The sequence below is a fragment of the Melanerpes formicivorus genome, unplaced genomic scaffold (genome assembly GCF_026170545.1).
Source record: "Melanerpes formicivorus ecotype bairdi unplaced genomic scaffold, bMelFor1.0.p_v2 SCAF_40, whole genome shotgun sequence".
NCBI lineage: Eukaryota > Metazoa > Chordata > Aves > Piciformes > Picidae > Melanerpes > Melanerpes formicivorus.
Window position 1 is genome coordinate 3,055,147 of NW_027142392.1, and position 287,726 is coordinate 3,342,872.

Genomic DNA, 287,726 nt, shown 5'->3' on the forward strand with positions numbered 1-287,726 from the left:
CTAACAGGCTGCAAGGGGGAAAGGTGAAGCACTGAAACAAATCTGAAAGACCTCAGATTGTATGAAAGAGAAATTTGTGCTGGGGGTCACACAGAACAGGAGTGTTTCTTATTGGTTCCTTGTCAGCATTTAAACTCAGAGTCACATTAGTGGCATCGGGTACTGCCTGGAAGGATTGGAGGGAGAAATTTCTGCAGACAATGGTAAAAATACATGGATTTAATCTTTCCATGGTTTTAATCTTTCCATGGTTTTAATCTTTCCATCTCTTACATGAAAGGTATTCAAGAGGAGATTGGACGTGGCACTTGGTGCCATGGTCTAGTCATGAGGTCTGTGGTGACAGGTTGGACTCGATGATCCTCGAGCTCTCTTCCAACCTTAGTGATACTGTGATACTGTGAAATCAATATTAGGATGGAGGGTGTCTAAGGAAACCCAAGTGACTTTGGTTGAATGTAATTGGCTGAGTATTCATATTGCCTTAAATTTATGTGGCGAGGACTTCAGTGATGAACTGCTGAAATTTGAGTAAGATTTTGTTGTAATTGATCTCACAGTGTTCCCTGGCTGGGTGGCTAGGTATGAATGCAGATTTTCAATTACATACATGCTTGTCCCAGCAGCTTTAAAATCCACTCTCTGAACCTCTCTGCCAGCCACAAAGAACATTGTGTGGCATAGGGCCACCCATTAACAAAAAGACAACCACAGAGAGTTTGAGACACTCTTCTGCTTTTCCTTAAGTAGCTTCACAGTGTCTGAAGGGCCACTCAGAGTAATCAGAAATATCCAGTACCACAACATCAGCAGTAAGAAGACCTCTGTTACTTTAAGGAATGTATTTCTCATTCACAAAAGTCAGATTCCATTCGAGACACTGGGACTCTCCTATAGTGCACAACCCAGACTGCTACTCTGCTGTACCAAGGCGGGTCTCTCAACATGTGTCCTCCCCAACAGCCCAAGTAAGCTATGCCCTGGTAGAACAAAAGGCCACTTGCAAGGAAAAGCCCCTGGGATCACACAATGGGCCCTTCATGAGAGCTTCCTGCTCCCTCCAGAAGCTGGGCATAACCCAGCTGTTACTCTCTGCTGGAAAGAGCTCTTGGCAGGAGGCACCTTACAAATGCCTGCCAAGCACCAGCCCCTTGACAAAGTGAACCATCCAAATTCTTGCAGAATCACAGGACGTTAAAGGATGGAAGGGAGCTCCAAAGATCATCTAGACCAACCGCCCTGCCAGAGCAGGATCACCTATACCAGCCTAAATCCCCTCCAGTCTGAATCCCCTCCAGAGACTTGGGGCAGCAGGGGAAGATTTTTATGGACAGAATGCATGAAAATGAAATAATAATTTTTCATGGGTAATTAGGAGAAGCTGTTTTGAATTTTAAACACAGACACTGTCATTATTGCAAAAGCAACACCTTTTTGGGGGGCATTCCATTTCCTCTAAGCCATCTTTAATAATCATTATGTTTTTATTACATTTCTAGCCCTAGGAATAACTATTAGCCTTGATTAAAAGAATAAATTACTGATCAAAAGTTTTCCCATCATGGTTTCATCCCAGTCTTGCTTGAATACTGAAAACTGTCAAGCTAGCAGCATGAAAAATTGTTAATCTCAGTCTAAAATTAAGCAGTTCAATTTATCTGCCTAAATATAAATTGACCCCTTTAATCCCACAGAGAAAATTTCCACACTCCCAACACCAGATCCTGTCACTTAAGATTGCATTGCTGTTGAAGTGTGGAGATCCTCTTAGCATGTTATTTATTTTTAATGCTCTAACTGAAAATACAAAACTATTGCATATTTCTTCAATGGATTGAGGCTTTTTGCTTTGCAGCTACTCAGGACTCAAACCTCTGGAGTAGCCTCCAACAGAATAAATGGCTGCTCAGCCAGCATTCTAGGGATTTGCCTTGGAAACATCCACATAGGCTGCCAAAGTGTGAGAGAAGAGGAAGAGACAGCTGTAAAAAGAAAGCCAGTTCTATACAGAGAGAGTGATTGCCCATTGGAATGGGCTGCCTGGGGAGGTGGTGGAGTCACCATCATTGGAGGTGTTCAGGAGGAGACTTGATGGGGTGCTTGGTGCCATGGGTTAGTTGTTTGGGTGGGTTGGACACGATCTTGAAGGTCTCTTCCAACCTGGTCTAGTCTAGTCTAGTCTAGTCTAGTCTATTTATGGGGTAAATCATGTTGCTTTGGACTTATTTGTGGCCAAAAAAATGATTTAAGACACCAAGTTGTGAACCTTTTTCAGGGTGTGCCCACTGTAGGCTGTGGAACTGAAGTCTTGATTTACATTGCTCACCATTTATATCCACGTAGGTTCTCTTCACATGACAAGTGTACACGCTGCTTTAATACCTACATCTGTTCCACCTCATTAAACCCAGCTGCTCTTTACTTTTCCTCTCATCCCCTTATGGTTCAGTGGCAGTAAAACCATTCCTCCCAGGCCACAAGTGCAAAGCAGAGAAGGTGTTAACTACAACCAGCCAGAGAAAGTCTAGTATTACCACTTCCCTTGATTTTCCATGCTTAAGTGTAAATTGGTCTGGGAAACACACTCATGGCACAAAAGCAAAGCCAGTTTTACTCTGGAATGCTAAGTGATGCACAGAGCTTAAGGTGTTCCAATGATACATACTGGTCAAAATAGCAATGTAGAAGTTGTTCTAGGCAAATTCCTGGTAGGAAGCTTTTCCATCTTGCCTTGTGCTTCAAATGCCAGTGTGCTCTGTGTTCATATTTTCTTGATTACCATTAAAAACATCATTTATAAAAATCCCTGAAATCTTAAGCCATTGCTATGGGTTTTGCAAACTAAGAACCTATGAGTCAAATGCTTCTGGCAGACAAACATTGAAAGAAGAAATAAAGGCTTAGTGAACTGTCAGAGGTCTCCAGAGCTGACCTTGCTAAAGGAAAGAATATGAAAAGGTATTTTCTTTCATTACTTTCCTACAACAAAGAAAATACTGTGATTCTCTCCTTGTGCATATCAGGACTTGCACTTTTCTACACTACCACAGCCACTGAGTACTTTGGGAAGGGGAACATCACCCACTGGGGGAGAGGAAGAAGAAAAAGAAACTACAATGATGTACAGGTCGAGTTGGAGCTCAGCTACCTTCATGGGCAGGGAGCTCGAGGAGTCTGGGACAGATTGCTAATGGCCAGGGAGAGTGAGGTTACCACAGAGTGCCACAGGTGTACCTGGAGGATGAGAAAGCATGAGCAGACTGGACTCTGCTGCAGATCTCTCTAGCTTCAGCATAATTACTATACTAATGCACTCTAGAGCTGAGAAACCCCTGGAAATTCTGTCATGGGCAGGAGGTTGGGCAGGATATTTGCATCAGCAGGGGTTTAGGCCTCTTCCTCTTCTGCCCACCATAACAGTGGGGAGAAGAGCAGAAATGCTGATCACATCCAAGCCCATCAGTGGGGAGGTGACACTGCATGGGGTTGGGGTCCTCTCCACAGGTAGCAAGGCAGATATTTTCACTTGGCAAACATTGCTTACTGCCTACTTTGTTCTTAACAAAGCTTTATTTATTCTTTTTAAACACCTCTTACCTACTTCAGTTCCACTGGCAGGTAAGTACTTAAGGAAAGGCAGGGAACAGCCTGGCTGATCCAAACTTGTAATAGATTTCAAAATTACTGTAAACCATTGCCAGCTGGCATGGATGTGACAAAGCAACACAGCATCATACTTCCTCACCCTGAGCACACAAAGCCCTTGCAATCCCTACCTCTTATGGACTGCTCCCAGTGATGACAGATGAGGCTTTTAGTTGCCTGTGCCAGGCCTGCAAACTGATGGTGTCCTAAGCCCATGCTGGCAAAAAGCTCTTTGCATTATCCTTGTAAACGTTGTGCCATTTACCTCCTGCCCCTCTCCTTTCAAGACCACTGGGCTTCCTGGCACCTCAGCTGGGTTACAGACAGTGCCATTTTGCTTTCAGTTTGACTAATACTGGTTCTGTGTCCATTAAGCAGCAGCCCGGTGCACAACTGAGCCATCTCCTGCCAGTTGCTCTCATCGCAGGGAATGGCCTCATCAGCCAGGCTAGGAGAGGGTACACTGAATTCTCCTGAAATAACAGCACGAGCTCATATTTTCTAAAGGAGAAAAGATGCTTTCATATTCAAATAGGTCTGGGCCACACAGCACCGTGCACACTGCCAAGGTATCCCACAGTGGCATTCACAAAGGCTGTGTCTATAGTAGTAAATTAGACGTTCCCAGGAACACTCCCAGGTGCTGAGGCCAACTGGCACTGGCGGGCTGACATCTCTGTGAATAAATTGTCTCATCCTCCTAGGCAGGGCTGCTGCACACAAACCACTGTGCCTGGGCATTGCTCAGGAAACGTGCTTGATGCCATGGGCCAGGCATGTCCCAGGGACCACTCTCATTTCCTAATAGAACAGATACTTGAGGTGTGCTGAGCATACTTGGATCTGCTAGCACAGGAGCTGCAGAATATGCCCTCATACTCAAGTAAGTCATCCTCACTGGTGTTACTCCTTCACACTGATGTATCCACAGAGTCTCTGCAGCACAATTACTGTATGTGTAGGAAAGGGACGTGCACAAATGCCAAGAGTAGCACTTTGGACTGTCCTCTCCTCAAGCTGGCTGTCACTGCAAGGGTGATAGGAAAATCAACCATTTTGCAGCCACAAAATAGTAATTACCTCACAAACTTCCAGCACCACTGTATCAATCATTCACTGGTGCATCAGGCTGACCTGATGCTGGCTTGTAACTAAGTCACCACCTGATAGATCTCGATTGCAGCCTGCCTGGTGCTGCCTGCATGAGCCCTTCAGTCAGCCCTTTACCATCAAGGGTCTGCAAACCCTAGCAGAGCAGGGGTGACTGCAAATCATTAAATCAAGGAGCTGTCAACAGCAGAAATTCCTCAATCTTGTGATCCATCGTCTTCAATATTTCCATTAGTGATTTCAGTGTTGGTGGGGCTTGCTAGTGCCCTGAAGCTGGGTGGTAACATGGAAAGAGAGGAGGCTTGGGCAGATGAACTTCAGTACTGCAGTAGTAGAGACTGGATGAACTTTAATAAGATGAAAGATTATATATCTGAGAATAACAAAACCTACATGACAACAAAGGCCATATTGTTGCCAGCCAGAGAGGAAGGCACATGACTGCCAACTGATGGAAGAAGTACTATGAACCACATCAGTCATATGATCAAGCAAATGAGGCTGCAGGAAGTGTTTGCAGGCATGAGGCCTTCTGAAAAGCCCTTGTCACTGGTTGTGAGAGTAAGGGAAAGGGACAGTCTTTCATGCAAGAAGGCTGGTGACTCTTAACTTGGCTGTTGTGGTAACATAGGAGAGTAGGAGCAGGAGTACCCTTCTTGCCTATAATTGTATAATGGATGTAGAGCAGGAGCACTTCAGAGAAAGGATAATGTTGGCACAAGCCAATGTTTGCCTGCTAGATATAAATACAGTTAGGCTGGGCACCAAAAGGTGTTCTCCTCTAAACCCATCTTCTCTGGTGCAGCTGCTCAAGAAGAGCAAAGATGACATAAAGGAAGAGATTTTTTTTTGGTAGTGCTTGTTAACTTCAGAAGAAGAACAGCTCACCTGTGAGGGTAGGGAACAAGGCCTGGCAATCCACATTTTCACTGCAGTCCTTTGTCCTACAAGGAAGCAGAAGCAGTCTGTGCTTACATCCTTGTCCCTGCCACCTGGAGAGTGCAAAGAATATCCAGGGAGGCTGCAGCCTGTAGCAGCACTCATGCACTCCCCTGGATTGTCTCCCTATCATGGCCTGTCCCAGCTTCTGCTGCCCTCTAAGGATCTGTTTCCAAGTGTTATATCCATCATTTGCATCCATCTTTTATTAACTGAGAAGAAACATTCCACCCCGTATTATTAAATGTAGTGGTGGAAAAGGACAGCAGTGAGGAGACTGCATAGCTGGAGTGCATTAGTTTGCCATGTTGGAAAGCTAAGATGCAAAATCCAAATTTCATGGAGTACAATGTGCACAATACAATGTGTACAATGGAGTACAATGTGTACAATAGGGACACGAGAATATGATCCCCAAAATCTGGCATGCCTGCCCTGTGTTATGGTAGCACCAGTTTGATCATGAGGGCTGGTTATGGTCAGGAGCAGGGACTCTTGCAGACTGCTTGATTAATTAGGCTTCAGAGACGTGGGAACATCCTACATGGATAGCTGGAAAGAGACTTTCCTGGCCATCAGGCATTGGGTGGAACCACAAGAAGTAAACCACCTGCTCTGGTGGTTTTCTCTCCCCCTCAGAAAAGGCCAAGAATATCTGAAGGCATAACATAAAAAGCATCACATAACCAATGAAGCTCTGAGGTTTGTCAGTATGAAGTGAAATATCATTCATGGATACAAATTGTTTGTTAAGTAGTGACTCTTTCGTCATGACTTGCAGAGTGCCTTGGATGAAGCAAATCCTTAAAGACAGAATAAACCTATTTGCTGTGGTTATGGAGGAGTCTCTGGAAGAAGCTGCACATATGCTTTCTAGCTCTGCTTGATGCCTGCCAGAACAAGGATTTTATCATTTATTTTCTGGTACTAGTACAGATCTGAAATGAGCAACCTTCACAGTTGGTAATTGATACCAGTTCTGGCTGGGAAGGATGCAAAGAGCTCTAGCAGCAGGACCAGGGCATTTATGGAACCCTCTGAAACTGGTCGTGACCAGCTAGCCTTTCTGGAGGGCAGTGCTCACAGTGGTCCTGCAGAGATGGAGAGGGAATTGTCCTACTCGAGAAGTGGGAGCTGGGAGTGACAGCCCAGCCAGCCAGGCACAGGCAGTGATGGTGATGGGCTCAGACCTACAGGAAGGCTGGGGAAGGACTGTCCAGGGAGGTGGTGGAGTCACCATCCCTGGAGGTGTTCAAGAGGAGATTGGACATGGCACTTGGTGCCATGGTCTAGTCATGAGGTCTGTGGTGACAGGTTGGACTCCATGATCCTCGAGGTCTCTTCCAACCTTAGTGATACTGTGATACTGTGACAAAAGGCAATGGTTTGGAACTGGAGCATGGGAGATTTAGGTTGGACATAAGGAAGAAATTTATTACAATGAGAGTAATAAAATACTGGAACAAGCTGCCCAGGCATGTGGATGAGGCCTTGTCCCTAAAGACATTCAAGATCAGACTTGATGTTCCTGGGCAACTAGCTGGAGGTGTCCCTGCTGACTGCATGGGAGTTGGACAAGATGACTTTTGAGGGTCCCTTCAACCCCCTGTAATCTGTGAATCTGTAAAACTGGAAGTTTAAAAAAGTCTCTGGTGCTACACTGGTCTGTGCCACCAGTGCACACAGCAGGAGGCAGCTGATAATGTAAGTTTTGTTACTAGCTTCAGGAAGAGCAGAAGCAGGTATTTGTGTGGGAGTCTGCACTAGTTATTGCTAGGTTGTCCTCATGATAATCTTTCTTGCTTTCTTCATTAATCTGACATTTGCTGTTGTCCTTCTTTAGCTGCTAAGATAGTTTCCAGATCATGTTTCCTCAGAAAAATATTCTCTCCACAACAGCTCTTTCTTTTCCTGCCTATAAAGGATTTCTTTTGATTTCCCAGCAGTATTAGCTGAGTCTGAAAAAACAGAATGGGGAAGAGCAGAATGACCATTTCACATGTGGTGAGACTGTTGTAAGCAGTTCCCTCTTCTCCCAGTCAGTCTTAACCCCACCATCCCCTCAGCAGTGTCACCACAGGTCTGAGTGAACCAGGCAGCCAGATGGAGCAGGCAAATTATCAGAATTAATAATAAGCTTGTCCTAGTGAGACCACTTCTGCTCCTGCAGCTCACACTGTCCTACCTGCCAGCATGACAGAGGGTGCCTTTGCAGTCAGTGCACAGCCATGTGTGCCTGCTCTGCTGTCATCAGCAGTTGTGCCACTCCTCTCCCTGGCCTGGGGATATCTGGTTTAAAAAACCCTAAAGTGAGAAAAAGGTTTTCAGCAGTTTAAGCAGGTAAGATAAGGGTGGAAAGGGTTTCCTCTCCCCTCTCTGACTAAAACTCCTGTGCTGTGTGTATCCACAAATCTGGCACAGGAAGAAAAGTTGGGGTTTGGATGAAGCAGGCGTTATGCAGAGTAATTGGAATTGAGCAGCAAATGAAAGATTTCCATCACAGATCTGTTCTGGATAACATGCACAACACAGTGAACTCTTTCTCACAGATGTACTTTGCTGGTTGTAGGAAATCAGAGATAATGTGCCAAGGCTCACTATATTCACCTGATCTTGCTGTGTGGGTGAGGCCAAGACACAATTACTAGCCAGGAGCGAGTACTGCTGTGAAGATAAAGCTCATTTTCACCTACAGAGCTCTGTTGTGTTTTAAGTTAAGATGATGGTTTGGGCTTAAATTGAGCATATCAGTAAGAAACATGTGTTGTTATAAATCGATCCTCATAAGCCAAATACAAATGAATACAGCAATCATTAAAGTCACCGAGAGTACAAACCCGTCACAGCTACGAAACTGCACATTGTAATTACTGGTGTTATCTCAGAGGTTTGTATTCAGCAATCTCTGTTCTGGATGCAATTACTGCATATTGATTCGGAGAGCAGAAAAAGAAGTCGGCGCTCAAAGCGGTTTAGCTGTATTTAAACCAAGACGGTTCCTTTTCCTCTTCCTGTGGCGGTTGTGTCTTTGGACCCCACTCCCCCCCCCCCCCCCATCTAACAGCAGCTGTGATTTATTTTTAGCCTGCTTTCTTTGCATATTTAAAAGGGTGTTTCCGTATGGTGCGAAGCACGAGCTAGCGTAGCAATTAACTGGCAAAGGGACTGAGTGTTACGGTTCCAAGTGAGCCACAGATTAATTTCTGCGATGAATCAAAGGCATCGGCACCAAGTGAACAGTGCGCCTTCACGACACGCACACACACACTGTAGATCTGCCCACTGGAGCGGGCTCAGCGGAGCACACAAACTGAATTTCAACAGAAGACATCTAGCAGTGGGTTTCAATGCCCATAGCTGAGTGCTGGGGGCTTATCTTTTTAAATTCATAGTCTATACATTGAATATTGCAGGAATCAGCAATATCCTTTCAGACCCTGTGCGTCTAATGGACCGGGATCCAAAGGCTACATTTGCATCTAAATACAATGATCCATGCAGAAAATATGTGGCTTTTATCTGTAAGTTACAATGAGCTTTTCTTTTCCTACTTAGAATGGTTCCTTTTAAAGAAAAGGAAGGTCTGTTTTCCAAGAGATGGTGAACAACTTATTTCCTATTGTTGGGATAAGGTACAGCGAGCTTGCCAGTCAAGACATGTTACACATGTGAGGAGGCATAAAGCTGTGACTGTGTAAAAGGGTTTGCTCTGCCATTTTTAACTAGGGAAGCAGCCTTCAGTAAATAGATGACATGGGTAGAAAGCAAACTCTTTTTATACCACATTTTAATTAAGAATTAATTAACAAGTCCTCCTAAAGAAATAATTAACTGTCAGATCTTCCCTGCTTTTGTTTTATTATTCCAAACAAATCTCTAGGGTTTCTGCCCTAAAAGACACAAAAAGCCTTCACAAATGGAGAGCATCCTGATCTCTTATTTGCACCCATTAGAATTTTAACAGCATCAATTATCGTGGGTTTTTCATACACATAACCACCCCTCCCCCTGCCAACTTCTCTGTCCAGCACAGCTCTCTTGCAGGCAGTTGATTTCTGACCTCAGTGCTCTCATCAGCAGGGATGGGTGAGGAAAGGCTTTGCTTCCGTATTCTGTTTTGTTCATTTACTGTGGTTTACAAGGAAGGCACTGTAAACTAGTTGAGCATATTCTCAAGGTAAAGATCACTCTAGGCCTCCGTCAAGCTTTTCCAAACAGGGCACCCCTTTAAACAGCCAATTAATAAACCAGCAGTGAAGCATGCAGAGACTCTGCCAGGCACAGAAACCTGCCCTCTCAACTCATGGCACACTTTCCACTCAAGCTCCCTGAGCCCTCAGCTATCACTTCTGCCTGGCCCCTCTCCAGGCTGGATTAGGTGCACCCAGCAGGGACAAGCTGTACCCAGCCACCCTCTGCTGCTGTCTAGCTCAGAAAAGGATGGAAAAGCCAGCTGCCTGCAGTGCTGAAAAATGAGGAACAAGTCTGGAAAACACCTCAGAAAATACTATTTTTTAAGCAATTGCCTAGTGTCACAGTAAATCTCTGGCATGTGGGATAGACCCTGACTCCTCTTCATCATCTGCAGCCACTCCTCCTTTTTCTGTTCCTCCTGCGTATGTCTGCATTGCAGTCACCGCTCACAGACACACTGCCAGGCTGGGTTAAGCTCTCACAACTCCTGCTAACTGCTGCTGTAGCAGCAGAAAAACCCTGTCACAATTCCTGCTTCAGCAGATTTCTGCATGGCTTCGTGTTTTAAACTATCTGCACTACACTCACAACTTTCAAAAGCCAAGGCCCATGGTCTGCCAGCAGAGCTGAGCACCCAGGAATTCAGAGGATTCTTCAGTTATTTAGATGTTAAAAAAAAAAAAAAGGTCATTTTTGTGAATCTCTGGGTTTAATAAAACAAACATTATGTTTGGCAATTACATTCCCAAGACAAAGATTGCTTTTGCTGATTATTTCTGCTAAAATACATTTTTCTAAGCAAAACAAACCCTGCCAATGTTTTTCCCTTCTCAAGTACTCAAGAGTTTCCACCTTCAAATCCAGGGGTGAATTGGTACACAGCTCTTTCCAATGACTTTTTTTCTGTCATTACTGCTCTGTTTATCCTAAGGTCCCCAGAGAACTGTTCCAAATTTTACTCCCTGCAATGCTTCTCTGACACTGGTAGCAGTGGAAGAAACTCAAGGGTGGGTATTGGGACAGGGTTTGATCAGTCTTAGACAATCCAGGACCAAAGCCTCTGTACTCTGGCTGCAGTATGAATGGAATGGAATGGAATGGAATGGAATGGAATGGAATGGAATGGAATGGAATGGAATGGAATGGAATAGAATAGAATAGAATAGAATAGAATAGAATAGAATAGAATAGAATAGAATAGAATAGAATAGAATAGAATAGAATAGAATAGAAGGAATAGAACAAACCAGGTTGGAAGAGACCTTCAAGATCATCATGTCCAACCTATCATCCAACACCACCCAACCAACTAAACCATGCAACCAAGCACCCTATCAAGTCTCCTCCTGAACACCTCCAGCGATAGCGACCCCGGGCAGCCCATTCCAGTGGGCAATCACTCTCTCTGTGTAAAACTTCCTCCTGACCTCCAGCCTGAACCTCCCCTGGCTTCCCTTCTGACAGTGGGAGGACCCCTACACAGTTGACCAAGTTCTGCAGAGGATCAGGTTCCTACACATGTGGCAGATTTATTGCATGCTGAAATTCCTCCACCACCGTGGCAGTGTTGCATGTATGCCACAGGACACACAGCACAACTCCATCCCCAGCTCATCAATGTCCTGACTTGCATGCATTAACCTTCAATTCATTTGGTGTCTTTCTGACACCAGATCCAAGATGTGTTGATATTACAAGCATGAATCTTCAGTGTGCCATAAACTGAAGCCTTCTCTTCTTTAAGTATTCAGTTTGTTTGAGTAGCTTGTCCTCCTCTCATCTCTCTTACTATGTGTGGTTTTGAGAGATGTCCTCTTGGTCAGCAACCACTGTGTCTGTAGCTGAAAAGTGCCACTGCTTGCTTCATCTTTTTGCAAAAACATGCAGCATTCAGGGCCAGATGAGGACATGGAGCAGGAGCAGGTTGCTACCACATTTCAGGATTAGGAGCACAGCATGCAATGTGGGACAGGGACTGGCAGGAGGACAAGAAGCAGGGGAATTCCACCTAGTTCCCTCAGAGTGTCCTAGTCAAGTGCACATACATCTTCCTACCAAGGCAGATGCTGTATATTGGCTGCTTCAGGCATTCAAGGCATCAAATAATGCTGGCCTGACAGATTGAAATCATGTCTTTGTGACATGGGAGTCTGGTAGCAATTTGTGTTGCCTGGTGGAATACATCACTTCTGACCCTCAACTCAGATGGGCAGAGCAGAGCAGTCTGAAGCACAAAGGTAGCCAAATTCCTCTGCTCCCCTACCAACCACTGCTTGCCACATAATGCCTGTGGCCCTGGTACTAATGCTGCTGTTGCTATGTACCAAGGGGCTTGCTAAGGAAAGTAAAATCTCTGGACTGTTGGGAAGGCTTTCATTGTTCATTCATAGGTGATTAATTGTTTACATGGTCATCAAATTGCCCTCTGAGGGTGTGATGGGAAAATAAGTCCCAGTGATGAAGTACGCTGTCAAAATTGTCCTCATGTAGTTTTAATTACTTTGGGTGTTAGGCATAAAATCTCCAGCAGACAATTATTCCACATCTATTTTATTGAGGCTCTAGATGTACACATAAAATGCAATGACTCAAAATGGAACACACTGTTTTGACAGCCTGTTTTTGTTAAGGAGTGTGCTTCAGTCATTAAAGAAGGGAATATAGCTGAAGCTATTTGTGAATGACAGCTGAATGTAGTATTGAATAGCAGTGTGTAGAGCATGCTAGAAAATTTAAACAAGATTTTCTATCATCTCTTTGCATATAGGTGGTGGCACTGTCAGGAGCTGTTCTGTCATCCTCACAGGCACAAACTTAATATGGGAGAAATTAATTGCTATGTTGTTACACAATTTCATCTGTGGGAGAGCCATGCCTCTAATACAACAAAAACATCTTTCAGTCTTTCTGTCCATGGCTTAGTCTGGAAGGCAAAAGCTTCACTCTGTGAACTATGCCCTCAAACCAAAGAATTCCTAATACAGAGATGCCAAAATACACCCCCTTGTCAGAGTAGACATGTCCTGCCCATTCAAATTCTTACCAGCCACTAGAGCACAGCTTCTCCTTTGTGAGGTGTAGGTTGGACCCAAGCCACTTGTGTCTTTGCTGATTTTGTTATCTTCCAGCCTTGAAAGGAAAATTTGAAGGTAGCATCTTCCAAACATCCCTTTGGACAAAAGAATCACCATCTTGGGTCAGATCAAAGGTCTAGCTAATTCAGTTTCTTCTTTCCATCAAGGACCAAGAGCAAAAGCCAAAGGAATGGCATGAGAGAAGGACAAGCACATAATGGTATTTCTGTGACAGCTTCTCCCAGCTTTCACTGTTGTGGCTGAGGGAATTCCTTAGCTAGAGGTGGTATTTAATAGCCTATTAAATGCACTCAGTGCTAAGTATTTAATATGTAGCCTGTATTTAATAGCCCTCAATACATTATTCTTCCATTAACTTACTCCAGTTGCTTTTTAAACCCATGTATATTTTTAGCACCTCACATACCCTGTGGCAAAGCATTTCACAGCTTAAGCAGTGCCCTGTATGAAAAGCATTTCCTTTGGTTAGTTTTGAATTTGCTGCCTCCTAGTTGCATTTGCTGCTGCTTCTTATACTGAGCCAAAGAATGATCATTCCTTATTCCCTTTCTGTGTGTCACTCATGAGTCTGTGGACTCCATTATGTCTCCCCTCACTTTCTTTCTTTCTTTTTATCTTCCCTTTCTCCCTAACACATCTCTTTTTTTTTGTTTTAAAGTTCTATTTTATATATATTGAGATAGAGAGACCAGAACTGCATACAGCATTCAAAATGTGGATTAATTTTCTTGATAATAATAATAACAATTTCTTATTTGTTGTGTAATACTAGAGGGAATGGGGAAAAAATAGAAATGGGTAGATTCAGATTGGATGCTAGGAAGAAGGTTGCCCAAGGAGGTGGTGGAAGCCTCATCCCTGGAGGTTTTTAAGGCCAGGCTGGATGTGGCTCTGGGCAACCTGATCTAGTGTGAGGTGTCCCTGCCCATGGTGGGAGGTTGGAACTAGATGATCCTTGAGGTCCCTTCCAACCCTAACAATTCTATGATTCTCAGACTTTCCCTTATCATTCCCAATATCAGGGTTGCTTTTTTTGATCACTACTATGTATTGAGATGACATCACTGTGTATATAAAGTTAGAGTCAGGGTTTCCATTGGAATGGGCTGCCTGGGGAGGTGGTGGAGTCACCATCATTGGAGGTGTTCAGGAGGAGACTTGATGGGGTGCTTGGTGCCATGGGTTAGTTGATTATGTGGTGTTGGATTGGTTGATAGGTTGGACATGATGATCTTGAAGGTCTCTTCCAACCTGGTTTATTCTATTCTATTCTATTCTATTCTATTCATTCCATTCCATTCCATTCCATTCCATTCCATTCCATTCCATTCCATTCCATTCCATTCCATTCCCACGTTCATCACTCTACATTTACCTGCATTGAATTACATCTTTCTTTCCATTACCCAGTTTATTCATGCTGTAGCTATTCAGACTTGGCCTTTTCCTTTCCTGCACGAATACCTTAGAATTATCACACAACCATACCCTGCAATTCATCACTCAGATCAGTTAGGAGTATCTTGTACAGCACAAATTCTCACAGAGATCTCTTCAGAGCTCGATATCACCAGAGCAACCTCACCCTTCCGCAAAACCAAACCATTTATTACTGCCCTTTGCTTGTTATGTTTACAATCATTTATCCAGGTGAGAACTAACCTTTTTCATCATAGTACATTTGGTCTTTTAGGAGCTTTTGCTGAAAAGCTCTTACAGCTCTTTCAAATAGCTTTTGAAAGCCTAAACAGAATATATCAATGCAACAAGTTGTCCATGTGCCTCTTGACGTCTTCCCATGCTCTGGTATGTTTTGGAGACGTGATTTGCCTTGGCCAAATAAGTGTTTGCTGCTCTTAACACATGGAACTTTTTGATACACCCACTGTTCTTAACACATGGAACTTTTTGATGCACCTACTGATTCTGTTCTTTAGGAAAGCTACTGGAAGTTCATTTTGTTGACCTCTTGTGTAATCTGCTCCACAGGCTCAGCAGTGATATCAGCATGAATCCCTTATCTGTGATTCTCCTTCAGGTCTCTTGCATGAGCAATTAAATATTTGTCAAAGCTGACAGCTAAGCACTGACCTGGTGCCCTGGTGCTGCTGGACCAGAATCCCAGTCCAGCCATAGGCTGCAGGCCATTAGCAGCTCTGAGTCAGCCAGGACAGTGGACTGCTGTTTGCCACAGTTGTGTGCCAGACCATGAGCATCACACTCGAAGGGGGAAGTTTGATGACAGCAGAGCTTCCTGCTAGGGCTCCTCCTCCTGCTCCTGCCTTCCTGTTTGGTGTGACTGCTGGTCCTTTGCTGGGCTTCATACTGACATTGGGATTGGTTTGGCTATTTCATGAAATCTATTTTCATTTCAGCCTTCTTTTCCCAATCTCCTTTCTCTCCTGGGAAGGAGTCATTGAGTGATAGAATAATTCTCACTGAACCACAGTCATTTCTCAGAATAAATTTCCTTGCATTGTGCAGGAACTTGTGCAAGAATTGCAGTCAGTTCACTTTCTCTGGATTTCTCTATGGCTCTGATAGACACACAGTTTCCCCCACCCCTATCATCAGAGCAGTACTGGCATACGTGCTACTGCATTCAGTCTGGGTTTGATTTACATTTCCATCTCAAGCCTAATATGTAGGAAGGTGTGCTAGTGGTGATGTACTGGAAGCAGTATCTGTTGTGGGCAGTGACAGCTGAGGGCTTTGAGCACACCTCATGCAAATGACAGTATGTCAAGGACTCAGCCCCAGGCTGGGATCACAGTATTCCTCTCCTTCCATCTCTCCGAGGTGATTTTGAGGCAGCATCTTAGTTACTCCTGGCTCACTGGATTCTAGCTACAAAAAGCAAGAATCACTTTTTGGCTGCTCTTTTTATAAGGAAAAAGGAGATAGATCCCTGAGGAAAAATAAAACCCTCAAGTGCCAGGAGCTGTGGGTTGTGGTGTGGTGCTGCTAGACTTCCCTTCGTTTTCATTAATAGATCAAATATTGTACTCTTCATTTCCATAACTGTGGAATTTTTAGACCCAGAAGGAGAATATCTTTTTCAGTCTTTTAAAAATAACTTCTCTGTAACTCTACTAAAATGACTGGTATTCTCTAAATGGTAGTGCCTACACAACTATATTACTAGCTTGGATCAGAAATTAATCTTCTGATTGCACTCAGCCAGCTGGTTAGGTTGTCATTCCGGAGAGGTCTTGGAGGGGATGAGATGTGCTCCTTTCACATTAAACTACACCAAATGATGATTAAACCATGAATGGGCTGACAAAACATGGTCCAGACACTCCCTAAAAGAGAATAGAATAGAATAGAATAGAATAGAATAGAATAGAATAGAATAGAATAGAATAGAATAGAATAGAATAGAATAGAATAGAATAGAATAGAATAGAATAGAATAGAATAGGATAGGATAGGATAGAACAGAATAGGATAGAATAGAATAGAATAGAATAGAATAGAATAGAATAGAATAGAATAGAATAACCGAGGTTGGAAGAGACCTTTGAGATCATCAAGTCCAACCTGTCATCCAACACTGTCTAATCAACTAACCCATGGCACCCAGCACCCCACCAAGTCTCTTCCTAAACACCTCCAGTGATGGTGACTCCACCACCTCCCTGGGCAGCCCATTCCAATAGCCAATCACTCTTTCTGTGAAGAACTTCTTCCTAATATCCAGCCTAAACATCTTTCCTAAACTGAGGGGCCCAGAACTGGTGTGACACAACTGGACACAGTCCTCAAGGTGTTGCCTAACCAGTGCTGAGTACAGGGGCAGAATGACTTCCCTGCTCCTGCTGGCCACACTGTTCTTGATACAGGCCAGGATACAGGCCATTGACCTTCTTGGCCACCTGGACACACTGCAGGCTCATGTTCAGCCTACTATCAACCAGTACCCCCAGGTCCCTTTCTGCCTGGCTGCTCTCCAGCCACTCTGACCCCAGCCTGTAGCTCTGCATGGGGTTGTTGTGGCCAATGTGTAGAACCCGGCACTTAGATGTGTTAAGTCTCATGCTCTCGGACTCTGCCCATCTGTCCAGCCTGGCAAGGTCCCTCTGCAGAGCTCTCCTACTCTCTAACAGATCAACACTTGCCCCCAGCTTGGTGCCATCTCCAAGATGCAAACTTCTGGTAATCATTATGTAATCGTATTGCAAATGCTGTTAAATTCATGCTTCCTCACATGCTGCGGATGCTGGGTCTCCAGCACCAACTGCTTTGTTATACCAATCACCGACTGATTTGCTGATTGATAGGACTGTCTGTAGCACATGGAGAAGTCAACAGCAGATCACTAAAATCTGCTCTGCTGAAACGACTGAAAGGAGGCAAGGCAACAGATTAGAATGAGCACTCAGAAAAACCACGAGCACTGTGTTTCCAAGGGGGAGGTTATCAGTTGTCACCTCCCATCTGCCACCACCCCTGAAGAAACGGCCGGTGCAGCCTGCTTGCGCTGCTTGCTGGAGGTGTTTTGTTTGTGGTTACAACCACCTGTGTCTCTGTGAGGATCACACTGAAAGCTCTAAAAGGAAGGAAGACAGAAGTGACACCCTTATTTCTGGATCAGGCATTCTAGTAAGAGGCCAGAAGACAGTGCTGCAATTAAATTTCTCAGGATGAGGCATGCTGCAAGATGTAGCCCAGAGAACTCGATGCTAGATGTATTTAGCTGACAATCAATAACACAATAACATTTACAAGGTGAAATTGTTGGTATAATCCTCTTCATTAATCTAGTTTTGGATTGTTATTGCTTTGAAATGGGTTTTTTGTACTTAAATTCACAAGAGGACACAGTCTGAAGCTGCACCAGGGGAAGTTTAGGCTTGAGGTGAGGAGAAGGTTCTTCACAGAAAGAGTAATTGGCCAGTGGAATGTGCTGCCCATGAAGGTGGTGGAGTCACCATCCCTGGAGAGGTTCAGTAAAGGATTGGATGTGGCACTTGGAGCCATGGTTTGGTTGCCAGGAGGTGTTAGGTATCAGGCAATAGGTAGGATAGGATAGGATAGGATAGGATAGGATAGGATAGGATAGGATAGGATAGGATAGGATAGGATAGGATAGGATAGGATAGGATAGGATAGGATAGGATAGGATAGGATAGGATAGGATAGGATAGGATAGGATAGGATCGACCAGACCAGGTTGGAAGAGACCTTCAAGATCATCACATCCAACCTATCATCCAACACCACATAATCAACTAAACCATGGCACCAAGCACCCTATCAAGTCTCCTCCTAAACACCTTCAATGACAGTGACTCCACCACCTCCCCAGGCAGCCCATTCCAATGGGCAGTCTCTGAGATCTTTTCCAGCCTGGTTGATTCTATGATTCTAAGTTAGAACATGAAGCCTTTCTTAAGCAGGATACTGATTTGTATATAACCATAGCCATCCAGTTCCCGTGATTATTTATTCTCAATGTTAAATGTTTGCAAAATTACAGCCTGTGTAGCTGTATTTTGAAGTAGCCACAGCTGTGCAATTCAACTGCTCAACATGTCAGCAAAGGGCACATTTAGAACAGTACATTTTAAAAAGGTGCACTTCTTCTTTCAAGCTTTCCCCATCCCTCTCAGCAATGCCAAGTGCCAGAGTTTCAGGTGGAGGAATGCTCAGCGGCTCGAGTACAACCACCTTGACTTGCACCAGCTGTAAAGCTGAACGGTAGGCACCTATCCCAAACTGCTCCCAGCCAGCTACTTGTTTCACATGCAACTGCCTGCTGTCAGAACACAGCCACGAGGCGGTTGGTGGGGCAATGCAGCTTCCTCATCCTGAACACAAGACTGCAGGGCTTGCTCACAATATAGTCAAGGTAGATGAGGTTTAGCAAATGTGAATTACCAGTAGGTTCTTAGGTTTGCAGACAGTGATCTGATGAAATGGTTAAACAGGAAGCTCTGGTGGGCAGGCAGCTGTCACAGTAAAAATAAAAGCAAAAAAAAAACCAAGCCAAAACCTCTTAAAACACACAGGCAAAAGATTACAGTAGAGGTCAGCTAGGCTCTCTTGCTGACCACAAAGATAAACTGTAGGTGCTGGCAGTCACTGCAGTGTTTGCTAGCTGGGAAGTAGTCTACCTGGACCTCAGCAAGGCCTTTGACACCGTGCCCCATAGCAAACTGCTGGCCAAGCTGTCAGCCCATGGCTTGGACGGGAGCACACTGCGATGGGTTAGGAACTGGCTGGAGGGCCGAGCCCAGAGAGTGGTGGTGAATGGTGCCACATCCAGCTGGCAGCCAGTCACTAGTGGTGTGCCCCAGGGATCAGTGCTGGGCCCTGTGCTCTTTAACATCTTTATTGATGATCTGGATGAGGGCATTGAGTCCATCATCAGTAAATTTGCTGACGACACCAAGCTGGGGGCAAGAGTTGATCTGCTGGAGGGTAGAGAGGCTCTGCAGAGGGACCTCGACAGGCTGGACAGATGGGCAGAATCCAATGGCATGAGATTTAACACATTCAAGTGCCGAGTTTTGCACATTGGCCACAACAACCCCATGCAGTGCTACAGGCTGGGATCAGAGTGGCTGGAGGGCAGCCAGGCAGAGAGGGACCTGGGGGTACTGGTTGATGGTAGGCTGAACATGAGCCTGCAGTGTGCCCAGGCAGCCAAGAGGGCCAATGGCATCCTGGCCTGCATCAGGAACAGTGTGGCCAGCAGGAGCAGGGAGGTCATTCTGCCCCTGTATACTGCACTGGTTAGGCCACACCTCGAGTACTGAGTCCAGTTCTGGGCCCCTCAGTTTAGGAAGGAGGTTGACTTGCTGGAACAAGTCCAGAGAAGAGCAACAAAGTTGGTGAGGGGTTTGGAACACAAGCCCTATGAGGAGAGGCTGAGGGAGCTGGGGTTGCTCAGCCTGGAGAAGAGGAGACTCAGGGGTGACCTTATCACTCTCTACAACTACCTGAAGGGAGGTTGTAGACAGGGGGATGATGGTCTCTTCTCCCAGGCAGCCAGTACCAGAACAAGAGGACACAGTCTCAGGCTGCACCAGGGGAGGTTCAGGTTGGATGTTAGGAAGAAGTTCTATACAGAGAGAGTGACTGCCCATTGGAATGGGTTGCCCGGGGAGGTGGTGGAGTCGCTGTTATTGAAGGTGTTTAGGAGGAGACTTGATGGGGTGCTTGGTGCCATGGGTTAGCTGTTTGGGTGGGTTGGATTGGTTGATGGGTTGGACACGATGATCTTGAAGGTCTCTTCCAACCTGGTTTGGTTTATTCTAATAAAGGTTATTCTAAATGTGGAGAAAATCTCATATGTGAGCTACATTTTCTCATTGAGCTGTTGGTCTGTGCAGATAGACATGATTTCCTGCCCAATACCTCAAACAGAGAGAGATGAAAGAGCAACAGCAGTAACACTTACATGTATTTAGCCACACGTTTTGAGCTCCATGAAACTCCTCCTATATTCTAACCTAAAGCCAGTATTGCTATGTAAATGGTTGGCAGCTTCTCCCAGGCACTGCATCCACCAGCTGATGGAGTGATTGTACATATAAAATCCCTTCCATCACGCACAACACCCCTTCTGTCTGATGCTATTCATCCTGGAAATCATTCATGGTCAAACAGACAGGTGTCAATCAAACTAATGCCTCTTAACAGAAAGCCAAGCTGTCTGTGGTTGCAGGGTTTGAGCCAACTTAATTTAATTTATTAGAGCTGAAAGGAACCTTTGCCTCTGTGACAACGGGTGAGACAGTTTGTAATGATTCTCATTTAATTGATGAATGTAGACTTGGCACTTGACAATTAACCAGACACAGTGAGACGCTAGGGGTGAAGTCCCAAGAGGATTTCACAAGCATCTACATGTTTCTAAGGTTTACTTTCCTGGAGCAAATTCATCTGCAGCCCTTCTCAGCTGGGCAAAGCTGGAGACGTTCAGCTGTGTCTCCCAGAAGCTGATATCCTCCACCCAGAGAAATAATGCTGCTGTCCAGGGGAAGGACTCAACTTGCATCTCTTCTTTCAATGTGAGGCTCTGCTCAAAATAAACAGACTGCTGGCAATTCTGTCATCCTATACAGCCCTATACTTCACAGACCTTTTGCAGTTCATGTACCAGTGGAGAACATTTAAGTATGCATTAGCCCCCAAAAGCCTGCAATAAATTAATCGTCCCATGCAAGGCTGTTTGGAAGGAGCTTGGTGCCATGGTTTAGTTGTTTAGGTGGGTTGGATTGGTTGATGGGTTGGACATGATGATCTTGAAGGTCTCTTCCAACCTGGTCTATTCTATTCTATTCTATTCTATTCTATTCTATTCTATTCTATTCTATTCTATTCTAGTCTAGTCTAGTCTATTAACTTTTCTTTCCTACATACTTTCCTAGGGCTTAAGCTCATCTCTATAGCCTGTCCTTTATGGTTGCCTGATTTACCAATCCACTTTGATTAGCTTTTCTGTGTTAATTAACACATGTTTTTCAACCCTTCTAATCACATATTGCTCAAGGGTGGTTATTCTGCAGTCACAGGTTTTAAGTCCAGGGTGCATCACTGCAGGCTTCAGTGTAACTGCCTGTAACGTTAGCCTTTACCCCAGCAGTGCAGTGCTGAATGCCTCTCTGCTGACTGAAGGAGAGTGTTTTAAGAAGGAAATCTAATCCTGATTTAAAGATTTAATGCAAGAGAAGCTAACCACATCCTGTCACAAGCCATTTCGCTGGTCAAGATGTGTGTTATATTTTTAGCTTGAAAGTACCCAGCTCCAGCTTCCATCCGCTGAATCTTTGTTAGGACTTTATTTTCTGAACTGTGGTATTTATAGACTGTGACAGATCAGTTCAGAGTCTCCTCATTTACAAGCTAATTAGATCTTAATTCCCCCCCCCCGATAGTTACATCTCTCTTGCCAAAAGAAGAACCCTGGAGAACAGCTTTGGTCTTCTTCCTCATGCGTCTGGCTCTCAGCTGGCTCCTGATCTTCACAGAAGATGCTCCTCACCAGCACAGACCCCTCCTCATCAGGACAAAACCTTCTGAGCATGCCAGACTATTGTCTCCCTCACCACTGCCCTCTCTGCTGATCACCCCAACAGCACCACCAAAAGTGCTGGTTGATGCTGCTGCTGCCACCATTTTTGTGTAGCCTCTCTGTCATGCAGCTCTCAAAGCCTGATTGTTTGGGTCTGTCACTGTCATATTTCTTCCTGGTCACCTTCTGCTTCTTCAAGTCCCTTGTCAGTCCTCTGAACCCACATGTCCCACCAGGAACTTATGTTCACAGATTCATAGAATGGCTTTGGTTGGAAGGGACCTTAAAGCTCATCCAGTTCCAACCCCTCTGCCATTAGCAGGGACACCTTCCACTAGACCAGCTTGGTGTTCAACACTTCCAGGGAGGGGACATCCACAACCTCCCTGGGCAACCTATTCCAGTGTCTTACCACTCTCACTGTAAGGAATTTCTTCCTAACATCCAGTCAAAATCTGTCCCCCTCAAGCTTCAATCCATTCCCTCTTGTCTTATCACTACAAGCCCTTGTAAAATGTCTCTCTCCAGATTTATTGTAGGCCTCTTCAGGTACTGGAAGGCTGCTCTAAGGTCTCTCCAGAGCCTTCTTTTTTCCAAGCTGAACAGCCCCAACTCTCTGAGCCTGTCCCCATAGGGGAGGTGCTCCAGCCCTCTGATCATCTTGGTGGCCTCCTCTGGACCCACTCCAGGAGTTCAGTGTCCTTCTTATGGCAGGGGTACCAGAACTGGACACTGTGCTGCAGGTGGGGTCTCACGAGAGCAGAGCAGACTAGAAGGTGAGACTCCCCTCCCTCATCCTGCTGGTCATACTTCTTCACATAAGACCCTTAATGGGAAGGTCGTGAGTTTTAGCCTGCAGTGGGCAGTAGTGTCTTCCCTATTCTAGTCATGAGGTCTATGGTGACAGGTTGGACTCCATGATCTTTGAGGTCTCTTCCAACCTTAGTGATACTGAATACTGAATACCCATTACCTACACTGTTTGCACAATCTCTGATTTCCCCCTCCCCATTGGTCCTCACCTTGGGCAGCCTGTAGTTATTTGGATGTTTCTAGTTTTATTTCTAATTATTGTCACAAAAACATAGGCTTCTTTTTTTTCTTCTAATATTATTCCAACAGTTTATGACTCAATGGGAACTGTCCCTGCAATATGTGCAAGCTTGGTTAGCACAGTTTGTCTCCCTCCTCTGTTCCCTGGTGTCTGTGCTGTCCCAAATAGTTTTAAAAAGCATTTACATTGCATGTTATGTAATGATTAAATTCAGTCTGACATGCTTCGCATGTGCTTTCCTGCCTCCCTCCCTTTGCCCTGCCCATCCCTCTGCCTGCAGCCTACGTTTTCTGCCAGCTATAAAATGATCCCAGAATTATAAAAATAGCTACTTAAAAGCAACAAACCAAGGCTGAAATGAAATACAGGCAGGGCAGAACTGCTCTAGAGAAACTCAGTAAGCTGGAATACCCCAGGGCTTTCCTGCAGGGTTTTAGTGGTGACTTTGTGCAGTTGCAGAGACCTAATTCTGTGTATTTTGTGAGCTGAATCATCACTTTGAGAGGTCTGTCCTTTATCTGCGTATAGCTAACTGCAGATTTACTTTGGGAAGAGGAATCCCAGATATAAATCAAAGTTTTATTGTTATATTCTTCTTTTCCCCTGAAATCTTACTCTTGGGTGATAGGTTGGACTCGATGATCTCAAAGGTCTTTTCCAACCTGGTCTATTCTATTCTATTCTATTCTATGCCATTCTATTCTATTCTATTCTATTCTGTTCTATTCTATTCTATTCTATTCTATTCTATTCTATTCTATTCTATTCTATTCTATTCCATTCCATTCCATTCCATTCCATTCCATTCCATTCCATTCTATCATAGTATCATAGTGTCATAGTGTCATAGTATCAGTCAGGGTTGGAAGGGACCACAAGGATCATCTAGTTCCAACCCCCCTGCCATGGGCAGGGACACCCCACACTAGATCAGGCTGGACAGAGCCTCATCCAGCCTGGGCTTAAACACCCCCAGGGATGGGGCCCCAACCACCTCCCTGGACAACCCATTCCAGGGCTTCACCACTCTCATGGGGAAGAACTTCCTCCTCACGTCCAGCCTGAATCTCCCCACCTCCAGCTTCATTCCATTCCCCCTAGTCCTATCACTACCTGAGATCCTGAAAAGTCCTTCCCCAGCCTTCCTGTAGGCCCCCTTCAGATACTGGAAGGCCACAATTAGGCCTACCCTATCCTATCCTATCCTATCCTATCCTATCCTATCCTATCCTATCCTATCCTATCCTATCCTATCCCATCCCATCCCATCCCATCCCATCCCATTCCATTCCATTCCATTCCATCCCATCCCATCCCATCCTGAGTGTTTATGAGCAATGATGGGGTGCTTGGTGCCATGGGTTAGTTGTTTAGGTGGGTTGGATTAGTTGATGGGTTGGACGCGATGATCTTGAAGGTCTCTTCCAACCTGGTTTGGTTTATCCTAAGGTTTATTCTAAAATCTGGATTTAGATGCCTCTGTTCAAAGAAACAAGCTGAACAGATTCTACCCCATGGTATTTAATGAAAAAAAAAAAGAAAATGCCATGAGGCCTTTCCCTTTAGAAATAATCAGCTGAGAAAAGATTAGTGAAGATATATTTATGGTCAGACTGTCCCCTGTGGCGAGGTTAGGGGGTATATTCATCATATAGGTCAGGATTAACTCCCTTTCCTCTGTAGCAATTCTCTTCAACGTGTATAGCCACTGACCTACTTTAAGGGTGGCTTGGTGAAAGTCACTCCAAATCCTTCTGGCGTCTCAGCACCATAACACTGGAATGTTTGACTGGGATAGAGCATCTTCTTGAAACAGCAAATAGTGCAGTGGTGAGTCACAACATGGCATTTGGTACTTTAATGGTGAGGAAATGGTAGTTTTCCTAACGAACACACCCAAGGAGTGAGCTGGCATGGAAGGTCCCTACTAAAATGCCCTACAGTTGGTGTCGAAGGGCAGTCCCTGTGTCCTCAGATGTCATAATCTTTGACTTTTTTCTGCTCTTCCCCTTTTGTAAGAAAGTTACTGGAACACTCACTTTATTTCCTCTTCACCCCAGCCCTTTTTTTTTCTTCATGTAAAATAGCATCTTTACTAACCCAGACATGTGTATGTACATTACACCAGCAACAAGCTGCACAGCACAGTTTGTCTCAGTTAAATATACTAATTCTGGAGGCTGAAATAGTGCCAGCTTCCTCCAAAGCCCTTGCTCCCTGCTAAGGCAGTTTCTCAGGAAGGCAGAGTTGGAATACTTCCCAGGCCAAGAGGGATATGGTGAAAGCCCAGGACAGGCATATACAGCATTCGTGCTCTTCAAGCTGTGCAGATAGTAGATGAACACTGTCAAAGGAGGTGGTATAGAGCAGCAGGCCTGGAGACATGGATTTTCCACCCTAAAGCGAAGGAATATCCAACTCCAAAGCCAGCAGACAGAGATGTGTGAGCTTATATGAAGCAAATCCTTAATCACTCTTAAACACAAGAAAGACTTCTCATAAATTAAACCCAACCAGATTATTGTCTTAGAGCTCTTTAAGGATTTGCTTCTGATTTTATAGTATCAGCCTCAGTGGAAAGTGGAGCAACTTTTTCTGTGACTGCAATTCGTTCCTAATGTTTTTGTTCGGAACTCCTAACGTATGTTATTTTATAGCAGAAGCTTGGATAGACAAAGTAACTGCTGTATCACTGCTGCTATAATGGCAAAATGATCTCCTGTAGCTCTGTAGCCCTTTTGAGGATTTGGTGAGGTGATTAGAGAGCATCTTTCTGCTTCCCTGTGCTGGCTTTACAAGGGCTGCCCCAGAAAAGAGGGCATAAACCGATCACCCAGGCAGTTCCAAACCCACATTGATTTGTCTTGCTCAGTAATTACATTAATATCTCTATGGTACGATTGCAAAGCACAGCCAGTGGGGAAGAGAACAAAAAGGCCAAAAAAGGGTACTGCTGAAGGGAAAACAGAAAGGGTACAAGTCAGCAAATGAGCTGTTACGTTGTAGCTTGAAGGATGTGCAGGGAGTTGCGTGTTGCTTCTCCATCAGCTCTTCAGCTCTGGTCACCAGTTCAAGGAACTGAGAATAATATTGGAAGTCATCAGCACTTTTATAAAAAATTCTGGGTGACAACTGATGTAAAGGCTAGAAGTCAAAAAGTGCTGGCCCCAGCACAGCACTGAATGAGGGAGCTGAAAGCTTTTGCGTTGCTGTGGCTTGCCGAGGCCAGAGGAAAGCCTCTGGGTCTCTGTCGTTGTGCTCAGAACTACCAAATATGTGAAGGAGGGAAGGATTTCTACCCTCTGTGTCCCCACCTCCCTTCCATCATTTCCAGGCCTTGTCCAGGCTAACACTGCATGGAAATTCATCTGCTGGCATAGAAGTGTTAGCAGGTGAGACACCAGGGGACAGCCATGTCAGATGTCAGATTTCCTTCTACTACCCTACCATGTAAGTTAGAAATGGGGAGATTAACTTTTACTGGAGTTGAAACACTCCCCTGATGCTCCACAGAAATATCCCAGAGGACAACTCCCCGTGGAGCATGCAAGGTTGCAAAGGCAGGAGCAGGCTATGCTGCCTACAGCTTGTGACACCTGGAGGAAAATAGTGCCTGAAGATGTCTAAAAGGGTTTGCATCCCTAGACTCTTCCAGCCAACACGGGATGACTGCCTCCTCTCTAACAGGCCCCTTGGAACTAATGTTGTGCTTCCACTGGTGCATTTCCCCTTATACCTGTCTTGTTACAAACAAAACAAAGAAAAAAAGAACCAAAAAGGAAGTAGCAGACCTTCTTGAATGCATGTTGCATAGTAATACAGGGTACTAGCTGCCAGTAGCTTAAAGAGGCTTCAGAAAATCGAGGAGTAAATGTCTTTCCCAACAGTAACACTGCACTGAATCAAAAGCTTTCCTTCCCCCAAATTCAAAGTAGATTTAGCTATATAACTCAACAGATAGCCTTTGAAACAGAAAGGCATTTCTTATCAAAAAGGACATGGTTACTGAGTCTGCCTGGGGCATGTTTCCTTCTACCAGATTTGAAAAGGTGGGAAAAGAAAGTGTGTGTGGGGGGGGGGGGGGGGGGGGGGGAAATCTTTCATCAGACTTCTTTTAAAATGCATACATTACATTTTTGCATGGCAAATAATGACTTGCTTAAATTTTATTCTGGCTGTAATTTTTCTGGGGTAATGCATTTTGTTTGCTTCTCATTTTACATGGATCCCTGTCTCGAGGCACCTGAAGTGTGCAGTTAGCTCAAAAGTAATTTCTGCCACTTTAATGAGTTATGCCTGTATTAAAACTGAACTTCAAGGGCTGTTTTGGTTTAATTTTTTTAACTTATTTTTTCTTATTTGTAAGAAGCCAACAGAGAGGGGAGTTATACATAGCTATAAAAGTAATTACTGAGGTTCAAAATATATTTACTCCTTTTTTTTTTCCCCCCAGATCTTTCAAGCTTCCCTTCTGATCGACTGACAATTCAAAACCATCCAGAGAAGACTGAAAGAAACACTATTACAGAAGTAAAAGAGAAAGACTATGAGAGCTGGACTCCTTGGTGTCACAGCTGTGCACCAGGTTTGGCTCAGCTCAGCTCTCAGCCCTTAGGCTGCTGCTGCTTTCAAAGCAACTGATGCCTTCACGGCCATTCCTCCCACCTGTAGTAAGGGTTTGTGATGGCTCTTCCTGCAGGGCAGACAGCCACAAGCCTGACCCCATGTGCAGTGTGTAGCCTGCCCTGGAACTCTGATTCTTTAATTTGACCTCCAGCTTTCTGGTAAGGGAAGTGGGAAAGGTCAACCACTTCAGGTTGTAATTCTCCAAACCTCTTCCTAAATGCAGTCAGCTGTGAAAAGAAGTCACACATTGCTGAAGCATTTGTCATTCAAATTGAGCATTGGCCACAGCATCCCCATGCAGTGCTACAGGCTGGGGTCAGAGCAGCTGGAGAGCAGCCAGGCAGAGAGGGACCTGGGGGTACTGGTTGATAGTAGGCTGAACATGAGCCTGGAGTGTGCCGAAGCAGCCAAGAAGGTCAATGGCATCCTGGCCTGTATCAGAAACAATATGGCCAGCAGGAGCAGGGAGGTCATTCTGCCCCTGTACACTGCACTGGTTAGGCAACACCTTGAGTACTGTCTCCAGTTCTGGGCCCCTCCTTAGGAAGGAGGTTGACTTGCTGGAACGTGTCCAGAGAATGGCAACAAAGTTGGTGAGGGGTTTGGAACACAGCCCTGTGAGGAAAGACTGAGGGAGCTGGGGCTGCTTAGCCTGGAGAAGAGGAGACTCAGGGGTGACCTTATTGCTCTCTCCAACTACCTGAAAGGAGGTTGTAAACAGGCGGGGGCTGGTCTCTTCTCCCAGGCAACCAGCACCAGAACAAGAGGACACAGTCTCGAGCTGTGTCAGGGGAGGTATAGGCTGGAGGTTAGGAAGAAATTCTTCACAGAGAGAGTGATTGGCCATTGGAATGGGCTGCCTGGGGAGGTGGTGGAATCACCATCATTGGAGGTGTTTAGGAGGAGACTTGACAGGGTGCTTGGTTTAGTTGATTAGGTGGTGTTGGATGTGATGATCTTAACCTGAGCCCTCCCTCACCAAGAACGTGAACCAGTGAGACAGACCCTGTACTTCCCTATTTTAGGTGAGAATGGGCTACAGTGCCTCATCCATTAATTTCTGAATGAAGAGCAGGACATTTTTCACCCTGAGAAATGTAATTCATCTCCTGCACCACCAGAGCTCTTGCTCTGGACTGGAACTTCAGCCACTCTCCTTCCTACTCTATAATTTTCTGGTCTCTTTGTGAGTAATAATTAATCATTCTTAGCCTAAAGGTGAATAAATTCTCCTAGCCTTTGCAAGAATCAACCTTTTACCTCAAGCATGTGACAGAGTACAATGGCATCAATAATTTTCCTTTCAGTTGTCCTTTGGCAGGGGAGGGTGTGTGGGGGGGTGTGGGGCAAACAGCTACTTTTGAGCATTAACGGCCACGATATGTTCAGGTTCATTGCACTTGGCAGTGGGCTGTTAATTGAAATGAGCATTAGTGAATCCAGAAAAATCTTTTTTACTCAGTTCCTCAGGCAGGATTTGATTTGCTTTCAAATACTTGCTCTGTGGTCAGGCTAGACGCTCATAATGGGCCTCTTTGCGGTGATGGCTTGGATTCCTTGACCAGGGTTGTTGGCTCAGGTTTTAAGAATCACTGCAGCCTCTTTACACATGAGGCAGCAGCATCTCTGTTCATATTTAGCAATGGGAAATTGCTCCTTTATTCCCCAAAGCCAGCAATGTGTCCTGAACTTTGCTGCAGCAAAGTGAAATTGCGAGGTGATTGCATTTTTAACCCAGAGTGGGAACTCAGATAGAAGAAGTAATTTGCAGAGCCAAGCACGATGCTTGTGACTGTTATTGGAGGTCAGTTTGCTGTCCCAGTGATTGCATTCAGATGGATTTGGATCAAACTCAATTATATTGTGTTCTCCTAGAAAATTAATGCTGTGGTCCTACATATGTGATGTCTTGAGTGGCAGTTCAAAAATATCGATGGACAACTATATCATCACAGCCTGAAAGTCTGTATTTAAGGTAGTTACAAAAAAAATAACAATACAAAAAAAATACTGAAAATAGTTAGGTTGTCATTATTTTTAATACCAGCTACCAATTTTCTTGCTGAATAATTCATAGAGAATCATAGAATCAGTCAGGGTTGGAAGGGATCACAAGGATCATCTAGTTCCAACCCCCCTGCCATGGGCAGGGACACCCCACACTAGATCAGGCTGGCCAGAGCCTCATCCAGCCTGGGCTTAAACACCTCCAGGGACAGGGCCTCAACCACCTCCCTGGACAACCCATTCCAGGGCTTCACCACTCTCATGGTAAAGAACTTCCGCTTCACATCCAGCCTGACTCTCCCCACCTCCAGCTTCATTCCATTCCCCCTAGTCCTATCACTACCTGAGATCCTGAAAAGTCCCTCCCCAGCCTTCCTGTAGGCCCCCTTCAGATACTGGAAGGCCACAATTAGGTCACCTCGGAGCCTTCTCTTCTCCAGACTGAACAACCCCAACTCCTTCAGTCTGTCCTCATAGGAGAGGTGCTCCAGCCCTCTGAGCATCCTCATGGCCCTTCTCTGGACACCTTCCAGCACCTCCATATCCCTCTTGTAATAGGGGCTCCAGAACTGGAGGCAGTACTCCAGGTGGGGTCTCACCAGAGCTGAGTAGAGGGGGAGAATCACTTCCCTTGACCTGCTGGCCACACTTCTCTTGATGCAGCCCAGGATCTGATTTGCCTTCTGGGCTGCAAGTGCACATTGAGAGCTCATGTTGAGCTTCTCATCCACCAGCACCCCCAAGTCTCTCTCCTCAGGGCTGCTTTCCAGCCAGTCACTGTCCAGATTTCTAAATATTTGTGGGAAAAAAATCGACCCTGATTTTGATGTGGCTTTTCTGGACCAAAATATTTTCTCAGTCAGTTACAGTCATTAGTTGTAATTTATTATTTTCATTCACTTTCCCAACCATCATCTGCAATCAATGCTGCAGATGAATCTTTCACACCACTTCTTCAGCTTCCTATCAGCATGCTAGAAGTCTGATAGATGAAAGTCAGCTAAGGTTGCAAGTGTTCTCCTCTGTCTCATTCAGGCTATTCCTACAGCTAAACCCAAGTACAGCAGGAAAAACAAGCATCTTTTCCAGGAACAACCTGAGGCACAAAGAACCACCAAGTGTTCCTGGACAGCAATGCTGCAGCACTGTCAGCTAGAACACTGCCAGGGACACCTGCTCACTCCCTCTAAAAATACATTGCTGGGTTATGTCACCAGGATTGATGAGCTTAAAAAAATTTCACATGTCTCGACAATAAGATTCATGGCTGGAAAGCTGTGTGTGGAAAAGCGTGGGCAGACACACTGCAGACCTCGCTCGGCTCCCTTGTAGCTGTGGTGCTGAAGTCCAGTCAAGGTACTCCAAGGCTGGCAAAGCAAGTCAGAATCAGACCCATGATGCCAAACTTGTGGTGGGAAAGATCAGTCATTTGCTAAGGCTGATCGTGGGTCCAGGTGCTGCTTGGCAGGTACAGCACACCCTTTAACTCTTCTCTCCTTCCACCTTGAGCAGAATCATGGAAGTGATCTTCCCCAATGGTGATGTCAAAAGGACTGGCTTTGCCTATTTAATACATTACTCTCCTCTGGAAGAGAAAACCTAGGCCCACAGTTTTGGCAGAAGGTAGCTCACCTGCCAGCAAGGCCTCAGCACTAACCAGGAGGCAGAACTAACAATGCCTGTCTCAGAAAAAATTGCCACACTGGAGCCATTTCTTTGACAGAACTGTTTCATGCACCTCAACCATAATGCAGTTTGTCACTCTTTCAGAGATGTGGCATGTAGCTATCCAGGCTTTCACAGGAGATATATTTTTCTGGCCTGTATGAAAATTCTATTATGTTGTTTATTCTGTACCCTTCCTGATGGAATCTTCCTACTGATGTGCTCAATGCCCAGCCCCCAAGCCTCCTTTTACATCCCCTTCCAATTCCTAATGGCCTGATTTCCAGAGCTGATGATACCCTCAGGTCTTTTCACTACTTAAAGAAGGAGGACTGCCCAGATCTCTTGAGAACCAAGCTGGCAATATAATAGAAAGGTAATTGTTGCCTTTGTGGGCAGCTCTGGGTTATGTTACAATGCACTCCGTCAAGTGAGGACAAAGTCCAGAGATGGAGGGAGTGCATGAGAGGCTAGGAGTGAGGCAGGACTGGCTTGAAGAAAGACATTCACATCAGCTTGCTCAACTTTTTCCCCCAGTGTGCAGGGAGAGGGAGCTGCGTGAGGATGAGCCCCTCTTCTGTTGCAAGGCAGATGGAGCACATCAAAACACACAAAGTGGTGTGGGTGAGTAACACAGGAAAGGGCTTGTTTTAACCCATGCCACTTTGTTGGTAACCCAGGGGAACTGTACACCTGTGTAGTTTGACATTGCATTCTCTTTATAAAAGGTTTGTTTGTGCTGTACACAAACGATAATTAGAGGATATACCTCAACATATCTTCAAAAGATGCTTCACTTGCCCCAAACCACAGAAGCCTGCAGGCTGAGAACTCAGATTTTCCCCCCAATTACTTGCTAAACTTCTTAAGCTGAATAAGAGGGGTGGAAGTTGGACTATGGTATCTGCTATATAAAACAGGTGTGAATTTGGGGATTGCAGCAAACTGCAGAGCTGCCTGCTCCTGCACAGTATGTGCATTCCTGGGTTAAGATGCATAAATTGACCTCTATAGCTCTATCTGCAAGCACCTAAGCATATCCAATGGCTTGCTCTTGCCATAAGGGGGAAGTCTTGTTCCTTCTCCTCCTTTTGTTTCTCCTCTAACCCAGATCTCTTCCCAGCCAAAGACCCTACCTCCTCAATTGTTGTGGCTCTGGAGCTTACTTGACTTGCCTGAACTGATTCAACTCATTGACACAGCACAACACTAGGCAGCAGGTTTTTTCTGGGTCACCTTTCTGCTTGGTTAGTGACCAGTGCCAGTGAGTGAAGGACTTCATTCATTCACTGGTAGCAGAGCTGCTGAAAGGGAGGTGGGCATGGCTGAGAACAGAGCCCCCGCGGTTTGGTGGAGGTGAGCTGCTGCCTTAGTGCACACCATCCTATGAACCCCAAACCTGAGGTGTCTAAATCTGAACACTTAAGGCATCTGAAAATGTAGTTCACTGAAACCGACTGCTTTGCACATGTGCAGCTGGGGCCAATGCTGTGCATCTGAAGCAGAAGGCCTCCAGCAGCAAGGACAAGCCTTGATGCCTGTCCCCTATGCTCCTCTTCACACTGGCCAGCTGGGCAGCTCATATGTGAGCCTTCATTGAGAGCTGGGCTGGAACTGATCCAGTTGGAAAATAACTTCTGCATCCAGCTCACTTACTAAGAGTTGCACCACTACAATCTGGGGCAGCACAAGGGCTGAACTATGGACAGAGTTGGGTGATTCCTGTCCAGGTCAGAGCCAAGCTTGTATGTGTTCAGCTGCTCCTTGCTGCTGCTCTCCCAAAATCTTTCAAATCAAGGGCTGTGACCTCCAGCAGCTCATACACCTTTTGCTTCAGTGAGTACTGTTAGCCTGCTGCCCTAACTGCATTAACAGCAGCTGTTTGGGCAAAGGTTAAATCAGGTCTTGATTTTTCCTGGTTCTTGGATGGGAAAAAGAAAGCCATGGAAGTGCCTGAGATGGAGTATGGGTTGCTCCTACTTGTGTACATTATTTTTATGTGATTTACTTGTGATTCTAACTGTGAAGATGTGTAACTGGTGGCAGTGGAGGCTTGCAAGGCTTCAGCTGTCCTTCCTCTCCTGGTCCCTTATGCTGTTTTTCACATTCCTTTGTTGCATTTTTGGCTCGTGCTAAACTCTAGGGCCCTTGTGGCAGGGTCCACGTCATCTATGTATCAGCACAGTGCCTGGGCTAATGGAGCTCTAGCAGTGATGGGGGCCTTTGGGAGTGCCTGTCACAGAAATGGCAGGAGGGAATAGCTTCACTCTTGTGGAGTGCAGAATTAATTGTGTCTAAGAGTGTCTGATTTTCGCCAGCCTTTTGGAAAGACTTCATCTTTACCTCTTGCCTACCCACCTCCTTTCCCTCCATCTCTCTCAGCTATCCACTGCCTTTATGCACCCCCACCCCCCACTCCTCCATGGCTGATCTTTAGCTTTTGTCAAGAGATTGCAGGCTGCCTCGGCTCTTTCAGCCTCTGCATCTCCCCTTCCTTTCCTGATGTCTGCCTCTGTGCTGAATAGGGCTGCCAAGAAGGGTCAGATAATGAGCAAACCCCATTTCCTGAGCTTTAGAAGAGAAATATTCAATAATTGTTTTCATCCTAAATACAGAGGAAGATAAATTAAACCAAATGGTATTTGGAGCTGGAGGGCAAAGAGGAGAGAGGAGGTGAGAGAAAAGAAAGGGAGAATCAAAGAAGAGCCACCTCTCTCCTTTGGAGCTGGCTTTGGCTTTGTTTACATTTGAACAGGAGGACAGGTCAGGATAAGAATATAAATTGTTATGGTAATATCCTTTTTGTACTGCATGTTATGACTCTTGTTCAAAAGCAAGTATATGGTTTTGATTTAGCTCATGTTTTCTGGAAGGTTTTTCAGCTAATTAAATCCAAATAAAATGAAGTATCTGGAGGGCCAGGAATGTCTACAGCAGGTTTAAAGAGATGGAAAGTTCCTGTGGGTTTCAGTACTGGCATGCTTTGTGTGTCCCTTGTGAAGTCTCGAGGAAAACTGCATCTTGCTGCTGACATCAAACTGTGCCAAAAGACATAGCTGAAGGGGAATAGCTGCTAGAATGTCAGTTCCCAGTCTTTTTGGTCTTACACACTACTGTTACTCTCCAAAATTTCCTGCAAACCAGAATGCAATTTCACACTTCAAGCTGAAAACTCTGTGAGCCGCCAAATGGCTACATTGGCCTACCAGGTTTTTACAGGACATCTTGGATCCCTGAGCAGAGCTGGGGAACCACTGGTCTAAAATGAGGGAGGACAGAGGTAAACAAGTGCTCCATGTGTGCAAATCTTCATTGACTACAATGGCAAGAAATAAACACAATTGGAGGGGAAGAAAGAGTTGAAAGTAATTCAGATATTTAAGTTCATTGCAGAATCACCATGTGGTATATGGATGCAGATGTGAGGGGTTTCACAAAGCCTAATTTTTACTAATGGAAGGGTTTGATGGGGACTGTACAAAAACAACAGGCAAAGGAAACCAGAGAACAAAGTCTGGGAAAAACATCATTAGGTCAGCTACAATGTGCCAGCATAGTGGTCTGTCATGAGCAAAGAAAAGCCACACCAGACTGGTAAAATGACAATCATCATAGAACAGTAGGGGTTTGAAGGGACTCCCTACCAAAGCAGGATCACCTAAAGAAGGCCACATAGCAACATGTTCAGGTGGGTTTTGGAAGTCCCCAGAGCAGGAGCCGCTACAATTTCTCTGGGCAGGCTGGTCCAGTGTTCCATCACCCTTCAAATGGAGAGTTTTTTCCTTAAGTTCAGGGGGAACCTCCTGTGTGCCAGTTTGTATCCATTGTCCCTTGTCCTATCACAGGACACCACTAAAAAGAGACTGGCCTCTTTTTGACACCCATGCTTCAGATATTTGAAAACATTAATAAGATTCCCTCTCAGTCTTCTCTTCCCCAGGCTAAACAGCCCCAGGTCTCTCAGTATGTCCTCATAAGAGAGATGCTCCAGTCCTCTCAGTATCTTTGTGGCCCTCCATTGGACACTCTGTAGTGTATCTCTGTCTCTCTTGAACTGAGGAGCCCAGAACTGGACACAGTGCTCCAGATATGGTCACTTCAGGGCAGACTAGAGTGGGAGGAGAACCTCCCTTGACCTGCTGGACACACTCATCTTAATGCACCAGCAATCAGCTGCATATTACGAGAGCTGGCAGGCTACATAATAGAGTAACACATGTTTTGTTGTAGGAGCCATGTAGACAAACTCAGATGGGCTGGACTCTGATAGACATGGACTGTGTCATCCAGTAAGGACAGATGTTGTTGGACAAAAAGCTTAAGGAAGACTCAGACAAAAAAACCCTGAGCAAACAAAAAATCCCCATCCAAATCAAACCAAACCTGAAAACAAAACAAGCACATCACTGGAGAAACCCAACAGCTGGCAATACTGAAAGATGATGTGAAAAGAGGATGAGCTCTGAGGATTCATCAGATGGATGGGCATGGAGACAATAAACCGAGCCAAATCTTGCCAAAGGTGAGGATGAAAATGCTGATGGTACTGCTGTGTCTGGACTATTTAAAACAAACAAAAAACAAATAGGCAAACAAATCTCTCCCCAGTACTTCCCTGCAGAGGTAAATCCTTCCTTGGTAAGCATCAAATGCTGGTTCAGCATTTGGTAAGCAGCACAAATGCTGAAGCAGTTCTGAGGAGCAGCTGAGGGACCTGGGGCTGTTTAGTCTGGAGAAAAGGAGGCTGAGGGGAGACCTTCGCACTCTCTATGACTCCCCATAAGGAGGGTGGAGCGAGGTGGGTGTTGGTCTCTTCTCCCTAGTAACAAGTGACAGGAAGAGAGCAAATAGCCTCTATTTGCACCAGGGGAGGTTTAGGTTGGCTAGGAGAAGAAAATTCTTCACTGAAAGGTTTGTCAAAGACAGGAACAGGCTCCCCAGGGAGGTCATTGAATCCCCATCCCCGAAGGTGTTGAAAAGAGGCAGAGATGTGGTGCTGGGGAACACGGTTTAGCTACCAGCCTTGACAGAGTTAGAGAATGGTTGGACTTCATGATCTTAAAGGTCTTTTCCAACCAAAGCGATTCCATGGTTCAGGCTCAAACCTTCAGCCAACCACGTATGTGACATTTGTGCGACTGCAGAATGGAACATGGAGTTTGAATTTGTTCTCAGGAAGTAAGAAACTCACTGGGTGGTAGGTCAGTCCTTACATCTGGGGGGAAGCTTATAGTAATTGTGCAATTTCCCTAAAAAAAAACCTAAAAATAAAATCCCCGGAGGTCTAAGTCAGGCGTTTTGCCTTTGCAGCCTTTCCTGTCTGTGCTCTCGCAGTGCTTGTCAACCGCGGTCCTTGCCAACCGCGGTCCTTGCACTTTGCTACATCATGTACAATACGGTCATTTATTTTGCTTGGTACAGTAAATGCCACCCGTTAACTACGCGGGGGTCCCTTTTGTCGCAGTACCGGTCTTCGTTAGTCATGCCCACTTAACCGGGGCGGGGGGGGGGGGGGGGGGGGGGGCGGAATAACAGGCCGCCTGGATTCATCCTTTCCCCCCTCCTTTTCCAGGCTGCCACCGCAACACCCTCCAGCCCCATATGCAGTAGCCGGGGGCAAAGGGGAGGAGGGGAAGTAGGGTGGGGAGTGGAACTACAGCAAACCGCTCTCAGCCCCCGCCTTTCCCCTGCTCTACCCGCTGCTCCGGGGGGGCCCGAGCCAAGAGAAGATTCCCCGGGGCCACCGGCGCTGCCGCACGATGCTCTATGTCCCCCCCATCTCGGCACCGCTGAGTGATGCGGCGGCAGCCGCGACCCCGCGCAGGCTCCGCAGAGGCGGGGATGTGCACAGGAGCGGCGGGACAGCGCTGTCCACCCCAGCCCCGCCGCTGCCACCGCCGCCGCATCGCTCCGCTCTTGGTGCTGGCTGCGGAGACATGCGCACTGCCCGCACCGCGCTCCGCGGCCGCGCTCCGGCCCTCCCCTCCGCCTCCCCCCGGGCGGAGGAGGAGGAGGAGGAGGGGGAGAAGGAGGAGGAGGAGGAGAGAGACGCGCCGCAACTTGCTGCTGCTCCGCGTCTCCTCCCCTTGCTGCTGCCCGGCCCCTGCGGGCTGCGCTCGGCGGGAGGCGGCATCCCCGGGCGCGCCGCTCCGCGGGGCCGGCGCCTCCCGGTGAGTTAGGGGCGGTGCGCGAAGTTGCGGTGTCCATGGGGCTGGGGGGTGCCTGGGGATCGGGGGTGCGGGGACGCGGTGACGCTGCGCGGCTGCGGAGGCTGGTGGCGGGGGGGGCTGCGGGGTTCGGCGCGGTGCGCAGGGCAGGGCAGCCCCGGCCGGGCGCTGTCCGTGCTGCGGAGCGAAGGCCATTTAGCTGTCGGGCGCTGATGTGGCCTGGAGAGGGTACAGGTGCAGGGCAGGGGCTGAGCCGGGCAAGATCTGGGCCCCGGGGGGGTTATCGTGCGATCCTCCGGGCGCAGCGCATCCCCGGGCAGCGGGAGCCTCAGCACATCCCAGCTCCGGCTGCTGCCAGCGAGCCCCTCAACTGCGTTCCCATTCAGATGGTGACAGAGACCAGCTTGTTTCGCGGGGGCATCTCAGCTTGGTCTTGGGAACTCTTTTAGGAGGAAGGGCTCTCCAGGGAGAGCCAGCACAGGGCAAAGCCGCTGGCACAGGTTAGCCCTCCCGGGTGAGCTGCTCTGAGCCTTGTTTTCCCTTCGTGCGTGCAAGGGGGAAAGGGAAAGCCGGGCATATCAAAAAGTTGTGCGGCTTGAAACGTTACATGGCTAATGCAGCCAATTACCTAAACAAACAAATGTAGTGATTTATAGGTGTCTGAACTATGCTGCTTTGAACGATAGAGCTCTTTAACCTTGCTTTCTAATCTGTTCCCCAGAGGCTTGGTTTTAAGGAGAGTAATGCATCATCTGTGGTGCTGAATACTTGAGTTGATTACATTTGTAAAAGGAATGGCCTTTGAAATAGCAGGTTGAGCAATAAATGCAGGAAAAGAGTGAGAGAGAAAAAGAGCAAAGATAGAATTTTGGCAGCAAACAGTCTGCCTTCCTAGCAGCCATGTTTGATTAACTTTTATCCAAAGTTCTTATTTTAATAAATGGAACTTAAAAATAAGTGCACTGTGTGAAGCAAATCCTCCTTAGCCCTCTTGAAGCCTGGCTGCTTTGCAGGGTGATGATGATCGGAGCAATGTCTGTTAAGGGAATTTGCAGAAGCAAGCACTGCTAAAAGGTACCCAGTAGGTAAAAGGAAGCACGTTATTATGTGTGTGTCTCTTAGTCAATACAGAAGCAGAAATTCATGGTTCCAGGGGGTTTTATTTTGCATCTTGACATTTTTTGCCTTGCTAAATATACCTCAACATGAGGTGCACGGCTTCAGCGTAGCAAAAGTGCCAGCCTTTACTGGAAAAGTGATTAGTTTCTTAGCTTATATAGTGAGGTCCAAATTCTGCAGCCTGTGCAGAGCATCTCCTGTAAGGGGGGGTCTTCTGCCCTCATTGAAAATAGTTAGTACAGCACACGCAATGTCGTGCAGGCCAGAAGTGCAAGAGCAGTTTTAGCTTTAACCAGCATTTCAGCACACGATTTTATTAGCATGAAATCAGTATTCAGGTCAGCAGTGGGGATCTGCAACTTTCGAACGAGAAGCTGATCTGAAGGCAACACATTGCTCATATGAGTAAAGGTTGTGGGATATGACGCTCAGCAAGCTCACCTAGCTGTGGTTGAGTTCCTTTTATGGAATGTCATTTAAGGAGGAAAAGAAATCAGGTAATCCATTGCATTTTAAAGCACAGTGCTCCTCATAAGCCTCATCACCAGACACTTGAGCGTGAGCGTGGCAGTAGATCATGTATTGTGTACAGATGACTGCTACTAGATAACTTAAAGCTCTAAATGTATCCTACTCTTAAAGTTATATTGATCAGAAAGTGGCAGCTGGATTTCAAGTCCTAAATAAGAAATGCTCAATAATCTGGAGCTAATTTATGTTTCAAGAAGCATTGTTCTGTGGAATCCACGAGAAATGCAGTCAAGTTGTCCTTACTGGTTGTGTGGTGGTGTAGAGTTAAGGAGCTGTCCTTTCTGTGGCAATGAGGGCTTCACTGACACACAAAGGAATTAAAGCTGTTCATCAGCCCATTCACATTGATGGTAAAGTGCTGTAGTGATCAATGTCTGCAACAGGACACAAGTCTTTTTCCTTTCAGTAAGGATGGGGATGGAGAACAGAAGGACTTTCTCAAAGCAGCTGCAACACCGTATCACATGTAACTGCACAATATGATGTAAGAATAAGATTGATAGACCACCGAGGCTTGGAAAGATTGTTTAATACTGAATTGAAACAGTGAATCACTCAAATAACGTTACTCAGGTTCCTATAGCGATGCCTCTGCTTCCAGATGTTGAGAATGGAGCAGATTTTAGGTGCGGGGTGTGAGGCTAGCCCAGCTCAGAGTGGCAGCAGAAAAGCAGGTGTGTTGCAACCCCATGGCTGTGCTGTGGCTGGGAGGGAATCCAGTTGAGGTGAAGGGACAGAGCATGCTGGGAGCCATCCTCACTCCGTTCCCCCAGTTTGAGTGTCTGCTGAACGAGTGGTAGCTGCTAGCCCAGGCTGTGTGTGGAGCTGGCAGGAGTGACATGGTGGATGAGGCCCTGGTTGTGCAAGCCCAGAGCTTGCAGGCAGGCTGTCCTGGGTGCTTGCTGTCCACCCCTACATTCCAAGGATGCTATCAGTTGCAGGTCTTGTACTGTGTATAAAGATGCCAAAGAACTTCTGTCATGGGAAGAAGTTCACGACAGCTTTTTCCTCCTGAAGGTGGTGCCTTTCTAATTGCTCTTATGACTAAAGCATGGAGAGGACAAGCAGTGCAGACTCATTTGTGTAATACTGTGATAATGAACTCTAGATTCTGAAATGTCTGTGCATTTGTGCAGGCCCTTGGAGGCCCTGTAAAATCCTGCTCTGCAGATGAGGAAACTGGAACCTAAAGATTCGGCTGTACGTTTACTGAAGGGAGTCAAGATGCCCTTGGCCACTTCATCTTGGTGTACCTCACGCTCTGAACTGCTGTGCTGCAGCTTCTCATAGGTCTCTTATGGGCAAGTGTGCTGCATCCCTCTTGTCTTCTCCCTGGCCCTTCACATCCCCAAATCTGTGTGCTGCTTAGGCAGTGCCACCCTGCTTGTGAAACAGGATAAACACCAACCAGCACCTGCTTGGTGACTCACTGGAGACCCTGAGCTGCAAACCCCTCTGCAGTTTCACTCTGCTTTCCTTTGCTGGTGAAGCAATTTTTTTTACAATGCTGTGCCTACAGTTCCCTGGACTGAGGAGGGTGAGCTGTGGGAGGTGGGACCTCCAAAGCTGGCTCTTGCAAAGGTGCACCAAGCACAGCTCTCAGATGAAACTGATGAGCGACCGGGGGCATTCCATCACTTGGTGGATGTGATAGAACAAAGTTTTAATTAAAACAGTGGTGGTAGATTATTAGGGCAGATAAATACTGCCTTGTTACGGCCCTCTTGGGTCATATGTAAGCAGTATTCATTTCAGAAAGGATGAATGAATGAATAGGCAGTGTGAAGAATAAAGATCAGCATTGTCAATCGCTCTGCAAGTCTTCCGTGGGAAAGTGGAAACTTATGAGGGAAGATGCTGTCCATAAATGCTTTTAAGTATTTGCATAACTTGGGGATGAAATTTTACTATTAAAGTCCCACCAGTACCAAGCTATGTTTGGGTTCCTGTCAGCAATGAGTTGGACTTACACAGCTGGGGCTGGTCAATGATAGGCTGTATTTCTACACAGTACTTTGCTAACTGCTGTGAAATTCCACACCACTGTGAAAAAATATAAATAATGATTGTGCTTGTCAAAATGCAGCTACATAAATTAGAAACCTAGGAGACTACATTTGCTTAAATTCTTGTGCTTCAGGTGGAATTAACTCTTCGCTTCTGGTGTCCCTTAGTAAGCCATGCGCCAGTTACTGTTACCTAGAAAGGCTGGGAACTGCTGGAGTCCAACAGAGGGCCACAAAGATCCTGAGCAGACTGGGACAACTCTGACAAGGAAAGGATGAGCGATCTTGGGGTTGTTTAGCCTGGAAAAGTGCAGCCTGAGAGGGGATCTTCTCAATGCATATAAATATCTAAAGTATGGAGGTCAAGAGGATGGGGCTGGGCTCTTTCCAGTGTGGATGATGGGCACAAACTGGGACACAGTAAGGAAATACTTAATGTGAGGGTGCCAGAATACTGGACCAGGGTGCCCAGAGAGGTTGTAGAGTCTCCTTATCTGGAGACTTTCAAAACCTGCTTGGATATGTTCCTGTGCAACCTGATCTAGGTGAACCTGCTCTGGCAGGAGGGTTGGACTAGATGATCTCTAGAGAAGCTTTCCAACATTTTCAATTCCGTGATCTAGGCTACGGGTGTGTTCATCATGTTATGGTTTGTGGCTGTTGATACATCTGCAGGGTGAGAAGGAATAACTCCAGGTGGGAAGGGGTGGTGGTTTTCCTCCATTCCATAAATGCCTGGCAATGGCAGGATATTTTCCTGTGCTGATCCTGGAATTTGTGATTCTCTCAAAAGTTTCTTTTGTCCTTTTCCAGCTCTCAGAATGCAGTGCAACCCTTGAAGGAAAATCTGTGTGCTTTCATGTAAATGCAATGAGGATGAGCCTTTGAAAACGTATCTTAGCTGATGCTGATGAATAAACAAACTTGGCCGGAGTAAATCTTTTCATCTAACTTCAAGAGCTACGCTGTAATGAAGTAAATATAGATGTACTTAATGGGCTCCTTTCATCCAAATACATAACAAATCCTCCAGAGTAATGCAAACAAATCTAAAATGGGTTTCTAAGTGCCTTTTTTGTTTGGGTTTTTTGGGGTTTTTTTTTGGTACTGGAGCACATTAGTCTAGCCAGGCTCAGGTAGGAGTGGATCTTGCTCCTGGAATTATGGAGGTGCTGAGGTCAGGCTGGACCAAAAAAACCTTTCCAAGGGCAGGATGGCTGTCAGCCGTCTTTGGAGCAGCCTCTGCGTGGCCTACAGATGCTGACACGCCAAAGGCACTTGCTCTACAGGTCACGTCCTGGCTGTGCCTCAGCCTGGTTCCTGGGTTCACAGCATACTCAGATTTCTTTTTAAAGGTGGCCTCGGGGCCATCATGACAGCTGCTGTAGACACAGTCACTGAAGTATGACTACGGTGGTGGTGTTGACTTTGGCAGCATCGTACTGGTTGGTAGCTGTGGGAAAGAGGAGCTCAAAGAAGAGCCCTGCAGATCTGACTGTTTGCTGCGTGACAGTGGGTTTGGTTTCATTTTGAGACTTGCAGGATGACTGTTCTCAGCGACAGCATCTGTAGCTGTGCACATTTCCACTTGGGGAAAGTGTGCCTAGCAAATGCAGCCCTTTGGTTTCACTGGCCTTGCTTCATGAAAAAGCCCAGCTTGCAGTGTTTGTATTTCCCATGACACACAGAAAGAGTCTCATAGTTTCATAGTTTCATTCAGGGTTGGAAGGGACCACAAGGATCATCTAGTTCCAACCCCCCTGCCATGGGCAGGGACACCCCACACTAGATCAGGCTGGACAGAGCCTCATCCAGCCTGCTCTTAAACACCCCCAGGGACGGGGCCTCGACCACCTCCCTGGACAACCCATTCCAGGGTTTCACCACTCTCATGGTGAAGAACCTCCTCCTCACATCCAGAACCTCCTCCTCACATCCAGTCTTTGGATTCTCTCTTTGACAAGCCCACTTATAAACCAATTTCACTCCAAAGGCAAGAGCTTTGTTTTGAAAAGGATAAACTCTGGTTTGGAGGAACACTTATGTTGGTCTTTTCTTAATAGGAAGATTTCAGGTCTGTTTCATTCCATTATGGGGGGGGAGGGGGGGGGAAATCCACTCAGAGCTAGGCAATATGCCCACAAGTGTTTGCATATTAGGCTGTTTAGACAACTCCATCACCATAATTACAGAAATTCCTCAGTATGAGCATTTTCTTTGCTGAAATCTTGATGAGTGGGAAATACTGTAAAGAATAATGTCTGTGAATGTTGGAGGAGTTTGGGGAAAGAGCTTTCAGTCTAGCAGGCTGCTGCCTTTTAGAAAACACAACAGTGATTTACTGAAGCCTGGATTCCACTCGCTCTTTGCCACCTTGGATAGCCAGACATCCAATTTAGCTTGTGTCTGGTTGTGTTGTGCCGTGCGTACAGGGCTGAAATGTATTAAAAACTGTTCAGCTGCGGATGTGTTCATCTGGGGATTTACTCATACATAATTGAAAACCCTCTGAAACAAAAATCTCTTCATTACTCAGTGGATTGCTCACCTCTTCCCTCCCACACTCATTGTTCTCACAGGTAGGGGGAAGCAGCTTTAGTGAAGGTGTGTGTTGCTTTCAGGCTACCCGGCATCACGGTGGCAATGCGATGCATGACAAAAGGTAAACATTTTATCGTCCCACAGAGATGTGTAGCATTAGAGTGTTTTAGAGGAGCCACTTAGCTGCTGTGTTTAAGACTTCTTTTCATCCTGGCATAGAAGCAGTGCTTTTGCTGAGTTTAGTAAATCAATGAAATGTTTGCATCTGGTGCACTGCAGGATAGGATGTCAAATTAAGGGCCTTTTGATGTGCACCACAGATTGCAACAGGAATATTTGGGCTTGATCTCTCATGATTTTACAGCAATAAAGTATCCTTGCTCAGGCTGTTGACTGCAGTGGGACCAGTCTTTGTGGGCAGTGTTTCCTATTTGAGCAAGGGTTGGTTTGGTTAAGCTCCTCTTCAGCAGACATGGAAGTGTAGTGATGTAAAAAAAAAAGGAGCTACTCTGCCACCACTGACTTAATAAAGTGTATCTGAATTGATCTAAAAGAATCATTTTGGTGGAAAAAGTGTCTTAATGCAAGGTCAGTTCATCTTTCTGATGATTTGATTGCTTCAGAGTCAGTGGCCAGGTTCTGTAACAGTCTTTAAAGGTGCTAATGCTTGCCTGCAGTTTAATAGCCCTAACTGTTGCTAATGTACAGGAAATGTTCACATGACACCGTTGAGAGAGACCCCTGAAACATCTTAGAGCTATTTTAATGTGAAGTTTCAGATGTTATTCCTGTTTAATTGAAAGGTGAATGCTATAAAAGCTGTCAGTCTGCTGTCTGCAGATGATACTGCTTTGCATGGAGTAACAGAGTGGGTCTGGAAGCCTTAAGAGTGCTGATTCCAGCTTTCACCTGCAGGACTCACAGCTCAAACTTTTCTTCTTTTGCCTTGCAGAAGTTTACATCTGCAGTGTTCTCTGGATTTGCATCTTCAAAACCAACCACACAACAACCAAAAAACCCCAGCAAAACCCAACTGGTTTCAGTCAAATAAAATTAGGGGGAAAATCTGAAATAATATTCACTTTCTCCCTGATATTGGAGAAAAGGGACCTTTGCTCCCACTTCTATAAACCAAAAGATTAAGCTTGCTTATAAAGGATTAACAGGGCTCTCTTCTGTTAATTCATAGTGGTGTGGTCGAGCTGCCTGATTCTACATCAGTGGAAAATCCATTATCAATCAATGGGAATTTTGCAGCTGAAGCCAAAGGGATTAGACACTTGTCATTCAGAAGTGACTGAAGGAGAGAAAGACTCAAACGTGCTTTTTGCCACAAGGCTGTGAGCTACCACTGGGCTGTGGCCATAAAAATAAGGAAAGTCTTTGGTTGCCTCAGGCAGGCTATTTCCAGAGATATGTGAAAGGGCTGGTGCCACTCTGTAGGGCTGCTGAGAAACATAACTGGGATGCTGCTGGTGGTGAGCTATTACATGCATCCAGGCAAGATGATTTCAAAGCGCAGGAGGTGCACGCGAAAGGATGACCCTGAAATCCTCTTCCAGGGGTTGTGCCATAGTGGGGGGAGACTTAGTGGGGTCATATGTGTGATGGGACTGGGACTTAGGAGGAGCAGATTTGGGGAGGAGGTGTGCAGAGGAGCACATTATCTGCTCCCACTTAGGCTGCCACCCAGGCATGCTGGTTTAAGAGACTGGAGTGTAAGGGAGATGCAGGAAGAACTTGCTGAAGAAATTGCTGAAGAATGGTGTTGGGGGTGATCTGCTAATAAATTGCATTGCCTGCAGAAGTTTCTTTTAATACATAATAGCTACTTTTGCTTCTAGTGGAGAGAACAGACCAGCATTCAGACTGTTGGAGCCTGCAAACTGTAAGAAAACCAGCAGTTCTGGACTTAATTTAGTAAGGGGTATTCACCAAGCACCTTCCCTAATGCAATTTAACTTTCTTCTGAAACACTGTCATAGAGCTTAGCTTAAAAGTAGCTCTTACCCAGGGCCTAATTGTGGAGAAAAATCAGGATCTCCATGACCTGTGCTGCAGCATTTGTTAGGTCCTTTCCTGAGATAGCAGCTGATGCATCACAAGGAGCTGTTCAGAGCAAAACCTACACTTTTTAAACACTGATTGGGTAAATGTAAATGTATTGTTTTAATCTGTTACAATGGGCAAGATTGTGTCATTTAGTTTTGCAATTACAGAGATTAAATCAATTTCACTTTCCTTTACTCTTTTTAAATAGAAAATAATTGAGCACACACCATGGAAGGTGGGGGCTCTCTTGTTTGTAGCTTCATCATTTATTAATCTAAGACATTAGATGAGAGCCTTCATAGATTTGCTTGCCTAAGGAAAAAGAAGAAAGCACAGAAAGGCCAAACCAGACGTGTGTTCTGTCTTACACTTTGAGGTGCTGTCAAATGTTGGCTCATTTTCAGTGTGTTTTGTAGGAAAGGCCACAGGTTGTTGGTGTTTTTTTTCCCCCCAGAATGGTCATTGTGTGACCTGATGCTCAAACGTTGGGAATGAGCTGGTGTTTGGATAGCCAGGGTGGCTTGTGCAGTTCCTGCCTCTCATGCTATATAGGCACGTAACGTTGTAACTGGGCAGGCAAAATAAACTCCAGATGAGCAAGCTATAGAAAGCTATGTTTTGGCACCCTCTTGGCCACCTTAATTGGCTGTCCTAGTTACAGGAGGGAGCCATTTGTGATCTGCCTTCCTCTGATTTAGGCTTTTCAGAAAAGGGTGTTGGGCTAATACAGACAGCAGCGCAATAACAGCTCGGGGGTGGCAGAAGGGCTCCTCTTACTTAGGTTTATGTAGCTGGAGGGGATTTGAAAATGGGATATTTCTCTCCATCTCTGCAGCTCCAGGTAGCCCTGACACTGCCAGCCGTGGATTAGTGAAATAAATCCCGGGTGTTCATAGCGGAGTGGAAAGCATAAAGAGCATTTTCTGCCTTTTTTTCCTCGTTTTTAACGTGTCATTTGCTAGCTGGCACAGTGACCTCCATTTCGTGACTCTTGTGATGTGACTTGTCACAGAGCTTTTCTCTGTGGATTAATTCATCACTCAAGGGAGTAGTAGCATGTGACATGATGCATGTGGACCTGAGCAAACAGTTACCTCTAGACCACCTATAATGAATCTGTACTTCAAATATAACCTGTTTGATTTAGTTTTGTAAGGTGGTTTTCCTTCTTTTTTCATAGAATCATAGAATCTCTTTGGTTGGAAAAGACCTTTAAATTCATCAAGTCCAACCATTCTCTTAACCTACCAAGGCTGATGCTAAAATGTCCCTCAGCACCACATCTCTGCCTCTTTTCAACATCTCCAGGGATGGAGATTCAGCCACATTCCTGGGGAGCCTCTTCCAGTGGGTGAGAACCCTTTTAATGAAGAATTTTCTTTTAATGCCCAACCTAAACCTCCCCTGGTGCAACTTGAGGCCATTTCCTCTCATTCTATCACTTGATACTAGGGAGAAGAGACTGACCCCCTCCTCACTACATCCTCATTTCAGGCAGTTGTAGAGAGTCAGGTCTCCCTTCAGCCTCTTTTTCTCCAAACCACCCCAGATCCCTCAGTTGCTCCTCATCAGACCTGTTCTCCAGGGCCTTCACCAGCTTTGCTGCCCTTCTCTGGACTGGCTCCAACACCTCAATGTCTTTCTTGTGGTGAAGCCCCCAAAATTGGAAAAAATTAGTCTTAAGTATGTCCTTAGTGGCCAAATGGAATGCATACATACATAGCCAGCTTCTCATGTTTTCAGTGTAGCTGAATTTGGGAACAAGTTTGTGGCATGTGCCTTCCTGGCAGTGATTTTAAGCTAATTACATGGAGTTAGGGTCTAACAGTTCAGTTTTCCAGGGTATCGTGGTAGACAGTCTGTCAAATCTTTTAAATTGTTGTTCCAGTCAATTATATTGACTGAAGTGAAAGCAACAATTAATCTTTCTTTTGGTTTTTCCCATTCTTAAGGTGCAGATTTAATTTCATACTTGTGATTTACATTGTGTATTTTAATTTGTGTGAGTGAACCCTGAAGCACTCACTCGGTTGTGATGCCATCTTTAATTGTGCCTAACAAGTCCATCTCATTTCTGGCAAGCAGATCTCCAGCAGCTGATCAGTGTTAGCAGTAGGGTAAATGGTAGGACAAGAAGTGGTGTCTGTGTCTGGGGCCTGATCAGTTGCTATGAATTGATGGATGGTGGTTTCTGTAATCATCCTCATCAGCATATTTGGTTATAAAAAGTCTCTTCTGGTATTCTATGGTATCCTATCTCATTACAGCAAGGTGCATTCCAGCTCATTTAGAATAGAACAGAATTACCCAGGTTGGAAGAGACCTTTGAGAACATTGAGTACAACCTATCATCCAACGCTATCTAATCAACTAAACCATGGCTCCAAGCACCCCATCCAGTCTCTTCCTAAACACCTCCAGTGATGGTGACTCCACCACCTCCCCAGGCAGCCCATTCCAAAGGCCAATCTCTCTTTCTATGAAGAACTTCTTCCTAACATCCAGTCTAATCCTCCCCTGGTGCAGCTTGAGACTGTGTCCTCTTGTTCTGGTGCTGGTTGCCTGGGAGAAGAGAACAACCCCCACCTGACTACAACCTCCCTTCAGGTTGTAGACAGTTGTAGACAGCAGTAAGGTCTGCCCTGAGCCTCCTCTTCTCCAGGCTAAACAATCCTAGCTCCCTCAGCCTCTCCTCACAGAGCTGTGCTCCAGACCCCTCCCCATCTTTGTTGCCCTTCTCTGGACACATTCCAGCAAGTCAACATCTTTCCTAAACTGAGGGGTGCAGAACTGGACACAGTACTGGAGGTGTAGCCTAATCAATGCTGAGTACAGGGGGAGAATGACCTCCCTGCTCCTCCTAGCCACACTGTTCCTGATACAGGCTAGGATGCCATTGGCCTTCTTGGCCACCTGGGCACACTGCTGGCTTGTGTTCAGCCTACTTCCAACCAGTACCCCCAGGTCCCTCTCTGCCTGGCCTCTCTCCAGCCACTCTGACCCCAGCCTGTAGCTCTGCATGGGGTTCTTGTGGCCAATGTGTAGAACCCGGCACTTGGATGCATTAAATCTCATGCCATTGGACTCTGCCCATCTGTCCAGCCTGGCAAGGTCCCTCTGCAGAGCTCTCCTACCCTCTAAGGGATCAACACCTTCTTGGAGAAGTACTGGAGAAACTAGACCAGAAGCAGAGGATTGATTTCCCAGCTATATGGGAGGTCATTATTATGGGGAAATTAGCTAAATCATTTCCTGACCCAAGCAGGCAAGTAGCCAATAACTCAGTGTGTATGTGCTTCCCATTTAGTCAGTGCTCGGGCACAGCGTGCACAAGCAGCATGGCGTGGTGACTTCCCCACAGGCACTTTGACACCCATAGTTGGCCTAGGAGACAAAGCCCAGTCCATAGAACAAGTGATGGGACCCCCAGCTGCCTCTGGGGCTGTCCTTAGTGGGTCTGCCAGATCTGTCAGGTCATGTCCTTGCATCAGGTCATTGCAATACATGCAGACATGTTGGCAGCATAAATAGGGCAGGTGCCAGACCATGGAGAAATGGGAGTCTTCTCTTAGGGGTTTTCTGGATGCAGTCACCCTGGGGATTTCATCCCTGGCAGTGGACCACAGAGCCTAGAAGTGCTAGAGTCATCCAGCACCATGGGACACAGATCCACACAGAATTGAGGTGGTCAGAGAAGCTGGTTGTAGCCACCATGGGTCACCAAATTCCTGGAGGTTTGGACATTATTGTTGGCAGTTGGGGAACCTGGAAACCCTTGGCTGACTTTTGTAACTTCTGTGCTTCTCCCATTTGTGGGAATTACTGACATACTGATTCTTGGACAGTGGTAAAATTAGCACAGGTTTCCAGTTTCATAGTTTCATTCAGGGTTGGAAGGGACCACAAGGATCCTCTAGTTTCAACCTCCCTGCCATGGGCAGGGACACCCCACACTAGATCAGGCTGGACAGAGCCTCATCCAGCCTGCTCTTAAACACCCCCAGGGACGGGGCCTCGACCACCTCCCTGGACAACACATTCCAGGGTTTCACCACTCTCATGGTGAAGAACCTCCTCCTCACATCTAGCCTGATTAATCAGCAGCAATTAATATTTTGTTCAGGAAACAGAGTAACCAAGAAAGCTTGTTTACACTTGGTCTTCTGAACTAGGCAGAAATTGTGCACTGCAGTGCTGTGATTCTCTGGGAAGGAGAATTTCCAAGTCATTGCAGTTTCTGTGTTCCACCCAGCACGATGTGTGCCCCGCTCCACAGAGCAGTTTTTTCCCCTTTGTTATTAGCCTGTATCATTAATTACACTGATGCTCAAGAAAAGTAAGAGGTTTAAAGAGAAAAGGCTTCCTTTGGCTGGATTCTAGAGGAATGGGAAATAAAACAGCTCTAAAAACCCTTGGGAATTTTTGTGCTTAACCCATCTGTCAATAGGTAGTAATCGACTTTCTGAAGTGTAACTCAGAAATGTTAGTGTTCATCATTTAATACAAATCATGCTCCCTGCAGTTCATCAGCAGCTGGCACTTAGAAAGATTGAACTCAGAAAAAATAAGTGGGAAGATTGCTGTAGGTAAATGACCAGAGCTGAGAGATTTATAGCTTTAAAACACCTAACTACCCGAATTTATTAACCCTTCAGTGTCTGGGCTCTGTGTCTAGATCAGGTTGATTTTAGGCAGGTTAGAGCAAGTTCACACACACAAAAAAATTAGTGTTCTTGAGACAGTCATATGCTAAAGAGTGAAATTTCGGTGGCAGGGAGAAGTGCAGTGCTGCTTTCTCTTCCTGCAGCTGGTATTTTAAGTTTAGGAGTACAGGAGTGCTGTGGCTGGAAGCAAGCACTCCACACTTCAGCTTGCCTTTTTCACACTCTGGTGCGTGATCCTCTCTAGTGGACCTTTTGGTGAGGATTTGGAACACAAGCCCTGTGAAGAGAGGCTGAGGGAGCTGGGGTTGATTAGGCTAAAGAAGAGGAGGCTCAGAGCAGACATTATTGCTGTCTACAACTACCTGAAGGGAGGTTGTAGCCAGGTGGGGGTTGGTCTCTTCTCCCAAGCAGCCAGCACCAGAAGAAGACACAGTCTCAAGCTGCACCTAGGGAGGTTCAGACTGGATGTTAGGAAGAAATTCCTCACAGAGAGAGTGATTGTCCATTGGAATGTGCTGCCTGGGGAGGTGGTGGAGTCACCATCATTGGAGGTGTTTAGGAGGAGACTTGATAGGGTGCTTGGTTGCATGGTTTGGTTGATTAGGTGGTGTTGGATGATGGGTTGGACACGATAATCTTGAAGGTCTCTTCCAACTGGTTCTGTTCTATTCTATTCTATTCTATTCTATTCTATTCTATTCTATTCTATTCTATTCTTTCACTTCTTTAAAAATTTGAAAAATGCCCCTTCTCACTGAAGAAAAAAAATATAGAAAGGATAGCAACATATTTTTGGTAGCTTATGTCTGCTTCTCAGTTTGCTCCCACTCTTTCACCTGCAGTTTTTAATACAGAAGATCTCATCTGTGCTTCCTGGCTTGTACACAGTACCTGCCATTACTTCCTGTTTCTGCAGGATGTGTGCAAAAGAGCAGTTACATCATCTCTGTTCTAACCACCTTTGTGAAAAATAAGGGGCAATCTCATTTCTTGCAGCAACTTGAGCCTGTGCAACCCCCTTGGTTTCTTCTATGTGTTTCCTTTCCTTTAAAGCCCAGTTCTAACCAGCTCCATTTCTAGCCATTTGTAGCTAGCATCATGTCCCATGTTACCTCCATGGAACAGCAGATCAGGTGCTGAGCTTAGCCTTAAGTGGTATCATATCCAAGACTCAAGGCTGGAGACTTTTATCATGCAAACCCAGAGCAAGGGCTTTTGTTGTGAACCACAGCGGTACGGCGTGCTGCTGCCTGGTTCCTTCCCCTGGCAAGTTAACAGCCCCACCAAATGTGCTGCTTTTCATGCACTCAGGAGCAGTGGAGCTGTTATCAGTGACCTTAGCCTCCTCATTTGGGCTTGCAAGTTAATTTTGGATTAATTACAGGCATAGCTTTAATCTTTGTCAACAGGACAGCAGCAGTAGAGTTGGCCTTTGGCTGTTGATGTTCAGTTTGGTTTTATCCCCTCTCTCTGTTTGCAAAATAAGGTCTGGAGCCTTTTTCATCTCAATTCATGGGGTTTAAAATTCACAAAGAGCCTGTTCCAATATATACTGGTCCTGCCCTCGAAGTGTAAATACTGTTACTCTAGTGCAGTCCTTGGAGACTGTAGGAGGCCTTCCAGGTCAAGGATCAAGTTTTTTGAGGCAAAAGAGGAGCAGCCTTAATGTAACTTGTTTGATTTTCCCAGAGGAGGAGCATTCCCTCCTTTTAAGAGAAGATGAAATCTGAGCCTTTACACAGGATCTTCCCAGCTAAAGGCATGCAGGATAGCTTAGGTACCATTTAAGTTTTGAATATACTTGTAATACCAGAGACTTCAAAAGAGAAACAGCTGTCTATGTGATAGACTGGCTAAGGCTTTAATGAGCTGCAAAATGGGTGAAAGCTTCTTCTTTTAAAAGCTGAGCTGGGAAGTAGATGTAGAATTGAGTAGGACCAAGTTTAACAGAGAGAGGTTCCTTCCTCCAGATAAGAGATCTTCTTCTTTGGGTTTGGTATCTGCAGAAACAAACCTTGTTCTTGTTGCAAAGGGTTGCAAAGGTCAACAGACCACAGTGTACATGAGCCATAGCTATTGGGATTTCCATGATAACTGGAAATGTGGATTTATTTTTGTCTTTAAATCACTTTGGAAATTGCATGTTCATACCCCACTGTGGCTTAAGAGGGATTATACCTACAAACCCCTTGGGGGAGGTTGAGCCTGGACGGGCGTCAGGTACCCACCAAAGCTGCTATCAGCCCTTCCTCAGCTGGACAGCGGAGAAAAATTGTAATGAAAGGCTTGTGGGCTGAGATAAGGACAGGGAAGATCAGTCAGTCACCATTTGCCATCATGGGCAAAACAGACTCGACTTAGGAAAATTACTTCAATTTATTATCAATCAAATCACAGTAGAATAATGAGAAAAAAAATCTTGACACCCTCCCCCCCCCTTTCCCAGGCTCAACTTCACTCCCATTCTCTCTGTCTCCTACCCCACAGCAGTGCAGCAGGACCAGAAATGGGACCTATGGTCACTTCATCACACATCTCTGCTGCTCCTTCCTCCTCAGATGGAGGATTTGTCACACTCCTCTGCTCCAGCATGGGGTCCTTCCCACAGGACACCCTGAAAGTCACATAAGGCATCTGTATGTAAGCAAGCAGAAACAGCGTTCTGCTGAAAGCTCAAACGTTAGGAGTTAGACTGGAAAGATATCCTCAAGCGTATAGATACCTGCCCCTAATGATTCCCACAAAAATATCCAGCCAGGCTGTGTTGAATTGAATGCAAACTGAGCATGAAGAGCTGAAAAGGGCTTTGAAGAGTAAAGAGTCTGCAGCATCAAAGTAACTGATGAGCTGTGTATGTATCTCTCAAAAGGTAGATACCTGTAAGAGCACTGGTGGGCACACAGGGTCACTGGGTAGGATCAGAAAAAGGAGAAGCTAGTTGAACTGGTTATTACAGGGGAATTTGGACATCTGCTGTGTTGGGTAACAAAGTGTTGCACTGCTGAGAAGAGAAGTGCTGGAAGAAGCTGGAGAATTGATTATGGAGGTGTCACTGTGTGTTGTGCAGAGCATAGGCAGTGCTATGCTGAAGAGGCTGCTGACAGAACACCACCATGTGCATGGATGCCGCAGCTGTGGTTTGTGAATCTGGGCACTGGATTTCACCTTAAAAAACCCTGACATTTTTGGCAGATAGTATGTGGTGGTTTTCAACAGGCTGGCAGTTGCCGTGCTGGTAGGGTGTGAGCTCCCAGGGGGGTGGTTTCTTTCCTCAGCCTATTCCAGCTCCCTCCTTTTGACTTCTACTGCTTTTCTGGGTGGGCACAGCAGTCTTGCTGCCTTCAGTTCCTGCCATCCTACCTGTGAGTCTGTAACTAACTTCGCCATCTAAGTCCATCCCAGCAAACCAGCTCATTCTTGATGAGACACTCATCTTCAGCTTCCCTCTGGTTTGTGAAAGTGGAGAAAAATAATGGGGAAAGTGGGTGCTTGGCCTCTTGGATATTTCATGAGAAGGTTGCATTATTTATAAATAATTTATGACTTTGAAGCTACACACTTTCTCCCCGGGTTATATGTCTTGTATAACTGAACTGTATGATTTACCTTAAATTGCCCATCTGCCATGCATGGCCAATCTCCATACAGCACCGTTTCTCCTCTCCCGCGCGGTCTTCACTCCCGGAGAAGAGATTTGCATAAAATGATTTCCTCATGTAAATGGGAGCGGGCTGCGGCTCCAGCACCTTGTTATAACATCTGTACCAATCCCCTGAACTGGGCTAGCAGCTACCTCAGTAATTGAATCTATTTGTTTCTTGCTGTGGTTTTGGGAATTAGCGAGGAGCGGGATGCGTGTGCTGCTGTGCTTTCATTGCAGTCTTCGTAGCCTTGCCTTCTCTTAAGGCTCCTTTGAAAACCCACAGCAGACAAGGGCTGGGTTGGGGGTAGGCAGTGCTGCAGCTCAGGCAGGGGCCAGGGTAGGAGCCAGGGGCTGAAGGAGGCTCCCTGGGGACACACTGGTTATCTGCACTGGTCCTGAGTCAGACGCAACCTGCCCAGGGCTGGGACACCCAACCTAATTAAAATGGTGCATAAGCCAGGGAGATAAGGGGCCCTGCTGTTTTGGTTGGTGTCATTCAAGCTGTGCTGGGGCTTGCTGGGGGGCTGTGAGATGCTGGGGTGTGTGAGGCCCCTCCCTGAGGACAGAGTAACCAAAGCACCTCACAAACCTTTCCTCCACCCCTCTCTTCCCAGTGGTCTTAGCCTTGTGTTTGTGGGGTTTATCCTCTCAAGTGTTTTTTTGGCTGAACCTCTTCCTTCGTGAACCTCATTGCTGGCCTCACTTCCATTACTCTGTTTGATTTCTCTTTCTATTCTTTCAGCTCCTTTTGTAGCCATCTTCTCCCAGCTCCTGCAATCTTGCTTGCACCTCCTTGTCTCCCCTTTACCTGAAGCATGAATAAATGAGATAAGGAGACACAGGCCAGTCCTCCCAGTTACAGGGTGTGTGTATATGTGTGTGTGTTTGTATATATATATATATATATGCATATGTATGCCCTCACCACTCCCTCAGCTCTCATCTTTCTGTCCTTTTCTCCAACAGTCTCTGGAGGAAGGGATTATCTTCTGGTGTGTATTTAAGCACAGTGACAGTGCCACAGTATGAATAGCATAATGGCATACGCATTTTGAAAGCCTAGAGCTGGATTGCAGCGTTCATTTGGGCTAGTAATGCCTAACAAATGACCATGTAGCCCAGCTCATCATCACTGTCAAAAAAAAAATTGAAATGTTTTCAGGCTGTTGTTGCACAGCTTTATATTTCTGAAGTTGGAAGGGAAGATAAAATGTAGTCAGTACGGCCTCTAATAATCATTTTAATGCTTTTTATACCAACGTTAATGTGCTCTGAATAACGATTTATGGGAAAGATCTGCTAATTCAGGCAGTGGTGATAGTATTTTTGATCAGGTGTGTAGTAAATTCAGAAGTTGGAGGGTATATTTTTTTTGGAGGCTTCTCCATCTTTCTGTAATTACCAGATAGATAATACGAACTTGCCAGATCCAACGTGCTAATGATTGCCTTCCAGCTTGCAGAGAGACACAAATTATACACTAGTAGTGTCTGAACGAGATTCTGCTTTGGTAGTGTATTAAAACATACAATACTGTGCTCTCTCGCCATTGTGTAAATATCTGTGAATATGTCCCTGCCCTTTCAATACAGAAAATAATCAAGATGAAGCTAAACTTGCTTCAGGTGTGCTCAAGTGGCTATTGATGGCTTGGGAGTGCTGGGTTATCAATAGTCAATGAACTGCTTTGCTGCTGTCTGACGCTTTGTAGGTGTATCTCATGAATCATTTTCAGATAAAAGGTAAATGCTCTTACTGTCCAATTTTGCTCCTTTTAAATGGCTCCATTTTTCAGCTTTGTCTGCAGATTTCCTGAAGCCAGCTCTCCGTGGGCTGAGACCTGAGGTATTTGCTTAGCGAGATGCCTTTTTGGAGCTGGCTGTTAACTGTGCTGCCTGATGAAAGGCCAGGCTGCTGAGATCCTAGCACGCCACCATCATCTGCTGTGCTCTCTGCTCCACAGGCAGCCTAGTGCTGGGCCATTAGCAGGGAGGTAAAGAGAAACGTGTTTGGGCTGTATTCTTTAAATACATCACACACCCTGGCTGCCTTGCAGCTAGGTTTAGCCTGATCAGGAGGAGAGTGCTTTGGCTGCTGTGGCTGGCCAAGCCATTGTATTAATTGTGTCTTGAAAGAGCCCAGCGCAGAGCCACGAGGATGGTTAAGGGAATGGAACATCTTCCTTAGGAGGAGTGACTGAGGGAGCTGAGGCTCTTTAGCTTACAGAAGAGGAGACTGAGAGGTGACCTCATCAATGTTTATAGCTATGTAAAGGGTGAGTGCCAAGAGGATGGACCCAGGCTCTGCTCAGTGGTGCCCAATGAGAGGACAAGAGGCAATGGGTAGAAGTTGAGGCATAGGAAGTTTCATGTAAATATGAGGAAAACTTTTTCCCTGTGAGGGTGACAGAGCCCTGGAACAGGATGCCCAGGGGGACTGTGGACTCTCCCTCTCTGGAGATAGTCAAAACTTGCCTGAATGCGTTCCTCTGTAATGTGGTGTAGGTGATCCTGCTCTGGCAGGGGGGTTGGACTGGATGACCTTTCCAGGCCCCTTCCAGCCCCTAACATTCTGTGATTCTGTGATGTTGCTGTACCTCACTTTTAAAGGAATAAACTGCAGTCCATGAATCCCTCTGAGATGAAGAGAGTTCTTTCCTGTACTTATTTCCTTCTAAACTGCAGTCACTATGGGAGATTACTACAGAGGAGCATGGAGACCTTTAGTAGTTCATACTTACTACCAATACATTAGGACTGTGTAGGCAAAGAAGCAGTCTGAGGTGGAAAATAAAAAAGGCAAAAAGTGTCAGAAGCTGTAGCAACAATATTGCTGAATCTGCAGGAAATCATCTGATCTAGTAAATATAAAGCATCCCCAAAATTACCAGAGCCCTGGAAACCAGTTTTTGTGTTTCAGAAGTAAGCAGTGCAGCCTCAAGGCAAGGAGTGACATGAGTTTACTAGATGTGGCTACAGAAAGGCCTCTGGAGATAGGAGTCAGTAACCTCAACTCTTTGTCTTTCTGAGGAGCTGTGAATCAGACTGCATGTGGTTGGAAAATAATTTGCAGGACATAGGCAAATGCTGGGAGAAAGCTTTTACAAGCTCATTCTGAAAATTCATGTATTAGATATTGCTATTGAACATGTGTGTTTCATACTGGTCAGTGTTCTGATTATGAGGTGTGGCTCAAGGTCTCCTGAGCTTCTTTCAAGCTGATTAAACTCTTGCTGCACACCTTGTTTCAGTAGCTGTAACAGTTGGACTTCTCTAGGACTGAAAAAAAACCTGTTCCCTGTGACTGTAAGGGTGATTTGGGCACAGAACCTCCAGTTCACAGGTAGGTGGAAGACTAGGAAATCAGCTCTTATGGTTTTGGATTAATGCTGCTCATTCTGTTGCCTTTCCTATCATCCCCCTACATCAGATCTTCCACTGAACTGGTTATTTGAAATGAGACTTTGGTGGAACATCTGCATCAGGCAACAGCAAAGTCCCCACCCACCCACTTATTTCCCAGTAGCTGAGAGGCTGTTGTTGACATCCAAGTGTATTGCTGAGTTGCTTTACAAACTACTTCTGTACTGGGTCATGGGAAAGGTTTTCAGCGCAGTATTTCATCCTGATGCATGGCAGCAGCCACCAGCCAGCACCACTTCTGCAGTGTTTTCAATAAGGAAATAAATCCCACAGTCATTTTTCCTGGGCTCTGTGTGCCAGTTCCATGAATTAAAATGCACAAAGAGAATACAGCATGAAGGGAAGATGGTTGTGTACCTGCCAGTTACCATGGAAATAATTAAGGGCACACTTCAACTGGTGGACCCAGAAGCATTTGCATCTGGATGTATGGTGCATGTGACCCATTAGGGTAAGACTAAGTCAGGTGTCCCCCTTCTTCTGTCTTTTTCTCCCCTGCAATGTGGGTTTTGCAGGAATAGAGCCTGCCTTTTGGATTCAAAGGGAGCTCCACACCCCTGTGCTGTACTTGCCTTGAGAAACCTGAGGAGGGGTCTAGTGACAAGAGCACTTGAGTAGTTTGAGAAGATTTCAGATCTTTGTTTGCCTAGCTGACTATATTTTCTTCTTCATTCACAAGCATGAAAAAGATCTGGCCACCCATCTTGCTTGCTTCTTGTGCAGTGTGCTGGTGTTGTTAGGATAGGATAGGATAGGATAGGATAGGATAGGATAGGATAGGATAGGATAGGATAGGATAGGATAGGATAGGATAGGATAGAGTTAACCAGATTGGAAAAGACCTTTGAGATCATCAAGTCCAACCTATCACCCATCACCATCTAACCAACTAAACCATGGCACCAAGTGCCTCATCCAGTCTCTTCTTAAACACTTCCAGTGATTGTTCCTGTCCTGTCCAGCACAGGTGGAGGGTCATTTATTCCTCTCCCATGTTTGTACCTGGAAAGCACCAGCTGTGCTGGGGACAGTGCAAGGATGAGAGACATCAACACCCCACAGTGCTCTTGCTGCCGCCTCACAGCCTCCAGCAGATGCTGAGCAGTGAGAGATTACAGAGCAGGTCAGTCTGGTTATCCACAGGGAGTAAGGACTCTCTGTGGCAGAGTCTCAAGCTGTTGACACGTCTAAAGAAGATGGTTTGAACAAAATCCACAGCTCACATACATTGGTATCCCATCCCTAGCAGGCACAGAGCATCATTGTTTCATGGCTGGAAAGAACTGTCCTGTAATATCAGTCCATTTTATTACTCTGGTGCTTTGTGCTCTTGGTGCCAGCAGAGCTGAGAAATGAGATAAAACAAAAGATCTGTTCTAGTCCAGTTGCCCCCAGAGTGTCTATTTTACAGAGGCTATATACCCACACTTCTTTGTGGACTTTGCTCTTCAGGGGAATATACTTTAGTGCTACAGATTCTTCGGTGTAGTTCTGCTGAAAGGTGGTTGCTCCTGACCTTCTTTTGCCTAGACCTGTTTCTTTCTTCTCCTATATTTGTCTTTTCCTAAACTTTATTCCTGCCTCTTTTTCCTCACTTTTACAGCTCTCCTAACTGTATTTCCCTCCACAGCCACTTTTCCTGTATGAGCCATCTGTCCATTTTCTCTTTTTGCCCTAATGGACTTAACATTGCTTCCCTGTCTTTCACTTGACTCCTTGTTGTTGCCAACCTCCTATGTAACCTTTGGGTCACTGTTACTGCAGCCTCAGCTCTCTGTCCTCCTGTCTGCACCAAGCCAGTGCCTGTTTCTCCTTGTACCATCTGAAATGCTGGATGGGTCCCAGCTCAACCTGTTCTCATTCAAATACTTCCTGATATCACTCTCCTTTTTCACACAATTTTTTCTCCTTAGCTTTTGCTTAGAGTGACTGACTCACTCTCCCTCCCTTCTCACTACTGTCTTTTCCTCCTTCACCCTACTTTTATCTCTGGCTCCCCAGACAAATTTCCTTACCTATGCTCATCTATCATCTTCCCTATGTATCCCTCAGCCCAATTTCTCCCTCTTTTCCTTACTCTCCTCTCGTTGTTTTCACAGGATTACGCCCTTCTCATTTCAGAAGGCAGTAAAAAGCATCTCCTACACGTAAGGTCATGTCAAATCCTCCTTCAAAGAGCAGAGATGCTGGAGCTTCTCAAAGAAAAAGGATGCCAAGACCTTATAACTTGAACAGTGAAAAGTACTTTCTTTTGGCTTTATTTTCAGCATCATTGTTGTAAAGGAGATACCCAAAATGACATTAAGTTAGAAGCTGCATTCTTTAGCAGTTGAAAGTGGCTCTGGGAAAGGGGAAGTGCCAGACAACTGTAATAAGCAGCCCTGCTGCCAGCCCCAACTCTGGTACTTACCTTCAGGAAATGCCATTACAGTTTTCCAAGTCTTTATTTTCAGCATGCCAGCAAATACACAGTCTTGGGAAGACTTAACATGTTTCTGCAGATTTTACAAGGCTCCTAGCAGAGTCAGTTGTCCAATGGGCAGTGAAGTGATGTCTTCATTGGTGACCTGTAAGAGTCAGCTGGGGAGTGGGAGCCTCCCTCTGGAGTTGGACATTGTTTGAGAGTCTGTTGATGGTAGGATTGCACGTGTGTGTATATAAATTATTATGTCCATATCTCCTAATCATCCTTGCTGCAAGACTTGTTCTGTATATCTGCATCAGAAAAAATAAAAGACACTGCAACAGGTTGCCCAGCTGGAGCTGTTCAAGGCCAGGTTGGATGAGGCCTTGAGCAACCTGGTGTAGTTAGGAAGAAGTTCTTCATAGAAAGAGTGACTGACCGTTGGAATGGGCTGCCCAGGGAGGTGGTGGAGTCACCATCACTGGAGGTGTTTAGGAAGAGACTGGATGGGGTGCTTGGTGCCATGGTTTAGTTGATTAGATAGTGTTGGATGATAGGTTGGACTCAATGATCTCAGTATCACAGTATAACTAAGGTTGGAAGAGACCACGAGGATCATCGAGTCCAACCTATCAACACAGACCTCATGACTAGACCATGGCACCAAGTGCCACGTCCAATCTCCAAGGTCTCTTCCAACCTGGTTAATCCTATTCCTATTCCTATTCCTATTCCTATTCCTAATCCTATTCCTATTCCTATTCTATTCTATTCTATTCTATTCTATTCTATTGGAAGGTGTCCTTGCCCAGGGCAGGAGGGTTGGAACTAGATGATCTTTAAGGTCCTTTCCAACCCAAACCACTCTGTGATTCTATGACACTTCACAAATTACAGGAGCCTTTATCACTGTAGGCTTCCCATTTAACAGAAGGATCAGATCGGGATGCTGATATCCAGAAGGGGGTTGATGATACTGCAGAGAATTCACAATAGTTGAAATAGATTTGGGGATTTTTAATGGATAAACTCAGCAGCTCCACCAGCCTTGTATTGTACAAGATCTGTCTGTCATGTCATACTTTTTCCCAGATAGTAAAAGGGAGACATGATCCCCGGTGAGTTAATAAGAATAATTCTTTTATGGTGAGGGGGAAAAAGAAGTGAAAGGAAAAATGAGCTGCATAAGATTTGCCCGTGACATTTAAAGTCTAAATCTGAGTTTGTCTGAGTAATTTATCTTTGGGTATTTGCAGGAGGGAGAGCAGGAGAATATGAATGAGTTCATCTCAGTTATGTCTGAGCTTTCTGATAGATGAAGAGAATTTTTGGTGACTCCATCTGGCTGGAAGGTCTATCTGTGTGATCTCTTCTCTGGCAGATGGAAGATAACACTAGGAGGAGTCCTTTGATTATCAAAGCATGGGAATTACTCCAGTGCAGTATCACCCTGAGACACCCTTCTCTTCCAGAGTGACAGGTGATGTTTCTGGGTTGTTAGAGAGAGCTCATTTCCCCCTGCTGCACTGAACATGTGTACACCAGATTTTCTTTGGCAGTGTTGAATCTATCCACTCTCTGTATGTCTTGCTGGTGAGGAGCGAAATGAAAATAGAGAATATCCACGCAGAGAACATTAGCAAGCACAAAGGGACTGAGTATCAATTCCATTCATTTTTCTTTTACAGTCTGCTTGGAGTTCCTATGAATTTCTTTTTGAAACATATTAGGCTGACATTAATTGAAGTGCTTCCTGAATATAGAGTTTCTTTGTCACAGAGCATAACAATTTTTATTCCCTCCTTCTGTTGCCTTTGTGCTTTCACACGTCTGCAGTATCCCACTGAGCAACCCTGTGCTTCTCTCCAGCTCCTCATTGCAGCCTGCAGCATAGCACGTGAACCTACCATGCAGCCCTGCATCCAGGCCTTTAATTTCTAGGGTTCATCTTATTCCTGTGAGTACCAGGAGTTAACTAATGGGCTAACCTTCTGTAAACTGCCTTCCATTTGGGTGTTACTTCTGTGTACCTGTCAGAAGGCTTGGGGAAGCCTGCTTGGAGGCAGGCTGAGAAAGGACGGTGCAGTCATGGGAGCTGTGGTTCAGCAGGGTTTCCTCTGGTGCCTGGGGAGGTGTGTGCTGGGAAAGACATTCTCTACCCCGTTCTGCACTGAGGCATTTTCTGGTCCATAGGAGGAGGGTGCACTTTCTGCATGCCACTTCTGGGAATTGCTTCTCTAAGAAACAGGAATAGAGCACAACATTCATTCTTCAGCCTGTGCTTCTCATCTGCTTTCCCACAGTTGCACGTCTTGCAAAGTCACTTGAAATACAGCTGTTTTCATCAGATGTTTGCTGGTGACAGGGCTGTTAAGGACTCTTGCCTTGTCTAGCTTGGAGAAAAACGAGGCTGAAGGGTGACCTTATTGCTCTCTGCAGCTTCCTGAGGAGGGGAAATGGAGGTGCTGAGCTCTTCCTCCTGATATGCAATAATAGTGTATGTGGGAATTGTTCAAAGCTGTGTCAGAGGAGGTTCAGACTTGATGTTAAGAAGCATTTCTTTACAGAGAGGTTGATCAAAAGCTGGAATTGGCTTCTTAGAGGGGTAGTTGATTCCCCAAGCCTGTCAGGCATTTGGACGATGCCCTTAATACTATGCTTTAACATGGTGAGCCCTGAATTAACCAGGCAGTTAGGCTAGGTGACCATTGTAGGTCCCTTTTTGAGGAACTGTTCTGTTCCACTCCATTCCATAATATTTTACAGTCTGGACACTCACTGTGCAGTGGAATCCCTTTGTGCTAGTGATACACAGCAGGCTATGAGGTTAACAAAATCCATGCATGTGAAACCAAATTTGCCTCAGTCACCACTCACACTCAGGGTAGAGAATTAGTGGTCTCAGTCATATCCCCATCCATAAAGATGTGTAGAGCTCATCTTTGTTGACAGGAATACTCATGTAGGGTGTCTCACTGTCCATCCATATGAGTTGTTTTGCCTGAACTTGACCCCTTATACCACATAACTACTGTCACCTCATCTGTGGCCTTAACTTCTGTTTGTACAAGCAGTAGGTGCTTTGTTCCTCAGAAACCTGGAGCAGATCAGGACCAGTCAGGTTTCTGGGCAGGGTTTCTGAAGTGTGGTGAAGAAGTACTTTCTGTGGAATTTCCCTGTGCCATTCACAGGTACATCTTGCTGTGTGTCCAGTCACTACCTGTTTAATTTCATAGTTTCATAGTTTCATTCAGGGTTGGAAGGGACCACACGGATCATCTAGTTCCAAGCCCCCTGCCATGGGCAGGGACACCCCACACTAGATCAGCCTGGCCAGAGCCTCATCCAGCCTGCTCTTAAACACCTCCAGGGATGGGGCCTCAACCACCTCCCTGGACAACCCATTCCAGGGTTTCACCACTCTCATGGTGAAGAATCTCCTCCTCACATCTAGCCTGAATCTCCCCACCTCCAGCTTCATTCCATTCCCCCTAGTCCTGTCACTACCTGAGATCCTGAGAAGTCCTTCCCCAGCCTTCCTGTAGGCCCCCTTCAGATACTGGAAGGCCACAATTAGGTCACCTCGGAGCCTTCTTTTCTCCAGACTGAACAGCCCCAACTCCTTCAGTCTGTCCTCATAGGAGAGGTGCTCCAGCCCTCTCTTGGTTTTCAACATGAAGTTCTTAATCATAGCTCATGTCATAGCTTCAGGAAATGCCATTATAGTGACCTCACTCTTGGTCTTTCGCTGTCTTGTGGTGCTTGCCGGCACCAAACAATACAAAGAGGACACTGTAAACATCTGAGGTTCCCCACCTCAAACCTCAAGATCCTGATACAAACAACTCAGGACAGCAGCTGGGTTGCTGTACAGACTTGGATTGAAACGAACATGTTTACAGCTTCTCAACTGCTTGGTTTGTTTTAATATTTACCAAACTTTTCCTGCCTTAAGTAAATTTCCTAAACTTACTTTTCCGTTCACGTCCTAGCCTGGCTGTGCCTAATTGGCATGTGATTAATACAGTTGATGGTGTTTTGGTCTTGAATGTGATTCCTTTGGCACTCCTTCTGATTTTTGTCTTCTTTGCTGTTCACGTTGGCCACCTGAGACACGCTCCGGTTCGTTTTTTTATTGGCATGCCTTTTTGGTTTCATAGTTGATAGCGTTATTATTTGATCAAATAACCTGATAAATTGTTACAGCAGCAGCCAAAGCACTAATGCTTTCTAATGGCACACTTTGCCTCTGCTCTGCTATTGCTGCCCATTTCATTATTTGCGAGTTGATTACAGCTGCGTTTCTCAGGGGCTATGAAATATTCAGCAGCCCCGACTAGCCTGGGGAGAAGCGCCGCCTTTGCAGTCGAACACCTGCCCTCAAAGGCAAAGAGGAACTGAAAACTTGCTGCTTAAAACTGTTGGGGAAATTCCTTCCCTGCTTTAGCTTTCCCACCACACCGGCTTGGAGGTGCAGGCTGATTAAAAATTGCCTCCTGAAGCTTGTCATCGGACGCGGGGGAGGAAGGAGATTAAATATACAACTCCTGCATTTCTGCCATTCTTGCCTGGCTGCAGCACAGGGAAAAACTGCTGGTTTAATTGGTTGTCTGTGTGTCAGCGTGAGGCAGTTGGCATTCTGGGTGGGGTTGGGGGAAAAAAGCTCTCCGTCAAGGGCACAAATTAGCTCTGCCACTTGTCTTCTCTCACTTGGTCTCTCTGGAGGACTAGCCAGCAATGATTGACTGAAATGTGCAATATTCTACCAAGTAGGAAACAGATAAGATTTTTATAAACAGGATACTTCATCATTAAAGTACAGAAACAATTGCTTTGACCTTGACACTGAATGAGTAAGGCCAGCATTGTGATAATTGAGAATGTAGCTAAGCAACAGTTCTCCAGGAGCTTGCACTGCTTTATTTTTAGTAGACTACACCAGTAAGGGGGGGTGGGGTGGGGGTGGGGAGGGTGGCTGCAGGAGCAAAGCAACCGGTTAATGCCTACAAAAAACAAAACAAACCAGAAAGAAATTATTTCTGTCTTAGTGCAAAAAAGTTTGAGCTGTGATGTGTGCTTATGCCCATTTTAATTTGGGGTTCCATCAGAAGAAACTAATTGAATCAGTGTACCCTTCAGCGGTCTGAACAAGTGGATAGCCTGACAGTATCCCTGGTTTCTTAAGCTGCTTTAAGAGACTTGAGTCCCTTCTGAAAATTAATGGTGTGGAAGAAATGGCATATTCCTTTCAGAAATAGTCCCTCTCGTCTCTATTTCTGCTTACTTTGGCAGTAATTAGATTTCCTAATCTTAGTTAGCACTGTACAGCCTAATTTATTTGAAATGTTGGGCAGTAGTTTTAACTAAATTAATTTGGGAAACCCTTTAAATAAGTTCTCACAACCACTTGCTGTAGCTATGCCCTGACTTTGGCCACCTGACAGGTGGCCAAGAGAGCCAATGGCATCCTGGCCTGCATTAGGAATGGTGTGGCCAGCAGGAGCAGGGAGGTCATTGTGCCCCTGTACTCTGCACTGGTTAGGCTGCACCTCGAGTACTGTGTCCAGTTCTGGGCTCCTCAGTTTAAGAAGGACATCAAAACACTTGAACATGTCCAGAGAAGGGCAACAAGGCTGGGGAGAGGCCTTGAGCACAAGCCCTATGAGGAGAGGTTGAGGGAGCTGGGATTGTTTAGCCTGGAGAAGAGGAGGCTCAGGGGTGACCTCATTGTGCTCTACAACTACCTGAAAGGTGGTTGTAGCTGGGAAGGGGTTGGTCTCTTCTCCCAGGCAACCAGCACCAGAACAAGAGGACACAGTCTCAAGCTGCGCCAGGGGAGGTTTAGACTCGAGGTGAGGAGGAAGTTCTTCACCGAGCAAGTCGTTTGTCATTGGAACAGGCTGCCCAGGGAGGTGGTGCAGTCATCGTCCCTGGAGGCGTTCAAGAGGGGATTGGACGTGGCACTTGGTGCCATGGTCTAGTCATGAGGTCTGTGTTGATAGGTTGGACTCAATGATCCTCGAGGTCTCTTCCAACCTTAGTTATACTGTGATACTGTGATACTGTTTAGTGTTCCACCACTATAGCAAGCCGGTTCCCTGTATGACCTTTTAAATCTGAAATAAACCTCCAGGGAAAGGAAGGTGCTTTCAGTTTACAGACTGGGTGAGTTTGAATTTTTGCCTAGGCAATGGAGAGAAAATCAGTCTGAGAAGTTCAGCATTTTTATCGTGCAGGCATTGCAGTATTGATTGCAACCACGTGGCCACTCCCTTATCTATAACTCAAAGTATGTGTTGCAAGGCTGAAGCTAATGGAAGGTTTGCAACCTCTTTACCTCTCCCTGTTCCTAGTAAATCTCTCATCACTGCCTTGGATGCTCTTTCTTTAGATACCAAATCAATACAATTACTAAGTTACAATGAGTTTCTAGTCATAAAACCCAAGCAGCTGCAGAAATCTCTCAGAAAAAGCTCTCACTGTGTGAGTATAAACTTCCCTCACCTCACATATAAGAGCCTTCAATCCTGACTCGGTCTATGAAATCCCTATTATTGGCAACATGACATAGGTGAGGGAATACAGATGTCAATTCTCAACCTAACTTCTTTATCAGGTCTTTGAAAGAAGGTAGTAAACAGACAAAACCAATGAAAATACAGATGTCAATTCTCAACCCAACTTCTTTATCAGGTCTTTGAAAGAAGGTAGGAAACAGACAAAAACAATACAAAAAGGAGTTGAAAACTGGTTTAGTTCCTCTCAGGAATAAAGGAAGGAAACCTTTTTCTGAAGGGTGTTTTTTTTTTTCTGGATATGTTTTTAAATTTGAAGAACTAAAAGAATGTGCATTGTCTGATGTAGTCTCATAGTGTGGCAGAACTGAATTAAGAATTGTTAATGCTTTCTTTCTCTTTCTTTTTTGTACCTAGGAGGAACCATTTGTCAATGCTGCACAGCACTTGAACATCAAGCTCTACAGAGACTCCAAGGTAATTGTGGACTGCTTTTTGTTTCCTGTGGTGGTCAGCTTGGCTCTAGCTCAGTTTTGTGAAGACCTCTGTAATTTATGAAGGTGTCAGTGCTAAACAATGCAAGTGGGTAGCAGCAATGTTACAGGTAGCTCTCCCAGAAGCTGTTGCTTAGAGCTTCGTGATCCACGATGTGCTGTGTCAGATGCCTCTGTGTATAAAATAAAGATGTGGAACCTTTTTGAACATGCAGTTGTTGTTTCCATGTCTTAAAAAGCAGCAGTATCAGTCTCAGATGAAAGATAAGATCAGTAGGGTGTGGGTTTGTATATGGTCATTGAGAAAGCATTTCCTTACCCCTCAGCATCCTCCCAGTTTTCCACCTAGTTTACAGAATCACAGAATGTTAAGGGCTGAAAGGGATCTTGAAAGATCATCCAGTTCAACCCCCCTGCCTGAGCAGGATCACCTATACCAGTCCACACAGGAACATATCCAGGTGGGGTTTTAATATCTCCAGAGAAGGAGAGTCCACAACCCCCCTTGGCAGCCTGTTCCAGTGTTCTGTCACCCTCACAGTGAAAAAATGTTTCCTCATGTTTCCATGGAACTTCCTATACCTCAGCTTCCACCCATTGCCCCTTGTGCTGTCCTTGGGCATCACCAAGCAGAGCCTGGCTCCGTCCTCTTGGCACTCATCCTTTACATGTTTATAAACATTAATGAGGTCATCCCTTAGTCTCCTTTTCTCCAAGCCAAAGAGCCTCAGCTCCCTCAGTCTCTCCTCATAATGAAGACGTTCCACTCCTCTAATAACCTTTGTAGCTCTGTGCTGAACTCTCTTAAGCAGTTCCCTGTCTGTCCTGAACTGAGGGGCCCAGAACTGGACACAGTATTCCAGATCTGGCCTCACCAGGGCAGAGTTGAGGGGAGAAGAACCTCTCTCGACCTACTGACCACACCCCTTGTAATACAGCCCAGAATGGCATTGGCCTTCTTGACCACAAGGGCACATTGCTGGCTCATGGTCAACCTCCCATCCACTAGGACCCCCAGGTCCTTTTCGCCTTCACTGCTCTCCAACAGGTCAGTCCCCAACCTATACTGGTACATGGGGTTATTCTTTCCCAGTTGTCTTCCTGGAGCTGTGTGAAAGGCACCACCGGCTCTGCAATGGTGGTACAAGCTTTCTTGCCCTAGATTATGAGAGCTTTGATTGTTTCATAGTTTCATAGTTTCATTCAGGGTTGGAAGGGACCACAAGGATCATCTAGTTCCAACCCCCCTGCCATGGGCAGGGACACCCCACACTAGATCGGGCTGGCCAGAGCCTCATCCAGCCTGCTCTTAAACACCCCCAGGGACGGGGCCTCGACCACCTCCCTGGACAACACATTCCAGGGTCTCACCACTCTCATGGTGAAGAACCTCCTCCTCACATCCAGCCTGAATCTCCCCACCTCCAGCTTCATTCCATTATTTTTCCATTGGTTTTGGTCAGGCAGAGCAATGACTGCCTCACTGGAAACTGCTGTCTTGGCTCATACTGCCAAGTTCTTAAAAGCTGGTTCTGCTGTTCTGAGCACTGTAGATGCTGCAGGTCCATCCACTTGTTTCAAAGCCTGTCTTGAAAGCATAGCAAATGAGGTCTTCATTGGTATGGACAGGAACTAAGTAACAAAATAGACAGGTGGGGATTCATATTTCATGTTGGAGCTACAAAGCTGTCCATTCCACTGCAGAGGCACAGAAGGAGTACGGTGGTTAGGGAGTTATTCTGGGCACACAGTCTGCACGGCATATCTGGTACCTCTGCATGGAGACCAGTGAGGTCCAGCCTTCAGTATGCAGGCTGGTGCTGCTTGCATTCATCTACTGGAAGTCTGATGGTATTTGAACAATGTCAAATTTATTTTGGGTTGCCACTTAAATAATTAACATCTCCCAACACCTGGCAGATGGTGAATTTTCAAATGCTACAAGAGTTTTTTTTCCCCCAAGTATCCCAGCCCTTGCTGAGTGGCTGTTTCTGATAAGTGATGATATGGTACTGGACCAGATTTGGTTGTATGTAATTTGTCATTGGAGGTGTTCAGGAGGAGACTTGATAGGCTGCTTGGTTGCATGGTTTAGTTGATTAGGTGGTGTTGGATTAGTTGATGGGTTGGACACGATGATCTTGAAGGTCTCTTCCAAACTGGTCTATTCCTATTCCTATTCCTATTCCTATTCCTATTCCTATTCCTATTCCTATTCCTTTCCTTTCCTATTCTATTCTATTCTATTCTATTCTATTCTATTCTATTCTATTCTATTCTATTCTATTCTATTCTATTCTATTCTATTCTATTCTGTTTGTGGCTGAGTTGATGAAATTTTCCCAGTACTTCAGTCCCTTCCTTAGCATAATAATAGCCTTGAAAATGTCCATGGAAGCAGTGCTTTGCTAATGGCTACCAAACACATGGTCTTTACTTGCGGCATGTTGACAAGATGGTAAGTGAAGAAATCTTGAAGGTAACCACATTGCTCTAAATGACTTGGGACATGTTCCTGGCTTTTCCTAAAGGAAATTTAATTTGCTCAGACAAGCTTGTTGGTTTAACTTTGCTTTTGCAGAAGTTGAGAGCACAGTTCTGGTCACATCCTGTTACCACCATTTGTCTGAGCAGGTACCTCCTGAGCTGCAGTGACTCCCTGGGCTGCCCAGGGAGGTGGTGGAGTCGCCGTCATTGGAGGTGTTCAGGAGGAGACTTGATGGGGTGCTTGGTGCCATGGGTTAGTTGTTTGGGTGGGTTGGATTGGTTGATGGGTTGGACACGATGATCTTGAAGGTCTCTTCCAACCTGGTTTGGTTTATTCTAAATAACTTAGAATAGTTTATTCTAAATACTAGTTGTATGAGCTTTTGTGAATATACTCTGAGACCCTCTCTCAGTCTCTCTCTGTTATCTGTGCACAGCAGAGAGATTCTTCAGTCACAGATCTTGAGCCCATGAGAAGTGCATAAATACAACTGACAAACGACTGATGGAAGCATTGCTTCTCAGGAATATTTATCTTTAAAGTGAATGCGGAAATCAACGAGATTGATCAGACACCTTACAGATAGAATTAATGTAAAAGCAATGTAATATCACCCATGCTCCTGGAGTCTCACCTTATGGAAGCCAGAGGATTGTGATAGTTGTCTTTAAGTCTGTCAAAGATGAAGCATTTCAGTTCTGAACTCTCATTCTCTGTAAAAGATACTCAGATCTGGAAATGAAACACCTCTGAACGGCGAGGCGGTTTTCTCCCTCTTCCCTCTTGAACAGCTCATCATTTGGGAAATTCTGTCTGCAATAAAAATGTGTGGATGACTCTGCTGCATGCCTAAAGGACCTGGATAACCTGGAATCAGAAGTTGTGAGCAGTTTATCATGCCATCAGCATTAGGCAGCTGCACAGTGCCATCTGAGCACAGCTGTAGGTCCGGTAAATTTTGCTTCTGGTTTAAAAAAGTTTTTAGGGTCTTTTAAAGAAAATCTAGAATTACTTTTCTGATCCCATTTGTAGTACAAGCCAGAAACAGTCATTTGGACTTGGGTGAGGCTGGAAGTTAAAGACAGGGTCCTTTCAACCAGCTTTGTTGGTGGAGAAATAGTATAAACTTTAGGCAGGCAGCATGGCATTTTTGACTGAGTGAAGAACCAAGCAATCCTCCTGTGGAGGCTACAGTTTACAGAACAGAGAAATTACCTTCAGATAGAGAGGGGGAAGGCAAGTGTGGCTAGTGATAAAGGAGGTGGGTGGACTGAGGACTTCTTTCAGCCAGCCTGGCTGCCGAGAGTCACTCAGTGTGGAACCACATCTCCAGGTGCTTCATGCATGCAAGGGTCTGGGTGTTGCACTGAGGGGTTCCTCCCCTGAGATTGGTATGGCTCTGCCACATCAAAGTTGACAAGTTTCAGCCAGTGTTGGTTTGGGGAAGAAAAATTACTCCTTTAAACAGCATAAGAAGCATGGGAAAGTATGACTCAAGTAGTTGTTGGTGATGTGGTCCTGACACCCAAGGGTTGGCATCATTTTTATAGGAGACAAAGGAGAGTAATTTCCTGATAGGTGTTGTGCACTGAGGGACAGGACAGGGACAAAGGGCAGGACAGGGGTCTCTTGGGTAGGTCTCTGTTGCAGGTCAGATGAGGTGTTTGCAGACCCTTCCCTGCAAACCTATGTCTTGTGCAAGACGTGCAGGCCTAGTTTGACGTGTGTGGTGGTCCTGTCCGGGCTTCACAGCAGGTCTGCTGTGGTCCCTGTGTCTCTACTTTGAGTTGTCTGGCATGGCATTGGCATGGTGGCAGCACAAGGTGTGTGGATGAAGAAAAGAGTGCAAGGCTCTTGAGCCAGGTGATGGTAGGAGAGGACTTGATGGCATCCAAGGGCTCATCAACACTAGGGAAGTGCTGGCAGGAGCCTTGCCAGACTGGCTGCTAGAAAGGCAGCAAGAAGAGATGAAGAAGAACTTCTCTCAAAGCTGCCTCATTGCGTGAGATGTGTGGTTTGGCGCTGCAAATTTACAGCTTGTCTGTGCTGGAAGTAATTCAGGAATAGCTGCTCCGCTTCCAGTTTCCATCTTGCCCATTTGCCTTATCACACCCACATGCAAACAGTCCATCACCACACCCAGGGCGTGAGGTTTGTTATGTTCAGCATGAATAAAAACCCATACCAATTGCAACCTGAGCCGTCTCACTGGTGTGAGATTTTGGCAGTCCAGAGGGCTGGCTGGTTGGTTTGGTTGGGTGGGGGGTTTGTTTCTTTTTTTCCTGGAAAACCTCTCTCTTTAGCACTGTGAGTTGGTAAAAGCATTTTCTATCTGTGTTGATGCTAATGGACTCCACCATGTTTGGCTAGTGTGAGCCTCAAGACATGTCTTATCTCCGTTGCCGTCAGTGGTAGCTTCTGCATGTCTGCAGGTTTCCTCCTGAGACGTCAGGTTTTTGCTCTGCTTTCTTTAGATTGCTCTTCCAGATGGCTGGCTCTCCTGCAGAAGTGAGCACCCCCGGGCAAGGGCATTCAGCTGCAGCTCCTCAATCTGAAAGGGTCATAACCACACGAAGTTCATGCTTTTCATTACACTGAATGTAACAGGAAGAGCTGTCTTGTCAGCACGCTCCCAAGGGGAGGATCTGCACTGCACGGTCTGCAGAACAACAGTGGGGAGGGGGTGAGAGAAACCCTTTGAGAATAATGTCCCTGGGCTGGATGTTGGTGAGTTGGAGTCAGTGATCCCACAGGTCATCCATGGGTCTGACTGCAGTTTGCTGCCTTGTCTGTACCTCTTCATTTTCTTTCTCATTTGCAGTATCTGTGGCCATGCTGCTGAACATGGATGCCTGTGGCTGTTGAGGGCTGCTGGCAGCAAATACCAGCAGCCTGTCCCTTGTCCCAAAATAACCCAGCCACCTCCTCACAGGTGTCCATTGTGAGGATGATGTTTGTGAGGAACACAGTGGGAAGGCGGCGTTCTTGAGGAGGTGAAGATCTGTCAGGCTTCACCTTTGCTGGCTCTCAGTGAGCTGGGAAGGGAGGTGCTGAGCCCTCAGCAGGTGCTCAGTGCTGCTGGCTGGCACAGCCCAAGCTTTCCTGATGCAGGAGGACACAGAGGTGGAAGGAAGGAGGTGCAAGAGTCAAGCTTCTGCAGGTCCACCTTCAATAAGGTGCAGGACAACAAGGGAGCACCAATTCTTACCGATGCTGCTTACAACGTGGTGCATTTAACAAAACCTGCCCTTCCTGAGAGTAACATAAAGGAATTAAAGAACCACCTTGTGAGAGGAGTTAAGGTCATTTTGCACAGACCCATCCTATAGAAGTGGAGTGATACAAATATCAGTGGTGGGTTTGCATCTGCAGCGGAGTCAGGCCAGCGAACTGCGCTGACTGTGAAAATAGGCTAACATTGCAGGAATGACTAAGGCGATTATGGAGCTGCATGAATGATTAATTTACCCTGCTTTTGTTTCACTTTTGATCCCAGGCCTTCTGCCAAAATGATAATAAGGCAATTTTGGAAGAAGGTGTTTTTAAAATAAAGAAGTCAGCTGCAATAACAGCTTTACTCTGCAGATGTGCATCAAAACTCCTCCAAGGGGAACGGAGTACAAAATCAGTTGCTGCTCTACCTCTGCGACATGGACATTTACAATTTGTTGATAAGTATTCACCAAACACTTTGCAATCAGAATATCTCCTCACATTTTAAGAGGCCCATGCCATTATTCTTCAAATAGGATAGGCAGTGACATAGTGGGGAGTGCTTTCTTGATAACCCTCCTTTCAGCTCAGTTTAGAAACCATTTGTTTTGTTATTAAAATGACTCTACATATTTGAGACAGACTTCAGCTGAACAACTGCCTAACACGTGCTAGACACATATTGATTTTTTTTTTGTCTTAACCCAATGTTTCCCCTGGGCATCATATTATTTATTCATAAGCAGAAAGGATGTCTGACAGGCAGTTAGAGGGGTGTGGAGCTGGAGTCCAGAAACAATGTGAAAAGCTTTGCAAGGACCCCAAGAAATCAATGTGCTGGTGCTAAAGAGCTGCCTTTTAATTCTGAGCACACGTTCTTGCCATCATTCTGTGTGGCAAAGGAAATTTAAATAACAAATAGTTACTATTAAAATTGCAGCCCTAAATTCTCACTCATCGTTATTCCAATTAGCAGAGGCAAGGTGGAAGGAGGCAGAGAAGGCAACTAGTCAAGCCCAGACATCTCTCAGCCATAAAGCAGGCTCCCTGCTCTGGCCCTGATTTGCACATTTGTATGTAGATTTCTGTGGGAAGCAGGATATACCCATAGCCCTATGGGGAGAGGCTGAGGGAGCTGGGGTTGTTTAGCCTGGAGAAGAGGAGGCTCAGGGGAGACCTTATTGCTGTCTACAACTACCTGAAGGGTGGTTACAGCCAGGAGGGGTTTGGTCTCTTCTCCCAGACTACGAGCACCAGAATGAGAGGACACAGTCTCAAGCTGTGCCAGGGGAGGTTTAGACTCGAGGTGAGGAGAAAGTTCTTCACTGAGAGAGTCATTAGCCATTGGAATGTGCTGCCCAGGGAGGTGGTGGAATCACCATCCCTGGAGGTGTTCAAGAGGGGATTGGACGTGGCACTTGGTGCCATGGTCTAGTCATGAGGTCTGTGGTGACAGGTTTGACTCGATGATCTTTGAGGTCTCTTCCAACCTTGGTGATTCTGTGATTCTGTGATACTTTATTCATTTCTTTTTTATCAATAAAGATTTCAAACCCAAAGGCTGCTCAGAGAGCCAGATATTTCTAAACTGAGCATGATTCATAACCACTTACTCTAATTGAGTGTTAGGACTGATGCCTGTGCATCAGATTAAACTGAAAAATAGCTGGTATTTTTAGCATGTGAGTTGAAATGTTTTGATAAGCCAGTCATTGTGATAGACCTGTCTGGGGGGAAAAAAAAAAAATCCTAAAAAATTAGGCAAAAGGAGATTTGGCCTGGTTGTGTTCATTCAAAATCAGACCACAGCATCCGATCAGACAGTGTTTGCTGCTGGTAGATGTGTTTTAGTTCCAAAAATGTTTGGTTTGTTGAAGAAAAAACCCCAAACAAACTCGAACTCACAGGTATTATGAGGAAATTTTTTATCTGACCTTAGACTTCTCTCAGCAAAATAAGTAATTACTGAAGTATTGCTTAGGAAATCAGATATCTGAATATCTTGTCAAATCAGGTCACTATGAAATTTGTTTCTTGTTACTTAGAATCATAGAATCATAGAATCAAAAAGGTTGGAAAAGACCTCAGAGATCATCAAGTCCAACCTGTCACCCAAGACCTCAGGACTACTAAACCATGGCACCAAGTGCCACTTCTAATCCCCTCTTGAACACCTCCAGGGATGGTGACTCCTCCACCTCCCTGCACAGCACATTCCAATGGCGAACAACTCTCTCTATGAAGAACTTTCTCCTCACCTTGAGCCTGAACTTCCCCTGGTGCAGCTTGAGACTGTGTCCTCTTGTTCTGGTGCTGGTTGCCTGGGAGAAGAGACCAACCCCTACCTTGCTGCAACCTCCCTTCAGGTAGTTGTAGACAGCAAGGTCTCCCCTGAGCCTCCTCTTCTCCAGGCTAACTTAAAGCAAAAGAAAAAAGGAAAGAAAAAGGCATGTCCTGATGTCATTAAATATTTCATCTTAGTGTATACACACAAGAGAACTGAACTAAATTTGTCCTGGCGTTTCTTGACTTACCAGTGCTTGACTTTGAACCCAAATGTTCTTTGATATATAGGGCTGGGAATTTCAAAACCTGCTTTGCATATTTTGAGAGGGGAGAGGAAATGTAAGGAAATAATGTTTGTATGTTAGAGACATGAAAGACAGTGTCTTGTTTTTTGGTCAATATGAAGGTCATGTTATTTACAGTGAAACAAAGGCACAAATTAACCTCCTGAAGCGAAGTAGTTAACGCATATTGCTTAAATTGGTCTGCAAAACACCTTATAGTTGTTCTCCCCAGGGAAGGCTGTGACCTCTTCATTCACAAAACATCATCATAGATGCAGTTTTAAATCACTCAACTGGGACAGCATAATCTGTGTCCATCCAGAATAAGTAAGAGTGCCTGAAGCATTTATACATTTTTTTTCCCCCTAGGAAGCCAGCATTAAACAGATGGGGAAAATATGATAACCTCATTTGGTATCTTCTAGGAAATCAAATGCATGACCTTTCATATTTAGTGTTCTGACATATGAAGAGGGCATCGAGGAAGCTTGACAGTGTGTTCAGACAACTCCTCTTTCATGGATTTGAGAATCTAATTTCATTTGACTTGATCTGAAGGAAGTGTCCCTAAAATGACATTTTTCAGGGCCATTGTACATGCTGCAATGGACACATTTTTTTCTGTGTGTGATTGCTATCTGCTGAAAACATGGAACTGTGAAAATACTTCATTTCTTGGAAGTTGATGCCTTTTGATTTACTCTTGCCAATGCTTTTGAATGCAGCTAACCCGTGAGAGTTAGAATACTTTATACAACCAACTTCATGTTAGTTATCAGACCAATGGGATTATTCAGACCTTCTCATTATATTCATAGTTTGCCACGTAATTCCAGCACTTGATCTCCAACACCTACTGCTCTCAGCCTGGGGAGGAAGCAAGGAGGAAAAAAAAGCCATCAACAACAAATTACCCATGATGAATTTTTAGTAGCCTTTTTGTGTCACTAGGAGGCAGGACACTGTGGAGCAGACTGCTTGGGAGAATTACATAGAATTACATAGAATAAACCAGGTTGGAAGAGACCTTTAAGATCATCGTGTCCAACCCATCAACCAATCCAACCCACCTAAACAACTAACCCATGGCACCAAGCACTCCATCAAGTCTCCTCCAATGACAGCAACTCCACCACCTCCCCAGGCAGCCCATTCCAATGGGCAATCACTCTTTCTGTGTAGAACTTCTTCCTAACATCCAGCCTAAACGTCCCCTGGCACAGCCTGAGACTGTGTCCTCTTGTTCTGGTGCTGGCTGCCTGAGAGAAGAGACCATCATCCGCCTGTCTACAACCTCCCTTCAGGTAGTTGTAGACAGCAATAAGGCCACCCCTGAGTCTCCTCTTCTCCAGGCTGAGCAATCCCAGCTCCCTCAGTCTTTCCTCACAGGGCTTGTGTTCCAAACCCCTCACCAACTCAGTTACTGTGTATTTACAAGTAGATTTTAAATAGCAGCTTTACTGTGTAGTGCTAAGGATGCCTGGATGTTAAATGGTGACTTTTAAATGTCACTTTTCCAAACTGTTAAACTAGAGCTCTAATAATAATTCATTTAATCTGTTCTGATTGCTGGTAGCCAGTCAGTTAATAAGGTTTCTTCATTCAAAGCTCAACTGCATCTCTCTGAACTCTATTTTCTTAATTTAGTTCTGTCATTACTGTTGTCAGGAGCAATAATTCATCGAGTTTGACAGCAGGAGAATACCCAGCACTAAACCATGAATGCATGCATTTTCTGTTTCACTAGCCTGGAGTGCTCTTCAGGACGCTCAGAGGATGCCAGCACGAGAGCTGGTCAGCCAAGGTCTCCCTTTAGTCAGGGGAGGGATGTAGCTGCTTTTAGGACATGGTCCATTTAACTTCTTTTGGAGGCTTATTTTGTTGCACTGTAAGTCGCATCTTGCAAGAGCCTTATGGGATGCTGTAGTCTGAGGGGAATGTAGGTACCCAGTTGGAGGGTAGAATTCAGCTTCAGGCTGACATGTGTGTTAAGTTACTTCTGAGCATCTGGGTCCTCATGTGAGTGCAGCATTCCCATTCAGATCATTGGAGATGTCATCTCTGTGGCCAGTGGAGCCTGGAAAGCAGTGACACTCACCCCCAGTGAGTTGTGGAACACAGAACTTTCCAACCATTGCATACAGATACTTTAGGAATCATCAGAAGATGAAAACAACCAACCTAGTTAATGATTTCCTGGGCTTAAAAGTTCAGCTGTGATGAATGTTGAATAAGGCATGCCTCTTCCTTCAGAGATGTCTGTGGACTGAGAGGTGTTTAGGGGCCAGGCCTAGGGATGCCTGTGGTCACGAGGCAATGCCACCCCTCAGTCTACTGTCAGTCTTTGTCCATGCACAAATCTGATACAGAAAGAAATTTGTTTTCTTGTGAACATTTCTGAAGTATTCATCTATCTGTCTGATAATAATAGTAGCAAGAAGCAGCCTGATTTCATATCCAAAAGCCTTCTGGCACATCTCTCCACACATCCGTCCAGTTCATCTGCAAGTTCATCGCTGACCTGCTGTGGATTCAAATAAGCATCTGTGAGCTTTATTCATGGCTACTGCCAAAGTTAAAGATGAGCTGTAAGCAGACAGCAACACAGTTAACCTCATTTTCCCCTTTTAAATCCCTTCTTAAAATCTCCTCTCCATAATCCCTACCAAAAAAAAAACAACCCATAAATAAGAAGTAGGTTAGCAGTGTGTTACAGCCAGGGCCTCCTGTGCTGACTGATGCTGTCCCTTTGTTTCCTCCTACTTCCTTGTCAACCATTCATACCCATTATGAATCCATAGCTAACCATTAATGGACTTTTATTTTATGTTATAATATGACTCTCCAAGGCAAGAAGAGTCTTTTTAGTTCTCTTTGAGCACAGCTTTCAGCATACTCATATCCTGGCCTGGGACTCCTACATGCTGCCATAACACAAGGAAGAGAAAATAACTGTGATGGCTCAGTGTTTCACAACTGTTCATAGGCTTTTTCACAGCATCATGTGAGGAAAATGAATGTTGTTATCATATGGTGAAGGTGAAAAATTAAGACATATGTCTTACTAAAGAACATCCTTAAGTTCTTTGTTTAATTTTGAATGTCTGAGCTGAAATACAGATTTTTATTATTATTATTATTTTCATAAGTATCTTTTTTTTCTCAAGTATTTAATACCAGTTCTCCCAGCACTACCATTTGAAATCCAATCATAGAGTGGTTTAGGTTGGAAGGGACCTTAAAGATCATCTAGTTCCAAGCCCCCTGCCATGGTCAGGGACACCACCTATTTGACCACATAGCCCGAGGCCCCATCCAACCTGACCTTGAACTCTTGCAGGGACTGGGCACCCATAGCCCCTGTAGGCTACCTGTTCCAGTATCTCACCACCCCCATAGTGAAGAATTTCTTCCTTCTTTCTAATCTAAATCCACACTCTTTCATTTTAAAGTCATTACCCTTCGTCCTATCACTACACTCCCTGATCAATAGTCCCTCGCCATCTTCCTTGCAGCCCCTCTTCAGGACTAGAAAGCTGCTATGAGCTGTCCCTGGAGCTTTCACTTCTCAAGGCTCAACAAACCCAGCTCTCTCAGGCTGTCTTCACAGCCCCTTGGTCATCTTTGTAGCCTTCCTCTGGACCCAAACAAGCATGTTTAGTACTGCTGCAGATCATGAGCTTGGGAAATGGGAGGTTTGAGTATGGATGGGATTCCTGTGTAGAGTTTTCTCAAGCTTTCATTAGAGCTATTTGAAAGAACCTGGCCATGGTGGTCTTAGGTTGACAGCTGGGCTTGATGGTCTTAGAGGCCATTTCCAACTGAAACATTTCTATGATTCTACAATTCTATGATTTAGAGGCCTTTGCAACTGATTGCCATCCAGCTTTTAATGTTCTTGCACTGCCAGAAGCTGAGCAACATTTTCAGTTCTTGTTCAAAACATACACTCTTGGCATCTGTTCCTGCAGTCCACATCAGGCAGAAATCCCCCTTGAATTAAATGGGCCTTTTGCCTGACACAGCCTCTCACTATATTAGCAGTCACAGACTCGACTATAAGTTATTTTTGCTCTAGGCACATTCCCTAATAATTATCCTTTGCTAGTAAATACTTCACCATATCAGTGAGATACAAGAGCTTTTAATTCTTGAAACTCAGCAACCATCTTTTATTTCATGACAAGTTCTGTTGGAAGAGGAGTTTGGTTTGGGTTTATGGTAAGAGAGATCACACAGTAAGAGAAAGTTTTTATGATAAGAGAGAAAACAAGCCTGAGTGTCTAATTAGGACATTGCCTTATGAAACTACTACTTTATTGTATGTCAAATTTGAAGTTCTTCACCACTGAGTGCCTTCTGCATTAGAGATTGACGTGGCCAGGTCTAGGAGGGCTGGGGTGGGGGGGTTAAATGATTTTATTTCCCAGGTATTAATATTGAGTAGAGGCTGATTCGTGCTAGACTATAGTTTTCGTATGGATTTAATTCCACCAGGAATGAGGGTAGTGAAACGTGCTGTCTGGCAGCTGGCACAACAGCATTTTTAATCAAATAATAAGTTCCAGCTGGTGGGGAGTCAACTGGATTCTGAAGCAGACGTGACTTGATGCAGATCTTCCTTATTTCTTCACTAAAGTGCATTACCTTTGCACGTTAGGCAAATGTAAATGGAGGAGGGGAAGGAAAGCAAATCTGCAGGCTTGCTAGAAATAAACCTAGTCATTGTAACCTCATCAAGTGAGGTAAACAAGGGAGAATAGAGGGGTTTGTGTTCTGCTTGATAAATTATCCTGGAGTCTTCTCACATCTCGTGAAATGATTTCTGGTTTGCAGGTGTGCTGGTGATTGCAAGGTTCATTTTCTATACTCTGTCCTTGAATCCCACCTTCAGGGCTCTTCAGCTGCCTACTGCTATCCCTACATCAGGCAGTTCTAAGACTCAGCTTGACAGGGCCTGCTCATTTAGACTATACCTTGACAGGCTGGACCAGATGAACTACCTGAAGGGTGGTTGTAGCCAGGAAGGGGTTGGTCTCTTCTCCCAGGCAACCAGCACCAGAACAAGAGGACACAGTCTCAAGCTGCGCCAGGGGAGGTTTAGACTCGAGGTGAGGAGAAAGTTCTTCACCGAGCGAGTCGTTTGTCATTGGAATGTGCTGCCCAGGGAGGTGGTGGAGTCACCGTCCCTGGAGGCGTTCAAGAGGGGATTGGACATGGCACTTGGTGCCATGGGGTCATGGGGTCTGTGTTGATAGGTTGGACTTGATGATCTCTGAGGTCTCTTCCAACCTTAGTTATACTGTGATACTGTGATCCTTGAGGTCCATTCCAGCCTGGCATTCTGTGATAACTGCCACCAAAGGTCATCCTCACATTAGTTGTCAGTCTTTGCATGGTACTTAGCTGATAAGGTTACAGTAGGGTGGTGTGAACATTTAAGCCCAGCAGCAAAGTGGGGGCTCTTTCTGTTGTCACTTGTTTCAGACAGACTGTTTTCAGTAACCTTTTTTTCTCTGCTCTCCCTAAAACTGTAAAGATTTTGATGGGCTTGAGATAATGAGTATCTTATTGACACACAATGCTGAAACGATGTGATTGTGCTGCAAAGCAACCTCTAGTGGTACGGGAAAGGTCAGGGTATATTGGAAAACATCAACAGGTGCTGCATTTCTAATGATTTTCCTTGTTAGTTTCTGTGGCACGATCTAAGCTCAGTGGTTAGCCAGGACAAGCAGTTTATTCACCACCTGATGCTTGCTGGGGCTTGGTTCACGTTGCCAAAAGAAATGGCAAACATAACAATAAAAAGCAGTGTATGTGGTTAAGGTGGTTGCTCTGCTTGTTTTCTCCCCATCTGCAAGCTGAAGTGGCATGCCAGCTAGCTGTCTGTCTTGTTATTCTGCTGTTGGGTGTTCCTCACAGAACAAAAGTGACGTTCGGCGTTGCCCTACCAGAATCAGCAGGGGCTGGGTGGGAGGAGATGTCCCACAGCTCAGAAGCATGAACAGCAGAGGAGCTGGTAACTCCCATCCCATTAGCTACAGAGATTGGTATTTCACATAGTCCAGACTGAGATTATGAAAAAAAAAACATGTCTGATGGGAGGAGACTCTTTGTGAGCTCCACAATCTCCATTCCCCCCCGGTTGCCCTGAGGTCAGTTGTTTTAACCAGGAGCTGCTGCACAATAGCATGATCAAAGCCACCAGGAGCAATCAGACCCCTTCATGACATCTGCTGAAAGGGTTCTACAAGGTAAGTTTTCTCTTCAAAAATTTTGCTTCCTTTTACTTAATCTGTGTCTTCAGAACTTCATCCTCAGTAAAAGTCCCAGGGATGATACTTAGGGAAACTTAAATGTTGTGGAAAGTTCTTTTTAAGCCTCTGTTGTGCATTTGTAGGTCAGGAGATGCACTGGAAGCTTGATTATTGCTTGCTTTGTACCTGTGGTTGGTCAAAACCAAGGAGTGTTTTTATGTAGATGGCCTCAGTTAATGTAAGTCTATTAATCCAGGCTAGCAAGAGAGTATTGATTGCAGTATTTCTGCACTACCTTCTGTAAGTGATGAGAGGAAAAACAGAGCCAAATTGATCTCATAATTTGAGGAGGTATTTTGACAATCCAAATAAATATTCCTACAACCTTTGATTTATTGCTTATATTTCTGTAGTTACTGCCTGCTTCTGACAGTGCTGCAGTAAATGTCAGAGACCTTCTGTGCTGGGTTTGGCTTTGTGATGTCAGTTGCCTTGCTCTTCAGGTAGCTTACTGATGCTGTAAGTTAAAAATGGTTCTGAATGTGGAAAATGCAGAAAAAGGGAAAAAAAGTAGAATCATAGAATCAATAAGGTTGGAAAAGACCTCAAAGATCATCAAGTCCAACCTGGCACCCAAGACTTCATGCCTACTAAACCATGGCACCAAGTGCCACGTCCAAGTAATCTGAGAGGTGGCAGATACTAGTCGGAGTTTGAAGGAGACATTTAGGCAAGCTTTTATATGAAATGTTATGAAAAGTTCTTAGTAAGCTTTCGTTGAGCATTTGCAGTTCGGGAGAAGCTTGATTATTGCTTTGTGTCTGTGCTTGGTCAAAGCCCCAGACTTACTGAAGTGCAAAATGCCAGATTTTAAACGTGGTTTTTCTTAGCGCAGAAGCCAAACTGGGCCTTTTGGAAACATTACACAGGGAAAAGTTCATCCCAAGAGCAGCCAAGTGTATTTTGGCCAGGAGCGTTCCCATAGCACCAAGAGCCCAGCCCCAGGTCTTGTGTCTGACACATCCTGGACAAATGCTGTGTAATGCAGACAGACAGCAGCTTTTTGATGAGAAATGCTATCTCCTGCTTTCTTCTGCTCTCTCTGTTAATCTGGAAATCTTAACCCACATCTGGGAAACATTTCTAACATTAGCTTTGCTAGGAAGTGACATATTCACAGGAGGTGTTTAGGAAGAGACTGGATAGAGCACTTGGTGCCATGGTTTAGTTGATTAGATAGGTTGGACTTGATGATCTCAAAGGTCTCTTCCAGCCTGGTTAATCCTATCCTATCCTATCCTATCCTATCCTATCCTATCCTATCCTATCCTATCCTATCCTATCCTATCCTATCCTATCCTATCCTATCCCATCCCATCCCATCCCATCCCATCCCACCCTACCCTACCCTACCCTACCCTACCATACCCTACCCTTCTGCTTGACCTTGGCTGCATTGTTTTGGCTACATTCTGGCAAATTCTCTGTGCTTTCACTTGTCCCTTTGTGTTCAGGGAGGTAAAGAGGGGGGCAAGGTGTGGGAAGCTATTAGTAGCCACTCCTGGTTTTTGGCCAGGGGGGGTTCTTGTGCTGTTTATAAATTGTAAATACTGTATATATTGTACATAATCATTGTGTTTCATTGTAGATTGTAGTTTTGCTTGCAAAGACAACTTTCATTTGCTTCCAGCTGGGCTGGTCTGGCAAATTTAATTGGGGGGGGGGGGGGGAATTTTCAACCCACCACAACCTGCAAAGATTTGACCCACAGCCTGCTGGATTTAATAAAGTGGTGTCAGATTTGCAAGATTCATTTCAGTGAAAACTGAGAACTGAAGGGTACCAGATTATGTATTGGTCATGTAGCTTAAGCAAGCAGCTCTTTCAGAACTAATTAGTCTGTTTATGAAATAATAAATATTTAATGATTTGTTTGATTCTTATAAACAAATCCTGGTGCTTGTGGATGCTAATTACGTGAGCAGAGCCCTTCACTTTGCATGGGCAGAGTCATATTTGTGTTGAAGTGTTTGTTGTATGGGTGCCAAAAAAACAACCAAAAAACCTCATTAGGGTCTGATCCTTCAGACGTGCATGTGCTTAACTTGACTGCTCAAATAATGTTGCTTTGCCAATGTTGATTTCAATACTTTGATCATGAGATACCTCATCTGAAAGGGGGGAGGGAGGGGGAAATTAATACAGCAGTAATGTTGATCTCTATAAACAGTCATTAATGAGTACATGTTGCACCCTTCCCTGGAGGCAGAAAAACATGTTTTTGCTGAGCTGATGAGGAAAATGAAGTTGCTCACCAAAGATGCTTACTATCTAGAGATCCATTTTGCTGCTGCTATCTTAGCCCAAACTCAGAGTGACAGTTACAGGATCCTCCTGTGCAGGGATTTCTCTGCAGTGCCAAGGCTCTTACTGCTGTTCACTTCCACCAGCTAGACTAGGGAACACACAATGGCATTTACAAAGGTAAACAAGAATATCACTTCAGTGTCTTCACAAATTACAGGAGATAATTTGTTTGCCCAGTAGAGTGTTTACCATCCAGCAAGGAAGTAAAGTACTTTCCCTCCAGGCTTTCCTAAGTAGAAAAAAAATGACTGCAGCTTTAAGCTAAGCAGAGTCGCTGAATCGCTCATGTTAGCAATCAGGAAATCCTCAGCGGAGGGTTTGGGGATACAAAAGCAGAGCCCTGGGATCTAGCAGGGATGGGCTAAGGCAAGATTAAGAGAGAAGTACAGGAATAAAAGCAAAAAACTGTATGCAATTCATGAAGGGTGGGGAAAGGAGATCAGCAAGAAGATGACAGAAGTGGATTTCTGTGATTGCTGCTCCTGAAGGCTAGCTGGCAAACACTCCACCTGACAGCACTTCATGTGCATTTCTGCCTGGCCAAGATCTTGTTTATAACTACAACGAGGTATTTGAATGTCTTCTGCAGTGCTCCTGTGCGGTGCTCTTCCTGATTGGGTTTTCATGTTTATTTTCTCAAAGGAGAAGATGCAGGCTTCCCAAATACTCCAAGAAGAAAAGCCAGCCGTTTGTTTAAGCTGGCTCTCAACAGGCAGAAAGTTGCCTCCAAAAGAAAATGCTAATGTGTGGCTTTGGGCTTTCCTGGGAACACAAATCAACTGTTGTTTATATTTTATCTTTGGAGGGTTTGTAGGTGTTTTTATTTCTTCCTTGTTCTTTTAAGCCTTGTTTTTGCTACTTATCTGTCATCTTGCATAACTTTGATAGTGATCTTTGCAACAGTAATTTACATGAAGACATACATGGGTTTGTGAGTGCTTTCTTTACCAGTAGGCAGAATAGGAAGTCAAAAATCATCTGCTTTCCATTAGGTGTCTGTTTTGTTGTGCATGTTGAAACATATGCTGCTGCATGTGTGATGAGGCTAATTCTATCCTTGCCTTAGTGGAATTGTTCATACTGAGGTTCCATTCTGATGAATTAAATGAGAAACTATGACTAAATTCACAGTGGGCTCGTGAGGGATTGATTTGTTAAAGCCTGTACCCCTTGCTCAAAGCCCTGTGAAACTCAGCCAGCCCCAGGTGTACCCTGGCCTGCTGCTGCTACTGTGCTGCTCTGTTTCTTGAGGGTCAGCCAAAGGAAGCTAGGGCTGATTGTAGGCTTCAGGAGGCTCCAGCACTGCTTTGGATACAGCCTTGCTGTGAAATTACAATTGAGTCTTGGTAGCCCAATAAAAAAATCATGCAGGTCAGCCTATCCCAGTCTAACCACTTTTGGTTTCTGTGGCTCCAGATGGCATTCCTGGTACCTTTTGTACAACAGAAACTCATGAAAACAGAGCAGCTGTAAAGGTGAATTTTTGAGTGAGTTCATCATAGAATTGTTTAGTTTGGGAAAGACTTCTAAGATCATTGAGTCCCACCATCAACCTAAGACCACTGTGGCCAGAAAACCATGTCCCAACGTGCCATGCCTACAAGCTTCTTGAACACCTCAGGGGTCAGTAACTCCACCACCTCCCTGGGCAGCCTGTTCTAATGTCATCCTTGACTCCACTGCATTTGCAGATTACCCAAGTCAGGGATATTGCTGAGGATGGTCTGTGGCCAACCACATGGTCATTTTGACAATCCACATCCGAGGCTGGGTGAAAGGCATTGAAGGATTTCTCTTTAAGGGACATGTTAAACAGTGGGCACATTTAATTTTAGTTTTGTCATTTCAAGTCATTTCTGATACAAATGGTTGCTGGCAAACGAGATGTTAGGTCTACTATAATTTGGGGCTCATCCAAGGTTTCCTTTGCTCTGAATGCAGCTGTGCTCTTTAGTACTTAAATGCAGATGGAGCCTCATCCCTGGAGGTTTATAAGGCCGGGCTGGATGTGGCTCTGAGCAACCTGATCTAGTGGGTGGTGTCCCTGCCCATGGCAGGGGGGGTTGCAACTAGACGATCCTTGAGGTCCCTTCCCACCCTAGCAATTCTATGATTCTATGAGTGGTTCTGACCATGATAATGAGAGTCAATAACAGAATGTCCCTGCCATCACCTCCTTGGAAAAAAAACCTGAAACCCCCATGTGGCTGGCTCTTACTTTAATCCATGGCAAGCATAAAGGGCTTTAAACACATCTCTTAAAAGCTCCCCATGGGGATTTTTAGTGCAGAGTATAGTGTTACTGTGGAATACCTGAAAATATCACCAGAGTCTTATTTCAAAGAATAATGAAAAATTAGCAAAACCCCCAAACTAATCCAGCATTGAAGTAAAGAAACTAAAGCTTAGAATAAACTCCTCATCTCGTATTTTATACCACAATCATGGTGCACAAGATGTTCTGGCAAAACTTCCCAGTTCAGGTAGTTCACTGTGCACTGGGATGTTCACAATGTTTGTGTCCAGTTCTGGGCCCCTCAGTTTAGGAAAGATGTTGAGTTGCTGGAACGTGTACAGAGACGAGCAACAAAGCTGGGGAGGGGTCTGGAGCACAAGCCCAACAAGGAGAGGCTGAGGGAGCTGGGGTTGCTTAGCCTGGAGAAGAGGAGGCTCAGGTGTGACCTTATTGCTTTCTACAACTACATGAAGGGAGGTTGTAGCCAGGCGGAGCCTGGTCTCTTCTCCCAGGCAACCAGCACCAGAACAAGAGGACACAGTCTCAAGCTGCACCAGGGGAGGTTTAGGCTGGATGTTAGGAAGAAGTTCTTCATAGAAAGAGAGATTGGGCATTGGAATGAGGTGCCCAGGGAGGTGGTGGAGTCACCATCACTGGAGGAGTTTAGGAAGAGACCGGATGGGGTGCTTGGTGCCATGGTTTAGTTGATTAGATAGCGTTGGACAATAGGTTGGACTTGATGATCTCAAAGATCTTTTCCAACCTAGTTAATTCTATTCTATTCTCTCACTATTACCTTATGTTGTATTATTTGTCCTGTCAAATATGCAGGAAAGCAGGGACAGTAAAATTCTTGTAGAGCCTAAACATGTTGTGCATGCAGAGTAGCAATGCCTGTGACGAGGTTGCACTGCGTTTAGGTTCATGATGCCCTGTCTTTTCTGTTTACTTTGATTTTTCCCCTGACTTGTAGTTACTGAAGTCCCCAAAGATTACAGGGGCAGAGTGGCTAAAAGTGCTCTTTAATGCTTGACAGCAAGGCTCTGACAGCATTATACACACATTTTAAGCATGCTAACAATTGAAGGATAATGCTGCACGCAGTCTAGAGGATTTACAGAAGAGGCAAATGGGGATTTTGTGGTTTATGATGGAGAGCCTCTGATACAACAGTTTCAAAAAATTAGATTAGAGTGTATATCATCTGAACCTCCTTTTTTTTTTCCAGTTGTGCTGTAAATTTAATGACAAGGTTGTGTTGAAATGAGCTCCTGTGGTCTGCATGGAAGAAAATCAATCAGCGTGCACCTTCCCATTTTTCTATATCCTTGGTAGGGATGCAATTAAATTCAGTCCAAAAGGTCACAGTGGAGGGTATACATTAACCTCAGGCTAACCCTGTGTAAGACACTGCTGCTGAGAATGAGTTAATAAAGAGATCAGTTGGAGTTCTGCATTCTTTCTCTTTATTTTGTTTTTCATTTATTCACAGCTCTAATTACATCTCTGGGCATAACATTAGCAGATATCTAGAACAGTTGCAGTGCTGCTGATTAGGCTGTGGGCTAGTATACAGTGGAATCTACAGTGCAGTTCCACAGTTGGTGGCAGAAAGCGCTTCAACTCATCTGTTAGCCCTGTGTTAACATTAACTCCATGTGGATGAGCCAAGGCTTTGAGTCATTTCCAGAGTCTGATGATGTTTGAAACAGCAGTTGCAAGAAGTAGGTTTGATTCCAAAGTGCAGTGGAGATTCTGAATGCCATTTGCATTATTGCACACATTTGCTCCAGATGAGAGCAATTAAATTGCTTCTTGAGAATTGGACAAGTGCTTTGGTGGTGAAGAGAATCCTGACCTTTTTAACCTTTTTAAATTAAGTTATGGGGAGGTATTTGATCTTTAGGTCTGATTTGGGAGGCCTCTTTAAAGAGTGAGCCACATGTTTCCTGTATTAGCTGTTGAAGCAGAACCCTGGAGCAGTGTGACATTGAGACAAGAGATGGCATTTTTAGGGACAAGTTAGAGAAGCATAATATCCACCACAGCTTTTCCAGAGGCTAGCAGATCATCAAGTTTTACATCCAAAGCCATTTCTGCTCCTCCCTGGAAAGGCATTTACTGTTATATGGGACTGCAGAGTTTTTAATGAATATGTTGAACAATGGGGCACGAGAATGAGAAGTGTGAAATTTATACTTCAAATTGTGAGCTGGAGCCAGGGGAAGTGGATTTGGGCAAGTAACAGCCTGTTAGGCCAGCCTCTAGGGCATGTAGTATTTTAGAGCAAATTTTCAACAAGATAATAAAGAGAGGGAAGCAAATGGAAAAATGGGATGAAATAAGGGATTAATAATAAATACTCTGTGCCAAGGGGAGCTGTTTTGTCTTCAGTTCTTTTGCTGCAGAAAAGCAATAGATGTAATCCATCTCAATTTTGATAAAGAACTTGTGTGTGGTACCCACATGGAGATTTATCAGTAGGGGTTGGGGAAAAAGGAAATTCATGGGGGGGGGGGGGGGGGGGGGAAGAGTGGCTTGAATAAAGAGGAGATGGCAGCATTAGACTTGAAATGGGAGTGCTGGGCCAACTAATTAAGTTCCTCAAAAGAGATGAAACTTGCTTAATATCTTCCTATCATTGTCACAAGTAAGCAGTAGGACACTTAGGAATTTACAGATGACTCAAAGGTAAGAGTCACTGACATTTCAGATGAGGGGCATGACATCATATAAGAAGGATTAGGTTGTCTTCTGAGCTGATGTAATAGATACAGCATGAAATGTAATTGTGCCAAATGCAAGGCCATGCTTTTAAGGAATAAAGGATCTGAATTTAGTCTAGGAGCTGGGAACTCATTGGCTGAAAAAAACCATATAAATGCAGCTATGAGAGGTCATCCAGGACCAGGATTGTAGATCTATGGCCTCCTATAGATCCAGCATCCTAGGACCTATCCTATCTAGGATCAGGCTGCCAGAGAGCTGCTGCTGCTGCTAAGATAGATGCATGCCATGAGGATAATGGGTGAGGTATTTCTAGCGGGGAAGGGAAGTATTAACAATGTGTTGACAAAAGACAGCAAGAATAGTATGTGCCATTGATACTACAGAAAGAGGAGTTCAACCCAGAGCAAGCTTACAGAGGGGCTGTCAGGATGATCAGGGGTGATGGATCACGTGTTCTACCAGGAGGCACTGTAAAACACTTGGCTTGTTCAGATAATAAAGCAGAGGCTGAGACACTGCTGTCTTCAGGAGGGTAAGTATACAGGAGGAGAGAAAACACCAGGGGATAAAAAGTGCTAAATTTTAGGTTAAGTGACAGATTGAGCATCAGAAAAGTGAACAGGCCATGGGTGAAGCAAGGCCAGGCAATACAAGACTGAGGAAGCCAGGTTATCTCTCTTCACCTGGTGTAGCAGGGGTAAAAAGCAGCTCTGGGATGGAGCTTCTTCAGTTGGTGGAAGGGACTCGGGAGTCTTCTGTCAGTCCTGTATTTGTCTGAGGTGTTTCTCCTGAGGAAGGGGATGTGCACATGGCGCTCTATGCACGGATGTTTTAATTAAATTGCTCACTGCTTGCCTGTGTTTGAAGTGTTCCCTGGTGAGGTGTGTGTCTGTGCACTGCAGGCAGCAGGAAGGAAGATGTGTTCCTGTGTGCACAGATGCAGCGCAGCAGAAGAGGGGAAGAGCAAATTGCATCTCCTGAAGGGATGGCTGTCAGTCACAGAGGCTTATCCCAGGTCCTTTGCTGGCGTGACAATGAGCTGAGGTTCGGCTCCTCTTGGGATGATTGGTGATCACTGCTCCTGGGCACACCCTAAACACTGACCTGCCTGCAGAAAAGTAGAACATCTTGCTTTCTGTAGCACATAGGTTTCCTCCTTGGAAAACAAGTTGTGCTGTGAAGAAAACTTCAGCAGTTTCACAGGAGAGTTGAGGTGGGAAGGGAGCTCTCAAGCTCACCTGGTCTAGCCCCTTGCTCATGCAGAGACACCTAGAGCAGGCTGCCCAAGCTTTGGAATATCTCCCCAAATGGAGATTCCACCACCTGTGGAAAGTGGGTTGAAATCATGCAGACAGGCATCAGATGAGAAGATTCCTAGCAATTGCAGGAAGGTTTGGGTTGGAGTGTGGTTTTGGTGGGTAACACATCTAACATTAGAGAGAGCTTAAATGCTGCATCCTGCCTGTACGTAGTTCCCAAAGACAGAGTGGAGCTCTTAAGTTGATTCTGGTCAAGCTGACTCTCCACACCAGGCAGGTTATGGGTAAGCACTAGCTCTGCTGTGCCACCTTTCAGCAGTGCATAGTGTCAAAAGCAGGCATATAGGTATCCTTAGATTTTGTAGTTGTCCCATCAGTGCTCTGAGCAAAGTATGGCTCCTCCACTGCTTAAATGCTGCCTTTGGGACAGGACATGTGAAGGAGGGAGCTCAAGCATGAGAGGAGGACATGGCAGGTGGTTTGCCAGGCCCCAGGGTCTGCCCACAGCTGTATACACAGGCTTGGGTGGTGGCACCTCTGCATCAGGGTGATGCTTATGGTGTTTGAGTCAGAGGGTGCTTCTGCTTCTCCACTCATGGATGCTCATCTTCCCTTCTTGCTTATGGTCCTCTAAGGTTGGTAAACCACACTTCATTATTTCTGTTCTCCCTAATCTGGAAAAAGCAGAGCTTAAGATTTCACAGGAAATCCAGGCATTTGTTTTGTTCATTCATATGCACATGCTCGCGTTTCCTTAACTGCCACACAAGGGGAAAAAAAAGCAGAGATGACAGTTTATTCACTTAGGACACGTAAAGCCTGCTTTTTGGTAACAATGAGCTGTGGGGTTGTGCTGTCAGGCATCTGCTTAATGTTTGGGGTGTATTTTAAAGCTTGTTCTCACCCAGTCTCCATGCTCTGTTTACCCTTGACGTGAACAACGACACCTTTCAAATACATTAAACATATTAATCACTTTGGGGGCTGAAGCAGGTTTAATATGCAGTTTTTGGAGGGTATTGGACAGATTTCACTGTTGTGATTCCAAGAATTTTACTTGCTGATTTCCTCTGCTTTGAGAGGAAGACTGTCTTTTGTGTCAGACATGCAGCATGGCAAGCCAGCAAATGTGAGAATTGAGTGACTCAACGCTGCAAACAAGAATGTGTGATTTTCTTTCCTTCATCTAGTGCTGCTTAATACCACATCTCCCACCTCCATGTGAGTACAGCTTCTGCATTTCTGCAGTGAATCCAGAAAAGCGTGATCAGGGCTTTCCCCAAGGGGACAGAAGAAGCTGTGGCACCATCCAGCAAACCCACTGCTTCTCTGAAAGCTGCTCCACGTGAGTCAAAGGCTGTCATTTTATTTTTCATGGCATAAAGACCTACGAATGTGCTCAGCAACTGTGCTTTTCACTGCATAATTTTCGGGTTGGATGATGCCTTGGAGAGCAATTAATTTAATTTTTATATAGCAGCATGGTAAGAGTTCAAGAGTACTACTTAACCAGCATTGAACTTCACCTTGAGCACTGAGGTTCATGGGTTTATTCACTTAATACCTCTGGAATCAGTGGAAGGCGTTCCTGCCTGTGGCAAGGGGGTTAGAACTAGATCATAGATTCACCAGAGTTGGAAGGGATCTCTAATGGTCATCTAGTTTAACCCCAATGCCTTCCCCATCATTCCCCCCACTTTGTCTTCCCAAAGCAGCTTCTGCTCTACACCACCATACCCCCCTCCACCTTCATCTTCCCAAAGCAGCTCCTGCTCCTTGTACACCATCCTCCACCCTGCCTAAACAGCTCCTGCTCTACCACCACTACCATTTCTGCACCCATCCCAGAGCCAGGGGCAAGACCCTCACCAGCCAAGATACCACACAGAGCTCAGCCCCAGTAAGGAGGCCCAGCCAGCACCCATGGATGATATTGGAGTAGTCATCAATGTTGGCCCTAACAACCGGGGGGCCACTAGGCCCCCCGGCCTTTGTTGTCACCACCACCATCACCCAGTGTGCACCAGGGGCACTCACCAGAGATCAGAGGAGGATCCTCCAGCCCAGATGGGCTCAGCTTGGGGCTTCTGCCTTCCCTGCACGGGATTAAATAGGGGAGTGGGTGGGGAGGACAAAGTGGTCACACCTGGGGTCGAGGAGACACCAATAGAGCTCAGGTGCCCTGGGGTGTGAGGGGAAAAAGGGGAGAAATGGGGCAGGTGGGGTGCAAAAAGGGGCAGACTGTGAAACTAGTGTTACTGAGAAAGAATGGATATCTGGCTCAAAATCTCAGCTGCCCCCTTTTTTCCATTTTTTCCTTTTTTCCCTTTTTTTTCTTCTCCCTGAATTAAGTGTCCCAGTCTAGCAGCTCAAGGAAGAATATCTGCCTCAAAGACACCTTTGCAGGTTCTGGGTTCCTACTCTTTACCTTTTTAAGCTGCTCTTTTTCTGTCATGCTGCTGTCTACAGAGAGTAAGAAGGCTCCAGATGTGGTGGGCAAGCTCTGTTGTATAAATGTTGTCTAGTTTCATCTGACTTCATTAGAGAGGAACCACACTTCACTCCTTAGTAAGATCATCTTTTTTCCCTTAAAAAAAAAAAAAAATCATTTGGACATTGTGGTTTTCTTTCATTGTTCACAATTTTGACAGGCTGTTTCTACTAAAAATGATCATGCATCATATTCCAGCCTGTTAAAAAGGACATTACAACAACATAGTACTTAGAAAGTCCCATTTCTGCTTGGATTTGTCATTGTCTTTGACAACCTGTTTAGAAATTCTGTGTTTGTAACTTCCAGCCCAGACTTTCAGTGGAATGGGATGGAATGGAATGGAATGGAATGGAATGGAATAGAATAGAATAGAATAGAATAGAATAGAATAGAATAGAATAGAATAGAATAGAATTAACCAGGTTGGAAAATACCTTTGAGATCATCAAGTCCAACCTATCATCCAACACCATCTAATCAACTAAACCATGGCACTAAGCGCCCCATTCAGTCTCTTCCTAAACACCTCCAGTGATGGTGACTCCATCACCTCCCTGGGCAGCCCATTCCAATGGCCAATCTCTCTTTCTGTGAAGAACTTCTTCCTAACATCCAGCCTAAACCTTCCCTGGCGCAGCTTCAGACTGTGTCCTCTTGTTCTGGTGCTGGTTGCCTGGGAGAAGAGACCAACATCCGCCTGTCTACAACCTCCCTTCAGGTAGTTGTAGAGAGTGATAAGGTCACCCCTGAGTCTCCTCCTCTCCAGGCTAAGCAATCCCAGCTCCCTCAGTCTTTCCTCATAGGGCTCTTCTTTCCTCATAGTCTCTTCCTAAACACCTCCAGTGATGGTGACTCCACCACCTCCCTGGGCAGCCCATTCCAATGGCCAATCTCTCTTTCTGTAAATAACTTCTTCCTAACATCCAGCCTAAACCTCCCCTGGCGCAGCTTGACACTGTCCTCTTGTTTTGGTGCTGGTTGCCTCGGAGAAGAGACCAACCCCCAGCTGGCTACAACCTCCCTTCAGGTAGTTGTAGACAGCAATAAGGTCTGCCCTGAGCCTCTTCTTCTCCAGGCTAAGCAACCCCAGCTCCCTCAGCCTCTCCTCCTAGGGCTTGTGCTCCAAACCCCTCAGTGAGTATATCCACTGGGATTTGCACACACTGTATGCTTAGGCTGTGTCCTATCCCCACAGGAACCTTCATCCGCTGGACATTCAAATAATTATCCATTAGCTATGTCAATACTTGCACGAATATTTAACATTCACATCACAGTCTATAATGTACTTGCATTATTGTAATGTATTGACATTGATCTCAACAGAGATGTAAAATGTTAATTGCAGGTGCTTGTACATTCTCACTGCAGCACTGTCTTAGGTTAAGGATGCCACCGGGTATCAGAGGGGAGCAGCACCCCCCAAAACTCCTTGACCTGGTTCGCTGCAAGGAAGCAGTTCAAAGCCAAATGAGAGGATGAAAATATCTTTCACAGCTGTGACAGCACAACATATGTTACTACTTTGTGTGAAAATGAGCAGAGACAATTTAAACTCCGCGTTTGGCCGATTAGTCTTGTGGTGTCTTTTCTTTGACAATAAAGATGCCGTTGGCAAAGCCTATCCAGAAAGGATGGAGTGGATATTCCTGCCGAGACTGCCTAATAGATTGGGATGCTTCTGGCATACAGATATTTGTAGCAGATGTTTCCAATTAACTGTAATAATTCTGAAAAATAAATGAACTTTCTTCAGGATCTCCTCTATGAATATTGATGTGGCAGCAGCCTCCTCAGCCTGGAGGGGCTCACACTATCATCCAAGATGATAAAAAACTGAGAAGCGACAACTTGGCTCAAAAGCTGAAGGTCCAGGTCCTTGTGGGTGGGGAGAATGAGGAGAGAACTTCTGTCTCTGCTTCTTTGTGTTTTATGGCCCTCACTCGTGGTCAGCTCTGAGCGCCTGCCAAGGAAGGCAGCTTGGCTCCTGGGGCAGTGCCTGGGGACGGTGGCAATGCCACCACCTGTCCACAATGCATTGTCCTGGGCTGTCACACCCAGGAGACTCATTGATTTATACAGGCCAGTGTGGACAGTTGTAAAGCCTGTAGATGTGCCTAGTGCTAAAATGAAAGGATGTTTTCCTTGGGTGCTGGCACTTCTGAAGAATGCTTTGTCCACAGGGACAAGTGACCTCCTCATGGGTCCAGTAGCTCTCCATAGGGACCTGCACAGTTTGCTCAGAAACATTTTCAAGGATGCATGGAGATCTGAACTTGTGGTTTTGCTATGAAACACCAGAGTGAGCGTGGAGGTTCTGGTATGGATCTTCTCAGGGCCTTGGGACACTTGCTGTCTGCTGTTTACACTGATGGAAAGCTGGGTGTTGGTCTTTTCTCCCTTGTAACAAGTGATAGGATGAGAGAAAATAGCCTCAGGTGGCACTAGGGGAAGTTTAGGCAATGAAGTAATAGGCTGCCCAGGGAGGTGGTTGAATCCCTGTCCTTGGAGGTGTTTCGAAGAGGCAGAGATGTGGTGCTAAGGGACACAGTTGGGTACCAGCTTTGGTAGAGCTAGAGAGTGCTTGGACTCAATGATCTGAAAGGGCTTTTCCAACCAAGATGATTCTATGATTCTACTTTTATGAAAAGGCAGGGAGTCTTCCCCAGCTTGCACACACTTTCCTGTTTCCTGTGGCTTTATTTGAGCAGAGTTGCCTTTCTTATCAAGTCCATGTTGCTTTGTTTTCTGCCTTATGGGTGTATTTGTTTTCAAATCCGGAGCTAAGTCTGTGTTTTGATTTGAACTCTACAACTTAAATATTTTTATTGGTGGTTTGGGTTTTTCTGAGTGCACCAGCATTTTTTGCCAGTTCTATTTGTTACTTTTTTCATAGCTTTGTTGCAAGACACATCTTTGCTCTGATTTCACCTAGTCCTTCTGACACTCTTAAAAACTTGTTTTAGTTTTGCTTTTTCAGCTCGCATGGTAGATGCCGCTTTTTGGCAGTGATTGCAAACATCCCTAGTGTCATTCCTTTGCTTTCAGTTTTGCTCCTTTCAAAGGTTAAAGTCATGAATGATAGTAGTGGAACTAGGCACGCTCTGTTTTAAGATTGCCAACTCAGGCTCCATGAGAGAACCTGGCCTTGTGGAGCTCCTGAGCATTTACCAGGCAGAAGCAGGATCTCACTAGAGAAAGGGAACTGGTACAAGGTTATCCTGAGGTTTGTCAACTTTTTGTTCCATTAGAAAGATAATTAAATCTCATTTCAGGGCACTTTTCCCTAAGCTGTGTCTGAAAGACTGCTGGAAAGACAGCTCCAGCCTGACAAGAATCTCAGGTGGCCATCCAGCCCAGCCACCAAGCGCATTGACCTTACTGCTTGTCGTTCTAGCAGAGATATCCATCGAGCCCGCTTATCTTGGGTTGCCTGTATATAGCCAGAGTTTTGGAGATCCATCTTTCTCCTTTCCAGCTGCAGTGCTCCAGCAAGTGTGAGCCTGAAAGGAATGTTTCCATGCTGATCATGGGCTGGCCCAATGGCCAGAATGAGGTACCCTCAAGCAACAAGGGCAGTGCTGCATCCTCTTTTCCACACACAACTCTCTTAAGCCACCTCATCTGTAACATTTGTGAGGTGTCCTGCTTGTAATGCTGCTGAGTAAAGGTCCCTGTTCAGAGCAGGGACTAGCCCAGCCACGTGGGAGAAAACTTCCAGGCTGGTGTTAGCTGTAAAAGCCACCAGGAATTAATCTTCCCTTTCATTCCTGTTCATTGCTCCTGCCCTTTTATGCAACAAGGGTATTAGTGCTGTTGCAGTGCGAACCCATTGTGCAGGACCCTGCCTGCTGCTGTCCTTTGACACGAGCCTTCAGTTACCGCTTGCTGCTTCTTTTGGCTCCTCAAAACTCATCTTCAGGAGCTGTAAAGGGTCCATGTAATGTTTCTTTAGAGAAAGCCCAGCTGGCTGTGTATAACCTTAAAGCCACTTCATTTTCCGGTGGTTTACTTCACATTATCCGCTTTCAGCAGCGGACCGAATGTTTGACAGACAAAAACTTTTAACACTGCCAAATAGCTCCTTGCAAGGCTCTTTTTTTTCCCCTTCAGGGAGCTGCTGGCAAAGCAAACTTCCTCACTAGTTTTCACCATTGGGGAGTGTCTGTAATTTATTGCAGAGTCAGGAAAACACAGAAGATAAGGTCTCTGCAGTGACAGAAATCCTTCACGCTCTATGTGTGCATCTCTCTTTTGTTTTCATGCCTTCTTCTGTCCTTCAGGCACAACTAACAAGAACATAAAATTACATGGTGGGGGTAGGGCTTTTGCTTTTGTCTTTTTTTTTCAATGTTAAGACAGGATTGAGGATAGCAAAATGATGCTGAGTCAAAAGAGTCAACATCTGTAGCTCTTCCAGAGCCAAAGAAAGAATGAGATCTGACAAGGAAATGGAAATGATAAAGCTGAAAACACAGCTGTGAGGGGTAAGGGACTCCTACAAACTCCATTTGTATTGGAAAAGACTATGTCAAGAGCAGGGTTTGGATCTTCCTGGCTGCATGCTTGCATGGGACAGCATGTAGTTAAACCAATTCTTGTAAAAGCTTCATCCTGAGCAGGCAGATGTCGGGAGGAATAAATGACTGACTCGGCAGTGGAGGCTTGTGGTGGATGAAGCAGTGGTGCTCCTGCACACTGCATCAGGTTCTGGGCTTTTCCACCCACACAAAATCAAAGCATTTCTAATGATTTCAACAGAGCACAAAAATTTACACAGGCAAAAATAGGATTTAAAGTGGCAAGCACGATGGGAATGCAATCCTTCATTGGCAGTGGTTTTGCCCCTTCTGTTTTAACCGCTTTCTGGTCAGAGTGCAGCAAGAACAAAGCCTTGGTCATCTGAAATTATTTTCTAGGTGTTTTGAGAGCTTGTATTGCAGCACAGATGAAGTATTAAAGTAGCATTGCTTGGGCATGCCTGGGGGATTTATGTTGTGCTGATTCAGTGATAGATCAAGTAGGTAATAGCCAGTGCTGTGAGTGGTTCTGCTAACACTGTCAGAGGAGGGGGCTGGGGCAGCTGGTGGGGGAAGGATGGGGTTGCACCTGCAGCAAAGGAGTGGCCAAAGAGCAGACACATCAAGCAGAATTCAGTGATGATAGGTCACAGGTAACAGCAGAGCTGAACTGGTCTGATCTTTGTGTGTATTTACCAGTGAGTTGGTACACGCAGTTATACTGCATCGTAAATACATACTTTGTCTGGAGGCATGGCTTCAGTTGCTTAGCCTTTTATGCCCTCCTTCCTGTTAAATATTTGCTGTAAGAGCCCAAAACAGCACTGTGAGTGTTTTATGGTTTTTTTGCAAAGAGCTTTTGGCAATTACTGTTGTATCAGTAAGAAGCAACATGAAGAGCAAAGCATTTGACACCTCCTGTGCTTACTGACATGCAAAGAGTGGCCTCCTATTTAACTGAATAAATATCTAAATGACTGCCTAACTCAGTCATTGCATGAAGCTCTTCTTGGCCATAAGCTCATAAAACACAAGTGCAGTAAGCTTTGCCTGATCAGAAGTGGGCATTAATAGAAAGACTGAAAAGAAATTGATTTGTAAGTCAGGAGATTTCTCTGTCTGCAAGACCTGTAATTTTTGGAAGCCTATCTGCCAGCCCAGTTACATCTCTCTGGAGCAGGTCTGTATGTGGCTGGTATGTCACAGCCCTAATGTCTGTGGTTTAGTTTTAAAGGGGTTAAGAGATAACCCCAGCCTCGTTGCAGTTTATCTTCCCTGTGTTCTATAAAATTAGGAAAGCAGAAAAATTAAGATATGGTTTTTTTAATTGGCCCAATTGGCATTGACAGCTCTGAGGCTTCCAGTGGCAGGGAATAGGAATTAGTTTCCCAGGGCATGCTTTCCAAGCTGATGTTCCTGGGAAATTTGTCTGAGCAAAGATTCAGGCTCTGACTCGCTGTGAATTCTGATGTCTAATAAAGAGAGGATGCTACCCTGAAAATCTGGTGATATTGAACTAATATTGTGTCTTTCCCCTCCTCAGAGAGTAAAAGCAAGGGTGGGGAGGGTACAAGTCTAATTGTGTTATTCCTGAGACCTTTCAGAGAAGGTGAGGCTTTCCTAAATATAGAGCATGAGTGATTTGTTTCCTTTGCCCCACTGCTTTCAGAGGAGATGTCTCTCCTTGCTTGCACTGTGTACGGCACACTCCTCTCCCTGACTGTAGGGTGAGCAATGCTTTGCTGCCTGGGTTCCCACAGCAGCAGCAAGCAATCTTCTCTGAAACTAAGATGCTCTTCATCACCAAGGGACTCTTGCTGATGTCTTGGGGGCAGCAGTCAGGGTCCCCGTGGGGAAGTTCACAGCTGCCTGCAGCTGCTCCGGCACTTTCCTTGCAGAGGGAGGAATGTGGATGAAGAAGAAAAACTGTAATGAAATCCATTAACAACTGTTGGGAAGGAAACAGGCTGGGGAAGATGAATTCTAGTAGAACAAAAACTGTTTATACAAAGCCACTTTTTGTGTTGCAATGACTGACAGCTATGAAACAGGATGGCCTCTCTTCCCAGGGCTGTGCTGGATGGCAGGGCAGTGGAGGTGGAGAGCCCCAGGCATGCTCCCCACTCTGACGTGGCATGGAGTGCCCCAGGAACGCTTCTGAGCTTTGGGTGGAGGTGCTGGCAGGAGTAACTGCCCCACTGGCTGCCCAGCTGCTGCCTTCCCCACACTCCAGGGAGGGGAGCCCTGTAAAAGCCAAGCTGTCAGTACAGAGAGGTGTACGTGCTTGGGGGGGAGGGAGGGGAAGGTGGTGTGCCTGCATGAGGGCTTCTTTACTTGTTCAGCTCCCCTCAGGCTTAACAGAAAATGTTTTTCTCACATCCCTGTCTGTCCATCTGGCTGCTTTGGTGTGGGAGAAAACACATGCTGAAGCCCATACAATTCTCATGCATTGAATGCAAATACTGAACAAGAATTTCAGGATTTGGTTAAGTGTGGAGGTTTTTCTAAAGGTAGGCTGATGTGATCCTCTGTGGTGGGCAATTACATCTGCTGGCAGAGCTTGCTTGAGCAAGAAAATCCCATCTCTGCTCCCTGTTTTAGGCATTTGCCAGCATCTTTCCCAATCCAGTAAGTTGGCATAGGCAATTTGTTTACTATTTTGTCCAGGGATTTCTGTTCAGCATGGAGTCTGGAGATGGTGAGTAGGCTTCTGCTAACCAGTTGGCTATCTCAGCAACCTCTGTACAAAAATGGCAGAGGTCATGTTCAAAGATTTAAAAAAACCCTTGTTATTCACAAGTTACTGCAGGATTCCTTAAACACTGTGTTCCATTCCCACTGGCAGAGTGATTTGAAAGGGTTGTTTTCCCAAAACACAGACAGTATGCTGGAAAGTCCTTCTTGTCTGAGCACAGGTCAGAGCAGCAATGCTCTTTGGTCCACACCAGCCTTCCAGTATTTGAAGGGGGCTACAGGAGAGCTGGAGAGGAATTTTTACAGAGGCATGGAGGGCAGGACAGGTAATGGCTTCAAACTAGAAGAAGCTGGATTGAGATTAGACATGAGGAAGAAATTCTTCCCCATCAAGGGGGTGAGGCACTAGAATGGTTGCCCAGTGAATTTGTGGAGGCTTCAACCCTGGAAGAGTTCCAAAGCAGGTTGGATAGGGCCTTGAGTAGGCAGGTCTAGTAGGAGATGTCCCTCCCCATGGCAGGGTCTTGGAAATAAGTTCACTTTAAGGTCCCTTCCAACCCAAACCAGACTGTGATCTGCCACCTGCCACAGACAAGAAGAAGGTGATAGGTGATGGCACACAAAGAGCGGGTAGCTGCGAATCTCATCCCTTGAAAGGAAGACATCATGGTAGACAAAGGCTTGTTGGTGATCATCTGTCTCAGCAGCTTTGACTTGGCATCATCAGCTTTATTGAGCTGTGATCCTGTAGAGACTTGCTTAGTAATTACAAGGTAAATAAACTCTCTGTTGCAGGTGGTGGCTTTTATATATCAAAGGCTGGTGGAGGAGAGGCACATCAAAGGCTGAGCCTCTGCTTTCTGGCTGTGATTGATTTTTGATGCTCAAGATGCTTTCCATGATTGATTCTCAATGCTCAAGATACTTTCCATGAGGTTGTTACTAGTTATTAAAAATAAAGATCAACAAGCAACCAGCTTCTGTCATGTCTTTATGAACAGATCCTCTCAGAGATCTTCTGGTGGCCAGGCACCTCTGGCTCACTGGGCCACGTCATCCTCAGAGCTGTTTCTTGAGAGTATACTTGAAAACCAGGGCAGGGTCCAGTTTCTCAGCACCCTTGCACAAGCCTGGCTTTATCACACACTTGAGAGGTTTGTTCTTTTAAGTTTCCTTTGTGGACCAAGTTTGGGTGAGGCTTTCAGGTGTGTGCCAATCCATCCATGACTATGTCCAAGGAAGAACACAGTTTCAAAGAGCAATACAATACTAGATATAAAACCACGTCTGATCTCTCACAGGTAGTGTGGTGTCCAGGCAAAAAGCATGAAATCCCTAGACAACAGAAAGAAGCTGCAAGTGCCTTTTCTTACTGATCTATTATTCATCTGCTTCAGGAGCTCTGTGAATTTGAGGTGCCAGCAGCTTCTTTAGGCTGCCTTTTTTGTTTGTTTTGTACCAGTAACATAGGTCAAACATCAGGCATTATTGCCATGTGAAGCAGGTGCATGGGCAGCCAGCTTTCTGCTCTGTGCAGGACTCAGGAGGACAGCACAAAAGCCTTGATTGCCCTAAGAAATGTTTGATGTAATTAACCAATATTTATGTTTTGAAGAAGATGAAGGCTGTCAATCTTGTTTTTCCTGCTTTTTGAACCAGTTTTCACTGTGAAGGATACAGTGATAAGCAAAGAGACCAAGAGCTGCTAGCTGACAAGATGCAATCCCCAACCTGCTTTTCCTGAAATGAATCTTCCAGCATTAAACATTATCTCCATGCACTGTGGTTACATAAAAGTTTCTGAGAGTGGTTTCTTCTTTTCTTTTCTTTTTTTTTTTTTTTCCCTTTTGCCTATCTCATGTTTGATGAATAAATAAATGCTGCAGACCTCTTTACCACTGATTCAATACCTAAATGTGCTTCCAACAGGACTTGTGTGCCTTGTGCAAGTGCTAGCACAGAGAAAGTTGCATGTCAGGAATGACTTTGCACACAGTGCAATTTCCTGAATGCAACCAGTTGTATCTGCTGTGGTTTTGCTGAGTGTGAGGCCACTTTGAGCAGCAAAACTGGGCTTTGGAGGTGTTCAGGAGGAGACCTGATGGGGTGCTTGGTGCCATGGTTTAATTGATTAGGTGGGTTGGATTGGTTGATAGGTTGGACGCGATGATCTTGAAGGTCTCTTCCAACCTGGTCTATCCTATCCTATCCTATCCTATCCTATCCTATCCTATCCTATCCTATCCTATCCTATCCTATCCTATCCTATCCTATCCTATCCTATCCTATCCTATCCTATCCTATCCTAATTCAGACAGGTTCAACAGCATCAGGACTCAGAAATCCAAGTCAGAATGCAGAAGAGTTGTGACTGGTGATGAAGGGCTGACACTGGCATCCTCCTTCTCTGCTGTTCTATCGTAGTTTGTCAGCAAATACAGGAGGATGTCATTCCTTCTCTCTTGCATTTATAATCCCAGAATGAAAGCTTCAAGTCATAAATGGATCTGTGTCTTCTGGTGGTTGTTTTACTAATTAGCATAGGGGTTGCTTCCATTTCCAGAACCTCTGCCCACTAGCATCCTATAGTAGTTAATTACCAGTATCCTATACTGGTCAAATATTTTGAGCTCACTTTAATCAGATTTTGTATATATAAATATATATATATGTGTGTGTGTGTGTGTTATATTTTATATCTATGTGTGTGTGTGTGTGTATATATATTCTTGTGCATTTAGAGTTCAGCAAATTGATTTAGATAATCAGATCACATCCATATAGCCAAATAATTCAGAAGAGTTTCTCTTGGTTAGCTCTGACAATACAGGATAATGGATTTGCACAATTCTTCTAACTGAATCTGCAAACATTTGAATGTCATGAGTCAGAAGGAGCTTTGACCTGAAATTTAATGAAGGAGTGGAGAATAGGAAAAGTGGGAAGCTGCTGGAGAGGTTTAAACAAAAAAAAGATATCCCTGGTCCTTTAAGACTTCACTCCTGTTAAATAGTCTAAAAAGCTCTTGTCATAGAATGTTTGGTTTTATAAATGAGGTAGATTTGAAAATGGAGAAGAGTGGAAAAGGAAAACTTCAATGTGATTTGCTAATTTTTAGTAAAAATGAATGGGCAGCAGGGAAGACTAAAAGGGAAGCTGAAGTTGAAGGAAGCACATTTGCAGCCATCTATGTTCTAATGAAGCAGCATTAGCAAACCATATGTAAGTGTTTAGTTTTGACTGTAACAGCTTGAATACATTTGGTGTTGTCTGGACTTAAGCAAGCCCAGATTTATCAAGTATTTGTGTGGGGAAAAAAAAACAGTTGGAAATTGTGGTTACTACAAATGGAAACCTAAGAGCCACGCTCAGATGCATTGGTAAATGCTGGAAGCAGATGAGGTGAAAGTTCCAGTTCCATTATCTGTGCTAAACAGACATGTGGAAGGAGGAGAAATATATTTGCAAATGACACCAGGTGTTATTAAGAAAAAAAAACCCAAACAAACACCACACACACATACAAAAAGGAAACCAAGCCAAAACAAAACCCACCAAAAAAAAAACCCCACCAACAAACAACCAAACAAAAAAACCCTCAAACAAACCAACCCTAAAAGCATTTTAGTGAATGCACAGTGCTCATAATAACTGGTAGTGCTGCAAACCAACTTCCATTGAGAAATACATATGTGCAATTGTTTGCATTCTTGTAATATAGAATATAAAACTTAAATTGCATTGGTACACCTCAAAATTTTTATCAGTCTTTGACCTGGCTGCTCTAAGAACGGACTTTACACACAGGCTCGATCCACATGGCTGTAAGACTCCTGTAACTTGGATAGATGATGTATTCACCTGAGTTAGACAAGAGCTTTCAGCAGAGAATCATAGAATCAGTAAGGTTGGAAGAGACCTCAAAGATCATCAAGTCCAACCTGTCAACCAAGACCTCATGACTACTAAACCATGGCACTAAGTGCCACATCCAATCCCTTTTTGAACACCTCCAGGGATGGTGACTCCACCACCTCCCTGGGCAGCACATTCCAATGGCCAACAACTCTCTCTGTGAAGAACTTTCTCCTCACCTCAAGCCTAAACTTCCCCTGGCATAGCTTGAGATTGTGTCCTCTTGTTCTGCCACTGGTTGCCTGGGAGAAGAGACCACCCCCACCCCCTGGCTAAAAGCTCCCTTCAGGTAGTTGTAGACAGCAATAAGGTCTCCTCTGAGCATCCTCGTCTCCAAGCTAAGCAACCCCAGCTCCCTCAGCCTCTCCTCACAGGGCTTGTGCTCCAAGAAGATCACAAAGATCCAGAGAGAATGACCTCCAAGGGAAAAATTGATAAACTATGTCATTTAAATGAGATATATGTTAATGGCAAATCTCTCTGCATCTGATGACCAATGTAAATACTATGAGTTTTGGTTTTCACACTTCACTTCATGTAGGCTAAGTATGATGTGAGCCCTTCAGTAAAATCTAAAGGTGCAAATTGCTAGAGATTAAATGAGGTGGCAGAGGCAGGCTGGATTGCTCTCCTCCACTCCAGACCCAAGATTTCCAAGAGAAGTGACCATCATTAATGTTCTCAGCTACCTTCAAGCCAAAGTATACCTAATGCAAAGACATTTAGCATTAGGCTGCATGGTAAAGTAGGAGCACAGTACACGAAGAACAATGCTGAGGACCACTGATTCATATGGACTAGAAATTTAGGAGAAGAGGGAAAGGGAGGAGGAAAAAAACCTAGCCTTTAGGATATTGCTCTTGATTATACTTGACCTGCTTTAGCTGAAGTAATTCTGCTTGCCTCTAGCAACAAGCATTTCCTAATGTATTTTACCATTCAATGTGACATCCTTTGCTAGCTATTGAATGGTGTGTGCAGGCTGGTCTCCATGCACTTCCATTTAGGGCATCCTTTTGACTCTAAATAACTGCCTCAGCACTTGAGGGGGGATTTTAAAGATAGAAGTCTATGAGTTCTTTGAGATTACTTATGTAATGCTGCAGAGCAAAAAGAGATCACATTTGAGATCCATCAGCTGTAATACTGACCCTGGAAGTTACTCTGAAATGTGGTTTAGTTATTTATGATGTCCTGTCAAAGAACATCCAATTTTGTTTATTGCTGTGGAGTCTTGGGACTCTGCTGGCATAAAGCATTCCTGATCCAGCTTAAATCCTTTTGACAAGATGCTTAAGACAAACAACTTGATCTTATTAACAGACAAAATAATTAAGAACTGTTACTAAGGAATAAAACGGAAGAGGTGGTGGCTCATTTACAGCTCTCCTTTCTCAGTTTAAGTTTGAGTGTGAGATGCAGAGTCTTACAAGGCTGTTAGTAACCACTGGCACTGCTGCTCAGCTCTCCTGAAAACAACTGGGAGTTTGGCCTCAGTGAAATGCTTGGAAACAAGTTTTATTTGTTCCTTCTAGAAATCTCCTTCTTATTTTACTGTCTCATCTTACAAGCTGATATACATTTATTTGGAAATGGTATATCTGTGATCATTCATTGCTGAGGATATCCCTTGCCAGTTCCCCAAGTATTTAACGGCAAAAACAAGCCCCAAGAGCTGGGGTACCACTGTTGCCTGCCTGGCCGTGCTGCCGATACTCAATCCTGACCTGGTAGGACCTGCTAAAAGGGTGAGATAGGGCCCCTGGGGGTTTGCCAGCAAGTCACCAATTAATACTAATTGCATGGGAAATTATTGTAATGATGGCTCATCAGGGACCTGGAACGAGTTCATAGCTGTGCATGTGTTCACCCTGGGGCTGCATGTCCCTTGAGGTTTCCTCCTAGAAGGATTGTTACTTGCCGCTCTGCTTAGCTGCAGTGTGGTTTAAGAGCTGAACTATGATTCATGTGGAGGAATCCGGAGCAGCTACTGTCTATGGTGGAGTTTGGCTTGGGAACATTTGAGTTAAACTGTAAAATTGGAACTGGGTTCAGCAAGGGACAATCACCAAGTTCTCTGGACCTGGGCCAGATTGCTTCTTGTTTTCTGATGGAAAAAAAAAAAAAAAAAAAGAACAAAAACCTGAAGTTAGGTGAAATGTGTGCACAGGATGGTCCTCCTTTCAAAACAACACAGATGACTGGTTTTTAAAAGGGCTTTCTGCTTTATCTCTCTGATTTCCTAGAGGAGCTATGCAGAAAAGGTTTAAGGTGCTGCTGTTTTCCCGTTTCCTGGTGACAGCTGTAAACACCTGCTGGGGATGTCAGGCATTGTCTCATCCCACAGGCGCTTCTTGAGGTGGGGAAGTATCCTGTCTTCTTGGGAATGGAACTAGGGAGGGATCGAGTAGCCAGCGTGCCCGGAGGCTCTCCGCAGTGTGGTTTTCGTGCGGTGCAGGAGCAGCTGCCACATCCAGGCTCTGTCCCAGGGATAATGCCTGGGCAGGGCGGGCGGTGGCAGGCGGGGCACGCTGCTCTGTCCTCTCGCTACAGTTCTGCCCCTTCGTTCTACTCTCGAGAAGGCAGCCAAGGCTTCAAGTCACCAACTGCGTTTGGTGTAACTCCTCCCCTCTTTCGGCTGCTCGCTCCCGCAGCCACCAGCGGACCCGAAACACAAACGTGCGAAGCGAGACAGGGAGCCCTCCCAGCAGGGCAGGCTGCATCCCCCATCGAGCGCCCACACCGCCTCGCTCCTCCTGAGCTTTGGCTCATCACAAACACATCTCTCCCATCCGTTCTCATCAGCCTGTGCACCAAGACGAAGAAGGCAAAAGTGCGGGGCCGTAGAGGAGCGCGTCTTTTGTGCCAGCGCTGGCTCCGCGGGCTGACAGAGGCGGCATTGTTCGCAGACTGCGGCCGCTTGGCAGCCGCAGAAGGTGCGGATCTGTGCCGCGCATACCCAATCGGCCAGCGACCCAGGACGCGGGGCGAGAAACTCTTAGAGCTGCGCTAACGACAAGGAGTTTCTGAACAGCGCTAACAGCTACTCCTGGGCTCTTCTGCACAATGCACACGGGGGCCAGGCTGAGGAGACCTTGTTAATGGAAGGTAATGTTGTTATCTTTCTGGTAGCGTGGTGCCAATTGCTGCTATTCGATTATTAATTAAAATATGAGGTTTAAGGCAGGGGTAAAAGTTGTGAAGTCTGCTGTACTCCTTAGGAGAATAAAGCTTCATGGTGGCATCGTGCTGCAGCTGAGGATTATTGAAGTTTGTTCCCCTTTCTGTGGGCTTAGTTCACATTCCCAGCAATAAGAAAATCTGTCTGTGTTCCCACCAGAGGAAGGAAAGAGCATTTGGTCTCCTTCTCCACCTTTCTAACTTTTTAAGCCAGAAGCTGCTATGTATATGCAATAATAAATGGATTTTGCTAATAGAAATGCATTAACATGTATCTATTAAGCAATGTAAATACTCCTTCCTATTACCAGAGACAGTTGTTCAGCTTTTCAGGTACCCCCCCAGGGTATAAAACATCCTGCACAGTGGTAAAAAAAAAAAAATAACATTTGTTCCACACAACTCCAGAGAAAGAAAGAATGAATGTTGTTGCATTTATTTCGTAGCCTCTTTGTAGTAACTAAGATCACACAGGCTGGGGGCTGGGCTGAAGAGATTTTATACTGTCGTGCAGATACTTCACCTGTGTTCTTACTACTTCAGTGATATCTTTGGTAGTTTAAAAATTACTACTTTGTTCCTGGTTTTACAGTATTTTGTCTGTATTTTGTCTGAGCAGTTCAAGTCTTTTCCTGTTCCTGTTGCGGTTGCTTTCAGTTAAGTGTCTTTTTGAGAGTGTGTACTGCTATGTGGGTCTGCTAACAAACCTGGCCTTAAATGTTCAAGCCTTGGTGATGCAGCTGTTGTCTGCGTTGAGTGCCCAAGCTGATGTGCTTGGGGGGTTGTGGTTGGGCCCTCCCCCCCCCGCACAACTGCAGATTTAGGTACTTAATGTCATAAGTGACACTTGAAAGAGACTGGGGATTATTTTTCTAAGACAAAATGAGAAAGAGGAGAGAGTCATTTGTGCACTGCTGGGCCTTGCTCTGTTCTGCCAGTGTGTGTAAGTAGCAGCACATGCAGTTTGGGAGCACACAGCTCCTACCTCCTGTTTGCCCAGCGGTGCATAGCAACCCTGGAGGACACACGCTGCTTTGTGCCTCAGTTCAGTTTTAATCTTGAGGGAGCAACTGTTTCAAAGAATAAACACATTGCCTTGTAGGAGAAACTCTGGAAAACATCCTGCGAGGGACAGCGCCAGCCGCTACCCATCATGCTGGACATCCCCCTGCCAACCAACCAGGCTTTGCTAGCTGGCCAGCAAAAGACTGGGAGCTGCAAGCTGTTTAGCTACCAGGGTGGCTGAAGGAGGTCATGTTTAAAGGTGTTAAATTAAAACAGCAAGGCTAGCTGCTCACTCAGAATGTGGTATCTGAGTTTATCCTGGCCCCCAGCCCAGGGATCTGCAGCATCCCCTTTGTGCAGCAGGGTCCATGCCACTACTTTATGCTCAGCCCCCTGGCTGCTTGGTGATGGGGCTGTGTTGGGTAGTTAAAGAGCCTGTCCACTTCCTCCACACAGGCTGTCTCCCCTGCACTCATCTTGCTGAGGGAGAGGGAAACTGCAGGCTTCTGTAGGGGGGAGCTAGGTCTACTGTCCCCTGCCCTCAGCCAGGCAGTAAGGCTGGAGGGGTGATGCTGGACATCACCATCTTAATGATGCCCTCCTTACCAGGGAGAGGTGTTCCAGACAACACATGCTACACCAAGGAAGGACATTTTAAAGCATATTTAGACCTACCTAATATTATTTTTGTTTTAATCTATCAAACAAGAGATATTTATGATCATTACCTCCCTGAGAGGAAGATGAGAGACCCTAGATTAGATTCTGTGTCTTTCAGTGGTGTTCTTGTGCTTATCAAGACCAGCAAGTGTGGAAATCTCAAGTCACAGTTTGTCCACACAAACCAAACCGATGAAATCAGAATAATTAAAGGGGCTGCACCCATCTCTCAGCGGAAGCTTTACTGTAGGCCCTCTTACCAGGGAACAAAACCACACACAAAGTGGTTAAATCAAACTTGGTCATCACTGAGAAGACCCTGCCTTACGCTGATGTTACTTTACTTTTACTGCTCTGTTTTAACTGGCAAACACAAAGTTTCATTTGCTGATAGCTTGGGGGGGAAGTAGAACAAATACATCTCTCAAAATAATCCTGCTTAAATGAAGTTCGTTTGCTCAATGCCGCGTGCTTCACCTAAACAGTGACTTTTATAGCCCATTTCCTCCCATGTGTTTGACGCTGAGCAGGCAGGGTCAGTTTAAAACAGATAGCTTCTGCTTACACGGTCCGCTTTCATCTATTGTATATGTTTCTGTAAACAAATAGCTGCAGCAGAGTTTGTGATGGGCGTAAGCACAGGCAGAGAGCCTTTGTGGTAGCTTCTTAACCGGCACTTCCATCCTTTTTTTCCAGCACAGAAGCTTTTGCTGCCTCACTGCGGGGAGGCTGTATGAAGACCTGCTTGGATGGTGTCAGGTAAGGAATGTACCTGCAGAGAGAGATGGGGGTTGCAAGTTTTTCTTCCTAATTTTGCATTGCTGTGGAGTTCCTGTGTGAGAAACATTTCCACTCTGCATCTGATTTCTTCTCAGAGGACTTGCATATGGTGGTCCTTTGTTGTTCAGCAAGAACAAATACGCAAACAGAATTAATTGTTTACGATGTAGATGATAATAGGTCTTAAATGATGTTGAATTTCATTGTTATATGACATTTTCTATGCATGCTCTTTCTCTCCCACAAGCTTCAACCAGTCCCCTTGGGGAGCTGGCCCCACTGTGAGTGTGGTGTACCTCTTGGTGCAGCAGGGCCTTGTGCAGCATCTCCTGCAGTCTTTTATTCGACTTGCAAGTGCTGAATTAAAACAGGAGAGACTGGTGTGTATTCTGATTCCCAGAAATGCCATCACTTCATGACCTTGCCCTGCCAGCTTTGTCACCTTTCTTTCTCCACTTCTCTCTTCTCCTGCTGGGCAACAGCCCCCATCATCTCTCCAGTGCTTCAGACACACTGCACCAGAGGCTTTTATCTGCAGGCTGATGATCAGCATCATTCTTACCTCCTCTCCCAGGACCTGTGTCTGTCATGTTGTACTTTACCTCCCACACCAACTGAACAGTGAACAGTCAATAACTGAGGAACCTGTTAGAAATGCAATGGCTGGAAATCATGGAGCTCTTCTGCTTTGAGGTCCTAGAAGACAAGACAGGCTAGGCCATTGCACAGCCTGCGTGGCTATCGCAGAACCCAGCAGCGCTGGCATAGTAGAGCTGTGCTGCTGGTTTCCTTAATCTGCCTGTTTAGAGACATCCAGAATATTCATCTTAATCATCTGTTTCCCCTCTATAGTAGGTATGGGAGGAAATACCAGAGAGAGCCCTGACACTGGGAAAATGCATCATTTGAATGTGCAATGTAAATATTTTAACTAACCAAATGTAAACACTGGTTTGCCTTTAGGATGGGAAAAGACTGTCGCAGTCAAAAGCAGGCTGACATCAGAGTGACCCTGTATAGATGAGACACCGAAATTGTGTTCACACGTTTTGGTAATCAAAACAGAGCCCTTAATGAATTGCTCAGTGTGAAAGGAATTACAAACACAACGTGCCTGATACGAGGCAATCGGAAGTCACTGCTGCATTAATGTGAGAAGGAAGGGCTTTCAGGATTCATGGGAATCCTGAGTCCGTGGAAGGGATGAGATGAGATGATGTGGGATGGTGAAAGCTACAGAAAGGCTGGAGACCCTGGAGGAGAGTCTAAACCATAAGTATGCTCTGAATAACCATTCTTCTCTGTGCCCCTTGCAACGGCTTGTGTTCACCATGTCGGGATAGAACTTAATTACAGTATCACAGTATAATTAAGGTTGGGAGAGACCTCGAGGATCATCGAGTCCAACCCATAAACACAGCCCCCATGACTAGACCATGGCACCAAGTGCCACGTCCAATCTCCTCTTGAATGCCTCCAGGGACGGTGACTCCACCACCTCCCTGGGCAGCACATTCCAATGACGAACGACTCGCTCAGTGAAGAACTTTCTCCTCACCTCGAGCCTAAACTTCCCCTGGCGTAGCTTGAGATTGTGTCCCCTTGTTCTGGTGCTGGTTGCCTGGGAGAGGCATCCAAGGGTCAGAAGATGGCAGAAACAAGAAAGATATTAGATACAACAGGAGCCCCTTACTTCATTCACAGACACGCTGTGGGTTTTTCAGCGAGCGGGTTCAAAAGAAAGCAGAGTTCGTAGGGGGCTCAGAGGGGTTGCCTACACTGGCTTCATAAGTGCTTGAAGACTTATGGTCAAGTGGTACTTGATAGAAACTAGACATGGGGTTTAACTTTTTGTGGTGAATATGATCCTGAAAAAAACAGTGCTACAGCATAGGATACAGAACCCTTCACATCCTGCCTGACTTGATCGTGCAGTACATGCTAAGGAGTCGAGTCCCTAAGTGGTCTTCAGGCTTTCATCAGATTGCTAAGCTGAAGGAACATCTGGAGATGATTTCATTTGCTATATGTTTTAGCCTGTGGATCATTAGTATCAGAAGAGGAAGAACTGGCCCAGAGGGTTTGACTACACTTCATGGACTGCAAGAAAACCAGCTTGATTTCAGTTCTGTGGGCACAGGCCATGTGTAGATGCCCTAGGAACTAGGCTTTCATTACTGGAATAGCTGGGGGAAATTTTAAAGTTGATTTTTGCTTGTATTACCAACAATGGCTAATGTATTAACATCTGCCTCATATTTGCTACTTCTTTGTTCTAACAGCTGGAAATTTACATTTACACATAGGCCTGAGAGCTAAAGATGTCATTCCCTAGGTTAAAAAACCACACTGATTCTTGTCATTCTCCTTCTTCAGAAAGGAGGACTGGAAACACAGGGAAAAGACAGGAAGGACAGCCCCCAGATGATAAATGCCTTCAGTTGGAGTACAGATTAATCATGTATAGTGCATCCTAAGAGTGCCATTGTCTGCCAGTGCTACAGCAACTTAGCTGGAGCCAAATAAGCAAATCTATTAAGAGTAAAAATTATCCAAAGAAAACAGAAGAAACAAAATACTGAAGTCAGCAGTGAGGAGAAAAATACAATAGCGGGTTTTCTGCAGTCTTGAGGGAATGAAGAGCCTGTTTTGTGTGGAGGAGAGAAATATTTCACATTGATGAGGATAACTTTGACATTATTCCTGAATAAAACTTCTGTGGCTAGAAAATTAGTCCTTTTATGCCATAACTCCTTGTAACTCTTCTGTTGAATACAGATAATCCAAATCTTCTTTACTTCCCAGACAGATGCAGCTTTTTTTCCTGGGAAGGCGTGAATACAGTCAAAAGTCTGAACTTCTTTTTGTTTGCCCTGTAGGAACAGGAAGCTAATATACTTTGGCTGAAGTGCTATGTTATGCATTTCCACATACACACACACACCCCCAAGAAAAAAACCCCAAAAACAAAACAGAAAAGATCTAAACTGGCTTGTTTTAGCAGAGGAAAAAAAAGGTAGGACTGTATTACCTCGTAGTGCTGAATCCATAGCACTTCTAAAAGAAAATAGCCTTATTTGAAGAAAGGTTTCAAATGGTTGATGGGAGATAGGGAATTTAAGAGGAGGGAAGAGAAGTGCAGTTAAAAAATGTTTGGAATGACAGTGTAAACTTCAGGGAGGAAGGGAATTAGATAAAGGAATCTGTGAGAGTGGGAATAATAATGTGAAGGGGGACAGATTGTGCTGGTGAGATCTTTTGGCCTCGGTTTTGAAAGGAATTCAGAATATGATCTGCAGCCTCTGTCCTTGGTTTGGGGGGGGGGAGGCAGGGGGAGGGAGGCAGGGGGAATGGGAGTTTTTCCATTTACAGTAAAGTGGAGTAATAATGTCATTGCCCCAGCTGTTAAAATATTTTCATCTACTTCAAGCTGGTTATTTATTGTAGTGTTAAAGTATAGACCATTGGGGTCAGAAAAAAAGAGAGAAACTGGAACCACTGCCAAAAAAGTGGGGGTGAAAGCATGATTCATTCTTCCCTGAGAGAGGATGGGAGCACTAGTCCAGTCCAGCTCATTCTCACTCAGTTTGGTGTGAGACTGGTTTTCAGGAAGCCTCTTTTGAAAGAGCTAGAAGTGAACGACTCTCAAAGTTCAAACAGGTAGGTGAAATTTGAAAGCCTCCATCAAAGCCAGGAGCATATTTTGAGTCCAAAAGTGCCATCTGAGAGTGGCTTTGCAAAGCACATGAGGCTGTGGCATCCCAAGCATTTCTGGCACACACTTGAGAACAGCCCTATGTAAGGTGGTGTTTCAGCAGAAGGTGGAAAGGCTACGCAGGAGCTCGCACACCTGCAGCTGCCTCAGAAGCTATGCTGCCTCAGAAGCTATGGTGTCATTATGATACAGAGTAATGTGGGATCTTTGCCTCCTTAGTCACTTGTAGGTAACAGTGTCTTCAAATTCAGATCTCCTTATCACCTATTCCAGATGAACAGCAGTAACTTCAGCATTGGGTAAATCTGAGATGCATTTAGATCTGTACTGTTGTAGACTAGTAGTAGGCTTAGTCAACCTTCTGTCATCAGCCTAGCTTGCTCTATGAGCTCTGCTCTTGTGGCACAACCAGGTCCATTTCAGTGTACATCAATTAAGGAAGATATGCTCTAACAATGTTTTACATTCACACAGCTCCTCTCATGGCAGAGTACTTTATAAATCATGTGTATTCAACACCACTGACCTTTCACAGTCCCTTGAGAGCAGGAGAGCAACTGTTTTACAGAAGCAATACAAACCATGGGTTCCCCCAGGATTACAGGGGAAAAAAAATCCCACTATTTATTGCTGAATAAATTCTATTTTCCCTAAGCTACAACCTCAACCTTTTGTGTATACCATGAACAGAGAGCTAATCCATCTTTCCAAGACTGGAAGCACTCGGCCCTGGTGAGGCCATACCTTGAGCACTGGGTTCAGTTTTGGGGCCCGCACTACAAGAGAGACATTGAGGGGCTGGAGCAGGTCCAGAGAAGGGCAACACCTTAAATACTGTGTCCAGTTCTGGGCCCCTCAGTTTAGGAAAGATGTTGACTTGCTGGAGCATGTCCAGAGAAGGGCAACATTGCTGGTGAAGGGTCTGGAAAACAGGGCTGGTGAGGAGCAGCTGAGGCAACTGGGGTTGTTTAGTCTGGAGAAAAGGAGGTTGAGGGGAGACCTTCTGACTCTCTGGTTGGAGCCAGGTGGGGGCTGGTCTCTTCTCCCCAGTAACAAGTGATAGGAGGAGAGGAAATGGCCTCAAGTTGCACCAGGGGAGGTTCGGGTTGGATATGAGAAGCATCTTCTTCAGTTGAAAGAGTTCTCAACCACTGGAACAGGCTCCCCAGGGAGGTGGCTGAATCCCTGGAGCTGTGGGGATGTGGTGCTGAGGGATTTGGTTTAGCACCAGACTTGGTAGGAGCTAGAGAATGATTGGACTCAATCTTAAAGGTCTTTTCCATCAGAAAAGATTCTATGATTCTATGACTCTTGCCTCTAACTGACTATGAAAGTATCACTACTTCTGTACCTTGGTTACCATTTTATCTATAATTTGTCACCTCTTCCCCAAGTCCTGTAGTCTGCATTCCTCCTCAGCTGCTGAGGATCCTCTCATCTCATTGTGAGAGTTACCACAAAAGAGATGCATCAGAAAACCTGTTTGGTTTTTTGGTGTTGTGTTTTGGTTTATTTTGGTTTTTTTTTTGTTGAGGGATTCACATGCAATTGTATCAAGGTTAATAAATTCATAGTATCATAGTATCAGTCAGGGTTGGAAGGGACCACAAGGATCATCTAGTCCCAACCCCCCTGCCATGGACAGGGACACCCCACACTAGATCAGGCTGGCCAGAGCCTCATCCAGCCTGGTCTTAAACACCGCCAAGGATGGGGCCTCAACCACCTCCCTGTGTGGTTGTGGCAATGCACTGGGCCAGCATCTGCACAAGGGAGATGTTCAAGGCTAAAGGAACAAGGAAGAGGAAGACAATAGCAATGAAATAATCTTTTTGGTATTCAGTGGCCCATCCCATAAACATTAAGAGGATGATCCAAAGCCTGCTGAGATCAGTTGGTGTCCGTCCCTGCAGCACTGAAGCTGTGGGGAATGGTGCAGGGAGCATGTGAGGTCCTTTGTCTGCTGGGGCATCCTTGTGATGTGCAGAAGCTCATCTTATGTGCAGCACTACCTTAGTGGGGTCAGATTCCTTCTATTTGCTTTAAGAAAACAGTATCACAGTATCACAGTATAACTTAGGTTGGAAAGGACCTCGAGGATCATCGAGTCCAACCTATCAACACAGACCCCATGACTAGACCATAGCACCAAGTGCCACGTCCAATCTCCTCTTGAATGCCTCCAGGGTCGATGACTCAACCACCTCCCTGGGCAACCCGTTTCAATGACGAATGACTCGCTCGGTGAAGAACTTCCTCCTCACCTCGAGTCTAAACCTCCCCTGGCACAGCTTGAGACTGTGTCCCCTTGTTCTGGTGCTGGTTGCCTGGGAGAAGAGGCCAACCCCTTCCTGGCTACAACCACCCTTCAGGTAGTTGTAGAGGGCAATGAGGTCACCCCTGAGCCTCCTCTCCAGGGAAGCTCTTTTCCCTCACTTTTTTAAAGAAGCAAAGAGAGATGCAGCCTGTTCTAGTCCACCATTTGCCAAACCAGCCATTCTGGAGGTTAATTTGAGACTCATTTAATCTGCTGTTTTAAACAGGAGGACAGCAGCATTTCTATTTTAGTGGCACAATTCAGCAAATGGGTTACAAACCCCGCAGTTAACCGTGAATGCCATGGCTGGTAACTCACTTAATAGTAGATTAAAAGAATCTTTGGCTTTTCAGTGTATTGTTTTGCCATTTATCTGTCTTCGTGGCTTGTCTGGGTTTAATGCAGTTTATTCCATTTAGGAGCATTACTGAGACAAACCCCATTAAAGCAGGCATTATAGTCCTTGTTTTGATTAGCACTCAAGGCCAGTAGATAATGATGCCTCACAAAAAAATCTCCTATTTCTCTGATGGTCGTTAGCACTGTGATCACCACCAACCCTTCCTACTGGAGGCTTTTAGTTATTTTTTTTTCCTTTCCAAATCCCAGAGCCAGTTGTGAATGCCTTTAATATGGTCTGTGACATCTGAACTGTAGCATTTATCTCAAAAATAATAACAGCTCTTGCTCTTCCAGTGCCCATGCTTGCAAGATATCAGATCTCCGCGTGTGAGGCTTGTGGTCAAAACCTATCGTTCCTAGCTAATATTTTACAAAGCTATTTTGCTGGGAGGGAATTTTCTTTCACTTCTTGCTGAGGCTTCCTAAACATTTGTGTGTGTCCAGGTTCTTCTCAAACAACATCCTGACCAGAGAAGGACATTTGCATCCTTCCTACCAAGACAGCAGCCCATACAGTACCCTTTCAGTGCTGGACCGATTCGGGCAATTAAAACAATCTCCTCATGTCACATTTAAACCAGTGACATGTAATTCTAGGACAAAGCCTCTCAGCACTTCTTCCCAATAGTCCTCTGCACTCAGAGGATGAGCAGCTGCTATTACATGCTAATGTCTTTTGAGGGTGAATGGCCATTTTAGGGCATGTTATTAACGCTCTGCGAATGAGTGCACTTTTCAGCCTAGTGTAGAGAGTTCCCCACACATGCTGTTCCCTTCATGGGTTTTAGTTTTGTTAGCCAAAAGGATAAATAATTAGTTCAATGAGGTGGGCTTGGTGTCCTAAAGGATGGGGAATGTCTATCTGTAATGTCATGTTCCAACAGGAGGGACCAGACCCCTTGCCTTACAGGGGTGTGAACTGGCAGTCTCTAAGGGCAGAAGGCTCACCAGGACAATTGTAAAACAGCCACTCTTGCTGTACATGCATTTACCTGAAAAGAGGATGAAGATTTGGGTGAGGGCCTTCTTACAGCCCAAATTGCCCTGTGTTTTCACTGATTTGCCAGCTCAGGAGTGAGAGCCCAGCAGTCTGAGGTCCTCTGAGCTGCTCAACAAAGCCTCAGAGCAGGGTGACTGCTTGGTTTCATGAACATATTTCTACAGAGAGATAAAAACTGCCACTTTTTCCCTTTCTTCCTCATGAAGAGTTAAAAATGTGCACAGAAGTAGCACAGCATACAGACCTTTATCATAGGACTGGAATTGGCTTACATCTGCTGTATCACTACTGACTGTGGCCATGATGCCCTGGCCCCTGCTCCAGAGTGCAGGGCAGTCTTGGGGCTTGAGTGGCGAGGAATGCCAAATGAGTAAAATGCTAACTTTTGTTGGACTGTTTCATGATTCTCCAAACCTTCTGAGCACAGAGCCCCCTTTTTCTGTATTGCAGCCCAAGCCACCTAATCTCCATTCCTTTGGTTTGGGCAGTTTTTTAGCTTGGGGGAATTCGGGGACTTTTCCTCAATGGAGCATCCAGTTCTGTTCTGTTCTATTCCTGCTTGCTTGGGGGTTTTGTTTTGGGTTCATTTTTTTTGTCTACACTTGCTCAGAGTAGATAAGTAATGCAGGAGTTAAAATGCCATCATGTTAATGCTCTTCACCAAGGTTGGAAACCTGCTTGTTTCAGAAGCCAGTTATACATGACCTTGCCTGAAGAATGAGCTTCAGAGTGGAATAACCCTGGCTTCAGTATTCAAGCATTCACCACGCTACCTTCATTTTTCCTGTTGTTATTTTTACCCAGCTAGTTGCTGCAGTTGAATTAAAAGGCATCTCCCAACTCCTTACAAACAGAAGAGATCTCTGGAAGGCATTATCTTAATGAAATCCATTTAAAGAAATATGTAAATCCTCGCTCATTAAGGCCTGATAAATGCAGAATAAATTTCCCACACTTTGTGCTTTCCCCTTATTTATTTAATTCCTATGCCATTTATAACTTGAATGAGGCTTTACAAAAACCACAGGGACACAATCTTTGCCCTGAAGAGATTGTAGCTGAAATGAGACACAACACGTAACCAGTGGCTTCAATACAGAAAGCAGGATTACACCACACACAAATGGTTCATACTGTGTATATTGCATGTGTTGCAAGCTTGTGATAATGCAGTTATTTGGAAAAGACCTGTTTGTCACCCCTGAATGTGGTGATTATTAACAAAGCTCTGGAACAAAGCCATCATGCGAGTTTGCTGGTTTGAACCAGCGAACCTGAGACACTAATGACTAATCATTGCTTTCCTAAGGGCAATTTAATTGAAGAGCTGGATTTAATGGAGGATATATTTGATGGTGTATTTGACTTACTAGTGGTTGTGGCCTCCAAGGATCTTCACTCTGTTTATAGACCCTTTCTCTAGACTAATAATGCCTGTCTTGCATGTTTTATTGCATGAAGGTAGAGCTTCTTGGAGGCTCTTAATGGGACTTCCATGTTTTCTTCACCTTCCATTTTGGGTACACAGTGGGTAGTAAGATTTCCCTGAATTTTAAGTGGAGTATCTTAACTCCATACGTACAGAGCTCTTTTTCTACTGTTTAGTTACAAGCACCTGTGAAATACTTTGTTTCTGGGAATTAGCCATAATTGTGCAGTACATCCTTGTTTGAGTGTTCCTCAGCAGAAGAGGCCGCCAGCCTCATGTAGATACTGCGTGTACTTGCACCGAACCCTCAGGTTTAGTTTTGACATTTGAATATCTAGACCTTTTGTTTGGATAACAAACTGAGGTTTAGACACTCTTTCCAGAACCCTGCTAACAGAGCCCTGCTCAGCTGCTCTCTGGAAGAAAGGAGCACATAACATGCCAGTGGTGGGAATGGCACAGGCTGGGTGAGGGCTCTGAAGCTAGGAACCACCCTGGGTTGGGGCTTCTGTGCCCAGCAATTTGTTCAGATACAGAAGAAGGTTAGCTTACCTGCTCATCTACCCCACAGGATTCTGGTGGGGCTAATTAGTCAATATTTGCACAGCTCTGTGAAAATGCTTCAGAAGTGCCAATTATGAATTATAATTATCTTGTGAAGATGATTGGGAGTCCACATCTGCGTGCTGATTCGGGCCATGGGAGTAAGCCTTTCAAGTAACAGCTCTTATTTAAATGCCTTCCTCTTCCTTATCTCTTGTTGTCTGGGGTTGGTTTTTTTCAGGATTATGAGAAACATTAGTTTATCCTCAGGAAGGACCAGGTCTGACTGTTTTTAATAATGAGTTATGTACTTAGCCACAGTGGGTAAATTTACAAACCAAGCAGGACACCCTCAGAGATCGATTCTATCTGTTTGGCAGAAGGTTTTACACAATAGGCGTTGGGACGAGCCTGCTGAGACTTTAAAACAAATACTTCTACTTAACATTGCCCTAGCCTGTTAATGCAGTGGCAATTCCTGTTTTAAACTCTGCAGAGCTCCTACCTTATTTATATCCCATCTATTTACTGAAGTAGATTTACTTGGGGAAGAGATTCGACCTCAGAAGATTTGCAGTGAAGGCTGGCATTTAAGTTTCAACTTACCTTCACAAAGTAGTAACTGACGCTTAGCACTACCTGCAGGACTCAGCTGTTTTTCATAGCAGCACACCAGGATTAAGGGCAAAGCAAGAGCAGCCTTCAAAGGAAGTCTGTGACTTGACTTAGTTTTAGAAATTCCTGGAAGCTTTCTCTTGCAGCAAGAATTCTGTTGTTCTTGAGGACTCTGCATTTTCTTGTGACTTCAGAAATACTGCCAGTCTATGGAATGGAATGGAATGGAATGGAATGGAATGGAATGGAATGGAATGGAATGGAATGAGAATAGAATAGAATAGAATAGAATAGAATAGAATAGAATAGAATAGAATAGAATAGAATAGAATAGAATAGAATAGAATAGAATAGGTTGGAAAATACTTTTGAGATCATCGAGTCCAACTTATCACCCAACACCATCTAATCAACTAAACCATGCAACCAAGCACCCCATCCAGTCTCCTCCTAAACACCTCAGTGATGGTGACTCCACCACCTCCCTGGGCAGCACATTCCAATGGCCAATCACTCTTTCTGTGAAGAAACATCCAGCCTAAACCTCCATTGGTGCAGCTTGAGACTGTGTCCTCTCATTCTGGTGCTGGTTGCTTGAGAGAAGAGACCAACTCCCTCCTGGCTACAATCTCCCTTCAGGTAGTTGTAGACAGCAATAAGATCTCCCCTGAGCTTCCTCTTCTCCAGACTAAGCAGCCCCAGCTCCTCCAGCCTTTTCTCATAGGACTTGTGCTCAAGGCCTCTCCCCAGCTTTGTTGCCCTTCTCTGGACACGTTTCAGCAAGTCAACATCTTCCTAAACTGAGGGTCCCAGAACTGGACAGTTCTCAAGGTGTGGCCTAACCAGTGCTGAGTACAGGGCACAATGATTTTCCTGCTCCTGCTGGCCACACTGTTCCTGATACAGGCCAGGATGCCATTGGCCTTCTTGGCCACCTGGGCACACTGCAGGCTCATGTTCAGGCTACTATCAACCAGTACCCCCAGGTCCCATTCTGCCTGGCCACTCTCCAGCCACTCTGACCCTAGCCTGTAGCACTGCATGGGGTTGTTAAAGGCTTTCTTATTTATTCTACTTCTGTGTAGAATTAGTTGGGTAAATAGTTGCAGGTTGAATATTTTAGTGTGTAGAGGTGGATGTTAATGCTGGATTTAATGAAAAGAAACCTAGGCTTGCACAGAATTCCACAGAGGGGACACCATTCTGCCTGCAGTCACTCTGTGAGACAACTGGGAACAGAACTGGGGCAGAAGTTCCCTGCATCCCTCTCCCTTTGCAGTGACATAAAATTTTAATGGGGAAAAATTACAGGGAAATGAACATTTTGTTTAAAAATGTTCCTAAAGGGAGAAGAGCTTGCTTTCCTCCCCACACCCCCCCAGCCTTTTCTCCCCTGAATATAGGTCTTCTGATAGTTGTTTGCTAATTTTATGCTCACACTCGTGTTCTGTATCTGTACAAAGAAGTTTAATCCAATGTTGATAAGAGCCCACCCACTGATGCAGCATTAGAGGGGTCTTAAATATTCATATGATGACCAGATTCATGTGGTTTTATTTGCTGCTTTTCTTCTCTGCTTGGAGTCCTGAGCACCATCAGATAATTAAACATTACAGGGCCTGTGGTAGTGAACGTTTCTGAAAATCTGGACCTTCGTTTTTGTTTGTCCTGCCAGCTGGCTGCAGCGTGATGCTCTGGCATTGCTCTGCTTGGAGAAAAGTGTTCTTCCAATATTCAGCTGAAATGTTTCATCCCTGCACAAATCCTTAAGGCTTTCTGGGAAGGATTTAGTGCTAAGAGCATTCAGCTTTGTGCAGGAAATGATTGTACAGGAAGATGCTTTTATCTGTGTAACAAGTAAGCAAGACATTACTGGTGTGAGATTCAACTGAACAGGAAAACTCCTAAATTAGGCAAGTACCTCCAAGGCACCTTCTGGCCCTGTTGTAGTCAGTGGTGATCAGGGATCCCTTCTGCTGCCCACCCAGAAGCAGCTGGTGCTATCTGAGATGCCCTGAGACGTTTCTCAACATTCGCCAATGGCTATTTGAGAGCCACAAGAGTTTTCTGCAGGTCATGTGCCATATCTGCCAACCACATCCAGATGCAGGTTTCATCTGCCTGAAGAGAGAGCACTTAATGGTGTGTAGATGCCATGGGCAATGCCCCTTGGCCTTCAGCTGCCATTTCAGAAGGGCACAAATCTCCTGCAGTTCCTGCATCAACTTGTTCATCTCAGTGGACATATCTGCTTAGACATCCAGCTAGCTTGGACGTCCTCAGGCAACTCAAGTGGCTGTAGCTGCCAGTGTTTGGGCAAGTAAATGGCATCCCCGGGAGCTGATCAGCTGCATACCTTCTGAGGCTCCATTGCCTGGCAGCCCCTGGGTATATGGGAGACTCAGATGCATCATTCACACATAGACACACTTGGGCATCTCATGCATCTCATAATGGGTGGCTGACTCCCACCCATCACATCACACGTGTGACATTTCACTGAGCCTGCAGTGCCACCTGGGACTTTGTTATTAGGAAATGAAAAAAGCTATAGGAGGGCTGAGAGAAAGAAAGGAGAGAAAACCCTGCTTGCTGTCCACATTACTGCTCCACTGTTCTCTGTAACTCAGCTGGTGAGATGTGCTGCGGATTTGACCCATGGTCTCCCAATCCTGCAGCCTCATCTGCAGAGCCACAGAACAGCAGTGTGGGCAATCAGGCCGAGTCAGAAAGCTGTGCCAGGGGGAAGTCAGTGGCCTGAGGCTTGATCACTGAGCAGCAGCAGCACAGTGGAATAAACTGGAGGTCCTGAAATGGGTCAAATTACTGTCCTTCTGAGACAGCAGTAGGTACTCTGTGGTAACTGGCTTGTTATCTCCACCAGTTTGGACTGATCTTTGAATTTTCCATCCTCATTTTGCCTTTTCCTTGCCTTACTTCACTTATGTTTGCCAGCAGTGCTGTCTTTGCCTATTAGCAGTTGTGTACCAGCTGCTGTGCTTTTCATCTTTTTGGCAGTTTCCCTGCAGATTTTGCTTGCTTTTTGTTTGCCCCAAACCTTTTTTTTGGTGCACGTCAGCATTTTATCTGTTTGCATGCACTAGGGAATGATAGGAGCCGTGATCTATTTGGGTCAGTGCATGTCTGTGTGTAACCATTCCAAAATGAGGGATTTTCTAAGAATAAATTCTCCCTCACCAACCTGGTTCTCGTTCTTGCCTGCTCCCTTCTGCTATTTTTAGATGTGTGAAAGTGGAGTAAAGAGAGTGATGAGGCTCTTTGTTGTTTTTGCTTTCTAACTCAGTCTTGCATTGCTTCTCTTGGTTGAATAACTCATGGCAATACATAGGCAATAAAAAAAGTAGTTGATGGCAGCTGCCCCAAACAAAGGTCTTCAATCATGTGCTACAAGCAAGATGAAAAGTTGGGGTCAGAGTGGCTGGAGAGCAGCCAGGCAGAGAGGGACCTGGGGGTACTGGTTGATGGTAGGCTGAACATGAGCCTGCAGTGTGCCCAGGCAGCCAAGAGGGCCAGTGGCATCCTGGCCTGCATCAGGAACAGTGTGGCCAGCAGGAGCAGGGAGGTCATTCTGCCCCTGTACACTGCCCTGGTTAGGCCACACCTCGAGTACTGTGTCCAGTTCTGGGCCCCTCAGTTTAGGAAGGAGGTTGACTTGCTGGAGCGTGTCCAGAGAAGGGCAACAAAGTTGGTGAGGGGTTTGGAACACAAGCCCTATGAGGAGAGACTGGGGGAGCTGGGATTGCTTAGCCTGGAGAAGAGGAGACTCAGGGGTGACCTTGTTGCTCTCTACAAGTACCTGAAGGGAGGTTGTAGACAGGTGGATGATGGTCTATTCTCCCAGGCAGCCAGCACAAGAGGACACAGTCTCAGGCTGCACCAGGGGAGGTTCAGGTTGGATGTTAGGAAGAAGTTCTATACAGAAAGAGTGATTGCCCACTGGAAAGGGCTGCCTGGGGAGGTGGTGGAGTCACCATCATTGGAGGTTTTCAGGAGGAGACTTGATGGGGTGCTTGGTGCCATGGGTTAGCTGTTTGGGTGGGTTGGATTGGTTGATGGGTTGGATGCGATGATCTTGAAGGTCTCTTCCAACCTGGTTTGGTTTATTCTAAATAAAGGTTTACTCTAAATAAAGGGTTATTCTAAAGGAAGGACTCCCTGAAAAGATGGCACAGTTGTTTTTCTGGAAGTAGTGTATCAATTTGATCTTGTGTCTGAGAGCCTGATGACCTCTGCTCCTCGGGCAGTTAGCCAGCTCTTTAGCCTAGAAGAGAAAATCTTCCAACAAAAGGAAAAACTAATTTGCTACTGCTGCCATCAAATTAACCTGGAAGTGTTTCAGCCTTGAATACCTAATGGTCACCCTCTTGATTTATGAATGGTTTCTTTGAAAACTGTCCCATTGAACTGTTTCTTTCTGGAGAATCTGATTGCTCTACAATAAAAGTCTCTCCCTAAGGAATAGAAAAGGACAAGAAGAGGTTTGTTCAGCATGCAGTGGTAGGTTATCCTTTCAAATGAGCCATGTTCAGGAGGGTATTACAGCAGGCCTGAGCAGGGCAAATTTGTCAAAGAATAAAGCTAAAGCAGATGAAAGCTAGACTGCTTGTGAAGGAAAGACCTGAAAAGGATATTGTAGCAGTGAGGTAATGGTAAAACGTAAAAGATAATTAATTGCCTGTTGAACTTACTGGGAGGGCAGGGGTGTGTTGTAGCTGTGCACATCCTTAAGCTGGCATCTCATCTCATCTGTGCTTATGTCTTGCATTAATGTTATTTATCACCTTTTAGATAAGCAGTCCTGCTACTTCATTCCTATCACTTAATTCTCTCTCTGAAGGTGTTTTCATATGTTTTATGTCAGCTGCCCCTTGCCTTTCTGACATGCCCTGCCTTTCTCACCACTTGGGCATCCTAATGTTGATAGGTTGTAACCAAAGCAATCAATAGATGTTGATATCAGTACTGGGAATTTTGTAAGGAGTTTGTCTGAGACTGCTTGACTGTACAGTAGGACAGAAAATAATCCAGGGAGGAAGAAGTGCTGAAACAAAAGTGATGCCCCGGGTGAGAAATACACAGCTAAGGGCAAGGGCACCCTCCTAAAAGGAGCAAACCTTGAGGTAGGTGAAGACCTGATGATATGTTGTGGAGCTGTGGCAACACTGGCAAGGAGTGGGAAAGGAGGAAGAGGTGTCTGTGGAAGGAGGAACAACACTCCATAAGTGGCAGAGGGTGAGTGAAGGCATCAGAAGGAGGCAAGACAACAAAGGTGGAGGCCACCTGGCCGTGTGGGAGCAGAGGCAGTAGCTGCCTCTGTGGGGGGTGTGTGTGTGCATGTGTGGACCTGGGCCCAGGCCTCTGGTGCATGTGTGTGTGTCTGCTGTGGACACATCTGCACAGCTGCAAGTCTTCTTGTGAATGAGAGATGCTTACTGCTGACCAGTTGTACCAAGTTTTGAGCTGTCTGCACTTCCCATCATACATCACCAGTGTAAGGCTCTTCTTACCTGGTCTGTTTCAACTGTTTGTCCTGCCCTAGAGAGCAGTTATCCAGTGTGGGTTTTTATCAACTTTCAGTCTTATTCCTCTCTGTCAAAACCTTAACAAGACCAAGTTCTGTGGGGAAAAAGTAATAATTTGGGTCAGCACAAACCCGAAACCTGGAAGAAGAAAAGTCAGGCTGGTTATTGATTGTGTGAAGCGATGTGGTGCTCTGCTTGTCCTGCCTCCCAGCAACTGCTTCTCTGTCATCATGCTTTGGCAGCTCATAACTCAAAGCAGTAACAAAACTTTCTGCAGGAGGCATGATGCATTTATGCTTCAATCTCTGCAGCGCTGCTCATGTTGTAGCACTTCCTGCTCGAACAGTGCTAAGGATAATAGCAGAGGCAGGGAAAGACTCGCTGCATTAGCGATGCTTAAGCTGCAGGAAAGCTCATGCCAACAGGCAGCAAAAAGAACAGGCTGTAGGAAAGGGGGGGGGGGGGGGGAAGGAATTATTTTTATTAGTTATTTTTTTCAGTAATTTGCTGTTCAACAAATTCAAGTTTACAAGCTGTAGGCCCTATTCTGTCTTCTGATTCTTGCTTAGGTGCAGGAGGAGTGTATTTTAATTGGAGATCATGATTTATTCCTGTTGAGGGAATGGTCTGTTTCCACCATGTTCAGATTGCAAAGTGGTAGTTAGTAGATGACAGTCAGACTGGAGGTTTCCCTTGAAGCAGCATGAGACAGTGTTTCTTTTCTGGAGTCCATTTCCAGGCACAGATAGTTTCCTACCCTTGAATATCCAGCAGTCAGGAGAAGCAGCCCAAAACCTGTGATGGGCAGCCATGTTTGCTGGCTGTGTCAATGCAATATTCATGCGTAGCTTCATGAGGATTTCTGTTCCACAGCGTCTGAACCAAACATCTCAATTAAATTGAGAAGGGGAAGACCTGGTTTTCATTAGCTGTGAAGAGTTTCAGAATTACATTAGTTGCAGTTCATTAGATCTTATAATTGTATTTTCTGTGTGTCATGATGAGTAAATGAGGGGTTCGGGTGTGCACAGGGGGAACCCAGCTTGTAGATCATTCCCAGAGGATCCATGATTAGCTTCTGCTGCCTCAGTCAGTCAGGATCAAGCCCAGAGTTTTGTATTTCCTTCTCCACAGCTGGAAAGCAGGCAAATAAAATACACTACATGCTGGATGTTGATGTGGGGAGCAGCAAACAGCTGGGCGTATTTTGCCTTGTTATCCTACACTGCTGTAGCCCACAAGCAGGGCAGTGCCTGCACTTTGTTGGGGAGATGAAGCCATGGGTTGTGCTGGATTATCACAAGCAAGTGGTGCTTCCATTTGCCTCAGCTCTGTGTCCAACTGAAAGGACAAGAGGATATCCTTGTGCTCATTTCAGAGAGAAATTGCAATTAAATGGTTAAACAAGGTGAGGCTATGAAAAGACCTGGTCTGACAGTGCTGCTCCCACTAAGCAAAGGCTTAGGAACATTTTCTGTTCTGTTGTGTCTGCCCAGGAAGTCAACTCCAAGGAATAGGATAGGATAGGATAGGATAGGATAGGATAGGATAGGATAGGATAGGATAGGATAGGATAGGATAGGATAGGATAGGACAGAATTAACCAGGTTGGAAAAGACCTTTGAGATCGTTGAGTCCAACCTATCATCCAACACTATCTAATCAACTAAACCATGGCACTAAGTGCCCCATCCAGTCTCTTCCTAAACTATTCCAGTGATGGTGATTCCACCACCTCCCTGGGCAGCACATTCCAATGGCCAATCTCTCTTTCTATGAAGAACTTCTTCCTAACATCCAGCCTAAACCGTCCCTGGTGCATCTTGAGACTGTGTTCTCTTGTTCTGGTGCTGGTTGCCTGGGAGAAGAGACCAACCCCCACCTGGCTGCAACCTCCCTTCAGGTAGTTGTGGACAGCAATAAGGTCTCCTCTGAGCCTCCTCTTCTTCAGGCTAAGCAGTCTTCTGCATTTTTCTAAGTTCAGGACCATTTGCAAGTAGCCTCTGGAAAAGGGCTATGTATCTGCTGAGTTTCGTGGGCCTGATTCAAACGTCAGTCTGAGAATAAGCATGATTGCCATGGGTTTTAGAGGTCAGGTGACAGGCAATCTCTGTGTGTGCCCACTTCCCAGGCTAGGGGGAATTTCTCAGTTTCCATTATTACTGCAAAAAGGTTGCTTGAAATGTTGCAGTGCAAAGACTGGGCAAAAGGGACTTGGCAAGGCAGGATTAGATAAACAGCAAAATGCAATTATAAACAGGCTGTGTTTGAGATGAAATAGCATCTAGTTCCAGGAAAAGCAAAGCTATCAGGAGTAGTTGTGTCAGAGCTGGAAAACACTTCACAAAGGCAGCTTTCACTTCTATATGCTCTAAAGTATGCAGTAATCATTGTCTTAATTACTTCACTGCAGCCAGAAAGCAATATGGGATGTTGTGGGGGTGTGGGAAAGAACAAAATATGCTACAATTAAGCTGTAATCTTTGGCATGGTCACTCGTCAGATAAAGCTTTTCTGCTGTCACATTCAAGACAGTTATTATTTGGCTGCTAAAGCCTGGGGAAAATATGTGGTGGTGTTCATAGGAGCTGTTTCACAGAGGCTTCATTATCAGCTTCTTCCTCAGCAGCTGGCCAAGTCCGGCCGCTGCTCAGCCTTTGCAAGCTGTGTCCGCAGTGCTCTGCTCTTCCCTGCTTGTGCTGCTGGGAGTGAAATGAGGCTAACATGGTTACCCACGGTGCAATGAATTGGTCAGCTTGGAGTTATTGGGTTAAACCCCTGTTTGCTCAGGACCTGAGCTCTGATGGAAGATAGCTTTGGCAGAGATTTGTGAGCGGTTGGCTTATGCACAGCAAGCCCTCGTGAATGTGGCAAGTGAATGTGCTAGCTGTGTGACAAGTTCGGTGCATAATTATGCACATGTGTTAACCCCAGGATACAGGCTGTGTTTCACTGGGACATAATCATCTTCACATGCAATTATGCTCACATTCCTTTGAAAGGCTAGTTTTACAGCCTGCTAGGAAGCTTTGCTCTTATGTTCTAAAATTCAACACCATTGTAATAGGAACTGTTCTGCCACCTTGAAGCGTGAATTCACACACTTACTTGTTAATACAATTTTCCTGGTTCTTCCCAGTTTTCTAAATGTCTGTCTGAGGAGGAGAAGGCAGCCTGCAATGCAGGCTCGTGTGGAATTACTAAAATTCCAGTAGGAGCAGAGAGAAAAGCATGGAAGGAGATGTCAGGTCAACTTTGAATACGTTGACCTTGAGGTGACGTTGTTGGCAAGGCATGAATTAGTTGATTGGTGTATGAATGTAGAATGCAGTGTGGATCAGCCTGTGATGCTGCAAAGGCCTTTTTCAACTTTCCTGGAATGCCACAGAGAGATGGTTTCACAGTGACTTGGTTTCTCTCTAGGAGACTTAGAAGGGGTTAAAAGTGACCGGTGGTTTGGGACTGTTTGGCTTTGTCTTAGATCTGGTTTTGCATTATGGAGCACGCACATCCTTTGATAAGCCAGCTATGATTCCTGGAAAAAGTAGATACAGTGGGGAATTAGATCAGAACCTCATTATTCTGCTGCTTCACAAAGCAGAAACATGAACCATTTTGAAGGCTTACAGTACACATGGTGTCTGCAAGGCTGGTCTGACAGCCTGCAACTGCAGCAGCCCTTGTCAGTAATTTCTTCCAGCACTGGGGTTTCTGGACCAGGACTTAATTATGTGCACATCTGGTCTCCTGCAGCTGTTTGTCAGTGCTTGGAATAAGACATGTCTGTCTTTAACTGCTCTTGTTCAATGGGTGCTGCCAGGCCAAACAGCATAGAGCACAACTGCAGCAGGAGAGCTTTAACCTGTTGTAGGGAAAGATTTGTCCTGACTTGGTGCACAGGAACCCTGAAAGAGAAAGGTGACATTGGCCTTAAGGTTTGTGTAGTTCAGTACTGAATCTACATATGAACAGCTAGAAGCCAAAACAAGGCCATCCAGATGCAGAAAGAGTAACACAAATCACTCTTGCAGATTTTTACAGTGCATTTGAAGAAACTTCACAATCTTGATTCTAATGAGCCTGTGGGATTAGGAGGGGGGTCTGCTAAGCAGGACCTCTGTCCAGGCAGCAGTCCTGTTGGCTGTTGTCTCCAAAAGCATTTAACTGCACCAATGTAAAGCATGGATAATGTCTGTGTATTCAGGCTATTCCATAGTATCATCTATTTTAATGCCTGAAAATTATCTGAATATTCTCTTTATAGTAACAGCTCAACATTTTTGCACTTTGTTAGGCACTCATATGTGCATATTGGTGACATTAGGTGACAAAATTAATAGATGAGGGGCGAGCAACTGATGTCGTTTACCTGGACCTGAGCAAAGCCTTTGACACTGTCCCACACCACATCCTGGTCTCCAAACTGGTGACACATGGGTTTGATGGGTGGACCACTAGATGGATAAGGAACTGGCTTGATGGTCGCACCCAAAGAGTGGCTGTCAATGGCTCCATGTCCCAGTGGAGGCCAGTGACAAGTGGAGTCCCTCAGGGATCAGTCCTGGGACCTGTCTTATTCAACATCTTTGTGGGGGACATGGACAGTGGCATTGAGTGCACCCTCAGCAAGTTTGCTGATGACACCAAGCTGTGTGGTGCAGCAGACACGCTGGAGGGAAGGGAGGCCATCCAGAGGGACCTTGACAGGCTGGAGAGGTGGGCACAGGCCAACCTCATGAAGTTCAATAAGAGCAAGTGCAGGGTCCTGCATCTGGGTCGAGGCAATCCCAGGCACAAATACAGGCTGGGCAGTGACTGGCTGGAGGGTAGCCCTGAGGAGAGTGACTTGGGGGTGCTGGTGGACAAAAAGCTCAACATGAGCTCTCAGTGTGCACTTGCAGCCCGCAAAGCCAATCAGATCCTGGGCTGCATCAGGAGAAGTGTGGCTAGCAGGTCGAGGGAGGTGATCCTCCCCCTCTACTCAGCCCTGGTGAGACCCCACCTGGAGTACTGTGTCCAGTTCTGGAGCCCCTATTACAAGAGGGATGTGGAGGTGCTGGAACGTGTCCAGAGAAGGGCCACGAGGATGATCAGAGGGCTGGAGCACCTCTCCTATGAGGACAGACTGAAGGAGTTGGGGCTGTTCAGTCTGCAGAAGAGAAGGCTCCGAGGAGACCTAATTGTTGCCTTCCAGTATCTGAAGGGGGCCTACAGGAAGGCTGGGGAAGGACTTCTCAGGATCTCAGGTAGTGATAGGACTAGGGGGAATGGAATGAAGCTGGAGGTGGGGAGATTCAGGCTGGATGTGAGGAGGAGGTTCTTCACCATGAGAGTGGTGAAACCCTGGAATGGGTTGTCCAGGGAGGTGGTCGAGGCCCCGTCCCTGGGGGTGTTTAAGAGCAGGCTGGATGAGGCTCTGTCCAGCCTGATCTAGTGTGGGGTGTCCCTGCCCATGGCAGGGGGGTTGGAACTAGATGATCCTTGTGGTCCCTTCCAACCCTGAATGAAACTATGAAACTATGAAACTATATTGCTGGTTTGCTATCATAATATAGGTTTTGTTACCTATAGCAGAGTTGATTTCCCTAGCCAGCAAACAGAACTGGGAACTGGGTGCGAGACAGGAGCTGGTAACAGGAGCTGGAGTGGGTAGAAAGCTGGGCATGTCCTGTGGTGGAGTATTGAGACAAGGATTGGAGTATTGAGAAAAGGATTGGAGTATTGAGAGAAGGATTGGAGTATTGAGAGAAGGAGCTCTAGCACTTGGGGACTGAGGCCAAAAGGCCCTACTGTTCCCAGAGTCTGCCTGAGATATGAAAGATCTAGTTTTATTAGGTTAGAAAGAGCCTGAAGCATAATGTTGGCTTCAGTAAATTTTTGTTTTGGTTTGATTTGTTTTTTTTCTTATCCCAACTAATCCCAGGCACAGCTCAGGATTTAGAATAGAATAGAATAAACCATGTTGGAAGAGACCCTCAAGATCATCGTGTCCAACCTATCATCCAACACCACCTAATCAACTAAACCATGCAACCAAACACCCTATCAGTCCAGTCAGGACTTAGAAGACAACTTGGGTACAACCACCATTCTCTGGAGCATTATAAAGTTTAACAGTATGGGCTTGGGGTGTACCATGCCACCTGGCTGCAGTACAGGACAGTTATCCCCAACATGTTCAATTTACTGGGATAGATGTAACCTTAATGCTCAGAGCACAACACCCCTCAACTTTTGTAGGCAGGCTCCAAACCAGGACCTGACTTGCAGTGAGAGATACCTGTGAAAAGTTTGGCTCGAGTATTCTGCCCAGCCAGGGACAAATGCAGCTCTGATGGTGCCACCAAACTTGGGTGTAACACCATTATCAGGTTATACTGTCAGGAATCCACCACCTGTGGCAAGCTATGGCAAACTGCCTCCGGCTGCTCTGCTGTTAAAGCATGGTGAGTTCACATGGTGGAAAAGGTTAGAAACCAGTTTCAATGTAAAATGAAGAGCTTAGAGCAGGTGTGTTTGGGTGAAGGAAGGGTGCTTGAAACTCATTTCAACCCAGTTCACTATAGTGCTTGTGGCAGGAGCATAAATGGTGTTCCCATGCATGTGTAGTGCATCTGCCATGTCCTCCTTCTAAATCAAGTGCTTGTAGTTTGGTGTGGACTCTTCTTGGTGCAGGAGTAGTGTCAGTGGATTGTCTTCCATCAGGTGTTTTCTTTAGGATGGTCTGAGGGTGCTACATACAAGGGATGTGCTCAGTGTTTATGCAACTGGACATACACCACACCTGCTGATGCCTGAGCTGGATCTGAAGTTTCAGAGGGAGTTTTCCGAAGAGGGAGTAAGGTAACAGGACCTCATTAGATGTCCTGTAGGACTCCAGCTTCATAGAGGAAGTCTGTTTTTATAGAGGAAGTCTGCTTTCATACCTAGAGGAACAAAAGATCAAAGGATCAACATTCACAGATGTTGCTCACACCTGTAGGACTGTTTCTGATGCTTTCTGCTTGTTGTAGCCCAAAGTTTCTGTTGGTTTTGTGTTTGAATCACACTGATTGCAGCTGGATGTAGACAAGAAAATGTTAGTTTCATACTTCTCAGCTCCTGTCTCAGTTCATGTTTCCACATACCCTGCACTTCACCATTTCTGGTTTAAGTCAGCTCACTTGGGGCTGGCTACCAGACCAATAACAATCTCCTTTTAAAATCACAACCCTCTTCCCTGCTCTGCTCTCTCCCTCTGCACTGTTGGGTTGGAGGGGGTCTTCTGAACCAGGTGATCTGACTGATCTGTTCTGCAGTTTAGAAGATGCTGGGAACAGGAGGAGGGATGGGAAGGAGGAGAGGGCCACAGGAGGTGGAGCAGCCTTAGAAGGAGCCCTGTAACTGAAGCTCAGCAGAGGTGAGCATGTGAGCTGCTGGGCAGTGCCCCAATAGCTGAATCTGGCCTGACAGCCCAGGACAGGGAGCTGCAGTCCCACAGCCCTCCCCGAATCAATCCTGTCCTGTTGTGTTTGGCTTATCACATTCAAAGTCCCTCAGTTGTCAGAACAATTTCTTCCCTTGCCTGCACTCCATCTATAATTCAGTGAGAAAAGCAGAGAGGTGAAGCTGTTGGCTTTTCCCACTCTTTCCCCTCTGGAAAATGTGGGCTGAGTGTGGTTTGCACCAGGACATGAATGAAGGGTTGTAAAACCCAGAAGCCGTGGGGAAGGTGGGAGAGGGACACACTGCCATCTCCTGCCAGGTCTCCTGGGCCACAGTGTACACCTCTCACAGAGCACATCTCCTATGCCTTTCCCTGTAAGCTTGGGGGGATCTTTGCTGAGAAAACACAGCACAGATCTGGAACTCAAAGCATGCTTCATCTGTCCATTCCCAGGCTTCGAAGGAGTTCAGATCCCAGTCTAGGCTTTTCCTCACTAGCTGCAATTGTCATACCATGTGCTCCCTAAATTTGCAGCCTACATCCTATGCACAAAACTGCTTCACCCCATTTTTTTTTTAATGGCTTTTTTCTTTACCCTTTAGTTTGGTAACAAATTTGCCATTGCACATCTGACACTCCCATCATCACTGGCTGGGGCTGAACCGCCTCAGCTCTGCTCACTCCCTGCAGCAGCTCTAAGGAAGATAACACAAGATTCACTGTGAAAGCAGAGGGCATGCACTGAGTTACCCATCCTTTTGAAACTACAAAAGTCATTGTGAATTTCAGTGCAATTTTGAAGAACTGGCTACAGGTGTTACTTGCCATATAGGTTCCACTAATGGCACATGTCCGTGTCTAAAACTGAAGAGGAAGGTGCCACAGGAAGGAGCTATTTTGTATGTATCACAGAATCACCAAGGTTGGAAGAGACCTCCAAGATCATCGAGTCCAACCTGTCACCACAGACCTCATGACTAAACCATGGCACCAAGTGCCACATCCAATCCCCTCTTGAACACCTCCAGGGATGGTGACTCCACCACCTCCCTGGGCAGCACATTCCAATGACAAACAACTCTCTCTGTGAAGAACTTTCTCCTCACCTCCAGCCTAAACTTCCCCTGGTGCAGCTTGAGACTGCGTCCTCTCATTCTGGTGCTGGTTGCTTGAGAGAAGAGACCAACTCCCTCCTGGCTACAACCTCCCTTCAGGTAGTTGTAGACAGCAATAAGGTCTCCCCTGAGCCTCCTCTTCTCCAGAATAAACAACCCCAGCTCCCTCAGCCTCTCCTCACAGGGCTGTGCTCGAGGCCTCTCCCCAGCCTTGTTGTCCTTCTCTGGACACATTTAAGTGTCTCAATGTCCTTCTTAAACTGAGGGGCCCAGTGGACACAGTACTCAAGGTGCAGCCTAACCAGTGCTGAGTACAGGGGCACAATGACTTCCCTGCTCCTGCTGGCCATACTATTCCTAATGCAGGCCAGGATGCCATTGGCCTTCTTGGCCACCTGGGCACACTGCTGGCTCATGTTTAGGCAGCTGTCAATCAGCACCCTCAGGTCCCTTTCTTTTTGGCATGTAGTTACAAGGATTCTTTTTCTGAGCTGCCAATGGCTTTGAAAGATGAACCATGCTTTGTGTTTTGCCTTGGATGAAATAACCAGGTATTCCAGACCTGTCTATCTTGCTCATTTTTGGTGTTCAGTGTCACAAGCAACTCGTGTGGAGATTTCTGTGGAATGGGTATGACAAAAGAAACCTTCATCTTAAAAAGATCAACCCATATGAAAAAAACCCAAAAATGAGTTCAACTGCCTGTTGCTCTGTCTCAGTGATGTAGCTCTGCAAGGTTAAACTATACAAGTCTGGTAGTCTTTCAAGGGTGGAGGCAGGACTTTTTTAAAGCCCAGCAGATGAAAGGCCCCACCTGAGCTCCATCTTTAGCAGCAGGGTTTGCATTCAGCTCACCCTGGCAAGAGCCACAAATCCCTGTCCCAGAATGGAGACATTCACCAGAGGGCAGCACAATATCACTTTTTTTCTCGTAAAAGCAGAGTTAACCATTTCAGCTAAGAGCTTTTGAAGTTAGCTGCTTGCTCTTCCATAGTTATGATTGCAAATAAGTTTCTCCTCGATGCTAGCCTCTACAGCAGTTCTAAAATCCATCCTGTTAGGTACACATTTTAGTGACCAGGTATTCACCAAGTGAAAGCAGAGAGTCCAGACAGTTGTATGTTCAGTGCTCTCTCTGCCAACTTTCTGCCCAAGGCTGGCCAGGGCAAGCTGACAGGTGCTCGTCCAGCTTCAAGTACTTCAGGAGCTCTCCTCTGTTAAAGGCATCAGCCCAAGTGAATGCTGTTTCAGCCACTTCATTTGGGGGGAATTAAACAGTAGGAGTAAGCCCTCTGATGGCTCTTGGTGGGAAAGGGCCACAGAGGGTGGATGTAGGCTTGCTTTTTCTATATTGTGTTACTTCTGGTTGTCCTGTATGCTGTGCAGCACCTAGGTCCTCTAGCATTTATGCCAAGCTCTTGCCACTCAAGGAGCTAAGATGAGTCACTGGTCACATCTTTCCTGCTCAGCTTCCCTCACACAGGGTTTCATCTGTTATCAGTCTGTTCCAGTTTATTGCTCGTTTCTGCTTGCAGAGGCAACTGATGTCTCCAGGAGTTACCTTCCACTGGTTCAAGTGCCACTGTACTTTTCCAACCTTTTCTGACCTCTCAACTTACAGTCAAAGCTTTGGTCTCTGAATCTTTGCTCTTTTGCTGCACATTAACTTCTGTCCTTGGTCATTCTCTTTGCTCCATTTGGCTTCTGCCTGGTGGGATGTCTCACGTCTAGCTGCAGTCTTGCACTTCACTCCTGACATTGACATGTAGGTCTCCCTTGAATCTCTCCCTCTGATCTCACTTCTTTTTAACCTCATCCTCAACTCCATCCACTTCTGCTCATCCCAACACTTCTTAACTCTGTACTGAAGTCTTCAAAGATGCCGCTTTTCTATGGGGCTGCTCCCCATGTGTCCTTAGCTTTCCTTAGCTCAAATATCACCATTATTTAAAGGCCAGCAGCCTTAAGAGTTACATGTGTAGCATAAAAAAATAGCTTTTCCTACCATATTAGATTCTGGGGTATTATTGTGTCTCCTGAGAAGAGTTTAGGTATAAAATCATAAACTTAGTAGTAGAAATGATTGAAATTATATCTTTCAAGACAACTCTGTATCTGCTTTTAAAGAAAGCAAACATGATTCTATTTTAAGGGGGGTGGGAACCACCATCACACCAATGTTTTGAAAGCCCTATTCTTTTGACTTTTTAATCTTTTTCTTTGCCCAATATTTGAAGAAGAGGGAAAAAAAAGAGAGAGGGAAAAAATATTCTTTTTCATATCCATTCTCTTTTGGTTTATCTTTCCTTATTTATTTCTTGGGAAAACTAAGGAAGAGAAGACAACAAACATGCTGAGAAAAGGTTTGATTCAGTTGTCATGTGGTGGTTTTTTTCCCCTCCCCTACATTTCATTTTCATTTTATCCTTTATTTTTTCCTTTCCCAAGGAAGGAAAAAGAATGAGGGGGAGAAAAAAAAAAGGTAGAAGGTCTTTTAAGAACAAATTGTAAAAGCTTTAAGAGGGCAAAAGATGTCCTTGAAAATTCATTAAAAGTAAAAATTGAACAGAAAAATGCTTGCTATTCAAAACATTTAACAAAGGTTTGGAGCTAAGGCAGCCAGAGCCCTGGGCTCTCTAGTGTTCCCCAACAGTTCATCACCTCTGCAGGAAACCACCCAGTCTTTGCAGGCATTGCACCATTTCATGTTGTTTCCTGACTACATCCAGTTCTGTGTCTCTTGGAGGTCTCTCCATTTCACAGCCAGTGATGTAACTTTGGCCCAGTGTAGAAATAACCTGAGTTTTGCTTCCAAATAGAAAAGAGGCAGGGCTGTATCAGAGTCACTCAATCCATGACACCTTCTCTTCTCCATACAGACCACTCTGTCTACTTTTCTCTTTAGTTAGACATAGGTGAAGAGAGGCAAAAAAAGAGACTCTCCAGACAAACTGTTAAGAGAAGAAGCATTTCACACAGGAATAAGATTAGATCTGATGGGCAGCAAGGAAAGTTTCTTGCAGTACTCCTGTCAAAGACTTACCATCTTCTTGATCACTGTGCTCTAAGCACTGAATCACATGCAGGCACAAGATGTTGAGAGGGAAGGAGGTGAACATATTCTGCAGCTCTCCTTTTGGCTTGTTAACTTTGCAGAAGTTGTAGCTGCTTTTGAAAGTTTGCCTTTCAATGAAGTTAACAAACCCCTGCAGAATAGACTGTTCTGTCCCTCAGAGTGGATTTATAAACTTCTTCCTCAAAATAGAAGCTCAGAGATCTTGTGCTGCCTTTTCTCTGGGCTGAAATCGTAGATAGGTAACAACTTGTGTTAATATTTGACAGGGTTTGTTCTGTGGCACCATCAGAAATGCAGCTGAAAATCTGTTTGCCTGGCTGGCTCATACTTGAGACTGTCATGGTTTTCCTGTAAGATCTGGGTTTGAAAATCTCTCCTCCTAGAATTGTAGCTGTCAGATTCACTGTCTTCAGAACTGATATCAGCTTCTAATGGTGTTTGTCTTCCCGCAGAAACGGAAGGTGCATGCAGCACAGATGCCAGCCTTCTCCAAAGAATAACCTCTTCCTTCCCAAGTGACACCAGCTCCTGCTACCATGGGGCTGAAGGGTGGTTTCTTAGGCAGTGGACAAGTCCACATCATCCTGTGGGGAAGTTTGGCAGCCATGACAACACTCCTGTTCCTCACTTTCCTTATCTTCCTCTGCTCCAGCTGCAACAGGTAAGGCTCAGGAGCTTAGCAGGCAGTAACTGGTCTTGAGTCAGATAGCACAGGGGTTGAAATTATCTTCACTCACAACTAGTTAGCAAGAAATACTGAGGACCTAGGTCCAGAGCTGTAAAAAGTACAGTACAAAGTCTGTTTTCAGAGCAAGCTTGAGTTTGAACAGTTCTTTTAATTCTACAATCTGATTTATGTTTTTCTTCTGCTGTGAAGGACAAACAGTGTTGTGTTTGTTTATTATTAATTCTTAGTAGCATCCTGAGTGGGAGTAGGCTGGATTTTGTGTGCCTTTTCTAGTTCTCTTATAAAGACTTTTTACTGACAGAGTTTCAGGAATTCCCCAGTTAGGGTCTCACCAACCCTGGAAGTGTTCAAGTCCAGGTTGCACAGGGCCTTGAGCAACCTGATCTAGTAGGAGGTGTCCCTGTACATGGCAGGGTAGCTTGAACTATATGATCTTTAAGGTCCCTTCCAAACCTAAACCATTCTGTGATTCATGTATTAGCATAAACTGTACTAACAGTTCATACACTTTTTTTGTTAAGGGAGAAGAAGGCCAAACATCAGAATGGAGATCATGAAAACCTCATGAACGTCGTAAGTATTTCTTTCTGGCAGCTTGTCTGTCTTGTGGCTGGTTTGTACCACGCTCCTTGCAAAATACTGCAGACTGGGAAACAGCTCAGGTACTAAAAGCTGTAGGACAGAAAGAGAAGAACTTGTGTAGACCTTGATAATGTGCACTTTCTGATACTCTTTCAGCCACTGCTGTGCTCTAGGTCTCCTGCCTTTCAGTGCTGCTTGCAGCACAAGCACAGTGCGCCCTTTGTCAGCTGCTGTCTTCTCACGGGTTGGAGCTATGGCAATGTCTGTTATCACCAAGGCTGTAAGGGAGATCACCTTGGACATACTGGCATTTATACAGAGTGGGTCCAGATGAGGGCCACAAAGATGATTCAAGGGCTGCAGCACCTCTCCTGTGAAGACAGGCTGAGAGAGTTGGGGTTGTTCAGTCTAGAGAAGAGAAGGTTCCAGGAAGACCTTAGGGCATACTTCCAGTGCTTGAAGGGCCTATAGGAGAGCTGTGGAGAGACTTGTTACAAAGGCATGGAGTGACAGGATGAGAGGTAATGGCTTCATACTGGAAGAAGCTTAGATTTAGATTAGACATCAGGAGGAAATTCTTCCCCATGAGAGTGGTGAGGCATTGGAACAGGTTGCTCAGAGCAGTTGTGGAGGGTCCAAGCCTGGAAGTATTCCAGGCCAGACTGGATGGAGCCTTGAGCAGCTGGGTCTAGCAGGAGGTGTCCCTGCTAATGGCAGGGGATTGGAATTAAATGGTCTTTAAGGTCCCTTCCAACCCAAACCATTCTATGATTCCCTAAGTTTTGACATCTGTAAACACAGGCACCTAAATCTCTGATGCAAGTGCACATGGTTTGACTCTCCCGCCAATAATACCTGTGAGTCAGAGCTCCCAAGTGCAGAATGAATTTCATCACCTGTCTATACAAACATTGACTCAGATCCAGTGGTGATTAGATCTCACTCACTTGTGTTGCAGCCTTCTGACAAGGAGGTGTTCAGCCACTCAATCACAAGCTCAGCTACAGAGCCCCCTCCAAGCAGTGACCAGAATGGGGCACTCAGCAACGGCGAGGGTGAGTAGCTCAGCCCCTGCACATGGGATCAGCAGCACCACAGTCCTCTTTTTCTCACACTCCCACCTTAGCTGCACATGTGGGACCCTTGAGTCTAAGGTTTCTGGCTGCCAGCTTTCCAAGCACACAGCCATGCCATCGGTCTGAATAGGCAGCATTTCCCTCTGCTCACCTCTGGAGGTCTGACCCTATGTCAGCTGCCATGTCCTAGGGCAGTGGTGGGGCAGGCAGAACTCTCAGTCCTCTTTGCACAGGATATAATTCCCACAAGGTTGAATCAAGGTAAAAAAATGCCCTGTGCACGTCTTGCTGGGAAGTCAGTAGCCCATCCCATGGAAATGTTGGTGGTTTAGGCTACATCTCCACTTACCTGCCAGGTGTGCTCTGGCTCAGCCCTGCACCAGTTCTGGCTGCAGTTTTCCACACCAGGCAACACTAGAGATGTGCCACCAAACAACACCTGCAGACTGACCAGGCCATCAGGCAAAGACTGGCATTCTCTAATCTTCAGGCAGACAGAGTTGGGATGTGAGCAGAAGATGCATTTGTACCTCAGAGCTTCATTCCTGGAGGCTGTGGAAATATTTCAAGTCTTTCTTCAGTGACTACAGCTTTGGGTCATAGTCTTGTGCTGTCCCATTGCTTGTAGTTTGTGTTTCAGAAAACAGGCAACAGAAATGGGTTTCCTTTTCCTCCTTAGTCTTTGCTGAACACTCAAAATTATTCATAATTAGGTATCACTGGAAAATATTTTACTAAGCTACACCTAAAAATAATTTCAGTCTCAGCTCAGAGCTGCTGGGAGCCAACTGTTGTCTCCATACCAGGTACGAGCACCATGAGCTACCCTCCTCATCTCCTACCTCCTCATCTCTCCTACCTCCTCATCTCATTGTGCAGCCAGAGACCAAGCTATTCAATCTTTACTCCTCATAGACAAGAATCCAAATCAATTCATCAGCTTTGGTTCTGCAGCTAATTGCTGCTCCTGCCCATTGGCTTTTTGCATGTGTTGGTGTGTGGAGCCCTGCAGAAGGGAAGCATTTCTCATTGCCACAAGCCGTCGCACATGCAGCTGTCAAAGCTGCTGCTAAAAGGTGGGCTGTCAAGCAGCAGACAGTTTTCAGACTGTCTGATATTTCTCACCTCAGCCTCTGCATAACAACCCTTCTGAATAACAAGAACCAAAGGGCTTTAACTTCTTATTAATGCTTTATGTGTTCTTATTGTTAATAGTTCTGTCTTCTGTTCTTCCGGATAGACTTTTGAGCAGGGCCAGGGTTATGAAAGCAGCAGCATCAGATGTTGGTCTTTGACTTTGCCAAACCTGGCCCCACTGTGTTTATCTATACCAGCCTCTTCTGTGTCACTACCCATAAGCACAGGAGCACAGAAATGTGAGCTCTCCTTACTTCTGATTATCCCCCTCCAGGCTGAAGAGGGTAGGTGTTCTCTGGAGCCTGTGGCAGTGCCTCTGCACAGCACAGAAATCCCTGAGAGCAATCACCAGACAGGGGGAAATGTGTTTTGGCTCCTCCAGGCCAGTTCCTGATGTTTCTCAGGAAGTCTGCAGGCACCCTGCACCTTGAGTCCTAGTTAAGATGCAGTAGGACACTTCCTCCCATTCCACCTATTCCTCCCCAGTTGCATGCAGGAGCCACGTGAATGGAGAAGGATATTTTCTTCTCCCACCTCCCATTCAGTCAGCAGTTCTTGTCTCATACCTCCAGTTCTATCCTGAGTTGTGCTGCCAGGGTACAGCTCCCAGCAGGTGCTGACTGCATGAGTCTGCATGCCCTGAACTCCAGAGAAAGCAGTGTCCATGCCAACCACCAAGTCAAGGCTATCAATTGCTTCAATTACACTTTATGTCATCACGTCAAACACACTGAAGGGAATGGACAAGTAGGTTGGTTGTGCTGAGACACTACCATAGGAACTCTACTAAGAAAAGTAAAGCTATGCAGAAGGGGGTTCTCAAAGAAATGGTGTGAGGTAAAGTTACACACCATGTACTGCCTGGATGTGCCCTGTGTGCATCCCTGAATGCAGGCAGCTGTCATGTGTGTAAAAGAAGATGTCCCATCGATTTCAGTCCCTAATGCCCTGCAGTCACAGCAATGTGTGACCTGCTTCCAGGACTTAAAATAACATGTTCTGCCTGACACTACTTTCTGAAGTCTAGTCTTCTCTCTTGTGCATATGGCTGGCTCGTTAGTAGGTTGTCAACCTACATTATGTGCTGCCAGACTAAGAGAAGGATGGCACAGCCCTCCAGTGAGGAGCTGCTGGTGTAGCCTGCAGTGAGGCTGAGCAAGGCGTGGCTCAGATCAGAATTTGGCCAATATGGTCAACAAGCTGGAAAGGGAGGCAGGAAGGAAGAACACTTTCCTTTTTGATTCCAAGGCATAGGAAATTGGAAAGAGAAGAAAAGAGGAGAATCTAAGAAGGCTTTTTTTAAAGGTTTGAGGCCTCTCACCAGTGTTCCCTGTCTCAAACTACTGAGCAGTCTGTGTCTAGTATGAGTACAGCTGAATATCCATGCACACCTGCACCCATCCCCTAAGTGAATGTGACTTGGTGGTGCACAGAGTATTTCAGGTCTTGTGAGAGGTACTTTAACAATAAAGTGCAGAAATCTCTTTAACCACTGGACATTTCCAGGCATTAGTATCATTTATCCTTTCCAATAGCACATAAAACCAAAGTGATGTAGAGACTACCAAACCACACTTCTTACAGTCATTGTTTTGAATCCTTGTTGTTTTAAATACTCCAACCTTATTGTTTTAAACTCCTCTTTATCATTTTCTCTAGTACTCTCAGAGGACAGCACAACTGCCTGTATCCAGCCTTATGATGAAGTGCAGACATCTGTCTCTGATCTGCTAGATCCACAGGATAGTCTTGGCAAGTCTGTGAAATGTCACCAGAGCCGGGAACTACCCAGTATTCCCCCTAACACTACCATGGAAACCATCATCTCAGCTAGGAATGCAGAAAATGATCAAGGTCTTGGAATGGAAGGGCCTTATGAAGTCTTGAAAGACAGCTCCTCTCAGGAGAACATCGTTGAAGACTGCTTGTATGAGACTGTGAAGGAGATTAAAGATGTTGGAGCAGTACCCAGCATGGAAGGGAGCTGTAACAGCAAATCAAAGGCTTTGCTGGTGGTTGCTGAAGGCCAGGCTCAGACGGCCGAGTGCAGGATTGAATCGGCAGAATACGCATCTGTTGACCGGAACAAAAAAAGTCGCCAAAGTGCTAATTCAGAAAGCCCTCTGGACAACACACCAGATGTAGAGGATGAGCTGCCCCCACCGGTACCCATGAAACTTCTTGATGAAAATGAGAATGTGCAAGAAAAAGAAGTGGAAGGAGATGATGTGACAGAAGGAGCAAGCATACCGGAGAAGGTAAATGCCGCAAACACTTGTCAAACAGATAAAGAGTGACACACAACAGAGGAGTGGGAGAGGGCTAGTATCATAGTATCATAGTATCAGTCAGGGTTGGAAGGGACCACAAGGATCATCTAGTTCCAACCCCCCTGCTATGGGCAGGGACACCCCACACTAGATCAGGCTGGACAGAGCCTCATCCAGCCTGGGCTTAAACACCTCCAGGGATGGAGCCTCAACCACCTCCCTGGACAACCTATTCCAGGGTTTCACCACTCTGATGGTGAAGAACCTCCTCACATCCAGCCTGAATCTCCCCACCTCCAGTTTCATTCCATTCCCCATTCCATTATCAATTAATTTATCACTATTATTTGTAAAAAGCCAGGAGAAAACCAAGCAAGGGTTGAAATATGAGAATATGGCAACATACAGTATAGTTTTTTGCATTATAGGCCTGGATATATATAGGATTATATATATATAGCATTATAGGATTTGCAGCTGATAGTTTGGACTGTTGCAGCTTGTACTTCATAGGGCTCTTCCCAAATCTTATCCAGACATTGCACTGGAGGCCTCTGCTGCATTGTTTAGTGCTATTATGCTTGTGGGAGCTACTCTAGTTATCTCTGTCAGCATCTTCATCTTGTTCAGAATCCTCTCCTTCTGTTTTTTTTTTTTTGTAATTAAACCTCAATTTGCATAAAGGAAGTTTGTGCTGGAAGGCCTAACTTTAGATGTGCTTCTTTTGTTGGGCTACATTAACTTAGATGTGCAAATGTTAGTCATCTACTCAGATCCACTCATCTCTCTCTGCAGGAGAGAGGGACAGAGAGAGAGAGAGAGGGACAGAGAGAGAGAGAGAGGGACAGAGAGAGGGAGAGGGACAGAGGGAGAGGGAGAGGGACAGAGGGAGAGGGAGAGAGAGAGAGAGGGAGAGAGAGAGAGAGGGAGAGGGACAGAGAGAGGGAGAGGGACAGAGAGAGAGGGAGAGGGACAGAGAGAGAGAGAGGGACAGAGAGAGAGGGACAGAGAGAGAGAGAGGGACAGAGAGAGAGAGAGAGGGACAGAGAGAGAGAGAGAGAGGGACAGAGAGAGAGAGGGACAGAGAGAGAGGGACAGAGAGAGAGAGGGACAGAGAGAGAGAGAGGGACAGAGAGAGAGAGAGAGAGGGACAGAGAGAGAGAGAGAGGGAGGGACAGAGAGAGAGAGAGGGAGGGACAGAGAGAGAGAGAGGGAGGGACAGAGAGAGAGAGAGGGAGGGACAGAGAGAGAGAGAGGGAGGGACAGAGAGAGAGAGAGATTGCAGCTGTAGGCTTTTACATCTGTCAAATTCTGTATGTCACACCTAATGAGAGCAGTGGATTTCTGTCAGGGCCAAAAGTTCTATTTTCTCAGCAGTTCATTCTTTGGGACAAGTAAGTGGTGCACTCCTGGAAAAGCAGAGTGATGATATTTTCAACAAGCTCTTTCCCCCTTTTCACTTTTTCACCAGTATTAATATTAAGGTTGCTCTCAGACCATTGCACAGAGTTTTGGTAAACTGGGGAGTCTGCATTTTTCAGAGCTTGTTTGGATACCTTATTATTAATTGTGAATGAAAGCACTGTGACTTTGGGCAGATGAAAAGAATTTTGGTGCCTGTCAAATGTGTTAGACATTGCTCAACAGTTCCAAAAAGTCCTTAAGATGCGATGGGACATTTCAAGGTAAATATTAACCTGTGAACGGCCACAGCAGGGCTGAGATATTGTTTCTTGTTGTGCTCTTGGAGACATGGTTTAGTTGTCAGGAGGTGCTGGGTATTAGGTTGGACTTGATGATCTCTGCTGAGGTCCTTTCCAACCTGGCTGATTCTATGAGCTTTCTATCTTCTATGATCTTATTTGAGGTATTTCAGTAACCTGGGCAGAGAGCAGAGTCACAGAATCAACCAGGTTGGCAAAGATTGCCTTGTTAAATAACTGCTTAACCACTTAACCTACAAAGCACTTGCAGAGTCCAAGTGAATAAACTGAAGATTATTCATAATATAAAAGTGATCTGCACTCTTCCATGCATGTTGTTACAAGGAATGAGCTCATTAAGCAAAGACATTAAGATGTAACTGTCAGCAATAATCCACCAACACTCCCCCCCCAAAAAAAATTCAGGCCACATGCAGCTTCTAATTAAACTTTTAGGGCCACAACTATCTGTAACAGTGACATTCTTCCTACCAGGTGTGAAAAGACTTGCAGAAAAATCATTGTATTTCCCAGGCACTGATACAAAGGAAAAGCATTTGCTGCTCTGTAGCTCCCCAGCACGTTGTGTATATGGTGTCAGGAGTGGGAATTGATTAAAACGGTTCAGGTTTTGAAGGATTAATCAAGAGATGACACACGCAGTCCCCTAAGTGCCAAGGGGGGTTGAGGGGGGGTGGGGGAATAAAAAAGGTGTTTGTCTAATTAAAATTTATTCAGAGCTAAAGCCCATCCTGAGCTAAAGCTCTGGCAGTATCAGATCATGCCCACGTTCGCTGCTAGGGACATGCATTATGCATCGAAGCGAGCGCCTGTCCTGTCCTTGAGAGCTACAGCTGCAGCAGAGTTAGAAATGGTAATTAATGGAATATATAAATGTCATTATTGTTGGCATTGTGTGGAGAGGTGGTCGTGGGGCTGTTTTTCTGTTGCACTGATCATTGCTCCCTCTAGTTTGCCGCTTCAAACAATGCAGGGCAATGCCTGCTTTCAGCGATGGGGCTGCCCAAACCAAGGTGTTTATGGAAACGTGCCCTCTCTTGATCACTTTTTGAGTTCCACAGACTCCAGGGGGGGCCTCTTTTTGCCTCCTCTCTTGTGAGGCTGCTTAGCTGCCTTGCTTGACATGACATCTGTATCCCAAATTTTTCAACTTTCTGCCCTGCCCTTGATAAAGAAAGAGGCTGTAGGACATACAATCAGAGAATAGTTTGGCTTGAAAAGACCTTTAACATCATTGAGCTCAGCCATTATATAACTCTACCTTGGCTGGTGCTAAACCATGTCCCTCAGCATCACATTTCTGCCTCTTTTGACTGCCTCTGGGGATGGGGATTCAATCACCTCCCTAGGGAGCCTGTTCCTGTGATTGAGAACCCTTTCAGTGAAGGAGTTGCTTCTAATGTCCAACCTAAACTTGAGACCATTTCCTCTCATTCTATCACTTGTTATCAGGGAGAAGAGACCAACTCCCATCTGGCTTCCACCTTTCAGGGAGCTGTAGAGAGTGAGGTTTCTCCTCAGCCTCCTCTTCTTCAGTTAAACAACCTCAGTTCCCTCAGGTGCTCCTCACCCCTCACCAGCTTCATTGCCCTTCTCTGGACCCACTCCAGCACCTCAATGTCTTTCTTGTAGTCATGACAGTCTCCCTCACTACAAAGAGGCTTTCCTTTACTGGGACACAAAGAAGGGACATGAGCCTACTTGTGTAACAGACTTGTACCTGCCAGCAGAGAACAGACCATGTCTGGGCTGTCTGTCCCACCCTGTAAGAGAAAGCAGCCAGAGTGATCTCCAGTCCATGCCCGATCCTGAAGCACACTGATTTGAGAGAACTAGATGGACCAAGCCAGAGATCATTCCAGCATATAACAGCATGAAGAGGATAAAGAGTACTTTCAATAGCTAGATGGGCAATAAATGGGTGAAAATTAATTAACTTGGTTCTTGGCTGGAGCCCAGCCAAATCATCTGGAAGGTTTTGGTGAAGACAGACACCTTTAATAGCATGAGGCTTCTTACAGGCCTCTATCACCTGGGAAAACTTGGGTGTAGTTTGCCTAACAAATCTAGACAGGCAGAATAGTTTTTCTTTGGTTCTTCCTTTTAATTAAACAGAGGATTTAGGGAGCTCCTTTTCCACCCAGGGCTTTCCAGAGTGAGAACTGGTGGAAACGCTTCTTGTGTGCACATCTGGCTGCTGCCATCTGCTTTCAGGCTTGTGCAGCCTCAGGATGGGCAAAGCATCTCTTACTAATCCACCAGAGGAGAATGGTCTCCTTGTTCTAGTGCCCCAGCCAGGAGCAGCAGCTTAGCCCAAGAGCAAAAAATCAAGTTCTGTCAAGGAACAAAAGGAAAGTGGAAGGCAAATAAGGACACAAACTGCTTGTGTGGCTGCTGCTGAGCTTTCAAGCAAAAGTTACAAGATGTTTAGGAGCAAGTGTTTGTTTTGTTCTTCCCCCAAGATGACAATATCCTTCAAACCTGATGTATCACAAGGTTTCTCATTTATAAGAAAGAGCACTGGGTCCCAGGGGGGGAGAGCAGGATTGCCAACACCCTGGGGTATTTGTCAATACTTGAGTGGGAAACTGTAGCAGGGGCCCTGACATGTGGTGCTTTATAGACACACTGAGGGGAGAAAATAACTTCACTGAAGGGTTTTTGCAAGCACATGTTTGTTTTGATGTGCAAGGATGACACCAGTGACTTACTCCTCAATAAAAAACAGCCTGCAAACAAGAAAGACTAAACCGAGCTGCTGAAGTGAAAGGTCAGAATTTAATAAAGGCTCAAAGTCAGTTTGAACTTCTCATTTCTCTTTATTTTTCTTTCGGTTTTCCTTTTTAGTTGTGAGTAAACAAAGCACAGGTTAAAGAGGGCATCCTCCAGGCAGTGAGAAGGAAGTAAGAGAGCTGTTAGGTGTGTGGGAAGTACACCCCCTGCGCCCCAGGAGCCGCAGGATGACTTCAGATTGCTTGGGGTCAGGGTCTTCCTCAGAAGTGCCCCAGGGGGTTGAAGCTTGGTATTTACAAGAAGTAAAAACACCAAGATAAATGTAAATAGGAAAGTATCTGTTGTAATGAGCTTCTGTGGGGAACGAAAAGCGAGTCTTGTGTGTCGCCGGCAGGGTGGGTGTGCCCGGAGCAGCACTTGGTGGAGACAGTCTTTAGCTTGCAGCTAACTGAGGGCAGCAGCAGTGCCCGTGGAGTGTTGGATTCTCCTGCTGTGGACTTTTCACAGTCTCTTCTGTTAGTGCAGCGTCTCTCCAGCTCAGAGCTGCTCCTTCTACCCCTGCCCAAACAGCTCCTTCTGCACCACTGCCATTCCTGCACCCAGACCAGAGCCTGGGGCAAGACCCTCAGCCCCAGCCAGCACCCGTGAAGGATAGTGGAGCAGTCATCAATGTTGGCCCTAACAACCGGGGGGCCACCAGGCCCCCCGGCCTTTGTAGTCACCACCACCAGCACCCAGTGTGCACCAGGGGCACTCACCGGTGATGAGAGGAGGATCCTCCAGCCCAGATGGGCTCAGCTTGGGACTGCTGCCCTTCCTGGGGGCATTAAATAGGGGAGTGGGTGGGGAGGACAAAGAATCCACACCTGGGGAGGGAGGAGACTCCAAGAGAGCCCAGGTGCTGTGGGTTTGAGGGGGAAAAGGGGAAAATGGGGTGGGTGGGGTGGAAAAGGGGCAGATCTGGTGGGAAAGGAGAGGTGGTGGTGACAGGAGGGGGTTTTAAAATAACTTTGCTTTCATCAGTCTTCCCTGATGCAGGACTGCAGACCACGGCTTGCTTTGCCTCTCTGCAGAAAGAACAAACCCACCAATGCTTCATCAAACAAAGCACAGTGGTGGCTATTGCAATGAGACCTTTCCATCATTATCACTTTGCTTGGTGGGGAGATCTGTGCTTTGCAGATCAAGATAAAAAGCTTTAACAAAGGAAAAACAATAGTTCTGCAAGAGTGGATTTTTTTCCCTGGATACCAGCAGACAACACCAGGATGCTGAAGGGACTGGAGGCTGCCTGGGGAGGAGAGGCTGAGAGCCCTGGGGCTGATCAGTCTGGAGAGGAGAAGGCTGAGAGGGATCTGATCAATGTCTATCAATAGCTGAGGGCTGGGGGGCAGGAGGGAGGGGACAGGCTCTGCTCAGCTGCACCCTGGAATAGGACAAGGAGCAATGGATGGAAACTGCAGCACAGAAGGTTCCAGCTCAGCATGAGGAGGAACTTCTGCACTGTGAGGCTCCCAGAGCCCTGGAGCAGGCTGTCCAGAGAGGTTGTGGAGTCTCCTTCTCTGGAGCCTTCCCAGCACTGTCTGGATGTGTTCCTATGTGACCTGTGCTGGATTTTATGCTCCTGCTCTGTCAGGGGGGTTGGACACAATGATCTTTGAAGGTCTCTTCCAACCCTTAACATCCTATGATCTAGTACATGCTTGGAAGTAGTACTCGATTTGACCCACTGACTCTGCTTTGGTCTGCACTGCAGGAGGTCTGAAGTATTTTAGGCAGACAGTTTGTGTGAAACTCCAAACTATGGCCCATTACAAACAGTGCTGGAAGGCTCCCTCTTAGTCCCTGTGGAGTCCAGCAAAGCCTCCTGGCCCCAGTGTGGAGGAGTCAGATGGCCCCTGTGAGGTAGCTGGGGTCTTTGTTGCCAGGAAGGTCCCAAGACATTTTTTGGAAGAGCAAAATGCTTTGCCCCAAAGTTTTGTCTTCTAATTTCTACATGATACTTTACATGAAGTTAGACTTGATACCAAACCATGCCCCCATCCTTTAGGAACTTTGCTATGTGAACTGTGCCCAGCCAGATGTTTTGAGGGCTGAGCTGCCCATCTCAGGATGGGTTGCAGTGGTCCTTTCCTTGTTCATGGCCTGAGCAGCTGTGAGGCAGTGCTGCAGTGCACCTCTGCAGGGCTGCTGCATTTTGTGGAGGAGGAGGAGGATATGGCACCTCCCTTGCAGCACTGAATGTAGGATAAGAGTTATCAGGGAGGTGCCAGTTGAGTATTGTTCTTTGGTCACCTAAAAGCATATCTGAAAATCACATGGAAGGCCAACTAGTGTGTCACATCAGCTGACTTTATTGCTCAAATGCCTTTGTAGACTCTTTCTTGCTTCATTAGAAGTGCAGGGATACAGCAAAGCAGAGTTTGTTTTAACCATTACATTAGTTTTACTTTTTTCAGGTCAGGACAAGAGCAGACACATCAAAAAAAAACTCTCCTAACCTCCAGGCTGTTATCTCCAGAGATGTGCTATGTCAGTTAGGGGTATTAGCTATGGAAAATGGAACTGGAGAGCAAATGACCATAAAAAATAATGTATTGGTTGTAATGGGAGGGGAATTTTATAGATTTCACACTGATGACTGATAATGAGCCTTTTTTTTCCCCCCTTCTTCCTTTCTTATGTTTTTTACAGAGGCTTAGTTCAATGTCTTACAAGTCTCGAGAGGAAGATCCATCTCTCACAGAAGATGAGGTAGGTTTCTTGCAGGAAATTCAATAACTAGCTAGAGACCTTTCTTCAGGCAGAAATTAGCATAAGTTCTGCATGATTAAAGACAGCCTAAGAAAGGTGAAATCTGGCTGAAGGGAAAACAAAAGCCAAACTCTCTCTGTGGAGACTTTCTGCTGCCACATGCCTAAAATACAAAATATTCCAGCATGTGGCTGTATCAGGCCAATGGGTTACAAAATTACAGCAGAAGATAACAAGAGGCTGCAATCAGCTGATGGTTAGGGCAGCCTCTTGCCTTGGATAAGAAGTTCTTCTTAAGAATAACAACCAGCAGCCTTTTGAGACGTGCTCCACCTTCCCCACACAAAGTGTTTGGGCCTCTGGGAAATAAACAGAAGCACAATAAAAGCACTGGAGCAGAAATTGTTCTTTTAAATGCCTGTTAGTCAAATAAATTGAGGAGATTGAAACAAAGGCAGAGAAGTTAAACAGAAGTGAGGCTGCTTTTGATCATCTCCAATACATTTGTGCAAGTGATAAATATGTTCTCTGGACATAAAAGTAAACAACGAAGTTGAGTGAGCTGAGTGAGCTAATGCTTCCAGAAAAGTGCTTCCAAACATGAATGGATAAATTGATCCTTGACCTGGGCTCATGTAATTCAATGCTGGGAAAGGTTGAAGTACTGATGAGCAGGAAAGCCATGTTTTGTTTGTTTGCTTGAGATTAGTAAAGACTCAGAAGCATTGCTATTGGCAATGGGATGTCTCTATAAAATAGAAAGGTAAATACCTAAAGAATTAGCAGAAGCAACCTGCTTCATCTGCATCAGTCAGTGCTGTTTACTGGTAATGGACATTGTCATCCCAATCTACTGTTTCAGCTGGATTGATACAAACCTAGAGTGGCCTTGCTTGGGAGAGACTTGAACTGTAACATCAGAGCTAGGTTGCAGCTGTGATATTAGGTATCAGCAGGGGGGTGAATTTCAGCTGTTTGCCCTGAGCAGGGAAGAGTATCCACTTGGACTGGAAGAGGAAATCAAGAGTGTCTCCATGCACATGGTGCCAGCCTTGTGAGCTAGGAGTGGAAGCTCATGTGTGGATGTGGGCATCTCCTTCACCTCTTCATTAAGAGCCACCTTTGTGCACTTGTTAAGCATAAAACCTTCTCAGCTTGGAGTGAGACTCCAGCTCCCTCCCTTGTGTTTATAGTAGCTGAGAGGCTTCAGTGTCTAGTTTTTAAGTTCCAATATGCAGTGTCTGAGAGGCAGCTCCTCTTTGCAGGCAGAGGTTTAGTCAACAGAACAGACCTTGTGTATCAAGGCCAGCATTCTTTGTCCTTTCCTATGTAGGTAATTTGTCTCTTTAGTTTTAATGTTCTGTTAACATGACTTGGTGCCTCCTTGGTCCTGCTTATAAACACACCAAGTAAATACTCTTCTATCAAGGTGTCTCTAAAAGCAGAAAAGTAGCTGCTACCATTAAAGGTAATTTTAAAACCCCCAAGAATCAGAAAGCATCCTTCTCTTACCTTACAGCAGCTAAACCCCATCATTCCCTTGATTCCTGTCTTCCCATTACGCCCAAGCTGGCTGCAGGACCACAGCAAAACTTGCAAGAGCTCCTTTTCACAAAGTCATTCCCTTTTGTCCCAGGTCTAATTTGCCTGCAGGGGATTTATGTTCAAAGAATTTTGGCATTGATAAACTCCCTTTATACAACATTCCTGTCTGAAAGAAAATCAGTCTTTAAATGCATGCCAAAAAATAGTGTGGAAGAAATCCTTTCTTTCCTTAAGAAAGGATATGGTTTCCTTGGAAGATCTTCTCCCAGGCAGCCAGTACCAGAACAAGAGGACACAGTCTCAGGTTGAGCCAGGGAAAGTTTAGGTTGGATGTTAGGAAGAAGTTCTACACAGAGAGAGTGATTGCCCATTGGAATGGGCTGCCCAAGGAGGTGGTGGAGTCACCATCATTGGAGGTGTTCAGGAGGAGACTTGATGGGGTGCTTGGTGCCATGGGTTAGTTGTTTAGGTGGGTTGGATTGGTTGATGGGTTGGACACGATGATCTTGAAGGTCTCTTCCAACCTGGTCTGGTCTATTCTATTCTATTCTATTCTATTCTATTCTATTCTATTCTATTCTATTCTATTCTATTCTATTCCATTCCATTCCATTCCATTCCATTCCATTCCATTCCATTCCATTCTATCCTGTCTTGTCTCAAGTAACCAACATCCCTGTGGTGGTGGGAGGGAGTATGGACAGTGGTGCACACAAGCTTTATGCCCCACTGAAATACTCCTTGGGTGTTTCCTTTTCCTAGATCTCAGCCATGTACTCGTCAGTCAGTAAGCCAGGACAGGCCATCAAGGCACTGGATTCTCCTTACACCTGTATTCAAGAAATCGCATCCCAGAGGTCCCCATCTGTTTGCAGTGGCCTCTATGCAAGTGTGAAGGACTTTGAAAACACCCTGAATACTACCACTGTGCCTCAGTCAACAGACAGACCAAACGGGGAGCTGGAGCCTGACTACGAAGCTATCCAGTCAGTGAGCCAAAAAGAAGACAGAACCTTGTCTGTGCCTAACACAAACCACACTGCTCTTTCAGGAGAGAATGACTACGAGAGCATAGGGGACTTGCACAGGGATTTCACCAGACTTTAACTACTCCAGCAGGCAGATTTCTCCACTGGTATTTTCACAGGAATGCATGGAATGTGGAGAAGGAAGCACTTCTCTTGGGGAACAAAGCTAAACAGTTGTGAAGCAGCAGCACACATTTCAGTCAGGGTGTGATACCCACTAGGTGATGCTGGGTGGTGGACGGAAGCTCATGGGAAGGGCCACATCAGGTCAGGCTGGTGGCCAGGACAACGTAAAGGCTCCTTTATTGTTAGCTCCAAGACGACCAGAGTTTGGGAGGCAGTGTCCTGCTTGTCATCCCCATCTGATTACATACCAAAAAAACCTGCCTTTGCAGAAAGCTAACTTTTCATTTACACAGAGTATTTTGTGTCCTTTGCTTCCAAGTGTTTTTCAGGCATCTTTTTTCATTCCAGCTGAGCAAATCAGAGATCACTGTACCTCAACTCAGACTTACTTTGCAGGGCTGGGGAAGCTGTGCTCACTTTGGTGTCTTCAGGGGAACGCTGTCCACGTTCATTGCAACTAAAGTGCAATCCACAGCACTTCACAAGGGACTTACTCCAGATGTGTTTGAATAAATTGTTGGCTTTTCCTTTTCTTTTCTTTTTTATTCATGTCAAGGGCTGTAAAATGTGACTGGCAATATTTGAGATGTGTACTGGTACGTGTAAGGGTTTTGTTGGATCATTTGTCAAACACCACTTTTAAATGGCACCCTTAGCATTCTTCCTCTGCCCCTGTCATGTGCACACACAGACACGCTCCAGACAACTGTCACGTGGCAAGAAGTTGTCAAAGTGAATGGATCTGTGTAATGCTTAGTATGACCTTAATAGTATTGAGTCATTTTTTTAAGACTTTAAATATTTTAATGTTTGTCTAGTTTACTATATAGGAAAACCTATGTCCTGTGTTGAGTATTTTCTATTCTTACAATATTTTTTCATTTTATTTCCCTTTTTCCCCCCTCTCTTTTTTTCTAGTTCAGAATTATGTACGTGAACCGTCGTCATTTTTGTGTTGTTCTCTTCTTGAGCAGGGATGTGGAATATGCCTTGCTGTTTTGAAGCTCAAAGTAATGGAGTCTGTGTAAAAAAACACTGTCAAAGAGCAAAAGAGAGGCAGAAGAGACAGTGGGATTTAATGTGGGGTAGCCACTGGTCCTCCTTGTTCCTCAGCTAAAAGGAGCAGGAGGGTGACCAAGAACTTCATGGAGCTCTGATAAGCAGTATGGAAGCCACTGGCTTCTCAAAGGTACCAAGTTATTCTGTTAGTATTAAAAACAAAGTATAGTGCTTGGATGAAATAAGTAGGTACTGGGTTGGTACTTCTGTTTTCTTCAAGACCAGTAGAATGAGTGGTACACTAGGACAAGATTAGTCCAAGAGCAGAGAGCTGTCCCTGCACAATGCATGTTTTGCGCTCAGTTATGTGCCCACAGGTACACACAGCCCCATGTGTGTAAGCACACACGTGTGATGGGGACACAGGTATCAGTCATAGTCCAAACCTGGTAACAGTCACACTCACAGGTGTAGTACCTGGCATGTGCTTGAAGACTATAGTGCATCTTCAATTTGAACAAAACAGTGCACAAACTGAGGTTGGTTTACTCCAAAGTAGCCAGAACAGGTTTTGTTTCAGCTCAGTTGGTGCTGGGTTTTGATATACCAGATTTGAGTCCTTCTCAACACTACTTGGTAGTACAAAGAGCAGACACAGACCTGGTGACACACATGTAGTAGAAATAACTTCATAACCAAAAGAGGTGTGCTGATCCATGAGCTTTGCCTGTAAGTAGTATAGCTCTGAGGAGCAGTGCAAGTGTGCAGTCAGACTCTGCCTACAGGGTGGTTCACACTTCATGGATCCTGGCCTCACGCCACAGGGCAGCATACTTGATCTATGAGTCTCTTCCTTTTGAGGAGAAGCAGTTCAGACCAGTCTACATCCATCTTATTCTTGACTGTGCTGCCATGCTTCCAGAGCTGCAGCAAACTCTTTGCTTCCACTACATTGCAGTGTTTTTTAAAGCCGACTTCAGTCTTCCTTAGGGTTTTTTCCTCAAGAAAAGTTTCTATTTCTGTTCCCTTGAATGTGAATTCATGAAGTTCACCTTTGACTGTTCTCTGCTTCTACTTCACACTGTTTAAGGCCAAAGATAAGATGCACCATCTTTCAGAAGATCTGTTGTGCTAAGTCTGGAGAATTTCTGAAGTCTTTAACTACGTTTGCTGTTTGAACTACATGTTTGCTGTCTGATCCTTGCTCAGGGGTACAGGTTTATATATGTAGTCCTCAGTCTGACTCCTGCACCTTAGTGGCAGGCATACCTCAGCTCCTGCAATTCCCAGATACAACTCAAGGTGTAGTTATCCCTTAAGGATTGTCTTAGTCCTTATATGGAGAACTGCTTTTAGAGAAAGTGTAGCAACATGAGGTTTGTCAGGTTCACCAGGTTCAATTTAAGGACAAGTTTCAAGATAAGAGATAATGCCAGTTAACAATAGGGAAGAATAGCAATGAAGTCGACTGTGAAATTTTAAAGTGCAAAAGAAGAAAATCAAACATTCCTCTAGAAGTGCCCCCATCAAGATCAGCAAGTCAGAGGGAGGGTGAGAGCTGCCCCCTCCCTCTTTGTGGTCTTTCAGAGCAGGATCAGGAGTGCTGATTTGGAGGAAGGGATGTGAAACTCATTTCCTTCCTGTCTTTCCCCCTGTTCTTGAGACCTCCAGCTTTCCTTTTCCCATAGTGAAATCCCCTTCTCCCTTTCTTTCATTTGATTTGGTTCTTGGTTCTTGCAGTGGGAGCTGCTATTACGTCTACAGTCCTGTGGTGTTGCCATATTCCTTCCCATTTAAATGCCTCTTGGGCTGTTCACAACCTTTCATCATCCAACAGACCCTCAGCCTGGTGGAGAAGGAGCTCAGATTTTGGATTACTGCTTGTGGGACATACACCTGCCCTCAGCTGTTGAGCCCATTGAGCACATTGGGCTCTTGAGAGCTGCAAAGAGGACTTGTCCCCCTGTACAAGGATGCATGGGGGAGTCCATAACCCCCTACAATCTCCATTATATAGTCTAATGCTAAGGAAAAAGGCTTGGGAATACATTCCAGGTATCTTCAGTGAATAATTACATCTCTTGACAAAGAAGCAAGCTTCTGTTTTAGTTCCCTCTTTTGAGAAGTAAGATCTGTTCCTTTACAGCTCTTGCTCATGTTTCCTTTTCATTAATATATTGAATACATTATTCCAGCAGTAACTCCCAAACAGATCAATCTGACTGCAAAGAAAAGGGAGTTTCTTCTTGTCTCTTCACTGCTATTTTTCCTCCTTCAGCATATCCCTAAATAAAATGTCTACATCAAAAATGAAGTAGTTGTTACCTGGTGATATTTCTGGGGAAGCTTCAGAGTCTATTTCTTTGCCTCCATTTGTTGGCACAACTCTTTAATAAGATCTCACATCAACTTGCCACAGTACGGCCAAGATGAGCTGTTACGTGTGTACAACTGCACTAGTGAAAAGCTCTTTTCTGATTTCCTTCTGGGACCTGGTTGAAATAGGAAATGCAGTTTGATAGTCTCTTCCATGCATCTGTCTCTCCTGTGGGAGCTGCTCTCACCACATACCTAAAGCAGTGCTACCCCACACATAAACCAGTCGCCGCTTTCTACCGTGATGATTGCAGAATCGCTTTCTGTGCAGATACCTATAGCACAGGCATGTACCTAAATGCCACAATTAGAACAGTTACAGTGCCTTTTCTGCTAAGTAGCTAGTACTTCCATGTTCTTTTCCATGCTGTGTTTAACTGCAAAGTACAAAGGGACAACCCCAACGTTTACTTGTCTAACTTGGAGACAGCTTTACAGAGCCACGTTAAGTGTACTGGACCTCAACAAGCCCTACAGTAGCAATAGTCTCACAAACATCCTCTAAAAAGCCCAGTAATGTAGCTGTGATGACTAAGCTTTGCAATAAGAATTGTCAGTCTTCTTTTGAAGAATCTAAGTTTTAAAATGGTGAGCATTCAAGGAGGTGCTGGTCTTTGTCCATGTCAGCTGTGAACTATTAGTTGCTTGCTTACATGTAGCAGGATTCATGGGGTGAGGCAGAAATAGCCGTGGGGATTCATAGTCATGAGTCACCCAGAACTGGACCCATCCCCACAGTAGCAACTGGCTGAGGACCAACTGCCTTGTTCTCTAAACCCTTGTCTCTTGTGCCTTCAGGGAATCCATCCTGCAGGGATTCTTCTGGGCTGTATGCTTCTCCGTGGCTCCTCGAACAGCTCCTGTCCGCTGTCATGATCGCAATTCTGTATACGCGGTGCTCTCTCTTCACCCTTTCAATGGTGCTTTCACAAGATGCTGGATCAGTTGTGTCAATGTGCTTTCTGACAGCTAGCATGTAAAGCTGTGACACAGAGTGCTCTCTCTTGTACTGTCTGCTTCCCAGCACTCTGCGTGGCTGTGTTCCTCTGATACAGAAGTGCTGCCCTGTCCCTTGGTCATCCCCCACACACAACCAGAATGGAGCAATATGCACAAGCCTAGCCTGGCCCTCAGGTGTTTGAAAGCAGCCATCCAGGCCAAGTGCCTGGGCTTGAGAGCAGTTTGAGACATGGCTCTCATCTGTGCAGTGTGGGATTGGAACATCCCAGAACTCGGCTCATGGACTTTTTTCTGTCTCCTATTGTGCATATGCATTTGTTTGCAATGTGACTAAGAAATCTGCTTCTGCAGCTAACACTTGAATTTGGGCCACGCTCCAAAGAGGGACTTTTGTTGTTAGGCAAATTCCATTTTTTTCAGACTAGTGTTATTTATTTAGTGTGGAAGATGCCTGAATAGGGCTGTTAGGTGCCTCACAAGTAACTCGCTGTGTGTAGCCTACTGCAAAACAGGAGACTGCAGAAAGCTGCTCAGCTTGACAGATGCTCCTGTGATAGTTTGCTGAAGACTTTCAAGGGCAGGTTCTCTTCCTGGGAGCAGGCAGCATAGTTGCTATTGATATGATTCCATACCCTGGTGCTGAATTCAATATGTAGCATCTCTTTTTGAATGGTCTTGGCTGTAGACACTGGTAGTGTAGATCTCAACCTCAGAAAACCCCAAAACATAAAAATCCAAACCCAGAAGTATTTCTATATCCCTTGCTAGCTAGCAATGCATGTAGAGGCTTATGCTAAAGACAAATGCTATGGATGGAACATCACAGAGAGAGGCTACTTTGTTATTTTTTTCAAGCAGAGAAAACTCCCTTTGGTTGGGTCAGTATGAAAGATCCCAGGCTTACAAAAGGTGTTAAACAATAAAAGTGTTGAACAGAGTCACAGAATGGTTTGGGACCTCTGGAAATCATCCAGTCCAACCCTGCTGCCAAAGCATGTTTGCCTAGAACATGTCTAAGCAGGCTTTGAATGACTCCAGAGAAGGAGATTCCACAACCTCTCTGGGCAGCCTGGTCCAGTGCTCCAGCACCCTCACAGCAAAGAAGTTTTTCCTGATGTTTAAGTGACAGTTAATTGCCTATGCAGTAATTTTCCAGGAGTGCATGAGGGTATTGCATACACTAGACACTGTTCTTTTCCTGTGGATGACAGAAAGAGGAAAGGTTGGTTGTAATACAAGGCTCCCATTGATTTATTAATAAAACTTACTTTACATGTAAGCCAGAAGTTGGCAAGAGTGTCTGCACAGTGTAGATATAGTTAAGCTAACTCTACATGATACAGCTCAGGTGGTCGAAGCAGGATTACTAAAACAACTGAATGCTCTATACGGTCTCCACCTGCTCATGTAGCTTACTCTGACAGCCCAATTTCCATAGCAGATGCATGGATTGTTTTTGTATGACATACCCACTGCCCTGTGTCCAGTCTACAGATAACATAAAACTTAGAGTTCTGTCTTTGCAAGCTGTGAGGTTTTGTTTCTGGAGGTTTTCAGTTTCAAACTGGCCCGAAGGACAGTGACTACAAACACAACAGCAAAGTGCCTAAAAGCAAAGATGTTTCTGTCAAGTGAAGATGCTCACTGTTACTCCACAGTAACTTGTCTGCTGTATATGGTACTCTCCTGCCTACATTCCTAAATGCTGGCTTTCCTTCATGGTGTTCACTTTTATTGTTACAACAGCACAGTCTGACAAAGTTTCTGTCACTGCAAAGTCATTCTCTAATTTTAATCAGCATCTGTCTGTTACAGAAGACAAGATGGGATTGTTCAGTGTAGAGGGCAGCTATGTTATTGCTTATAGTTTATGAGAATGCAACAGTCTGCTTAGATGATTTACAAAATATGTAAGTAGCTCTGGACTTCAAAATGCTTGAGATTTTGGAATGTCCCCCATTGACTACAAGGCAATGTTACCAACTCTTGCCATCTTAATGTTGTTATGCTGGGGAAGGGATTTTAAACCTTACTACTGAAAAGACCCACCAAAACAGTGCTGATATTTTGACTTCCTAATGTCTACAAAGAGACTTACATTTTAACTTTAAGCATAAGTTGGATTTGGATTTACCCTCTTATTTATAGAACTGCTGCTCCACCCCATGTTCAGCTGTCACCATCTGAGTATCTCTCTTATCCTTGATGAAATATGGCAACTGTCCAGAGGGCACAGAAACTGCATCACACCACTTCAGAACGGGACCTTTTTAATGTGCCTGTGAGATTTACGAGCCTGGACTTGAGCCAGATGTTTTGGAGAAAACACATCCTGGCTTGCAGGCTTCTGTGGAGGTCTTCACTCTCATTCAAGGCAAGAAGTTCCATGGCTTGCAAGGGCACAACTGATGTGGAAAGATGTCTGTTAGAGGTGAACTGGTACAGCATTTATATGTATTAGTGAAAAAAAACACCTAAGAGCACAAGAACCTTCTTTCTCACGTGTCTGAGGCCATTTGAGAATGGCCAGGCAGCCAGTCTTCTCAGAAGATCCTACCAGCAGACAAGTCTTTGAATGAGCATCTGGATCACTCTGGTGGCTCCTGAGTTTCCACAGCTGCCACCTTCATGATCTCCACCGTGGCAATGACTGCTTAGGAATGGCCCTTTGCTTCAGGGCTGTGGATACTTCAACTTAGGGGAATGTGAGCTGCTGCTTCTCAGTCTGAGCAGTCTTTCTGGATGAGAGTGTACTAAGAGCCCATGTGCAAACCCAGAGGAGGGCTTTTACTCCCAGGGCAAGATGGGGAGAGGTAAAAGTTTCACTTGCACTTCACCCGTGTCACAGACTACCTGTTTACAAAGGTTTCTACAGCAGAAAAGGTTACAGTTACAGGACAAGTTGCCAATATTTTCACAGGAGATGAATGGAATTGGTTATTCTTCTCAGTGCTCCCTATACGCAGAGAGGCTAGGGCATGTCCTCTCTGCCCCACCACTATGCAGCTTGCTGATCATTTTTGAAGCCTCCCTATCAACAGAAATGAAATGAATAGGTACATTCTAAATACATGGGTTTGAGCTATTGTAAACCCCAAATGGGCAACGCAGATGCACTCATGCAAGACCCATGTGCAGATCTGGACTTGAACAGAAGTGTTTTAGCAAAAATACAAACCCACAACTGCGTTACTTTATTTAAACAGAATTATTTGCATGAGAGAAGGGTGCAGAACTAGGCCCTACAACAGAGTTTAGCTGCTAGGTATTTTTGTTTGTACTTTCAGTGAAATATGTTTTCTTTCTTTTATGTTGGTGAATTGATATGACTACCATAGAAACAAGGGGGAAAAAATAGTCTGGTATATGGATAATTATCTCTAATTGCTACTATTCAAGTCATGCCTCAGTAGGAGTCACTTTCAATTGGATGCTGTAGGAGCTTCAGCATAAGACTGCTTTATATGTGGAATGTGGCATACTCCAAACAGAGTGGTCGTATATTTGTAATTACAGACACCTCAGTTTCTTTTATCCATTGTTTTATAATGGGGAAAAAAAATAACATTTATTACTGGGATGTTTTTCCAGCAGTGTTCTCTTAACGTAATGTTCTAGCAACGAGCTGTTTTCTGGCCAACCATTTGATTCTCTGGTCACTGACAGAGAACTGTAAAACATCCTCAAACTGGTATGAGCTTCTGCAAAGAGAGGTGAGGAGCTGTCTCTGGCTACCTTAGTGTGAACAGAGTGAACTGTCCTAGGTAGTTCAGATCCAGGCAGTGAGAGCAGTTCACAGAAACGGCTGTACTATATAAACCTGGAGTCAGTGCATGCAGACTTCTGAGCTGGCACTAGCTGAGGCTTGTTTGATAGAGGATGGCTTTTTTGACTTGCTACCTGTTTGAAATCAATAGTTTTATTATCACCACTGCAGGCACTGAAATCCTGTAGTTTTGCAGAATGTAATGTTCCATAACTTGCATCCTGACTGTAACTGCAGGACTTATCCTACTGTTACAGCGGTTCAGAGCCAACACTACGTTGCATTTTGTAAATTGATAAATGCCACGAAATTCCCTTCCATGTTTTGTAGCAGTGTACACAAGTTGATGTAATTTAGTCATGCCATTATTCCAGGAATCTTCATCTGATGTTCCTAGCCAATTCAGCTTTTGGCTGCTGAAAGCACAGTAGGTGATCATGGTTATTTACTGTAAAAGTAGACAAGTGTTCTGTACATATTTCAGGGGGGAAAACAATGCAACATGAACATATGAGGCAGTTATCTACAAGTAAGAGCATAGGTCAATACAGGTTTTATTTATGTACAGCAGTAGCCTAATATTTACTTGTTTATATGCAGAAAAAGGCTTAAGATTCTGTACTGTATTCTCTGAAAGCTTTTAAAAGAGGCTCCACCATTGTTGGTTTTTTTTTTTTTCCTGGTTAATACCTTTGCAAATCACTTTTGAATTCCTTGGCAATCAATGTAAATTATGTCAAATGAGAAACATGTTACACTGCAATGAAATGAGTTTAACTGAAAAATCCTGGCAAAGCTAATTGGATTGAAGTCTATATATAAATTCAATAGCCAGACAGAATAAAACACAAATCAATAAGCTTTGTCCTCTGTTTTGTTTTGTTTTTAACCTGTGCCTCAACACAAATATTTCCTTGGGTCCTTCCAGTCACTTCCTCTCGTGGGTCCTGAAATCTGCATTATTTGATAGAATTCTGTTTGTGCTGGGCATTTGGTGGTGATTTCATTATCTGACAAGAACTATTTGGTTTTCTTTGTGTTACATAGCACCTCACATCTTGCAGAGCCACAAGCCTGTCAAGATTCAAGCGTGCACACAACAGCACCAGTTTTAAGTTGTCTCTAAAGCAGGAACACAGTGGCACTGTGCTCTTTAATGCAGGTAAGAATATTGGATTTGAGCCTTTGCAAGTTGTGCAGTGTTCAGCATTTTGAAAGGGCTGCAATCACCAGCCTTATGGATTATCTTCTGAAATTGCTGTGCCTTCTTCTTTGCTGAAGATGCTTTTTAGGTAATGTTCCCCAGCCATTTGCTGTGCTCTCCTGTCAATGGCAAGGCTCTAATTTGTGTAGGAATACTTTGAGAGAAGCCTGAAGCATGTCAGAGGCAGCTGAGTTAGGACCACAGCAGAATATGCAGCACAGGTTGTGCAGGCAAGCCTATCAGAAGGAAATGTCATCTTTTAGGCATCCTGCTGGAGCAAGGCTTCTTTGTACAGTAGAGCATGAGGCTCAGATGGTACTTGGCCTGCAAGGGCTTGCATTCTCCATGAGCTGCCCCTTCCACTTTGTAATCCTTAATTATAGATAAATGAAGAGCAGTCTCACCCCTGTAATACCAAGTAGTTACTGCTGAAGTGGTTCCTGGAAAATTCACAGCACAGCCACAGATTAGTTATGCTGAGCTGGGAGGCTGAAAAAATCAAGACTGGTGCAGGCAAATAGGATCTGTTCACTGTCAAGGTGCTGGTGGCTCTTTAAGCTGGGTAAATATAATTTAATACTCAGAGGTGACAGGTAAAGTAAGGAACTTGTAAAAATGAGGACATTTAGAGTCACAGAATCATAGAATCAGTCAGGGTTGGAAGGGACCACAAGGATCATCTAGTTCCAAGCCCCCTGCCATGGGCAGGGACACCCCACACTAGATCAGGCTGGCCAGAGCTTCGTCCAGCCTGGTCTTAAACACCTCCAGGGACGAGGCCTCAACCACCTCTCTGGACAACCCACTCCAAGGCTTCACCACTCTCACGGTGAAGAACTTCCTCCTCACATCCAGTCTGAATCTCCCCATCTCCAGCTTCAATCCATTCCCCCTAGTCCTATCACTATCTGATATCCTACCTGATTTTCATCTGATAAATCATTCAGGATCAGAGAGTTTAAAAGAAGATAGCTTTTTACCAAAGCTGCAAAGTATGTAATTTGATTGTTTTTTATTCTTTTTTTTTATGAAGTAACTGCTGAGTGTTACTCAGTGTGGGCTGTTCTGGGAATCACAAACACTAATTTCTATTGTTTTTCATTCTTCATTACAAACAGCCACTATCAGCCATAAAGAAGCTCTGTTACAGTGGCTGGCTTCAGCTTTGAGGCCAACCACGCAGAAGTCTAACCGTGGCTGGCTGAAATACTGAACAGTTTGCCCAGCTTCTGGCTAATCGTGTGGCTGCATGGCTGCACTTGGGAACAGAAGGTACGAGCATCTTTGTTTCCCACTGATCTTCAACATCACTTAAAAGTAAAGCTGTAACCTAGGGGGAGCTTGGTCTGCAATCGAGAGGATCCTGCAGTGACACCTGGTGTTTGAAACAGAATTCCTCCCTCTGAAGTGCGGCTGTCAATCCACTTTTAATTCAGTAGACCTCACTCAAAGACTCTGCCCATGCAGCCCTGTCCATGTAGCACAGCATTATTATATTGAATTAGCTCTGGAGTCAAGAGTGGGTTGACATTGTTTGGTAGAAAATGTATCTAACACATTTGTTTCAAAAGGCCAAAATTGCAGTGGAGAGATCTTTCATGAAGGGCTGTTCTTCTTAGCACTCTAGCTGGAGTGCTGCTTTGTCACTGCTCCTTCTCAGCTGGTCATTACACAAATGAGACTGACCTTTCAGAGCACTCACACAACTGGAATTTCCATGCAGCCTCTGTGGAAGGGCTGAGAGGCAAGAACAGAGAACTGCCAGTTCGGGCAGAAAGCAGAAATTCCATGTGTGTCATGGTACTGGGAAGCATGTTAGAGCCACAACAGATGCCTGAAATAGTCCCTGCTAAAGAGCTGATTGACCAGACCTGCATATTTACAGATGTGACTGAAGTGGAATGTAAATCCCATCATCAGTTAGTGTAATTAAGGATGAGTAGCATAACAGAACAATAACAAAGATTTTACAGAGTAATACCCTGGAAATCCATGAGGAGTTAGTTCGGGACCTGCTGAGCCACTTGGATATCCACAAGTCCATGGGACCAGATGGGATCCATCCTAGGGTGCTGAGAGAGCTGGCGGATGTGCTAGCTAGGCCACTCTCCATCATTTTCCTCCAGTCCTGGCTCACTGGTGAGGTCCCAGATGACTGGAAACTGGCCAACGTGGTCCCCATCCACAAGAAGGGTCGGATGGAGGAACCTGGAAACTACAGGCCAGTCAGCCTGACCTCAGTGCCAGGGAAAGTGATGGAGCAGATTATCCTGGCAGCAATAACTGCGCACCTGAAGGATGGCCAAGGGCTCAGGTCCAGCCAACATGGATTCAGGAAGGGCAGATCCTGCCTCTCCAACCTGATCTCTTTCTATGATCAGGTGACCCGCCTGGTGGATGTGGGGAGGCCTGTGGATGTGGTCTACCTAGACTTCAGCAAGGCCTTTGACACCGTCCCCCACAGCAAACTGCTGACTAAGCTGTCAGCCTGTGGATTGGACCACTACACTCTGTGCTGGGTTAGGAACTGGCTGGAGGGCCGGGCCCAGAGAGCGGTCGTGAACGGTGCCGCATCCAGCTGGAGGCCAGTCACCAGTGGTGTCCCCCAGGGATCAGTGCTGGGCCCTGTCCTCTTCAACACATTTGTTGATGATCTGGATGAAGGGGTAGAGTCAGTCATCAGCAAGTTTGCAGATGACACCAAGTTAGGGGCAGATGTTAGTCAATTAGAGGGTAGAAAGGCTCTGCAGAGGGACCTCGACCGACTGGACAGATGGGCAGAGTCCAATGGGATGGCTTTCAACAAGTCCAAGTGCCGAGTGCTGCACTTTGGCTACGGCAATCCCATGCAGAGCTATAGGCTGGGGTCGGAGTGGCTGGAGAGCTCCCAGACAGAGAGGGACCTGGGGGTGCTGATCGACAGCCACCTGAATATGAGCCAGCAGTGTGCTCAGGTGGCCAGGAGGGCCAATAGCATTCTGGCCTGCATTAGGAATAGTGTGGCCAGCAGGAGCAGGGAGGTCATAGTGCCCCTGTACTCTGCTCTGGTTAGGCCGCACCTTGAGTACTGTGTCCAGTTCTGGGCTCCTCAGTTTAGGAAGGACATTGAGACACTTGAGCGTGTCCAGAGAAGGGCAACAAGGCTGGGGAGAGGCCTTGAACACAAGCCCTATGAGGAGAGGCTGAGGGAGCTGGGATTGTTTAGCCTGGAGAAGAGGAGGCTCAGGGGTGACCTTATTGCCCTCTACAACTACCTGAAGGGTGGTTGTAGCCAGGAGGGAGTTGGCCTCTTCTCCCAGGCAACCAGCACCAGAACAAGGGGACACAGTCTCAGGCTGCGCCAGGGGAGGTTCAGACTCGAGGTGAGGAGGAAGTTCTTCACCGAGCGAGTCATTCGGCATTGGAATGGGTTGCCCAGGGAGGTGGTTGAGTCATCGACCCTGGAGGCGTTCAAGGGGAGATTGGACGTGGCACTTGGTGCCATGGTCTAGTCATGGGGTCTGTGGTGTCAGGTTGGACTCGATGATCCTCGAGGTCCTTTCCAACCTAAGTGATACTGTGATACTGTGATACAAGGAGAGGCTGAGAGACCTGGGGCTGTTTAGCCTGGAGGGAGGACCTTACCATTGCTGATCAGTATCTCAAGTACCAAGAGGATAGAGCTGGCCTCTTTTCCATGGTGCCCAGTGATAGGACAAAGGCCTAGAGGCACAAACTAGAACCCAAGAGGTTCCATCTAAACAAAAGGAAAAACTTCTTTGCTGTGAGAGTGGCAAAGCACTGAAACAGGCTGTCTGGAAAGGTTGTGCAGTGTCCTTCTCTGAAGAGATTCCAAATCCGCCTGGGCAACCTGATCAAGGCAAACCTGCTTTAGCAGAATGGTGATCTAGATGATCTCTGGAGGACCCTTCCAATCCCTACCATTCTCTCAAGATGAAGAAAATTGAAGGAAGATGTTGTAGCCCTCTGTCTATTTAGACTGCTGGACAGTTTCTATCATGTCAAAGGGGTTTTGTGACCTGACACATTCATGCTCCACGTTTATGTAGCTAATCTTTGAAACATGGCAAGGATGAAACTCTAAGGCTGGCATTGTGTTTTCCCTTTGTCCCCTAAAATTCTGTAAGGGTTTAGCTAAGCTATGAAAGCCAGATTATCCTAAAGTCCTCGTTTTCCTTCTTTAGTTTTTTTTTATGGGAAGTGATGGGAGCCTGGAAAAACAAAGAAAGAAACAAACAAGACCTGCAACTTTGAGCCTGAATTTTCCAAGGCTTGTGCCTCAGGTCCTCCCTGCCTCCAGAAGAATGTCCAACCATTTTGTTGGACCATGAGGGACTGTGTCACCTCTCCTGTTGAATTAGGGCCATGTTACTACATCCAGCTTGTGGATTTGACACTGAAGGCCTAACCAGTAACTTCTGTTTTATGTTTGCCCTTTCCTTGCCATACTTGAAGTGGTCTATCTTCTCTAGACATGGGAAAACCCTTGGCATGATTGGTTCTCCACAGGGTCTAGGACTTCAAATGCTTTTCCCGATGCATTCCTGAGGGTTGTCTTTATTAGGTAGTTGTTACACACTAGAAAGGTACCTTGGCTGTTTAATTCATGAACTGCACTCCATGTTGGGGCAGAAATTAAAAGCTTGTCATTAATTCCCTAGCCTATGTCTGGACTCAATGAACAACAAAAGGACAAGAGGCAGTCCCCAGGGTCCATGGTCTTGGACAGTTTTAGTGCACTTAGTGTTTACACAACATCCACCCAGTAGGCAACAGCTTCTGGTCCTGGTCACTTTATCACGAGCAATATCTGTGCTGCAAAGGATGCCCCCCTCACTCCACAGAGCACAAAAGAAAGCATGCATCCTAGAGACAATTCTGGACTAGCATGGCCATCCAGGGAAACTGCCAAGTCTTCTGTTTCTGGGAAGAAGGTGGGTACTGCAGGGCACAGGAGATGGCATTGTTTGTGCCTGATGGGGTGGAAGAGCTGTGGGGGAGGAAGGGTTTGGGAGCAGGGGGGGCAGGGAAGAAGTCAGGAGACAAAACATGACCAGGATTAATTTTCATTTCTAAGAGTCCAAAGCTGAATCTGTGATTGAAATCTCAGTCTTAAGTTCTGGCAGATATACAGGACAAGCATCCTCCATACAGATGTCTAAGTTCTGGGAGGTTTTTAAGCCCAAAACAGTGACTTCAGCACTCAATAGCCCTGGCAAGTGTTAAGAGAAAAGCTTTGGCATGTGTTAAGGATCTCAAAAAGAGAGGGGAGGGGGGACTGCTGCCAAAAGCTCTCCATTTTGAACTGTGTTTCTATCTCAAACTCAGTTTCTGTTGTTCACTAAAGCTGCTATTCCTAAAGGAGGCTCTTCGTTTCCAAAGACTGTCCCCTTCTTGCATTCCCACCCCTGGGTTTGTGATGGTACATTCTTAAATGAAATAATTATTGACTATGCTTCCTTACTTGAGTTTGGTTTAGGCAGTAACAAAGGCTTTTTTGGCAACTGAGCTTAATCTAGAAACCAAAAACAATGCTCAGTGTTTCTTAAAAACAAACAATGTTCTTACTGTTTATTAAGGGCATTTGGGTTTTTTTGTCCCCTGGTGCTATTTTGAGTCCTAGCATGTCTATTGTACACAGGCTGGAACGCTCACTCTGGTTGTTTACAACAATTTCCCTTGTTGCCAGGCTTTTCTTCCATGAAGCATAATTTTGTAGGCACTGTTCAAAACAAGCCACAGTGTAAATAAACTAAATATGTGTGAGAAGTGTTGGCTCAATACCCCTCAAAACGGTCTCTGGCCCTGAAACTGTCATGAGAGCATGAACAAGTCAAAAGCTCAGTAGGTACCTTCTTGGATTCGGCCTTGAGGAATTGTTTCATTTGTGCAGATCTGGAACTGAAAAGATTTCTCTGATTTTAGTGTCTTTAGGATAGGCTGTGGTGGTTACCTAGATTTCACTCTGACTCTGATGAGCTTGCTTCACTCACAGCTCCTGTTGCCACTGATTTCAGGGCTGGTGGGGATATTTTGGTTGTAGACAGTGGAAATTGCTTTTGTAAGGCAGCTGTTGCCAGTTAGCCACATCTGGGAGCTAATAGGGGCTAGAAGTGCTTTGTACCATTGTGCTTTCATGTTCTCCATGAAAGACCTATCTAGCTTGCTGGATGCACACCTTGGAGTGCCTTGTGGCCACAGACAAATCGAGTAGACTGATGGCATTTTCATCAAACTCTCTTGGGAGAGCCCTAAGCCATGCAATACCTTCTATGCCTATGTCCTACAGAAGTCTTTAATTACAGTCAGATGCTGTCTTTAACCACTAGTCCTTGGTCTGCCCCAGTGCACAGAATGGACAATACCCACTTAATGAGCAGCTTGTCACCATTTGATTTTGTGCTTGCTGCTTAGCATGTGGCCCCATCCTTTGTTTACCACAGGCTCCCCAAATCCTGCTAGGAAAATCTAATGATTAAATCCCTTGTTGTGTGCTTCTGTTCTGCCCACCTCATTGTTTTGTGAACATTAATGGCATTTATTTCCCCAACTTTATAGCATGCTTGTCATTTGGAGAGCTTTGTACTATACAGCAAAGCTGAATAGAGGAATGCTGAGAAAGATACAAATAAGAAGGCAAGGAAAAATAGTCCATGAGAGGGCCACTTGTGAACTGCTGGATATCTTCAAGTTAGAAGGGTGTGATCTAGAAGATATCTTCATCCAGTCTATGTGAAAAGGAGAGCTACTTCATGGATGTGTTATCCTAAACAGTCACAGCTCTAATTCTTAGCTGATCATGTGCTGCATAAGGCTGACTTTGACCAAAAGAGATGCTTTGTTTAGCTCAAATTGGCATGGACTCTTGGGTTCTTGTTTGCTCATCTTGGTCCAGCTTCCTAACATAGTGCTACTCATCTCCCCAGATGCATTTCAAAAGGGAAAGAGAAATGGGATTCCTCCTCCTCCTTCTTTACTACTAAGTCTAAAAAAGGAAACTTCTAAACCACAGCGAGACATTGATTTTAAGTCTAACACTGAGTCACTCTCCAATGTTTCAGTTGTAAGAGCTACCTATCTAGCAGTGGCATAACAAAAGAACTTTCTTCTTCCAGGTAGGTCTTGGTGTGGTTCAAGAACACAGTGGAACTGAGACTAATGTGCTGTGAATGCTGGTGTGCTAGACCACGAGGCTGTGTGGCAGTGGAGAGCTGCATGTGACATGCAGATCACAGACTATTTTTTACTGTCAAACTCAGTCCTTCATTCAAATTAATATGTTGTCTCATTATTTCAGTTAGAAATTATGCAGCCTGTTTAAAATAAAAGGGAGGACTTAAAGTCTTCCTCTGCAAATTTGTGATCATTGCATTACAATTCCAAGCCAGTTGTGTAGTATTCCATAATTTAATTTACAACCTGTTTCTCTCTCTGTGGGCTTTGATTACAGAATCATCAATCACTATGCAGTATGAGCCCTGTGATGAACCATGCTCTGGGCTTTTCTTAGCTCTGGCCCCAAACCAATGCCATTGGTTTCTTCCTCATTAACTTCTGTTCCTCATAACTGCTGACAAGCAAACTGGAAAATCTTGCCTTTTATTCAGCCATCTTGCTCTTTTCCAGCAATGGGAATCTGGGGCAGATTCAGTAAAAATCCTTCAGTCTTCAGCTAGTGCTACCAAGTTCCAGGGATGGGCTTTCAACTTCTTCATTATCAAGCAAATGTTCTGTGCATGCATTGGAAGCTGCTTCCATGATTATAATTCTGAATGGAATTCAAGTTTGCTCAGTGGAAACATTCCAATGTGCCCAGCCCTTGTTGGTGCATGTCTGCATGCAAAACTTGTCACTTAATTACACTTTGAGGGAATAAATGCACCAAAATAAATCTCTTGCCACTGCTGGTATTTTGGGGTCAGGTCAGGGTACCAGAATCAAGGTGGCAAGAGCATAATTAGAACTCAAGGACTGGAGATTTGTACCTGGGGTGGAAATGCTAAAAGATGTTTTGGCTATAATGCAACTTGTGCCGGAAGCTATGTAAATCTATAAGGTGATACAATCATCAGGACATATAACTGGGACTTCCCTACTTTAAGACCACTTGCCTCTTCCTGCTCAATTGAAAAGCAATTTCTGCTAATCTTGCCTTGGGAGAGAAAGTTTTCTCTGTTTCTGCTGCAAAGAGGAAGATAATACACAGGCATTTCCACTGCATCCACTCAAAACACAAGTGAGCTAATCAGTAACATCAAGACTGGAGGCAGCCTGAGCTGCAGTGATCACACACTGGTAGAGCTCACAGTCCTGAGGAGGCTGGCTCAGACAAGGAGGAAAGTCGGGACCCTGAAATTTAGGAAAGCAAACTTCCAGTCCCTCAAGGAGTTAGCCAATGTGACTCTCTGGGAAAGACGTTTCAAGCATGCCTCCCATGGAATGCAAGGGCTCTCAGCCCCCAGGGGTAAAGGGAGGCAAGGAGGGGAAGAGACTGGGGTGGCTGAGTTGAGACCTGCTGGTCAGACTAAAGGGCACAGAATGCATAGGTAGTGCAAGCAGAGACAGGTGTCTTGGGAAGAGTATCGGCACACTGCCCAGTTGTGTAGGGATGGGGTCAGGAAGGCACAGCTGGAATTGAACTTGGAAATGGGTGTAAAGAATAACAAGAAGGACATCTACAGGTATGTCAGCCAGAAAAGGAAGGTCAAAGGAAGCATGGCTTCCTCAGTGACCAAGACTAGCAAGCTGGCAACAGATGAGAAGGGTGAGGTATTCAACATTTCTGCTTCAGTCTTACCTGGCAACCTCTTTCCTCACAGCTCCTGAGTTGAGGCACTGTAAGACAAGGACTTGAGGGGAGTGAGGCAAAATCCACGCTACTGTAAGAGAAAATCAAGTTCAGAATGATACAAAGAATCTGGCCATGTGAAAGTCCATGGGACTTGATAAGATGCATCCCAGAGTCCTGAAGGTATTGGCTGATGTAGTTGCCAAGCCACACTTGGCCTTCAACAACCCCTGCAGGCTTGAGGATGAGTGGTTGGAAAGCTGCTCAGCAAAAAGGGACCTGGGAGTGTTGGCTGACAGCCAGCTGAAGATGAGACAGTGTGTGCCAAGAAGGCCAACAGCATCCTGTCTTGGATCAGGAATAGTATGGCCAGTAGGACTGGAAGTGGTTGTCACCCTGTACTCTGCACTGGTGAGGCCACACCATGAGTCCTACATTCAGTTTTGGGGCCCTTGCCCCAAGAAAGACATTGAGGTGCTAGGGTGGGTCCAGAGAAAGGCAATGAAGCTGGTGAAGGGTCTGGAGAACAGGGCTTGTGAGGAGCAGCTGAGGGGACTGGGGTTGTTTAGTCTGGAGATGAGGAGGCTGAGGAGAGACCTTGTTCTCTAGAACTCCCCATAAGGAGGCTGGAGTGAGGTAGCTGTGAGTCTCTTCTCATAAGAAACAACTGATAGGACAAGGGGAAATGACATCAAATTACACAAGGAGAGGTTAGACATTAGAAAAAGCTTCTATACCAAAAGGGTTATCAAAGACTGGAGCAGGGAAGTGATTGAATTGCCATCCTGGGATGTGTATACAAGCAGTCTAGGTATGATGATCAAGGATATGGTGTAGTAGTGGCCCTAGCAGTTATATAATGGTTAATGATCTTGAAGATGTTTTCCAACCATGGTGATTCTGTGACATCTGAAAAGTCCTGGCAGTCAGATACAGGGTCTGTTGCAAGAGTACAAGGGTTGATGATTTAAAAGAGTGGAGAATTAGACTAGACATAAGGAAGACATTGTTTCCAGTGAGGGTGGTGAAATACTGGCCCAGGTTGCCCAGAAAAGTGATAGAAGCCCCATCCCTGACAATATTCCAGGTCAGGTTGCATAAGATTCTGAGCACAGTTGAAGAGGCTGGAGTACATGACCTTTAAAGGTCCCTTCCAACCTAAAGCATTCCATGATTCTGTAAAAACTGAAATCAAGGGGTGTGTGGAGTGGATGTGTGTGTGTGTGTGCATTCAGGGATTAAAACCACAAACAGATGTGTTTATGTACCTCAAAGAAGCAATATAAGAAGAGAGAGAAGTTTTGCATTTAAGCCCTTTTGAACAGAATGGAGAATCAAGCAGCAAGAACTACTAAGGTATTATCCATTCAAAGGCAAGAACATGCATGAAAATGACTACTAAATCCATTGTCACAAATGTCTTTGAGATCAGTGAAGCAGAGATATTTAGTGAGTTGGCATTGCTCAAAACCTACTAATCTCCATGAGCTGACTGAGATTCAAAGCAGACCGGAGAGCAACCCTTTGTTAACCATAATAAAGAATTTGCTGTATTCAAATGAAGTCACAGCAAAGTGGATGGCTGCCAGGGCAGCACCAGTGTTCCGAGAGAGAAGCAAACTAGGAAATTATAGACCCTTCATCTCAATGTCTACAATTTGGAAAATAAAGAGCACAACCGGGGAGTAAGTTTGCAAAATGCCTGCGCCAATGGACCCCCATTCTCTGTAATCTAGTTGCAGATAACTAGCAGGGATGGATGGTGTCACTTAACTAATCTCTTTTTTGAAAGAACTATGCTACACTTTAGTTATTAAGCTTGAAATACTCAGTAATTCGTGTGACAGGCTGCTCACCTAATGGTCTGTGGCAGAAGAGATTAATTCTCCTCTGAAATCACAGTTTGTTGTTCTGTAAAAACAACTTTATCCTACTGCAGAAAAATGGAAAAGTAGGTCCTAATCTTCCAACCTGGTCTGGTCTGGTCTGTTCTATTCTATTCTATTCTATTCTATTCTATTCTATTCTATTCTATTCTATTCTATTCTATTCTATTTCTATTTCTATTCTATTCTATTCTATTCTATTCTATTCTATTCTATTCTATTCTATTCTATTCTATTCTATTCTATTCTATTCTTATTCTAAGTGTGGGATTTTCAGACAGCTGAACTCGTGGGCAGCACCACAGGCAACTTGACCACAGAAACAGAGATACAAAAAAGAAAATGCTCTGAATTTGTAATAAGAGCTGTATCAGGTATCTTCAGGATGCTTACCTGTGTCATGTGCAATTATCCCAAGGGTGTAGTGTCAATTTGATTACCTACTTCTGCTCTGTCTCAGTAAACCGCCCATGAAGAGGAGTTGTGTTCAAGGGAAATTTGGGAGGGGAAGCAAAACAACAGAATTCTTTGTTTCATCAACAACTCTTCTGTCATTCACAGCTCTGGGGCTACTATTCAATCTTTCTGCACCCCCATTTTGCTGTCCTTCCTCTGCAGCTGTAGCCATGCCCTGATATTCCTGTTGCTCCTTCTCTATGCTGTTTCCTCTGCCTTTGTTTTCGGCTTTAATACTGTGTAACAAGGTCCAAATGACTAACTCAGACAAGGCAGTAGTGTTTCATTAAGCTGTAGTGCAAATGAAACTCCTTATCTTGCCATCTACACCAAACTCGTGCATTGTAATTGCACCTTTTGACCAAGTATCTTTTAACACCAGGAGGGAAAGCACCCAGGAGGGCTTAGGTTGACTTCTCTCTCTGCTGTCCTCATCCCTGCTGCCCTATTCCTCTTGCAACAAAGCCTGGAGCAGCAGTTCATTCATGTTAAAAAAATAACTTTATACACAAATAAGCTTGTTCCATAATCACTGGAAAAGAACCCTTTGTATTTAGTAACGCTTTCAGTACCCACAAGGTTTTCCTTTTGCTCACACAAATCATAAAACACAACACGTCTCTACCACAGGAAGCCAGCAAAACAGCTCTCGTGTTTCTAAACAAACCCCAATCGTGTGGAAACCAAAACATAATTAAAAGGACTTGGAAATTCGAGCCAAAACATTGCACTTGAAAAAATAAATCATAAGGAAACATTTGCAACGCCGCCACTTCAAAGCGCAGGTTTTCAGTTTTACTAGTTTTTCCCCTGTCAAAGCAAAACCAAAGCCCTAAACCACCAGCCGGAGAAAGAAGCTCTGGTGTCAAACTGCTGTTTCCTTGGTGGGGGAGAGGAGGTGTTGCTGCGTCTGAAGAACCGAACTTGCCACAGCAATTAGCCGTGAGCTCGGCCGCGTTCTTTTGTACAAAGTGCCCGCTACCCCAACCCCACAGCGTGTTTAATATCGCATGCTTACATTAGTGCTGTGCCTGTAAAACAAGTGATGCTGCCCTGCGCCTTGGTCCCAGACTAATTGGAGCGCCCAGTTAATCGATTGCATCACTAGGTGCGACCGAGCCGCATCTGGAGCAGTTCATCCGTTTGCTGATCGTTCTTTACTTAGACCAAATTTGCAAACTTTTATCACAGAGGAAGATGACAAAGATTTTTGTATTTTACTTGGTTATTTCTTGTCAAGGAGGCTGAAAGTCTTACGCAACTCGCCGGTTTCAGTAATGAGGGCTTTAGGATGTTTATTTATAACCAACTACAAAACAGATCATCGCAGAAACAGAACCTGACAAGGTAAAGGGAGCGAGGCTGAGGAGGCGGGGAGGTGCCCCCCCTCCGCCATGGCGAAGGAAATACGCAGGCACCCATGATGGCGGGACAGCACCCCGAGGCAGCCCAAGGCGGGCGCGTCCCGACCCAGGAGCCCCGGCCCTAAACCCTCCTCCTCCGACCGCCCGGGAGGTGCCGGCCCGTCCCGCTGCCAGCAGCAGGGCTCTACCCGCCCTCCGCGCCGCCGCGGCCTGCGGGGAGCCGCCGCTTTCCCCTGCGCGTACCCCCCCCATGCGCTGCTCCCGCGGTTCCCCGCCGCGGTACTGCGCAGGCAGCGCCCGGCCGGAGGCGGCTGGGCCGCGGCGCAGAGCGCGGCGGGGGGGGGGGGAGGCCATGGCGGACCCCGCTGACAGGGCCGCACATGTTTACGGGCCGCGCTCTGCCGGCAGCAGGGGAAATCCGAGGCAAAAGCTGAACAGGATCGCGGGCGGGAGCATGGAGCGAGGGCTGCGGGAGCTGGCCCGGCCCTCAAACACCCAGGGCGAGCGCGGTGGGGGCCGCGTCGGAAGCGGCGCCTGTCAGCTCTGCCCTGCCTGCCGCAGCGCTTCGGTCCGGCAGTAAGGAGACTGTTCCTGGAGGGGGAAAGTCTGCTTTCCAGACGAGTCCTCTTCTTCTGTGCCGCTCTCCGAGGTGTGTGTCTGTGTCTTGGTGTGTGTGTGTGCTCGTTCGTCCGGTGGGGAGTGCGTTTATGGAGGAGAGCTGGATGGGAGAGGCAGGAAGAGGTCAGCCGGATTTCCCCATGGATAATAGGGCAGCTCGTTCCCGAAAAGGGACAGAGGAGAGAAGCTGAATAGTCTATGGAGTTGACTTTTCCAGTGTTTTTTTGTTAGGGAGAAATGAGCCATCAAAACTCTCCTCATTTCTGAAAACTAAGGAGACGACTGGAAGCAGCACTTCCAGTGAAACATCTGTCAGGGAACTTCCCTGACACAAAACTAGATCCATAATAGATCAATAGTGTAAACCCTTTTATGCTGACTGGAAAATAGGAACATGTACAGCAGGGAAGATGGCTTGTGTATCTCATGATAGTGACCTGGCTTTCAGATGATTAATGAAGAAATCTTTGAGGCATGAGTGATCCTGGCTCTCTGGTGTTTCATTCTGCTTATGGTATTTCTTTAAAATGCCTCTGCAGTTACTGTGCAAGCCAAAAAAAAAACAAACCCAAAACCACCCCACCCCAAAAAACCCACAAAAACACCCCCAAAAAACCCCAGAGTCCCTTTATCATAGCTGAGTATTCATCTCCAGCATTAAGAATTTATATAGGTAAAACTCTCTTACGATGAGTAGCAAGATGCTAAAGATGAAATTGTAGCTATTGCTTCATTTATTGGAGTAAATATTTGTATTGCCAGCACTGAGTGGCAGATAGATCGTCTTTTTTTTCTCGGTTCCACAAGGTTTGCTGTGGAATTTCCATGTAAAACTGAGTCTGCAAGTACCCTTGTATGTGGTCTTACAATATTTATGTTTTCCTGAGTGCTTGATGGGCTTTCTTCGTTTTGAAAGGAGCAGCTAGTTATTTTCTTTGTAATTGCTACCTCTGCAAATTCAGCCTTGACTCTGAAAAAACAAGCCAAGTTCCCCGACACGTAACTGAGAAAGAGGAAGTTGACACGCCAGTCCCCCAGTTCTCGAAGTTTCACCTAAATTAAGACAAATTAATGAATGGATGTACTTAAAATAGTATTTTAATTGTCATCTTTCCTTTTCTCTATCCTTCCTTTATTTCCAGTGTCATTTTAGGGGTTGTTATTCACACTGGTTGCCTGAGCGATGAGCACAAACAACTTCAAAACTCCTCCAAATAGTTGTGGGGTTTTGGTGGGTTTTTGTTTGTCTTGTTGGTTTGTTTGTTTGTTTTGTCTGGGTTTGGTTTTAGTTTCATAACCCCAAACACTATGTATATAAATCTTGTGATTTTGCTATTATGTGCTCAAACATTTGCATCCCAGAGGCCTGTGCTTTCTGATTTTCTGTCCTCAGTGTAGACTGCTTGGTTTGGTTTTTTTTTGTTTGGTTGGTTTGGGTTGTTGTCCTGCACTACTTTTGTTACAAAAGTGTTTTCTCTGTTGTTTTTTTTGGTTTTGGTTCCCCCCACACACACACTTCGTAGTCACTCTGAACTAATGAGGTAGGAAGATGTTAATCTTACTAACAACAGCAAAGACTTAGGGGAGGGATTTTACTGAAGCTGCACAGTTCTGTTTGGTGTTCATTCACTCACAGTCCAGGGACAGACTCTCTGGAATTCCTTTCCATCCTAGTTCCATATTCAGAACTAGTCAGTATTTCAGAGACTTAATGGAACAGAATAATGCAAAATAGCTGATGAACATTGCTGCTTCATTCCAATGCATGACTGGCACTGGAACCTCCTTCAAGCAGAATCCATTGTCTGAAGGGTGGCTTTTCTCTGCACAACAGCCAGACAGAAGTGACCTCATGCTCTCTGCTCAGTTGATGAGTGGGGCAGAAGCATGTCACAGAAGAGATGACTGTGCTTACTGAGGAGGGGTCAGAAGGTTGCCACCTCTCCTTTTGAGCAGCTGCTAGTAGACAATTTTCTGCCTAATATTGTCAATCATTGCCTTGTTCTTGAAGGTGCCTGCCTGAGAACTTCAATGATCACCATAAAGCAAAACAAATGCAAAGTTTACAAAGGGGTGTGGAGGAGGCAGGTCCCCAAATAAAGAAGTTGGCAGGGGCTCAAATGCCTGGGATTATAAGAGAAGTGGAACACACACATGGGTATTGCACACGCTGGTTTGAATACTAAAGCTCACAATAATGCATTTGTTGCACACTAAAAAGTGAAAAATTAATGACTACTTGAGCAAGTTGTGCTTAAAAAAAACCAAGTGGTGATTAAATGAACAGAAAATTGAGGATTTCTTTGCCTCCTGTTACTGCTAGACTTTTTTTAAAGGCAGGGAACAGGGAGGAGGGAAGAACAGAGGGGATCTTGATTTTAGCTCTAGTGATAAAAAGCTGGCACTCATGGGCAAGGGGAAAATCATTCAAAGACTAAAGAAAAAAAATGAGACATTTATTCTCTTCTTACAGACACGTCAGAAAGGAGAAGAATAAAGGCAAACTCAGCCTGGACTGTATTCTGGGTGGTCCAGCAAAAGGCTCTGCAATGTCTCCACCTGCTCCTGTGAGGCATAGTAAATCACACCCCTAACAGTGTTTGTTAGCCCTGACTAGTGCTTGTTGCTGCTGGCAGTAGCAGTGATGGAAGAAGTTCTGGGACCAGCAAGCGAGGTGGTTACAGAGTAGTGTCTCCCTAAGCCGCATGGAAGAATCTGGATGCAAAAGGAAGCCTTTCCCCAGCTTTGCCTGCAGTCACGGTCACAGTATAAAGTAGCAGCAGCTGAATGGAACAAAATACCAAACAGATCAGTAAATAGTTATATTAAATATGAGAGGAAAACAGCTGAGAGATGGACTGATGTTTGGAAGCTCCACCATTGATCAGTATGGGCTAGGTAAGACAGTGCCAGGGAAGCTTTGGTTGTTTTTCTGTGGCTAATGCCTAGAAGTGCCCAGAGGATTTACTGCAAGAAGTTAGACAACAGTTACTCAGAAGGAAGCGCAAATCTGCCCCTGTAATTCACCTGCACAGACTGGGCTGAAAGAACTTCTGGAGGGATATATGCTTAGGCAGACTTCTCATTCAAATTGTCTCATGTCTTTAGAGAGAGAGAGCCATTTTTTTATTCAGAGATATGAACTGATTGCTAAGGTTAGAAGCAAAGAAGCATCTGAAGCACTTCTGCTGTATACGCTAAGGGAGTGTGAATGTGCACATTAACTTTTAATAAGCTTGGAAATCATTGACATGTAAACAGCTGTTATTACAGGCAGAGCCTGCACTTTCGTTAGAGGCATGTCATGCTGTAGTACAATCATGAGATATCTCTGTTCAGCTAAGTGATACCATATTACTCTGTGTATCACAAGAACGGACTCAATGCCAGGACGTGGCTGTGGGCCAGGATTGTTCAGCAGTTCACCCCAAGAGTGCCAAGACTGAGTCTCAGAGAAAAAAAATGTTGATGGCTGAGAGTGGGTTATGGCTTATGTTTGACTCTTAACTGTTTGTGACTGTAAAGATCTCAAATAGGACTGTACCTAGGACTCCTTGACTGTCCTCAGAAAACTTTATCCATAATTTAAGTCCCCTGGGAAGCACTGAAAGAGCAATATGAGTTCAGCTTCAGCTCCATTCATACTGCAAGTCAGACAGACTGGAAGAAATGGAGCAAACAGTCATTTCTATCTTTTGTTTGTATGAAATATTGTGAGAGGAGTTATTCTTGCTGCAGCTCCAATCTGGCTTGCCTGAGAAGTGCTAGAAATCTTTAACCAATCTGTTGTGGAGTTGTCAACACTGGCTTCTCATTGCGTTGGATAACACAGCAGGAGTAAAAAAGCATTAGCAGCTCAGATTACTAATCAAAAGTCTGTGTTCTTTAAACCCTTCCTAGAACTGCCCTGCCTACCAGCTCAGTGAACTCTGAACTGCCATTCCTTATCCCTCCTGACCCCCAAACTATTTCACCTCTTCTCCCTCCACCAGAATTTCGCTACATGCTTCATCTGTCATCCTGCCTAACTTCTCCAGGGCTCTCGTGCTGTCTCACTGTGCTTTGAGAGCTGAGGAACTATGACCTGCCAGAGTCCTAGAGGAGAGACAGCATCCTGTAGGATGGAACAGCCTCCTGCAGGTAGGCCTGGGATGGTTTATGTGTCCCAAAGAACCTATCTGATTGTCCCTCCTCTGCCGCATGCCACAGTGCTCCCAAACCAGAGAACCCATCAACAATTGTTGAACTGACAACTAAAAGCCTGATTAATCATTCATTAGCAAACTGAACTTTTATGTTCATCCACCAGTCCAGTCACCTCTATGGAATCATAGAACTGTTTTGGTTGGAAAAGACCTTTAAGATCATTAAGTCCAACCATTAATTAATTCTGCTGTGAGTGGTGCTAAGCGATGTCCCTCAGCATCACATCTCTGCCTCTTTTAACTGCCTCCAGGGATGGGGATTCAGCCATCTACTTAGGGAGCCTGTTCCAGGGCTTGAGAACCCTTTCAATGATGGAGTTTCTTGTAATACCCAACCTAACCTTCCCTTGGTGCAACTTGAGGCAAAATTTCCTCTCATACTAGCACTTAACTGCTAAGGAAAAGATACCAACACCCACCTGTCTCCAACCTTTCAGGGAACTGTAGAGAGTCAGAAGGTCTCCCCTCAGTCTCCTCCTGACTAAACAATCCTGTTCCCGCAGCTGCTCCTCACAAGGCCAATTCTCTAGACCCTTCACAAGCTTCATTGTCCTTCTCTGGAGCCACCCCAGCACCTCAAGGTCTTCCTTGTAGTGAGGGCCCCAAAACTGAACACAGTACTCACGGTGTGGCCTCACCAGTGCAGAGTACAGGGGGACAAGTACTTCCTTGGTCGTGCTGGCCACACTGTTCCTGATGCAGACCAGGATGCTGTTGGTCTCCTTGACCACCTGAGCACACACTGGCTCATCTTCAGCCAGCTGTCCATCAGCACTCCCAGGTCCCTTTCTGATTACCAGCTTTCCAGCCACTCAGTCCCAAGCCTGGAGCATTGCAGGGGGTTGTTGTAGGCCAAGTGCAGATTTGGGACTTGTCTGAGCGTGGCTTGGCAACTACATCAGCCAGTTCCCTGAACCTCATACCAATGGCCTTGGCCCATCAAGCCAACCTGTCCAGAGTCCTCTGTAGAGCCTCCTTACCCTCCAGGAGATCAACACTCCCAGAAGTAACTTGACAATAGGTCTGAATACAGAGTTCAAACAGAGGCTACAAGTGAGCTGTCAGGAAGTTGACAGACATGTCTGTGCAAGCCCAGCTACCCTTTAGCATCACTACCCTCTACAAGAGATCCTTTGGACTCTGTGCTGGTGTTTGCAGTGTGGATGCTAGCACAGGGAATCCAACTCAGTGATAACACATTCAGTACACATCTTTTCTAATTTTCTTTCTGGTTTTGTTCCAACTGAAACAGACCTTTGACAAACTCCAGGAAGTCTCTCAGTATGTGTCCTAGGAATGGAGCCTTCAGTAACTTGTTTATAATGTGAACATGAGCCACTGGAGAAGATCACGGATTTAGGTGGTATTGAAACGATACAGAATATTGCTAGTAATTTTAATGCCAGGAGATAGTGGAATGATTCCATTTCTATGTCTTTGAAACTGAAACCACCATTTAAATTCATGGTGGAATTAATGTTTAAGGCAAAGCTTAAACTGTGTCAACTTTAAATGTTTATGCCCAACATTCAGTGTAGAAATGAAGAGCATTTATCCCTCCCCCCCAAATGCAACATCACATTCAAAACACCACAACTGATCCACTCAGGTGCATAATACTAAATACACAGTGACAGGAGAAAAGACTGGACATCTCATGGTGGCATATGCCAGGAGCTTTGGCTGCTCTTCTGCTGTGAGATGCCGATGCTGACATTGCAGCGCAGCTGCTCAAAGCTGTGCTAAAACATCTGGAGCCATCACTTAGCTGGGTGGGTAGGACCCGATACGCCAGATTTTGCCAGCGATTCCGCTGTGGGTCTTGTCCAGGAAAGCACAATCTCTGGAAACCTTAGAAGAAGCAGCACAACCAGATAGTTTGTGGAGCTGGGAAAATTTAAACAGTGTCCATCGTTTGACATGAAAAGTAACTTCACAAGTACTATATGATCCATGGTTCCTTGCAGAGAACACGCTGTGCGCTGTATTCCTGCGTGAATAAACACCATGGCTGTTTGACAGGGACAAATTAGCCCAGCGTTAGAGGTGACCATCGGTCACACGCTGACATCTGCTGTGTACATTTGGCCCTTAAGGAGTAAGGTACTGAGCGCTGGAAAGGGAATTCCTGTAATTCACTTTCAAATAGGAAAGAATATATGTATGGCTCAAAACTAGCCTGTAAATGCAGGCTGGGAATTTACTTGTAGAAGAAAAGGTTAGGGAAAGCATGTCACAAGATGAACTGTAAGAGTGTAACAGGAGGCTTTAATAAACGGTATAGATGGCTGTAACATACTTAAATGGTGCCTGCCGCTACCCTCCTGCCGCTTGAACAGACTGAATGTCGGCGGGGGTGTGCCGGCGGGGCGGACCGCACCGGCACCCCGCTCCCCCGCGGCGTACCGGGGCCATGCAGGTGGGCGGCGGAGGTCGGCTGCGCTCCACAGGGAAATTCTCCCGCGCCTGTGGGCAGAGGCAGCACGGGCCCGGCCGCCCCGCGCAGCGCTTGGCGGAGCCGCGGCCGGCGGGAATCCAGTCCGGGTTTTGGTGCCGGGAACCGGCGGCGGCGAGGAAGGGTGAGCGGGAGCGGACCCCGTGCCGCGCCCGACAGCCGGGCCGGGGGGACAGGCTAGCGGAGGAGGAGGAGGAAGAGGGGGAGGGCGGCGGGGTAACCGCACCGGCACCGGGCCCACCTCGCCCCGCCCGCGGGCCCCCATGGCCACGGCGCGCCCGCCGCACACACCCACTGCCTTCCCCCGGTGAGCGCCGCCGCCCCTTGGGCTCGGCGCTGCCGCTGCGCGCCCGCGGCGGGGCCGCTGCCCGCGGCTGGGGCTGAGCGCGGCGGGAGGCGGGCCGGGCCGGGCGGGCGGAGGCACCATGCAGGCGCGGCGCTTGGCCAAGCGCTCCAGCATGGGCAGCCGGCGGCTGAGCGCCGGGCCGGCGGCCGCGCAGGCGGACGGGGTCCGGCCCACCAAGCCCGAGAGCGCCTGGAGGCCGCCCCTGCGGGAGGGCTCCGCCGCGGCGCTGGAGGAGGAGGACGAAGACGAGGACGTGGTGGTGGAGGTGGAAGAGGAAGAAGAGGAGGAGGAGGGCGGCCTGGGGAGTCCCCCCCCGACGCTGACCGGCCACGGCAAGGGCCCTGCGCGGGGGTGCCTGAAGGTGCGTCCCGGGAGGGCGGGGAGCGGAGCGGTGGCGGCAGCCACCCGGTCCGGCCCGGCGCGGTGCCAGCGAAGGGGCCCGGGCTGGGGTGCCGGGCCGGCGGGGCGGGGCAGGCCGGGCGGGTCGGTGCCCTGCGCTGCGCCGGGTGAGTGCTGGGGCCGGCCGGTATGGCCCGCCCGGCTCGGACGGCCTGCGGCTGGCGGCGGGGCGGCCGCTGGCACGGCCGGGGTGCTCTGCGGTGGGGCCGGGCCCTCGTTCAACAAGTCCCTGAGGAAGCGGGTGCCCGCTGCGGCCCGCCGGGAAGGCGTCGGCTGGCTCCGGCAGCTCCGGAGCCCCGGGGGCGGCTAAAAGGAGGCGTGCGTGAGGAGTCGCCGGTAACTGAAGTAGTCCGAGTACTGGGCATACAGACGAGCCCGGGCAGCGTGTGCGGCGGCAGGGCAGGGCAGGGGCGGCCAAGGATGCTGAGCGCGGCCGTTCGCGCAGGGCTTCTTCTGAGACGAGAGTCGTGCCCGCGGGGTGCGCAGCTTCCGCGGTGCTGTGCAGGGCGCTGGGGGTGGCTGCGATGAGGAGACCTGGGTGGGCTGTTCGTGAGAAGTTCCTGGCTGCAGCTGTACTGTGCAGAAGCTCGACGCAGACCCCATCCCAGCCTGCTCGGGTAGTGCCCTGAATTCGGGATGCTCAGAGCAACCTGCTGAACGCCCTCGCTGCCTGAGATCCCGCGGCTTAGGCTTAATTATGTTATCGTGAGGGGGGTTCTGTAATTATTTTTCTCATGAGATAACCCAGATAGTCGGGTTAAGTCTGTGTGTAGGTCTGGGGAGGATTCATGTGATAAATATGTACTGGTTGTGGAAAGCAAAGGTGTATGAAAGTTTAAAGGGTATCTGTTTGGATTGAATTTTTTTTTGTAAACTTGTTTTTGTTTGGTTTTTCTTTTAAATGTGATGCTTCTTAACAAGAGATCAGGGTTGGCCTGGCAGCAGTGCCATATTGCCAGTGAGGTTTTCCCTGTATCCACAGAAGGAAAAAATAAAAACATAAAATAAATAAAAGGAAACTAAACCAAACAACCAAGAAAATAATTCTTTATGGGGAGCAGGAGCAGAAATGCAGCTGCTCTCCATGATACATGCAGCCACTCTCCATGGTATCTGAACAGTCAGGTGAAGTCCCTGCAGGCTGGAGGAAAGGAAACATCGCAGCCGTTTTTAAAAAGGGTAGAAAGGAGGACCCTGGGAACTACCGACCCGTCAGCCTTACCTCCCTGCCTGGGAAGGTCGTGGAACAGATCCTCCTAGATGCAGTGCTGAGGCACATGGAGGACAGGGAGACGATTCAGGACAGCCAGCATGGTTTTACTGGGGGCAGGTCCTGCCTGACTAACTTCGTGGCCTTCTATGATAGAGTGACTCTGTCAGTAGATAAGAAACGACCTATGGATGTGATCTACCTGGACTGCTTGTAAGGTCTTTGACATGGTCTCCCACAACATCCTGCTAGCTACATTGGAGGGATCCAGATTTGATGGGTAGACTGTTCAGTGGATAAGGAATTGGCTGGATGGTCACATCCAGAGGATGGTGTTCAATGGCTTGAAGTCCAGATGGAGAGCAGTGGCAAGTGGTATCCCTCAGGGGTCCCTACTGACTGTTTAATATCTTTATCAGTGACACAGACCATGAAATTGAGTGCACCATCAGCAAGTTTGCAGCTGACACCAAGCTGAGTGGTGGTGTTGATACACCAGAGGGATGGGATGTCATCCAGAGGGATATAGACAGGCTGGAGAGCTGGGCCCCAGTGAGCCTCATGAGGCTCAATAAGAGCAAGTGCAAAGTTCTGCACCTGGCCCAGAACAATCCTCACTATCAATATAGACTGAGGCATGAGGTGTTAGAAAGCAGCCCTGATGAAAAGGACTTGGGGGTGGTCATGCATGAGAAGCTGGACAGGAGCAGGCAGTGTGAGCTTGCAGCCCAGAAGGCAAATCAGATCCTGAGCTGCATCCAAAGCAACGTTGCCAGCAGATCCAGGGAGGTGATTCTGCTACTTTGCTCTGGTGAGACCTCACCTGGAGTATTGTGTGCAGGTCTGGAGCCCTCAATATAGAAAGGGCATGGATCTGATGGAGCAGGTCCAGAGGAGGGCCATGAGAGTGAGCAGGGGCTTGGAGCACCTCTGCTATGAGGACAGGCTGAGGGAGCTGGGAGTGTTCATCCTGGAGAAGAGTAGACTCCAGGGAGACCTAATAGCAGCCTTCCAGTACCTCAGAGGGGCCTACAGGAATGATGGCGAGAGACTGTTTATCATGGCCTGCAGTGACAGGACAAGGGGCAATGGCTTTAAGATGCAGAAGAACAGATTAGGAACAAGTTCTTTACTGTGAGGGTAGTTGAACACTGGAAGAGGTTGCCCAGGGAGGTGGTTGAGGGCCCTTCCCTGGAAATATTCAAGGTACAACTCAATGAGGCCCTGGGCAACCTGATCTAGTTGGGGATGTCCCTGCTGACTGCGGGGAGGTTGGACTAGATGACCTTTGGAGGTCCCTTCTGGCCCGGACCATTCTATGATTCCATGAAATACAGTTAACCCCAGACTGCTTCAGAGCAAGTTTGTTGTAACTGTGACAGGATAAACCTGACCTAGTTGGGTCATTGGACCCAGTCCCTGTAGCTCTTCAGTGAGGCCCTCAAAAACAGATGTGGTTATGGTCTGGCTGGGTCAAACTGGCCATGCTACTGAGGCCTGGCAGGCTGGGACAACTTGTTCCTACAAAAATCTTTTGGCACTTGACTGGCAGCTTAAAGATGAAGGGCACTGTAATGGGCTTCTAGTCCCATCAGTCTCTATGCCAGATCAAAACTCCAGGTGGTAGAGGGGGCTCAGCAAAACTTCCTGTGTGCCACACAAGAAAAAAAGTGTGAAATTCTCAGATGGAGCACAACAGTCTGAAATGTCAACTGGTCTAAGCCTGGATGAGGTTTTGAGCAACCTGATCTAGTAGGATGTATCCCTGTCCATGGCAGAAGGTTGGAACTAGATGATCTTTAAAGTCTCTTCCAACCCAAACCATTCTATGATTACAGAGCTATAATCTGCATGTAACATGGCTCATCTGAGTGTTCTGGTGTCTGTCAGACCTCACCATGTTTTCAAGTGGTAGGTCTGTTAATGTAAGTAAAGGTTACTGGTATTTCTTCCTTGTACTTCAGACTGTATGTGCATATAAGAACATTGTGCTTGCATGTATTTGCTTCCCTGGACAGTAAATTGCCTCATGGATGAGGTGAGTGGTGTAATAGCCATTAGTGTACATAATAAGCTCTCAAGTCATCTTCAGTAACCAGGTGAAGGTAGATATTTACATTCTGTGCAGGCATGCTTCTAACCATCACGATCTGCTGGGTTCTTGCTTTCACTGTTTCTACTTTTGAGTACTGTAAGCTATGAAAACAGTTATTATTTAACTCTTCAAAGAAGCTGTCTTTGGTTTCTTTGTATTTAGAAATTGTTAGTGTAGGAGCATGTAAAGCTTCACCTAAAGCTTCTTTCAAGTACTTTAAAAGCAACAGATTAAATGTGAAAAAGTGAAAATGAATGCAGAGGTCCAACTGCAAAACTGCTGATAGGGTAGGTGGGTCACTGGGAAAGTGGTAGGACTGGCATGATTTGGCTGTAGCTTGCCAAAAGGGATTCCTGCCTAGTGGAGAACTGCCATGGGGTCAGCAGCATTTGACTGCTGGACCTGGCCTTCTGAGCTGGGGTCTGGGAGCAAAGCATCTTGAAGATTTGTCCACTACTGAGAGAATGCATAAACTGTTGAAGTGTCCAATACCCTTCAGAAGAAGAGACATCCTGAAGAGCTTCAGAATTTAATCAGATTGAAAGCAGAGTTGTCTAGGTGCTGGTTTTGTTGTATGCTCTACCCAGATAATGCAATTAAAAAGCAGCATGCAGTGGTTTGGTATGTGGTACAGGTACAGGCAATGCACACCTACCCTTGATGTCTGTGCCCTTGGGTGGACTCCAGCTAAAGCTGGAGGTTTTTGCAAGGTCTGCACAAAGTCACTTCCATGGAACACCTTTGATACATCACAGGACTTGCAAGGGAATTTCTGGTTTTACTAAAGTGCCTGTCCACTAATCAGGACGGAAAAAAACCTGCACCATCAGATCTTACAGTCATACTGTCTCCACCAGAGAGAAGTCCACTGTCTGTTTGCACCACTGGTAGTCCATTTTTCACCCTTGCTTTTGAGTGTGGCAGTAGAGACAGAGGAAGTGCTTAAGAAAGATCTTATTTCTCCAGTTTCTAAAGTCTTGAAAGGAAAGAAAAGAGAATGAGAGAGAATGGTGCTTGTAGGGAAGATACAAAATTTGCTTCTTTATATTGCTTTAGCCACATTGAAGTCCAACTGGAGGGCACTGGAGAAGGCATTTGTGGCTCTCTTTTCCCACTGCTATTCTAACACGCTGCTGGAAGAGACATGAGCATGCTGTGTGTAGCTGAATACAATAGAAATAGAATAGAATAGACCAGACCAGACCAGACCAGGTTGGAAGAGACCCTCAAGATCATCGCGTCCAACCTATCATCCATCCCACCCAATCAACTAAACCATGCAACCAAGCACCCTATCAAGTCTCTTCCTGAACACCTCCAATGATGGTGACTCCATCACCTCCTCAGGCAGCCCATTCCAGTGGACAGTCACTCTCTCTGTGTAGAACTTCTTCCTAACCTTCAGCCTAAACCTCCCCTGGCACAGCTTGAGACTGTGTACTCCTGTTCTGCCGCAGATTGTCTGGGAGAAGAGATCAACCCCCACCTGTCTACAACCCCCCTTCAGGTAGTTGTGGAGAGCAATAAGGTCACCCCTGAGTCTACTCCAGGCTAAGCAACCCCAGCTCCCTCAGCCTCTCCTCATAGGGCTTGTGCTCCAGACCCCTCACCAACTTTGTTGCCCTTCTCTGGACACGCTCCAGCCAGTCAACATCTTTCCTAAACTGAGGGGCCCAGAACTGGACACATGATGGGTAATGGCAGGACAGCCAGAGAGACTTTGAGAGCCTCCAAGGCTTTGGTGAGCATTGCTGAGGTTTCTGCATTTGTCAGAGCTAGTTCCTTCATCTGAATAGGGGCACAATGAACACCAGGGTGCTGGTCATACAAGACTCATTCTGCATGGGAGCCTCTTCCTTTGTAACCCACACTTGCTGCTTTGGCTGCATCTAGTTTTCCAGCCATTGGAAGTTAGATGAAAAATAATAAGTAGTGTCATTATCAGTCATTTGTCTTGCAGGGTAGATTAATTTTCAGTCCTGTTTATTTCATCTTTTGTATGGAACTCTGTTTGACTACCACAGGTGGCCACATTAGTACCATGCTGGGGTTAATTAAGAACAGAGACTCTACAACCTCCCTGGGCAACCTGTGCCAGTGCTTGGTCACCCTCACAGTGAAAAAGTGTTTCCTGATGTTCAGAGGGAAGCTCCTGTGTTTTGATGTGTGCTCACTGCCTCCTGTCCTGTCACTGGGCACCACTGAAAAGAGCCTGGCTCTGTCCTCTTTGCTCCCTCCCTTCAGGTATTTATAGACATTGATGAGAGACCCCCTGAGCCTTCTCTTCTCCAGGCTGAGCAGTCCCAGCTCTCTCAGGCTTTCCTCATGGGAGACATGCTCCAGTCCCTTAAACATCCTGGTGGCCCTTTGCTGGACTCCCTCTCAGTATGCCCATGGCTCTCCTCCCCAGAAGTGTGCCAGCATTTCAGGTGTGGCCTCACCAGTGCCTAGTGGAGGGGCAGGATCACCTCCTTCTACCTGCTGGCAATACTTTGCCTAGTGCAGCCCAGGACATCATTCACCTTCTTTGCCACAAGGCCATATAGGTGCCTTGAATTCAACTTAGTTTCCACCCAGATGCCTTTTCCACTAAGCTGGTAGTCCCTTTTCCAACCAGGTAGCCCCCAGCATGTGTGGTGCTGGGGTTCTTCCTCTCCAGGAGCCAGTCTTCACATTTCCCCTTCCTGAACTTCATGAGGGTCCTGTTGGCTCATTTCAGTGCCCTATCAAGGTCCTTTTTGCTAGCAGCATGACTGTCTGGTCTATCAGACACTCCTCTCAGTGTTACATCTTCTGCAAACTTGTGGAGGATGCACTCTGTCCCATCCTCTAGATAGTAATGAAGATCTTGAATGAGGCTGGCTCCTGTTTTGGCCCCTGTGGTACTTCACCATCTGCTGGCCTCCAACTAGACTTTGTGCCTATGATCCAAACCCTGTGGGGCTGTCTGTTCAGCTAGTTTCCAACTCACCTCATTGCCTGCTCATTCAGCCTATACATCAATGGCTTGTCTGTGAGAGTGTTAGGGGAGATGGCATCAAAAGCCTTCCTGAAGTATAGAGAATGTCCACTGAAGGGACATGAAGAGAGCTTCACCTACCAGGCTAGTTGTTTTGTCAGGCTGGCCAAGCATAATTTCCTCTTGCTAAAGCCATAATGATTTTCTTGTCCTTCATATGCCTTAAAATATTCTTGAGGTTAGCTGCTCTATCATGTTCCTAGGAATGAAGGTGAGGCTGACCAGCCTGTAGTTCCCAGGGTCCTCCTCCTTGATGTTTTTTTTCAACTTGTGTGTGTGTCTGAAAAGGAAGTTTTGAGCATGTGATTTTCGTCGTGTAATAATTGTTTGTAGAATAGAATAAGCCAGGTTGGAAGAGGCCTTCAAGATCATTGCATCCAACCTATCATCCAACACCACCTAATCAACTAAACTATGCAACCAAGCACCCTACCAAGTCTCCTCCTGAGCACCTCCAGTGATGGCGACTCCACCACCTCCCTGGGCAGCCCATTCCAATGGGCAATCACTCTGTCTGTGTAAAACTTCCTCCTAACCTCCAGCCTAAAATGTAATGTGTCCTATGATAAGTGCAGGTGCATGGACTGTCCCTGCTGCTCCTGACCTTCTGCTCTTCCAGCCTTGCTTCTGAGAAGACCAACAGTCCTGCAGATCAGCTTTGAACCCTTGACACCTACTCTGTATTTTCCCAACTGTGTTTTCCAGTATCTGAAGGGGGCCTACAGGAAGGCTGGGGAAGGACTTCTGAGGATCTCAGGTAGTGATAGGACTAGGGGGAATGGATTGAAGCTGGAGGTGGGGAGATTCAGGCCGGATGTGAGGAGGAGGTTCTTCACCATGAGAGTGGTGAAACCCTGGAATGGGTTGTCCAGGGAGGTGGTTGAAGCCCCATCCCTGGAGGTGTTTAAGCCCAGGCTGGATCAGGCTCTGTCCAGCCTGATCTAGTGTGGGGTGTCCCGGCCCATGGCAGGGGGGTTGGAACTAGATGATCCTTGTGGTCCCTTCCAACCCTGACTGATACTATGATACTATGAACTGCTGGATTAGCAATCCCAGTGATAAGAGAGCACCAGAGGGCTCTTGGCAGTTGGTGGGATAAATCAGTGCCTTAGACTTGGCCACCTCAAAGATGGGAGCTTTGCTGCTTGGGCAGTGGGCAGCATGCAGGTTCTGTCTGGCAGCTGTTCTGTAAATGCTGTTGTGGGTTGAGCAATTGTACTTCTTTATTCCTTTCCCCTCAGAATCAGTGTGCCCATTGGTTTTGTAACACTTCCAAGTGGTTTATTGAATTGCTTATTTCAAACAATCACAACCAGCTTGACCATTTCTGCTGCTTGAGGCTGGCCCAAAGGCTACAGAAACCTGGTGGGCTAAGAGAGAAACGCTTCTCAGTGTCCTGGTGGCTTTGTTTGTTTGCTAAAATGGAAGAGGAAATAGAAAGTGAATCCAAAAGGCTGTTCATTAGCTCCTGTGGTGATCAATTTCACCAGCTTGCATCCGCGTTTTTCGCTGTAGCTGTTGCAGAAGAGAGCACCAAGGAATTTAATGCTCTTGCTCAACAATCTGTGATGGAATCACTTTCGCAGCTCTGGCCCCATGCCAGGCTTCCTGGTCCCAAGGGCTGATTGCGGTGACATTTGTCTCACTGTATTAAGAAGTACGTGTGGGGGTGGTATTTGTTGTTTGACAACGAACCTAATGAAGACAGGAAACCCAACAACTTCTCTACTTGAACTGCAGATAGAAATACAGCTCTCTTAATTGGGGTTGTTGCAAAACATAAGGAATCAGATTTCCCTAAACCCCCTGAGCCGCCTGAAGTTGGTGGAAAAGTCCTGCTGATTTAAACAGGTGAGGGGGTTCAGCTCAGTCATGTAACTGCAAGAATAGAGTAGAATCACAGAATCAATAAGGCTGGAAAAGACCTCAAAGATCATCCAGTCCAACCTATCACCCAAGACCTCATGACTACTAAACCATGGCTGTTTGAACTCCTCCAGGGAGGGTGACTCCACCACCTCCCCGGGCAGCACATTCCAATGGCCAATTACTCTTTCTGGAAAGAACTTTCTCCTCACCTCCAGTGTAAACTTCCCCTGGCACAACTTGAGACTGTGTCTCCTTCTCTCACTGGTTGCCTGGGAGAAGAGCCCAATCCCAACCTGGCTACAACCTCCCCTCAGGGGGTTGGAATGAATCCAGTAGTCTCCTAAAACCTTCCCACCGTGGTCCTAATAATTTCAGGTGTTGTTTCAGGGTCTAGAACACCATTCTGATCACTGGACACAGAATCAGAGGGAGGGTAAAAGCCTCAATGATTAGATAGTGAAGTGTGAAGTTACACAGCTTGTTCACCATCTCAAGGTGAGGAGAAAGTTCTTCACAGAGAGAGTTGTTGGCCATTGGAATGTGCTGCCTGGGGAGGTGGTGGAGTCACCGTCCCTGGAGGTGTTCAAGAGGTGAATGGACATGGCACTTGGTGCCATGGTTTAGTAGTCATGAGGTCTTGGGTGACAGGTTGGACTTGGTGATCTTTGAGGTCTTTTCCAACCTTATTGATTCTATGATTCTGTGATCTCTAATAATATGTTTTAAACCCAGTGGATAAAAGGTGACTTGAACTCTAGATGGGAAGTGCAGTTATGCACAGAGCCATAAGACTGGATGGTTACTCAAAGGTTTTTTACTGCTTCAGTAGATGGTGGCCAGTGCCTGCATTGTGCTGGCACAGAGAACTGATTGTACAATCACTCCCTGTAAACTGGACTTCATATAGTTGGAGAGCTAGACATTTGAGCCAGCCTGATCTATCTGTGCATATTTCCAGTGGTAGGGGTTGGAAGGGATCTCCAGTCTAGCCTCCCTGAAAAGCAGGACAATTCAGGGCAGGTCAAACAGGAACACATTTAGGCAGGTTTTGAAGATCTCTAGAGAAGGAGGCTCCCCAACCTCTCTGGGCAGCCTGCCGCAGTGCTCCAGCACCATCACAGTAAAAAAGTTCTTTCTCAGGTTGAGATGCAATTTCCTGTGATTGAGTTTACATCCATTGTGCCTCATCCTTTCACTGGGTATCACTGAAAAGAGAATGGCTCCATCCTGACAGCCACCCTTCAGGTATTTGTAGACATTGATAAGGTCCCCTCTCAGCCTTCTCTTTTACAGACTAAACCCCAGGTCTCTGTGTTTCCTCATAAAAGATTCTTCAGTCTCTTAATCATCCTTGTAGTCCTCTGTTGAACTCTCTCCAGTAATTCCCTATCCCTCTTGAACTGGGGAGCCCAGAACTGCATTCCAGATGAGGTCTAACTAGAGCTGAGCAGAGGGGGAGGAGAGCCTCCTTCGACCTGCAGGACACATTCTTCCTAATGCACCCAAATATAACATAGGCCTTCTTGGCCAGCAGGGCACATTGCTGTCCCATGGATAACTTCATATCAACCAGGACTCCAAAGTCCCTAACCTCTACTGGTGCATGGTGTTCTTCCTCTGCAGATGCAGGACTCCACACTTACCTTTGTTGAACTTCATTAGATTTCCCTTCACCCAGCTCTCCAGCCTGGCCAGGTCTTGCTGAATGGCAGCACTGCTTCTAGTGTATCAGCCACTTCTCCCAGTTTGCTATCATTAGCAAATTGGCTGAGGGTAAGCTCTGTCTCTCCATTTAGGCTGTTGATTAATATGTTAAACAAGACTGGACCCAGCACTGACCTTTTGGAATGGCAGAAGAACTCACTTTAGGTCAAAAATGCTTTTGACCTTGTGTTTCTCAACAAGTCTCTTTTTGGAATGTAGCTGTGACTAATGGAAGCACTGCCAGAGAAAATAAAATCTGATTTTTCTACTTTAACATACTTCTAAAGAGAACAGTGTGATGTAGTTCCTGTTGCTCTTAGGTCTGGGTTTGTGGTGGTTCCTCTGTAACTCCTGATTCATAAAGCCATGGAAAGTGGTCTTCATCTGGCTTACAGAGCTACACAGAAAAAGCAGAAAAATTAGGAAGGGTGAACTGGTGGTTGCTGAGGATTTCCAATGATATTTTGCTTCATTGTGCATGGCCACTGTTGTTCTAGGCAATTGTCCTTATGTTCTCAGGGCAGTAGAGAAATGGTTGGTCTTGCAGTTGTTTCTCTTTCTGTGCTGGTAGGCCCTTCTCCTGGAGCAGCAGCCTCTAAAGCACAGCATGCTTTGTGCCTAGGCACTGGGTAAAACCAGATAGTCTTAGTGGAGCCCTGGTGGAGATGATTTAATATTTCTTCAGTTCCAAAAAAGGTAAAGCATTCCCCTCTCCATCCTTCCATCCTTCCTCCATCTCGCAGCTGGACACTACCTACCTTGGGCTTGCATCAGAACTTGGTGTGGGCTGCTGAAACAACAGGGCAACGTGCAGCAGAGAGCCTGTAGACCCTGTAACTTCAGGGAGTTAAAGTGACTCAGGGAAGGGCTTGGTAGAGGGCAAAGATGGGATATCACAGCTAGGGCAGGCATTGGAAGGAGAAGAAAAGTGACAAAAGGAGCACACCTCCCTCTTTTAGAGAGGAGCAGCTGTTTGATTGCTTGGGCTGTGCTTGACTTTATGCTTGATTGCTCTTCAGGCTCTTTGTGAAGGCTCTTCTCCCATGAGACATCATTCCATCCATCCAGTGGTTTGAAAGAGAGCTGGTTTCTGGCATGGCTGAGGAAGAGAAGGTCATGTTTGGCCTGTCTGGGTTTCTGCTGGTGTTACTATGTTGCTTCCAAGGATAATTTGATGAAACTTCTCTGGGTAGTCCAACCCAAAAATAAACTTTTTTGGTACCTCTTCCACTCCAAACAGAAAAACTGCTAAGTGTTTTTCTTTGGAGCTGAGCATAATTTGGAAGAATCTCTTAAGTAGGGGCAACACTGTGCTTGTTAATGTCCTCTGAAGCTCCATGCTTCCTACTTCCAGGCATGGGATCAGTTAGGGGAGATGAAGATATGTGCTTAATTCTGATTCTCTAGTTTCTCCTCCAGACTTTCGGCTTCAGGGGTCTTGCTGGCCCTTGAAGCATTTGTTCACAGTGCCTCTCTAATTCAGAAGTTAACAGTTGGATAAATCTGTGAACTAGTTGGGTTTAGTTTCACTGAAATTCCATCATTTAAACAAACAAAGAGCAAAGTCTGTTTATTCCCAGGATGTTAAGGCAAATGGATTACATTTCCATATCCTTTTAAGTGATCCAGGGTCTGCAGCATCTCATCTTGGCTGACTGCTTCCAAACTCACATGATTGCTTTTGACCTTAGAAATCTCACACCTCTCTGTACCTTATTTGCAAGAGATCTTGAAACAGTAGCTGATACCTTTTTCTTTTCACTAGACATGCTTAGTTCTACGTCTCAAACCAGGCAGAGGAGGCAGGCTTTCAAATGCTGAGGAAATGACCAAGGGTTTCTTACTGAGGAGAAGCAAGGCATCATTTCCAAAATCTTATACTAACTGTATGGGTCTCCCCAATGCCTTTTGTGTCATCTGATTTTTGGGAGCTCTGCTTTCTTGAGCCTGAGTGAGATGATCCAAGAAGTCATGATGCCACTGAGAATGCTGCTGGCCTTACTGATCCCAAACCACTAGCAAATGAGAAGAAACAAGTGGACCTTATCACACATCATCAGCAATGGTTTTGGAATAATTTCAATTACAGATACTTTATTTGCACATGAAATTAGTGTCTGAGCACCTTAGAAGTCATGTCATGCACTTTCCTTCAAGGAGCTTACTATGGCTGCATCTGGGATGGGAAAGGAAGCTGCTGTACTTTCACAGCTTCATCCCTTACACAGATATTCACAGAATTGCAGGGACTAGAAGGGACCTCTGGACATCATTGAGTCCAACCTCCTTGCCAAGGCAGATTGACCTAGAGAAGGCCAAACAGGAACACATCCATGTGGGTTTTGAATGGTTCCAGAGATGGAGAATCTACCACCTCTCCGGGCAGCCTGTTCCAATGCTTCTTTGTTTGTGTGGTGGAGAGAAAAAGGCTCAAATGATCAGAGGGCTGGAGTACCTCTCCTATGAGGACAGACTGAAGGAGTTGGGGCTGTTCAGTCTGCAGAAGAGAAGGCTCCGAGGTGACCTAATTGTCGCCTTCCAGTATCTGAAGGGGGCCTACAGGAAGGCTGGGGAGGGACTTCTCAGGATCTCAGGTAGTGATAGGACTAGGGGGAATGGAATGAAGCTGGAGGTGGGGAGATTCAGGCTGGATGTGAGGAGGAAGTTCTTCACCATGAGAGTGGTGAAACCCTGGAATGAGTTGTCCAGGGAGGTGGTTGAGGCCCCGTCCCTGGGGGTGTTTAAGAGCAGGCTGGATGAGGCTCTGTCCAGCCTGATCTAGTGTGGGGTGTCCCTGTCTATGGCGTGGGGGTTGGAACTAGATGATGCTTGTGGTCCTATGATACTATGATACTATGAATGATTTTTGTTTAGACCTAAAAATGACGTATGATCAGGGTCCCTCTCTGTAACCTTAGTTACACCTCTGTGCCCAGGTTTAACATCTGAGCTTCTTGTGCCAGTCAGTGCAGAATTTCAGATGCCACAGTTTGACCACCGTGTTGGAGTTCAACAGGCACCTCGGATGGGTTCTGAATTTCAGATGTGAGAGTAGAAGTTTCTGTCATCGTGGTGTTAGGTGCTGTATAGCTCAGAAACACATCAGCCTAGTGCTGGGGTGCAGGGGTTTTGTGGATGGGTTATATTTAGCCAGATAAGCGCTGACACACACGTGACGGTGAAAGGGTAGAAACTTCTTGCTGACTCCAGTTCCTGCTGCCTCACACCACAGTGTGAGCCCAGGCAAAGCAAACGTTTAGATTTGTGTTTTAATGCCTAGAAATTATATTCCATGGATGGTTTTGTACGTTCAGTCAGATGGTGAAGGCAGGGACTTTGTCCTAGCCTGGCTGAAAATGAATAATACATCACTATAGATTAATGCATACTGTATATTGTAAAGAACACTTAGAGTGCCCTTAAAATGCACTCTCTTCTGTATTGTTAGAGAGCAGCAGTTTACAAATGCTCAGAGTGATTAGATTGACATGGTTTATGTGTAATGAGCAACTGCTGGCAAAGTGAATAATTAAATGCAAAATATACTAGAAAATGTAATAATACATTGAAATTCAAGGCAGATTATTTCCAAGCATCATGATGAGAATCTGTCTTATCTCTTTGTATTCTGGTGTGAATAGAGATTTCTGGCGAGATGCAAATGCAGTGCCTTCTTTCCTTCCAGTGAGGATGCTCTTTTGGGATGGCAAAATTCAGAGCCTTTTTCCCTAAAATAAAAACCCTCTGTTATGGGAACTTGAACTGGAAATAGCACAAAGTAATAGAAGTAAACCAAAACCTTTTTTCTTTTTTCTTTTACTGTTTCTTTTTAACCTCCAGGGATTTATTTTCAATATTTTTTACTTGCATGATGTTATCTTGATAATAAGTTTGGGTATTCCTCATTGCTGCTTGCTGTGTTTTGCGCTGAACAATAGAATAGAATAGAATAGAATAGAATAGAATAGAATAGAATAGAATAGAATAGAATAGAATGGACCAGGTTGGAAAAGACCTTTGAGATCATTGAGTCCAAGCTATCACCCAACACCATATAATCAATTAAACCATGGCACCAAGCACCCCATCCAGTCTCTTCCTAAACACCTCCAGTGATGGTGACTCCACCACCTCCCTGGGCAGCACATTCCAATGGGCAATCACTCTTTCTATGAAGAAGTTCTTCCTAACATCCAGCCTAAACCTCCCTTGGTGCAGCTTGAAACTGTGTCCTCTTATTCTGGTGCTGGTTGCCTGGGAGAAAAGACCAAGCCCACCTGGCTACAGCCTCCCTTCAGGTAGTTGTAGAGAGCAATAAGGTCTCCCCTGAGTCTCTTCTTCTCCAGGATAAGCAACCCCAGCTCCCTCAGCCTCTCCTCATAGGGCTTGTGTTCCAAACCCCTCACCAACTTTGTTGCCCTTCTCTGGACATGTTCCAACAAGTCAACATCCTTCCTAAACTATAAATATATTGACTGCTTCTTTTTCTTCCCCCATACAGCTGTATATTTGTTCTGTAGTGGGTCAAAACCATTGCTAGAATAGAATAGCATTGAATAGAATAGAATAAAATAGCATAGAATAGACTAGAATAGCATAGCATAGCATAGCATAGACCAGGTTGGAAGAGACCTTCAAGATCATCGCATCCAACCCATCAACCAATCAAACCCACCTAATCAACTAACCCATGGCACCAAGCACCCCATGAAGTCTCCTCCTGAACACCTCCAGTGATGGTCACTCCACCACCTCCTCGGGCAGCCCATTCCAATGGGCAATCACTCTCTCTGTATAGAACTTCTTCCTAACCTCCAGCCTAAACCTCCCCTGGCACAGCCTGAGACTGTGTCCTCTTGTTCTGGTGCTGGCTGCCTGGGAGAAGAGACCAACCTCTGCCTTGTTGGAACAAAAATAAAATACAGTGACCTTTGGTTTCTTACTTTTTGTTTTCTTATTGGCAGTCCCTGATATTTTGCATGCTTAACATCTGTTTCAGAAAATGGAAGGAGGCTGTCACAAAGTCAGAATAAAACCAAACAAGCAGTAGTTTGGTGTTGAACTGTCTTGTAGCTATTGGTGGGTTTTTAATTGCCATTTAATTAGATGAGATTTTTGATGGAATTAGACCAACTGGTTACATAGTAAATCAGATGGAGATGAAAAATCCTTCTGTTGAGCTCTGTCTTCTTTAACAGCTGTATAGTGCTACTAGAGCATGTAGAACTCAGAAGTTAAAATAATTTCTCTGTTGACAATGCAGATTACCCAGGACTGGAGCAGTATGTTGGGATGGGGTTTTTTATATGTGTGTTTTAATGAGCATGGTCCCCACATGTCCTCCTTCTCCCACTCGGGAAAGCAGACAGTAAGGCTTGGGAGGGATCTTGGTGGTGACACTGTGGGCGAGTTCAATTATTAGCTCTTCATCTGTATGAACAGACATAATGGCACAAAATAGGCCATAGTTGCAAGAATATTTCATTTTCCCATACATTTAGGTCACAGATTACATTGGGTGGGAAGGGACCCTCAAAGGTCATCCTGTCCAACCCCCCTGCAGTGACACCTCCAACTACATCAGGCTGCCCAGGGCCACATAGAGTCTGATCTCGAATGTCTGCAGAGACCAGGCCTCAACCACCTCCCTGGGCAGCCTATTCCAGTATTTCAGCACTTCCCCCTGATGTCCAACCTAAATCTACCTTGCTCCAGCTGCAAACCGTTGCTCCTCATGCTGTCTCTATAAACCCTTCTGAACAGTCCCTCCCCAGCCTTCCTGGAGGTCCCCTTTAGATATTGGAATGCAGCTATAGGGTCTCCCCAGAGCCTTCTCTTCTTCAGGATGAACAGCCCCAGTTCTTCCAGCCTGTGTTCACAGGAGAAGTGCTCCAGCCCTCTAACCATCTTTGTGGCTCTTGCCTTGACCCAATTCAGGAGGCCTATGCCTCTCCTGTGTTGGGGACCCCATAGCTGGACATAGTACTCCAAGGGAGTCACATGCAGGTAGATGATACCAGTGTTCTGGGTGGGTTAATACTTTCCTTTGTGTTCAAAACACACACATCTTAATGCCTTGTTAAATGCTAGTAAAACATTTGAAAGTTTTTTTAGCAGCAGTGCACCAGAAGCGAGGAAAGGTGCTAAAGCCCAGTCAGGTGGCAGTCAAAGAGGTGACATACAGAGTCTCTCAAATGCAAGTCTCTGCATTTACATATAAATGTGATAGGTCTGCTTATTCTAGTGTTTGCTGATCCTTTGACTAGGCAGTTCAATACTTGAGCTGTCTGCTCGATCAATATCTTTTTGTGCTGCTTAGGGCAGCTGAATTTTAACTGAAATTCCAAGCTGAATTTTAACTGAAATTGGAGAAGAGTGATGTTTGACTGCAAGCTGAGCATCTTATCAGGATGTGGCTTTGGGCTTGACAAAAATTGATTGCAGCTAAGTTAAGGCCTAAACTATTGAAAAATTGCAGTCTGCTTATTCTCCCTAAAGAGGAAATTTAAATGACTCTGAATTTCTCAAACTTTGTGTAAGTATTGAGGCTACTTCAGTTTGGGCAGGACTTTCGTTGCAGTGCATGGTCGTGCAGGGCTTCAGGGCTGGCACTTGGTAGGAATAGGAGTAGGAATAGAATAGAATAGAATAGAATAGAATAGAATAGAATAGAATAGAATAGAATAGAATAGAATAGAATAGAATAGAATAGAATAGAATTAACCAGGTTGGAAAAGATCTTCAAGATCATTGAGTCCAACCTATCACCCAACACTGTCTAATCAACTAAACCATGGCACCAAGTGCCTCATCCAGTCTCTTCTTAAACACCTCCAGTGATGGTAACTCCACCACCTCCCTGGGCAGCCCATTCCAATGGCCAATCACTCTCCCTGTGAAGCACTTCTTCCTAACATCCAGCCTAGACTTCCCCTGGCACAGCTTGAGACTGTGTCCTCTTGTTCTGGTGCTGGTTGCCTGGGAGAAGAGACCAATCTCTGCCTGTCTACAACCTCCCTTCAGGTAGTTGTAGAGAGCAATAAGGTCTCCCCTGAGCCTCCTCTTCTCCAGGCTAATCAACCCCAGCTCCCTCAGCCTCTCCTCATAGGGCTTGTGTTCCAAACCCCTCACCAACTTTGTTGCCCTTCTCTGGACACACTCCAGCAAGTCAACATCCTTCCTAAACTGAGGGGCCCGGAACTGGACACAGTACAGTTGTGGCAAGATACCACCAAAGAAAAGTTTCCATAGGCAGGTTAAGATGGCTTTTGAAATGGAAAATTGTTATTATTATAGTGCTGAAAATAGTGACTGTGGTAATCATTTGGCTGTGACGTGGAGCATTGAACTTCATCTGCTAATAATAATGAATCAAGCAAGAACTTTAACTTAAAACTAACCCCCTCAGCCTAAATACATACCATTGTCTTGACAGCTTCAAAGCAAAACCTGAAACATTTCCCTTTTTATTTTTGTCTTGTTTAATAAAGTTTCTGATTAGAATCCAAAGCAAGAAATTGCAGGAAGATTACCAGGGTCCCTGGCATCTGTTTTGGGCTGCCACAGCACGCTGTGTTGTGCTCAGTGAGGAAGTGTAGCTCTAAACGACCACTCTCTGACCCTTCAAAGAGGTTCCTGGAAATGGTCATGCTATTAAGTGTTGAAAACAGAGGAGAGAGTGTAAAAGGCTAGTGCTTGCTTCAGGAGGTGAAGCCAGATCAGACCCCACAGCATGTGGCAGAGGCAGAGCTGAGCCCCAGTGGGAAGGTGCAGCTACTTCTGGTGTTTCCAAGCAGCAGTGCATTGAGTTTCCCTTGCCCAGTGATGCAGAGTTGTCAAAGGCAGGTGAGGGCAACTGCAGACAGAAACAAAGCTAGGGTTTTTATCAATTTGCAGATGGTTTACAACTCCCACTTCAGTGACTGAGCCTCCAAGCAGTGCTGGTTGCCTGAGGCCAGGTTGTGCAGGACCCATTGGAAAGTAAGCTGAGGGTTGCTAATGGCTTAAAGGTGAAAATAATGAATTACATAGAGAATCAGTGAGCCTGTTAGAAAATGGCTTGCATGAGCAAGGATTATTCAAGTTTATGGAACAAGCTCTGTAAGCCTTTACCAACATTTGATACTGGAGGCAAAAGGGTGGCAAATCCAGAGGTGTGATTTGACAAGAGGAGCCAAAGCATTAGGGAGCAACATAGCAATAAGTTTCAGAACAGCTAAGGAGAGGGAAAATTGGAGTAATGGGAGTAAGCCAAAATAAATTCGTATTCTGGTGTTGATGTCTGGCTGTCTGCAAGACAGACTGTCTCTGCTTGCACTGGACATTCCACAAAAGTTTTGCTGGAACATGTTATGGACTTAAAGGACCACCACAAGCCTCAAAGGGGTTAAAAGAATACGAAGGATCTTTGATAAAAAATAGTTCCTGCTAAGCTATGACAGAACAGCTAACTTATCTGGAGGGATACAGTGGAAATTGTCCATATTATCTCCAAACTCTGAGTGATGGTGAAGCATAGCTCAAGAGCAGAGGCCTCCTGGTAGCTAATTGGTGTGTGTTGCCACAAAGCCAGAACTTGATTGGTTGAGTGACTGTGGCCCTTGGTGCTCCCCACACCAACATCTGCTTGTATAGGTGGTTGGATTTGCAGCAGAAGAGCCTGTACCCTTCTAGATGGATCAGTGGAAATGGGTGAATTAAATAGATAAACTGCCTGTGGAGCAGGAGAAAGCTACCAGACAATGGCCACCAAGGGAAGCTCTTTGCTTTCTCTTAGGATCACCTGCTTTGAAAGCAGAAAAGATTCTTTTTTCTGTGATTGCCCTCGAGGGAAGGTTTAAAAAGAAGTCAGTGTTTCCAAACATCAGTTGAAAACTGAAGGAGAGGAAAAGGTTCTGTCCAAGCATTCGAGTTGGCCTTCAGCTGTTTCTGGCCAGTTAGCCAAAGGATCTGACACATCTGCAATCTGAGCACTTCCTTCTGTGTTTTTTTGCCATTCTTCACCTCCACAGGTTCACATGGACTAGGTATTAATTATGGAACATACACAAAACCCAAGCTGTTATCTGAATTTACTTGAACTGCATAGATAATCTGGTGTCACAGTGCAAGCATTCTGCTCCTTCTGGTTCGGGCTGTATTTGTACAGCTGTACTCTGAGGGTGCAACCCTTTGTGGGGCTATTTATGTCTGTAAAGAAAACTTAATAATGTGTGGCACAAGATAGCTGCTGAAACTGTGTAACAGTCCCATAAACTAAGGAAACTATTTTTCCTGTGGTGAAATTATGGAGCTGGAGGAGCTTGAATGATGTATGGCAGGAGAAGAGACTCACAACGGTATGTGAGAGAGGTCTGCCCCATGGAGCTAAGGAAGCCCACCTGTCTGGGCATGGTGTTTCAGAGGAAAAATGGAAATCCTGGGCTTTGCTCTACATGCTGGGAAAGTGGAGTGGTTTGGTTCTGTTGGCTTTCTATGTTCTTCACTGCAACGTTGCAGTAATTTGCATCAACACATATTCCGGAGAGGTAGCATGTTTGTTAAGATATCTATTTGCTTGGGAAGTCTTTGCTTATGGGAAGAAGCAGGCCAGTAGATCTGGGAAGTGCTGGCAGCCTAAGAGGCAACCTGGTCCTGGTCCTATGAGTGTTCATGCTCCTCACCACTGGCCATGAGTGCTGGAGCTGGCCAGGCTCCTTGTAGAGATCGTGCCAGCATCACTTGCTCCGCTTTGCCTTCTGGCAGCTGAGTTGAATCAGAGTGGAATATTTTTATGCCTGCTGTGAAACCCTCTTTGTAAATGCAAAATACTCAAGTACTAGTAAGTGGCTGTTGGAAACACTTTAATTTCTTGGTTGCCTTTTATCTGGCTAAATTGTGCCTTTTTTTTCTGATGTTTTAGGAGGAGGGCAGCTAGGATTCCTTTTGCATAGTTGCTGCATAGTTACACAGCACAGATGGGTGTACATTAAATAGATGCTATATGTGCTGTGTGCTTTCTGAGATTCCTATCCCCTTTTTGATTTAACATTAAGAGTTAACTGATTGCTTTATCAAATGGACAGGAATTGCTGATTTTCCTGGAGAGTCTTCAACACTGTTGAGAGATTTAATGGCAGTTTCAGAATTTATGAAGGGCAAATAAATGGTATTCTCTGAGTCAAAGAGCTAATTAGAAGCAAATGCCTGTGGGTATTGGGGTTCACCACCCCCCACCCCCATTTTAGGAGAATTAGATGAAAATTGATAATTGCTTTTAATTTTACAGGCAGCCAGCATCAAGCGTGAAATGACCTTCCCTGCATTTCAACAGGAGGATGTAAAAGGTGACATCAGTCAAAAACTGCCAGACCAACAGTTTCTCCTGTTTGCCACAAAGGAGGAAGACTTAAAAACAGCAGAGACCAAAAAACCAAACAGAGCTCACGAGTATGAAAAGGAAAACACTCGTTCTGTTTGTCTTCTGGAACAGAAGCGCAAGGTTGTTTCTTCAAATATTGATGTGCCTCCAGCAAGGTAAGAAAAGTTGGGGCTTTTTGTTGTGTTTTGCTGTAAGCTTTTCTGTTTTCTTGCCCCCTCCCCCCTCAATTATTTAAATGGGGTATTAGAGACAAATTTGGGAAGCAGTATAATGAACTGATGTTGCCCAGGGAGGTGGTGGAGTCACCATCCCTGGAGGTGTTCAAGAGGGGATTGGACGTGGCACTTGGTGCCATGGTTTAGCTAGTCATGAGGTCTTGGGTGACAGGTTGGACTTGATGATCTTTGAGGTCTTTTCCAACCTTATTGTTTCTATGAGTCTATGATTCTGTAACTAGTATTTGTGCCCAAGCAGCCCTAAGTCAATCACAGCTCCACTGTTGGAGAGACTGAAAATGGAAGACATTAGTAGCACAAACAGACCACCTGCAGCGTAGGACTTAGGAGTGATTTTGCTTTTCCAAAGTAGTGTGGCTGAGGTGCTTGAGGAGATTATTGTCCCAGCTTCACCCTGAGAGATAGTCTTCTAAACTAGATACAGAATCATCTTACCTGCAAGCGGTGATTTAAGAATTTTGATGGGTTTTTTGACTGCCATACCTGCAGTCACTTCAAACTCATGGGAGTGTACACTGACTTAGGCTACATAGAGAGGAGGTAATATCTTGTGTTCTGCTGTATCCCTGCATCAGTGTGCAGCTGGGTTATAATGTGGCCTGTGAATTAATTAGCAGAAAAATGTAGTGAGGGAAGGCTAGTGGAGGGAAATCAGATTTGCAGAAAATAGGGATTTGGAGATTTTGGTGCTGCTTTTAATTTGTTATTCCTTGAGGTTCTGTTGTGAAGGCACAGCAATGTTTGTGCCTTCAGCATCTGCATCTGGGCAGTTACACTTCTAATTATGAACTATTTCTAGGGAATTAGTTGGAGGGAAAATATCTTTTCTTTAATCTGAGATTTGATGTCGATCACCAGAAAGAAATGAAAGGTTTATTTGTCTATTTTGTTTTTTTCTTCTTGATATTTAAGACAGAAACTGAGAGAGACTGAGAATTTGAGACTGATCAGTGATTTAAAGAGAAAGGGCTTGAAAATACAGTCTAGAGCCTTCTGATTTTGAGTGAGAAAGGGAATGACTCCTACAGGAAGTGATGAATATCAGTGTAAAAGAAACCTATCCAGTAATGCTAAACAGTCTCACTTGTATCAGTGATGAAGAAATGACAACAAATTGGGTATTCTGCCCTGCAGAATGACAAGTGCTTGTGCTTTCTGTTGTGAATTCATGTTGGCATCGGTCTGTCTGCAAAGATTATTTTTTCCCTTAACCTGCCAGATAAATCAATTTGCATGTGCTGTTCAGTGAAAGTCCTTCTGAGTTTGTAGTGCCACAAATTGGTAGTCAAATTGGATATGTTGCTGGGCTTTTGATTTGTTTGCTCTTTGAACCCCCAAACAAACCATCTGGAATAGGATGGTCGCTGTTTTCCTCTGCGTCCCATGGATGGTGCTTGTGAAAACCACGAAGTTCTTGAGCATTTTGACAGGATTTTGTGTATCTAGTAAAGAGATTTGCATCAAAAGCTTGACAATGTTAAGATGCTTACTTGAGATTTTCACCAGTAACCACCCCTGTAATGGCTGAGTGCCCTTCTCATTCATGCTTATGTGTCTCAAATCAAATAGGATCATCAGATAAAAACAGGTCAGCGGGGAACTCAGGAAGTCACCTAGTCCAACCTCCTGCTCAAACCATATGTTAGCATTTCCATTTTACAGTTCAGGCAGTCAAGGTACCAGGATTGAAGTGCCTTTTTATGTGGCTTCATGCAGATAATTGATCTGAAGAAGGAGTTGAGCTTCCCTGTTCTGTCACTGCAAGATGATAGGAAATATGTTCATTTGAAAAGATGTCTTCTGAAATTGTGTGTTGTTTCTGCATTTTGTGGTGAGCAGATAAATGATCATGCTGTGTTGTATTTAGACACACAGCCTGAGCTGCTGCGCTTAGGGAATGAAACAGAAAGCAAACCTAAAGTATCATGGTATCATAGTATCAGTCAGGGTTGGAAGGGACCACAAGGATCATCCAGTTCCAACCCCCCTGCCATGGGCTGGGACACCCCACACTAGATCAGGCTGCCCAGAGCCTCATCCAGCCTGGGCTTAAACACCTCCAGGGACGGGGCCTCGACCACCTCCCTGGACAACCCATTCCAGGGTTTCACCACTCTCATGGTGAAGAACCTCCTCCTCACATCTAGCCTGAATCTCCCCACCTCCAGCTTCATTCCATTCCCCCTAGTCCTATCATTTGGTAGTGGGATAAAGATCTCAGTCACTTCTGGTACAGTTTTGCAGAAAGCATTCAGTTTCCCTCTTAATCTGAGGTGATTTATTGGGCCATTTGTCCACGTGGGACAGGAAGAGAGCCAAAGCCTTTGGAGCTAAGTATTCATTGGTGTATTGAGGGGAATGCCCAGTAGTCTCTCTTCCTCTTGAGCACAGTTTGATCTCTTAAGTCACATCCTCTGAGAAATGAGAGTCCAGAAGTTTGATGTTCTTCTGCATTTTTGTAAGCATCTTCCAGTCTTCTCTGTAGGACAGTGCTGCCCAAGTTGTGTGTTCTCCAGAGGTCAATTCTTCCTCCTGGCAGGACTTGTTGGGTCAACTGACCCCGCTCATGAGAACATCCATTCACCTTTGCAGCTAGACTGTTGCCTTCAAAGATTGTCATGTCCAGTTGTGAAAGGTCATGGAACAGGCTGCCCAGGGGGGTTGTGGAGCCTCCTTCTCTGGAGATATTCAAAACCTGCTTGGATGTCTTCCTGTGTGATCTGGTATAGGTTACCCTGCTCTGGCAGGTTTGTTGGACTGGGTGACTTTTGAGTTGCCTTCCAGCCTGTAACCTGGGTTAACCAGATGTTTAAGAATGCATGGGAGAAATAGGGAGTTTCACATGATCTTCAATTTCTTATTGCTGCATACATCCTCTTGGCAAAAAAAAAATTCAGCTATCATTTTGAAGTAGAAAAATGCTATGGAAATGAAGCTTGCTAATAATTTGAAACCTTAGTGGATCTGGGAAGGTTACCTGCTTTACTTCAGATGGCAAGGTGAAGGGTAATGGTAAATTTTGTAGCTTCTTACTAAACCAGCACAATATGCAGTGGATTTTGAGACCAAAGTTTGTCATACTGCAGAATCCCCATTCACATATGTGCATGAAGTGTCTGCAGAAGAGCTGGTAATGTGGATAACTTTACTTCACTTTGGCCACAAAATGAAACAAAGGCCATCCCACCTTACTTTTTGAAAGGATTTCAGTGAGTGAGAATGAAAATCTTTGTGAGGTGCTGTATCCAAGATAACTAACAGTTCAGGAAACAGCTGCATAATGATTGTTGTTCCTGAGTCACACTAGAATAGAATAGAATAGAATAGAATAGAATAGAATAGACCAGGTTGGAAGAGACCCTCAAGATCACTGTGTCCAACCCATCATCCATCCCACCCAATCAACTAAACCATGCAACCAAGCACCCTATCAAGTATCCCCTCTTGAACGCCTCCAATGATGGTGACTCCACCACCTCCCTGGGCAGCACATTCCAAAGACTAATGACTCTCTTGGTGAAGAACTTTCTCCTCACCTCGAGTTTAAACCTTCCCTGGCGCAGCTTGAGACTGTGTCCCCTTGTTCTGGTGCTGGTTGCCTGGGAGAAGAGACCAACCCCTTCCTGGCTACAACCACCCTTCAGGTAGTTGTAGAGGGCAATGAGGTCACCCCTGAGCCTCCTCTTCTGCAGGCTAAACAATCCCACCTCCCTCAGCCTCTCCTCATAGGGCTTGGACTCAAGGCCTCTCCCCAGCCTTGTTGCCCTTCTCTGGACACGTTCAAGTGTCTCAATGTCCTTCTTAAACTGAAGAGCCCCGAACTGGACACAATACTCGAGGTGCAGCCTAACCAATGCAGAGTACAGGGGCACAATGACCTCCCTGCTCCTGCTGGCCACACTATTCCTAATACAGGCCAGGATGCCACTGGCCTTCTTGGCCACCTGGACACACTGCTGGCTCATGTTTAGGTGGCTGTCAATCAGTACCCCCAGGTCCCTCTCTGTTTGGCAGCTCTCAGCCACTCTGACCCCAGCCTGTAGCTCTGCATGGGATTACTGTGACCAAAGTGCAGCACCCGGCACTTGGACTTGTTAAATGACATCCCATAACAAGTATTCACCATATTCAAGGTGCTTCGTAAAGCAGGTCTTCAAAGTGATGGTGTTGGGCTGAATGAGGCAGACCTGAAATCCACCTTTTATTGCAGGCAGGGTAATTTTAATACTGAAATGAAATGTTAAAGTTTGTTGTTAAAGTTCATTGTTAGCTAATGGTTAGACTTGGTCTTGAAGGTCATTTCCAACCACGGGGACTCTCTGATTCTATTTTCTATTCCACCTTGCAGTGATACTGCAGCCCTTTGTCTTTATGGTGTGTGCTGTACTGAGAGTGTCTTTTGGATTAAATTAGGAGGAGACCATGACTTTTTCTTACTGATTTTTGTGTTTTGGAATGCAAGACTGAAATGAGAGGTTAAAGGCCTTAAGTCTTTCCCTTTTTAGACTTCTTCATTCATTTGCTCTTCAGCTGCTTCATTTTGAACAAAATTTGAGTTCAGCAGCTTTCATCTGAAACTCAGATGAGTAGAAATGAAACTGGTCAGCTTGAGCAGATGAATCATTTAATATAAAAGGAAATTTGAATCCCTCATTTTCCCTTTAAAGTTCAGTGCTGACCACTCAACTATAAACAGCAGTCATCTCTGAGATTTGGGATGTTGTCTGTACAACAGAGGAGAATATGCTTTAGACTGACCTCCAGTTCAAATGGGAGTGATGAAACCCAGCCCAGATCCTGGGGATGAAAGGTCATTTCTCTCATAGCAGAGTGGTGTCACTGAGGGATTTATCATCCTGTCTTGTGGACAGAAGCAAGCACAGGTCTACCAGTGTTTCTGGCAGCTACATCTGTAGAGGTCAGATGTAATCAAAGATGATGTCCTCAGTAGGCAGCAACATGAAAGCTAACAGGAACTTCTTGCTCAGTTGTATTTTCATCAGTCACTTACCATAATGCATGCTCACTGCCCAAGCAAGTCAACAAGAAAGAGAAGGAAAAGGCCGGCCTTTGACACAGGGGGTGTGAGAGTGTGGGTCACAGTGCAGGGACCCCGTGCAGGTCAGGCACATAGGGAACACTTTTTGCCTCTCAGAGAATAAGGATGGAAGGGTGGGCAGTGGAGAGTATGGGATGAAGTTGGCTGTGGGGTTTTTTGTTGTTGTTGGTGGTGGTGGTAGTGTTTTGGTTTTGAGTAAATTGTGAGACAGGCAGAGGTTGGTCTCTTCTCCCAGGCAGCCAGTACCAGAACAAGAGGACACAGTCTCAGGCTGCACCAGGGGAGGTTCAGGTTGGATGTTAGGAAGAAGTTCTATACAAAGAGAGTGATTGCCCATTGGAATGGGCTGCCCAGGGAGGTGGTGGAGTCACCATCATTGGAGGTGTTCAGGAGGAGTTGTTTAGGTGGGTTGGATTGCTTGATGGGTTGGACATGATGATCTTGAAGGTCTCTTCCAACCTGGTCTATTCTATTCTATCCTATCCTATCCTATCCTATCCTATCCTATCCTATCCTATCCTATCCTATCCTATCCTATCCTATCCTATCCTATCCTATCCTATCCTATCCTATCCTATCCTATCCTATCCTGTCCTATCCTGTCCTGTCCTGTCCTGTCCTATATGCCTGGAAATGGTGATGGGGTTAAAGATCCAAACCCTTCAAAACTTTCATGCACTAGTGTCAGAAGTGATGTCCTTTCTGGTGTCCCAGAAAACATCTGAAAGGTATAGGAGAATTAAAGAAGGAACTAGACAGGCATCTCTCCTACTCCTCTGATATGTAGGAGTTTTTTTAATAGCTTTGGTTTTGTTAACCTTTTGCTAGAGGACTTAAATATGAAATTTGCATTCTCCCCTTGCTACATCATTCTCCTTCTCCCTAGTCCACATGTGCCCTACGGACGTGATGATCTTGAAGGTCTCTTCCAACCTGGTCTGGTCTATTCTATTCTATTCTATTCTATTCTATTCTATTCTATTCTATTCTGTTCTATTCTATTCTATTTCTCTGACAAGAAAAAAAAATAAGGGAATACAAACTTTCTAAGGGCCTAACATTTTCTACATTGTTTGTGCTTTTGGAGGACAAGCCAAAGCTAAACCTCAGCTGCTTAAGCACTTCATGTAGTATGAAAATAGCTATTGTGCAGTAAAACCTTCTGGTTCCTGTGCTCTTCTGGTTCACTACAATGAAGCAGGTGACATTTGCCATGAAAATAATATATTGGATTTTGCTATCTTCTGTTTCTCTTATTGCTGCAAAATTAATTTTACTAATGCACCTATGCTTTATCTACTAATTAGTTTCTAATTTAATTGAAGAATATGAGAAATAGTTGAACTAAGGTAAATGAAACGTTTCTAGACATTCCCTTCCCCCCCCCCCCTCCCCCCCCCCCTCCACTTGAGGTCCTAGAAGAGCTGCAGCAAACTGGGGCAACACAAATTGCAGCTGTGTTTTCTGACCATTGGTTTAAAGAGTGTAGGCAGGTGCTGCACTTTCATCCCACAATGAGTTCCTTGCCTGCTGTCTCCAGGAGTGTAGGATCTGTGAGGCCTGCTGGGCATGACTGATTATGCACCATGCACTGCACTGGGAACATTTGCATATTTTCACAGCCAAAACTCTCCAGGAGCCTGACTTCAAGATCAAAAGCACTATCTGCTTACCTATGATATCCTCACCAGGAAGGCTTCCTGGTCTGCCTGCAGAGGGAAGAAGCTGACAATCCAGCTGTGCTTTTCTGTTTATCCAGAGGTGATGTTTATTCAAAGATTGTCTTCTGTTATTCTTCTCCATCTGTTTTAGCAGGCTTCTCAGTTCTCCTTGGGGAAGATCCTTTCCTGTGTGTCTCACCATTTTGACACAGAGGATTGATGGGGCAACTTCAGAAGGCATCAACTATTTGTTGGCTTCTGAGGCTTTTCGGTCAAATTGGATGAAAACCAAAGGCCAAGAAGCGAGGTCATGCTTCAGATTCACTGACTGTAGCTCTGCAAGCTTCTGAGCTCTGTGGTTTTACATCTCACCCAAATGCACTTCACTGAGGTGTGAAGTTTTCTCCACTTTTTTTCACCATCCTGTTCTAGTTCAGTGCTCCCATTTCTTGTTTCATTTCCTGTGCATCCAGGGTAGTTAGGGGCTTTAAAAACAGTTGGGTTTACTGTAATGAGAATTACTCCCAGAGTCGTTCCTGTAGTTCAGGGCTTCTGTAAATACTGGTAGTTGGCAATATCCTGTGTTTAAAAGAAGCTTCTCCAAATATCCCCAGCAGCTCAATGCTGAAGTAGTAAATTGTTGCTTTGTTTTCCTAGACTTCTCTAGCTAAATAGGTGTGCAGCTTGATTGGATTCCACCCCAAGCAGTCAGTAGAGCTTGATTATGTTTAATATTGATAGTAAACTGCTTGTAATGGGCTGCTGCAGAAAGGTGTGGTGCCTGCTAGGATCTCACTGTTCACAGGAAAAAGAGGCCAAGCCAAAGAGCAATCAGAGAATTGGTCCATTAGCATGTTTTGAAGTAAAACTCTACACCATTTCTCGATGCTGCTTTCTAAAACTACATCTAGTTTCCATTCTAGAAGGGTTCTGTGTGTGCTTCAAGCTCTCCATGGTTTTGATCTGCCTGCAGTATGCAAAAGCAGTGCAGCAGAAACTTCTTTGAAAAGTGTAGGTTAAATGGCACATAAAAACTCTGCAGGTAGATATGGCAGAGTCAGACCTGAACTCTGGACGTCTCCTTGCTCCTTTAATTGGAATGCCATCTTCCAGATGACTTGCCTAGGTATGCACAGTGCTTGTTGCACAATAGCTGATCCAACTTGTCATGGTGCTGAGAGACGACAGAGTTCATGGCAGCTTGCAGAGTGTTGGAAGCTCACCTTCAGGTGGTGAGGTGGATCAAGTCTCAAGAGTGCTGTGCCACAGAGGCCTACCCTCAGTAGGACTGGATCATTCAAAGGCTGGCTGACCACTGCATTCAGGATCACCAAGGTTGGAAGAGACCTCAAAGATCATCGAGTCCAACCTGTCACCACAGACCTCATGACTAGAGTAGGGAGGACACTACTGCCCACTGCAGGCTTGAACTCACAGCCTTCCCATTAAGGGTCTGATGCACTACCTACTGAGCCACTACTCAGGCTGAACTTGCTTTATATGAGATTAGATTTCCTAGCTAGGTGGTACAGGCTCTGGCATTAGCATTCCAAAGTCCCCATTGCCAGAGAGCCACAGCGATGTGGTGGGCAGGGTCATTTGTTAAAAGAGGTGTTAAACCATCCCCTGCTGTAGAAAAACTTCCTCTGGAAGTGTGCAAAACCTATCATTATTTTCCTTCATGTTGTACTGTGTGCACATCAGAGGGTTTCAAGATGACTCCTACTTAGATGCATTACCAAGTTCCCCCCAACCAGTGTGCTCAGTCAATTGCAGCTTGTAGAGAACATGACACAATTCATTCTTTCATCACCAGTCTCAGAAGGCCGGCTGGCCTATCCAGCAGCATTTTGCCAGCACAATACTCTTCTTAATATGTGGGTTTTGCATGAGTTATTCCTGAGGTGGTCTTTTTTTTCCCAGCAATGCTCAACATGGAGGTAATATCAACCTCATTAATGTTTTTTTCCCTATTCTTTACGAACAATGTTTTGCATATCACCCAATTTGGCATAATGGCAACTACCATTTTGTGGTTGTAGTCTTTCAGCCTGTACTTGATCCTGAGAGCAGGGGGTGGTTGAAGAGGGATGGACCTAGCAAGAATATGGATGGACCTAGCAAGAATATGGATGGACCTAGCAAGAATATGGATGAAGCTTACTTCCCATGAACAAATGACTTTCTGTTTGGTGAGGCTTTTTGTAGCAACTAATCATAGAATTGCTTTGGTTGGAAAAGACCTTTAAGATCATTGAGTCCTCCAACCATTATTTAACTCTGCAGCTCATGACACCAATCTCTTAGTTCATTTTCCTGGGTTTCCATAATTCTCAGCTTTCACTCTGTCTTCTGATGCATGCAGTAGTATTAATATTAGGAGAGGGAAACTTCTAACACCACACTTCAGCCATCTGGAGTTTTGTCCACTGGTATTGTTCTTAACTACAGACTTGCAATGGTGTTCCCAGGGAATGAAATTCCAGTGTAAACTAAAAGCATGAAAAGTTTCATTGTGCAGTTAAGTGTGGTAATGCTAAGTTGTTCTACTGCTTGGAGTCTGTATTGTTTTAAGTAATTACTATTTCCCAAAGAAGATTTTGCTTGTGTACATGCACATAGAAATGAGTTTCCCATTTCTCTAGAAAAATCCTGTGCTCAAAGTGCAGCTGAGAAAGAAGTGTCCCTACTCCTGTCTAGAATCTTCTTCCACTGGTAGCCAAGGCAAAAGGTTAAATACTTTTATCAGTGTGATGGGAGCTGCCAGGACAGCATCTCATTACCAAGCAAGCTTCAATGAATTCCTCTGATGTGGCACAGAGCAAGAACATGCCCTGATCTGCAGCAACTGTCAGGGGCTGGCTCTTGAAGAGCTACTTTCAGCCAGAGTTGCTGTTTATCTGTTAGCCAGTGATGTCAATGCAGGGCTTGTTCTCAGCTCTTCAGTTCCCTTAAAAAATGGAGTGTAATTTCAAAACACTCTTCAACAGCAGGCCATATTCAATAAGAGTAATTTCTTTGTGGTTTGTGTTAGCAGTGGCACAAAACAAATTCCTCTTGAAATGCCATCTGTGCTGAGAAACAGAAAAAAAGCCAATGGGTACTGGGTTTATAACTTCAGTGCCTGTGAAACGTACAAGCACGGGCTGCCATGTGTGTGGCTCCATGGGTTACAGACACCACAGCTTTGGTCACAGCTGGAATTCTAGTTAAATGCTACAAAATGTAAATATTCTACTTTGTGCAGTGATCTTCAACCTTGGATCACTGCGGTCAGCAAAGCCGTGAAGCAAGCCTTGCCGAGAGAAGTTGTATCACTGATTGTTGTTTGTGAAGTGTTTCTAGGCATTTCTGTCTTAACTTCTTCAGCAGCAGCAGCAGCAGCAGCATCATAATAATAAACCAGGTTGGAAGAGACCTTCAAGATCATCGTGTCCAACCCATCAACCAATCCAACCCACCTAAACATCTAAACCATGGCACCAAGCACCCTATCAAGTCTCCTCCTGAACACCTCCAGTGATGGTGACTCCACCACCTCCCCAGGCAGCCCATTCCAATGGGCAATCACTCTCTCTGTATAGAATTTCTTCCTAACATCCAGCCTAAACCTTCCCTGGCGCAGCCTGAGACTGTGTCCTCTTGTTCTGGTACTGGCTGCCTGGGAGAAGAGACCAGCATCCACCTGTCTACAACCTCCCTTCAGGTAGTTGTAGAGAGCAATAAGGTCACCCCTGAGTCTTTTCCTCTCCAGGCTAAGCACCCCCAGCTCCCTCAGTCTCTCCTCACAGGGCATCATCATCCCCATGAGAACAAAAAACAACAGGTAGAAAGTGTGACTCTTCTCCATTTGTGTCCAAAAGCCTTGCAGTGTTTTGTTTGTGTCCCTAAGACAGCTACACTGCAAGGAAAGCCATCTGACCCTGCCTTTTGTATGTGGTACCTAGAGTGTGTGATTGGCTTGTGCAGATGAAAGGCTGTATTTAAGGTGCCTTTTATTGTTTGTTAAGATTTTCCTAATCTCTATTATATGTTGGTCTACATGCATCAGATACCTGGTTTGCCTGCTATTGCAGGTTTTGTGAGCTTGGAACACTTAATCACTTCAAAACACCAATATCTAGATTAGGATAAATTACATTTTTCTAACAGTTTATTTTTATTTGAAGAAGAACCACATGATCTTTGTGGGGCTTTAGTAATCTGCATGGTTCAATATAAGCCCTGACTCTTAGCTTGTCTTGCTTATTTTGGGAAAGTGGTGAAAAAGAAGTGTTGCTTAGGTACACAAGGTCTGCATGAAGCAGCTACAATCTTTGCTATGTTGCTGATCTTCTCATATAAAATATCCCTTGACTCTGTTACCAAAGCTTCACTTGATGGCCATTGTGCACTGAAGGCCTGCTGCACATGACCTGCAGCATGACTTTTGTTCCCTGTGGCAAGCCTAGTTCCATACCTAGCTGAATGGCTGCTTTGGGGCAGCTTACAAGAATTAACCTGTCATGTTCTGTGTATTTTCATGACATACTGCATAACTAGTTCATACTTTTCTCAAGCCAACAATCAAAAGTAGGTTTTGTTCTTCAAGTGTGCAAGTCCAGTGCACTGGGTAGGGAGTTCTTCTGGTTTGCAGGGCTCTGTATTTTAAATTACTTTAACACATCCGAGTGCTGGGTTCTACACATTGGCCACAACAACCCCATGCAGCGCTACAGGCTAGGGTCAGAGTGGATGGAGAGCGGCGAGGCAGAAAGGGACCTGGGGGTGCTGGTTGATAGTAGGCTGAACATGAGCCAGCAGTGTGCCCAGGCAGCCAAGAAGGCTAATGGCATCCTGGCCTGTATCAGGAACAGTGTGGCCAGCAGGAGCAGGGAGGTCATTCTGCCCCTGTACTCAGCACTGGTTAGGCCACACCTTGCGTCCTGTGTCCAGTTCTGGGCCCCTCAGTTTAGGAAAGATGTTGAGTTGCTGGAATTGTTGCTTGGGCAACAAAGCTGGTGAGGGATTTGGAGCACAAGCCCTATGAGGAGAGGCTGAGGGAGCTGGGGTTGCTTAGCCTGGAGAAGAGGAGGCTCAGGGGTGACCTTATTGCTGTCTACAACTACCTGAAGGGAGGTTGTAGCCAGGTGGGGGTTGGTCTCTTCTCCCAGCAACCAGCACCAGAACAAGAGGACACAGTCTCAAGCTGCACCAAGGGAGGTTTAGGCTGGATGTTAGGAAGTTCTACAGAGAGAGAATGATTGGCCATTGGAATGTGCTGCCTAGGGAGGTGGTGGAGTCACCATCACTGGAGGTGTTTAGGAAGAGACTGGATGGGGTGCTTGGTGCCATGGTTTAGTTGATTAGATAGTATTGGATGATAGATTGAACACGATGAGCTCAAAGGTCTCTTCCAACCTGGTCTGGTCTGGTCTATTCTATTCTATTCTATTCTATTCTATTCTATTCTATTCTATTCTATTCTATTCTATTCTATTCTATTCCATTCCATTCCATTCCATTCCATTCCATTCCATTCCATTCCATTCCATTCCATTCCATTCCATTCCATTCCATTCCCATTCTAACACTGTGTCTGGTCTTGAGCTGTCTCTGCTTGGTACCCAGTGAACAGAACAGAGGCAGTAAGTATCTTCAGTGGACAGGAGGATGCTGTAGGTGAAATGCAGACTGCAGCTGTTAGTGGTCCCAGCAGAGAAAGTATGTCCTGAAGTACCTTGCACTTGTATCCATGGAGTAAAAGATGAACTGAACTGAGATGAGATGCTTTGCTAAAAAATACTTAACATTCCCAAGCGAATGTGTGTTTACACTTTGTATAGAACCAACGTTCAGAAACATAACTTGGTTCTCATTTTGGGGCAACACATTCAGCGTTAGTGGCTATGTGAAATGATTTGTTTCATAACCACATCTTCAAAATAGCCTCTTTGGGGAACTGAGGGAAAAAGGATAGAACAACATTACCAGAATTCCATGGCAGAGTGTTTCTTACCTTGAATTATACATTGTATTAAACTCTAGCTAGGTGAGAGTTGTCCTCCCTTCTCTCCTGGAGCATGCCAGAAGCCCATGTGGCTGCACACCACCTGAGCTGCATTGTCTCATGGAAATTGTCTTCTGCAGCATCAACATTGGCATACTCCATTGAGGCTGCTACTATGTTGACACATGGATGTTTTCAGTAATAACAGTATTCCAGATGGTAAATGGAGTCAATAGCCAGTTGATGCTTTTAGTGTTATTCTTACATTGCAGTACTGTTGTTCCTCATTTGATTGGGTTTGTTTCTGAAAACTTAATGTCTTGGCCATTTCTTTGAGGTGGGACAGAGGGTGGTACTTCCATGAGCAGCAGATTATGGGCAGCTTTATAATGAAGGAAAGCATTGCTTTCCTGTTGAAATACTTCATTTTGTCTATGAAGAACATTTTCCATCCCATCCCATGCTCCCAAACTGAGGCTTCCTGCTGTGGCTGTCTCCTTTTCCCTTGTGTCTTAATTTGGATCTTAATTTTTGCTGTGTCTGATTGGTTCCTCCCTTGAAGCTGAGACAAGCAGGGAGTAGTTGTGCTTAAAAAAAGGTGTTTAGTACATTCCCATTTACACACAAAGGGCTAATTACACACACACATACAGCACGGAGTGGGAGGAATCATATGCCTGACAGACTGCTGTAAGGGCACTCCTCACCTGACTGGGTTGCCCAGGGAGGTGGTTGAGTCATCGACCCTGGAGGCATTCAAGGGGAGATTGGACGTGGCACTTGGTGCCATGGTCTAGTCATGGGGTCTGTGTTGATAGGTTGGACTCGATGATCCTTGAGGTCCTTTCCAACCTAAGTGATACTGTGATACTGTGATACTGTGAAATGATGACCAAAAGGATGCACTGGGCCTATTTTGATGTTTATTTCTGATGAAAGTGCCTGTGAAAAAAGCTTTGATGCCTGCTAAGTGTGTGCTGATGATTTAGACAGAATATTTTGGTTGCTTTTTCCTAGCTTGTTAAGTCTTCTGACAACTGCATCCTGAAGTCATGGACCTTTGATTTGTTTGTGTCCTCTTGGATTAAAGGATCCTTCCCTCCTTCCCTCCTTCTCTCCTTCCCTCCTTCCCTCCTTCCCGCCTTCCCTCCTTCTCTCCTTCCCTCCTTCCCCCCTTCCCGCCTTCCCCCTTCCCGCCTTCCCTCCTTCTCTCCTTCCCTCCTTCTCTCCTTCCCCCCTTCCCACCTTCCCTCCTTCTCTCCTTCTCTCCTTCCCTCTTCCCCGCCTTCCCTCCTTCTTGCCTTCTCTCCTTCCCTCCTTCCTTCCTTCTTTCCTTCTTGCCTTCCCTCCTTCCCTCCTTCCCTCCTTCCCTCCTTCCCTCCTTCTTTCCTTCTTGCCTTCCCTCCTTCCCACCTTCCCTCCTTTTCTCCTTCCCTCCTTCTTGCCTTCCCTCCTTCCCACCTTCCCTCCTTTTCTCCTTCCCTCCTTCTTGCCTTCCCTCCTTCCCTCCTTCTTGCCTCCCCTCCTTCCCTCCTTCCCTCCTTCTCTCCTTCTTGTCTTCCCTCCTTCCCTCCTTCTTGCCTTCCCCCCTTCCTGCCTTCCCCCCTTCCCTCCTTTTCTCCTTCCCGCCTTCCCTCCTTCTTGCCTCCCCTCCTTCCCTCCTTTTCTCCTTCCCTTCTTCCCTCCTTCCCTCCTTCCTGCCTTCCCTCCTTCCTGCCTTCCCCCCTTCTCGCCTTCCCTCCTTCTCTCCTTCTCTCTTTCCCTCCTTCTTGCCTTCCCTCCTTCCCGCCTTCCCTCTTTCCCGCCTTCCCTCCTTCTTGCCTTCCCTCCTTCCCTCCTTCTTTCCTTCTTTCCTTCCCTCCTTCCCACCTTCCCTCCTTCCCACCTTCCCTCCTTTTCTCCTTCCCTCCTTCCCTCCACCTCTAGTAGGGTTCACTGGGCCCTTGGCTCCGGGCGTACCGATCTGTAACTCTCACAGTAAGTGCAGAGCAGCTATTAAATGCTATTTTTATATACATATAAATACCTGTCAACAATCAGAGGGTAAGCATGTGTTTTGTGTGACATACTTGTGCACTCAGTCTCTAATGTCCTGAGAAGTACCTTGCTGATGCTTAACCTTTCCAAACCAGTGTTTCTACTTTTAGCAGCTAGCCAGAGTACTTTCAGATCACAGAAGTAATAACAGCAGCAACAGGAAAGATCCAATCAATGCTGAAAGCCCTCTAAAGCATGTCACATGAAAGGCTTGTGGTTGCAGTTGTTTATATTTTGTGGTATATGTTTTATGATGGTGCTGACAGAAATTCAAAGTGTTACAAAGGAAGATGCATCACTAGCTCTTGCTGATCTCTGAAGCAAATGTGTGCAGGGGGATTTTGTCGTTATGTTTTCATCTGGGTAAGAAAGCTTGGAGAGAAAATAGACATGGAATGCCTAACACAAAAAAGAAACTGGATACTTAACTACACTTCTAATAAACCATGACCATTAAAGCAGTGAACAAACAAGCTTTCAGGTTTTAATTTAAGACATAATGTGTGGCATTAATAACCTTGGCTGGTATTGGTCCTCCAGATGAAAGCTTTGCATTACATGATGCAGCAAATGTTCTTAGTTATCTTCAGGTTGTTTATATTTTTGGCTTCTTTTTTTTTTTCCTGGGATTTTTTTTGGTGGTTTTTGTTTTGTTTTGGCAGTCTGTTGTGCAGACATCCAAACTGTTCAAGTATTAATCGAGTTTGCCTGTCAGTATTACGGCAGAGGCATTGGAGAGGCAGCATATCCACAGCGGGATGTTCAATTCGTGAGCGAGAGGAAAATTTAGTTGCTGTGAAAAAAAAAACAAAGAGGGATCAGTAGATGTCCCAGGTACCAGCACTGCCCAGCGTGGCAGTGAGGCTGCTTCTGCAGGACAACTCAGATCTTGGCAGCTGCTGCCCCTCAGCATCGTGGTTGCAGCTGAGCCTCTACAGCAGTAGATGCTCTTCGCATTTCCTCATCAAGTCCACCCCAGGATAGAGAGGAATGCTCAGGGGGAGACCCTGGCTCTCAGGTAGTTTTTCTTGTCTGTGTGAGGGTAAGTTACAGCCCTCATAAAGGAGCTCCCATTCATTCATCACAGTCCTTCAGTCCCATGTGTGCCTTTCAAAGTACTGTTGGCTCTCTCATTATTTGCCTCTCTGTGGTCCTAGAAGTTTATTTGTCTGTTCTCAAGTATATCCGAAACAGGAAACGTGGCCGATAATATCTTCAGTCAGACATCCAAACTGAAGACAGCCTGTCCTGTCCATCTCTACATCAAGGGGCAAATGTATGGCCATTCTATACATTTCTGCTTTTCTTACCTACTTTCTAAAATCAAAGCCTGTCTGAGCTAAGTGTATCCATTGGTGTCATGGGAGCTTACAAAGCATCTGGCCCAGACTGCCCTCGTGCTCTGTAAAATCTGTTGACTCACTGTGCTATACAGCCTCCCACATACCCATCTATTGCTGCGTATTCTCTTCCTCCCACTTGTTCTCCTGGTGCCATTCCTTCTGTGGGTATGCCTCTGCTTTAGCTGTCCTTTAAGATCTGACATCCCAACAATTCTCCAAACCTCACCTCCTTTCAAATACTTCACATATTTTACAGTTGGACTTCTAAAAATCTTTCCTTCAGTTCCAACGAGAGACACTTATTGCTTCTTTTCCAGAAGATGTACTTCCAAATTCTCTGAAATGATTCTCTCCTCATGCTTCTATGATGTATTCTGTAATTGCTGTTTAGGATAAATTATCTTGTGCTGAATTAAGGAAGTGGATGGTTGAAACCTCCTGTTCTTATACCATGCACCAACTATATCTGTGTGCCTGGAAAATATCCAGGTTACCTTTGTCTGCCCTGCCTTGTTGCTTGCCCTACTAGGAGGGCTTCAGAGAGCAGTGCAGGCTCAGGGAGAGAAGGAGGTAGCTAGGAAAAAGGCAGATCTAGCTACCTGAACACATGAACCCAGCTGTCGTGGGTTTAAGTGCTATTTTTGTGAAGTTGCTAACACTTGTTATATAGAATCAGGGTTGGAAGGAACCTCCAAAGGTCATCTAGTCCAACCCCCTCTGCAGTCAGCAGGGGCATCCTCAACTAGATCAGATTGCCCAGACCCTGTTGAGCCTCATCTTGACTATCTCCAGGGGTGGGGCCTCACCTAGCTCCTTGGGCAACCTGGTCCAGTGTTCCACTACCCTCATGGTAAAGAAATTGTTCCTAACATGCAGTCTAAATCTGCTCTTCTCTAGTTTGAAGCCATTGCCCCTCTTCCTATCTCTACAGGCCTTTGTAAACAGTCTCTCTCCATCCTTCTTGTAGGCGTCCTTCAGGTACTGGAATGTTGCTGTTAGGTCTACCTGGAGCCTTTCCTTCTCCAGGCTGAACAACCCCAGCTCCCTCAGCCTGTTTTCGTAGCAGAGGTGCTCCAATTAGGCTCGAGGTGAGGAGAAAGTTCTTCACTGAGAGAGTTGTTCATCATTGGAATGTGCTGCCCAGGGAGGTGGTGGAGTCACCATCCCTGGAGGTGTTCAAGAGGGGATTGTATGTGGCACTTGGTGCCATGGTCTAGTCATGAGGTCTGTGGTGACAGGTTGGAGTCAATGATCTTTGAGGTCTCTTCCAACATTGGTGATACTGTGATACTGTGAACCCTCTGATCATTTTTGAGGCCCTCCTCTGGACCCGCTCCATCAGGTCCTTGTCGTTCCTATATTGAGAGCTCCAGAGCTGGATGTAGTACAGCAGGTGAGGTCTCACCAGAGCCAAGTGGCAAAATCACCTCTCTAAGACCATGCCATCTAAGATGATTATATCTACTTTTTGTTTGGAGGGGGGCACAGTGAGCAAGAGTCTGAAGTTAAAAATCTCTTGTGCATTTCTGTGATCTCTCCAGAAGTATCAGGCTTTCGAAAGCAAGGAGTGATGTGCATACATGCGAGTATGCTTCTCTCCAACATGTGAGTACGTTTCTATCCAACACTAAATCACCCACAGGATCATTAAAGCTTGCTGACTAACACCTGTGGCGAGGCCACAAACACCACACACATTATTTTCTTCGTGTAAGCAGTGACAGACAAATTGTTGCTGATTTCTGTAAACAGCAGAGCCTAAAGAAAACACTAGATTGTGAAGAAGCTTATCTTCCCAGTATGTATTAAAAAACAGCAACATCAAAACAACCAGCAACAAACCAAACAGAACAACAACAAAAAACCCCAACACTGGAACAAACACAATCAAAAAAGAACAACCTGGGGGAAAAAAAAACCCAGCCAAACAAAATCCCCAAACCAAACCCTACAAGCAAAGTGAAAAGTAGACAGCATAAAGCCCTGGGAACAACCTTTATGAACAGATGGCTAATTTCCTCTCTTCCTAAGACAGCTTTAAGTATATATTGCTAAGTCTAATGACTTGTTCTCTGCTGACACTATACCTGAGCCCAAAACATAGACTCCAGACCATTACAGCGTCACAGAGTCACAGAATTTTAGGGGCTGGAAGGGACCTCAGGAGCCCATTCCTAGGAATGTGGTGACCCCATTCTGCCAGTTACTTGTAAGCATGAGTGGGTGGGTACCTGTTACAAAAATGATGGTTTGTAGAGTTGAGGGTGCCTTGGTTCCTTTCTGCATACAAACCCAGGCCCTTTTTAGATTATCAGAAAGGTTTGTTCATAACTTGGTAGGGGAGCTTTGTCTAGAGGACAAGAGCTGGAGACGAAGCGCCAAGCTGCACATGCAGTGGGCTGCCCTTGCAACTGGTGTAGTCCTGCTGAAGCAATTTGGCTCTGCTACCATGCATCTTCCCTAACTGATTTCAATGAAAACAAAGCCTGACCTTCATCTGCAGCACCCAGCATTCATAGAAGAAGTGATGGGGTTTATGAAAGCTGTTACAGAAAGCTGCCCTTCAGACTGGTGAAGATTTATGCCTTTCCTTGAAACATCTGCGTGTGCTTGTACACTGAGTACATCCCTGGGTTACATTATAGTTGCCTCAATGGGAAAACTGGATGTGCTGTTGTTACCTCAGGGCCTTGCCTTGCTGATAGAAAGGATTTTGCACATCGGCCACAACAACCCCATGCAGTGCTACAGGCTGGGGTCAGAGTGGCTGGAGAGCGGCCAGGCAGAATGGGACCTGGGGGTGCTGGTTGATGGTAGGCTGAACATGAGCCTGCAGTGTGCCCAGGCAGCCAGGAGGGCCAATGGCATCCTGGCCTGCATCAGGAACAGTGTGGCCAGCAGGAGCAGGGAGGTCATTCTGCCCCTGTACACTGCACTGGTTAGGCCACACCTCGAGTCCTGTGTCCAGTTCTGGGCTCCTCAGTTTAGGAAGGAGGTTGACTTGCTGGAATGCGTCCAGAGAAGGGCAACGAAGTTGGTGAGGGGTTTGGAACACAGCCCTATGAGGAGAGGCTGAGGGAGCTGGGGATACTTAGCCTGGAGAAGAGGAGACTCAGGGGTGACCTTATTGCTCTCTACAACTACCTGAAGGGGGGTTGTAGGCAGGCAGATGTTGGTCTCTTCTCCCAGGCAGCCAGCACCGGAACAAGAGGACACAGTCTCAGGCTGCGCCAGGGGAGGTTTAGGCTGGAGGTCAGGAGGAAGTTTTACACAGAGAGAGTGATTGCCCATTGGAATGGGCTGCCCGGGGAGGTGGTGGAGTCGCCGTCACTGGAGGTGTTCAGGAGGAGACTTGATGGGGTGCTTGGTTGCATGGGTTAATTGATTAGGTAGTGTTGGATGATAGGTTGGACACGATGATCTTGAAGGTCTCTTCCAACCTGGTTTATTCTATTCTATTCTATTCTGATTGCTGTCATTTTAGTGGAAAATATTTGAACAGATTTTACCAACCTTTTACCAACCATACCATGTTCTGTTTAGAAAATATGCTGAACACTTTCCCAAACTCTCTCTTTTGGGAGATGTATGACTACATGTTTATTTCTGGTGTATTGCCAGACTTCCCAAATCCTCATCTCTGCCAAATAATTGATAATTGCTCATTTAGTATACTTGTAGCTTAAATACTGTTGCCTCGGAGATGTGTTTAGAAGACAGGATAGATATTGGCATGTTTTGATTGATAGCATTGGAACAGCATAAAAATACAGGTGGAAGGTCTTCTACTGGTCATAAAGCTCTCAGTTGCTCCCCAGCAAGATCCCTTTGGATTCCTGTTTGTCCAATTTGTTCTTAAAAGCTGGTAGCTATTGAAAAGTTATCATTCAGTCATCAGTTCCAACGTCTAAATATATTCACTGCTGGAATGCTTTCCAATTACAGCTAAAACCTTCCTCGTTGCTTTTTACATTCATTGCTGCTTTGCCTTGCCTGTGGGCATGGAGAACAGCATACTCCTTCCCTTTGTTTTGAGTTTTCCTCTCCATCCAGTCTCTTCTGGGGAGTGGAAGGGACACCTTTTACCCAGCTGCTGTGTAGTGTGAGTTGCATGGATAAGGTTAAAAATTGACATCCCCTTTCACTGGGGCAGGGATGTTCTGGCTCTAGCCTTCTGTTGACAACAAGTGAGTGAGGCACACTCCATGAAACAAAGGAGGTGAGGTTGGAGATGGGATGGGATGAGATGGGAGGGGGACTGACACCAGTCACCAGATACACATGGTAGCAGATACCCTTGAGCATGTCACAAGCAGGAACTGAAGATTCTTGCAGCTTGAGGAATTTGTGGATCATACCCTTTAAGCATCAACTTTTTCTGTGGTTTTATTATTATCCCCCCCCCCCCCCATTCTCCAATTTTAACACATGAGGTAAAATAGTGGTGGAGTAGAGGAGCTCTGCAGCTGGTCAAGTACATCTCTGAGGTTGGTGAGTATGATAACTGGGTGAGGGGTGAGACTGCTGCTGGTTTCACACAGGGAAAGGGAACATAATATTTTCAATATTAATGCATTATGTATGGGCTGAGCATTGGACCTGACCCAATCTGCTGTAGTCATCTGTGGCTGGAAGCCCAGAAATGCCAATTTTGTCCACTAGCACTAAAACTAGTTTAGAGAAGTTCACTTGTGAAAGCAGTAGTCTTACCATTCTGCATTTAAAACTGAGTTATCCCTTTTACATAATGCTTAATATACTTCAGCAGCTCTTGCTCACATCTCTTTCCCTCTGTGCTCCTCAAAATGTACATGGGCTCCCACCAGCAGAGCGCCGCTGGAGCCTGGGTGTGAGGATCGATGCTCTGAATGCAGTTTGTTTACAGCAGGTACAAAGCAGATGCACTATTTGTGTGTGTGTGTGGGTGGGTCTGGCAACCATCCATCCATGTGGCTTTTAATAGTAGTGCACTAGATAGGTCTTGACAAACACCAGACTGCAGACCAGTGATGATGAAGTGTTCATTTTATATTGCTATGTATGTTCAGTGTATATAAAATATAGACATGCATACCTACAGAGCCTGGAGAACAGGAGGTCCAAAAAGTACCTGCTTTACAGGAGTTTCAGAGGTGATTTCTATTTTGCCTTCTCCTGCCAGGGATACTTTGTTTTCTGTAGGAGCTGGGTTGCAGTTAGACCAGGGGATGGTTGAACAGAAGACCCTCTGGTAAAAGTGAAGAACTGTTTCCTACTGAGTATTTTCATGTGCATCATCCAGTGGAAATGTGTGGCATCAGAACTTAATCACTCTGAGCATGGCTGCTTTGCTGATTACATTGATGGAAGGGTGGTGGCACACTGGAACACATTGCCCAGGGAGGTGGTTGAGGCCCCATCCCTGGAGATATTCAAGATAAGACTCGAGGAGGCCCTGGGCAGCTGACTGTGGGGGAGGTCAGACTGGATGACCTTTGGAAGTCCCTTCCAGCCTGGACCATTCTATGAATGGTTTCCCATGGACTTTCCCTTGTCCCTGTGTGTGCAGCATTGCACACTTGTGTTCTGCAGCACATCTCATTAGTGTGCTGGATAATGGAGAAGATGCTCTCTGCTTGATAACTGAACTTCATGTGTGCACAGGGAGATAACAATTTACTTTTAGGGTAAAAAAGCATTACTCAAGTGGTGATACCTTCAAAATGTATCAAGCCTGTCTGAATGTGTGCAGGATAGCAATTGCCATGACAGTAAAAATAATAATGCTTAGTACAGCATTTTTATGATTCATTGCTGTACAGACACTGGCATGTTCCAAAATAACAGACAGCAGTAAGCAAAACTGCTTTAAAGATGTTTGAGAAGTGACACTGCAGGAGGAAGTGGCTGCGCAGCAAAGCAGGGGCTGGAGCAGGATTAGAAGTGGACTTCCTGACTGTCAGCCCTGCTTTGCTACTTCTGCTGAGTCCCACCAGCCAGGTTCTAACTTCTATGCCCAGTTTATACATCCCTTCTGAGGTCTGTTGTTCAAAATCCCACCTCACAGTCCAGTTGAAAAATGGGGAGAAGCCTCTGATCTGAAGCCAGAACAAAATACCTTCATCTACTCCATTATAAAAGCTTACACCCCCTCTTTGTATCCTTCCTGCCCTTGATGCCTAATGGCCTTTAAAAAAAAGAGAAAAAGCTCCTGGTTTCTTTTAGATGTCAGAATGCTTTTTCTGTTCTGATACTTGGCTTCAAAGGATGGTCAGAAGCATGTGTCCTTGGAGTGTCATTTGTATTTTTAAGATCTTTTGTATGGGGATGATTAACTCAAGTCGTGTACAGCAGTGCTTGCAGTCACCCAGGATGTTCAGCAGTGAGACCTCTGCATGAGTTTGGCAACTTGGCTGATTTTGCACTCGAGCTGGTCTTCAAACAGAAGAGTATGTTTCACAGTAGAGTCTTAAAAGAATAATAAATACATCAGTCATTCATCTTTTGTAGTTAGCCTTAGGAAGAGCTTAGTGTCTGTGATACCACCCTCACACCTCATTAACCTCAGCATGTAGAAGTGAATAGCAGAAAGGTACTTTTTTCATGTAAGGAAACACATGGTCATATGTTTGATGTTCTCTGCAGCTCAGGCCACAACAATGAGCTGGGGAACTCCTCTGCTGTCAGAAGGTGGGAGGTTGAAAGCACCTGCAATGTGTTTTCAGCAAAGACATGCTTATGGACCTCAGCCTCATGAAGCATTACTAAAAATGGGAGGTAGACTCCCAAGTCACTCTGGCTCCTAAGGGAAACCTCAAAGGAAGCAGACTCCACATAATCTCTTAGCTCCAATGACTGATGGTCTTTGAGCTCTCTTTCAGCCTTGGTGATTCTGTGATTAATTACATCTAGATTGTTTAATTTCAATTAAATAAAAATTAGCAAAGGAAACACCTGTTGACACTGAGAATACTGGGAGTCTGAGGTAGAAAAGGTTGCAGCTGCCAGAGACTTTCAGCTGTGTAGCTGAACTGAAATGCATTCCAGAGACAGGTGCAGGCAGCCCTTCTGGGGCAACATGCAGCCCCAGTGACTACCTCCGAGAAGCACGAGGGGCTCACCACTTCCCACACTTGGCACTCCACAGCCTCTGAAACCCCTTTCTTGTGTGCACACAAGAGGAAGGTGGAAGCCCAGACTTCACTAGTTCCTTCCAGACACATTTATACTCAATGAGATCTTTATGACAGAGTAAGTGGCACGCAGTCACTGCAGATTTTATATGCACGTAGGGACTTTCGTCTAACATATGGCAAAATCTGGTTTGTTTTTATAGAGGTGGAGCTCAAACTGCTGAACAGATTTAGCTGAAAGGCTCCAGATAAACAACCTGCCTGTCCCACTGGGTCAAACCCAAGCACACAAATGTTTGAGCTGAAGTGAATTTGTTTTGAGAGGGTTTTTAGAGGAGCTTAAAAAGGTGAGGTGTGCTTAAAACTTTGAGATGAGTTTGTGATTCACAAATAATTGTTATCAGTCACCTCTGAAGTAAATTGTAGTGCATTTGAGAGTTGAGGGTCTGCTGTTAGCAGAAGGAAGCAGAGCTCAATAACTTCTTCAAGTGTGAGTTCAGCTGAGGAATGCATGGTGTTTAATGGCTGCAGCAGCACATGGATGTCCTGCAGTCATTTGGTGTTTATCAAGCAACAAACATTAGGTGAAGCTAGGAGTAGCAGAGCTCCTCAAGATACAGTATTGCCCTATCTTACTGAAACTGGAAGAGCTGTATTTAGCCAGAGCAGACCTCTTTTTGCAGCAGATGTTAGAGACAGGAGGAGCTTAGAAGAGCAGTTAGCATTCTCCTGCTTATGCTGGTGGTATGTATCTTTAACTAGACAGCAGCTGGTTTTGGAAGAAACAGTATCTTGGCTCTGTTTTAAACCTTCTTCTAGAAAGACTTACTAATGCTGTGTTTTGGTGAACTCCTGATTTTCCCTCTTTAACCAGGTCAGCACAAGACCTGGACTGATTTTCTTTCTCCCTTTTCATAGAATTATAGATTAATTTCATTTGGAAAAGACCTTTAAAATCAAATCCAACCATTCTCTCACTCTACCTAGTCTAGTGACAAGCCATGTCCCTAAGGACCACATCCCTGCCTCATTAAATACCTGCAGGGATGGGTATTCCACTACCTCCCTGGGCTGCCTATTTCAGTCTTGGAGAACCCCTTCAGGGAAGGAGTTTGTTCTAATACCCAATCTAAATTAGCAATATCCAGTCTTTTATTAGTAATATTTCATACTGCTTCACTGGCACGTGGAAGAGAAGCTGTACAGGCAGAGAAGTGAAGCAGCCAGTGAGGAAGGATGATTTTGTCTTCTGGTGGTTTCTGAAATCCTGCCAGGGCTAGTCAGGGAGCTCTTCCACTCTGCCCACTGGCATTCCAGCACCTCTGCTCTGTGTTTCTCTGAGCTTTGTCCTACAGATTGCCCAATTTGTTCCTTGGGAACCTGTTGCCTCCTGTTTTCACCTCTGGATGTGTTTTCTGGTCCACTGGGACTTACACCAGTGGTGAAGGCTCTGTTCTCTGCCATGATTTTACTTCCACTTCTCACTGCACATGTAGCCCTCTCTTAGCTAGTTATCCCTCTGTGTTGTCCAACTCTGATTACTTCTGAGCATCATAGCTCTTGATGCCTTTGTGGTTACTTCATCCAAAAGCCCTTGTGCTGCTTATTCTCCACATGCTTTCCTTGTGCTGAGTTACCTGTTTCCCATGGCTTGCACAAGCTAAAGACCTGTGGAGAGGTCTTTAGCTATTCCTTAAAGTGTCACTTCTGCCTGATGTTACACAAGAAATTGACCACCTCTGTCCCCCTTTGGGCATGCTCTTTTTTCTGCAGCTGATCCTGGTGCACCTACCCATTTTGCATCTTACAGTTTAGATCCTTACCTTTGGAAAAACTAGCAGCAGGCCTTGGCTCTGATCTTGCGTATGCAGATCAAAGAAATGTAAATGACTACATGCCATGCTGAAAAAGCCACATTAACAAGTCTTGCATGCAATTATGGTACTTCTGTGAGGTGTTTTTTGAAGCATCCTTCACAAAGTCACACTTGCTGTCCACATGTGTACAGAGTGTCATTGAAATCATTACAAGATGTGGTTCATATGCTGTAGATTTTCATAACTTTTACAGAATTAGATTACTTACAAAGAACATTTAATAATAAGTAATCAAATGGCACTCATTGCTTTGATTACCCAAGTGGGAACCATTCTGTGCAGCTTTGGAAAGCAGCAGCAGGAGAAGTCTTCAATGTCAACAGAGTCTTTCCATACTGTAACTCTTTATTTACATATTTTTCTGCTTGGGGAGGCTTATTGAGCACTGAAATTGCATGCCATTAGGCACTAAATTGCATTAAATCTTCTTGCTGCTGTGTGCAGATGGAAAGATGGGGAAGAGCTTAGGTAAAAAAAAGCTTTTGTCTAAATTCCAAGTCTAAAATTACTGCTGCAGTTTGTTAGCATCTTTGGGAGCCAAGTAATCATGTAGGGAGATGAAATGATCTGTTGTTTCATCTAAATGCTCTCTTTCTGCTTAGCCTTTGTCCAGATTAATTCAAAGCACCCCATCTTCAGGGGGAGAAGAGAGAGGTTCAAGCTGCTTGACATTTTAAGGCCAGTAAATGCTGAAGGATGAAGTATGTGGTAGAACAAAGCCACTGAATTTGGATCTGGGGGCTGATTGCCAAAGACTTTGATGCTAAGATGGGAGATTTCCAAACAGATCTTCATAATACAAAGTCTGTTTACAAGATTCAAAATCTGCACTTGGATCAGAGGAGATGTTTTGGCTTGTTTTCCTCTGCCAAAATCATATGTTCTGAAATCTTGAGCGCATCAGTGTGCAAGTGTTTACATGGAAAGGCTGGACAGGATTCCTTGGAGTGGAAGGAGAAGCAAGGAAAAGCCAAAGCAAAAAATATCCTAGCTCGGGAGTGACACCACTGTACTAAACACTAAAACCACTGTGCAGAGTCACAGTCCTGAATGCCTCTAACTTGAGAGGCTGGCTTTTTCCTCTTCTGCTTCCACACCAGAGACAGGTCAGGCTCTAACAGTCCTTCGCCCTCTGCAGCCACTCTCCTTGTGCCCTCTGACTGATTCCTTTCTGCTGGCTTTTCCAGGTGCTCCTCAGACATTTCTAACACTTTCAAAGCACCCCAGCTGTGTTTCCCTCCCAGGTGAGCAGCTGTGCCTCTGGTGTCTGGAAGACCCTTCTCACTGTGGTGCACCTCTTGTCTTGGCTTAGGCATTTTGGTGCTGCCTCCTGGCTGCATTCAGCTGCCCCGCATCCTTCTTCCCTGTCAAGTGCACCCATTCTCTAGCTTCACATTTTCTGTTTTTCCTCTGCATCTAAAAAGCTGTTTCTGTTTTCTTCAGTGGCCTTTTTGCTGTCTGCAAAGCTCTTCAGATGTTATTGAGAATGCCCTATGTGCCTTTTTTTTTTCTCCCCCAGCAAACTGTGGATTTTCGGTAGAACAATTCCACAGGCAGCATGAAGCCTAGAAAATCCAGCTGCTGGGTGTTACGACTGACAGGCTGTAAACCTCCTGCAGCTGTATTCTGTCACTTTTACACGAAGCAGAAACCTGGTCCCTTGGGCTTGTTGTGGACTAGAAGGCAAAGAGATGATGCTGCACATTAAAACTATGTTACTTACCTTTGGATAGCTTAACTTGGGCTGTTTGTTATAGATGGTTTGACAAGTGGACAGAAAAAAAACACCTGCAGTCTTAAAACTGCAGAAAGCATGTTTTGGTGTTTTATGAGGAATACAGAGGTTTAAAACTTTCCTTAGATTGTATTTATGAGATTATGATTGTATGTGTGAGATTGAACACATCCAAGTGCCGGGTTCTGCACATTGGCCACCACAACCCCATGCAGTGCTACAGGCTGGGGTCAGAGTGGCTGGAGAGCAGCCAGGCAGAGAGGGACCTGGGGGTGCTGGTTGATGGTAGGCTGAACACGAGCCTGCAGTGTACCCAGGCAGCCAGGAGGGCCAATGGCATCCTGGCCTGCATCAGGAACAGTGTGGCCAGCAGGAGCAGGGAGGTCATTCTGCCCCTGTACACTGCACTGGTTAGGCCACACCTTGAGTCCTGTGTCCAGTTCTGGGCCCCTCAGTTTAGGAAGGAGGTTGACTTGCTGAAATGAGTCCAGAGAAGGGCAACGAAGTTGGTGAGGGGCTTGGAGCACAGCCCTGTGAGGAGAGGCTGAGGGAGCTGGGGCTGCTTAGCCTGGAGAAGAGGAGACTCAGGGGTGACCTTATTGCTCTCTACAACTACCTGAAGGGAGGTTGTAGACAGGCAGAGGTTGGTCTCTTCTCCCAGGCAGCCAGCACCAGAACAAGAGGACACAGTCTCAGGCTGCACCAGGGGAGGTTCAGGCTGGAGGTCAGGAAGAAGTTCTACACAGAGAGAGTGATTGCCCATTGGAATGGGCTGCCTGGGGAGGTGGTGGAGTCGCCATCACTGGAGGTGTTCAGGAGGAGACTTGACAGGGTGCTTGGTTGCATGGGTTAGTTGGTTGGGAGTTGTTGGATGATAGGTTGGACGCGATGATCTTGAAGGTCTCTTCCAACCTGGTCTGGTCTATTCTATTCTATTCTATTCTATTCTATTCTATTCTATTCTATTCTATTCTATTCTATTCTATTCTATTCTATTCTATTCTATTTCTTCCCCTTTGGCAATCTCTTATGGGGGCTTATATTTTATGCCTTGAAGGAAGAAACCTGATCTTGGTGTGGGCCGTTTACCAGAGTAGTGCATGCTGTGAGACTGAGAGGTGTTCCCAGTTTTGTTTTGTTGAGTGGTAGCTGTGAGGGACAAGCAAGCTGTGCTGTCTACTGCAAGCAGGAGTTTCAGAAACTTCTCCAGTAACAGAGTAACTTTAATTACTGAAGAGTATGAAGTAGGCCTAAATGAGCTCCGTAATGCATACTGTACTTGCTGAAGTCACTCAGCTTGTGATGGACCTGGGCTAGCAGGCTCATGAGAGTAAACACATTCAGCTGCCCTTTTTTGTGGACAATTAGGAAAACACCTTGAAATTCTGCAGGTTAGTAGCAAAATGGTTCTCCAAGCATTTCATGCCCATGCATTATTTCTGTCTATGAGCTTTGTGTTAACTTTTGGTTGATCTGTTCAGTTATCCACCATCAGTAGATTCTGACTTTTCACCTCTATCTATTGCATATTTTTGTACCTGTTCCTTAAGTGTCTGCTGACTGAAGCAGGGTTTAGGAAATGAGAGGTTTCAACTGTGGACATTTCCTTTTGCCAACACACCTGTTTATGAGACCTGGTTTTGAGAGTAGTTTTGTCAGCTAAAGGTCATGAAGTTGTGTGCTCGATGAAGATCAAGTAAATGCTTTGAGCAGTCCTTTGGAGGGCACTTGTGGATCCTATTCAAAGGCAAGTCTCTGATACTTCTTTTAAAGCATGTTTTGAGCTGGACTGATAAATAGGCAGTGCTGTTCTTTTCCAAATAGAAAGATGTATCTCCTGTGTCTGTGCTGCTGGAGCTGTGACAGTCGAACAGGGCATGCCCCATGGGTTTAGTGGCAGATCCTCCACCTGCTGTTCCTTCTACCTAGGTATATCTGTACCTAATGATCTTTTTTGGAAAGCAGCTATGTGAAAAAGTAGCAGAAATCCTGTGTGGGGAGGAGGAGACAGGGAGTGAGTCTGAGTGCGCGCCTGCCGCGTTGCACCCATGATGTCATTCTCATTTGCACTGCTAGGGGATGAGCTCATCGGGGAGGGATCTTGCAGAGTTACAGCTGTGCCAATTCATCTCTGCTTTGATTAACATTCTCCAAGCTCCTTCCTTGAACTAAACAACAGGCACTGCGTTATGAATTATTTAAAGGCCTAGGAGAGCTTCTAATAAACGGAATTTGGCATCAGTGCAAAACAAAAACGAGCGAGCTCTCTATTCTGCTCCCAGAGCATTAGTTAGAAAATGCAATGGGTACCATTCCCAAATGGATAAGCAGGTTGAGGTTTGGGTTTTTTCCTCCCTTAACATTTTTGCAGGACTAGTTTTCAACAAGAAGTTGCCTTTTTGTGGAAGGTGGGTCTGCAGATGTAAAGATACTCCTTATCAACGAGGCTCTGTTATTCCATTCTGTAACTGAGTTTTCATTTCTAAGCAAAAAAAAGAACCAATGAGTTTTGGTAAGGTGCTTGAGACAAAAGGAATTTTACAGGATTAGACCTTGACATTTATGGCAAGTATGTGGTGGGTTGAAGTTTCCCCCCAGCATTAACTTTGCCAGGCCAACTCGGATAGGATAGGATAGGATAGGATAGGATAGGATAGGATAGGATAGGATAGGATAGGATAGGGTAGAATACAGTAGAGTAGAGTGGAGTAGAGTAGAGTAGAGTAGAGTAGAGTAGAGTAGAGTAGAGTAGAGTAGAGTAGAATAGAATAGAATAGAATAGACCAGACCAGACCAGACCAGACCAGACCAGACCAGGTTGGAAGAGACCTTCAAGATCATCGCATTCAACCTATCATCCAACACCACCCAACCAACTAACCCATGGCACCAAGCACCCTGTCAAGTCTCCTCCTGAACACCTCCAGTGATGGCAACTCCACCACCTCCCTGGGCAGCCCATTCCAGTGGGCAATCACTCTCTCTGTGCAAAACTTCCTCCTGACCTCCAGCCTGAACCTCCCCTGGCACTGCCTGAGACTGTGTCCTCTTGATGCAGATGAAGCTGTAGTTAGAAGCAAAATCTACACTCTAGGATGGACTGCAATGAATATGTACAAAGAATACAGGATTTACAATATTATACAGGTGTTTACAATTAATGAACAGCACAATGACCCCCCCTGGCCAATAACCAGGTGAATCTACTTGCTTCTCCCTCCCTGCCTCCCCTTTATCCCCCTGTACAAAAGGGACAAGAGAAAGGAGCAGAGAAGATAGACTTAGCCAAGGCCAGCTAAAAGCAGGTTCTGTCTCCTGAGTGAAGCAAAACCAGCCAGAGATCAGAAGAGAAAAGGGAAGAATTGTTATGGTACAGCTCTTATTCCAGATATTTATCCAATTCATTTGTTTAGAATAGTATTTTCTTTTCCTTTTTACACCCAAGAGTGATTTATTTATCTTTCTACTTTTCTGCTTGAAATCTGTAACTACATTTTAAAGGCAGAGCCTAAACCCACCACACAAGTATCAGTTTAGGAAAGATGTTGAGTTGCTGGAACGTGTCCAGAGAAGGGCAACAAAGCTGGGGAGGGGTTTGGAGCACAAGCCCTATGAGGAGAGGCTGAGATAGTTGGGGTTGCTTAGCTTGGAGAATAGGAGGCTCAGGGGAGACCTTATTGCTGTCTACAACTACCTGAAGGGAGATTGTAGCCAGGTGGGGGTTGCTCTCTTCTCCCAGGCAACCTGTGACAGAACAGGACAACACAATCTGAAGTGGCCCAGGGGAGGTTTAGGCTGGGTATTAGGAAGAAGTTCTTCCCAGAAAGAGTGATTAGTCATTGGAATGTGCTGCCCAGGGAGGTGGTGGAGTCACCATCCCTGGAGGTGTTTAAAATAAGACTGGATAGGGTGCTTGGTGCCATGGTTTAGTTGATTAGATGGTATTGGATGATAGGTTGGACTTGATGATCTCAAAGGTCTTTTCCTATTCTATTCTATTCCATTCCATTCCATTCCATTCCATTCCATTCCATTCCATTCTAAAAAGGAACACAGTTTTTATTAGTGGCCCATTTGATTTTTCTAATCTGAGGACTTGGTCAGTCAGGAAGATTTCTAGCACTGCACTGTACTCTGATTTTGATTGTTTCACAGCCAGTCATGCACAAACCCACTGATTTTTTAGCCCATTTGGCTTAAAAGCAGCCCAGGCAAAAGGATCACTTGGCTGAAGGAGCCAGGCATTTGCAGAAAGTTCTTCTCAGGTCTTTTGTGTTTTGTGCTGGGAGTTTCTCCAGTGGAAAATTAATGGCATTTAAATTACGTAGCAACTCAGCAGGGCTGACAGGTGATTTCTGACTAGAGAAGGTATTTATTTTCTCTTTCCACCAATAATTGTGTTCTTGTCAGCACTGTAAATGAATTTTAAAGAGCCTTACATAATCAATTGCTATTGAACAGTAACGAGCTGTGCTTAAACTGCCCTTGTCAAATTATATCTTAAGTCAGGGAAGAAAAAGGCAGCATATGCCTCCATGAAACAATCCTGGAGTGCAAATGTAGGGTGGGAAACAGGGAAGCACCCCTTTTGTCATGGGCTCTTTCTGTTGAGTAGAGAGGACTGTGGGCTGCTGAAGCAGAATTTCAGCCAGTGAGTCATCCCAGCAGTCTAACATGGGAAAATCCAGTCTGTCAGTCTGCAAAATCCTCCAGCCTGTGCACACAGCTTTGCTATGTCATCCTCTGAGGCACAGCTTGGAGATGCATGATTTTCCTCTGGGAAAGTAGTAAAAATCACAACTTTCATTGGGGGGGGGGGGGAGTGTAGGAATGGAAAATGGATGCTCACTCTGCAGCGTGGTTTAAGAGCAGAGTTACAATTCTGTCTGCAAAACCACTCCTCGAAATGGGTTTTACAAACTTCTGTTCATAGAAGGTGAAGCTGAAGAGAGACTGAGGTTGAAAAGAAGATAAATATTGGCCCCACAGATTTTGCCTGGCAATTCAGCTTTGGGAACAGACCTTATGTAGATCTCTGCCAGACACTGGCCAGGCATTGGAAGGGGTTGCCTGGGGAGCTGGTGGAGTCACTATCCCTGGAGGAGTTAGAACAGAACAGAACAGAACAGAATAGAATAGACCAGGTTGGGAGAGACCTTCAAGATCATCGCGTCCAACCTATCATCCAACACCACCCAATCAACTAACCCATGGTACCAAGCACCCTGTCAAGTCTCCTCCTGAACACCTCCAGTGATGGTGACTCCACCACCTCCCCGGGCAGTCCATTCCAATGGGCAATCACTCTCTCTGTGTAAAACTTCCTCCTGACCTGAACCTCCCCTGGAGCAGCCTGAGACTGTGTCCTCTTGTTCTGGTGCTGGCTGCCTGGGAGAAGAAAGCAACATCTGCCTGTCTGCAACCCCCCTTCAGGTAGCTGTAGACAGCAATAAGGTCACCCCTGAGTCTCCTCTTCTCTAGGCTAAGTATCCCCAGCTCCCTCAGCCTCTCCTCATAGGGCTTGTGTTCCAAGCCCCTCACCAACTTTGTTGCCTTTGTTGCCCTTCTCTGGACATGCTCCAGCAAGTCAACCTCCTTCCTAAACTGAGGGGCCCAGAACTGGACACAGTACTCAAGGTGTGGCCTAACCAGTGCAGTGTACAGGGGCAGAATGACCTCCCTGCTCCTGCTGGCCACACTGTTCCTGATGCAGGCCAGGATGCCATTGGCTCTCTTGGCTGCCTGGGCACACTGCAGGCTCATGTTCAGCCTACCATCAACCAGCACCCCCAGGTCCCTCTCTGCCAGGCCACTCTCCAGCCACTCTGACCCCAGCCTGTAGCCCTGCCTGGGGTTGTTGTGGCCAATGTGCAGAACCCAGCACTTGGATGTGTTCAATCTCATGCCCTTGGCCTCTGCCCATCTGTCCAGCCTGTCCAGGTCTCTGGAAATGTGTGGACACGGTGCTTCAGGACATGGTTTCATGGCCATGGTGGTGATAGGCTGCTGGTTGGATTCCATGATCTTAGAGGTCTTTTCCAACCCAAACAATTCCATGATTCTGTGTGCTATGGACACACTGCTCCATGTTATATGTGGTGAGAACACAACCCTTGCTTGCTAGATTTTACTCTCAGTGGTGAAGATGTCTGTGAAGGCAACTTCTATAACATCAGTTAATTTGACTCTGGTGAGTCTGTGATTGCTTTAAATGATGATAGTTTGAGGAAAATCAGCTGAGAAAAAACCCCTGCTTGTTCTTGAGTAAAAGATGAGATGAGGAACCCAAAAAAACAGAGGCAGTGCTTACTTTTTTGATTGCTACATTTGAATTACCCAAAATTTTGGCTGTTCACCTCCCAGTACGACTGCAGCAAAGTTTCCCTAGGCATTTGGGCTTCCCTGTAGAACTCAGATACCATCTAGGCTAAAAAGTGAAAGCAATTTAACTTCTGTGGATCTCTGATTCAAGAGTGATGAGTGAGACTGTGCTGATCATGCTGTCTGATTGCAGCAAGGTGTTTTTTAAAGCAGCTGCCTTAATATTTTCTGAGAACCTGGTGCTTCCACATTGCTGGGCTTTGTGCCCCACAGCATGGCTGGGAGCACACATGCAACATCATTTTATTTGGAATCATAGAATGGCTTAAGGTGGAAGAGACCTTAGACATTATCTGTTCCAACCTCCCAGCCATGGGCTGGGATGCCTCTCAACTAGACTCAGCTGCTCAAGACCTCATCCAGCCTGGCACTGGACAACTTCCCTGGGCAGCCTGTTCCTGAGTCTCAGCACCCTTGTGCTGAAGAACTTCTGCCTAAGATCCAGTCTAACCCTGCTCTCCCTCAGCTTCAAACCATTCCCCTTTTCTGTGTCTCTAGACACCCTTAAGTCTAGAGTCTAGAGAAAAGTCCCTCTCCAGCCTTCCTGTCAGATCCCTTCAGGTACTGCAAGGCAGCTCTAAAGTCCCCCTGCAGTATTCCTGTCTCTTCTGTAGGCTGAACACCCCCAGCTCCCTCAGCCTGTCCTCACAGCATAAGTGTTCCAGCCTTTGGATCATCTTTGTGGCCCTTCTCTGGACTCGCTCCAACAGCTGTGTGTCATCCTTCTGATGGGGACAGCAGAACTGGGCACAGCAGTCAAGGTGGGGTCTCACAAGAGCAGTGTAAAGGGACAGAATCACTTCCCTTGACCTGCTGGCCACACTCTCTGATGCAGCCTAGGATATGATTTAGATTTTCATTAAATGTTTGGGGAAGATGGTATTGTTGATGCATCTTCCACCATGTAGTGAGTTGGGTGGGTCAAATGTGCTCCTCTGAACCTGGAGACCAAAGTTATACCTGTCTGCTGGGGTGTGACAGCATGTGAGGGTTTTTAAACAGCCCTAATAAGCCCTAATAAATGTCACTTTATGCCAGAGTACTCTTTTCTCACATCAATAGATAAATGTTTTAGCTTGTCTCAGATGTATTGCTTGGGAGTGAGGTATGCTGGAGGAAGCTGTGAGTTACAGACCTTGGCCAAAGCTCTTTCATTTCTTCCTTTATTTTTCTTTAAATATGTTTGGTTGTGTGTTTGAAAATCCAGTGATTAATTTTTGGCTAAGGCATAGGGGTTATTTGGGCATGTCTTCATCCAAACAAAGCTGGGGAGGGGTTTGGAGCACAAGCCCTATGAGGAGAGGCTGAGGGAGCTGGGACTGCTTAGCCTGGAGAGGAGGAGACTCAAGGCAGACCTTATTGCTCTCTCTATTGCTCTCTGAAGGGAGGTTGTAGCCAGGTGGGGGTTGGTGTCTTCTCCCAGGCAACCAGCGCCAGAACAAGAGGACACAGTCTCAAGCTGCCAGGGGAGGTTGAGGCTGGATGTTAGGAAGAAGTTCTTCATAGAAAGAGTTATTTGCCATTGCAATGTGCTGCCCAGGGAGGTGGTGGAGTCACAGTATCACAGTATCACTAGGGTTGGAAGAGACCTTGAGGTCCAACCTGTCACCACAGACCCCATGACTAGACCATGGCACCAAGTGCCACGTCCAATCTCCTCTTGAACGCCTCCAGGGACGGTGACTCCACCACCTCCCTGGGCAGCACATTCCAATGACGAATGACTCGCTCAGTGAAGAACTTTCTCCTCACCTTGAGTCTAAACTTCCCCTGGTGCAGCTTGAGACTGTGTCCCCTTGTTCTGGTGCTGGTTGCCTGGGAGAAGAGACCAACCCCCTCCTGGCTACAACCACCTTTCAGGTAGTTGTAGAGGGCAATGAGGTCACCCCTGAGCCTCCTCTTCTCCAGGCTAAGTCACCATCACTGGAGGTGTTTAGGAAGAGACTGGATGGGGCATTTGGTGCCATGGGTTAGTTGATTAGGTGGTGTTGGATGATAGGTTGGACTCAATGATCTCAAAGGTCTTTTCCAACCTGGTTAATTCTATTCTATTCTATTCTATTCTATTCTATTCTATTCTATTCTATTCTATTCTATTCTATTCACCATTTAATCTGGGAAAAACCTCTGCAGTTACCATCAGGTCCATGAGCAAGGCAGAAGCACAGAAACCAGACCAGTTCAAACCAGTGGGAGTCTAGTGCATCCCATTGCTCAGGTGCTTGGGTCTCTGATGGATGAGTGCAATTCGAAGGGAACAGCTTTCTGTCTCTTTCTGGGCTGGGACTCTGCTGAGCAGCTCCACCCTCAGCTTGCTTGGTTGTCAGGTGGAGATTGAGAGCTAGGCAAAATGGTCAAGGCCGAAGCCTTTGCTGTTTCACTTCCCATTCTGTTGTGATTTTGCTGGGTTTCTGCTTTGGAAGGGCAGGATTTTGGAGTTCCTGGTCCTGCAGTCCCAGGGGCGATGCAGTCAGCGTCCTATCAGCGTGCCTCCACGCACCGCTCCTCACCAGCTGGGTACAGCAGCTAGGAGTCACACACACGTCATCCTCAGGGTTATTTAAAGAGCAGGGAGAGCCTCTTCCATACCAAGTGAGGTTGGCAGCACGCTGGGCTGTCCTGAGGCGAGCAGTCAGAGCCAGCAGAGGAACCACAGATGGATGAGTTGTGTAACAGCCTCGCTGGCTGGCCGGTTGACGAATCCCTTGTGACAGAGCATCCCTTCAGCACCACAGTGAGCAGGGAGGGCAGGGAGGAGAAACCATCACAGGCTGAGACAGCCCTGGAGTTCATTTTCAGTCCTACCAAGCATGGCCCTGGTAGCAAACAATGATTGCCAAAAATTAGTCTTAAAGCATGTGCCTGAGTTGTAATAATGCTTTTGCTTGCAAAATGGGGAGGGGGTTGAGGATGCAATATTCTGGGTGAGTGCTTCAGGGTCACGTATCATGCTCTGTGTGTTGCTGTTTATAGCTGCATACCTTTGGCTAGTAAATTCTGTAGGTGGATCCTGTGTGGACACAAACATATGGCTCATTTGCTGATGCTAACAAGTTAATGATTCTCTTTTTAAGATAGTCCTTTAACACAAAAACTAAGTCTGCTCTCCGGTGTGTGAATTAAGGAATCAAAAGGTGGACTACAAGGCCCTATGCAGGAGGAAGATGAGATGCAAAGCAAACAAAACCAACTGTGAATGGTAGGATGGTGCTGTCCTAAGGACCTGTGCAGAGGTGCATGCCTGCTCTCTCTTTCTTCCCAGTTTTACCCCAGTTTAATTGTGCACAACATCAAATTGGTGGTAACATCTCCAGCAATTGCAGTTAATGCAGGCCCTGCACCAGGCTCTGCCCTGTGTTTTCTCACTGTTAGCAGTCATCCCTGAAGCACAGAAGGACTCCAAGCTGTTTGTCATGACTGTTGTTTTAATCTAGTTTAGTTGAGTCCCACAGTTCTCAAGTTGCACATCAGGCTGTTTGAGGTCCTCCCTTGCCTCCTTCCTTCCTCTCCTCTCTCCCTCCCTCTGGGGTAGTGCCTGAAGCACACTGATTTGTTGGGGTGGGTTTCCTCTGTGTGCTCTGTGAGCAAATACCTTCTGAAAATGCAAACCTACTGCTGAAGCTGCAGCTACCACAGTAGGGGTCATGAGAGTGAACAACATCTTTCCCTAGGGAAAAAAAGAGAAGGAAAAAACCCAAACCACACACACAGAGGGAAAAAAAAAGAGAAACATTTTGGATGATTTCCAAGAGGCTTGACACCACTGATAGCAGGACAGGGCACTGCAGAGGGTGAGGTCATATTTGTATCAGCAAGCTTCCATTACACTACTGCTGTGACACACTTCAGCTCGCAGCTTTGCCTACCAGGGCTTGCTCCTGCCGTGAGGAGAACCTGACTCCTGAGTGCTTGAGCCAAGTGCTTTGCTGTTACTGAGTGCTGCTTCCAGACTCAGACTCATAGAATCAATAAAGTTGGAAAAGACCTCAAAGATCATCAACCTGTCACCCAAGACCTCATGACCACTAAACCATGGCACCAAGTGCCACGTCCAGTCCCCTCTCGAACACCTCCAGGGATGGTGACTCCACCACCTCCCTGGGTAGCATCAGTTCACAGTATCACAGTATAACTAAGGTTGAGTTCATTATACTGCTTCCAAATTTGTCTCTTAATACCCCATTTAAATAATCAGAGTGTGTGTGGGGGAGAAAAGCTTACAAGCAGTAAGTCATTCTCCATGAAGGCCACATCACTTTGGTCCAAAGCAGCTAACATCCTAACTGGAAGCTCCCAGGAGAGCACCGCAGAGCAGGTTGTCTAGTACTGCAGAGGACTCCTTCAAAGTGGGTGTTAAGCAGGCACTAAACCTTGACTGCCAGCTTCTCACAGGCTGCTGCCACTCCTTTTCACCTCTTGCATTGAATGATGTATTTATTTGTTCATGGCTTTATTTGTCTTCACCTTTGGAGTTTCATTACATTGCAGTGGGACTCTTTTTGCTCAGAAATTCTCAGACATCTGTAGGAAAAGGCAGGTATGCAAGGGGAAATCTCTCTTCAGGGAAAAAAGGGAGGGTAGGAAAACCAGAGCAGAGCATCACAAGACAGAGGGACTGAGATGACAGGGGAGAAGTTGAGGAAAAGGGGAGGCTTGAGTTTGTGGAAATTACAGACCATCTGCCTGACGGCATGCAAAGCAGAATGATTCACATTTGCACTTGCCTTTGGCTTTCCAAGGCTACGTTTCTAGTGCCTGTGATTTTAAGACTAAACTAAGCAGAGTGCTCCTTTGAGACTTCCCTCCTTCCTGAAGAGAGAGGTGCTGCTCACTGTGCTGGGTGTGAAAAGAATTACTGGAGTAATTGTAGTGAAGACTTCAATATCAAGGTCTGTGTGACTGCAGATTCTCTCCTCCTCTGCCCTCGTGGAGCACTGCGTGTGCTCAGCCGCTTTTAGGTGTGTTAGATGAAGACAAAGAAAGTGGACCAGTAGACCAGTGCTAGTAGTATGGAAATGGAAAGACAAAAAGATGGAAAATCACAGAATGGGACCTCTAGAAAGCATTGGGTCCAAATCCCCCCTGCTAAAGCAGGATCGCCTAGGGCAGGCCACACGAGGACATCTCCAGGTTGGCTTTGAAAATCTCCAGAGAAGGAGACTCCACAACCTCTCTGGGCAGCCTGTTCCAGGGCTCCATCACCCTCACAGTAAAGAAGTTTCTCCTCCTGCTGAGCTGGAACACCCTGTGTTCTAACCTGTAGCCATTATTCCTTGTATTACTGCCGGGTGCCACTGAAAAGAGCCTGTCCCCTTCCTCTTGCCACTCACCCCTCAGATATTCATAGACATTAATAAGATCTTCTCTTCTCCAGAATAAACAGCCCCAGTTCTCTCAGTCTTTCTTCATGTGCACCAGTGGAAAAGGCTCCACTTCTGTGTGGGAATAGGAAGAGGATTGAATTCTCTAATGGAAAATGATGCCATCTTATCTGCATTACCTTTGGTAGACAGAAGCAGGAGTAGGCTTAGTAGCATCAACCATAATGTGGGCATTGTAGAACTCTTCAGTAAGACTGATAAATTTATACAATATGTGGTTTAATACTGAAGGCAGCTTCCAGGGAACAGTGTGGAAAGTGCTGAAGATGTTATCTTCAAGATGAAGGAGGTATCTTCATCACAGTTAAACTTCTGCTTGGCAGCATCGAAAGCAGCGTGGCCAGCTGGCTGAGCATGGTGATTTTCTCCCTCTGCTCCACTCTCATGAGATCCTGCTGGGAGTTCAGTGTCCAGCTCTGGAGCCCCCCAACACAAAAAGGATATGGAACTGTTGACTATTGGAGCAGGTCAAGAGGAGGCCACAGAGATAACTCCAGGACCAGAGCACCTCACCTATAAAGGCAGGCTGAGAAGTTGGGCCTGTTAAGCCTGGAAAAGGGAAGCCTCCAGGGAGACCTTAGAGCATCTTTCCAGTATTTGAAGGGGGCCTACAGGAGAGCTTTAGAAGGACATTTTTCCAAGGCATGGAGCAGCAGGGTGAGGGGTAGTGACTCCAGACTAGAAGCTGTAAAATCATCAGCAAAAGCAAGGAAGCCTCAGTAAGAGTGAGGGCAGAAGCTTAAGTTTAGTTTGAGTGTGGCTGTTGAAGAAAAGGATGATTTGAAATGCCAGGCTGGCTAGGATAGGTTATTGCAGGGAACTGGTGAAACCATTCTTCCTGCAGAGGAAGCAGGGAGACCTGGAGCTGAGAGACTTGAGGTGGTGGTGAAAGATCTGTTTCCAGGGTCTGCTGACTTCTGCTGCTTATGTCTCAGATGGTCCATTGTAAGTCCCCTTAGATTTACAAAGACTTGGAAATAAAGGATCCAGACCACCTTGGTCATAAATCCAGACCACAGTGGCACAAATATGCCACTCCAGAAGTTGGGAGACAGTGTTTGGAGACCTGGATGTGGTATTAAAGGAAAGTAGAAATCCTCACAGCTGATGTAGTAGATGACCTTGCAATTCATTTAGATTTCATTACACCTAATGACCGTGTAAGCAGTGTGAGGCATTGTAACTTCAGTCACCTTAGCACTGGTGGCATAAATTATTTCTGAGAGATCAGTGTGTAACAAACAAACTGCAAATACTGCTGCACAGCTGTGTGCAAGTTCAGCTTCCCAGTGGAGAAAGCTGGAAAAGGCTGAGGCAGTCTCAAGGCATCGTCTCAGATGTGATGCTGACTAAATGCAGATGGCTCAAGTGGTTCCTGTCTGCAGCTTTGTGCGTTGCCTCTCTCAGGCTGCTGTTGCTGCAGCAGTGCTGGCTGAGTGATCCGTGAAATATGTGTGTTTACATCTATGTGCCAAGCTGTAAAAGTGTGTTTGGGAGCAGAGTCACAGAAACCAGCACTTGTAGCTGCTGACGTTGTTGTGGCTGGGAAGGATGAGCGCAGCCCTCCTTGTTCGTGGGATGCAGCTGCGCAGCGGCGAGCGGCACTCGAAGTGGGCAGGGAAAAAGTCCAAAGATGCATTTATGTGGGGTTTTCCTACTGAAAACCTGATAGGTTGGACCAGGTAGGGGGAAAAAAAGCATTGCAGTAATTGCAGGAGTGTGGTTTAGCACAGCTAGAAAAGGCAGGGATTCTCGTGGCTGTTCCTGTGAAAGCTTTTCTCTTCAGTACAGATGCCAAAGCTGACAAAATGATCAGTGACAACATGATTTGAAGCAAAGGATAGTGCTTCAGAACAGCAGCCTGGGTCCCTGTAGAACGGGCAACAGCCACATCAGCAGAAGAGCTGGAAGAAGTTAAAATTGCAGACTGTTTGGAGGATCTTTGGGATTAGCTCCGCGTCCAGACTCTGACTTCTTGACACCAACTTGGTGACTGCTTGCAACAGCGAGGGCTGTAGTGTGATTGTGTAATTCTGCAGAGGCCCAGGCTGGGAGCAGGGTAGCCCTGTTGCCACACACAGGGAAGAGCCTTGTTGGAAGGCTGATTGCAAGCACTAGGGGTCAGCTTCTCCAGCGTGTTGGGTGATTTTGTACTCACGCGTTGCAGAAGTGCAATTGTTAGTGGTTCCACAGGTGCATAGAGGAGTAGGGACAGGAGTGGACTACAGAGCAGCCAAATCCTTCTCAGAGAGTGGATTTTTATACTGGGATATTAGGTAACTGGAAAATCATCTGGCAGGGTTGATCTCCAGAAAATGTAGCATCTCCATGTCATCTCTGAGGAAAGGTCTTCTGAGTCCAGCAGCATTTGGCATTCTGAGTGAAAGGCTCCTCTGCAGGCAAGAGGGCCTGATGGGTGATGAATTCAGGTGTTCCGTGGTTATAGCAGATACCTAACTCCTTTCCAGTACTTGATGACGACCATGACTGCTGTGCTCTTCGCAGCAGCCTTGGCTGAAGGGAAGGAGAGTTTCTATGGATGTAATCAGAAGGCAGCAGGAGCCACTATCAGCATTTCAGTTCCAGACTCTGGTGTGTTGTAAAAGACTGGCACAAGAGCTAAGCTGTTGTGCAGCATGGGAGAGCGTTTGTTGGCATCTGCCAGAAAGCAGCTGGGAGCTGTTCCATGGACAAGGTCAAGGTTTGTTCACTGAAATAGCAAGAGGCTTTGACTGCAGCATAGTTTCCAGTTAATGAGCCCTGTACCCAATGGGTGAAATGGGATCTTAGAAAGAGGACTGCAGCCAGTATGTCTGGTTCCCCAGTTCATCAGTGAATACTGATGTTCATCAGTGAATACTGATGAACAGTTGATAGAAAACTTCAGGTAGCTGAGCACTTCTCATGCTGGGCTTTAAATAAAGGCTTAACCTGACCAGTTTCTTCTAATATCCAACCAAAACCTCCCCTGGTGCAACTTGAAGCCATTTTGCTTATAATAGCCACTTGATACTGCTCAGGTTGCCAGAGACAAAAGCTTTGGGCCCTCTGCTCAGAGCAGTACTTCTGGTGCCGTTCTGGGCTGGCTTAGGGTTTGGGCTGGTATTTTAAAAACAAACCCAAAACACTAAAAGGAGTTGAATGTTTGCTGATATATTTCCTGCCTCCTCTTCACTGTGTTTCAGAAAATCTTCAGAAGAACTGGACATGGATAAAGTAACAGCAGCCATGGTACTCACCAGTTTATCCACCAGCCCTTTGGTCCGCAGCCCTCCTGTCCGACCCAACGGTAAGCCTGCAGAGCAGTGCCTGGGCAGGGGCTGCAGGGAGGGGTGCCAGGTCCATGTATCTGAGGGCTTGTTTGCAGGAGTTGTGGCTGTGGTGGAGGACAAGGGGTCAGTGGCTGTCTTCTGACAGTGACCTGTGCATGCTGGGGATCATGCGAGCTTTGCTCTGACTGGATAAGGATCTTTGGTGCAGCACTGACAGAATGGAGAAGGAGCCTTTCCAGCTGAGACACCACGCACTAGCAGTCTGCACAGCAACAGGTCTGTTTCTGCTGAGGCAGGATTAGACCCTCAATTCCTGTGCCCTCTGATGATCTGTCATCAAATCCATAGTCCCTTAAAAGACTGCTCCATTTGTGGTATAGAAGACACACACAAATAAACCTAAACAGTTAGTGGTAATAATGAGACTGCTAATAAAGTAAAACTAATCTATGAAGCTTGAAATGTTCTGAAGTATTCTAATTTAAAGCATCATTCAAATGAGGACACCCCTTTTAGGATGTCTCAGCATTGTTTGTAGGACTCTGGCTTTTATTTAGAATAAACCTTTATTTAGAATAAACCAAACCAGGTTGGAAGAGACCTTCAAGATCATCGCGTCCAAGCCATCAACCAATCCAACCCACCTGCAACTGCCGAACAGATACCAGGTGCCCTCCTACTGTAAATAACTGAAGGACCCTGAGGAATACTTAAGAGATGCAAATCAGTAGGGAGGTAGTCTGCATGTCTTCATGGAAGCAGAGGCCATCCACTGAATGATGTCCTTTCATAAAATCAAAGAGTGATTGGGCTTGGAAGAGAACCCCCTGCCATGAGCAGAGACACCCTCTACTAGAGCAGGTTGCTCAAGGCCTCCTCAAAGCTGGCTTTACAAGGAATTTGTACCAATGTCCCAGCTTTAAAGATTTTTTGAACAATTGTGTGGTTTTTCTGTTTCTTTCTGGAAAATGTGTGTTTTCTCTAGTTAGCTTCAACTCTAGCTGTGAACACTCGTGGCTCCTGTTTGTGTGCTTTCCAGTGTTGAAAACCAGAAGTACTTATGGAGCAGCACTGCTCTGAGGAGCCCTGGCAAACAAACCTCTGGCAGCGACTTCCCCAGTGAATGTCCTGCCTCAGGGCTGGAGGTTGCCAGCCCTCACTGAAAGCCTATGAAAGGATTGGATTGGATGTGGCACTTGGAGCCATGGTTTAGTAGCCATGAGGTGTTGGGTGACAGGTTGGACTTGATGATCTTTGAGGTCTTTTCCAACCTTATTGATTCCATGATTGAGGTTGCTCTAATTCTATGATTCTGTTCCATGATTGAAAACATGGAAGGCTAAAAATGTACCTGCCCTCCATCTGCTCAGCTCACAGCCAACACCACAGATGAAGGTGGATTTTGACTGATGTGCCAGGCAGTGGTTTGGAGCAGCCAAGGCATGTCCCACTTTGCATCCCCAGTCAAAGGGAACTGCTATAGAGTGGGGCAAGGCACTAGCTGCCACCTTAGCTTGAGCAGATGATGCAGTGCACATTAGGTAGCAGCTGGACTGGAAAGATCCTCCAAACAAGCCCTTTTGAATTGCTAATAGGTAAGTGGTAGCTGTTAACTGCCTTTGATATTTCTTCTTGCAGTCTTGAGTGCTCTTTGATATCTCTTCACATAGCTTGTCTGCTTGATTCCCAAAGCTGGGAAGACTAGCCTGAAAAAGTAATTCACTTGTTGTCAGCAGTCACAGACAAGATTTTGAAGCTGTTGTTGGGTGCCTTCTCCCTGAATATCTTACTTTTGCCTGAGTGAAGGCTTACTAAAGGCTTAAAAGTGGAAAGAGTTGATAACGTAAGGCTCATTTGGTATTGCAAGGCTAGGCTCTGATCTCAGGAGCAACAAAGGTACTAGTGATTAATTCTTTACATCCTTTGCCCAAAAAAAAGGCAGTCAGCAGCAGTGTCATTAAAGGAACATCTGTTAAAACAGACAGAGTTCTGCTTAGAAGGAAAATCTAACTTCAGCATTGATATTGAAGTCTGATCTGTGCTGGAATTGCTGGGGATCATCACCCACGTAAACCGGATCAGAGTCTGACCCTCGTTTCCCTGCAGCTGAGTGATACTTCGGCTGGTTCTCTTTCACCCAACTCCAGCAACGTGAAAGGAGCCCAGAATAAGAGGAAGTCGCATTTCTGGTTATATTTTAAACTTCTTTACATTGACAGATTTGGTAGTATTAATGAGAACCAGCACTTGGGGTTTTTTTCCTGTTGTCAACCTCATTCGGTCTTTTCCATGCTGCTTTGCAAATGGTCTTGATTTACATCTCTTTCTCAGCGTGGTGAGGAGAAGCTGTAAACCAGGAGGACACAAAGCACCACCATAAATGTGTCAGGAAGCAGTAGCTGAAGGGGTGCTGCTTCTTTTGTTTCCATGAAGAAACGGAAACATTAAACTGTGCTGAGGCCAAGAGTTGACACCAGATATACTTCTTGGCTTTGGCACAAGGCTCAAGTACTTAAATGAAACAAACCCCACCTCCAGTACTGTCTTGAGTTGCTGGAAGGTGTCCAGAGAAGGGCAACAAAGCTGGGGAGGGGTTTGGAGCACAAGCCCTATGAGGAGAGGCTGAGGGAGCTGGGGTTGCTTAGCCTGGAGAAGAGGAGGCTCAGGGCAGACCTTATTGCTCTCTACAACTACCTGAAGGGAGGTTGTAGCCAGGTGGGGGTTGGTCTCTTCTCCCAGGCAACCAGCACCAGAACAAGAGGACACAGTCTCAAACTGTGCCAGGGGAAGTTTAGGCTGGATGTTAGGAAGAAGTTCTTCATAGAGAGAGTGACTGGCCATTGGAATGTGCTGCCCATGGAGGTGGTGGAGACACCATCACTGGAGGAGTTTAAGGAATAGACTGGATGGGGCACTTGGTGCCATGGGTTAGTTGATTAGATGGTGTTGGATGATGGATTGGACTCAATGATCTCGAAGGTCTTTTCCAACCTGGTTAATTTTATGCTGTTCTATCCTATCCTATCCTATCCTATCCTATCCTATCCTATCCTATCCTATCCTATCCTATCCTATCCTATCCTATCCTATCCTATATCTGCTCATGTGATGGAGCACTGCATTCTGTTTGGTGAGCAGCTGATGTGAATGATAAGAGATTTGCCCAAACTCAACTGAATCAGGAGAAAAACAATTTACTGTTTGAGTTAAGCTTTTGGTAGCAGGTGGTAGACATTATTTTCTCCCTGATGTCATTAGTTAAATCTGTATCTGTAAGAAATTGATAGGGAATGAAGGAGTGACTTCTGCAGAACTCCTCAAGGCAGGTGCTGGCTTGAAAAGACTCCTGTCTCACACTTCAGCAACTTTTCACCAGCAGATAAGCTGCTATTTGCTTGCCAGCTCCAAAGCTGGGTATTGCACAATGTTCAGGCACTTACAGTGCCATTGCCAAACGCTTCCCATGCCTGAGTTAAGGAGGAACTGCACCTAAGCCATCCATCCCCATGTGCCCTGTGAGAACCTGGAGCTTCAGGCAGAGCTGCAGGTTGTTGTACATCTGGGCTTCCTCAGGCCGTACATTTGCTGAGCTGATGACTCGCATGCTCCTCTCCTGCCAAAAGCCCTTTAGGCACTGGGGAGAGTGACATGCCAGTAACCAGAGCCTGAGAACCTCAGGATGGCTCAAGCTGTGCCTCGGACTGTGAGAGCAGAGCCGTTGCCACCACACTCCGAGCTGGTGAGTAACCTGTTGGTTTGAGTGCCTGCTGGCAGCCCAGTGTTCGGGGAACTGCTGAGGGGAGGAGGTGGTTTCTCCACTGAGTAGGTGAGGGGGTGAGCCAGAGCCTGTGACCTGCTTCTGAAACCAGATGCCTAATGATACACCTATATGAAGAAAAAGGGAGATCCTTCCAAGGGTCCATACAACCTCATTTAGAGATCCAAAGTGGGCAGAGGCCCGTGCTCACTTGAGTGTGTAACCATGGCTTTCTGTGCTGTGTGGTGTTGTGATGACCATCATGGTTTTGCAGATCTACGTAGGGGCTCGGAGTGTATGTCCCCTTCCCAGGGAATCTGCTGTTGGGACATGTGGTGACTTGGAGCTTGCTGTGATGTCTCAGCACAGTGGTGTGTTCCTGCTGAAAATTGAGGACATATTTGAATGTTTTCCTTTCACCTTGCAGGCAATCCCTGGCTGCTTGTTATGCACCAGAAGAGCTTCTTTTCCAAGCCCGCATTTCTTTTCAGAGAAATCCCTGCTTAAAACAAAAAAGTCAAACATGGAATGTATCATTTGTATGCAGTGGGTTAGCTGTGACTTTTCTTTCTACATCCAACAACTGTGCTTTCCTTTATTAAATGTTAATTACCCTCACAGCATCTAAGCCTTAGCTAACAGAGCTCCTTAGCCCCACACGTGAGACTGTTGTAATGATGGCTCTTGTTGTTTTTGGCAGAATCCCTAAATGGATCTTGGAAAGAAGGAGGATTTGTGCCTTCTAGTACCAGCAGCAGTGGATACTGGAGCTGGAACGCTCCCAGTGACCAGTCCAACCCATCCACCCCATCTCCACCTCTGTCAGCTGATAGCTTCAAAGCTTTTCGGACACCTTCCCAGCCAGATGATGGTATCGATGAAGCTGAAACAAGCAACCTTCTCTTTGATGAACCCATTCCTAGGAAGAGAAAGGTTAGCTTTGTGTTGAATTCCATACCTATGGGCAGACAGAATTTTGCTGTGAGAAAGGAAGAGGTCACCCTAGCAGCTCTGCATGTGTATGCCTCTTTGGCATCCAGGTAACACAGGTACTTGGCCTCCACGCTATGCCTTGTTCAACCTCATCACCTGCTGCACACAGATGCTGCCATCAGCACCACATATTTGCTGGCAGATGGTGAGGTTCTACAGAGCTTCCTGCTGAGAAAACACTAGAGTGATTTCCAGAAGGTGTTGCCTCTGGCCATTCCAGGGATTTCTGTCCTACTATGGCAAATTCTTTGTATGCAGGATGCAACAGGCAGCCTTGAGATGTCATCACAAAAACTGGATGTGGCCTTAATATCTCTTGTTCCCTGCAAGTGCTGTTTGTCTGACAGCGTGTCAGATACCTTAATACTGTGAAGCTTTCTCCCTGCAAACATATGGAGTGAAAAAAGGAGAGATCAAACCTGATGGCTTTTGATACGGTATTAGCAGTGGCCAAATTTATCCTTGGTAGGAGTGCAGAAGCAGGCTAAATAAAACACAGCTTTAAAACACAATCAAGTCCAAAACTGCCCCCCAGGAAAAAAGCAGTGTTACGCTAGCAAGCAGGATCCTCTCGAAGCAAAAGAAAACAAAGAGATGGCACTGGTCCAGCTTCCCTTCCCTCCCAACACAACAGGACAGATTTTACATAGCAAGATGAAAAAGGGCTTTTTGTAAGGAGGAAGACCAGAGAATTTATTCTCCTCAGTGATTTTGTTTCTGGCTCAGTCTGAGACAGTTAATTGCTTCATCGCCAGCAGGAAGAAGCTCTAATGATTGTTTAAACCTGTTCAGATTTATCCTTCTGCTCTAGAAGCTGCTTGTTTGCTGCCTCACACTGTTCTGCCCTGGTTTGTGGGAGAGGGGTGTAAGATGTTTGTGCTTCTTGTTAGAGAGACAGAAAATATTTTGGAGGACACCTTTGTTAGGATAAGTTTGAAGGTAGAGCTGACTGTTAAACTAAAGATAGAGCTGATACTGGGGGCTGTGGGACAGAAGGAGGAATACAGAAGTGTTCTAGTTTCCTTTTTACTTCTCAAAGCTATTAACATCAGCTTGTTAGCATCACTCTTACTTCTCAGGTGCCAGGAGACAGATGGGTTTGCAACTGCCACTTCTAAGGTGTCAAGAGACCTGGGGCTGTTTAGCCTGGAGATGACTTAGAGGGGACCTTATCAATAGCTAAAGGGTGGGAGGTAAGAGGATGGAGGCAGACTCTTCAGCAGTGCCCAGTGATAGGACAAGAGGCAACAGACATAAAGTAGAACCCAGAAAGTTCCACTTAAACATAAGGAAAAACTTCTTCTCTGTGAGGGTGCTGGAGCACTGGACCAGGCTGCCCAGAGAGGTTATGGAGTCTCCTGCCGGGGCAAGCTGCTGTGGGTGACTCTGCTTTAGCAGGGGGTTTGGACTAGGTGATCTCCAGAGGTCCAACCCCCAGCATCCTGTGAGTCTGTGATTTCTATTTCTGTAGCCACCACTCATCTATTACACTGTCAGTTCTGGTTCCTAGGGATTTTGCTCTGTGTGGCAAATGTGTGTTTAGATAAATACTAGCCCTGGCTGCCAAACCTTGGTTTACAAGTGAACTGTGCTTCCTGCAGGGTTTTGATTCTGGGCCCAGCATGGCACTTTATCTGTGTACAGCTTTGCACCTCCAGAAACCGAAACGAAAACGCTCAGGTTATTTCTTCTTTAGGGTGGTGAAAATCAGCAGGAGTAAAGCTGGAAATAGAGTGACTGGTTACCCTGCTTGTACTCATTAAAGTTTCTTCCATTTCATGTTTGGAAAATGTCATGTTAGCAACCACTTCCTGTTAAGAAAGTTGTTTGCTTGAAAGTTTCCACTAGCGTAGTTATTCCTCACCAAACCATCTCTGTTCCATTGTTCTCTTAAATAAAGCATTCTTGGCAATTCTTGGGTTAGTCAGAAATAGAAGTAGGGTTTGTGGTCTGCATTTCTGCTGAGTGACAGTGCTCAAAGCTCGCTTTGGGAATATCTTCATTTAAGAAGAGGCCTGGCGTTAAGTTGGAAGTCCCCATCAGCTGTTCTTTGAAAGGCCCCAAAGAGGCGTAGTAAGTCTGTGTTGTCTGCCTTGTTTAGCAGGGAGGCAGAAACTAGAAACTGCAAGTGAAAAAGCCATACCCAGAGCAGTGAGTGGTAGAGTTCTGTCTCAAGCTGCTCCTGCAGCTTGTCATGGAATTCTGTCGAGTTCAGTGGGGTGGCACTGCTGATGGAGACATCGTTACATCATTGCAGAGTCAAGACAGAAGCTCTGAACCTTCACAAGGGGTTGTAACTGCTCTGGGTGGCTTGGCTTGCTTTCTATCTTCCATACAGCTAATGTTATTTTCTCATCCCTTTCAGAACTCCATGAAGGTGATGTTCAAATGCCTGTGGAAAAACTGTGGGAAGGTACTGAGCACAGCTGCAGGGATTCAGAAACACATACGGACCATTCATCTTGGGTAAGGCAGCAGTCTCTGATGGACAGCAAGTGTCAGGGCCAGACTTCCCAGACTCATTCTACATCAGATCAGGTGCTTGTGCTAGTTCTAAGTCAAATTAATGCCAAACAAACCCCCAAATCCAAAGGAACCTAAGAAAAAGCAGCTAAACTTCAGTTTCCATGTGTGTTATGGGGACATTGTTTCTCTGGCAATTAACATCAAACAGCAGAAATTCCATGGAATTTGTAGTTTGCCAGAGAGGACTTTTGGTGAGTGGCTGGCTGTGGTGAGATGGTGCTTCTGGTAGAGTCTTTCATAGCTGCTGAAGCCATGCTCTCTCAGTGAGTTCTGCTGAGTAAGCTGGTGAGAGGATCATAGAGACACATGGGCCAGCAGGCTAGGGGCTGGTTTTGGGGTGCATGCCTGGAAAGGGAGAGGCCCAGCATTTAGCCCTGGGCTGGACATGGAGGTAGAAGGATGCTTTGGGCTCTCAGATTTCCCATGGGGGAAATTTCAGGAGGAAATACACGTGCATGAGCTGTGAGTTACTTCTGTACAGCATGTGGATAATGAATGTGCTAAACCAGGGGTCTGGTTTGGACTTCAAGATCACAAATAGCCTAGTGGGAACTCCTGCTTTGACTGGGTTGCTGCATTCCTAGCACAAACATTGCAGTAAATAGTGCCAGGGATGCAGGCAGAATGAAACCTTCCACACCTCCTGCAGGAAGTCTGCTTCTGGAGAGTAGGACCAGAAAGTCCTTTGCTGGCAAGCTAGCCTGTATGTGTCCTTTATCTACCTGTGTGTGAGGGAATTGTATGATGAGACTGTTTTCTAGCAGCTTCTTCTGTTATGCCAAGGAAAGTTATGGTGAACCATGTCCATAACTGTGTCTGGTTTAAGTAACCTGTGCTACGATTACAGCCTGCTTGCTGTACCATTAGCAAAGTATGTCTTGCTTGTGTTTGTCACCTTTACCTGTCATTCTGTGGCTGCTTTCTCAAATGTGTGGAGATTCGTGTTAGCTTCACTAGTTAGCAATGAGCAGCTGACATTTAAGCTGAAGCGTAGAAATCAAACATCTACTCCAGGGGCAAAGAATTAGTCAAGAGTAACACAGAGGCAAAAAAAGAAATCCAATTCCTACTGCTTTTCCCTTCAGACTAGATGAATTTCTTTTCCTCTCCCCCTTTCCTGCAGCCAGAATGCTGCTAAGTAGGATTTGAGCTGGGAATATTGACAGTGTGAATACATTTGCTCATGCATCTAGAACTTGAAATTCACCTTGGGGTTCTTGCTTTCATGTAATCAGTCCTTCCTTCTTTCTCTCGGCACAGACGTGTAGGAGAGTCTGACTACAGTGATGGAGAGGAGGATTTTTACTACACAGAAATCAGGCTCAACACAGACTCAGTAGCTGATGGCTTAAGCAGTCTTTCCCCAGTCTCTCCATCTTTAGCATCTCCACCTTCCTTTCCCACCCAAGATGCAATCCGTCCTGAAACTTCCTGTGCCAAAACTGAGACAAAATTGATGACACCTCTGAGCCGCTCAGCTCCTACCAACCTCTACCTCGTACACACGGACCACGCTTACCAGGTAACCCTGCTGGGAGTGACCTCCACTGAGTATGTGGAGCTCAAGCTTGATGTTCACTTCTGAGCTAGTTGGTTGATTGGTTGTTTGGTTGTGCCCCTGCCATAGCTGCTGGATCTGGGGCTGCTGTTTATCCAGCTACACATTGGTGCATGCTTCACACAAACATACAGTGGTTTGCATTGGAAGGGACCTTAAAGATTATCTAGTTCCAACTCCCTGTGCCATGAGCAGGGACACCTTCCTCTAGACCAGGTTGCTCAGGGCTTCATCCAACCTAGTCTTCAACACCTCTAGAGAGGGGGCATCCACAGCTTCCTTGAGCAACCTGTTCAGCATCTCACCACCCTCACTGCAAAGAATTTCTTCCTAATATCCAGTCTAAATCTACCATCTTCCAGCTTCACTCCATCCTATCACTACAAGCTCCTGTAAAAGGTCCCTCCCCAGCTTTCCTGTAGGCCCACTTCAGGTACTGGAAGGTTGCTCTAAGCTCTCCCTGTAGCCTTCTCTTCTCCAGACTAAACAGCCCCTGTCCACATACTTCAGGTTGGGAAGAGTTGCTCTGTGTCCCACTGCCTGCATCGTTAATTGTGATGTGCTCAGATGTGATCTCCTGCATTGTAAAAGTGCTCATTCAGTCAGCTGAGTCCAGCCAGAGTCTTCATTTCAGCTCTGCTTTTACTGGACATGTCTGTAGGCAGGTACCAGGGGGGTGCCAGGATCAATTCATTTCCTTTATCTGTAGAGTGTGAGGTGTCAGTCTGCACGTGTGAAGCAGAGCAGGAAGAATGAAAAGGCAGATGTGGTGTCCTCCTGCCTTTAGAGGTAGTCCTTTGCAAATGACACAAATCCAGTCAGATCCCGGAACTCCTGTTGCAAAAACTTCCAGCTAAGCTCAGACAGAAAGCATAAATTTGAAAAGTGCAGTAAAATGTGACAGGTTTTGGTCTGCACACCACGTGACAGAAGAAGAACAGAGGCTTTCAAGCAGTGTGGTCCATGACCTGCCTAGGCACCAGGGAAGGGAACTCTGTTTCACCAGACACAGTAACTTCTGCATAGAGCACTGTGCAGATGGAACCTTTGTGCTGTGTCTGCAGCAGACCCACTACATGGGCAGAGGGAAGCACACAGAATTCACAGGCTTGTTGTAGACACTTGTGCATGGCTCAGGCATTCAGGTTGTCCTTGCAAAGCAGCTGCAGAGCAGGTCAGTGGCATCCTGTGCTAGAGTCCTTTCAGCCCAGCAAGAACAGCACTCTCCAGGAGGCAAAACGGAAATTCAGCTCCCATCAGAAGCAGGAGGAGCTGAGCCCAGCTTTCACTCATAGCATTTAAGCATTCCTATGACTAACCTATTGTATAAAAGGGAGGAGAAGAGAAGGTGACAGCAGCATCCTTTACACTATCATGCTTTGTGCATTGTGCTTGCTGGAGTGACCCATGTCCAAACTTTAAGAACTTTTTTTTTACTTCTGATCTTACCTGTGTCAAAATTAAAGTATTGGATGGTCATGTGGTGAGGAAGGCAACATCACAAATGAATGAGAGCATGACAGTAGAAGCTACTTCACTGGGAGCAAAGAGGCAAAATTCACAGCTCATAGGACTCAGATAACAGAGCCTGCATGACATTCATCCCAGGATTCCTGCTAAGAAAGGGGAAAATATGTGGACCCCAAAGCTGGGCTGCAAGAAACCTCAAGACATCTGCTAATGGCCACATCCCATATGACTGGAAAATGGCAAATGTGATACCTGTGCTAAGGAGTAAAAGGGAAGCAAGCAGGCAAGTCCAGACACTCTTGGAATCATAGAATCATTCCATTTGGAAAGGACCTTTAAGATCAAGTTCCATCCATTATCTAACTCTGCACAGGCTGGTGATAAACCACATCCCTCAGCACCACATCTTGTTGTCCAGGAAGCCTCACCAACCACCCTTCAGTTGTTCAAGCCAGCTGCCACCAGTTCAAATGCCTCTTTGTTTATCACTCTGGAACAGGTGATCATTTGCCATGGATTTGTTGCTAGCTGGCATTAGTTGACAAGTTCTTTGTATGTGTTGTTTGACTTTCTGGGGAGGGTTAATCAGATGTGTCTTGGAAGGGATTTGTGTGAGAGCTCCTGTCTTGCAACAGTGCTGTGTAAATCTATCCCTTCTTCCCTGGCTTACCCATGGTTGGCCCTTCCATAAAGGTAAAACATGGTTTTTTTCCAGCTTGGAAAGTCTGTAGTAGATTTACAGTTTCAGTGGGATGAAACCTTGAAATGCTTTGGAAGAAAAATGGTTCTTCTTATTGGAATAATATTTTCTTTCCACACAGGCCACTCCTCCAGTGAACATTCCAGGGTCAGCAAAATTCACTCCCAATGGCAGTAGCTTTAGCATCTCCTGGCAGTCACCTCCAGTTACCTTCACTGGCATTCCAGTAAGTGAACAACACCACACCAAAAAAAGAGGAAAGAAAGGCAAAATGGTTTTAAAACTTCTTGTTTTGATTGTTTCACATTGTCTTGTGCTAGAAATAAGCTTGAGCTAAGAGTTACCAAAAAGAAGCAAATGAGATAGATGCCTCAGTTTGCCAGCATAGCTGATTTTAGCATTTTTTTTTCCAGACTCTTGAATCCAGCAGTTACTTTTTTTCTTTGGCACCAGTGTCTACAAGCAGCAAACTGGATCTGTAGTATGTGGGGTTTTAAACTCTATACTTACAGAAGAATATTTTGGTGGGTGCAGAGTCTGGCACTGTATGCTCCTTCTTTCTTACCAAACTAGATGTAGAATCAGCAAGGTGATGGCTATGCTCAGAGCCTAATTGGATTCCAGCAGTAGGGCTGTCAGCTGAATGGTCTTGGAAGATGAAACAAGTTTGAAAGGCAGTTGGAAAGAAACAGTAAGATGAAAGGCAAAGTCTGATTCTAGCAGGCTACATATATGTAGCTCCTACTGATAGCAGGAAACTGTTGGTTTATACAGCACATGTGTTCAATCCATGCTGCATCTTGGTATGAACACAACACATACTGCATTTAGGCTAGGCTAGGCTAGGCTAGGCTAGGCTAGGCTAGGAACAATGCAGCCAAGGTCAAGCAGAAGGGATAGGATAGGATAGGATAGAATAGAATAGAATAGAATAGAATAGAATAGAATAGAATAGAATAGAATAGAATAGAATAGAATAGAATAGAATAGAATAGAATAATAAATAGAAACAATAGAAACAGAAACAATGCAGCCAAGGTCAAGCAGAAGGAGAGGAGAGGAGAGAAAGAGAAAGAGAGAAAGAGAAAGAGAAAGAAAGAGAAAGAGAGAGTAAAAGAGAAAGAGAGATTAAAAGAGAAAGAGAAAGAAAGAAAGAATGCAGCCAAGGTCAAGCAGAAGGACAGGACAGGACAGGACAGAACGGGACAGGACAGGACAGGACAGGACAGGACAGGACAGGATAGAATAGAATAGAATAGAATAGAATAGAATAGAATAGAATAGAATAGAATAGAATAGAATAGAATAGAATAGAATAGAATAGAATAGAATAGAATAGAATAGAATAGAATAGAATTAACCAGGTTGGAAAAGACCTTTGAGATCATTGAGTCCAACCTATCATTCAACACTATCTAATCAAACAGCTTTTTAATGGAGCTGTATTAGATGTAAAGTCAGCTCTGAGCCTTTCTTGGCAGAAGCTGGATTGCAACAGGACTGCAGAAGTGAGGTGTTTGCTTAAACACAGGCTTGAAGTAGTCCTGAATGCAAAGCAGTGTAAGTGTGGGTAGTGCAGAGGAGTTAAAAACATTTATGAAGAGCTCTAAGGGATTTGGCTTCTGGTGCCTAGCACGGGGAACACTAAAAGTAAATCACTATTTATAAGTAGTGGAAAATCCTCTGTGTACATAAATAGAAATACATATTAATGTATCCTGGGGTTTATTGGAGGGCATTTTTCAGTACAAATGCATGTTCTCTAATGGTAAACCTTTTTGAGATCACAGCATCTCCTTTGCTGCTGTACTTTGTGAACGTATGCATCTTACAAGCATGTTGCACACAGCACATCGCTCATCCAAAGAACCATACAGCCTTTGGTTTGGGTTTTTTCCCCCCTCTCCTGACAGTCAATATTAGACATGGCAATATGAGATACTATTTCCCTCCTTTCTCTTCACCAAGTGAATCTCCAAAGCTTCTTACTGTCAACCTTTGGCAAATCTTTGGAGATTTGCTGCAGAGGCTGTGGCATCCTGCAGGGCCGATAAAGAACCGAGAGTGGCTGAATCAATTACGCTGCACTCTGCCAATGAATATTTATTAAATTCCATCAAGGAACAACTAACAGTGAAAGACATCCTGCTGGCAGCAATTTCAACAAGAGTGCCTTGACAGAGCCTGCTATCCATAAAGTTCCTTGAGAATTTGATTTCCCAACAATGGGGTTGATACGGAGTAATTACGAAACGGGCTCCTTTTGTGGAGCAGCAGCAATCGGTGCCAGGAGTGTCGAGCATCTACAAACCCAATTAGTCACATTGTAAATCAGACACTCAACAGGCCAGGATTAGACATGTATGTGTTGGGCTTGCTTGTTCAGGCAGCAACATTGATCTGTGGCTCTGCAGAGTTAAGAGTTCTCAAAAGAATCTCGGGAGCGCCAGCTCCCTCTCTGAGAATCATACGGAGATGGCAGTTGTTGAAGTACAGTTTCAATGCAGTGCCAATACAAAAAGCTGGGGAAGGAGGGTAGGTGGCAGAAGGAGAAACCACTCAGGGAACCACCCAAGCTGCCTTTATATCTGTCTGAAAACATTTATAAGGCTGGGGGGGGAAGGGAAAAAAAACCCTTCCAGGTTTGCACACATTTGAATACCCTGCCATCCATGAGATGGTTTGTGAGTTCCAAAGGCTTGCCTGCAGTGGAGACTTGCACACAATAAGTGAGGATGGAGTGCAAAGTGATGTTAAATATCTCTGGAGTCAGGGAAGGTTTCCTTTCTTCTGTTCCAAAGTAAATTGGGTATCGTCTCATCAAAGCAGGGCGCTGTCAACTGAGTCAGTTACACTGAGTGTAACTGCTTTAGGGAAGCTGTAGAACAGGGAACTTTCTCCTTCTCTTAGGAGGCTTGTTTAAGCCCAGACTTGTGTGACAGAGCCAGCTTAGTATAAACTCCTGCAATTGTTAGGTTCCTGGTCCTGCAGATGAGATGCACGTCCATAGCACACGAGAGAAATTCAGAGAATAGATCCAAACAGTTTCCTTTGGCCCTGACCATTAATATTTACTCCAGCCATCTTCTGAAATGGCTTTGGGATGCTTTCTTGGCCTGGACAAACTACTGAGCAGTAAAGGATTAGGTAAGGATTTGCAAATGTGCCTAAGTTAGTCTAGCAATGATGGACTGGGGCCATTCTGTCCCAGACCTGTTAGAGGGCTGTTGAATCCTGGGTTTGAACAGGCTTCTCTCCAGGCCTGCATGTTAGCAGTGAAGGCCATGAGAGAGATGAAATTTCAAGAGAGTGATCTTTTATGGGCTTTTTTGACACCTGCCTCAGGTATTTCCCCATTCATTTGTGTGGACACTGAATTTTGATGACTCAGCACTCCCTGATTGCTAGCCCAGGCACTGGAGTGTTCGGAGAGGCATCACAACTTGATTTAAGTCTTTAGCAGAGCAGCACTGAAAGGCCTTTGTTAATGTGAGTGTGCTTATCAGCAAGCTCCTGAGCACCTCAACAGAAGCCAGAGAGTACTCAGAGTTCTTAAACAAGAATGGATCCATTTTCTGTATTTCCCCAAACCTGCAGTGATGCTGATCTGTGTCCTGGGTTGCTCTGTTAGGGTGACTAGAAGCAGAGGGAAACAAAAAGGAGCTGTTGTCAGGTACCTAATGCTCAGTGGACATCTTTCTTCAGAGACCTACAATGTTCTTGTGCTGTATGTTACCTGCTACCCTTGCCAGCGTGCACCACGAGCTGCCTTTGCTGGGACAAGTGTTTATACTGTGTTCATTCCTACCTGTATGTTCTTCACAAGCAGCTTTTTTGTCTGTATTGACAGGTCTCACCAACTCATAATCGTCCTGCAGGGAGTGGAGAGCAGAAACAGTCCCACACAGTTCTTTCATCACCGCCTAGAGTAGCATTTGGCTTGAGGTATGGGACCATTAGCTCTCGCTGACAGAGCAGCTGCTTCAGAACCTGGAGGGCACTTAGTAAATGAGATGTTAGTGGACAGAGAAACAGAACAAAACCCACCACCACCCAGCACTGTAGGGGGCAGGCAGTTTCTTACTAGAACACTTCAGACTGAGTGTTCTGGACCTGTTTGGCTTTGCATTAGCATTGAAGGTAAAGCTGGGGTGGAAAGGGAGCTGTTGGGAAATGAAACAGGCAGGCTGTGAGGGAGAACTGCAGGCCTTACGCCAAGCACATCCGCAGGTCAGCTGCAGTTCCAGATGGCCCTGTGAAGCAGCACTGCCCTGAGTCACTGCTGCAGCCAAAGCTTTCTGAACAGCAGTATGTGGTTTTGTCCTTGAAAGGCTGGGCCACCCTGGGTGTTCATCACCACTCAGGCAGTGTGGTATTTGGCTTCAACTGAATTCTAAGAAACCATAACTTAGACCAAATTAGATCAAAGCTTTTTATACCCTGTCTTCCTAGACATGAGCTTCATTCACTTCCATTTGCAGCTAACTGACATTTGTGTTCCAAAAGTTATGTTAAAAAGCCAAACTGTGATGCTAAATTTCTGACAGAAAGGCAATTCCTTATTTCTCACAGTCCTAAAGGTGACTGTGGCCTAAAATGAGACAAAAGGAAGATGTAATGCTTTTCACTTTCTCGATGACTCTCAGATCATTGTTTATGCTACAAGCTAAACGTAGGGTCTTCCCAATCGATGGATTGTGCCCATTAATGAACGTTCAGTGATCAGAAAGCGGACAGGTGTGCAGGAGAGGGGTCACCCGGCAGCTGCCATGTGTGCCACGCAGTATGTAATAGAGGAATGACACCGTTCTGTCTGGACAGTTGCTTGATTTAAAGACCCCAGGGCAGATGGCTCTGCTGTAGGGGAGCTGTGGTTGCTTGTTGTAGGGTTGCTCCCCGGGTTTGCTGGCTTGCTGTGTGTTCACTAAAAAGAGTCCCATTTCAACAGGTACTTTGTAAACTATTGAGTGTGGTTGTAAGATGGAAAACATGCCAGTCCTTACAGCTGCAGAAGCAGACACTGCCTCTCTGCCTGCCTTTCTGCCTTGGGGAACCATGGGGGAGCAGCACACGTGAACATGCTGCAAGTGAGGGCAAGGGCTAAACTTTGTTGGCAATTCCTTTGCTGTTTGTCAGCCAGCAAGTCAGAGTAAACCATGCAGGAGGAACTGGCAAGCTCAGGAGCTGGTAGCTTTTCCCCTCTTTTGCATAGCTGCTACCTGCTGGTAGGCACAGTCTGCAGCTCAAGGCTATGCAAAGTATTTGAGCCAAAGCAAAGAAGAGTTCTGCCTGGCATGACCAGGACTGTGGCATAGAAGAGTTCTGACCACCCATTATGGCTTGGCACTAAATGTGGCTGAAGTGGCATTTATCTAGACTGGCATTTATCTACCTCACACTACAGCAGGTTGCTCAGAGCCACATCCAGCCTGGCTTTAAAAACCTCCAGGGATGAGGCTTCCACCACCTCCCTGAGCAACCTGTCCAGTGTAGCTGCTGGCTGAAGTCAGGGCTGTGTGTTTATGATCAGCTTTGGGGCAGAGGAGCAGGCTCAGCAGGTGCTGCAGAGGCTGTTGAAGCCAGGTGAGAAGGTCTGGTTCCTCAGAACTGTGGAGTCATGACCCTATGTCTGTCTGCTCAGTCAGCTCCCAGCTGACTGGAAACAGCACAGATCCCTCTGAAGGGCCAGGAGTGTGACTCTGTGAGCTCTCTGCCTGCTGAGATCGTTGTCCTGCTCTTAGGGCGATACAGCTACAAAAGCATCTCATTAACAAGCTTCCCTTTCTCTCTGACAGGAAGCCTAGAGGGGAGGGGAAAAAGTGTCGGAAGGTCTATGGGATGGAGAACAGAGATATGTGGTGCACTGCCTGCCGATGGAAGAAGGCCTGCCAAAGGTTCATCGACTAAAGATTGCAATTATGCAGAGGATTTGGGGCCGGGGGAGGACAACAGCAGAACCAGGCTGCTGCGGCTGCACTGTATCACTTCCCATTTTCCCCTCCAGTGATGTGGTGGAGGGGAGGTTGTTTTTTTTTTGGGGGGGGGGGAGGTGTTTTTTGGGGGGATGTTTTTGGGTTTGTTTTTTTTTTGTTTTTCTAAAGAGCTTTGTATTTCAAAGTGAAGCACTTGTAGCCAAGGAGAAGCACTAATCAAAACCTGTGTGGAGCAATAGAGATTTAAAAAGAAAAGACAAAAAAACTACAAGGAAAAAAAAAAAAGAAAAAGAGAAAAAGAAAAAGACAAAAAAAAAACACAACAACCTACAAAGCAAAACCAAGAAGAGACAACAACATTCTGTCTTACTAAGGATGGAAACCAGAGCAGCTATTAGTGTTTTTCTGTCCGAGAAAGGAGAACAACAAAAAGTTAAGGTGGGGTTGTTTTTTTTTCCTGCTAACTCTCTGAGCTACTTGCTCCTTGAGGATCATTTTTAACCGTTTCAGTCTCTGTGCTGTGACCAGCTGTATTTGCTAAACTGAACAGGTTTGGGGTTTTTTCCTTTCCTTTTCCTGAAAGGGAAAAAAATCTCTTTTGGAAAGCTTTCTAATAAAGACTTCAGAGTCCTATAAGCTACAGTTTTCTCAGCAGAGGCTGTGCTAAGACTGGAGACCGCTCAGTGACTCTCCCGCTGCGAACCATCGCACTTAGGCTGTATTTTTGGGAAAGGGATGTGGGGAGGAGCTGGGATTTTCCTTTGTTTGTTTCTGGGAGAAAAGCAAAGTCTGAATTTGATAGAAGGACGAGCAGTGCTCCTGGAAGATTTTTGAAAGCAGGAGCAGACCAGTGGAGTGGAACAGAGTCATTTCAGTACCAAATTGGATTTTGATCCTCTAGAGGAAGAAAAGCGGCACCGGAAAGTCACCAGCAGATACTGTCACAATCAGAAGTTAAGGGAAGAAATCCAGTGATGCTTGACTGAAGCCTGTAAGAATATGACGAGGGTCCAGCAGCTTTTCTTGCTGCTCTCCCAGCTCTGAGGGAGGATGCGTCGGGCCGGCACAGCTCTTGCCGCCGGAGGCCGGCGAAGAGCTGGGAAACGCAGCCAGGAGGATCGTCTGTAATCACCTATTCAGGGACACGATCCAGCCCAGCAGTTCTGCTCTTGCTGCCTTTTCTCTTATCAGAGAGATTGTTGTTAAGATAATGGTTTCCTCGGTGGTTATTTTTGGGTTTTACCCTCCTCCTGTTAAAGTTGCTAAGATTTATTTGATGCAAAAAAACCTAAATTGATAAAGGAAAGAAAATACCTCCTCTCCACAGCATCATCTCAGAACAAGAAATACAACAGCAAAGGAACAACATGTCCATGGTAAAGGTCCATTTCTTAACTCATTTTGATACACAGGTTAACAGATTGGTTTTGTACTTGCAGTACTTGGACAGGTTTGGGTATTTGAGTTTCTCTGTCCATTAAGAAGTACAGAGCAGAGTGCAGCAAGCTGGTGTTCAATCTCACCTAGTACCAAATGACCATTAATGAATGATCATTTCAATGCAAAAGGAAGGAGTTCCAAGGATATGAATGTATATGGTGAAACAATACTTGCATGTTAGGGAAAGCAAGACACCTTACAAAAACATCATAGAGAAGCAAAACTTTGCCTATAAATAGAGGCATGGAGGGCTACAAATTTCTGCATTGTTGTTTTTTTCTTCACACCCTTTGAAATGAGACCAGATCTTAATTATCTGAGCTGGCTCATTCTCACTGAATTATCTCACTGAAGTACCTAAACAGCTTTCCAAAAGCCGGTCCAAAGCTCACTTGGCGAAGGCTTCCTTCAGCGCACGGCGCTGCTCTCACCTGGGGTAAAAGCACAAAGCAGCGCTGTGGCTGTTGGGAGCAGTGGCTGTGGAGTCAGTCAAGTAGTGCTGAGGAGTCCAATGTGCAGTGGGAGCTGCTGAAGGTTATCAGCTGCTTTCCTCTGGACAAGTTAATTGAGCAATCAGATGGCAAATCTGAGTTTGCTGTTGCTGCAGTTGTTTGCAGACCGCGTCAGTTGCGTGCCCAAGTGGCAGGATGCACTTGCATGCACCCAGTTACTTCATTTTTCTACCCAGCTGTGCTCTGTAAAGTAATTGAAAAACAACAAAAAAAGAACTCTAATACAGACCCTGAAATGTATATGTGTGTGTGTGTGTGTGTATGAGTGCTCATATATATATATATAAAAAACTATATATTGTATAGTGGGTTTTATATATATATATATATATATATATATAAAATCTGGGATCAACAGGGAGGAGAAAGATTGTTTGCTTTATAAATATAATCCCCCCACCCCCTGACTCTAAAGGTCTGCCTATAGCCATTGGTTTACCTTCATTCTTAGGAAAATGGGGCTCTTGGTTTTCCTTTGGATGCTGTATTTTCCCAGTTTCCTTGACACAGTATCTCACAGCAAGTCAGAGTCACTCTGTCTTCGAACACTGAGCTTGCTGATGGTGTACTTCCCTTGGGAGTGCTTAGAACATGTGGGACTGTCCCAAGATGCTCCTGCAAATTTGCCTTCCCATTTTTACAAGAACCCCAAGATGAAGTGCAGAGTGTTCCCCAATTCATTTGACTCTTGCTAGACTGACAGTGTTTGCCCATATATTTGTTGTTCCCCTCCTTTTATATTTTCCCTCTTTGCTTGGAGGATCCTTTTGAAACTAAGCTCTGGGGGTTGTATATTGTTTCTCCAGTGTCATGGCATTGTGAGCACCTTTCCTGAGGGCACTTTACAAATCACTGTAATAAGATGATTCTCTCTAACTTTCTGCAAGGACCAATGGTTTTGTTGCCAGTCCAGATTGCCCCCTGGTGCAGCTTTGATAGGGAATTCATATAGTCACAAGTCATCAAAACAGGAAAGAAAGTTGGCATTAACAAAGCAGAGGACAGAAGACACTCCATGCATCCTAACAGGACTAAGCTAAGTCAGCAGTATTTTTACACAGCCTTTAATCAGTTTTGCATCTTCTAGCTGTGGCATTTTGATCCAAAAGCAGGCACTTCTCCGGTCACTGTGTCTCACCAGTGGCCATCTGGCCATGCGTGAAGCATTCACCAGTCACTTCAGGCTTTCAACTCGGATGACTTCATGTCCCTGCAGCATGTGGGTGCCCACCGAGATCCCCCTCACCATCCTGACACACCCTGCAAGCACAGAAGTGTCAGCAGAGCCTTTCCTCTGCTGCAGTACTGGCTTCATCTGGAATAACCTCTGCCATTTTTCAGTCTCTTGCTTTAAGCTGCAGCACTGTCCTCACAGCTGATTCATCTCACCCTTCTGCACCAGCCTTTCTGAAAGAGTTTTCCTTTGTTTCCCCAAGGCAGAGCTAGGCCAAGGGCTATGGTCCTCATTGGTACACCCCATTTAACCTGGGATTGGTTTCTCTGTGGGTCATGGTCTCTGATCTCAGGGAGGAGTGGCAAAGAGCCTGAACACATCATGCACTCTCCCTGTGCTGCAGGCCTCATTCTTGTCAAAAGCCAGAACGTCCCCGAGATACAGAAATGGGAGAATCTGGTTAGCATTGATGCTGGTAACAGACATTGCCACCATCAGTATCAGAGTGGAGATCAGCTGTAGAGATCACAGCTAGTTTCCTTCAGGAGTTTTCTTGCTGTAACAGAGCTATTTCCTACTTCCTCCTTTACCCCATCCCTCAAAAGATCTGGAAAAGGAGGTCATTTTAGCAGTGGGAAATGTTAGTGGCCATTTTTGAAAGCTGACTGTGCCCCAGCAGCTCCTAGGTGAAGCTGCTGGGCTCAGATCATCTTACTCACACAACAGTTTCCACCCAGAACAATGTGCCTGATTCTCCAGTGCCTTGCACAGATGTGAGAGGATTCACAAGATGCAAAGTGAGAAAAACTCTTCCATTCCAGTACAGGTTTGCACTCTTAACCAATACCAGTTGTCACCTAGCAGGTATCTGCTGTCAGACCTGTAAGACCTGCTTGTGTGGGTATGCTGAGCAGAATGTCTGTCTGTAGAGTTCTTTTTCCAGATCATTAGCTTGGTGTGAATGTTAGCTACTGAATGGTCTACAGCTTCTTTGCACCTGTTTGCTGTCACTGACATCACTCTCTCATTCCTTCATTTTTGAAGACAACAGCTAGGTGGGCAAGACAGCAGGAGGCAAAGCTGAGGCAGAAGTTCTTGTAGATCCACGTCATATCCCAGCTCTCCTTGTCACTGCCTTTTTACCTTTTCATTCATTCTCATCCAGTGAACCAGGGTGGCTTTCTCTTTCTTGCTGACAGTTTGGAGCCAGCTAGAGTGGCCCTGCCAAGAATCCAGGACAGTGACTGTTAGTCTGATGATAGGAAATTATTTCTTCCTCTGCCTGTAAATACACTGCAACAGCATCTCAGAAACAGGCCATGAGGCTAGGCCCTTGCTAGTCATGTATGGGAATGTAAGAGGTTGTCAGTGAGGCTTGTTTCTGGGAGTTCAGCCCTAAAGTCAGCTGTTAAAGACAGTTGTGCTGTGCCTCTTAGAAATGCTTGGGTAAGGAAATGTTTGTAAAGTCTCATTTTGGTCTTACATTTATCACTCAGTCAATCTTCCTGTGAGGTGGCAGCACTGGAACTGAGCATGGGTTTTGGTCCACATTTGTCAGGATTTTCCCGGTAGGCCGCTGTGGGCTGAAAGCATCCAAGCACAGATCTTGTTCTCCTGTAAGTTCAGGAGGGTTCTATGGCACCTTTAGCAAAACAGCTAGAACATTAGTCATGAGCAAAAGTTATCAAACTGGTGGGTTTAGTATATTCAGTGTCTGCCAGATGTGAGCAGCTCTGTCTACATCTCTGGAGTTTGCAAAGCTTCAGGATTGCAAAGGAAGGAGCTGACAGTGCCCACTCGCACTGGGTTTTCCAGCTTAAGACTGCAGTGCTTTGGCCTTGACCTTACTCTCACTGCTAAGCAAACGCAAGAAGAAAGCTCAGCATCTTCCACTTGCAGCTTTTTGAGCTCATTCCTCAAGATGCAAAACACTAATGGTGTTCTTTGTGCTTCACACAGACACTGGAAACACAACTCACTCTGCTTCTGAGGGCACCAAGCAAAATGCAGCGCAGTTTGCTCCTGTGCTTGCTCGTGCTCCCAGCAAGAATTTCTTTGGCCAGTCAGCTAATGAAATAGAAGGGTATGGATAAATTTAGCACCAAGCTAGTGTTCTGCTTGTTTATAACACATCTTCACACCAAGAATTGTTTTCCTTCCATGTTTGAGTTTGAACACAACATCTTTAATGTACCCTTGAGGGAAAGTAATTTAGCAATAGAAATGCTGTTTCAGCGTTCCTGTTCCTTGGGCACGCACACAATGTTCTACTGCTGAGGCGCTGTGTTTCACGATTAAGTCCCAATTCTTGATGTAATTCAGTGCAAAAGAGGGGCTGGAACATTTTGAAATGTTTAAATGTTGGTGTTGAGCGTTTGCCAGTCTTCTTGAAACATTCAGGTTTGACTTTGGAGTCCTTCCCTTCGGTTTGTTGTACCCTGCAGCCATCACTCTGCGACGCGTAACGGACAGATGAAGTGCTCGCAAAAAAACTGCCTTGGGAAGATGGCACATGAAATACAGTGGTTAATGCAGATTTCCTCAGGGAACATAAGGGGGCTGTAAGGGCAGGGGGTTGGGTTATTTCAATGAGAGATGGCTAAGAAATTGTTTAGTTTTCTTCTGTTCCAGGCACAATCGAAAGAGCAATATGTCACTACTTGAATGATGCACGTTAGAAGGAAGCACTAAGCAGTGAACGTGGTCTTAATGCTATAGCTCATCAAGCTCCACAGAGGAGAAAAAAGTGACACAAAAATACAGCAAATGAGCTTGAACCACAACCTAGTTGTAATATAAATCTATACACATTTGTGTAAGTTTTCCCAGGATCTACTGTAAATATAAAGGCTGCTTGTTTATATAGCTGCTTGGTCAGGGCATCCTCTGTAACTGGGTTGCTCCTTGCCAAATTACTTCAGCAAGCAAAAAAAATGCACCCTTAGCACGATACCCTTCCTGCAGGTGTTGGGTACTCCACTTTGCAAAGTGCTGATTCTACATGAAATGCCAGGCCTGCTCTTTTTTTGTAATGCTAGACAGCGTGCCACCACTGGGGTGGGGTTTTTATGTCTGCAGCAATATTAGCTTCAGTGAACCCAAGGTTTTGTTGAGCTGTTTTAACTAGCATTCTCCAATCTTTATTTCACAGACTGACAGAATGGTTTGGGCTTGTAAAGCACCTTAAAGGTCATCTTGGTCCACCCACCTGCCACGGACACAGACACTTCCTACTAGACCAGGTAGCTCAGGGCCCCATCCAAACTGCCTTGAAACAATTCCAGGCTTGGAGCCTTCACAACTGTCCTGGACAACCTGCTCCAAGTATTTATACTGAAGGGAATCAAAATCAGAAATCCTCAATATCAGGACCTAAAAAATGTACATAGGACCTGGCATCAGAGTTTTTTGTATCAGTATTGAACTGCAGTAATTAATTCCTCCAGTGAGGCCAACAAATCTTTGAGGGATGGGATGCACAAATCTGTAGATGAGCAGGTCTGGCTGTGCAGAGGCAGAGCTACTGGAATTGCATCAACACAATCCAGGCTCAGATTCAGCAGAGCACTCAAGCGTGTGTTTGACTTCATATTCAGGGTTTGTTGGTGTTTCCAAAGCTAGGCACAAGTTTGTCTGCTCTTCTGAGGTCAGGCCTTGGCAAAAGCAGGTAGCCTCACAGCTTGAAACAGGCACTTTGTAAACAGACAATCAATCTTCTGATGTTTATGCAATTTACCTTGGATGTAGAAGGGCAGACAAACTTAGGCAATCCTCCTTATTTTTTGCATTGCAAAGTGGAACGAGCAGTGTGACTGCATGTTTCAACATGGGAAAGCACTGCTTGGCTTTGTCCATCTGCTGTCAAGCTCAAGGGAGCACATGGGAACAGAAATGCACAAGAAGCAAGGTGATGTTGTCTAAATTTGTATGGGTCCATCTGGGTGCTCAGCACTGCTCTGGGCAGCTGAAGCAGGCGAGCACCGAGTCTGCAAGGAAATAAATGAAGTTTACCTGAAAGCTTTAGGAATACTGTGCTCATAAGCCATGAATGATGTTGTCTGTGTGTGCAATTTTTAGTGGCAAGGGAAGACAGGCAGTAGCCTTATTAACCAGGTGCAATACTCACAAAGGGCTAAATTATGGAAGCGAGTGGTGTGTGTCTGCACATCACTGCAAAGTCTGCACTCTCTGAAACCTGACTTTTATAGCACTGGGAGCTGATTACCTCTCTGAGATGATGATGTTGGTGTCATTTCCTAACTGTTTATTACACATTATGAAACAGGATTTGAGATTTCCTAAGAACCAGGAGGAGGAGAAGAGGGAATTGTAAATCACACAGAGTAGTGGTGATGCTGTTTTTCATGGTAGAAGGAACCTCAAACACCTTCACAAAGCTATACAGGTTCTGGAATAAAAGTGTAGCGGGGGAAAAGCATTTCCCTTGCCTACAGAGACAGCTCAGGCTGAATTTCCAGGGATGGCCTGAAAACGCCTACTTGAGGGTTCAGTGTTTGCTGTGCCTCTTGCTTTTCATTACTGGGTGTTGTCTGTGTTCTGATGGAGATGGCATTCCTGAATGACCAGTACTTGGCTTCCAATTGTATTCTTTTGAAAATAATTATTTGAATGGGGAGAGTTCTGTGTCATACTGTACACTCTGAGATCTGCTGTGGCTTCTGTGGAGAGGGTTCAAGCTGGCAGAAGGTTATACAGGGCAATACTACATGGAGGCTTCATTGTGCAGTTATGAAAAGGGTTTGAACGATCAGACCAAGAGCGCTGCACTCACATCCCTGTTGTCTGCACTGTGGGGTCAACAGAATACAGGCTCCCAAGTATGGGGCATCTTGCTGTCTTACACCTGGTTATATGCTGTTAAATGATGACATAGAAGTCATTTTCCCATCTCTGCTACTGTTTTTGTCATAAGCTCAGTGTCCAGAGTTCACTGAAAGTCAGGAGTAATCAGATTTGTGAGAGGCTGTTTGGTTGCCTCCCTGTCTCTAGCAAAGGGCCTGAAGGCAAACTCAGACTCAGAGACAAAAGAGATTTGAGCCAGTCAGGTAAGACCTGAAACAAAATTGCTCAGAATGGGATCCTAGTGGGAGGAAAGCAGTCTTAAGTAGTCAATTAGAGGAGGTTTTTGTTGCTTGTTTTTAAATTACAAGGCTGCTAAAAAGTCTTGCAGTTGAAGAGCTGCAATTGTTCCTGTGAGTGCATGGACTAGGACTGCTCACACAGGTAATGGCTGTAGAAGGAGGCACTTGGATTTTCTCTTTGTGCCTCTTTCCATGGTAAGGGGGAGTGTGAAATTGCAGCTGGCTCTTCCTGAGTGCTTGGGAAGAGAATCGTGCTGTTGGGCTTTGTGAGGGAGATCAGTGTGTCCGTGGGCACATGGCTTGGCAGTTGGAAAACGCTGGCTCAGTTTCTGCTAATACCAAAGTGACAGTACTTAGGATGTGTCACTTGGTGACAGATTGAAGAGCTCTTCAGCCTATGATCTCTCCTACTGATACCAGGCCCAGGTAAAGGAGGCTCTTTCCAGCTCTTTCCCAACTCTTCCATTTTATGACTAGACTTTGCTGCTGGGGCATTGCCCTATCACTTTCCAGTAGCTTTCCTAAGACAGCAGCAGCCACCCCCCACATTTGCAAGGAACCCACTCTTGTCTTTGCTGGTCATGGGCTCTGGACAATAGGATTTGAGATATAGCTCTCCACAGTTCACCTGACACTGTAGTTCCACAGCAGGTTATGTTGGGTTTAGCCCGTGCTGCTGTTGGAAGAACTGTTCCTACCCCCTGTCAGGGACATGTCTGAAGAGAAACATCATGGGTTATGCTGTCTGGAACCACTCCTACAGGTGCAGGACAACATCAAATGCCCAAAGGCTTGAGCAGTACATGGCTTGTGGATTTGTACCTCTGCTTTTCAAGTGGCAGCTGTGACAGTACTGCCTTTATCCCACCCTGTGCTGGCTGGAGTCTCAATCAGGGCCTGGACTTGCACATACTCCTACAGCAGCCAGCTCACTAATGGCTGGTTGCTTAGCACTGCCAGAATACTGCTAAACAACACTGATTTTGGTGTGAAATGGAGTCTATAGAGGGAAAAAGAATGATAATCCTACATGCAATGACTACATCTTAACTGTGCCAAGGTTTTCCTAAGCAGATTTTGGAGGAGTTATGGGCCAGGAAAAGCAGCCTCACCGGACTTTGCTTCTTCCTTGGCCCCAGGGGTGTCCTGGAGCCAGTCTGATGTGTTTCAATCATCCCAGGCCATGGAAAGTTTATTAGGGGTGGGAAGATTTGACCTCTAGGCCACAGAAAACCAGGGTATGCTTCTTAGCCAGATAGGGTAGCACACAGGAAAGATCCTCAGCTGCTTCGCTTGGCAGTTTTCAGCATCTTTCTGTATGGAAATGCCAGGAAAAGGGAAAGGTTTGTGAGGCTGCAGTGGTCAGATCCATGCAGCCTTTTGTCTTGCTTCAGGGACAAAGGGGAACTGTCTGCCCAGAGAGATTCTTCTTCCTTTGTTCCCTATCAAGTATAGTTTTGGAAAACAGCAAGCAAGTGTAAGTTCTTTTTTAAACCCCATTTTCTCCTGCACTGTCATTTTTAGAACCAGAGTGTTTCCTCTTCCACTCGCTGTAACGGTGTCACGGAGCTTTACTTTGCTCTGCAGTGCACTTTATAGATCACTTTTCACTGGCTAGGCCATGCATCTTTGGTAGACACAACAGGAAAGGGTCTGTTAATGAAGTTTTAACTAGAAGTCAGCCATGAAACCAAGATGTTTTCATAAAGTGGCACGTTCCATAAATACAGCAAATGGACTAAGGGGGTCAGAGCCATTTTTAGTGATACACTGGGGAATGCTGCAGCTTCTGACATGATGTATTGTTTAGTAAATGCAAGACAGTGACAGATACCATGGTTTAAAAGTGAGTATAGAGAAGCAGGAGACAAAGATCTAGACACTGGATTTGCTTAGAGGCAAAAACCTGCACGAGTTTAATCAGTACAGGTGTGTAAAGAATGAGCCCAGTGTCAGGAAGGGAAGGACTACTTAATTTAAAGCCAGGTGACAATGAAAAGAGCTCACAGAAAAGTTTAAGGCAGCTCAATTACCAAAGAGATCCCCTTTTCACCAGGCTAATGCAGTGCTGTACAGCAGGCAGTCTGCTGAGCCCCTTGCCTCTGGAGGGGCTGAACTCATGTATGTACAAGACACCACCAGAAGCTGTACTGAGTGTCTGTTTTCCTGCTGCAAGCAGCAGCTCTCCAAACTCTTGTCCTTTGACAGGCCCACCTGCAGGTTGACCATGGGATTTCCATTTGCTTTCTTCTTGCCTTCATTCCCTCTATAGTTTTGGCAACTAGCATCTTAAAGACAATCTGCTTGTTCCCTTGCTCCCAAATGAGCTAAAGAAGAACTCCTCTCCCCTCAAGGCTTTGGTTGAACCCTACTGCATGTAGTTTAACTGAAGATGCCAGTTGCAGTGCTTCAGACAAAGAGCAGCAGCCCTACCCCAGCATGGAATTCCTTCAGATCTTGTGGAGTATACTGAAAAATAAAAACCTTTTTAACTTTTACTTTGTCCAAACTGTTTATTCCAAATCACACCTAGAAAAGGGGAAGTTTGCAGTGACTGGAAAACAAGACACAGGGCAGTAAAGAGGAGAGCGAGATGGTGATGCTCCCATTTCCTAGCCAGGGTGAGTCCTCTCCCAGCCCCTGTGCACAGGCCACACACCACTCTGAAGTGCTTGACCCTATGATGTGAAATGTCTGCCAAAGCCATTTATCCACCTCCTCCCAGAGTCCCCAGTTCCTCTTAAGAGACTTTCAGACACTCTGCTGCTTCATTTCTACATCCATAGGTAAAGTAAGAGCTAATCACTGCTCTAGCAGCATGAGCACTGTCCCACCTTGAGCTGCAAATAAATCATCGTGCCATTTTTAATCAAGCTTCAGTTTTGTCTACAAAAAGTGAGGATCTAGGTATTTCTCCATGCTCTGGAGTTCTTGTGTGCTCTCAGGGACAGCAGCAAGCAAGCCCTGTGCTTACTAGCAGCACTGATAGCTGTGCTGAGGAACAGGCCTAGGTTAATGTTACCTGCAGATCCTCCCACAGAGATGGTGCTGCTCAGTGCTGCTCAGCTCTGGCAGCTGTGGGGAAAGCAAGCTTCAAACCTTTGCACTGCCTGAAATCTCAGTTTGTGTTTGGTGGAGGAGCAAGAGCAGTGAGAGGCCTGCTGCAAGGTGGCAGTCCATCTGGCAGCACACAGACCAGTCCTGCTGCCCAGCTAGTTGCTGTCCAATCACGTGTGCTGCAGGAAGATTCCTGCGGGTAGATGAAAGCTCCTTCGCAATCTGATAGGATTCTGCCCTCTAGGGGCAGCCTGTGGCACCGCACAGCAGACTGGTGGAATCCTGGAGCTATAGAACTGCTTGGTTGGAAAAGACCTTTAAGATCATCCAGTCCAACCATTATATAACTCTGCCAAACTACATCTCTCAGCACCACATCTCTGCCTCTTCGAAACACCTCCAGGAATGGGGATTCAGCCACCTCCCTGGGGAGCCTGTTCCAGGGCTTGAGAACCCTTTTAGGGAAGAAGACTCTTCTAATATCCAACCTAAACCTTGCCAGGTGGAATTTGAGGCCATTTCCTCTCCTGTCACTTGTCAGTAGGGAGATGAGACCAACATGCACTTGGCTCTAACCCCCTTTCAGGGAGTTATACTGAGCCAGAAGGTCTCCCCTCAGCCTCCTGTTCTGCAGACTAAACCCCAGTTCCCTCTGCTGCTCTTTGTAAGACCTGTTCTCCAGGCCCTACACTTATCTGAAGGTAACTAAAGATAGGTACTTCCACTGCCAGTGACTTACCAATGCCATAGAACCATTGCTTGCTAGGAGATGCTTTTTCTTACATCAGAATCCCTACAGAATGGCAAAGTGCCGTGGTACAGACCTTTGTTAAACTCTGTCTGCCTGCAATGCTGGCAGCTGGGGAGAATAGAATTCAGAGAACTCCAGAAGACCTTAGTCATAACTCATCAAAAAGTTTCTGCCATCTGCTGCCACTGAACATGTTTTAGTGCTCCAAAATGTCTCTGCATATTTTGCTTCTAGTTTACTGGGGGGAGGGGAAAGCATTGCAGTCTTTGTATCTAAAATCTTTGTATCTACATCTGAGTTGATGCTGCCTGCTGAACCAAGGGCCCTTCCAGCAGGCTTTGGCTATGTGGGGAGTCCTCAGTACAAGCCATGATGCTCCAAACATTTCAAGTAGTTTTTGTTAAAGGTATTTGCAGAAGTAGGAAGTGTACATTAATGCCTAAAAGTCTGTGAAAATCATTGAGTCAAAACACTCTGAGGTATGTGCTTGCCCTTGAACTTCAAAGCAAGCCTGAACTGCTGCTTTACCCCTGAGTTCTCTTGATGCACTGAACCAGCTTTGGGCTGAGTAGCTGAAAAGTCAAGTCATTCAAGTTAGGTAATGAATAGAAACAAATTATTCCCTAGGGTTTAGAATAAGCAAATCTTGCACTTCCTATATTCATTGTTTGGGGGGGGGGGGGCAAAAAAAATCTTCCCTGCTTTTTCCTTTCCTGGTGCATGACCAGGTCACTAGCTGCAGGCAGTGTTTCTTCACCTGGATTGCAAAATACCCTTTGATAAATCTGCTTCCCTCCACGTGAATCCTGATTATCTGCTTTGTTTGTTGTTTCTAGCTTCAGGAATGCTTTGATGCCATTTTCATAGACAGGGTTGAATAAAAACTGCAGGGAAGAGTCTCAGTCATCTAATCAATGCAGTCATCTAATCAATGCAGTCATCTAATCAATGCATTAACCACCTTTTTTTTCCCCCTAAGTCAAAATGAAGTACTTGAAACATGAGGGTGAAGTATCAGGAACAAAGTCAATTCATTGCTGAATTAAATATTTATGGAACATAGAAGCATGGAGTGGTTTGGGTCAGAAGGAATCTGAAAGATCATCCAGTTCCAACCCCCCCCTGCCATGGGCAGGGTCACTTCCTATGAGAGCAGCTTGCTCAAGGCCTCATCTCACCTGGCTTTGAACACTTCCAGGCTTGGAGCCTCCACAGCTTCTCTGGGCAACCTGTTCCAGTGCCTCACCACCTTGATTAGTAAAAAGTAGTGATGGTTGTTGAAGTTTAGTAGCAAACCACTGTGGCTTAGTATCACAAGTGAGAAAGCAATTTTTCTTCAGGAAGAAAAAAAAAAAGCACAAATAGAAAACAAGATTCAAATAGGTAATTTAAACCCAGGGTCTCTCATTGTCTTTGAGTCCATCCTACCTGGGACATTACTTTCAGTGACTTACCCATAGAACCACTGCTTGCTAGAAGATGCTTTTTCTTCAGTTAGAATCCCCACAGAATGGCATTACCTTCAGGGATGCTCAGGACAACAGACATTCCTCATGGGAAGCAGCCAGTCCCAGCATGGTAACTGCAGTAAAAGCAAACATGATCAAGCTCCTAGAATTTTCTAACTAGCAGCCAAAAAAGCAAGGAGCTCTCCTCCCTGCTGCACTAGGCCCTCAGCAGTGTAACAGAACCGTGTGCTGCTCCAGCACAGTCAAAGCCAGACTCCTGTGGCTTTGCTTGTTTGTCTTACAGGGCTTATACCTGTCAATGAACCTCAGGACAGGGCATGCCAGTACTCAGAGGACCATGGTTGAACTGGAATCTGTTGCAATCTCCCAAATCTATTAGACATAACTGCAGGGGGGAAAAAACCAACCAACCCAACCAAACAAACAAAGAAAAAATGCAAACACCCAAAGCACAAAGCCAAACAAACCCCAAGTCTTCAAAATACAGCTCCTTAACATTATCTCCACCAGAAAAAGAAAGGAAGAAAAGGCAAGAAGCTAATTCTTTGTTTGGGAAGTGCTGTTCAGCTACCACTGCCTCCCAAGCTGTGTGCTTGTCTCCTGTAGCTTTGGTGGGTCGTGTCTTTGTTGAAAGCAGATGGTCATTAAACTACATAGCAAAGAACCTGCCTTTGATCTCTGTAGATGAATGTATACCTTACCAACTATGCATTTGCAAACAGCTGCATACTGTGTCTTGAAGCAATTCAACCTTTTCCCCTAGGTTAGCCACCCCACCCCCCCAAACTTCAGCAGCTGAAGGTTCTCCCATCTCCTTTAACATGTTTGTCTCCTGTTTCTGCTCTCCAAAAACCTAAGAAGCAGGTTGAGGGAGCATGGAGCTACAGGGCCCCAGGAGCAGAATGGTTGGCAGCTATGTCCAAGGTAGAGACCTGGCATGTTCTGGGGGACCAGTTGCCACTCCCAGGCCTCATGTGGCCAAGCAGAGGGACATGGTACCAGTACTCATCCAGCCACAGTTGCTGCTGCTCTGGCCCAGGCACCTCTGGCATGTCTGCTCAGCGTCTTGCACACTCAGGCAGCAGAGCAGGACCAGCAGCTGCTCTCTGATATAGGGTCTGGAGGAGTTTGCAGCCACACTAGAACAATCCATACCAAGGAGAAGAGCACTGTAAACTGGTCTCATAGCCTCCCTCTCTGGAGAGCCTTTTCAGCCACCCTACCAGCCCAGTTTTCTTACACCACTGTGTTCTGCAGCACAGCTCCTTAGGGGTTGTGGCCTCGTAGCTGAGACCTGCTGCCCTAGATGATACATTGCTCAAAACAATCCTTCATCCTCAACCTTGGCTGGACTTCAGCTCTGGGCTGTGGGAGAGACAAAACATCAGACCTGGTTTTTAGTGTAGTGTCTGCTGGCAGGGAGTGGGGAAGGTGAAAATAGAGGTCTTACTCTTGTTGCTGGTGTAACTAACTGAAAGAAGAAGGTACTGCATGCAACACACTTAAATGTGGGGTTGTTGCTGTAGCCTGGTCAGGGGATGGGGCACGTTTCTCACAGTCTACCCTACAGAAAGACACAAAAAAATCAGAAGTGTTAAAATTATCCTTGCTTTAAAGGGAGCCTGGGCTCACCAGCTGAGACAGACTTCGTGTCTGGTCAATACATGGTAGCAGTATGAGGGCTGCAGTGTTCTGGCCCATCCAGAGCTGTGCACTCCTCGATGGTGTGCTTAACTAGAAATGTTGTTGCAGTGTGTGTGTATTCGAAGGGCTAAGGCCTGTAGGTTTCTGTTCTTTACAAGGATCAGCGTGGGGCTGATGTTTCCCCATTTGGTGAGCTCCCTGCCCGTGCTAGTTGTCCATTTGCATACCGACTGTCTCCACTGCTTCAGAGGGCTTTGGGGTTGGTTTTGGCAACCGCTGCCCTTTAAACAAAACACAGTGCTTTTTGTATGCTGCTCAGCAGGCAAACACATTCCTCACCAGGGCCCCTACGGCCTGATCTGCAGAGCCCCATGACTTGCAAACAGTGCTCCAGGGCAGGTCTTTCAGCAGTTCATCAGCTACCAACTTTTTCAAAAGAGAAAGAGCTTCCAACTCTGGCACTAATGGGAATTCTGACTGCTTTTAAGATCTATCTATCTATCTATATCTATACATACATATATATATATATATATATATTTGGAAAGTATTTGAAAAGAAAAACAAAGAAAGTGGTTTGTCTTTTTTTATACAACTTTTAGCCAAATAGAAGTATTCTGATCATCACTTCTGTGGAGCCCTGTCCAGCTGTACATAAACTCCTACGTTCAGGTACATGGACCTGGAGGAAAAGGACTAAGACTGTTCCCTGGCTATGCGCTCTGCTAGCTGGTTGGTTCCTTTGTACATAAGAGGGAATGGTTTAAATGTTTGGGGGGGGGTGGGTTAATTTAATTGTTGTTCCTCTAAAGAAAGAAGAAGAGAACTTTTGACTTTCTCTTTTCTGAGCTAATACAGAGATTTTTTCTAACCTTTTTACTGCAGCAACAGATCAATACCGGGTGCTATGTGAATTTGAGTCACGCTGGCCATAGCAGACACACCAGTTAGTTAGGATGCACTTTTCCTCTGGCACACAGTGTATTTCCTCAGAAGGGACTTTCAAAGGACTATCAGATGTTTACATTTCCTCTTGTCGCCCCAAATAGTTTTGAGGAGGGGAAGAGCTCCCAAAATTGAAGCCCTGCTCCCCAGTTTTAAAGTCTCTCCAACAGGTTTGTACAAATACCATTTTAGAGGTAGTTGCAACATTGGGCTTTCATACTCGGTAATGCTTTGATGTGACAATAAATATGCTGTTGCTATCTAGTCTAACCTCATTGTAGACCTGTAACTTCCCCTTTATGGTTATGTCCTGAATTGCACTGGCTTGAATTCAGCCACATACCGACTGTTGAGCTGAAGTATTCCGACTGTTACGATGTCCACAAAGCATTGATTCAATGCACTCGTCCCTGACTGCCGCGGAGTATGTCAAATTATCCATGTAATAAAAACCTTCTCTATAACTTTTGCTACTTGTTTCTGTGAGCTCCAGTTCTTTCACAGCCACGAATGGCAGTGCTTCACCCAAGGACCGTGTGGTGGTTTAGGCTGGGCGCTGGCCCGGATGCCACTGCACAGAACACACCTGGGAGGTCCCTATGGGTGGGCCCAGCCCAGGGGGTGGTCACAGGCAGGTATTTCAATCCCATAATGCCCTGCTCCCCTATAAAATGTCCATGTGGGGTCTTCACTTCCTCTTTCGTCCCCAGCTGCAGCCTAGGTAAAATGGCGTGAGCTGCCTCCCTTGGGCCTGCCCAGGCCCAAGGCTGGGTTGGGAGGGAGGAAAGAGCCCTGGGGGGGTTTGGGTGTACCCCCAGGTGGGGATGGGATGTTCTTGGGCATGTTCTGGGATTTCTCTCTGTCACGGTGCTTGTGGTTCTCTGTAAAGCTTTCATTGGTGTTTGTTTTTAAATTGTTTTTCTATTTAAACTTTCCATCACTTTTGCAATCCCTTTGTCTGAGTTGTTGTTTCTGCCCGTGGTGGGGAGGGGGTCTGCCCCAACCCATTACATTTTGGCGCCCAACGTGGGGCATGAGACTCTGAGTGTTGAGATTGTGGGTTCGAGCCTGCAATGGGCAGTGATGTCCTTCTTTTTATACCCTGGCTGGGCAGGGAGGGGGGAGTGGCACAGACTCAGCTTTCCCAGGGGGAAACGCCCTGCAGGGAGGGTAAAGTACCCGCAAGCCCTCCACCCTGCTTTGTTTTTTTGTTTTCAGAAAAGGGCATTAACCCACCACAGACCAGCTCAGGGCAGTGGCAGCCCTTCCTCGCACCGGGGCCGAATTCCTTCCCCTCGATCCGAAGGTCGGTATTTAGACTCCAGGACAGGAGCTAAAGACAGGCAGGACAGGAGTGTGGCCCCTGAGTTTTAAGTTTTGGCCTTGTGAATTTTCAGTCTGACCTTTAGTTAGTGATGATGGCTTCCAGCTTCCAGGCTCATGCTATAAAACTGGTCTTCCTGGTGAAGTGAGTAACACTTCTTCCAGCCTGCTCTTGCCTGGCAGCAGAGGAGCAGCCTCCCTGTGTGCAGCAAGGAACCCTCCTGAGAGACAAAGCTTCCTTTAAGCAGGATATGCCTTTCTCATGGCAAAGCTAATGAAGCTACTGCTCTCAGCTTCCAGGCTGGAGAAACATTCCTGAAATGGGGAGTGGTTTCTTAAAAAAACCCAGAGCCTAAGCTGCCCAAGTCCCCAGCTCCCTCCGAGCTTTGTTAGGTCATATTTAGATTTTCCTTTGGCTAATGCATTCCCCCACTGCTGTGAAGCCAGCTCCAATATAAATAGCATGACTATTAAATTTAATGAGCAGTTTCATCTTCCTTCTGTTTGTATTTTCCTCCCTTCCAGCAACAGCTCCTCACCACACACGTGCACACTGGGTCATCCATCTCCAGTGAAGAAGGTCTCCTAACTAACCTGTTCTCTGAGCCAGAGGCAAAGCAGTTTGGGCAAGGAGGTCCTGCCCTGCTGCTCCACGCTGTGTATCACCACCAGCAGCCAAGTCTGTCCCAAGGGTCCCTGTCCTTTCCTGAGGGGCCGGGATTCCTGAGGCTACCGGGCACTACCTGTGTGCCCAGCAATCCAAGAGCTCCTCTTGGAGCTGTCTGTTGTCCTCACAGCCCTGCTCCTGCCAGCTAGGTACCCAGAGCTGGCTGGTGTGTGTCATCAGGGTAGGGAATCCTGCAGCCAGTTCATCTCCACAGAACAAGGCAGGAGTTTGAAGCCATGCAATTAGCAAGGCAGCATTCAGCTTTAAGAGGGAGCAACCTCTGCTGTAAGTGATGTCTGCTGAAGACAGGCAGACAGACCATTGCAGTTCTCTTTATGCAAATGTCTTCTACTTCTGTACATTAAAGACAAAGGACTTCATTTCAGCCCAGAATTCAATAGCTACACTCCCCCTATCCCCTGCCCAGGCTTTGTCTTATTTTGAGCCAGCTCTGAACAGTTTTACAAACTGACCACCTTAGGTACATTTGGTTAGAAATATTTCACACTCTCATGTACTGCCTCCAGAAAATACTGAGACAGAACAATTCCTTCTCTGCCTGCACCAGTAATTCTTATAGCTAAAAGAATTCACTAAACTCAAATGTGGGCTTCAAGTACTCTTAATTTGTGTGGAAATGTCCTGTGCATTTTGTCCTTCAGATGCTGCCACTGTCTTTGTTTTACACCACTACCTTTGTGACCTGTTCTCCAGATGTGGCCCTACAGAATCATTGTTACCATCTTACTTCTTAGAGGTCCTACTGGAAACCTGCTGCACCAAAAGCAACTTCTTAGCACTACAAACATCACTTGGAGAACAACAACATGGAATCAGAGAATCATTTTGGCTGGGAAAGACCTTTTAAGATCATCCAGTCCAACCATTCTCTAACTCTGCTACATATGGTGCCAAACCATGTCTCAGCACCACATCTCTGCCTCTTTGAAACACCTCCAGGGACTGGGATTCAGCCACCTCCTTAGGGAGCCTGTTCCAGGGATTGAGAACCCTTTCAGAGAAGAAGTTTCTTCTAATATCCAACCTAACCCTTCCTTGGTGCAACTTGAGGTCATTTCCTCTCATCCTAGCACTTACTGCTAGGGAAAAGAGACCAACACCCACCTGGCTCCAACCTCCTGTAGAGAGCCAGAGGTTCTCCACTCAGCTTCCTTTTCTCCACTACTTTAGTACCCTTAACTGAATGCCTTCTAGTTTACTTGCTTCAACCACCAGCTTTTTTCCTTCCTCTCCCACCCACTCCATGATGCTAAGGAAAATATTTAGGTTGTAAGAACTGCCCTACTGCTTTGAGGACTAAGCTCCATTTCTCCATTCAGCTAACAAAATAAAAAGCCAATTTCATGCTAAAGTTTCCGTTCTAAATTTAGCTTTGAAGAGGAGAAAGAGAGAAAGAATTTGCAGCATCCTGAACTGGACTTTCATGCTCTGTCTCCAGATGATGCCACCATGAACAGAGGCAGCTTTTTGCAGCTTGGGGGAAGAAGAAGAGTTTGCAAACACTTTTGTTGGAAGGAAAGGCAAACTACAAGCAGGTTTCTCATGCCTCTGTGTCTCTGTTTTGCCTCGTGGTCACTACAGTGTAGTGGTTTGCTCGGAAAAAAAGAGACTCCATTGACTTTTGCCAGGTTGTAATAACAAACCAAAACTTTTAGATTGAGAGAAAGGGACTGCCAAGGACTGGATTAAATGACCAAGCTTGGGTTTAACCCAACTTCATGGCAGAGCTCCAAGCGTCTCGGTCTGGCTCTCTCCACAAGAATTTAACTGCAGTATTTTTCAGTAGTATCTGAATGCTACCTTTGGGCTAGAAGCAGACTTACCCTTCTTTCTCAAGCTGTTTAACTGCTAGCCATGCAGGATTTTCATCTTCTTTCATAGCACTTTAAGTAGCTTTAAAAAAAACAACCATATTATAATACAGAATTAGATCAGAGATCAGAGAATGGTTCGGGTTGGAAACGACCTGAAAGATCATCTAGTTCCAATCCCTTGCAATGAGCAGAGACACCTCCTGCTAAGCAAGGTTGCTCAAGGCCCCATCCAACCTGGCTCTGACCACTTTGAGGCATGGGGCCTCCATATCTGCTCTGAACAACCCATTCCAGTGCCTCACCACCCTCAAGGGGAAGAATTGCTTCCTAATGTCTGATCTCAATCGAGCTTAGAATCATAGAATCATAGAATCAACAAGTTTGGAAAAGACCTCAGAGACCATCAAGTCCAACCTATTACCTAATACCCAATACCTGCTGACAACTAAACCATGGCTCCAAATGCCACATCCAATCCCTTTTAGGTTCTTCCACTTTGAAGCCATTACCTCTTGTCCTGCCACTCCATGCCTTTATAACAAGTCCCTCTCCAGCTCTTCTGTAGCCCCCTACCAATACTGTTAGCCTACTCTAAGGTGTCACTGGAGCCTTCTCTTCTCCAGGCTGAACACCCACAGCTCTCTCAGCCTGTCTGTGCTTCTGAGGCCCTTTTCACAAAGTTAGTGTTAAAAATGAGAACCTGCAGGGGGGGAGGGGGAAGAAAAGAACTCGGAAACGATGAAATCCTGTCTAGAAGAGGCGAGATTACAAAACACGCGCGGGCTGAAACTGTAGCACTGGAGGTGCAAACTTATCCAGTGCTGCCCTCCTGTGGTACATGTTGGATCTGCAGGTGCCAAAACCAGCCGGCAAAAGTCACCAGCCCGGAGGAGCTGGTGAAAGAATCATAGAACCATAGAATGCATTAGGTTGGAAAGGACCTTGAAAGGTCATATAGCCCAACCTCCCCCGCAGGGACGGTCAGCAGGGACAAATGCGACTAAAGTAGGTTGCTCTGACCTGGGATGGTTCCAGGGATGGCACAACTGCCACCTCTCTGGGCAACCTGGGCCAAGGTCTCACCATTTTCAGTGTAAAAAAAAGTCTTTCATTTCTCTACTCTGAATCTCCCTCTTTTAGCTTAAACCACCACCCCTTGTCCTGACACAACAGGGCCTGACAAAATGTCTGGCCCCAGCTTTCTTACAGGACCCTTTAAATACCTAAAGGCTACAAGAAGGTCTCCCTGGAACCTTCTTCAGGCTGAACAACCCCAACTCTCTCAGCCTGTGCTCATAGCAGAGGTGCTCCAGCCCTCGGATCATTTTTGTGGCCTCCTCTGAACCCGCTCCAACAGTTTCATGTCTGTCTTGTGCTGAGGACTCCAGAGCTGGAGGCAGTATCCCACATGCACTCTCACCAGAGGGTACTGGAGGGGCAGAATCCTTTTCCTCGACCTGCTGGCCCTCCAGATCCAGGCCGAGACCTGGGGGAACACAAAGAACACAAGCCAGAGGGCATACCACACGTACAGCTCTGCTCTCAATTGGCATTTGTAAGTCTTGACCACACAAAAATCCTACATCCTACATTACACAGGAACATAGTGAATCTATTGGGTAAAACCATGCTTAGATTTGAGAAGGAGATGTCTAAATTCTTCACAAAGCACTAGGAATAGATTTAGCTGGAAAGTGCTAGAGGAACAGAAGGCTCACCATCGACCATTGCAGGTCAGGTCTGTGTGTGGATCATTCGATCACCAATACTGAATTTTCTCATTGTGTACAAGGAATGAAGCATCCCTCTCTCATTACCTGTGTGCTTAACTAATGAATCTGTGGAAGTCCAAGTCCCTTGCCTCACTTCTGACATCATTCCTGCTGCCCTCTTTCCCACCAGTATGCTGTAACACTGCTGGCACAGTGAGGCCTGTATGCTCTACCTCTCCATTATTCACTCCTCCAAGCACTTGTCTGTATCACTCAGATCTCCCCTGCTGTTTAGGCACCAGAGTAGCAGGAGATGAGTCAACAACTGGAAACCCAAATATTTTTAATAACATCCCTCACTGCTGAGCCCATTCAAGGCCACAGGAAGCAGACACTATCGGCTCTGCCAGGAGTGACCCGGCAAAGCCTGAGGGCCATGGCAAGATTAATCACATTCTTATCCCTCTCTGAAGTCCAGCTGCTCCTGGCACCCTTCACTTTGTTACACCTATACCTCTTCCACTAGACCAGTTCCTCACTCCCCAAGATGCCCCTCAGCCCCTCTCCAGCTGATGCAGGGCTCCCCTGCCTCCAGAGCAGCAAAGCTTTCCCCAGCAGTGCCCATGCAAGCAGCTGGTCCTACCTCAGAAGAGGGAACACCTTCGTTCCTGCAGCCTTGCTCTTCTAGCAACACTCTGCAGAAAGCAGGCCTTCCCCATGCACCTGCACCGAGGAGGCCTTCATCCTCCCACACAGCTGGAACTGCTGCTCAAGCACAGAGTCCTAGATAAAACTCCTGTGCTTTAAAGACTCACCCCCTCAAAGTGAGCAGAGAGCAAGCCAAGCAGAAGCCACTGCCAGACATGCATTTAACCCATTTTTAGGTCATTCACACAGCTTCCAACTTCCCAGGAGCAGAAACTGGCTCTGGTTTTCATTTCTCTTTATTTTGCCCCTCTTTTCCTGTTCCCTGCAGGTTCCTTGCTGTGGTGCATGTTAGGATCACCAGCGTTATTTCCAGTCATGCCTGAGGTATGGAGGTAGCAAAGTGGTGACTCATGTAACCAAGTTTAGCCTGAACTTCTGGCTGGGGCTGACCAGGCTTTCTGAAGTGCTGCAGTGTGGAGGCTTCTGTAGGAGACTCCTGTAGGAGACTCCAGTGATGTCCTCTTTAGAAAAGGCTGGTTCCTTCCTTCTGGCCACAGACCTCTTGACCTGTGAAAGCAAACAGGATACAGAATAGGGGATGAAAGGAGGAAGGAAAATGGGTTTTACTTCCGCAGCTTTGGTGAAAACCAGGCATCTCCCAAAGCCTGCAGAATCCAGCTCCCAGCTTGCTCCTTTCTTAGCTTCTCCTTCCTTTAACTGTTTACATTTTCTCCCAGAATGGTGGTCAGGAGCTCTGGCATTTGAAGGCTGTACTTAGACCATGTGGCTCGCTATGTGGGATGATTTTCAGAGCTCCTCCCTCTGCCAGCTCTGTTGCTTCCCACAGTCCGAAGCACACTGAGAGGTATAGTCCGTCGCTGAAGATGTTTCATGTTTGGAACCAGCACTCGGGAAAGGCGCATCCTGCCCTGCACTGCTACGAGACATGTGGAGGGAGGCAGAGCTGGTGCAGCAGCAGAGCAGGAGAACTAGAAAGCTATGAGAGGAAAGCAAGATGAAAGTGGAAGGGAAATGAAGTAAGTGGGTGATAAAATAATTCTGTTATACAGGGAGAAGCCAGAAGGATCAAAGGATCTCTTTTATTTGCATTTTAGCCTCATTTCTGTTCCTTGCAGTTTGCTTCCTCTGCTGTATATTATTATCACCTCTATTATAAACCTTTCTGGTTGCTTGCAATTATCCCCCCTTTAATCTCAGGCTAGGCTCTCCTGCTTTGATCCAGTGCAGCACAGGCCTTCTTGCCATATGACTGACTGAGTGACTGCTGCATGGAGATGCAAAACCATCTTTTGGACCTCATTTCCCCATTGTGCTTCCAGTTTAAGTCAATGAAGTCTGGGCAAAGTCATTGTGCCCTTCACAAAATCCTTCCTGCTTACTCAGGGTGGCTTCAGCTTGCAGTGAAAATGCTACAAATGGAAAGCTCCCTCTAACATCTTCATTTTATTTTTGCATGTAAGTTACAATTTTATACAGCACAGGAACACAAGCTACAGAGAGGGACACCTAATTATGCCCTTCATTGCAAGGCTAAGACAAGCTCAATGAGAAGAGGCAAACCTGTTACTGAAGACCCTTGATTCCTTCTCTTTTTTTTCAAGTTAATTAAAAGGCCACCTTCTCCTAGTGCTCCCTCCATTCTACCAGCCTCTCCTCAGACTGCAGCTGTCCTCTGTCCCTTCAAACTGGCCTTGATGGCAGGGCTGGGATATTACTGAAGTAGGCTGGGACTCAGGGGCCAGGAGAAAAGCCCTGAGATAACAAGGCCCAGGACAGAGTCAGTCAGAAAGTCAAGAGGGAAGATGCTTGCTCTCCAAAGGACAGGATGGTGTTTCCTTCCCTGGTGGGAAACAGGAGGCAAACCAGAGCTGCCCAACCCAGCCTGGCCCCATCCCTCTGCCCCAGCCTGGAAGGCAGGCACTCTTTCACAAGGCAAGACCAAATGAAGCCCTACTCTTGATGCCCTCCCCTCCTCACTGCTTTTAGGGTGTATCTTTTTTAGCTGTGCTGCACCCTTTTGAGTGTAGGAAACGAGCTGACCCTGGTTGGCAAGAAAGTCTCATCCTCATTCTTCTTCTTCAAAGGGAATGCTGAAGGAACAGTGTGGATGGTCTGGAGTACTCAATTGAATTCCTGAAGCCACAAGGAGTGTCCAAAAATACCAAAGTTCACACAGTATTTTGGCAGGTTTTATAAAGCAAGGCTGTTGAACCTTTTGATTTCAAAAGGAACACAGAATCCTAGAATGTGACAGAAAATGTCTTCTTTATCTCATTCACACAGGCTGAATTCCTGTTAAACACCCTGAGAGCTTAGAAATAAAAATCCCCAGAGCCACTGAAAGGAGCCAGGAGAGCACCTAAACTGTCTCTCTCACCTGACTGAAGCAAAGCCTCCACAGTGCAGCACACCTTCCAGAAAAACCAAGCTTTTGTTCTCCTTGGCTATAAAGAGCATCTGCTCTTCACACCCTTCAGAGTATGAGCTCCCCCTCTGTCATTCCTTGAGCTCCACATTCACAGTGACAAACTTCTATCCATCACCAACACCTCCCTGTCTTCACTGTCGCCCTCCTTGTGAAGACAAGAGCTATTTGGGATTCTAAAGAAGCGATTTCAATTTGTTTGCTTTCATGTGAGTTTTGCACTAATTAGCACTGAACAAAGGGCCAGCAGAGAGGAGGAATATGGGGGGGTTGGCTTTAAGCTCTTTGCACATGCAGCATTGTCTCTCTGGGATCACATGGGACCACAGTTGTTGCTTGTGCTGCTCTGCCTTCAAAGCGCTCCACCAGCGCTAACACAAGATGCGGCAGCTCGGTTTCCAGTACTCTTAGATCACAACACGACCTTGAACGTTCTCCCACTGCCACCCGCACAGACTGCGCTGCAGGAGCACAAAGGCTTTGCACGTTATTGAGTTAAAAGAGACACTTCAAGATCTTGCTGCCTCACACCCTTCACATGCCCTGCCCTCCCCAGCACGCTGGCACGTCTCAGTCGATGCAGCACGGCTTGCTTTTGCTCTTTCTCTTTTTAGCAGCCCCCAGGATGGTGAGTGTATTGATCCCCCTGCGCTCTGCCCTGCTGACAAATCGCTGTCCCCTGGCAGGAATGCACTGCATTTGCTATATTGTTGGGAGTTCTAACTGCAAGAGCAAGAAACTGGATCTTGCTGGCCAGAACTGAAAAGCCCTTCACTGAAACACCTTCTGCAGCTGTGATATCAACACCCACTCATCACATTGCCTTCTTCCCCCTTCTCTTTAGGAAGGTGCATTAGTCAGGCTCCTGAAATAAGCACCTTAGGGCTTATTTTCCATCCTTGTGGGTCCTCCTTTGAACTCAAGCCAGCCTGTGCCTTCCCAAAACATTAACAGCCATGGCAATAAATACCTCTGATAGGAGCTCACAGAACATTAACATCAGCAAGCCAAAAACCAGCTACCAAGTGTTGGAGAACACTGCATGCAGGGGATGTATAACAGACCCTGGAGGACCTTCAAGACCTCCATAAGGACAGCTGCTCTCCTGGGGAGTGTGGATGGACACAGCTGACATGAATTGACTCACAGGGCTGGATGCCCAGCTCAGGGACTTCAAAGGCTTCCAGTTAGGGAGGAGGCTGGTTTCTTTCCTTGGGTGAGCCAAGTTTCTTATGATTGACATGAAGAAAGACAGGTAGTGATAGACTCCTGGTTTATTTTCACTGGGCAGTGATGGTCTGATTTCCTAGGCAGTGTGCAGGGAATTCCCTTAGCAGCCTGCTCTCCTAGCATAAGTGGGACTCCAGTGTGGTGACCCCCATCACAGAATTGTTTTGGTGGCAAAAGACCTTTAGAGCATCAGATCCAATTATTTAACGCTGCTGAGTCTGTCCCTCAGCACCACATTTCTGCCTCTCTGAAACACCTCTCAGGAAGAGGGATTCAACCACCTCCCTGGGGAGCCTGTTCCAGGGCTTGAGAACCCTTCCAGTGAAGAAAGGGTTCATAAGGTGCATCATAAGGAGAGAGAAGTGAACTCACATCTGTCTCAGGTTTTGATTTTTTCTGTTCTAATCTTAAGGTGTGATGTTGAGTCTTGCAGTACAAGTTTCATCAGGGATCAGGTTTCAGTAGCATCCATAAGGGCTTTCCTGTTTTCATAGCCTAGAGACTCAAGGCTGTGCTCAGTCTGATCAGGTGATATTTTC

At 45.7% G+C, this 287,726-nt stretch overlaps 2 protein-coding genes and 1 long non-coding RNA gene across 11 annotated transcripts; all 3 read left to right on the plus strand.

Moving 5' to 3' along the window:
• The first annotated feature begins 37,458 nt into the window (after positions 1-37,458).
• PAG1 (phosphoprotein membrane anchor with glycosphingolipid microdomains 1) lies at positions 37,459-161,095 on the plus strand. 9 transcript variants are annotated; one of them, XM_068158566.1, is made up of 10 exons: positions 37,459-37,530; positions 66,842-66,901; positions 91,232-91,386; positions 109,211-109,268; positions 136,923-137,131; positions 137,680-137,731; positions 138,699-138,795; positions 141,613-142,211; positions 149,375-149,434; positions 151,742-161,095. In XM_068158566.1, the coding sequence occupies exons 5-10, from the start codon at positions 137,007-137,009 to the stop codon at positions 152,084-152,086; spliced, it is 1,278 nt and encodes a 425-aa protein (XP_068014667.1). In that variant the 5' UTR covers positions 37,459-37,530; positions 66,842-66,901; positions 91,232-91,386; positions 109,211-109,268; positions 136,923-137,006; the 3' UTR covers positions 152,087-161,095. The 9 variants fall into 9 exon arrangements, with proteins under 9 accessions (XP_068014667.1, XP_068014662.1, XP_068014668.1 ...); XM_068158561.1 differs by lacking the exon at positions 91,232-91,386 and having other exon boundaries at positions 109,206-109,268; XM_068158567.1 differs by lacking the exon at positions 91,232-91,386.
• A 12,992-nt stretch (positions 161,096-174,087) lies between these two features.
• LOC137451228 (uncharacterized) lies at positions 174,088-178,424 on the plus strand. Its single transcript, XR_010989747.1, has 2 exons — positions 174,088-174,581; positions 177,024-178,424. It is a non-coding gene; the product is annotated as an uncharacterized lncRNA (long non-coding RNA).
• A 2,981-nt stretch (positions 178,425-181,405) lies between these two features.
• ZNF704 (zinc finger protein 704) lies at positions 181,406-261,868 on the plus strand. Its single transcript, XM_068158571.1, has 9 exons — positions 181,406-181,917; positions 202,120-202,367; positions 244,209-244,312; positions 248,753-248,985; positions 251,411-251,511; positions 252,832-253,093; positions 255,421-255,525; positions 259,150-259,244; positions 261,095-261,868. The coding sequence occupies exons 1-9, from the start codon at positions 181,636-181,638 to the stop codon at positions 261,204-261,206; spliced, it is 1,542 nt and encodes a 513-aa protein (XP_068014672.1). The 5' UTR covers positions 181,406-181,635; the 3' UTR covers positions 261,207-261,868.
• Positions 261,869-287,726: the final 25,858 nt, after the last annotated feature.

Bases quoted from the DNA above. Each gene is read 5' to 3' on its own strand.
- PAG1 (XM_068158566.1), top strand. From the start codon at position 137,007: ATGGGGCTGAAGGGTGGTTTCTTAGGCAGTGGACAAGTCCACATCATC. The intron at 137,132-137,679 runs GTAAGGCTCAGG...TTTTTTGTTAAG, and splicing joins CTCTGCTCCAGCTGCAACAG to GGAGAAGAAGGCCAAACATC. The intron at 137,732-138,698 runs GTAAGTATTTCT...CTTGTGTTGCAG, and splicing joins ATGAAAACCTCATGAACGTC to CCTTCTGACAAGGAGGTGTT.
- ZNF704 (XM_068158571.1), top strand. From the start codon at position 181,636: ATGCAGGCGCGGCGCTTGGCCAAGCGCTCCAGCATGGGCAGCCGGCGG. The intron at 253,094-255,420 runs GTAACCCTGCTG...CTTTCCACACAG, and splicing joins ACACGGACCACGCTTACCAG to GCCACTCCTCCAGTGAACAT. The intron at 259,245-261,094 runs GTATGGGACCAT...TCTCTCTGACAG, and splicing joins AGAGTAGCATTTGGCTTGAG to GAAGCCTAGAGGGGAGGGGA.